Source organism: Periophthalmus magnuspinnatus, chromosome 11, assembly GCF_009829125.3.
Source record: "Periophthalmus magnuspinnatus isolate fPerMag1 chromosome 11, fPerMag1.2.pri, whole genome shotgun sequence".
NCBI lineage: Eukaryota > Metazoa > Chordata > Actinopteri > Gobiiformes > Gobiidae > Periophthalmus > Periophthalmus magnuspinnatus.
In genome coordinates this window covers 18,574,186-18,862,543 of record NC_047136.2, presented here as the reverse complement: position 1 = coordinate 18,862,543, position 288,358 = coordinate 18,574,186, and the positions used below count along the sequence as shown (strand labels likewise).

General features: G+C 37.6%; 7 protein-coding genes across 11 annotated transcripts; 5 read left to right on the top strand and 2 right to left on the bottom strand.

The window, feature by feature from the left end:
* Positions 1-16,732: 16,732 nt before the first annotated feature.
* On the top strand, positions 16,733-17,515 carry lrrc3b (leucine rich repeat containing 3B). Its single transcript, XM_033975457.2, has one exon. It carries the CDS (start codon positions 16,733-16,735, stop codon positions 17,513-17,515), a length of 783 nt encoding a protein of 260 aa, XP_033831348.1.
* Positions 17,516-68,090: 50,575 nt separating this feature from the next.
* septin7a (septin 7a) lies at positions 68,091-125,776 on the top strand. 2 transcript variants are annotated; one of them, XM_055225290.1, is made up of 14 exons: positions 68,091-68,212; positions 79,298-79,396; positions 92,772-92,878; positions 110,434-110,534; positions 110,626-110,760; positions 112,779-112,896; positions 115,109-115,201; positions 116,169-116,265; positions 119,154-119,205; positions 119,385-119,510; positions 120,612-120,632; positions 121,400-121,535; positions 122,393-122,538; positions 123,211-125,776. In XM_055225290.1, the coding sequence occupies exons 1-14, from the start codon at positions 68,173-68,175 to the stop codon at positions 123,245-123,247; spliced, it is 1,308 nt and encodes a 435-aa protein (XP_055081265.1). In that variant the 5' UTR covers positions 68,091-68,172; the 3' UTR covers positions 123,248-125,776. The 2 variants fall into 2 exon arrangements, with proteins under 2 accessions (XP_055081265.1, XP_055081266.1); XM_055225291.1 differs by lacking the exon at positions 120,612-120,632.
* Positions 125,777-133,366: 7,590 nt separating this feature from the next.
* eepd1 (endonuclease/exonuclease/phosphatase family domain containing 1) lies at positions 133,367-171,708 on the top strand. The gene is made up of 8 exons (XM_033975469.2): positions 133,367-133,592; positions 134,626-135,528; positions 154,666-154,717; positions 165,317-165,427; positions 166,313-166,450; positions 167,379-167,526; positions 168,333-168,527; positions 171,319-171,708. The coding sequence occupies exons 2-8, from the start codon at positions 134,681-134,683 to the stop codon at positions 171,504-171,506; spliced, it is 1,680 nt and encodes a 559-aa protein (XP_033831360.1). The 5' UTR covers positions 133,367-133,592; positions 134,626-134,680; the 3' UTR covers positions 171,507-171,708.
* A 3,764-nt stretch (positions 171,709-175,472) lies between these two features.
* Positions 175,473-189,267, bottom strand: matcap2 (microtubule associated tyrosine carboxypeptidase 2). Its single transcript, XM_033975415.2, has 7 exons — positions 188,956-189,267; positions 185,772-186,418; positions 182,661-182,804; positions 180,807-180,939; positions 180,403-180,708; positions 179,151-179,248; positions 175,473-177,194 (listed from the first exon to the last, which is right to left on the bottom strand). Exons 1-7 carry the CDS (start codon positions 188,978-188,980, stop codon positions 177,036-177,038), a joined length of 1,512 nt encoding a protein of 503 aa, XP_033831306.1. The 5' UTR covers positions 188,981-189,267; the 3' UTR covers positions 175,473-177,035.
* A 2,952-nt stretch (positions 189,268-192,219) lies between these two features.
* On the top strand, positions 192,220-209,289 carry anln (anillin, actin binding protein). 4 transcript variants are annotated; one of them, XM_055225183.1, is made up of 24 exons: positions 192,220-192,478; positions 194,394-194,544; positions 195,344-195,748; positions 197,071-197,378; positions 197,681-197,972; positions 198,422-198,624; positions 199,867-199,971; positions 200,050-200,158; positions 200,451-200,782; positions 200,931-201,058; positions 201,137-201,278; positions 201,726-201,861; positions 202,391-202,573; positions 202,698-202,827; positions 202,905-202,953; positions 203,329-203,382; positions 203,478-203,522; positions 204,341-204,392; positions 204,471-204,583; positions 205,007-205,060; positions 207,143-207,229; positions 207,306-207,413; positions 207,751-207,923; positions 208,337-209,289. In XM_055225183.1, the coding sequence occupies exons 1-24, from the start codon at positions 192,461-192,463 to the stop codon at positions 208,449-208,451; spliced, it is 3,492 nt and encodes a 1,163-aa protein (XP_055081158.1). In that variant the 5' UTR covers positions 192,220-192,460; the 3' UTR covers positions 208,452-209,289. The 4 variants fall into 4 exon arrangements, with proteins under 4 accessions (XP_055081158.1, XP_033831271.1, XP_055081159.1 ...); XM_033975380.2 differs by lacking the exon at positions 203,478-203,522; XM_055225184.1 differs by lacking the exon at positions 205,007-205,060.
* A 612-nt stretch (positions 209,290-209,901) lies between these two features.
* asns (asparagine synthetase) lies at positions 209,902-226,508 on the top strand. The gene is made up of 12 exons (XM_033975637.2): positions 209,902-210,022; positions 211,762-212,034; positions 216,818-217,055; positions 218,466-218,651; positions 219,703-219,804; positions 220,351-220,478; positions 220,903-221,029; positions 221,971-222,077; positions 222,762-222,862; positions 223,581-223,662; positions 223,758-223,913; positions 226,284-226,508. Exons 2-12 carry the CDS (start codon positions 211,786-211,788, stop codon positions 226,491-226,493), a joined length of 1,686 nt encoding a protein of 561 aa, XP_033831528.1. The 5' UTR covers positions 209,902-210,022; positions 211,762-211,785; the 3' UTR covers positions 226,494-226,508.
* Positions 226,509-228,339: 1,831 nt separating this feature from the next.
* tac1 (tachykinin precursor 1) lies at positions 228,340-232,953 on the bottom strand. The gene is made up of 5 exons (XM_033975276.2): positions 232,642-232,953; positions 231,366-231,471; positions 231,247-231,273; positions 229,006-229,062; positions 228,340-228,906 (listed from the first exon to the last, which is right to left on the bottom strand). The coding sequence occupies exons 1-5, from the start codon at positions 232,756-232,758 to the stop codon at positions 228,860-228,862; spliced, it is 354 nt and encodes a 117-aa protein (XP_033831167.1). The 5' UTR covers positions 232,759-232,953; the 3' UTR covers positions 228,340-228,859.
* Between the last annotated feature and the right edge of the window lie 55,405 nt (positions 232,954-288,358).

The following is a 288,358-nucleotide window of genomic DNA, read 5'->3' as shown; positions in this document are numbered from 1 at the left end:
TTACGATGACTAGTTTTAATTAGAGCCAGTGCTGAGCAGATGTGGTTCGGATAAAGAGCAGGGAGGTCGGATTCTGCCTTCTGTTGGATTAGACACTCACATATTGCTGTAACTTAAAACTGTGTTTGCCAAGAACAAGGATCACGTCTTATAGCAGACCTATTGGAGCGCTTAGCCATGTTACAGTTATTTCCTCTTCTCATTTACTCTCAAAGTTGTTTTTGGAGTGATTCATGCATGTTTGAGTAATCTTTAATCGCTTATTTTCAAGTCGATATATTGCCGATAAATGCCCCATTTTCACCCCACCAGCATTCACCCACGGCTTTGTACTTACTTCATTCTTCAATTTTACTTTCTTTAATCAGTGATACGTACAGGATTCGACAGCGTTGCGTTGTCATTTTGGTACAAATCCACTACACTGACAGCTACACAGTGTTTTGTTGTGATAATGTTTAGGGCGACGTCAGATCCCATTGGGCACTGCAGTTTATCTAACGCGGAAGTCAGCAGACATGTTTCTTTTATTAAGTCGTTTTAGATGAATATTGAGATAAAAAAATGTGCAAATCATAACATAATGATGCAGGGGTGTCATAGATTATAACTATAGCAGCCACAAGCACAATATGTCTTCTTTAAAATGGATTCTCTGACTAGTGCTGCAACGATTAAATTACTGATTGACTATAATAAATAACTGTAGTCATATTTTAATAATCATATATCTTATCTGTTGCCTGTGAAATCCAAACTGATATCTCTCTGTATTTTTATACAGAGGAGCTCAATGGTCACACATCATTTACAATTTTAAAATTTACAGTTACATTGTTATAATCTATGACAGCCATGGTTCATTATGTTATATTTTGCACATTTTGAATATTCATCTAAAGCAACTTAGCTTTTTGCGTTAGAAAACTGTGGTGCCCAATGAGAGCTAATGTCGCCATAAACATCATCACAACAAAGAGCTGTGAAATTGTCGGCTTCTCCATAGGATAGCGGCACATCACGTTGAAATTTGTATCATTTGTACCAAAATGACTGTGTGACGCTGCTGAATCTGATGCATATCACTGATTAAGAAAATGAAATTGGACAACGAAGTAAGTAGAGAGAAGTGGGCGTGTACTGGTGGTGATGAAAATGGAGGTTGATCAGCAATTGAAGAAGAATCACCCCAAAAACTTCAAACTTAAAGAGGACAAATTAGAAGGGAAGTATAACATGGTTAGAAGCTCTGAAAAGTTGATTTTGTATTATAAGTCTGCTTTAATATTTGTTCAAATGAGTTTTCTCTAGTTTCAATACTAGTTCAATACTGTCCACCTCCATCTGCAAACATACACGCTTCACTGTAATTTATTAAACACACCTGTCAGTCACTCGTGTCATTACCTCATCAAAAACATGCTTGAAGAGGTTTTAGATCAGGTGTGTGTATTTCCACAGAGGGCCACATCATCAAAATGGTCGCTCTCAAAGGGCCAGATGTAACTATAAGATAAATGTAACCAAATAATATAAAATAATATATAATAATAATATAATAATAGTAATGTAAAATAAATGCAACTGCTTACAAATCTTGCATATGGATTTGCATAGATATGAAAAAATGTCTGTGCAACTGTGTATCTCCTGATAAACTGATATTTTAAGACAGTCATACCTTTTAACTTACTTTTTTCGTGGGCCACATAACATGACCTGGCGGGCCACATTTTGCCCACGGGCCTTGAGTTTGACACATGTGTTTTAGATGTTATCCATGCATGTTTGACTCATTTTGCGATCTCTCCTGGGCCCTTATGGTTAGCTGTAAGATGCTGTCCAAAGCTCAGCCCACAATTTTACGTTATCCATGCTCCCACGTGACAATTCTCCATAAATGTACAAAAACATGATACAAAACAATTTGACAAACCTGATGCAATGTGCAGTACTTTCTTTAGCTGATTGTATTGTGATAGTGCTCTGAAGGGGGAGTGACTTGGTGCAGAGAGCAAAGGGAGAGGGAGATTCAGACCATGGTAATTCAATGTTTTCAGCAAATATAGCATTTTCAAAACACTAAAAGTTAACATGGTGATCTAAATATGTTGTGCATTAGCAGTTAATACCCCATAGAAGTAAAACACCCCCTCTTGAAACAGACACACATAAGTTGTCTATTTTGCTGCATCACTTTTGTAAAATTACTTTAAATTCTCCAATACGTTTCAAGGTCTGACTCATTCTAATCTATATGGTGTTCAGAACAGCAGTGTCCATAGAGCTCCACTTTAGCTGTATAAAAATCAGTTTTCAAGTACAGCCGAGCACTGCCTGTGTGCATAAAATCTCCAGTGAACTCAAGTGACTCAGTGTAATCAATAGAGGTTAAATATACAAGATAGAGATGAAATAGCCTAAAGAATTCCAAAGAAAAGATTTGTGGAGGAAGTGACCTGACAGGGGGGATATTATGTGATCATTGCGGTCTGTATAATCTGAAGAAAACGTTGCATCATAATCAATATTTTGTTGTTGAATACAGTGCCATACAGTCTACTTTTGACTGGCAGCGAGGGATGTCAAGGTTCTTTGTTTAAAGGGCCCATATTACGCTATTTTCTGATCTGTGTGAACATGTTTCCTCATCAAAAACATACCTGGAATTGCGTTTTGCTTCATTCACACATGTTTAAACGCACAAAATCAGCATATTTAACCTGAGTTCTTTGCTCAAACAGAAACACTCTATTCTAACTTGTGATGTCATCTTGGTAGAACAGGAAGTGCTCCACAGTTGTTGTTGTTTTTTTATGAACGCCATATCTGTTCACAAGAATCGCCTGGATATGTTTAGCCCTGGAATTTCCAATCTCTATTAGACAAAAGGTAAAAAAAAAAAAAAAATCATGTATTATCACACATCTCCATGAGGATTGCCTCCCTCCAGAAAAGTTCCTTAGTGCAACTTTGCCACCTGCAGCTCACGATCCCATTGGCACAATGCTAGTATTAACATGCATGAATTTACCAGCATATTGTAGCAACGTCTTAAGCTCTTAATTCAGGTTTTGGCTAATCAAATGTTTACAGTTAGATACAGACAACCAATCAGATCTTGTTACCAAGCGTTGCTTTAGTCTACAATGATATTTCAACTGGAAATCCGCATCCACGTTCCCTGAAGGTGTGATGCTGCAGCTAACTCTCTCTGAAGCTGTTACTCAAGTCAGACTTTAATCTGAGTTTTGTTTTAGCCACATCTGACCCAAAAGAACTGACTTAGCGGAATGTACAACAGGTGAGCTGATTTGTGGTGTTAGACATGTCTCTTACACAGTTTTTCTGTTAGTCACTCTCACCTTTTTTTGTTGAAAATGAAACACCTAAACATGCCCGTGGACACTTGTATTGATCACAGGCTCCTGAAAATGTGCTGTTTAAATCCATGTTGTATTTTTTCTTGAGTTTTCAGACTTTTTTACTTGTGTTTGCCTGTGTGTGCATTGTATCACCATGGAAACTGCTGAACATTCCGGCATAGACATACATGCAGAACACCCCATCATGATGCCACTGCAAAGTATCAGTTATCAAAATGGTTTCAGTCTTCCGGTCTTGTTATATGTATTGCGATTGCCTTCTGTCCAGTTAAATATATCCCCATGGCCAAAACATCCTGAAGTAGTTTACAGACTCACACTTTCAGAGCTTCTAATGGAGATGTACCTCTTTCTTTTCCAGTTAGCATCACATTAGCAAACAGGAAGCACTTCAAAACATGCTTATTACCCGATATCCCAAAAGCCTTGTTAAAATGAATGGTGAAACAGAAATGGTCTTAAAAGGATTCTTATTCAAAGGAGGTCCTATATTACACAAAAGTGACTCTCCTGAGCTTTAAGCCACATCAGAATGTTGTTACCTCATCAAAAACAGACCTGGAGTTGTGTTTTGTTTCATTCACTCAACTCTTTAGTCTGTCTACATCTCCAAAGCTCAAAATGCTCTGTTCCACCTTGTGATGTCATGCAGTGGTCATTTTCAAGTTAACAACTCCTTTTACTTTTAGTTTGTGGAGATGGGCATTTCCAGAGCTGAAATTATCCAAATGATTCTAGTGAAGGTGTATGGAGTTTAAAAACAGAGTGGAGCACTTCCTGTATTATCACATGACATCACAAGGTGGAACAGAGTGTTTTCTGTTTGAGGGAAGAACTCAGCTTAAATATACAGGATTTATGGAAGAATAATGTTGAATATTCCAGGCAAAGCAATAAAATCACTATAGAAACAAGCTGCAGAAAAGTTAAACAATGCACCTTTAGTATTTCATCCTTTTTTACAACCAAACCTCCTAGAAATGTGTTCTCTCTTCTCCTGTGTCTCTCTTCTGGTAGAGATAGGTATATGATTGAAAATAGCTTTGTTTTATTGATGCAAAACAAAATATTTAAAAGGTCAAAAAGTTGATTCATCATAATTTTATTTAATTTCTTACATTTTGTGCAATTGAATGCTGTAACTTGGCTTTACACACAGACAGTAGTTACATCTTGTTCTGGAGCAACAACAAACAATAGATTTTTCCATTAGAGGAGACATTTGCCTCAGCGTCCTGGATCAGTGCCTCTTTTCCATTTGTTCTAAGCCAACAATATAGAGCTTTTTCATATAAGCTGGTGAAAAGTATTGTCCTGTACACAAGTAGAGATTCTCAGAAGAACTGTTGTATAAGAATTCACGTTGTATTTATAAAAGGCTAAATTGGATATTTCAGTGTGCATTCAAGGAGACCTATTATGCAAAAGTGTTTTTACTAACTATGTTATAGTTGTTTTCCCTCACCATTTACTCACCTGAACTTGTATTTGGAGTGATTCGTGCATGTTTCAGCAATCTTTAATTGCTTATCGTCAAGATGCCATTTTGCTGATTAACTCTCATTTTCCCCGTGTACACCCACTGGTCTGTACTTACTTTTTTTCTCCAATTAAATTTTCTTAGGTGAGGCAAGTTTACCTGTACAGCACAATTTGTACACAAAGTCATTCAAAGTGCTTTACAGAACAAGAAAGGCATTAAAATCACAATACAACAAATAAAAAAATAAATAATCATCATAAATTAACATAAAAATGTACATTTACATAAATTTACATCATATATTTAGTTACATATGAAAAAAAAACCTGCTACTCGCTAACGTGATGTTATATTAAGTCATTTGAGATGAATATTGTGATTTGAACTGTCCAAATTATAACATAAATGTCCATGAGAGACACAAACACAAAATGTCTTCTTTAAAGGTGCAACAAGTAAGTTTTCTGCTGAATGGCTCACCACGGGCTTGTCTTCATGGATACTGCATTGGCAGACCAATTTTCTGGAGAGGAAACATCTTGTAGGTTTCTATTTCTGAGTAAGGCTGCACTTATCCATATGAAATTATAATGTGTTTGTCAATATTACAGCGTAATGCATTTTGGAGTTCTGCCCAATATCTGCTCTATTTTTTTATGGATTTCACGACTTGCCACTTTTACATTGCTTCACCAGCCATCAATATAGACTAGAGCCAATCTTCTCTGCTCTAAGGGCCAATTTTAATATTATAAAGTGCTTGCAGCTAATCAAGTTATTTTTCATCAGGGTCTATGCGAGCTCAGTTTCATCATACAGTATTTGGATAACTCAATACAACTGAGATGTTTACTCGGCTGTATTAATTCCACGTCATTATGATATTAACATGTGTTTACTAGAGATCAAGAGGTTATTTTGCAGAACCATTGTGTGACGAACAATGTGTTATGATTTTAATGACAGTAATAAAGGGGACATATATCAGAGTGAATGTTCCAGACACAATACTCTGTGATGGGGCAGCAGCTGGGTAAATATTGAAGCTCAGGGTAGTGACCTGTAGCCTTCCGCAGGAGTCTTCACCATAATAAAAAAAAACCCTGGGATGTGGGTAACAGAAGTGGACAGTTTTAGAGCCTTATACCTCAACAGTCTAGTCTGGTTTGGGGTGATGTGGGAGTGTAACCTTTTGTTTTCAAGATCCCGTAGCAAGATTTGAAACTAGTATTTTGTCTGCAGTGGATTGTATCTATAACCACAGTGATGTATTGTGCTTGTGACTAGGCCTGCAAGATTAAACGTAATCGAAGTCACAGCTTTAATGGATGTAATTAGCTAATCATAAAGGCTGCATTTTTAAAAAGACGGGGTATTTTACTTCTATGGGGTATAAACTACTACGCATAACATATTTAGATCACCATGTGGCTTTTTATTGTTTTGAAAATGCTATATTTGCCGAAGAAAACTACTGCACGTCACGTAAGGTTTGTCAAGTTGTTGTGTACAGTTTTGTATATTATAGGGAGAATTGTCATGTAGGAGCATGGATGATGTACTGCAGAATTATACAGTTAACCATAAGGAAAATAAGATTAGAGCACAGGAAAGAATGCTAAAATACTCAAACATGCATGGATGGCATCTAAAACCTCTTCAGCTCCAAAATATCTATTTTGCATAATAGCCCCTCTTTAAGTGCCATTATTTCTTCCTTAGATTTGTACAAAAATGTTCTGCAGTGTGATTCTTGTATTAATTTGTCATTTCATATTTCAGTTGTTTTGTCAACTCTTGTGGGTGCGACATGTGAACTTTTTCCTATTAGTAAAAATAATCGCAATTATTTTTTCCAAATCATTCAGCCCTAGTATTCTGCTCACCACTACAGTGTGTGTTTTTTATCTTTCACATATTGGTACTGGCCACATATTGAAAATAATTAACAATGCACCAAAACATTTGAAGTTGAAGGTGCACATTTCTGATGCTTTGCTGCACCTGGAATGTTCCACAGTATGGTTCCGTGGCGACGAGCAGATGATGCTACCAGATGAAGTTACAGGTCAGATCTGTGGAAAGGCGAATCTGCTCACAGTAAGAATGCATGTCCTTGTAGGTATTTGGTATGCTATACTGTGGAACATTCTTGGTAGAGCAATAACATCTTCATGGTGATGAACATGAGGCACACACCCAACTCCCACTGGAAAAAGCTACATAGTGCAGCTTTAAACAACAGCTGAGTTCAAATGTAAACAGAGGAGTAATGACGCTATAAAGTGTTGGTTGGTTTACAAATCAGCAGCAGCAGCAGCAGCATTCTGACCAAGTCTAGCTCAATATAAACATTAAAATACATTTTTCCACAGGGAATTATACCTTAACCTTATAGAGGGGGCATTATGCAAAATATTTGTGAATTTTACTACAACGTTACTCCAATCTGTGGGTCTTGTTATATATTTTTGCCAGTGGGGTTACCAAAATGCCATCTAGCACCATGTTGGTTCTAGCTGTAACAAATGAAAATGAATGTTAATCCAAATGAAACATGCATTAGCTGTCCAAATTATCAATGTTAAATCAGTTTTTAGGAGATTTTGAGTTTGAAAATGAATAACTGTCTCTGCCCTTTATAATCCAGCACGCAGCCGACTACATCAGTATCTGCTGACTACCCTGCGTGACGTGAATTGGCAAAAAACGATTGGCTGAAAAAAATCTATATCAGACCATCCCTATAGTCACTGCAGGGCGCCCCATAGTGTATTCATTCATCTATTTGCAATACCAAGCTAATGTACACAGAAGTAGTTTTGAAACCACTACAGTAGTCTACCTTTTAAGGACCATACATATTCCCTGGTTGGACATGTAAGAGGTTTGAGAGTGAGTTGAGCATTGAGTGTTTTAACAAGAGGGAAAATGCAAATGGATTCAGCGCTGCTTCCTGCTGGCCTCCTGATTGGCTCAGTCTCACATCAGATGAACAGCGGCGGCTCTCATACAAATATCAATCACAGAGTTGGACCAGAGCCAGAGACAGAAATCCAGCAGAGAGTCACCTGTGAAATGTATTTTACTCGTGTGAAAGGAAGTGCAGGAACAAATAGGCTCAGGGTTTGGAGAGCTGAGGAGTGAACATGTTTGGGGAGAAATTAGAAATACAATATATAAATATACTAGCATGGTATATATTATCATGTTTTTAACCTTTTTATTGTGCTATAGAGCAGTCATTCCTAACCTTTGTCTCAGTAGCCATATTTGCATCCTCAAAGATTCTCAGAGTATCTCGATGATTTATTTATTTTTTTTTAGATTATGCAAATTTTAATGATGAGATAGCATGTGAATTGCTTCTTTGTAGCATTTTATAACAATTGCATCTTTATTAAACGTAAACTACTTTTATTTTCCTTATAAAACAGCAGCTTATCAGGTTGGAGAATGATGTGGGGGTCACAAATCTATCCACGCATACAATAGGGGTTGCTGGGAGAAAAAGTTTGTGAACCACTGCTATAGCGTTTTGTGTCTAATCTGAAAAAAGATGCACCAAACGTCCTTATGATGCATTCCCAACAACTTGTAACTGGAATATTTCCCACCTCCGGCTTGAAAAAAATACCCTGGAATGCCTCTTAAGATGGCAATTCCCATTTGCGAACTGGAAGGTAACCCCAGGACTCCCACTTCACACACAAGTTGAACTGTGACGTATTACAATACGTATTACACAACAACTTAACAGCGAGATGCACGCAGATTGTGTTGTGATAGCACTCTGAAGGGGGAGTGGAGAGAGGGGAGGTTCAAAGCTGCAAAAACGGAACGGAAAACATGTTAATACGTTGCTTTTGGTGAATATAGCATTTTTAAAACAATAAAAGGTAACATGGTGATCTAATTATGATATGTGTTAGCAGTTAACATAGAAGTAGAAGTAAAATGACCCGTCTTTTAACGTTTTCCACTTGATCAAGACTACCTTAGCCAGAGTATTTTGCCTATAGTGCGTGTGTGATGATGTCAGGAGTGCCTCGACAAAAAACCCACCCAGACACGGGGAGAACATGCAAACTCTAACATACTGATTGCACTTTACCCCATCTGTATTAAACGTTCTTGCCCTGTAGAATACCATGATGCCTTCTGAAACCAAGCAGTATCTTTCACAGTCCAATAGATTTTTTTCAGTCTCACAGCAGTTGATATTTTTACCCTGCAGACTGGCTCTCCCGTGTGTGCAGGGGTGCAGGGTGAGACCAGGCTTGTGTGATCGCAGGTGAGTGTGCTGTTGTCACTGTATCTGGAGGTGACAGACAGTGCTGGATGCATGTCGCACTTGTATTTATGAAGCCAGGAGAAACCCAAAGAACGGGTCTCAGAGTGGCATTTGGCTGCCAAGTCTAAGGTTTGGGAAAACATGGTAATTTAAAACCCAATGCTAAGGAAATGTCTCAGTATTTTATATACCACAAACTCAAAACTGATTTTTAGGCATTTTCAATACAAAATAATAGTAGTTTTTAATGTGGTCTTCTACTAGTTCTGACATTGCTGATCAAAACTTTCAGGAAAGGTAATTTTTTCCTGTTCTCTTGATCTATTTTTTCTTAAATCCATTTTCATTTTACTTTAATTGCAATTCCAAATATTATTAAACATCTACTAGCAGCATTAGTTGAAAGACCACTGATATACTGCTGTAGCTACAATACAAGAGTCCCTTGTATTTCCATTCACATTTGTTAAAATCTACATGACATATTTGGAGGAAACTCTTGGCAGGTCTGACTACAACTATTCAAATAGCAATTTTGATATGATTTCAAGTCATCATCCAGCCCTTACTCAGTCTCTAGATTTAGATAAAAATGGATGGATGAATGTTAAAGCACACTGAAATCTACTTTGCTGGTGGGGGTCTGCCACTTGCCTGTCTCCATGGAGATGTCGTTGCCTGGAATGTTGCAGTGTGGCACTAAACTCTATCTTGGTCTTGAATATCTGCACCGATACTGAAACACTGTGCAGCCGATATAACCGATTGGATCTTTAATTAGATGTAATAAAACTATTTACAGGCGGATTTTTGTTTCTAATGTTTGAACCTGCATTCATACAAGGTCGTTCTGTAGTCATTTGAAGGCTAAATAACAGGCTTCGTTTCATACCTACACAAGTATCTGGTGATCCCTACAGGAGTACAGCATTAGCAATTTGTGGAGTTCTCTGCCTTGCATTACTCTTTGCTTTGGCGTTTAATCTAGCTATAGCTTTGACATACTCGAACAAAAGCTTTTTATTTCCTAATAGTGATAATGTCTTTTATTGGCTTTAGAGGTTAATGTTGAAACAAGCTGCCCTGTATTCTCCATTACTCTACTGCTGATGCTAAACCAACTAGTAATCAGCGCTCTCATCCCAACACCAGTGCGATTACTGATCCGTAAAACTGCATTATCAGTCTCAAAATGGATCATTTGGCAGTTGGATTTTTTTGACAAAGGTGAGGGGCTGTTGCTGTGTCGTGACTTGCACCAATTAGGGTCCTCGACTTTCTGTTATGAGCAATATTTTGAGGACTTTCTGGGGTTTTTTCATTATCGTTGTGGCAACAGTCCTAATTTCTCTGTCCATGAGTTTCAAAATGAGGAAAATCACAGTTTCTCAGTGAGAATTAGTCAATATACAATTAAAGGTCCAATTATGAGTTGGTCTGGCTTATCAAATTACTTTTCAGCAGGTTAGGATTGATATTTCAAGTAGTTTAAAAGAATATGTGTTGAAGTCATTCAGCTCCACAGTTCAAGGTCAAGCAGAGCAAGGAGCGCTTTCACCCTCCTCATTTGGTCCTGGTTTTAACCCAATTTGAGTCCTAATCTAGACTTTGTTTGGTGCTGTTTAGTCCTAGCTCAGTCTGTTATAGTGCATATACCATAGACCACAGACTGTATAAAGAAGTGGACTAAGGGAGTGTGACGTCACCCATAGAGTTCAGCTCCAGCCACATCAAGCTCATCGAGGCAAGGCCACAAGTATCATAGCAACCAAAGAGCCAATCTAGCGTGAGGCTGTTGAAGTTAACGCCCTTCCCCGCCCATTTTTCAAGCAAACCTGAAAGAAAAAGACCAGGATCTTGTAGAGCAGGTTAATACAAACATTTTAAGACCAAAATGACAAGGCTGACCGCAGCAGTTACAGAGAGAGGAGCGAAGATTTTTCAAGAGAAAGTGAATTGGAACCAGAGCCAATGGAGCTCGAAACGTGCCCATGCTCACTTCCTATTTGGGACGCAGCGGCTAGTGATTAGCTATGTCCATTTATAAATATATATATAGTCTATTGTGTGAATGCCTAGATGCCTAGATGAAGCTAAAATAGTAGCTGCTGGTTTCAAAACTTGGATGAATTAATTACTTTAATGGTCAAGATGGGTTTGGTGGAGGAGCAGTTTCTGGATTGCCACCTAATGATGTCACAATGTGGAACAGTGACAATTATCCCTGTGACAATATGCTATATTGTGATTCAGTGTTTAAAACATGCTCAAACCTAGACACATTCCCTCATCCAGCCTCTGTGTGAGTGACAGGTGGATTTAACCAATCTCAGTGATGTGTGAATCTCAAGATGTTTGTATAATCCCCTAGTTGTCGTAGGAGCCATAGCTAAAAGAGTAAAGAGTAAAGCTGGACTGTTTGAAGAGTAGATATGTCACCTCCAGGTGCATTCCTACTGGTCCTGATTTGGACCTGGTTTGGGCCAGTTTAGTCCAGATGTAGATTTAGTTTGTCTTGTACTCGTCTATTGGTCAACTGATCTATTCAAAGTTTAGTTTAGTTGTTTTTTGTTTTTTTTCTAGTTTAATCCTGCTTTGATGTGGCGTTTGTGCAAAAGTGAATGCTGCCATGAATCGTGATGAAATTTTGATTTACATTACGCTCACATTGATCTAGAGGAAGATTAAAGAAAAGATTTATGAATTTGCAGCGGACAGGGTGAGGTGGAGGCTTGGCCTGGACAACCCCTGAAAACATATTGAATTACTCCAATTATACCAAAGATAATTATAATAAAATATTTTAACATTGTCATATTTGGATATAATTTAGTTACATTACCAATGATTTTTTAAATAAACTTTTTACTTTATAAATACCCTCATGCTTATTATGGTCTCTTTTCCCATATCCTCTAAGCTGAAACTATATAAGTAAATTGGTAAAAATCTGTAGTTTACTTTACTTACATATTACAGGTTTTTCACCGCATAATGTTTTTCATATAAAAATAAAGCATACAGCATTTTTTGGAACATTCAAAACAGAAACATGGAAAGAGCCAGGTTTAAATTTCTTGTTTCTTTTTGTTGACATATTAGATACTAAGAGGATATCTAATTTAGTTTTAGAGTAAACTAAATCTGACTGAAAATGTACCTAAAAATTCGAATTTTTCCCTCATTCTTTGGAGTTAACACTTGAATACATCAGATTTGGAATTAGATGTCAAAAAATCTTTTCATTAGACAACGGCTTTTGAAGATACAATGCCCCATATAACTCTATGGATGAAAGTTGAATAAAGGTCCTACATTACACAAAAGTGACTCATGTGAGCTTTAGGCCATGATATAATGTTGTTACCTCATCAAAAACATACCTGTAGTTGTGTTTTGTTTCATTCACACATATTTTGGTAACACTTTATTATTAATCTGCTCTGTTCCACCTTGTGATGTCACGAAGTGCTAGTTTTCAAGTTAACATCTACCATTTAACTTTACTTCAGTAGAGATTGGCAATTCCAAGACTGAAATCATCCAAATGATTCTAGTAAAGCTGTATGGAGTTTAAAAACACAGTCGAGCACTTCCTGTATTACCACATGACATCACAAGGTGGAATAAAGTGTTTTCCATTTGAGAGAAGAACACAGCCTAAATCTGCAGGGTTTGTGTGTTAAACGTGTGAATGAAACAAAACACAACTGCAGGTCTGTTTTTGTGATGAGGAAACATTATAACATAGATCATAAAATAGTATAATATGGGCACTTTAAATTAAATATTAAAATACCATTTGTTGCAGAATGTTGTTGTTTTCGCATGAAAGCTGAGACCAAACTGACAAAAAAACGAAAACTGAATGAGTTTCGCCTGTACTGTCTCCCCTTAACTTGCTCATGTCATTGGTCATAGCGAATAGATGGGTTTAAAACATACATTATTAATCCGTGCTATACTTTCCGCCATTAGACCATTCCTGTTCTTTCTTGAGCGACTTCCTATTGTTCCGTATAGAGAAGCGCATACGAGCAGCAAAAGCAATTATAAGTGAAAGCCCAGTCTCCTGTATGCATATTGAGTGTCTTTAGTGGGACTTGATGGAAGACCAATTATATCTGCATTAAGACTGAGAAAACGCGTCTTAGCAGTTTGTCTTGTTAGGCCTGATCAATGCGCTGTCAGATAATGGACTTTCCGTATAGCGTGCCCAGGCCAGCCCAGTTGAGAAAAGGCGAAGGGAGGCAGGGGTGTCGGAGCCTGTTTGCACTTACGCCGTACAGCTGCCATGGTGAATCTGGTCACAGCTGAAAGAATGGACTGTGATGTAGCTAAAAGACGTCAATGGGGACAGGCACGTGGCGATAACTACTATTACCCATTACTATATCGTAAGGCGAAGCAAGTTTATTTGTACAGCGCAATTCGTTCACAAAGTAATTCAAAGTGCTTTACAGAACAAGAAAGACATTCAAATCACAATACAACAAATCAAAGCCTAAATAATCATCATAAACATTAACATTAATAGAGAAGAGTGCAGAATAAATCCTTCCAGTCATATGCACAGCTAAACAAAAGCGATTTGAGCCTCGATTTAAACATTGTCAAAGTAGAGGCCTGTCACATCGTCAGGAAGATTAAAACTGAAACGATGATTCCCTACGTTTACTCCTGACTAGGCACCAGAGGGAGGCCGACACGTGAAAGTTCTCATCGTAGGACAGAACGATGCAGGCAAGCGTTGTGATTGCCATTAGATTTGTGATTTATGTTTTAATAATAGGATTTTGGTCAAAGTTCATATTTTATTCACATCCAGAAGAATTGACAAAAAGACTGAAATATGAACTGACAAACTAATACAAGAATCACATTTCAGAACATGTTTGTGCAGACTACAGGGTTACAGTTTGTGTGCAGAATAAGACAGGACATTTTGTTGTTTTTGGAGGAAATTAAGGTAGCGGTACGTAAAATATTGGAACCCTTGCAGTTTGCTTGTTTTGTCCATTTGAATTGTGATTTTGATCCGAGTTCGATTTGATTTCGATTAATCTTGCAGCCACTTTATCAATTCAAAAATGATACTTGGTAGAATAATCTTTGTGGATCAATATTTGTCATGAGTACTTTTTTCTTTGTACTAATGTGAAACATTTTGTTCTATTCTATGACTATGAGATCTGAGCTGTAGAGGGTTCAGTAGTAACTTTTATGGATCATTATAAGTACAAAATAACTATTACTAAAGTGTTTCATTTTGCCATATATTTATTGCAGCTCATGTTTTTTTTTTTTTAATATTGTACATTTAAAATGGATTCGGATAATGAATTACTTTCAAAATGATGAGCCTAGAAAGCTTAGATGGGCAGTTTGAAGCAATCTGAATCGCAATTTGAGATGGCTCATTTATGAAATCACAGTCTGCCAATTTTTAGATAATAGTTCTCTACAAAGAAAAAAATATCCCGTCTTTATACAGAGAAACCTTTTGTACCTGTTGTATAGACCTCTACAAACATGTTCTGAAATGCATCGGATTCTTGTATTGGTTTATCCGTTCATGTTTCAGTCTTTTCTTAAGTGTTAATGTTCCCGTAGTTGCCTAAAATGTTCCACAGTTGGGCATTAACCCATATCTATCTCTATGGAGGCAAAAGCAAAGCGTATACCACGAGACATTTGTGAAGAATAAAAACACCTGTAATTAAATAAATGCAACATTGATACGTTTAATGCCGTACTGTGGAACATTCCGGGCAATGCAATAATAGCTAAATGGCAGAAAAGTTACATAGTGCACTTTAAAAAACAAAGAGAATTTTCTATATTACATGATTGGCCCTTGCATCAAATATACCACCATTTAAGTATGTAACAGTTATGCACTTGAATTTACATAATTTATTAGTGAACATAATTGAGCTATAAATCATTCATAGTATTGATTTTGGGGTACGTTTCCTAGCAACAACCACCAACTGGCACAATTATTTCATAACAAATACTCTAATGATAATGACCCACGTGCCCTCCCTGGAGCGTCTTCCTAATTTATGTTAACGGAGCCTAATTAGGGCTCTTGGCTTCCACTCGTGTACGCTTGTGTTTGTTTGGGAGATTTTAAAGAGCTGATCTCCTAAACCCCTGCTGTTGATCCAGTTTCTGACAAAAATCTTTGTCTCATTTCACATTTGAGATAGTACAGTTTTGGCTTCAAGTTCAGTCATTTTTTTCCTTACTGTAGTTGTGTTTTAATAATCTATGTATGTGGTATCTTCATCTAGTTGCTATTTTTGTTTACGTTGTTAGTCGGTGAAGTGGATGGGGTCAATAGAAATGCGTAAAAAGGTTTTCTATAGACCTTTTTAGGGGATTGTTATGTGCAATCTAATCTCTCCTTTAAATCACATGTTAAAGAAAGGGAATTATGTTTTTGTTTTTTTTTCTACCATGTTATAACCCTGTTTCCTTCATCAAGAACATGCCTGAAGGTTTTAAATGTCATCCATGCATGTTTGATTAATCTAGGGATATACCCGGGCCCTAATCGAATAGAAGTAAAATACCCCCTAATGGAGTGCATAGTGTGTTGTTTGCATTAAGGCGCACTATGTATCTTTTCTGTTAGTGATGCTGGCCCACAGTAAAACATTATACCTTATATCTTGGAATTATTTTATTTAAGTTTAATGCCGTAATGTTGAACTTAAGTATGGCTATAACTTTGGTTGGTATCTATTTATCTCAGAAAAAGTACATGTGTTCTGTGTCCGGGCTCGCCTCTCCAGACCTATAACTTGGCCTGGTGGTGCGAAATGTTTATCTTCATGGGGCAGATACATTAATTAATTATAGTGTTTTCACGATACTAAAATTTCAAACTCGATACTAAGGGATATTACTGTGTGGTCTTGTATCCGTAATCCCTCAGTCGTCCAGTAGGTTCCACAGTGGTCCATGGGTGTATACTTGTCCATGAGTCTTATACTTGTTCTGATACATTCATAGAACAGAAATGAACCTTTCCTGAACAGCTTTAGAATAATGTTGAGCTGTAACTTTTTTTATTATTGATACTTGCTCAAAAGAGTATCTAGTTTCGAGTTTTACTACCGATTAGAATCTGATTTTTGATACTTTATTGCCATACAAGTACTGACCACAGACCGAGTTGATGAAAGTTTGTAATTTCACTTTTGAATTATTACATTACAGTTTTAATTTCTGCCATATTTCATCTAGGCTAAAAATAAACCTGTCTTTGAAAATCCATTTATTTCGTCAGCTATACTGCCTCCAACAAAGTGCTCAGACGCATTCTCCCTCGCACTTTCTCACTGCTTCTCTTCCCATGTCTTTCAGGGTTCACACCATGCTAGCACCACTTCGCGCCGTCCGCTCTCCCATGGGTGCCCTCCATCAACAGTAAAAGGACCAAAAAGGATCACGCACAATGCCATGTGCGCTTTGACTCACCTCCTGCCCCGCCAACCCTTCTCCCCTCTCCGGAGTTCCGCGGCGGGATGCGGCTGGTGCTAACAGCTGGCGGCCGGTATGACTCTGCTGGACGTGTGGCTGTCGCGCTCTCTCCCCATGTGCCTGCTGCTCCATAGCCTGGTTCTCATGGCGCTGTGCTTCCCCTCGGCTAGCATGTGCCCCAAAGGCTGCATCTGCCAACGGGACTCCCACCTGCACGGTTTGAACGTAAGCTGCAGCCACGCCCGCTTCAAGGAGATACCCGCGGGTTTACCAGTGGACACCGTTCTCCTGCGACTCGACCACAACCAAATCGGAACAGTTCCCGATCAGATTTTCCACGGATTGCGGTATCTGAGGGAGTTGAACTTGTCATACAACATCGTTGAGACTCTTGGTGAAGGCGCTTTCAGTGGCATCGAAGCGACACTGCAAGTCTTGGACCTTTCGCACAATCGGATTACAAGCGTCCATAAGGATGCGTTCGCCAGGTTGAAGGCAAGGGTGATTGTGGATGATAACCCGTGGCACTGCGATTGCACCTTACAGCAGGCGATAGGAGGGATGGCGCACAACCACGAGGCGGCCGCAAGGGTGCTGTGCCGGAGTTCCGAAATAAGGGACCAGGAAGGCCGGCCATTTTTGGCAGTGGACACAGATCTTTGCAACTTGGCAAAAAGGACAACAGACTACGCTATGCTTGTCACGATGTTTGGTTGGTTCGCCATGGTGATTTCCTACGTGGTCTACTATGTGCGGCAGAATCAGGAGGACGCACGACGGCATTTGGAGTACCTTAAATCGCTCCCAAGCAAGCCCAAGAAACCGGACGAAGCGGACGATATAAGCACTGTTGTCTAAACGCAAGCCAACAGACTCCTAAAAAAAAAAATTCACTCAACAACCAAAATGTTACCCACTTTGTTGGAGTCGTAGGAGTCTTTGTAACTCAAAAGTTGTGTTGTTGTTTGTCCTTCCCAGGGATGATGGAATAGAAGACCCAAGGCCGAGTAATCAATCTACTCTTTTCTATAATTAAATACTTACGAGTTGGAAATCTCAGGTTTCAATATCGACAGGCTTTTATAGACAGAAATTTGGAATCTTATAAAACTATATTTCTAAAAAGTCCCTTATTCCTGCATGGTAACTTCTACACAACTAATAAATGACCGATCAGTAGCTTTTTCAAAAGATGTTTACACAAGTTTCCTCTTTCTACAATTAAATTCAAATACAAATGATTTTTTACAGAAACTACCCCCTCTGCTTGCCTTAAGGTACATTAGAAAACAAAAGCAGGTTTCTATAGGCTGTGTGAAACTGAGGATAGTTGGAGAGGCATTTCAAATACATTTTAGTAGTACCTAATTAACACATCATGGTTTAATAATCAGAAGGATACACTCAATGTCAACTAGTGCAGAGCAAATTAACTTCATTTTCAAGTTATTCCAAAGATAAGCAGGAATACAGCATTGGGAAGTAACCAAGTACATGTAACAAAAATACATATTCTGAATACTAATTTTGAGTAACTGTATTTTACTTTCCTAAATTAAAAGGAACACATGGCAGTACTTTGTGCAGTTTTGGCTTTGAACTGCATGGTATTAGTGAGACGCACAGCTCTTGCAGTGTGAGCATGTGTGATTCTCATCGGACATAAATAAATGCACAAGAAACAGTGCAACAAAAATCAAGCTGTTTGCAATTATATGTCATGTTTTTCACTATAATGTAATGCAACTTAGTGTAAAAGTATTTCAAGTACTCAGAATACAGTACTCTGATTGGACCATGTAACAGAATACTTTACAAAATACACTTTAATTCAAGTATTCAGTATTCTCAGTATTCTGTAACAAAATACTTCTTCCCATCACAGCAGAAATATAAAGATTACTCAAACTAACATTTTGACGATAACTAAAAGTAATGAATGTGCACTATCTACACAGCTTTTCCGCCACCTGCTTGTCTCCATGGTGATTTGCTTTACCTGGAATGCTCCACTCTATGGCATTAAACATATCTATTTCTATCATTTATTTATTTATACTGCTGTTTCATTTATTTCACTATGGAGACTAGGAAGTGGCATAACGTCAAACAGACAAGTTACATAATACAACTTTTAAAATAGATGACAGTTGTTTTGTATCAAACTATAGAAATCCATACATCTTCTTTCCCAATCTACATCAAGGTTGTAAATGTTCTTTTAAATGACACCACTTCTCCTTTTGGCAAGCATGACGAATTTGATTACACTTTTGTACCTCTTTAACATTTTAAAAGCCTGTCAGGAAAAATATAAATGATTATTATGTAAATGAGAAAGCTTCTTAATCTTAATTAACCTTTTCAAAGTCATCAAAATTCAACTGGGCCAAGACAGACTATTTTACATATAGGGCTATGGACAGGATGACCGTGAGAAATCACTATCAGAAAGAACAGTATGGAATTTATGGTAAACAAAGTAAACAAAATATATGGTATTATATATGTTTTATACTGTAAGTTCAAGGTGATGTTTGTAGCATTTTAATAGTTCGCAATCATTGTCTTCAATACTAAAGCCTTCCGTATTTCAACAATGCTTACCCTTACACAAGAATTAAAACCCCACTGTGTAACGTTTTAGCCCAGAAATAGTCTAAAATAACAGCTTTTTTTTTGTTTTTTGTTTGATGCTTTTATCGCACTGAAAAATGTGTACTTACTCTGAGCGGGCTTGCATCTCCACAAACCTTACTTGTTTTACCTAGAGAAGTGCCCCCACCTACTTGTCTCCATTGAAATGTTGATCTTTTGGCTATAATATTCCACAAAATGGCATCTATCTCAAAGGAGAATGTTTTAACTTTGTATTTCCACGGAATCATGCAGGTGACGTACCACACCCAGAAAGTTACATGGCGATGCTTTAATTATGTTTTTGTCCTACATCTCTCAGATTACAGCATGTTTTATAATGTTTTGGTAGACCACGGATCAGAAGGCAGTAGAAGTAATTGCACTTACCTTACTGTTTTGAGCGGTACTTGGTAAAAATCTGATTGCATAAGATTTTCCATTATATTTTTGACAGTTTCAGTTAAACCTTGACAAATCTCTCCGACCTGCTTTTAAGGTGTTACGTAGTCCTAACCTTGATGTATTGTCTAACGTGTCAAGACTGTAATGTAACTCCTGACTCCCACCAACATGGCGCAGCGTTCCATAGAGCTAACTGGCTTTTGTTCTGGTGCCTCGTGAGTCACCCTCAAAATGAAAGGGATATGGTTGTCCGGGGCAACCTGTCAGGTGTCCAAGAAATGGGTGTAATTTTAAAATGTTATCACAGATGCATTCACCTTCTGCAGTGCAGGATGGAACAATAGTGTAGTTCCAAAACGGCACTGAAATATTTCATTTTCAGTGTTGACTATTTGTGTAACTCCATGTTTACCACGCAGCATGAAGATGTTATTGGATTACCTGGAATGTTCCACGGTTTGGCATTAAACTTATCTATCTCCATGGAGCTAATCACTTTACAGGCAGCCTGGACAGATATAGGTCAGATTTGCGAAGAGACAAATCCATCCAAAATAACAATGTATGATTTTCAAGGTATTTATTTGTATAGATTTAAACAACTGTCACTGGACATAAGTTTAATTCCATACATTGGAACATTCCAGAGTGCAGAATCTCCATGTAGATAAGCAAGAGGCATATCTCTAAGTTGCATGATGAGCCTTTATCAAAAATATGGAAGATCATTTGTTTCATCAAATTTAGAATTTTAAATGCCGTTGAATTTATTGATTTTTTTTTTTACTCAAAGAAGACCTATTGTGCTTGTGTCTGATACAGTTATGATCTATAACTATAAGTGATTAAAGATGCTCAAACATGCACAAATCACTCCAAACATTTGAGAGGGGAAATGAGAAGAGGAAATGGCAATAACATAGTTAAAAGCTCTGAAAAGTTGATTTTGCTTAATAGGTCTGCTTTGAATAGTTTTTATTCTGAATTTCAATTAATCAAATTTTAAGTATACCTTTTCAATGTGTTAAAAAAAATAAAAATGAAAAAAATTACCTTTTAAATATTCACACACATAGCAAATTCTACAGTCAAAATTCAGAGTGTAAAATTCAGTGACAAATGTTGTAGCAAAGATCCAAGATGCCAAAGCGTAAGCAATCGGATGTGTCTGAAGAGGACAGAGGCTCTTTCCTTTTGGCTTTTCTCTTCTGGGGCAGGGCCTGTAGTGAAGGAATCAAAGAAGTGAGGTTTTGATTAGGCCAATTCTGACAAATCAAATCGGTTCTCTACCGCATTTCCTGGTTGTAATTCAGTTAGATCCACTCACTTAGGATTGATTGCTTAGGCCTTAGCATCTTAGACATTTGCTACATTTTTCACATAAAATTTTACACAGATTTTTGACTGTTGAATTTGAGGGCTTGAACATGTATATGCTGAATATTTAAAGGACTGAATCAACTGAAATTCAGAATAAAAACTATTAAAACATGTTTTTTCAAAGTAAAAAAAAAATCAAATTGAGACATTTTCAATTGAATATCCGATGAAACAACTGATCTGATATACAAACACCCAATACGATTTCTAAACCAATTTTTTTTTTTAAATCTGAAAATTTGAACCTGGCCTGACCAAACTTGAGTTGAGCTCGGTCGCAATATTCTTTCCATGGACTGTGTATATAAATGGACACAGCTAACCTGCTAGCCACTGTGTTTCTGCTAAACCAGCGTTGCGGACGGGACGGGGCGTTGCCTTTAACAGCCTCGCTCCGGATTGGCTCTTTGGTTGCTGTGATATTCGCAGTCAGAACTCGTAATATGCAACTTGGCTCCAGATTGGCCCTTATCACTGCTCATTTGACTTGGTCTGAACACTATGGGTGATGTCACACTCCCTTAGTCCACTTCTTTATACAGTCTATGACCCTTCCATCATAAATATAAGCTACAAATCATTGCATTAAACCCATTCATTGGTCAATATATTCAATCGTATTTGACATTCCATTGGCATTTTGTTGCAAATGATAATAATGTGTGTATATTGATTTAACCTGAACCTGTTCCTCTGTATCAACAGACTGTGTATTTTTGTAGGCCATTTCGTGTCAGTTTCCATCACTTTGTTGACTGTGTTTTGACTAAGCACATCACTTTGCATCAGATAGTCCATGTTATTGCTGTTTGCCCATTGAAACCTCTGCCAACCAGCCAGCAGGAAGCTCAAAATGAGACCACATTTTCCCAAACACTACAGACTATATAATCATCCCTGTCGCACCCAATCAACACAAACATCCCATTCAGTTTAGTGCGACACATGCATGGTTCTATTTAATAACAGCAGAGTGTAATGTTCCCATGCAGCGTGACAGGAAAATTACTACTCTCCCCCTGTCACTGCCTATGGAGTCGGCCCAAAACCAATGACAGCAGGGAGCAGACAGGAAATTAAACCTGACACCAAATACCATGTTTTTAATAATGCCTTTTTTACATAATAGCCTGAAAATCTGAGGTTGGTGTGCTTCCTGGTCTATCTTTCTGCTGGAATAAGAAAAGCTTTGAGTGAGATCGCATAGTGGTTAGTGTTTTAGCCTCAACACAAGAAGGTCCCCTGTTCAGTTACAGTGATTGTTTTCTCCTTAGTGAGCTGAAAAAGATATTGCAAATCTCAAGAGGAGTATCATGGTTAAATAAATGATAACCTGACCAGAGAAAACTAGGTGGTTAAGAACCATGTAAAACCTTTAAACCGGGTTTAAAACCGGACTATGATAGACCGAAACCAAGACTGAATCATGAAAGAACTGTGTGCAAACCACAGACTGTATTTATAAATGGACATAGCTAACCTGCTAGCTCCTGTGTTCCAAACAGGAAGCGATCATGGGCGCACTTCTGGCTCCATTAACTCTGTCTCCAATTCACTTACTACTGAGTATTGCTATTCAGTAATTTATATCAACGATGCTTTGATTTAAATGACTGAATTGTATTGTGTAACATGTCAACATTTTGGGTCACCGGATTTTATGACTCATGAGTCACTAAAACCAAGTCACTTTAACCCTCAATCACACCTTCAAAAACTCACATTGTGAGAGTTAAGCACATTTTTGTACAACATTTGGTTATAAAAAAGGAGGATTCATATTTTTGTAAACTTTTTTTAATTATTCAATCAAGATCTCACCTCATGATTCATATTTTAAAATTTGTATTGTAATTATTTTAACCCTTTTGTCAATGTTTTGTCATAAAGTCACTCTGTTTCATACTTTAAATATGACAAAAGTGTATTATTTTCATTTCAATTGATGCACCCTGGATTTTTTGTGCTGTTTATTAAACCCTAGGGTATGAAAGAGCAGCAGCATTTTTTTATTTGCACTGATAGTTTTTTGGCAGAGTCAAATAAACTGAGCTGTATGTATAAAAGTGTGTCCATTGGAACCTGTTCAAATTAGTTTTGAACCTGTTATAATAATATATTCTAAACGTGCATCTCCACTATCTTTACATCATTTGAGCTCTCTGGCTTAAATTAATGTTCTGAGTTACATTTGTGTGTTTATATAATTTCATGGATATTTAGGGCAATGTAAATGGAAGGCTACTTTTCCCATTGACGTCCATATAAAACCATGCTGGACACATCATATATGAAACTATGGGGCTTTGTACATACATTTTTACACCAACATGTGTTCTTTTTATAATCATTTAAAATATTATTCTCTGAGCCTTTTAATAATGACAATAATGAGTGATTTGATTTATATAGACACTGCAATATTGCTCTGTGGTGGCAAGATCCTTCTGTAGCCACAGCTCCACATCTGCCCTGGGGCAGACTGATGGAAGTACTATCAGCCCCAGTATGTACTAGAGCCACTGCTGCCCCACTGTGGTACCTACAGGCTCAGTGGTCTCCCATCCGGTACTAACCAGGTTTACCCCTGCTCATCTTCTGAAATAAAAGGATATTTGGTATTGACAAGGTGGTATGACTGAGGTTAGACCCTAAACTGCCATTTTAATATGTGACTTTGGCTTTATTTTGTATTTCTGATCATACATTTCATACTTCTGTTGCTGGCCCTGCATATGCACCTACATCTTAAAATTACTTCATCAAAAAGTAATGTTTACCAAAAAAAAAAAAAAAAAAAAAATACTGTCTTCCACACCAAGACACTGAGTCCAGAGGGATTCACCCATCCAAACAAAACTGTAAGGTTTGTTAAAATAATGAAATAGTATTTTCCATATAGTATAGTCCATGAATGAGCAGGTTTGGGACTTATCTGTCTGATACTGTATCTCTGATGCTGTTCTTACAAATACATGGTGTAAAAGTCAAATAGTGTTTTTCACTGTTCACTGATTACATGCATGGGGTGATTACATGCATTTCCACTGCTAACCATATAACGTAAAAGAACATAATCAACCAAAAACTTTGTCAGAACACTAATTTGAAGCCAGAGGTTTTAGAAAATATATAGCTAGATGTTGCTTGCTTTACAATGTCAGCTTGAAAAATAGTGATTATAATGGAAGTCAATGGATCATTTTTGTGCACAAGCTCCACAAATAGAGTGTTCAATAGAGCATCAGCATGAACCTAGAATTTAAAAACATGGGAACATTTTAAAACACTCAGATATGCCACTATGCCAAATATCAGCTCATTTGTATCAAAAATGAAAAATGAATGAAGTGTGATAGAGGGTTAAATAGAAGTATTGTCAGGCCTATTCCAGAAAAATAAATGTGTTTTTCTTATTTCTCCAAAAGGTAATTTTACCAGAAAACACACTTATCTCTTCTCATGACATGTTGGATACTGGTCATCGCTTGTGATTAAACTTTTCTCTTGTACAAATGGTTGTTAAAATGCTGTCTTAGCGATAGGCAATGATCAAAATGGTAGAAACTGTAGTGTACATAGGAACGTCGATGTTGTGTGAACTTACTTGAATCCCTTTAAACTTGTCATTCTGAATGTGCTCCAGCTCTTTTAGCCTTGTCATGTAGAGGCAACATCACTGTCCCAGACTGAGCAGGACTGTAAACAAGATGCATGTACAATGTATGAAGCACAGTGTAGCCAAGGAATGACAGGATTTCCAAGTGCCTGAATACTTCTCAACACTTTTTGGTCCTTACGTCTTTCCATATCTGTTGCTTTCCCAAATGTAGAATCGTCAAAAAGACTGAATTTTATGTTCATTTTGCAAGACTGAAAAATCTGGATATTGTTGTAAAGCTGAGTTCTATACTGTACCATATCACAGTTTTCCGTGCATAGGCAGAGATTTTGGCAATGTATATCTGGAATAAATTGATTTTATGAGAATGTACTCTTAAGATGGACAGTGTGACAGTTACAGCACATTTTTTTTAAGTGGTATTAAATACCTAAACTCCACCCACACACACATTTTAAATAGAGCTGCTGAACTGGGAAGTACCTGGAGGTAGAAGGAACAGTGTGATTGGCTAACACATATCCACACTTCAAACTCTACCCCTTCGGCCAGGTGTTTGTAATCAGAAACAACTATCGGTAATCAGGGCAGTCCTGCGTGATGTCACGTAGTAGTTGAAATAGCAGTGGCCACTGGAGGCAGCACATACTCTGTTTTTGAACAGAAATCTACAAATATACACAAAAAAATCACTACAGTAGGCAATGCTATTAAACCATATCAGAATCCATTTTGATTATCCTCAACCGACCAGCAGAAGAATAAAGTTATTTAAAATTAAATTAACAAAATTTGAATATCATATACACAGTTTAAAACTGTAGATTTAATGTTTCGTACCAGCATTGTTGCTATGTGGGACAAAGGTGGTATTGCAAAGGTTCTATACATTTAAGAAAGTTTGAGTATTTGTGTGTGTGTCATTATTGCAAAATACAAATTCTAACTGCAAAAACTAATTAAAAAAATAATAAATTGTAAATGGTGTATTTTTACTGCTATGATAAAAGACTTACTAGTTAAAATAGAGTAGTTAAGGCTAGGCTAGTTAAAATGACCCCTCTTAATATAATACATTCTTCAAAACACTTTATTACTTTTTCCTGTTTTTATCAAATTAGCAATATTCATATATAACAGCCCTACTTTTTGTGCTTAAAATCCCGTGGACAAAATACAGAATCCAACGCTGGTTATGTTTATATGCCCAAAAGTCACATCTATCTCATGACTGGAGTTATCCCATTCATCTGACGTGTGTAATCTCATTTTTTTTTGGTGCCTGTTCACATCTATGCAGGTTTTTGAAAATGATGCGCATAAGGAGCAAAAAATGAAAGGAAAAATGTTAAAGATTGAAAGAGTTATTTTTAAAGTTCATAGTACTTCCACTGATTCACTGACCAGGTGTTTTTGATGATCAGATTTTTTTTTTTTTTTTTTTTTTTGCATTTAAGACACAAAACATAATATTTAATTGTAAAAACAGTAGATAAGGTGAGTGGTTTGGCGGGGCAGACAGAAGGATGTAAGACACATGTGCTTTTCATCAGATCTAATGGGTTGGTTTATCTAATTATTGTAGTTATCTGATTTCTACAATGTAAATCTACCCAGTGAACAGTAGCCGCTTATGCTTACAAAAATACTACATTTTGGGTCAGTATCTTACCTTTATATAATCGCACCATTGCTGACACCGAGGCAGTATTTCTGCTGTCACCAAAATGATGTGATTTGACAATGGACATAAGTGAAGATGACAGTGTGACACAAAGGGGTTTAAAAATATCTTTGGACATCCATTTGGCCTTTTCCCGTCTCTATCCTGGGGACTCGTGTATTGTCCCAGAAAGGAGTTTTTTTAAGGTAGTGGATCTCAAACACATTTCTAATTTTGGAATTTAAGCCTGGATTTTTTTTAAATTTTTTTTTAAGATAAACCTTTTTCTTTCTTTATGGGCAATTTGCTGGTTTTGAAAGAAAATATTCACTGGCTATATGCAAAACCTTATCATTTTTGTCAAAGATTGGGTCTGCAAATTTGACATAATAATTAATCATAAATAATAATAAACAATAACAGACACACAAGTAGCAAAATTTAGAAGTCAATGAGGTCTAATTTTGAGTGAAAAAGTGATGAAAATCGGTGGAATTGGATTTAGGAAAATAGTGCAATATCTCCACTTTAGATTTTCATTGAAAAGGCTTGAAAATTTGTGAAAATAGCCTGAACCCATCTGCCTTTAAAGATTATTGTTTACAGTTATGATGAATTCTGGATTCTGGCCACTGTGAAAAGCATAAAAACATACGTATTTCTCACATCTGATCTCAAATTGAGTCGGACCCAATGGTACATTTGTACACACAGATGACCTGAACACAATGTTGTAGAATAAATGTAGATATTATGTAAAACTGCTCTACAGCGCCCCTGAAAATTTGAATGGAGCTACAAATTTTAGACTATTGAAATTTGGTAGAGACATCCTTCTTGTTTTTAGACTTAAAAGTTCCCTGTGAAAAATCAATAAGTAAGTGAGATATTCAGCCCGTCTATCAAGTAGTCCCTTATAAACACATTTTACACAGTGTTGTTCTCTTCTGATAGATAACGATGGCCAACCTGCTTTTCCATAGAGTGAAAAGTGATGGGTTTTAAATTTCAAAGTTTTCAAAGCACAGGCTGAAGTCTGCATGTAGATTTTATCTTCATAATCCGCACTTTAATTAACCTGTCCAAGGGTTTTTATCTGACCGACTCCAAACTGAGGCAGCATCATTCGGACATATGTAGGTTGAAAAGTTTCCATTTTGGCAGCCATTTTGAAAGCATAAAAATCCTTTTAACTTTTCCAAACATCATCTGATCAACACTGACCCGATGTAGCGTTGTATAATTTGATGACCTGAAATAAATGTATATCTTTTAAAATGATAACATAGGGATCTAAATATGTTACATGTTAGCAGTTAATACCCATAGGAGTAAAATACCCCCTCTTTAAACTATGGTCAATTAGAATATTGTCAAATTACAACATATGCACACTAGATGTATTTTTACACTAGCTTTATCCATTGTGGTACTACTACATTGTCTAGCTAACATTGTTTTCCCTCCTCCTCTTCATTTTGAATATGCTAGCATAGCAGGGGACGGTAAACTTAGCCTTGATGCTAACCTGCATTGACAGTGTTGCTAGTCATGATGTCTCCAAGTGTAAATTTGTCAGTACAGCGGAGGAGCTGGGTCCGTGGGAGGATTCATGGCTCGCTACTGCTGCAACAACCCTCACCTTGTTGGAAATATAAGGCCTATTCATTCACACTGCACAATATTGTTATGACAGGAAACAAATGAAGGACTAAAAGTACAAAAATGAAAGACGGTAAGTCATTTTTCAACTCGGGTTCTTTACTCAGTGTGCCAAAGGAAAAAAATATGTAGGCTATAATAAAAATATATATAAAAAGCTCATATGTTTGGCCTCTCTTTCATATTTTTGGTTTTGCTCAGTAGCAGAATCACACTGTCCATCTTAAGCTGGTTGTCTGCTGATAAAAAATGGGTTTCTGGAATGGCATGAAACAACGAACATGAAATAAAGGATGTATGCATAAAATGATGGTGGTAATGTCTTTACTTTGTATTGCACGTTTAAATGTCCTATATTACGCAATGTGGACTCTTATGAGGTTTAAGCCATGTTTTAATGTTGTTACCTCACCAAAAACATACCTGGAGTTGTGGCTTGTTTCGTTCACGTTAGTCGTTTCGTTCGTCTGTCTACATCTCTGAAGCTCAAAACACCATGTTCCACCTTGTGATGTCATGAAGTGGTAGTTATCAGTTCAGTTCATGTTATCAGCTACGTTTTACCAAGATCAGTGACACGTGTAGGATTCAGTGTCACATAGCCAGTTTGGCACAGCTGGCTGCTCAGAAGTGTGATCTGATCTGCAGCTATCCATAGGAGGTTGTGAGGACGTCTACGGCAACGTACCGTAAAGAAGCATGCGGGAATCAGCTCCTAATACCCCACTGGGCACCGCCATTGTCCAACTCGGAAATCTGCAAACTTGTTTCTTTTATTAAGTTGTTTTAGATCATTGCGATTTAAAATATCCAAATTATAACATAATGATTCACGGGTGTCATATATCATAGCTACATAGCAGACTCAAGAACAATATGTCTTGGCTACGGTTACATACACACTCAAAATCTGATTATTATCTGATTTGGAGTTTAAAGACTATTAGAATAACGTGTAAACAGCAGAATCATCTGTTTTCTGTCTTTTTGACCATGGTCCCTCTGATTACTTACATCAGATTTGGATTTATTCTTTAAGTTAAGCTTGACATAGTTTTTAACAGCTCCATTGTTGTACTTCATTTCTCTCGTTCAAGTCAATCTTTCTTGAAATTTGTTGCACATCAAGGACAGTTCAAGGTCACAAAGAAAAGGGCACACCAAAAAGCAAGGTGGGATGTCCGACATTTTGGGGTAGATGGGCTGGGATATGTGTTAGCCACGAAATGCCAATTTGTGCCACAATGAAAGTGCAACTCACAGACAAGACTACTACCAGGAGACGAGGGACGACAACAAAGGCGACCCGGAGTGTGTGAGGTCAGTACAAGTACTGGAGCAAAAAAAAATAGTCAAGTAAAAATGAAAGTGTCACATGAAAAAAATAGACTTAAATAGTATTAAAGTACCCATGATCTATGCAATTTTAACATTGTTTGTTTGTATGTACTTGTTTTGAAATGTGCTGCCTCTTGGCCAGGACTCCCTTGAAAAAGAGGTTTTTAATCTCAATGGGACCTTCCTGGTTAAATAAAGGTTAAATAAATTTTTGTTTTTTAAATGTATTAAAGAGTACATTTTTTTAGATTTTGAGATCTAATAAAGCTTCAAATGCTGAAGTGTTCCTTCTCTCACCTATGGTCATGAGCTTTGGATAATGACCGAAAGGACAAGATCGAGGATACAAGCGGACGAAATGAGTTTTCTCCAGAGTGGCTGGGCGCTCCCTTAGAGATGGAGCTTGGTCACACAGGAGGAGCTTGGAGTAGAGCCACTGCTCCTCCACATTGAGCGGAGCCAGCTGAGGTGGCTTGGGCATCTGTTCGGATGCCTCCTGGAGAGGTTTTCCGGTCATGTTCCACCAGGAGGAGGCCCCGGGAAAGACCCAGGACACAGTGGAGGGACTATGTCTCTTGGCTGGCCTAGGAACACCTTGGGGTCCCACCGGAGGAGCTGAAGGACATGTCTGGGGTGAGGGAAGTCTGGGAGTCCCTGCTTAGACAAAAAATGGATGAATGTAGTCTTTTTTTCTAGCTGTTTTTATTTGTATATTTTGTTTCCTCAGGCTATAAACATGATAAAAATAAAACCCTCAGCCTTTTCAGCAGGTCTCAAATAATAATAAAAAACATGAACCTGTAGCAGGCCATTTCACAGCTCTGCTTGCAACAAACTCTGGCACAAAGTAGCACCACGACACCCTGAATGAGAATAAGATAGACCAGTTAGTGCCACAATGAAACTGCAACTCACAGACAAGACTAGATTTTCTCTACTACCTGGAGACGAGGGAGAACAACAAAGGGGGCAGGAAGTGTGTGAGGTCAGAAGGTGAGTGACGTGAGTGAAGCACTTGTACTGACAGCTGACATCAACAACCAAATGAAATGAAGCACCTGAGCTCTTATGTTATACTACAGCATAAACTTAGGTACTGTTACTTAGTCATAAATAATAAAAGTTTTGCTTTGTTTGCCCATGTGGTAACACCTATTAGTATACAGTACAGTAGTGGAAGAAGTACTCAATTGTGTTACTTAAGTATAAGTAAAACTGTCCACTTTACAATGTACTTAAAACTACAGATACTTAAATTTTGTATTTAAGTACACTTTATTACTTTTACTTTGTTCCGCTCCCACTGTTAGAATAGTCACTGCAATACAATCGTGCAACAAAATGGTCCAATTCATCAATGCATTTGAAGGGATCATTGCTGTAGCACTTGACCTGTAGAGTGTATTATTCATTACAATAGGCTAATAGTGCTTTCAAAAGGGTACAAAGATAATGCTCTTCCATAAAGTGTAATTAGTTTTTGTCGTCCGCTGGCACTGATCCCGACAAGTTGGACCATGGCATTGAAAGATGGGTCAAACGCAGAGGACAAGTTTCCACAAGCGAACAATAGCATACATTATCTTGACTTGAAAATAGTTTGACTCACGTTAGCATATAAAGTAGTGTTCCAAAAAATCACTCAAGTAAGAGGAACTGTAAGAGCAGTCTGGACATAACATCAATCTGTAATGAATTAATGGAGTTAATGTAAATGGAAGAACATACATAATAATAATGAACAACAACAAAGGATAGGCCACATAAGGAAACACAAATGTTCAAATCATCCAGTGGCCATAAAGACAGTTGCTTTTGTCACTTGTAAGAGTACTTCAACCTCCTCAATGACAACGCTGCGTACGGGCCTTGAGTACTGCCACATTTATAAGCCGTATCAAATGCCATGAAGCACAGTGAAAACTACAGGACAAATAAAACACTTCAGTGAGACACTATTCTTGGGTTTGTTGCAGAAGTGCAAAACAAAATTATCTGCCTGTCAGTTTGGAGGTCTTTAGGCAAAAGGTGAGTCAATTTGTGCATATGCTAGCTACACACATCATAGTGCAATAATAGAAAAATATAAATTTACAATTACAATAATTACACGTGTATAACAAAGGTGCATTGTAAGTAGCTGAAAGTGTGGCTCTCACTCTCAAAGTCCTTGAGCATATGAGAGTGTATGTGATCTACCTGTGGTGTGATATTTCCTCAAGTTCTCATTAAATCTTGTGATAATAGCAGTACCAAACCAAAGGAAATAACTGCTATACACCTGTGTAATACAACTTACTACAAAATCAAGACATATTTATCCAAATGAATTATAATACATTTCAACATAAATATTTCCTTTTTCTGAATCTAAATTAACTTGTTATATGCATAAAGTATTGCAGCAACATTTACAGTACTGTTACACTGTACAATATATTACTCAAGTAGGAGTATATCTGAAAACTACTATTACTACAGTGCAATTTTACTAAAGCAATTTAGTTCAACCCATCTGCCCTGCTCCCAATTTCAGTTTTTCAAAATAAGTCTGCTATGTACCACCTGCAACTAATTATAAAGTGTTTTATTGTCCAGTAATCAGGAAGTTCATTATTGTTAGCTTTATCATGACGGCAAAACTCCTCTTTTGTCTGTCAGAGTTGTGAAAAGCAATTATAAACTCATCGCTGTGAACAATTAGAGTGCCTGAAATCTTTAAGGTAAGTGAGGAATAACTTTGGGCAACTGCGACCTTCTCTTTTTCACATTTTGAAGACAGTAAAAAAAACAAAAACCTTTAAGCCGTATTCTCACAGTAATCCAGTACTCACTATCTTATTGTCCAACACTCTGGGCTGTCACACACTTTATGTAGCCTACCTCAGAGCACTGAACTCAGACAGAGAGGAGTGACGACGCATACTTTGTCTCCTCTGTAAATTTTAATTAAATCCAATGTATCCCTGGGGCGTATTGGGGAGACATTGCCTGTCATAAATCCAATAGAAGTGACAGAGCTATGAAAGTCCATGCAGAAGTATTATAGTCATTTTTAAAGCTGTTTCTCCTGACAGTTGTTCAAAAAGCTTCTATGAGTGCAATTATTTCCTCTATTTAAATGAATGTCTAACTGCTAATGGTAGAGATGTTGAACATTGCTGCACTAAAAAGGGCATCTGACGTACAACACCACACCCGTGAGAAGAAATGACGTACAAAATGTCAAACTGAGATAAGAAAGTGTTTTTAGATACAGATTTAAAGGTGCACTATGTAACTAAAAATGCCTTGTTTCTGTGTACAGTTTTCTAACGTGGAAGTCAGCGGCCTTGTTTCTTTTATTAACTTGTTTTAGATCAATATTGCGATATAAAATGTGCAAATTAAAACATAATGATCAGGGTTCCCACTTGTTCTGGAAATTCTGGAAGATGTGGATAAATAATTGGTCTGTTTTCCACACAGGGAAAATGATAAATAAGGACAAATATTCTTGAAAATATGTACTTTGTCCTTGAACATTTCTCCATGCTGTATTGTGTTGGATTATTAAATATCAAATAAGACTTTTACTATTTACAGCTATTAGAGCAGCTGGATTTTTGAAAAACTTTAAAAATCCACTTATGTTGTGTTGTTGTGTGTTATCTGATTTCCATAACTCGTGTTGTGCCTTGGTGAGTAATTAATTTGCAATAATTTTGGATCTCAGGTATAGCCATAGACTACATATTGACGCTGTGATTATATAACTAAATATGTCCTGGAAAAGTCTTGGAAATGTCCTGGAAAAGCTAGAAAAGAGTGGGGACACTGATGATCCACAGGTGTTTTAGATCAGAACTTTACAGCAGACGCAAGCACAATATGTCGTCTAAAAGATCTGAAATATATCATGTTTGTCCAGATGTTTTTGTTGCCATGGCGCCACAATCTCAAAATATCAAAATAAAAACTGAAGAAAAGTGTTTCTTCCTTTGACCATGTCCCATACATTATAATGTGTGGACCACTCCTTATAATATAGTGGCTTTAAACAATAAAGTCTATGTAGAAGAGCTGAACCAATTTACACATATGCTATTACACAAATGGAGAGAGAATGACCCATAGCAAATAACTAAAAGAACTGGACTCTGCTCTTGCATGAAATTAAAAATGAAATGATAACGTTTGCCCACACTGTAACTGCACCACCCTAACAGAGATGTGTGGAACAAAAATGGAGTTTGTAAGTGTTCAAAGACTATCTGACCTTGGAAATTATCAAATCCAAACTAAATCTTTCCACTTTTTGCTCCAACTCATTATCCAATCCCATGAAAAGCACCGCTCGCCCTCCAGATAGATGTCAACACTACTTTATTTTTATCGCGAACCATAATAAAAGCAATATGGCGTCTGTCTGGTTTTAATTGCTGGTTCATTAGTGTTTATGGGAGCCAAGTGTGGGTATTCTTTCTTTTCAGTTTTGACTTTCATCCAGATGTAACTCGACTTTCAGTAGAATCACAAACAAAGCAGTTCTGTCTGAGTCTTTGGCAGAGCTGTCAGCAAATACAAGAGAGAATAGACAGATAAGTCTTTGAATAATGACACCACACACATTCAAGGAAATAATTGTGTTTATATTTTCTGGTTAACTATATATTTTTCACAATTTTTATAATTTTATGTATGTCTTTTTATTCAGGATTTAGCAGAAATAAACATTAAATTTATGATTTTTAAAAGGGTGTATTAGGCAAAATCAACTTTTTCGAGCTTGCTATGTTATTGTTTTGCCTGGAATGTTCCACAGCATTGCATTAAAAATAACTTAAAAAACATGAGGTGGCTGGGCTCTCCATAAATCTGATCTGTAACTTGCATTGATGGCACCACCTTGTCTCCATGGAGATAAAAAATAATATTATGCAAAAATTGACATTTTGGAGCTGTCTACCATGTTACTGCCATTGTCCCCTCAGTAAAACATGCCTGGTGAGGTTTTTGATGTTATCCACACATGTTTGAGTAATCTAGTGATCTTTCTCTGGCCCTTTTTTAACCTTCTTATCAAATAGCAGTATGAGCCTTTAAAATGCTCAACTCACAAGCCTACATCATCCATACTCCTGCACTGCAATTTTTCTATACACAAGCATGATGCAAACCAATACACTACAACTTCACAAAACTGATGCAATGTGCAATAGTTCCATTAGCAGAAGTGCCATTTGAAAAAGTCATCAGAGGATTGAAGTACTGTATACTCTCAGTAATATTTCAGAAAGCCAAATCTATTGTACAGCTATCAAAATATAAATCCATCCCTTTTGATCAAATTCACTAAACATTATTCTCACTCCTAATGCCTCTAGAAGATGGTAGCAATAAGAAAAAAAACACTATTGGGCAATTTTTCAAAACCGAGATTTGAACTGTTGTTGCTTTTGAACTCTTCATATATAAAGTGATCAGGGGCGTAGTTCTGGCTCCATCGACTGTCAGACTCGTCATTTTAGTCTTAAAATGTTCGTATTAACTCGCTCTCCATTCTGCTGTTATTATTTTGTCCATAAATCAAGACATGAACATTACTAAAAGACAAATAAGGCACTTTCATGTCACCATGGAGATGTAATTTCTTTGCTTTGAATGTTCCACAGTATGGTATTAAACTTGTCTCTCTAGCATTTATTCAGTTATGTGTTTATATTGCTATACTTTTTTTTTTTTTTTTTTTTAAATATGCCTTCTGACTTGTAACTGGGCCTGCTAGAGACATCCTGTGATACTTTTTAGGCAACATATAAACATCTCCATGGAAACAAGCATGTCGCGGACCCTCTACTGCAGGCATGCCCAAACTGTGGCCTGGGGGCCAAATGCGGCCCTCAGACCGATTTTTCTCGGCCCTCGAGCTTCCAGGTGAATTGGCCCATATTAACTTAAACAGTACTTTTTACTGTACATTTTTGAAAATCTACTTTAACAAGCCCATATCAAATATTTTATGTGTCCCACTGAGGATGTGAGCATGAATAAAGGTCTAGTGGTTCAGTCTAACTTGTAATAACGCAGATTTGAAGTATTCACTGTATTGGCGACCAGTCTATGGCCCTCAATCGGCCCTCAGCTTTGTCAGTGTTTTTATATGTGGCCCTTAATGAGAAATGAGAAAAGTTTGGACACCCCTGCTCTACTGGAAAAGTTACATAGTTTGTAGGAAGAATTTCATGTTTTTATTCGTAGTTTTATTGCTTAAAAATGGATTTAAGAAAAAGTAGCTTCTTCCACTACTTTTTGTTGAATTGTTGGCCATAGTTAGTTTTGGACAGTTGCCCATTAGGGGTTCAGCAGCCGACAGCCGCTCACACTGGTTCATTATGTGTCATTTTAGAATGGCCATTTCTGAAACTCATGCATGTATTTGGACAGCTGCAGAAAGTTGAAACTGATAGGAATTTATGAAAGTGGAGAGAGATCTTTGTCAAACTTAGGAATCCAACCCACAACCTATATTTTTCTGTTATGTGTTGAAGGTATTACACTATGGGGTATTAACTGCTAACACATAACATATTTACATTATTGTGTTATTGTTTTAAAAATCCTATATTCACCAAAAACAACATATTAACACATTTAATAAGTTTCACTTTTTTGACACTCTGATTCCCTTCTCTTATTGCTCTCTGCATCACCCTCCCTTCAAGTACTATCACATTCAGTATCACATTACAATCCACATGCATTTTGCTAATGAACCCACTGCACATCACATCAGGTTTGTCAAGCTGCTGTGTACAGTTTTGTATCATATTTTTGTATATTTATGGAGAAACTCTCCTTACAGTTAGCTGAACAGGGCCCTGGAGAGATCGCTAAAATACTCAAACATGGATGGATGACATCTAAAACCTCTTCAGGCATGTTTTTGATGAGGGAACGTTATAAAAGCAATATGGCGTCTGTCGGGTTTTAATTGCTGGTTCATTAGTGTTTATGGGAGCCAAGTGTGGGTATTCTTTCGTTTCAGTTTTGACTTTCTTACAGATGTAACTCGATTTTCAATAGAATCACAAACAAAGCAGTTCTGTCTGAGTCTTTGGCAGAGCTGTCAGCAAATACAAGAGAGAATAGACAGATAAGTCTTTGAATAATGACACCACACACATTCAAGGAAATTTGTTTATATTTTCTGGTTAACTATATATTTTCATATTTTTTATACTCTTATGTATGCCTTTTAAGGTTTTAGCAGAAATGAGCAGTAATAATACCACACAGTTCAAAGCCAAAATTGCATAATGAAGTACCACCATGTATTCCTTTTAATTTAGGAAAGACACTGTATTCTGTATACCACCAAATGAAAGAGTAACTGTACCAGAATACAGAACAGAATACTCTAAATTAGTATTCAGAATATATATTTTTGGTACATCATGTATTCAGTTACTTCCCAACACTTCCTCACTGACTTTACTGTGTGTAAAGTAAGTGAGGAATAACAACTTTGGAGAACTGTAAATCATTTAAAATAAACTACTTGTGTTTTTAATGTTTAAGACAGCTCTTCTTCTTTAAAGTAGACCTATTGTGCTTGTGTCTAAATATAATTCTAATCTATGAGACCCGTGGATCATCGTGTCATAATTTGGACATTTTAATATTGATCTAAAAAGACTTAATAAAAGAAAGGAGTCTACCTATGTCCATGTTAAAACTGCAGGAGACATTTTATTGTATTAAACTGCTAATGTTAATAATGAACTGAGTCTTATAATGTATAATTGTAATGAAATGTGTGTTTTAATGTGTGTTCACCTGCTGAGGGACTGCACATGTAAAGTAGCAGTAGCTAAATCTCGCACATCAGCTTTTGTTGTGTATGATTAATGAATTTGTAAGGATCCCTGACAAATAAAGAATAAAGAAAGAAAGACAGTTCGGATGGATAGTTGCTCATGCTAGTGAACAGTGGATTTTTTTTAATTTTTTTTTATTTGTGCCAAAATGATGTGCAACGCTACCAAATCCTACGTATATCACCGATTAAGAAAATAAAATTACTACAGAGCATACATAAGTACACAGCAGTGGGCTTGTACCGCTGACTGAATACAAGACAATAAAGATACTCAAACATGCATGAATCACTCCAAATACAACTTGGAGAGGGTAAATGAGAAGAAGAAACATCTTTAACATGGTCATAAACTCTAAAGGCCGATTTTGCAGAATAGCTTTAACAACATAAATAACTAATTCAAACACAAGTCCGTGTAGCCTTTACGTTTTTGATGAAGTTGCATTTTAACAGAAAACACCAAAAACTTGACTTTGCATAATAAGCCTCTTACATAACACCATCTGTTTATCCCTGGCACATTTGAAGCACATAGTTTTCAAAGTTATCGCAACAAAAAGCGCTTAAAATATAAAGTGAGCTGCAAAAATAGATAAACGTCCGCTGTGGCTGTTGGCTGAAGAAAAGACAAGTTTTGCAAAGTTAATATTACCACATAAACTTTTACATAGCCGTCGGTAGGTCTTCCGTGTGGTTGATTTTGGACATTCTTTGGGTTATTCTGAGGAACGGCCCCAGGAGGACTGTGATGAGATGACAGGAGAGGAAGAGCTCAGTAAACCAAAACTGACAGCACAGATTACCGCAGTTTAAAATAACATCAGGGAAGGAGTGATAGTCAGAGGTGGTTAGTACTCCATTACATTTACTTAGTTGAGTAACTTTTTGAAGCAGATCTATTGTATGCAAAATCGACTTTTTATTTCATAGTTGTTTCCCCTTCTCATTTATCCTCTTGAAGTTGTGTTTGGAGTTATTTGTGGATGTTTGAGCAATTTTTAACTGTTTAATTTCAACTCGTTTTTACCGCCACCAGCATACGCCCGTTGCTTTCTAGTTACTTCGTTCTCCAGTTTTATTTTTTTAATAGATGACACTCATAGGATTCGGCAACGTCACATAGTCATTTTGGTACAAATGAAAAAACATCTATCCGTGAGAGGAGCCGACAGCTGTGGACGTCAGCTCCCACTGGGCACTGCAGTTTTCTAACTCAAACGTCAGCTGACTTGTTTCTTTTATTAAGTCATTTTAAAACTGCAAATTATAAGATGTTTCATAGATTATTACTATATTGCAGACACAAGCGCAATAGGTCTTCTTTAAAGAAATTGTACTTATTTAGCAGCATATTTTACGTATAGTATATATATAGTAGTATAGTTATGTATAGTACTCTTACTTGAGTAAAAGTTGTGGTTCCTCTTTCCACTGTGAGTAAATCTAAAGTGACAAAATGTTTATGTTGACAATATGAAATGATTTGAACATTTGTGTTTCTTGCATCGCTCCTTCAGAGATTACATAGTGTTTCTCATTTTTGCATCTATTCTTTGAAAATACCAGATTATGGGAATTATTTAATATTTAGTCCTTCCAGTTACATCAGCTTGAAATTATAAATCAGATGTTGCAGTTACCTGAGTACAATTTTTGGCTCCTGTACCTACCTCTGGTGATATATCATGCCCAAGAACAGCAGCCCTTGGGATTGAGTCTTATACACTGTTACCAATCATAATTTTCAAAAACATAAGTAAAACATGTCTAACTTAAGTAATTCCTAGAGTCACTGAGACGACCCTTGAAGACATATTTCATCTTTACATAAAAACACATTTATTACATTTGCAACATTTCTTTTATAAATATGAGCGTTGTAGCTAAGACCGCATTAATCAAGACCAAGACCAATCGCGAGTACTACGACGCTAATATATACTGTAGACATTGTAGAGTAAGACATATGACCAGCAGGATGCCTCGACCTGGACCATTTATGTCACAAGTGAATTAGTGAGATTGCATAAACTGTAGAAATGAATGGATGTATAAATGTCACATGGGAGATTCAGTGTAATCTGTCTGTCTGTAACTTGCACGATAAGGTCTTAGTTTGGTGGAAATGTGAAAATCTTTATCCATGTGGATTAGGCCATTTATAATCTGATTATATGAACTGCACTGTAGTAACGTCAACTGTTAACTTTCCAAATGTTTTGTTTTAAGTTACAATAATAAGGCATTTTCAATTTATTTAAAGAGCTCATAATACACAATTTTCTCATCTACCTTGAATGTGTCACAGTGTAGCATTTAATGTGCATTCATCCCATTACAACTCTTTTCATTGCTCTAAAACACCTTGAGAAACATAGTGCCTCTCCACAGATCTGACCTGTCATTTAAGTTTAATATCATACTGTGGAACTTAATCAAATCATTAACATCACCAAAAACAGAAGTTACTTTGTGCATTTTTTAACAAATACACCCCAGACACTTCCTCCTGCAAAACCCCACGGCAACCCTACAGTCCAATCAACACTCAGAATCTACCTGTTAAGACATCATTTGGAGGAGTTCAAAACCAAGCTCTTTCTAGCTGCTTTACACAGCAACTTATTCCCCAACACCGACTAAGCTTACTCGCTTGTGCTAATAAGACACAGCAATTAGATGCACAATCTTGACCTTTCAGCTGCCGTACTAAAATGGTGGGCGCGTACAATAATGTGAAGTTACATCGTATGAAACTTGCCTACGGTCTGTATATACCAGCGAATATCCACGCACTACATAAATAGAGTGTGCAAATGGGAGGTAAACTATTTGTCATTATTGATAGCAGTTTGTCGGGAGTGTCGGTGTACGCTGTGGGTGGTGAGATGGTGACATTTCACACGGGTGCAGTTTTCAAAGTGCCTGCTCCGGCTGTGGGCTCCATCTGCCTCCTGCACTTCTCCTGTGACCCTGCGGGGGGGCAGATGCGCAGGGGGGGAGTTACCTGTTTGTGCAAGGTAGATTTGGATTTGATGCTGTATGTAGATTTTAAGGTCCTCGTATGTATTATTCACACTTTACAAATGACTTGTTGATGCCTTGCAAGTATTTCATGTTTATGTTCAAAATGACTTTATGAAAGCAAGGAAGTCATTTAAAGGGTAATATCGCTAAAGTGTGGGATTGTGACGTCACAGAAATTTCAGTGAGCCAAATGTTAAACCAATGGAGATTTTAAGATGCTAAATACAAGCCTTAGCATGGATTCAAATGTATTGTGACTCTATAGAGTGACAGATGTATTTACCAGTAGTGACCCAGCAGTTTATCTAGCTGTTCCGCTGCACTTTTGAGAGAGAGTTTTGCACTATTGCCACAAAAATCACATTTTTCCATGGTAACAGACATTTTTTCCCGAACTCTATTATGCTATATTGACCCTAGACTGTACAAAGTGAGTGTGAAGTGTGATGTCGCCCATAGCGTTCAGCTGCAGCCAAATGAAGCTCATCGAGGCTAGCAGAGTAAAGAGGGTTAATATAAACATTTTAAGACCAACGTCTGACAGCAGCAGAGGGACAACAGAGGGCGTTACTATAAATGCTAGTCTCGATTGGCCTCATTTGGTTGCAACTGAACACTATGGGTGACGTCACACAGCCTTAGTCCACTTTCATACAGTCTATGATCTGATTTCGATGGAGTTATTCAAAAGATTCAAAAGATCTAAGGTTCAACTAAAACCCATATGATGATGACAATTATTATTATTATTATTATTTTATTGTATATTACTTTATTATTATTATTATTATTGTTATTATTATTATTATTATTATTATTATTATTATTATTATTATTATTATTATTATTATTATTATTATTATTATTATTATTTTGAACTCCAATAAGACCAAGTACAATACATGACTGATAGTATTTTGAACATATCTGTATAATGCACATTTTTGCCATGAGCTCCCAGAATAGCATACAATAACCATACGTCTCACAGCACCAAGCGTGAGAATGATCACAAGTTTTATTTTTCTCAATCAGAAAGTACAGAAGTAGTAACAGAGGTGTGACTGAGGCCAGATGGAGCCTCTGTAAATAACTCTGCTTAGGGAAGTGGTTGTGGAGCAGTTTGCAAATAAACACACTGATAATTGATTTTAACAAGAATCTTATGGAGTTTATGGAGCTTATGATGAATAAAGCTGTTTTCTTTGGCAAAATAGCACTACTTTTACAGAGCCAAACATGTCCCACTTGATATTATTCAACAGAAAAACTGGTAATTGGGTAATGCTTTACTTCACACTGCTTTTTAAGGGTTTGAACCAGATTTGCAAGGATGTCACATGGTATGATAAAAGCTGATAAATAAGAAAACATGTGAGACAATAATGTACTCATTTTCTCAGAAGCAGTGCCCACTTTTTTGTCCAATCAGGCATATTGTAACTAATTGTGGGAAACCAACTGCCTGACACTATCCCAGACATTAAACTCTCTGTCATGGTGCATTTTCAAGAGTAATAAAAAAGAAAATAGGCAGGGATCAGAGAACTATATGGAAAAGGCCACATGACATGATCCTAGACAGCTTTTTCTGCATCATGGTGCAATATCACAGTGACGGAAAGGACTGAGTGGGCAGGGCTAAAACATGTTCCTAATTCATGGTTTGAAGTCAGGTACAAGCAGTTTAAAGTTGCACTATCAAATCAAAATCACTTGTCTCCAAGAGGCATTTTAAATACAAAGACCAGTAAAATACAATAACAAAAGAAAATGTGTCCTGCATCATCACTGCAGCCTTCCAGAGGGAGCCAAGTGAACTCTAGAGACACAACAGGAAAGCCTGTCCACCTGTCTCTCACACCTCTCTGTTGTTTTGGTCGGTAAAGAGATGGGAATTGCCTTCAAAGTGTTTCCTCTGGAACATCTTCTGCCATATTTGGTGTAGAAAGTCTGTTTCATTCTTGTAAAAAGTCTGTAGTATTTCAGAGCTAGCTGGCTAGCATAGTTATCTCTCAGCAGGGTTGCCATGGATATAAGAAAATAAACAGCTTGAATCACACAATCCGATAGTCCTTTACTACCGTCCCTTGAACTGCACCTGCTGCACTTCTTAGTTGGTCAAAATCCCCAACTATTGAGTTAAAAATGTAACTTTTTTTTTTTTTATTAAAAACTGCTCAGTAGGCTGGCCAGTCAGCTGCAAGAGCATCCCACCATGCCCATGGCAACAACAGATTTTCTCTATGTAACATCTCGTAAAGATGTACCATATAACTTTCTGGTTGTCCATCTGCTTGTCTCCACGGAGATGTTATTGCTTGAATGTTCCACAATAAAACATTAAACTTATCTATCTGCATTTATTCAATTCCAGGTGTTTTTATTGCTAAACAAATACCTTGCATTACATTCATTTTGAGAGCAGAGTCACCTCTCCACAGGTTTGACCAGTAACGTGACCTCATGCCTGCTTGTCACCATGGAAATAGTTAAGTTTGATATCATATTGTGCAACATTCCAAACAAAACATCAACTTGTTTATCATCTAACCCTCAGTACAATGTAATTACAAAGACAATCAAATCTCAGAAAGTATTTACATGTTATTACAAGTTGCAGTGAAGATATAATTGTTTATTTATTTATGGACATCCATCCATTTTCTTCCACTTATCCGGGGCCGGGTCGCAGAGGCAGCAGTCTAAGCAGGGACACCCCTAAGGTGTTCCCAGGCCAGCCAAGAGACATACTCCCTCCAGCATATCCTAGGTCTTCCCTTGGGCCTCCTCCCAGTGGACATGCCTGAAACACCTCCCTAGGGAGCCGTCCAGGAGGCATCCTGAATAGATGCCCGAGCCACCACAGCTGACTCCTCTCCATATGTAGGAGCAACGGCTCTACTCCAAGCTCCTCCTGTGTGACCGAGTTCCTCATCCTATCTCTAAGGGTGCTTCCGGCATTATTTATGTACATTCCTTAGGTAATGTCGTAAGACTGATAGAGGGACCAAAGATACAGACTCGGGAAATATTTCAACAGAGTTTATTTGCAGATACAGGAATGTGAATGAAGGTAGACAGAGCAGACATTTGGGAGCGGTGTCATAGGAAGTAGTCTTGGAGCAGGTCGTGGGTCGCAGGGTCAGAGGCCGGGGTGTTCATACCGGACATGATGAGCTGGGTCGGAGATGGAGGTGCAGAGTCATCGCGGTGGAACAAATAAACCAGAGCATGACATGAAGAAAAAATGGAAAATGACAAGACAATCTGGCCCATAGTGTTGAGTCCTCAGATCTTTAGTACTCACAGGTGAAGGCTTGTTTGCCTGATCAGAAGCAGGTATGTGGAGGTGGTGCCAGAGTCTTCACCCAGCTCCAGGCTCAAACACAGGAGGAAGAGGGGAAAACAGCACAGGACACACAAAAAACCCACCTGACAGGTAAACAACCATATGCTGTCACTGTAGAATGTGCAGCAATGTGACTGAAGTGTCTTGCATACGGACATATGTTTGTGGGCAGGCTCTGCTTGGTACAACATGGAAATTCTGAGACAAATAAACTGTTTAGCTTGAAGCAATATGTGTACTCATTTGAAATATAGGTTATTTACGCCAGATGCCCTCCCTGACACAACACTCTCCATTTATCCAGGCTTAGAACTTATGAAACACCTTTGCATTTCACGTTTCAACCAAGGTATACCCACTTCTCTGCCCTCTGTACACTCTCCCCACAGGCTCCTATCTTGCCTGGTGCTATATTACATAAACATGATCCAATCCCTTACAGTTTTAACATCTGTGTTAAGTCTAGGAGGCCACTACTCCCACAATACTTCTGTTTTTACCTCCCACGTGCACGCCCCTGTGTCCGTGCGCTCTCCTGGCTCGTGCGCTCTCCTGGCTGCTGGTGCACATGGGCCCACACCACCATCTACACCCCTCCACACATACACACACACGCAGTAGCTGTTTTTAACCGGCTCTATCACACCTTGTGGCTTGAATGCTCACTCAGTTCTCACACTCTTTGCACATTCATTTCCTGGGCTCCCCCGAGGATGCAGATAAGCGCTGAACCTTATTAACAAACACAGCAGCACTTTTTTTTTCATTAGCAGATAGAGAGGTTTGTAGGGAGTATTATATGGTGTTTTATAGTTGAGATACTTAAAGAAGGTGAAATGTGAAATGACAAAATTGTTGCCTGGGATCCAAAATACACATTTTAATACTTACGAAGATGTGAGTCAAGACACCGGTGAATCTCAGTTCAGATAGGTGTGACTGACAGGTGGTTTGGCCAATCAGGGACACGCATGGCTCATCCGTATCAGAAAAAATATAGGAAAAAAATATCACAGGGGGCTGAGGAGAAGCATCTGCAGAATCAGGGGCAAACCATTATAATGTCAGATTAGGTCAATTTGATTTTGTTTGTAAATCACAGGTGACCAATGAGCTCCTTCGTTTCACACGTGCCATTGAAAAAAACTGATCTGATTGTATTATCACGTCTGGCTGGAGATGCAACAGAGGGGCTAGCAACCAGACTGATATCAATCTGTGTAAAAAAAACACTGAGGCAATTAAAATGTAACAATTCATAATGCAATTGAGAAGACAAATAGCAAGTGTAATATTTTTAATAGGTGAAACTCATAATCAGATTTTATGAGTCAGACTTAGCACAATGGGAGCTGATGATATGAAGCAGCACACATGTGGTGTGGAGCACATATTTAGCAATTGGAATACTCTTTTCTCAATATGAAGGCAAGATTTTACTGCTAAAAACAAAACAAAAAATGAAATACTCATGCTGACTCAAAAGTGATTCATAATCTTTAAGAATAACATTAAAGTTTCTACATTACGCAAAACTGACTCTTGTGAGCTTTAAGCCATGTTGTTACCTCCTCAAAAACACACCCAGAATTGTGTTTTGTTTCATTCACACTTGTTTGAGTAACACTTTACTATTAGTCTGTACATCTCCAAAGCTCAAAATGCTCTGTTCCACCTTGTGATGTCATGAAGTGTTATTTTTCAACTTGCCAGCTACTTTTTACCTTTACTTCAGTAGAGATCGGCCATTCCAGGGCTGAAATAATCCAAATGATTGTTAGTGTATAGAGTTTATAAACACAGTGGAGCACTTCCTGAATTACCACATGATGACATCACAAGGTGGAACAGATGAGGAAACAACATTATAACATAGATCAGAAAGTAGCGTAATATGGGCCCTTCAATTATCTTCAAACTTTGGTCAGGCACCTAAACTGTTTTTGTAAGCTATGGCTAGAAAGTAGACGTTTTTATTATGCCAATTAATTTTCATAACATTCAGTCATCCATAATTTGAAAGCCGGATTTAACTGCTACGTGTCTGTGATTTGAACGTTGTTTCTGTAATGGGCACTTTATGTAGAGATTAGCAATTAGTCACTGGGTTCACAGTAATGCAGTGTTGTCTCATCAACATATTCAATGTCTGCATGTCAGTGTGAGAGCTAAATCCGCATGAGTCTGGCTTGTGGATATTAAAAACCAGATGGCGAGTCAAGCCTGTGCTTGTCTCCATGGAGATTGTCACTGCTTTGCCTGGAATATTTCACAGTATGGCATTAAAGGTATCTCTTGCATCAGTTCAGTTACAGGTATTTGTTATTGCTCAAAAATACCTCAAACTTGGTTGGGTGGCTTTGCATGTCTCCATGGAGATATGTAGGTTTAATGCTTTACTGTGAAACTTAGCAGGCAAAAGCAATAACTATCTCAAGGGAGGCAACAAGTGGTGGACCTGTCAGCAGAAAATGTACTGTTCCATGGTAATCCAAAGGCCTTCTCTGTGTTTTTCCATACACCATTCTTGGACTCATACAGATTTAGCATTACCTTTGAAACTAGCAGCTATTGTTTTTAGCACGGTTTAAAATGCATGACTCAGTGCTATGTCCCTGTGCTGGCAATTATGATGTCTAGTTTGTCAAGAAATCAGCTTTGAGCTTTTTATCATGTCATAACATTGTTCCTTCATCAAAAACATGTTTGAAGAGGTTTTAAATGTCATCCATGCATGTTTGAGTAATCTAGAGATCTCTCCCTATTCAAACCCTATTGTTAGCTGTAAGATTCTGTTCACATGGCTGCGTCACCCATGCTCCCACATAACAATTCTCCACAGATACACAAAAAACTGATACAAAACTGTACACAACTACACAAACCTGATGCAATACACAGTAGTTTCATTAGCAGGATGGACAGTGATTGTTTTGTGATAGTGCTCTGAACGGGGAATGACTTAACAGCGAGCAAAGGGAGGGGAGACTCAGAACGTCAAAAACTAACAATTTATAAAACATGTTAATCCATTGTTTTGGGCAAATACAGCATTTTCAAAACAAAAAAAGGTAACATGGTGATCTAAATATGTCATGTGTTAGCAGTTAGCACCCGATAGAAGTAAAATACCCCCTTTTTAATCTGTAAAACTGGAAATTCTTGTATTAAAACCATTTGCAATTCTTTGTAGTGTCATGTTCATGAAATGCAAGTCGCTATTGTGTTTTCTTAAGAACAGCAAGAATCCACTGTCAACTACACCCAATCCATTTTAAAAAGTGGCAGATTGACACAAATGATACAACGTAGCCTATTTCTCTCACACATGGAGCTACGCTGATGTCTCTCCAATAATTAGTCATTCCTGTCTTTTTCAAACAGGCGGGCTTTGCTGTTCCAGTCTTGTGAACAGTGCTGGTCAAACACTGTCTGTTTACTCTCCATCAGGCGCGGCTAATTAACGCGCAAACCGAGGAAATCTGCACAAGTTTTCAAAGTCGTCTGAGGTGAGTTTTTCCATTGGTCCACTCCCATAGTTATTTGGGAAGTGGCTTTGTTTACTGTGGGCTTTTATGTTGAAAGTATAGTCTGGCTATTTGTGACAAGTTTCCAAAGTCTTAACAACAACATCCAGAGCAGAGTGTTGTTTTTCTGAGGTCTAATAAAAAATTGGTGCAGTAGAAATTGTAGCTGTCCAATTTATGGAAACTGTATTTATTGGATTGTATGGTTCGGGATTGGTATGATACATAGAAAAGATAGTTTTATAAGTTTTCCCATCAAGGACCTCTAGCATCTCAACAATAAAGCTGTAACACGTGTGGTTGTGTCTGGGCAGCAGATACAGGACTGTGAGGTGGACATGGGCACGCTTCAGTAAAAGGTTTGTCCCTTCTGCCATCACAGCTCTCACCAGTTTGTAATCTGGATCCTCATCAGCATGTGTGTCTTGTCCTGTGTCTGTTTGCATTTACTGTTTGTATCTGTAGGGTTTTGTTTGACAATAAATCTATCTATCTATCTATCTCATACATACAATACCAGTCAAACATTTTTTTCATTAATTTGTTTACTTTATTTCTATGATTATTTACATAGTAGATTCTCACTGAAGGCATCAAAACAATGAATGAATGAATGAATGAATGTATGGAATATGGTAAACAAAAATAAACTCAGAATTTAGAATTCTTTAAAAATAGCCACATTTTGCTTCGATTACTGCTGGGCATGGCACTCTTGTGAAGTGAAAACCATTTCAGGAGACTTCATCAAGAAGCTCCTTGAGAGAAAGTCAAGGCTTGTAGCACTGTTAACAAAGAAAAGGGTGGATACTCTGAGGATCTGAATATAAAATATAAAAATATTTAGTTATTTAACTTTTTTCTACATAATTCCATATATCTTGCATCGTATATATGTCTCCAGTATGTATATAAAATGTAGACAGTGATAAACATGTGATAGTGTACATAACTGTAAAAACTATGAATATGTGGGTATCAGTAAATTCACTGGAGTACCTCAAGGTTCTGTCTTTGCTCCACTTCTTTTTATATTTATAGCTCATAATAGATGTTGCTATGTTTTTATCTGATCCAGAACTATTCGGCCTGTTTCATACACTTAAAATAATATTTACCCCACCCCCTTAAATAATGTTATTTACGTGCAGTAAAGTTTATGAAGAGTTAGCCTGGCCTTTAAGTCTGCTGTCATAGCAAATGACAGTATAAAGCAAAATATTACGGTACCTCTTTTGAATTGTGAAAAAACCCTCAATATATCACAACTAACAGAAAGCTGAAACCCATAAATAGAGCAGAATTATATTTTGAACATGCATAAAACTCAAAATGGTCCACTTATTTCCATAACTAAGTCAAGCAAATGCAACCATGCCTTGGCTTGTACAGTACCGGCTTGTCTGTCTGATCACAGCTCACACAAGATGGCATGTGCAGCTCTGACGGGCACATCGCAGCATCTCTACATGCCCTTCTGTTCACATGAGAGCCCACTGCCCACTGGCCAGGCGGTGCTCATTTTGCTGTCATGGCCACTGCAAAAGGATGAAAACAACATCCTAAAAAGATGAATATTTAAAGAACACACACATTTTTGTATTTTTGTTGGCCTTTAAACATGCTCTTGGGTGCCTTTGCTTAGCCATCTCATGTTTTAGAACTTAAAATAATGGCCAGGCATCAAACAGGTCAGGTGTAGGGCACTATCTAGAGGCAGCAGAGGGAATTATCATGGGGGGAAAATAGCTAATAGCAAACATGCTCCAACACATTGTTCTAATGAATATGATTTGAGAGCAGGAGTGGTTTGAACAAGGATGGCATAATTTATGAACTTCAAACTGTGCTGGATCTCTACCTGTGACGCAACTATCCTGGGAAAACCTTGCATACCTCAGCCTCAGAGGATTACTGAAACCAGCATAAAGGAAGCTAAATACAACTCTAGGTTTTTTTTTAAATTAGGGAACATGTTATAATATGGTAAAAAGTACATTAAGTCAATAATATGTGTTATGTGTGTCTACATCATCACGTGAAAACAGGAAGTATTGTTTTACATGTTTATGTTACAGTTGTTTCACCTTCTCATTTACTTTCTCGAAGTTGTATTTCGTGATTGTGCATTTTTGTGGATTTTCAAGACACCATATTGTTGATCAACCCCCGTTTTCACCGTCGCCGGCATACGCCCACTGCTTTGTATTTACTTTGTTCTCCAACATTATTTTCTGCAGCATCATTTTGGTATAAATTAATTTTAAAAATCCATGATCCTGCAGCTATCCATAGGAGGTGCGAACAACTACATGTTGTGATGATGTTTACAGCGACATCAGCTCCCATTGGGCACTGTACTTTTCTTCTTTTATTAAGTCATTTTAGATGAATATTACAACTCAAAATGTACAAATTAAAACATAATGATCCACGTGTGTAGATTATAACTATATAGCAGGCTCAAGCACAATAGGTCTTGATTCTTATATATTTGTTTGATAAACTTAAAAGTGAAATATAAATAGAAATGTACCAAAAACAGTAAAAATATATGAATAGAGAGTGTACTAAGTCAGCTTTAACTCTTAGCTGGAGAATTATTTTTGGCACATAATTCTAGCCCAAATAGTGTCAAGGCGTTAAGGATAAATTGTTGCGGTTTTGACACAGCGCTTGGAGCTGTGAGAAGCACATGTTAATTTGGCCTTTAGAAGCAGCTTATGCTAATGGCTGTGTAGCAGGGATGCTAACGTGTGATGCATCAGTCTGGCAGAGTGGATTCAATCAGGAGGTGTGATGTCAGATGGCCCATAGAGAGAGTCGACTGCCAAACTGCGCTGTGCTAAAATTACATCAATTGAATCATGAACGTGTTTGTTGAGTCCAAGCTGGCTGTTAGAATTCTCTTTATTTTACAATCAGCCCATCTGATATACCATTTGTTGTTATTTTATTTAGATATATGGTACACTAACAAATACTCAAGCACTTATACTGTTAGCTGTTAACCATAGCTGATGCACACAGTCTCTCCAAACGCCTTTCTTGTGTCTCACCCAAGGACACAATCCCAGTGTGCAAAGCCTGTAAGATCATGGATCAAACCAACAACCTTTATGTCTGAGGAACTAAGACATACCTCCAGAAGGGATATATTGAGCATTAAGTTTACAACCACTTCTGACTCCCTCAGTCTACTTCCAGCTTGACCCAGTGCAGTCTGAGTGAGGCGTTATTCTGATCATTACAACCATCAGCACTCAAATTATATTACAATGCAACTTAAGTTTGAATAGGCTATTGCTTCACACCAGCTGGTAACTTGAGTTTATAGTTTAGTAATTAACATCTTTAACTATCCATTGGTTTAAAGGTCCTCAATTATGCAAATTTGACTCTTGTGAGCTTTAACCCTATAGCGTTGGATGCTATCACCATTGATAGACTCACGGTTGCAGACTTTCCATTACTGTAACTCTCAAAGCAGAGGCAGGGGGCTCTTTAAGGAGTTAGCACATTATAGACCATTATAGCTCACCTAGACTTTTTTTTTGCCATAAAAATCATGTTGAAGGAACTATCAGCATGTACTTTTGCCTTTTTTCACACAACTACCTCTATTTTACATATTTATCCTTATTTTTCCTTTGATGCATAAAATGACTGACTGGGAGAATCATGGTGACACCTGCGCTCTGACTGGTCATCTCCAAGGGACATCGTAAGCATATTACCATAATGACAGTAACATATTTAAAGAGCCCTGTGTCTCTGCTTTGAGATGCTGTTTGAATTTACAAGATAGAACATGTGGTTGCGGAGTTACGGTAATGGAAAGTCCGCAACCGCGCTCTATCGGCAATGATAACATCCGCCGCTACAGGGTTAACCCATGTTAAAATGTTGTTATCTCTTCAAAAACACACCCAGAGTTGTGTTTTGTTTCATTCACACATGTTTGCACAACCCTTTATTATTAGTCTGTCTACATCTCCAAAGCTCAAAATTGTTTATTCCACTTTATGATGTCATGAAGCAGTAGTTTTCAAGCTCATTTTACCTTTTGTTCTGTAGCGATTGGCAATTCTAGAGCTAAAATCATCCAAATGATTCTAGTGAAGGTGTATGGAGTTTAAAAACGCAGTGGAGCACTTCCTGTATTACCACATGACATATGTTTTTGATGAGGTAAAAACTTTAGAACATAGATCAGCCCTTTAACATTAAGTGACTGAAAATGTACCGAGATGTAACAACACAATCCCTTATTGAAGACATATTACGTTTAGATCTTACTGACCACGAAGTTTTGGACGGTCCACTTCTTTCCGATTGCATTTCAAACGGTTACATTTTTTCCACCTTAATTAACTCACAGAGCCGAGACTCTAGTGCATAAAACTGCTAACTCTAATTTGACTGACAGCTAAACCATCTTTCATCAATGTGGTCGCACCGAACAAGTACAGTATGCCCAATTATTTTCATGAAACACAAACTTTGCATTCCAAAGCTCCCTCTCAGGCGTTTGAAGTGCACTGGCTCTCTATAGTGCCTCCTCTCCCTCTCTCTCTCTCTTTCAGATGGAAATAAACGGTGACAAGACTTTTCTTTTTCTTTTTCTTTTTTTTTTTTACTGTGGCAAATGAGCTAGCATCAAAGCGAAGAGCCGATATCAGCCACAGAGACAAATGCATTCACCCGGGCTGCACGAAGCTTCACAAGGAATTTTACGTGTTTACAAAATGTCGGAGTGAAAATCAAAATTGAAAAACATTTGGAATTATTCTGTCCAATCAGGGAGTCCTCCGAGTGATACTTCTGGGTAATTTGTGGCACTCGTAACAGGAAATATTCATGAGATGCCACAGTTCGTAATTATAATCAGAAAACTGCAGTGGCATAGTCCTAGGGCTAGACTAGAGAGCGGCTGGTTCACTGAGAAGACCTGACGAAAAAGTAGCAGCTAAAAACCTAGAATACTGACACTTATTCACTGAAGTGGCTCTGTCTGATTTTTTTCCACGTTCCAATTTTTTATTAATTTATTTTTGCCTAATTAAAGATATATTATAATAAGCAGCTCTTGAGACGATGAGTGTGCGCTGTCTGCATCTTATTATCGAGTGTTTTATAGTCCGAGAATCCGGAAGTGCGTCGTTAGCATGCTAATTGCAGGGAATAATTATGATACTAGGATGTGTGAGAACAGTAAGGAATATGTAAAAATTATCTACATGTTTTTTTGTCAACCTTTTAAAAAGATACTCACGTTTTCTGTGCGTACAAAACGTCATTATTGTCTGCAGAGGGAAGCACTCCAAATAAGGCTAAAAACAATAGCTGAAACGCTTACAATAGGTTCAGCGTAGGTGCATGGATTTTGAGGAGACAGACTATATGTGAATGAAAGTAAATACAACTCCTGGTTTATTTTTTGATGAGGAAGAGAGAATTATCATGAGGAAATAACATTCTAATTTATGAAATGCCAATTTATCTAGTTTATCAAATGTGAAATTGAATATAAAACTAATGACATGTTAATAATAAGCAGGCAGTAGTAATGAACTTGGTTTTATGGCAGAAATGCATTGAACAAGCCTGACTATGATTGGCAAAACTGTGCACGGTTTCTACCTATGACGTAACAATTCTGGGACAATTCAAAAGTGTTTTGTGATTGCTGAGGGGGAGTGGACTTACTGCACAAGATTCATCAAACAAATGTGAATGAAGCAAAGCAATCCATAACGTGTCCTGTACTGACATACTGAGGAACATTCCCAACAAAGCAATAACAAGCTGGTGGCAATTTGAGCCTACGGATGAAAGAGCCTAGAATATTCAGAAGTAAAATCAGATTCTTTTGTCATATCTAGACTAATTCCTTTTTGGTCAACATAAGCCCGACTGTCATCTGCCTCTCCATTGTGTAATCGTGTTAAAGTGAGAACATGTGTGGCACATCTCCACAAAAATCACTTTTATTGTCTTGTCTGGAGCGGTGGTGTTATCCATGTGAGCCTGCAGGGATTCGCTTTGTGCACCCCAGACAGGAATAATACGTTTTACACGCTCAGTTTTGTGGGACTGTGAAATGAATCCACTGACTCATCGTCCCAAAGGCGCAGTAGAATTATGAAAATGTTGGTTATCTGGGTTTAACTTACAATTTACAATTCCCAAGTCTCTCCAGAGAGTTAGGTGAAAGGTAATATTTTTAACATATATTTATACTTCAGATCTGTCTTAGAGTTTTGTTTTCCACTGCCCCCTTATTTCACTTTGTAGAACTGAAAATGATCAAACATAATCTAATAATAATCAAAGGTATTATGCGTTCCAGTTGCTTGAAATTTAAAGCGTGTAAATTGTGTAAATCGTGATACATAAATGGTGTCTTCTATAATAGTCAGATGCACTATGGATGCATTTTCAGCACTAAAAAGATGTCAACAAGTCTAAAAAGGAAAGTATTTTCACAACACAGAGGGGCTTCTTAACATTGCACAAAACGTTTTTATTTTTTGTAGTAGCACACTTGAGTTGAGTTGAGTTTTCGAATGATCAATATAGAAAGGCTGCTATTAACTGCGATTGGGAACGGTGGAATGCAGAATGCTGCAAGCTGACAGGGCAAAGCGTTAAGAGGAAGAAGAAAAATCTAAATTTAGTCAGCGTTCTCAAGAGGGGGACAGATTAAACATGGGCCTGCATGATTACTTTATAGAATATATATATGGTAAATAGAAGTTAGGCTGTGAAATCAGAGACTCTGATTAGACTCTATTTTTTATTTTTACTACATCTGCTGTTGCACTGAATTGTGGTGTTTTTTATGTAACCTAAAAATGAGAAACCAATCTAATCTAGCTGGAGTTGACCTCTGCGAAAAAGGCACCTGATTGGTCTGTTATTAATGTTCAAATAGCGAAGTTAAAAACAACATAGCAAGAGGAGACGATGTTGCAATAGAAAGTGAATTGAAGCCTGACTCTGTGGAGCCACTTTTTGCCCATGCTTACTTCCTATTTCACATGTGTCAAACTCAAGGCCCAGGGACCAAATGCGGCCCGCCATGTCATTTTAAGTGGCCCGCGACAAGGTAAATTTAAATGTGTGACTGTCTTACAATGTCAGTTTATCAGGAGTTACACAGTTAGACAGACATATTTTTTTTATCTTTGCATTTTGAGATGAACCATTTTGCTGATGTGGCCTTCGGTGAAATTGAGTTATCTATGCGTGCCATCCATACAATCTGTGGATTACTCACATCGGCATGGACAAAAAAAAAAACAAACAAACATATTTTAAGCCTGACCATCTCCTCCTCCTTTCCCACCATTAGCATAAATTACCTGTACTAAATTGTGTTTTGGGTTTCTATATATTTCATTAACTAGGCCTGTATGTGAAAACAACATATTCACATAGGACTAGGAAACCCCTGACTCTTAAGGCTAACTCACCACAACAGACAAATCTGTGCTAAATTACCGGTCAAATTTAGCTTTTGTTATTCACTGCTGAACTTAACATTTAAAACCATTCATGAGGAGTGTGAGAGTGGCATTTGAGAGCAGAATAAGCAATAAGCATTCAGGCAGAGGGGCTGAAGCCTTTTAAAACTGTTCCTGACATTCCTGAAGTGTGCTCCTCATGCTGTTGTGATGCTTCTATAAATACAGCGCAGGCTTAAATGTAAAGTGGAATCGTCACACCTGCACTGACAGAGCATTTACACCAGTTTGTTTGGGTTCAGCAGGGAGACAAGTTCACTAGAGTGCAGGCGAGTATTGCTGTGTTTCAGATGATATCACAACATTTTACAGGCCAATATTATTTAAAATGGGACTAAACTCTGCCCACAAGATTTTAAACAAAGATGATGAACTGGGCAGTCCCTGGAAGGGTGAGGTCTGGAGATATGAGTTTGAACAGTTGTTTGTAATCAGAAAGACCTGGATGTAATCAGGGCAGTCCTGTGTGATGTCACCAACTACTTTAAATTGTAGAGGCCACTGAAGGCTGCACACACACACGCACGCACACACACACACACACACAAACTCATCAAAAACATACCTAAAGTTGGGTTTTGTTTCATTCACACATGTTTGAGTAACACTTCTTAGTCTGTCTACATCTCTAAAGCTCAAAATGCTCTGTTCCACCTTGTGATGTCATGAAGTGGTAGTTTTCAAGTTAACAGCTATCTTTTACCTCCTTTTACCTTTTCTTTAGTAGAGATTGGCAGTTCTAGGGCTGAAATGACTCAAATGATTCTAGTGAAGGCGTATGAAGTTTGAAAATACATTGATTCAATTCCTGTATTACCACATGACATCACAACGTGGAATAGAGTGTTTTCTGTTTGAGAGAAGCCCAAATATGCTGGGTCTATGTGTTAAACATGAGTGAATGAAACAAAAGACAACAGTTTTTGATGAGGAAACAACATTATAACATCGATCAGAAAAAAGCCTTTAAATTAAGCCAAAAGCTTTAAAATAATTGATCGCTTTAAATGACTTCTGAGAGCCAGCACACATGAGATGGAGTGAAAGAATATGTTCAAAAATAGCTTGAATTCTCAGAGAACAGTTGACAGCCGTTACACCTCTCTCTCACACTTGACTTGCTAACAGGAAAGAGCTATAACACCGGAACAGGAAATGCATCTAATTTTAACTTCAATCTGTGCAGACACTGGATGAGAAAAGTGAAGTGAGTCTTAAAGTCAGAATTGGACCAGCGTCACAGTGGCAGAGTGGTTAGTGCTCATGTTTTTTATCAGTGACAGTTCAATGACACCAGCAAAGTGTGTTATGACTTTTAATATTGTTTTTTCATCAAAAACATAGCTGGAGTTGTGTTATTTCATTCACACATGTTTAACAGACAAACCCTGTATATTTAGGCTGAGTTCTTCTCTCAAATAGAAAACATTCTGTTCCACCTTGTGATGTCATGGAAGTGCAGGAAGTGCTCCACTGCATTTTTAAACACCATATACCTTCACTGGAATCATTTGGATAATTTCAATTGCCAATCTCTACAGAAGAAAATGTAAAAGGAGCTGTTAACTTAAAAACTACTGCTTCATGGCATCATAAGGTGGAACAGAGCATTTTGAACTTTGGAGATGTAGACAGATTAATAATGCAGGATTACTCAAACACGTGAATGAAACAAAACACAACTCCAGGTGTGATTTTGATGAGGTAACAACATTTGAATATGACAAAGTAAATTTTGCATAATATAGGGCCTTTAAAACTATCTATAATTTTATTATATATTTTTATATATTTTTTATGAGATAACAACATTCTAACATGGCTTATAGCTGATGAGATATATGTGTAATATAGGACCTTTAACTACCCAGCACCAAGCTAAAATAAGCATTGAAATGGACATCAAATCAAATCAAGCTTTATTTAGAGACATATTATGCGTTATGCATTCCTTTCACTTGGCTTTCAAACATGCTTGTGGTCATCTTGGTTAGTATTTCACTTTTTTTTGTTTTAAATAGTATCTACATTTGGATTTGGTATTTAGGACTTAGAGCATCCAATGAACAATGTGAACAATGAAAAACTAAATGAATGAAGCCTTTAGGCAATGTGACTGCTATGCGAATAGAGCCATCCATTCAATGTGAACAAAATCAACCGCAGGAATTATAAGAACTAATCGGGTCATAGTTTATGGACTTAAAAACACCACAGGAGACCCACAAATTTCTACCTGTGACATAGTTATCTGAGGTAAATTGAGTGGGAGTGATTTTTGAGCACTCAGAGAAGATGACCTTGTACACAGGACTGATGAAAGTGTGAATGAAGCAAAATAAAACTCCAGGTATATTTTTTGTGGCAGTACCATTGTTAAAAAGTCCAAATTCACTGGAATTAGGAATATCTCTATGTAATCGATAGTTTTAGTGAAAAGTGTAGTCCAAGGCTGTTCATCTACATTTTCAGGGGACCATGGCCACATGTGCCATCACTTTTGACACTATTTGGACTTGCACAAAATATCCAGTGGCAAATGGGAGGTTGACCACCCACATTTTAGAATTCATCAAAAGTTGAAACTATGATCTTTAATTGCACATGGGTCTAGGCTATTTAGACAGACTTAAAGCCTTTAAAGAGGCACCACAGTGACCTTTTACTCTTTTTAAATTGTGCTTTTTGAATTCAATGACACATATTTTACATTGCCATAATAACACAATTGCAAATCAAGATATTGAGATATGTCCTTTTTTGTTCAGTATGACATGGCCTCCCATTGGTCCCTTGAAAATCAAAGTTTGAGGTGGCGCTACTGAGTTGTCTTTCATTATCCTTTTTTGGGATGTTGACTCACTGACACGTCCATTCTTGTTTGCTACTTCATTTTTGTGATTTTTGGGACACAGCTTCGATTAGTCCCTCACCTGGCTGTTGTCTTCGGCTTGGGCCTAATAATAATGGAAACTTTATTTTTCTCTTATATGGGCATAGGTAGAGTTACTTTTGTGACTTTTTTACAAGTTCATGACAAGCAGATTTTCTTTTCTTTTCTGAATTTTTCAAAATAAAACTTTAAGCCGGTGCTAGAGAGACATTTTCTTAGATAGTGCCTTAATTTGCATATTATTGTGTTCAGGTCGCAAATTTGCACACTTACTCCATTTTCCACACAAAACATGTGTTGAAGGGATTTTTTTTTTTTATATATATATATATATATATATATATATATATATATATATATAAAAATGTAATTTTGTTGAAAATTTTAGCTTTTAATCGCTAAATATATCTGAGGCAAAAAAAAAAAAAGAAAAAAGTCCAGTACTAGTACTACCTTTGCTTTACCTATTGATCTCAGTTCTATTTCAGTTTATTTTGCCAAGCATGAGTCAACTTTATGCACCAAAATCTTTTTTTCACCACACGATGCCAACTTTTACCTCTGAAATCCAAGAATATTTATATGCAACAAGTCATCTAGCTTCCAATCATTACAGTGTTGCATTGAGCGAGCAGCCATCACCCTCCATGCCTGTCTCCACGGAGCAGCCTTCCCAGTCAGTGAGCTTCGATCCTGGGTAGGAGCGGGGTATGTATGGGTGAGGAGGAGGAAAGAGGAGTGGAACATTGACTAATGCCTACAGGGAGAGTACACAGTCATTTATCATGCAGATGTAATATTGCAGTACATGTGATATTAATTTGTACGATGAGACTTTGAGGGATGATCGTTTTAAGACCCAAGGGATGCAATGTTGTGTAAAGTAAAGATTAAATGCTTAAATATAGACTTAGAACAACTTGGGGCTGCTGGTGTACAGTGGTATGACATTAAGGAGTGTGATGAACAATATTAACTTGTAGTATAGAATCTGAAGAGGGGGTACTATGCAAAATGTATTTTTTTTAGCTTTCTTCCATGTTATAACATTGTTCCCTCATCAAAAACGTGCTTAAAAAGGTTGAGGCTTGAAGAGAAGTCATTTGTGTATGTTTGAGTATTTTTGCTATCTCTCCTGGGCCCTGCCTTATGGTTATCTGTAAGATTCGGTGCAATGCTTAACTTAAAAACCTACGTCACCCATGCCCCCACATGACAATTCTCCATAAATATACCTGATGTGATGTGCAGTAGTTTCATTGATTGTGTTATGATAGCGCTCTGAAGTGGGAGTGACTTAGTGTGGAGAGCAAAAGCAGGGGAGACTCAGAGCTCAAAAATGAAAATGAAACTTTTAAAACCTGTTAATAAGTTGTTTTTGGCAAATATAACACTTTCAAAACATTAAAAGGTAACATAGTGATCTCAATATGTTATGCGTTTGCAGTTAATACACCATAGAAGTAAAATACTCCCTCTTTAATGCAAAATTGTGGGGAATTTTATCATATTGCTGCATATATACTTTCAATAAAAAATGTGTTCTTTAAAACAGATTTCAAAAATGTTGATTTTGAAGTCGCGTTAAAAGGCCCTGTACTCTATTTCCCTATGTATCTGAGCAAAATGCGTCTCACCCCAGTACAGATTTGTTGTATAATCAGCTCTTTAGGTCAAAATATGTCCATTGCCTGCATCTTATTATGAAATGTTTTATTTATTATTTATTGTCTGATAATCAAGAAGTATGTTGGTTAGTATACCAGTTGTTATTAGCCTTACTGTGATGGCAAAACTCCTCTCTGGTCTCCGAAAGTTGTCATAGTGTTTACAAACTCATCAGGGTGAATAATTAGGATACTCATAATGCATAAGGTAAGTGAGGAATAACTTTGGACCACGGTTTTTACGTTTTTAAGACAGTAAAACATAAAATTCAACAAGTAAACTGGCTTTGCTGAACTATTAAGAAATATACAGGCTAAATAGCAAGACATTGATTAAAATTAGGATTCTAAACATAATTAGTTGACTGCATCTTGACAAAAACAGAAATTTTGAAACGTATGGTGGAAATGCACACTGCTGTATTCTTACCGAAACAGAGGGATATATTGTTTGTCAGCCTTGTCTTGCAGTAGTATTGAGTTGTACTAGTTACATAAGAGTGTGCCGTGTGTAGAACTGACCTGGTGCACTGGAGATGAGCAGCAAGCTACACCACACCACACTACTGCCTGTGTACTTTAACATTAGGATTTCACTGGTTTAGTTTTAGGTATTGTGATATGAAGTAGTATTTTGTACACCAGAGATCATGTTTGGAATTTGTCCTTGCTTGTCGCAGGTTTTATTACCCAGCGTGTTGTGTTTGTCGCAGTCGACACAAGTTTAAAGGGCCTATATTACACAAACTTGACTCTTGTGAGCTTTAAGTCATACGTTATAATGCTGTTACCTCTTTAAAAATATCCCTGGAGTTGTGTTTCTTACATAGATCAGAAAATAGCTTAATATGGGCCCTTGATTACCCATAAAACCTGATTATGAGCAGAAAAAACTACTTGAAACTAACACCAGTTCCACTTAAACAATGGCAATGAATAATATGGCAGAGATAGATCTATTGCGTTTTATTTGGACTTCATCTTAACAGCACTATCTCCACCCCTACTTCACATACTCTACTGTATGACTTTATGCAAATACAGGCAGAGTTGTGTCTGGCAGAGCGTTGGAACTTGACCCTTCCTCATTTCTCCTTTTCCTAATGAGGGAGAGACACACCGGTGCTAGTGCTGCACCGATCATTATTCACACTCTACACACTAAGAGGTGCATACAGTAGCCACCATTTGTACTCAAGTAAGTGTCATGTTAGTTTGAAATAATTGTACTCAAGTAGAAGTACAAAGGACAAGCTGAAACCTGTGGGACTTGTTAGTAAAAGTCATTTTAGAGTCAGCACTTTTAGCACTGATTTGTATTTGCATGTAGTATCTTATATGGTCATTTTTTACATAGTATTTGAGTCATTTCAAATATGGAAATGTGGAGATGCTGTGATGTTTTTAAATGAAAGATTGTTTGATTGTAAATGGATGCATACCTGGATGTATTTTAATAGTTTGTTAACCTGCCCAAGGACTGCAAAGGGAAACTAGCTGTAAATCTTGTCTTCTTTTATGAGATTAATGTGTTTGCTCATAGTCTCTGTTAAAATAAACCAATAAGTTAAACTAAACTAAGTAGAGATCCAAGAAATTACTCACCTAAGAGTAAAAAAGTATATTAAGAGTAACTGTCTTAATTTGAAGTTAATGTAATTTGAAAGACGAAACATTAATACTGCACAAAATCTAATATTTTCAAAGGATCAACACAAAAATTAGATAAACTAAATCATACTTGAAGGAGCGCTGCAAAAAACACAAATGTTCAAATCATTTCATTTTAGCGACATAAAGCTTTTGCCACTTTGGACTTACTCACAGTGAAAAGAGGAACCACAACTTTTACAAGAGTACTGTTACATCAATAAAAAAATTAATCAAGTAATAAGAGTTAAAGTATGCTGCTAGAAAAGTACTCTGGATGTAACTGAGTAAATGTGAGTACCACCCATGTCTGATTACCTTGCACTATGACACATTCCCAAGCCCCTGCTATATAAACAAGACAGCACACAGCCCATTATTGGCACTAGGAACAAAAGCTGGCAGCCGATATCATGCAAAAACAATGATGATAAATAGAAAAAAAATCTGATTTGTTTTTCCAGTTTTGCCTCTGCAGCACAAAACAAAGGCGCCTGATTGCGTACTCGATTTGCATGGAGTGTGTATATAGCACAACGGGCGGCGGTATGATAGCCTTTTTTTATCCAATGAGGGCTCAAACGTAGTCCAAAGCACATTACCACCCCGCTGATAGTGGAATTAAAGGCGCTGTACCTGATTTTTACTGTCTTAAAAACGTGAAAAACAGAACTAGTTAATTTTAAGTTATTCCTCACTTACTTTATGCATTTAGAGCATCCTAATTATTCACCACAAAGAGTTTACAAGTCATTTTCACAGCTCTGAGACGCCAGTGCAGAGTTTTGCCATGACGATAACACTAACAATTAGCATGCTAACACCCACTTCCTGATTATTGAAATTTGGTACATTTTTTGATTGTAGAGTCAGTGTAGACATATATGTGTAAGGCTATGATTGGCGGTTAGATTCAAATGTACTGAGGAGTGCGAGTGGTGGAGTAGAGGTTTAGGTATATGCCCTGAAACGAGGGAGTTGCAGGTTTGAAATATATGACATTCAACGTCATTCTTCACTCACAGTTACAGTAATCATTGGACTAGTAAGGAAAGGGCATCTGGCAAAACTCAACTCCACCCAATCACTCTTGCTGTACAGTTTTGTAAGCAAGAGCCAGTCGACCTATTTTGGTATTGATTATACACTTGTTTTGATTAAATCTACAAATGAAATGACTAATGACCCAATCATTTATAATACTGACAAGGTTCATTTATTATGTGGACCACAATACCACACAATTGGCAGATTATTGTAGTACAAATTAAACTGCCTGTCTTCTTATACAGGGCCTACATTGTGAGTCTATCTAATCTAATCTAATCTGAAGTTTGTTGGTATAAAATAATCTATATGTTTTAATAGAAAAATACAGTGAATTTAAAAATTGTGTAAATGGCCCATATTATGTTATTTTCTAATCTGTTACAATGTTGCTTCCTCATCAAAAACTTACCTGATGTTGTGTTTGTTTCACTTACACATATCCTGCATATTTAGGCTCTGTTCTTCTCTCAAACTGAAAACACTCTGTTCCACCTTGTGATGTCATGTGGTGATACAGGAAGTGCTCCATAGTGTTTTTTAACTCCTTCACTAGAATCATTTGGATTATTCCAACCCTTGAATTGCCATTGCCTACTTGAAGTAAAGGTCAAACGTAGCTGTTAATTTGAAAAATACCACAGCATGACATCACAAGGTGAAATAGAGGATTTTGAGCTCTGGAGATGGAGACAGACTAATAAACCATGATGACTCAAACATGTGTGACTGAAACAAAACATCACCAAAACTCGAGGTATGTTTTTGAGGAGCTAACAACATTCTAACATGGCTTAATGCTCATAAGAATCAATATAGGACCTTTAAAATGTGCCTGTGCTCATTACAGGTTTTTTCAGTCATGTTTGCACATTTTTTTAGCTTGATCATTTGAATCAAGCATGTACTGTATCTGAATAGGGCGCTAAAATTGTTTGGAAGATTTCTGATCAGTTCACACAGTTCTCAGGCTCATTCTCAGTAGACTTGACATAGCTCTCATTCACAAACACATGATCAGTGAATTCACCTTGTTTTTCCAAAACTACACGTCTGTTCTCACGTGGGAAAGGCTGTTGGCCCAAACACGATCACTTTAAATGTAGAAACTAATATAATAATATAATAAAACTCATAGCAAAAAAATATAATTTGTGAGGACCTGAAATCTACCAATAAAGGATTTTGTGCATGTCAAACAGGGAAAAGGGGCTCAGGACAGAGAACAGATGAATAGGCCTATATGGAGACATCCTGCACATACAATATAAATAATAATAATGGATTTATATATATACAAGATGGAAAGTACTGTACTTAAGTAGAACTTTGAGCTGTCTGTACATTTTACAGTGGATACTTTTTACTTTTACTTCACTACATTTGAGAGCAGATTTCTGTACTTTCTACTCCCTCACATTTCTGAGCTGCACAGAAAAGTAGAACATGCTCAAATATCTTGACTAGTTTTCGAGTTCAAGCTTCGGTTTTGAGCAAACAAAAATCAAACCATAAAATTCATAAGAAATTTATGTAATCAATATCACTACATTTAACACTTGTGAAATCCTTTTTTTTTTTTTTTTTTTTTTACATTTACTTACTTTTAAAAGTATATTTTTGGTACTTAAATACTTAAGTAGATTTTTCATGTGATACTTTTACTTTTACTTGATTATCTTTTTACCTGTGTATCTGTACTTTTATTTAAGTAACAGTACTTCATCCACCACTGAATACTGCTAAATCTAGTCTGAAATTGGTTGCATTTATGCATTTATTTAAAGACATTATATGTAAAATACAATTTTAGAAAAAGAGTAAAGTTTTCCCAGCATCAAATTCATATATTTAAAGTGTGAACCCCTGTGTCTGCACTAAACCAGTGCTTCTCTGTGGTGCTGGGAGCAGGACTAAGGCTTCTGAAATGAAAGAGCACATGAAAACACATGAGCAAAGTTTGAGAGTTTTCGTGGTAAAATTACCTTTTAGTAGAAGGTAAAATTCTGTTCAGGATTTTGCGTGAGCTGTTTCGCAAATGTCAATTTTCAATAGAGAAATGTGTCAAAAAAAAAAAAAGAAAAAAGTAAAGCAGGCAAATATACTATAAACAGTGACCCCTAGTGTAAGGATTCAGAATTACATAAACGTTGCAAAGATTTCAAATGGGGACCATTTTGTGAATGGAGTGATTAAAATACATAAACAAAAAATTGTGCAGTAATAAGTAAGATTACTAGATCAAAAGTGATTTTTAGCAATGTTATTTCTCAAAACCTATCACTAATGAAGATATGTCTCTGTTTCAGATGACACATTCTATAGACCAATAATATTTGAAACAGATGGGTTAAAATGAATATTGTTAAAATGCAGATTTCTCTTAACGCATAGAGGGTGCACAGTCTGATCACTAAAAGAAATGATCAATGTTATGTTTTAGCATCAGGGTTTGCAGCATGTAATTTGTCCTCTCCATTTGACCCATCTTTCAAGGTCAACCTAAACTGGGGACCCTTTTACAAATGTTGGGCTATACAATTTTACCAGTCAATCAGTATCACTTTCTTTGTCTCTGAGGAGTAATTTAAGCAATTTAAGCAGTAAAATACAATAATAATAGAAAAAATGAAACAAAAGTCAACAGGTAGAGTCATCAGATCCAATGTAAGGGCGGGTTGAGGTGTGTAGTAGCCCTCAGAACAAAAGTGTCCCTGCTATGTGTCTTCCCAGCAGTGTCTAGGAGGAGTCAGGTGAGCTCTGGAGACACAACAAGAAAGCGGTGACTTTTTATGTGTATGCTCATGTAGTATGTTTTTAAGACTCATACTCTGTCTCTACCATGGATCGATTATAAAATCTCTATTTTGGACTTTCTTTCACAGTAACCATACTAACATGATAATTAATATGAAAAAATTAAGATACAAATTTTAAAAGAAAGAAATCACAAATAATTAGATTTCAGCCTGTACAAGTTTTAACTAAACTTGTATAAAAAATTAAACCTGAAATCCACAAGGTGTCACGCTTTATAAATTTGACATGTTAAAGCTACTATCTGTAATTAGATTGGGGGTCGGCCCTGTTGTATTCTTTTAGTAGTTTTAAGGTCCTATATTACACAAAATTGACTTGACTTGACTCCTATTCTAATGCTGTTACCTCATCAAAAACATACCTGAAGTTGTGTTTTATTTCATTCACACATGTTTGAGTAATCCTATGTTATTGGGCGCTCCTCATCTTCAAATCTCAAAATGCTCTTTGACCTTGTGATGTCATGAAACCATAATTTTCAACTTATCAGCTACCGTTTACCTTTTGTTCAGTAGAGATTACCCCATGACATCACAAAGTGGAACAAAGTGTTGAGAGAAGAACTAAATATGCAGAGTTTGTGTGTTAAACATTGCAAATGGAACAAAACATAACTCTAGGTATGTTTTTGATGAGGAAACGACATTATAGAATAGATTAGGAAATAGTGTATGGGCCCTTTTAGCATTTGTACTTGCTATTATAATGTTATTTACCACCATACAGGCATAAACTAGATCTTAGTTACATAATATGCAGTCTTTGGTCACAGTGGTGCTCTTCACGTAGCACATGCCTACAGAGAGCGTTGTGCTGCTGCTGCTGCATTGGTTTGACTGCTGCTGTGCGTAGGATGCCTCACGTCTCTTATTCTCTTTGATACTTTCTTTTTTTTTCAATCAAACACGCAGACCCCAGCAGCACATGTCTTTTATATGTCACATGTCTCTAGCACTGAACACCTTTTGTAAGGAATTGACAAGGAATCTTCTTACTGAGTTCTTACTGTTCCTTGGGGAAGGCATTAAATAGTTAAGTTGTACGATCCACTTTTCTATTTACTTATTTTATTGTATCACTTGAATGCTTTTATCCACTAATGGAGATTTGTGAGCATATGCAGCAGTGGTTCTCAAACAGTGGCGTGTGTCTCCCTTACAAACCCCTCCAGAAATTGCGGCTCCCTCAAAATTCTGCGGCACGGATCATCACCGGGACTCCCACCATGCACTGCATCACCCCCCATCCTCCAACAACTTCATTGGCTTCCCATAAAACAAAGAATCAACTTCAACATTCTCCTCACCACATTCAAAGCTATTCATAACCTAGCTCCACAATACCTCTCGCTCGCCCTGCTCCTCCTCCTCTTTCCATCTCTCTGTTCCCTCTGCCCATCTCGTCACCATGGGGGGCAGAGCCTTCAGCCGCTCTGCTCCCCAGCTCTGGAATTCACTCCCACCCGACCTCCGCGACACTGACTCCCTTCCTCTCTTTAAATCACGACTCAAAACTGACCTGTCCAGACAATCCTACACCACATATCCAATCACACTGTCATCCAGTTTTGTATTGTATTGTACAGTGGCCTTGGGTGTTTTGAAACGCACTTGTAAATAAATGAAATGCATTATCATTATTTTTACTAGTGGTAGGCAATGTGAGCTTCTTAAAGAGGAGGTATTTTACTTTTATGGGCTATTAACTGCTAACACATAATATATTTAGATAATCATGTTACCGTTTATTGTTTCACTTTTGTTTGTGATGCTCTGAGTCAGACCTTTATCACAACATAATCAGTGTGCATCCCGCTAATGTAATACTGCACATTGCATGAGGTTTGTGAGGGTGCTGTATCATGTTTTTTGTATATTTATGAAGAATTGTCATGTTGGAGCACAGGTGACGTAGCTTGTGAGTTGAGCATTGCAAAGAATCTTACAGCTAAGTGTAAGGAGGATTTGACAAGGGCCTGGGAGAAAAAAACTCAAACATGCATGGATGACATCTATTTTCTTAAACAGCTCATATTACGCTGTTTTCTAATCTATGTTGTAATGTTGTTTCGTCATCACAGACATACCTGAAGTTGTGTTTTGTTCCATTCACACATGTTTAATCCACAAACCCTGCATATTTAGGCTGAGTTCTTCCCTCAAATTGAAAACACTCTGTTCCACCTCGTGATGTCATGTGGTAATACAGGAAGTGATCCACAGTGTTTTTAAACTACACACACCTTCACTAGAATCAGATTAGATGATTTCAGACAGAAATTTGCCAATCTCTACTGAACAAAAGTTAAAAGGTAGATGTTGAGCTTTGGAGATGGAGACAGCCAAATAATAAAGGATTACTCAAACATGTGCGAATGAAACAAAACACAACTCCAGGGATGTCTTTGAGGAGGTAACAACATTCTAACATGGCTAAAACCTAAGAGTCCATTTTGTGCAATATAGGACCTTCAAATAAAACTTAGTCTGACAAATTTGAGAACCACTGTGCTATATTATTAATTAATTATGGAAACACATGCACAATATATGTATTATGTAACTAAGTTATATATGATACAGTAGGCTTTTCAAACCAAAGTGGTTAAAAATAAAATCAATTTGCACAATTGTTTAAAAAGGAATGCCTATGAACGATAAACACATTTTCTATTATATTATATTGAATTGTTATCTGTGGATTATTTAAATTTTGTTCACAGATTCTCACTAATGTATTATATGCATATCAAAAATATTTTCTTTTTCAGAAAGTTTTGGTGATTATGAAATCTCCCTCTGGGTGTCACTGTTGACTGTCCCAAGAGAGTTTGAGCGCAGTAGCGAGCACTGGTCGACAACTTTACTTATTTTTTATATTTGTAGGTATTGTTGTATGGACGTATAATTGGATTAGGAGGTGGAGAATGTCAGCTACCCTATTTTTATTTTAATATCTTTAATATCTTTTAATATCTACGTACGTACTTTTTTTTTTTTTTTAAAAGCTCCCAAAATTGCATTATTGTTTATTATTTTTATGTATTTATATTATGCATTTATTTAGTGCAATTTTGGAGCAGCGAGTAGTTTATTTAGTTACCACAAAATCTGATTTTTTTTTCTATTCTCGCGAGATTTTATTCCGGCACCCTCAAACGAGACTTTACGCAGAACACGCAAATTAAACTTTTTTTTATACATTTACTTAATTATTTTACTTCTTAGTCCACACACATATATACATTAAAAATACACCATAAATTATTCTATAGTTATTTATTTTGTTGTTGACGCCCTTCTCTCGTTCACCACACCGCGTGCCTTCACTCCTCAGTCATTTGCGCGTCCCTCCTGGCAGTACTACTACTATTACTACTACTACCGCTGCCCCAGCTCTGCTCCACTCCACAGCCCCACAGCCCAGCGCACGGGAATGTCAAGCGAACCAGACCGCGACGGCATCATGGGTACGTCTATTTACCACTTTTAAACTCACCTTTAAGCTTGTAGATGCTAAGTTTTGCGCTAACTTTACGCTCGCACATAGAGAGAGACCTGTTTACCAAAGCGATCAAACTTCTCCCGCTGCGGTTGGTGTTTAACTTGTTAGCTTAGCCTCGTAACTATCACATAACTTTATCTCCAAAGCGCTAACTACATTGCGGTTTCGTTTATTTTTCGTGTAAGTGCTAATCGGAATGATCCAAGCTGAGTTCTTCCGGGAAAATTAATCTATTTTTGACGCGATCGCACGCTCCTTTCTGCCGCCCACATGCTGCGCTGCTTTGGCTCCAGTTTGGTGAACGTTAGCAAACTGCACATGCATTCACTCCTGGCGCAAAAAAGTGTGCAAAAAGTGGTGAGAAATGGCACACGTTCCCCAAAACCTTTGTAATTTATTGCTAAAGTTATATAAAATAAAACATATATTAAAAAAATCTTCAACTCTCAGATGGAGGGTAAGGATCAATGTTTTTCTGTTTGATTTGGTAGAATTTTAGAAGTAAATGTATACACTGAACATAACATTTGTTTTGAAAAAATCTAAGACAACTGATCTGAAATTAAAGTCTTTTAAATCTTAATAAATATCCACATTTTGACGCAATAGTGATTAAATAATTTGACCAAGATGTTAAACTTTGCACCAGTTTTGTTCTGTTTGGGCCCTTTGATATTAACCATAAACTAAATCAATTTGCGTTTTACACCATGTTTTAAAATGGATTGGCTATTTTGCTCTTTAAAATTGACTTATGTTAACAAAACTTTATTGACTGAATTATCCTTTAATCAATACAGGTCTCAGTTTAGATCAGTGTAAATATGACAAAGCAACAATCCTACAGTGTATATTTTCTTATAATTGTAGGTCCAAATGCAGCACAACTCTTGCCAATCGCCTAATGTCCTCTTATGGGATATAGGAGATATAGAGGTGGGGGGTATCTTCTTTGGGGAGCCAAGTAGTCTGTTGGTTCTCTGTTGTTTGGACATTGGCAGTGACAGAGCACAGATTGGTAGCAGAACAGACACAATACTACAGGAAGTGTAAGGTGGAAGATATTTACCCTTTTTTAGGCGAGGGGATTTCTGTGTTAAAGTACTTTTAGTTCATCACACTCAGTTAGTGTATTGGTGGTCAGATTAGGGCTCGGAAAGTAAGTGAATAGAAATTGAGAATCGAGAATGAAATGAAAAAAATATTTAGCCAATCTCTTGTTAGTAAAAGCATACATTTTGACAGAGCTAGAACTTCAGAGGAATAAATTGAGCATTTTTATATGTTAAATTGCAATAATTAAAGGTATAGTATGTAACTTTTTTAAGGTAGCACGTCGCCAGCATGATTCCATGGAAATTAAAAGTTAAAGCCATACTATGGAACATTTTCCACGGAAGTAGATGCAGTTTCTGCCATGCTGTGGAAGATTATAGCCAAAGGAACTACATTTCCATGGCAACAAGCAGGAACAAATTCAGGTCAAATTTGTGGAGATGCAAGCCCTTTCGAAGTAAGGGCACATGTATTGCCAAGTTTTTCAATTTAATAACCACAACCAGACTGTCTTTTGAGTCTATTTTATGGCTAAAATGTGACATACTGTGGCTTTAAAGTCTGTATTTTTTGACAAAACATACAGGAAAAACAGGGAATGTCCAGCAAATAACTTTGGAATACCATGCAGGCATGAGCAGTAGAAGACTAAGGGATGTCAACATGAAGCTATGTGCATTGTCATCATTTTGAATTTGTTCAACAGCCAAAATGATAATGGGTTTATTCACATTGGAACTGATCAGTTTTAAACACATAATGAATCATATGTCCAGAAGCATGTAGTACAGACCGTAGCCGCCCCCTGAGTACATGTGCACAAATGACACGGTTCAAGTCTCTCTTCACATATTTACATGTGTCTCCAGTTTCACTTGAGCTGCCTATTATTACCACTGCATTGTTGACCAGATTAGCAATGTCAGCTATGTAACTTTTCTCGTTATAGTGCTTTGGAATTTGATATATGATGCAAGCTACAATAATAGTAAGGGAGTTACTATACCATCAGTATTTGAAGGCCTTATCATATTACACTGAAAGCTGAAAGATGCATTTGTTCTAATTTGATAACATTTCATTGATCATAATGCTTTGCTTAGTGTATCCAATATTAAAGGTGCTGTATCAGAGTTGTATTGTCTTTAAAATGAACTAGTTCTGTTTTTTACTTTTTTAACAGTTTGCAGTGGTCCAAAGTTATTCTGCTCTTACGTTATGCATTCAAAGCATCCTAATTATTCACCGAGATGAGTTTATAAATGCTTTTCACAACTTTCAGAGACAAGCGTGTAGTTTTGCCATCAGTAAAGCTAACAACAACTTGCATGCTAAGAACCGTTTGTTCTGTGCCATCTTTCAGTTCCTTGGAGTAAATGCCCGCATTAATGAGTCAGTTAATTCACAGCAGCAGCGCAGGTGCATCACGACTGCTCTCTGTACAAAAAATGGCTACAACAGCACTCTTTTAACTTTTAATATAGTCCTACATAGTAATGCATGATGATGGAACTAAAAACTAAAGCAAACAAAAAAAGTAGGCTACTATATAATGCATACAAAGCCTTAAAAAACATATTTACAAATGTGTAAAGCAGCTCAAAAGCTCAGTATAACTTAACTATAGACTTCCTATGTCCTTGTAATGTTTCATACAGGCCTACATTAATTCTTTCCACACTGTAAACTTTTTAATTTCTGCCTCGTGTTTTCACTTGTCGTTGTGGTAAAAACTTTTAGATGAGTTGTATTCCCTCTCTCATGACGTTATGCTGATACTGAGCAGTTTCGTAGAAATGTCTTCCCTCCAAATGCAAAAAGAAGCTGGTATATGTAAACATGTGTCCTCTGCTCTCTACCTCTGACCTGGGGCTACAGTGTGTGCGGCTGGAGCAGGGGGCAGAGCTGGGGCTCAGGGTGAGCATTCTGAGGGGGAAAACCTCGGAGGAAAAGCATCTGAAACATCCATCCATATCCCTCAGATTTTTATCAATGTCATTATTTTAACAATACTAACAGTACCCAGCCCTACATGTAATCTGTAAGTGATCTATAAGTTTATTTCCCAACTCTCTGCTTTTAGATAGTTTCTGTATTATGTGAACATATGTGATTTCTCATTGTCACATTAGATCAATTTATTAAGTCCAGGTAATATTTTTATTCCGGCACTTGTACGGACAACCTTGTAATTCACCAACAAGCCCCCATCAAGTCATATAGCTACATCATAATTAGGCCGTCATAGAAGCCAGCCATACCAAATCATAGGTTCTTGGGATTACCATGTCATAAAGAGAAATTGATGTTATTGTATGTATATAGTGAATGCCCTACAGCTCAACTCAACCTCTCGCTTAGTCCAGCCTCTGAACATGTTGCTTTACTGAATTTTCTATGCTCTCTATCTTTTCTGTCCCCTAGGCTACATCAGAGAACTTGATGCATTAAGTTAGTACTGAAGAGGGGGTGTTATGCTTAGCTTTCTACCATGTTATAATGTTGTTTCCTCATCAAAAAAGTGCCTGTTGTATATGAAGCCAGAAGTTGTATATGTCATCCATGCATGTTTGAGCATTTTGGCGATCCCTCTCTTTGGCCATTTGAACCCTCCTTACAGTTAGCTGTAAGATTCTGTGCACTGCTCAGCCCACAAGCCTACGTAATCCATGCTCCCACACGACAATTCTCCATAAATATACAAAAACATGAAAAAATTAAAAGTGACACTTATAAGACATGTTAATAAGTTGTTGGAGAATATAGCATTTTCAAAACAATAGGTAGGTAACATGGTAATCTAAATACAGTATGTGGTGGCAGTTAATACACCATAGAAGTAAAATACTCCCTCTTTACGTTAAAGCAATATATATAAAGCAATTCATATTTAAATCAAGATTGAGTCCGTCATGTCTAATTGTCATTGATAAGCTTGAGGCATTTTGATGGAACGGTCTACAGCCATTCTGTTGGTAAAAGCATGTGGTTTTGGACAGAGTTTAGACTTTGGAAGGAGAAATTGAGCTAATTTTGTGTTGGCATTGATTAAAAGGCTGTCTTGTTTTGCTCATTAAATCAGTAGTGAAGGCCATTTTTATTTTGTTTTTCAACAGATGAAATTGAAATTGAAAAACAAGATTAGACGGAGAGGGAGGGAGAAAAATGTGATTAACTATCTTGCCATATTGCCTAGCCGTACAAGCATTTGCCTTGCCTAAACCATTATGCAAAACTCTCGATGTTGCACTCTTATCTCTCTCTCATATCTTTGTCCAGCTTTTGGCAATACTACATCAGATACATTGTGAGAGTAATGTCACAAAGCCTGAAGATTTTTGATACTTTAGTAACATGAGTGAACCTAAACTGCCTTAATATGATACAATAATTAAGAACACTAATATTTTGTCAGAGCCGTAAAGCAGTACAAAATTACCCAGTACAGTAAATGTATGTGAGCAGCGCTGTGCCTGTAGTGACCTCGGCATGAGCCACGGTGCAGTAAAGCCACTGAGCTAATCCCATTACATACACATGGCTCAGGTTTACTGTCTGTGAGTGACAAGGCACTATCAGACCCACATCACAACAAACGCACAAGCTCTCTGCAACCTAAAAGAATGAGGAAATTTGAAAATTGGTTTGAGTACTGGTAAAAGGTCACATGGTTACATTTTTATATAGGGTTAGGGATAGCTTTTTGCACCTCACAGAACTTTACACCAAGGAACCTCTCACCCATTCACGCACACATTCATACACCAGTGTATACAGGCACTGGGGGCATGGTAAGTTAAGTGTCCCAAGAACACAACTGCAACATTCATCTGTGGGAGCTAGGATCGCACCGCCAACCTGTGGGTCATTGGATCTGACCGCTCAAAGAATGATATTTATGTTGAGCGTGGGATTTGAACTGCCAACCTTTGGATTACACTTAGCTACTGTCACTCAACCTATAACCTATATTAATCTATAAATCAATTAATTAATTCAGCGGAGAAAAGAGGGTAATTCACTGTAAAAGTTGAATAAATGCTGTTTTCTGATATTTAGAAGTTTTTAGAAATTGTCTTTTTTTTTTTTTTTGCAACCCATTCTTACAAAAACAATATGTAGTCTCAAGGTTTCATATAAGTTAGCACAGCAGTTGAAATTGTTTACATAGCAGTATGTACGTCTAATGGCTATTATTAGATATTGATAATCATGGCAGACTGATGTCTCTCTCAAATGCATCTTCACTGAAACTAGTTATTTACCCTGACTGGAAATGTGTTTTTTTTCTGCATTTGACTCATCTAATAGAAGCAGTGGGCCTTGTCACGCCTGTGGAACATTCTTCTGTACCTTCTCCTGGTCTCATGCCTTGGGTTAGGTTGATGTAGAATGTTCACACTTCAGTCTCTCACTGTTTGGTATCAAACCTTGAACCTTCTTGATGTGAGGCAAGAGTACTTGAAACTCCTAACCAAGCTTGTCTTTCTTAATAACACACATTAGGGCATGGGATGCCAGGTTCCTTAATGATTTGATTTGTTCCTTAATACATGACACACAATAGGATAATGTCACAATTTTGGAATATGCAGTCATAATCATTAAATGGTAAGATTTCCTCCAATATTTTTAAGAAACAAATTCAAATACATTTTAATAGATAGATTTTAATAACAGTATAGTAAATTACTGCCTGCACACAACTGAAAGGAAATGCTCTCATGTTAATCATCGATACATAATCTCTTCAAAAAGACGTCTCCATGAAGCAGATTTTCCCAATAGGAAGCTGTGCATTCTTACAGTTCTTATCAGTATCCTTGTGTATGATGGTGTATGACATTGGTATGGTGCTTGGGGGTCGTGGGAAGGGCTCGGAGCGTTCATGTTTTGCTCTGCTGCTGTTATGATCCGTGCCTCTGGGCTGGTCGGACCTCCTCCATAACCTTGCACTTCCTGTAGCTTCACCACATGTTTCCACCACAGAGCTAACAGCAGCAGCATCTGTCTGCTCAACACTGTAAAGCGCTGATTTTGCTTTCCCTTAAGCTCTCGTGTGGCAGGTTGGCGTCTGCCATTGTCTGAGTTGGTTCCAGGCTTCTTTTGTAAAATGTGTTGTTTTTGAATTGGTTTAATACTTCTGTCTCTGTCCCACACATCATGAGCGTATAAGAAGGTGCCACACTGCATTCACAAATGTAGGACTAGGTTATTTGTGCATTAAATGTTGATTATACTTGGTGACCTCACTCTTGTGAGCTCAAAGTCATTTTAGAATGTTGTTACCTCATCAAATCATAAGCTTATCTGGAGTTTAGTTTCATTCACACATGCTTGAGTAATCCTGCTTTTGTCTGTCTACATCTCCCATGCTCAAAATGCTCTGTTCCACCTTGTGATGTCAGGTAGTTTTTAAGATAACATCGACCTTTTACCTTTTGTTCAGTAGAGATTAGAAATGCCAGGGCTGAAATTATCCAAATGATTCCAGTTGAAGTGTATGGAGTTTAAAAACTCAGTGGACCACTTCTGTTTCACCATATGACATCACAAGGTAGAAGAGTGTTTTCTGTTTGAGAGAAGAACTCAGCCTATAGAGAGGGAGAGGTAGCAGTTGGTGATGAAATGTTCCATTCCTTCTAAGTATTTCCTCTGGAAGTTCTAAGAGTATTTCCTCTGGAATGTCTTTGGTCACATTTGGTGTAAAACGCCTGTAGAATCTCAGAGGTCTATAGCTAGCTCCTGAGCTAGCTCCTGAGCTAGCTCCTGAGCTAGCTCCTTAGCTAGCCTCTTGCATGGTCTCCATGGAAGCAGGAAAAACAAACAATCCAACAGTTCCTTACGAATGTCCTTTATACTGCACATCCTGCACTTCTTATTTGGTTAGTTGGAGGCTGCACTAGCACTGATTAATGACTGGCTGCAGGTGCTGGGGTTTAGGTATTGACCATTCACACCAGAGAAACTCCTTTTAGGTTTAAACTAACTGGTTTTCAGTACTGAAACTGGAAAACCAAATATGGGACTCCTGTGAGGCTCATTCTGCTTTCTGATTGGATAATCGTGTCCAATGTTTTGTAACTAATTGTTACCAGTCAAAGCTGTATTTGATTTGAACACATTTACGTCATATCTGGGCAGACATTTTAAGTCAGGTTTATTCAATTTTAAAAGGAACTGTATGTAAGATTTAGATTTTCGAGGTGTTAACTTTTCTGATGGAAGGTCGCCACCTGCTCATGTATTGTACTTTTACACTTAAAAAATACCTTGAAGCATGAATTGTTGCTTTGAATGGGCTAACCAGTAATTTGCTGGTTTCCATGGAGATAGAGAAGTTGGATTCCAGACTGTAGAACATTCAGTCCAAGTCCACTTCGTCAACTTGACCACAGTACTTTAGACCTCCATGAAGCTTGTTGTCTGTTTTGAGGTGTCATTTCCACTGTAGGCCAAAAGTGTCTTCGCCAACCGCCACTTCGCCTCTTGTGCTATGTAACACTCTGCAAATGTGCTTATGTTTGCACGCAGCCAGAGCCTTCTGCATTCTATCAAGTGTCTGTCTGCTGTAGAGAAAGCCCCACAAGGGAGCAATTTTCTGTCAGGGCATCATAATGAGAGGAAGAGGAGGATGCATAGTGAAGAAGCAGGATTAAGATGGTGACAACTTCCATAAACACAGAGCAAATAACTGTGATATTGCTGCACTTTGGTCCGTCTCTAGTTCTACTGATTAGGTTAGCAGATACAGGAGTGAAAACACTGTTGGACAATGTATCAGTCAGCCCAGGTTTATCCAAAAATAAGGACAGAATACCCCAGGAAAAAGCTGAAAGTGACCGCCCACCACGAGGTTCCGAAAGTACATTTCTCATCCATTTTCCCATAGATTTCCAGAAAATGTTCAGGTTTGAAAACTTATTGGGGCTAATCATCTATGTGGTAACTAATTACCACAAGCCTTATAATTTTTTATGTGTTATGGACATTGGTTACCACATGGCTTGTGTATAAACTTTTGAATATCTATGTGAGACTATTGAGCTGTAGCAGTGGACAATAAAGTTTAAATACCGTTTTATGCGGTAGGTGAAAAAAAACAGTTATGGATGAACATGCTCATTACTGTTCAGTAATCTAACACAGGACTACGGTTGGATATGGCAATAAATAAAATGGTGCTCTTGTTGGTTAATTACTCTGGAACATTCTATTCAATGGTTGTGTTTTTTAATTTTGTTTTTAATGTTTTGTATCAGCCCTTTGCACTTCGTGCCACTGTTGCACTTTATGCTTCATTTGCACTTGTGCTCAACTTTGATTCCCACAATACACAAGCACCTGACTCTGTGGATTGCTAAATGCATGTGGTCTTTTTATGCTGTGATCGGTGATTGCAAACAGAATTGCCTCTCGGGGATAAAGTTTTCTTAACTGAGCTCAGCTGAACTAAGTACTGTACCAACAACTGTTGTGTAAGGTGTTCAGTAATGGTAAAATGTTTTTATGTGTATGTAAATGTACATTTATTAAACTCATCTGCTCTATTTAAGTAGTGTTCTTTTTACTCTTATTTCCTTCCAGTGGAACTCAAACAGACCAATAAGAAACACAACAAATTGGCCCTCTTAAATAAACAATGAGAAGTACTTAGTACTTGGAACGTCAGCAGAGGATGTTTGTAATACTATTGTCTTTGTTCACTGTTCTCAACATTGTCACCTGTCACTTTTTACACACAAGATAATTTATACCCTTCTGCATACAGTTTTTATGGTGAAATCTGTTAAGTGACATGGTATGAATGTTTTAAATAGGAAGTACAGTTATGTAGATTCTGTGACAGGAATTCTTTCAAAGCATCTTCTTGCAGAGGCAAACTTTTTGACATAGGGGCCACAGTGGATTCTAAGATTTGACAGAGGGGCCGGACATGAATATGAATATAATATATATATATATATATATATATATATATATATATATATATATATATATCTCATTAGGTATTTGGCCTGTAACATGTAGTAAAGCATGAATAAGCTATGAATTGTTTTCCAAATGCATTAATTCAATTAATAATGAATTTATTAAATTTCAGTAAAATAAACACAGCAGCAAAACTTTGAACAAGGTTTATCCTTACCTATTTTAATATAATTTGGTCACATTTGGTGGGCTGGATTAATAAGACCAAAGGGCCGTAGTGTGTCCATGTTTGTAATAATTTGAGCACTGATGATGCAAGAACAATTATTTGTTTTATTGTGCAGTGCATTTGTACTCATTAGCTAACTTTGCTAATAACGCAATTAGCTAATTAGCTACAACATATTGCATTTTATTCTCATGGCTTTAATGAAGTTTGTACAGTACTTGTAACAGAAAAGTAATCCTAATGCCATGTATCAAATGCAGGTATTTTCAGTTTATATAAGCAACAACTGGATATTTGGGGGTAGGCCTAACTATCATTTCATCTTTCATGTTCCTTCTTGGCCACAGGCTGTTTTGGTAGATATTTTTGGTCAGTTAACACACTCTGTTTTAGTGTGGTAGTATCATTTTTTTATGTATCTTAACTTTTGTGTCATCTTATCCCTCTTAAAAAAATTGTGTCACTAATAGGTTTTCTTTTTTCTCTTTTTGTTCCTTGGCGTTCCCGTCTGCCCTGCCCGGCTCCCCCACATGGTTTCACCCTCTCCATGGCTGCTCCATTCTGCGGCACCAGCTGTGAGTATTGTACTAAATCACATTTTTGTTTTACGAGTCCTCCGGGTCCACACAGCACATTGAAAAGCATTCATTGAGCTGAGTCATTTCCACCGCTCGGCAAATCTCCAAAATAATTTACAGTTTTATCAAAGCACTGACAGGAAACACCTTTGTCATTTCGAGTAGAGATGGTCAGCTGCTCTTCATTTTTGTGAGAGTAAAATTTGTATTTAGATGCCAAGTCCTCAGATAGTATCAAGTGACACTACATAACTTTGTTCCCCAAACTGCTAAGAAGTATATAGATACGAAACAAACTGTGAAGAGTTTAAAGGTTCTATATTGTGCAAAATCGACTCTTGTGAACTTAAAGCCGTGTTAGAACATTGTTTCCTCCTCAAAAACATACTCAAACGTGTGTGAATGAAGCAAAATGCAACTCTGGGGTAACCCCTTATTTTTAGTCTGTCTACATCTCGAAAGATCAGAATGCTCTGTTCCACCTTGACATGTCGTGAAAAGATAGTTTTCAAGTTCCCTTTATTTCGATAGAGATTGGCAATTCCAGGCCTGAAATCATCCAATTGACTAGTGAAGGTGTGTGGAGTTTAAAAACACAGTGGACCACTTCCTTCTTTATTATTCTATATATCTTGCTTCATATATTTGATGTCTTCCGTATGTATGTAAAATATAGTAGCGGTAATCATAAAATACATGTGATTTAGACACTTGATTGCTTCACAGGTAAAATGACTTAGATCAAGTAACTAACTCATTGCAGAATAACAGCAAAGCAAAAAAAATAGATGAACAAAAGGAAGCTCTGTCTGTCACTCAAGTTCCTAAAGGATAATTATTAAAGTTATTTTGATGTTGATTGATTTTATTTTGAAATGGTTATATAAAATGTTATAGCAAATATCAAGACATGCGAGTCCAAATATACTGATACACAAGTAGAAAAATCCGATTAAAATATAGTAAATATATATAGGATGTAGTAGAATTAGTATTAATTTTTAAATTGTTCATTGACATCCACACGAAGTTTCATGTTTTTGTTGTATTAACCCTATTCATATACCGTATAGCTGTGTGCCTTTACTGGTGAATCAGAATAGCTAAAACCCTCCAGCAGACACAGTACACTGAAATGTATTGTAAATATACTTCACTGTAAAGCAGCACTGTCTGTAACAATCACTAGATGTTTCCCAGAGCTGTTGAATTGCCATCAAAGAAGAATTTTTAACCCAGTTTATTTTTGGTTCACAGCAACCAAAGAACCTGGAGGGCTACGTGGGCTTCGCAAACCTCCCCAACCAAGTGTACAGAAAATCAGTCAAGAGAGGCTTCGAGTTTACGCTCATGGTAGTGGGTAAGTATTTGTCTTTTGGCACTTCCACAGTCAAAATAAATGCAGAATTTCAGCCAAGGTCTTAGACCGTATATATATAAAAATGGACATGGCTAAGCTGCTAGCTGTTGTGTTAGAAATAGGAAGTGAGCATGGGTGTGCTTCCGGCTAAATTGACTCTTGCCCCAATTCACTTTCTATTGAAAAAGAACATCACTCCTTTCTCAGTAACTGCTGCTGTCAGGCTCATCATTCTGACCTTAAATGTTCATATTAACTCGCTTTACATGATCCTGGTGTTTTTGGGTTTTTTTTGCTATTGTGTCCATAAATCAATATATGAACATTAATAATAGACCGATCAGTTGCCCTCTTTCACTGAGGTCTCTTTTGCAAGCGTTAGCAGCAGGTTTAATTGTCAGTGTTGCTAAAACAGAGGTACTGGTGGGAAGGGGCAGTACCTATATCTGTTAGCGGTACTGCAGTACCGCTAACAGATATAGGGGCCACATTTGCCCCAATATCTGTTAGCCTCAATGAGCTTCATCTAGCTGCAGCTGGTCGGTGTGAGTGACGTCACAGTCACACTTAGTCCACTACATTTTACAGTCTATGAGCAAGATGGAAAAATAGGATGTATGTATTGAATTGAACTTTGACGCTTCAATTGGAGGTAGAGGTGACAGCAGTGCAGTGATGGAAGAAAATGATGCTTTGTTTGTGGAAATTCTGATTGAACCATTTGCGTAAAACATTTGATTATTGATTAGATTAGTATTTTTAATTTTAATAATAGGATTTTATTTTCAGAGTTCACATTTTAAATGCATGCAGACAAATTTTCTGTTCATATTTTAGTCTTTTTGTCAGACTACTGACATATTTCAGCACATTTTTACAGATCTAAACTACAAAGTTAGCATTTTTCTATGTAAAATAAGTCATAACTAAGAATACTTTGTTTGTGGAACTTCAGGCATTGCAGCTTTTGTGATTTCCAAATTCCATCCATTCAAATCTATATTGTGGTTGCAATCTCGCAGCCCTAGTGTAAATTACCTTCTCCAGGGCCTACACACATGAACAGGAGGAGGTGGAAAGGCTGAGGAGGCTGGTGGTTCTACTGTTGTGGTCAAGGAAGTTTTTTGTGCATAGCTGGAAAGATGCAGGAAGAATGAGTGACTTTATTTATAATCAATTTCTTTGTGATAGTTTGGGAGGCAAGATGCTGGGGTGTGGTTGGGTAACAGTGACATATAGGTTAAAGGTGCACTAACTCTTCTGATGGTTGGGATCTGTTACCTGCTTGTCTCCATGGAAATGTTCTAGTTCTGCCTGGAATATTCCCCAGTGTGTCCCTAAATGTATTAGTTCAGTTACAAGTGTTTTTATTTCTCAGAAATGGTTTGAAAACCATGCATTCCTGCTGTGAGCTGGGTGGCCTCCCTGTAGATCTGACCTGTAATTTGGCCTGGTGGCGTCACTTGTTTCCATGGAAATAATCTTAATGCCATATTGTGGAACATTCTCTAGCTACTAGCTATAGTTGCCATTTTTCATAAATAGCTTTTTTCAAAATTCTATATGTATGAGTGACTGACAGCAACTCAGATTGTTTGCAATTTGTAGTGTCGGCTGTCAACCTTAATTCTACAGCAGAGGCCAATATTTTGCTTGACCAATCAGTTGCCTCATATGTGTGAAGTTTTATTTGAACACTTTTGTCTAAAGAGGGCACTGCAAAACTGTGACTACACTGTTCTATTATCCAATTTGCAGTAAGACAAGTTCATGGATGAGTTTGTACTAAATTCAAATGAGTTGATTTGGGTAGAATTACCAAAATCTGTCCAAAAATATTGGCAGAGCTTATCGGCCATTGGTTTCTCTGGATCCTAAACAATCTGCATCGGCCATGGAAAAACCCATATCTGTCATGTCTGTCAATCTTTAGTTGTTTGTACAGTTATGGAAAGGTTGGCGGTTCAAATCTCTGATTTACCTGTTCATGGTGTTCTTCAGCTCTGTATTTTGCTAGCGTTGCCTGTATGAAGTTGTGTGCGTGCATCTCAAACCGTATAAATCTGAATCCTACAAAAACTATAGCAGAACTTGAGAAAAATGACAAAATGCCCAAAACACTAAGTTTCACTTAGTATTTTTGTGGAAGCTCAAATGCACTAGTCATGGTTGTATTTGAAGAGGATGCATGAAACAAGAGTCCAGGAAACCATATTTAAAACAAATGCTCGCCTCAGAGTGTAACAGGCTGTGTGACTGTGAGCGCTGGGAGGAGGCTTCCTGTCATTCCATTCACAGAGCCAAGTGCGAACTGAAGCAGCTGATGGAGCCAGACGCACCCATAGGAGCCCCACAGCCTGTACCTGCACAGGAAGTGGGACTCAATTGTTGGGGTTATGTCATGTCCTGTACTCGAGGACCATGTGATTCAACTTCGGGTATGGAAATAGGCGCTTTGGTTTCACTGATGAAGAGATAGGACACCGCAATGTTCATATCTTAATTTACAAAACCCCTAAATAAAAATAAAAAGATAATGTATAGCGGGTTAATACAAACATTTTAAGAGTAAGTCTGACAGCAGCAGTTTCAGAGAGAGGAGCAATGTTTTTTTTTTTCAATAGAAGGTGAAAAAAACAACAGATAAAAAGCAGACTATAAAGCAGATAAAAAGCAGAATTTTATATTTTGTGGGCTTTGTCTATATTGGAAAAATGGGTTATAGGCCACACCAGCAAGACAAAAATCAAGTATATGTCTTAGCATCCCTATTCAATTTGATCTATTCTCACTATATCACCTCTCTTGACTGCTAGTGGTTATTTGGTATTCATAGAACCATGGTTACATTTGTAACTGAGTTGTATTAATTTATTTGACCTTTTTTTTTAACCAGATTTAGATCACGCTCAGATTTAGATTGTTTTTACAGAGGAGCCTCATACATTGGTCAAATAGCGTTCTTCACCTGGGAATTAAACCCACAACTTTACAAAGGCCTATAATTTATTTGATACGATTTCTTGCATATTTGCCACCTTTTGTACATTTCTGTTTGTGCTAAAAGTTTAAAGATGGGGTACTATGCGAAATCTTTTTTAAGCCTTCTAATATATTATAATGTTGCTCTCTCATCAAAAACATGCCTGAAAGTTTTAGATGTCATCCATGCATGTTTGGAGTATTTTAGCAATCTCTCCCGGGCCCTATTTGAACCCTCCTTACAGTTTGCTGTAAGATTCTGTGCAATGCTCAGCCCACAAGTCTATGTCATCTCATGCTTCCACACGACAGTCTTCCATAAATACACAAAAACATGGTGTAAAAGTGTACACAGCTTGACTCTTGATCATTTTCAAGAAGACCAAAATGACTTCTCCCTCCTGTTCCAAATCAATAGGGCACAACCGAATAACCCCTCATCCCCACCCCTCTCTTCCTCCCTGGTCTGGGTCCTAGCAGCTGATGTCACATTGCTCAGACTGTCTCCATAGCAACTACTGCCGTTCGGTGCCCGCCCTGGAGTTTCCCCCCGCCTCGAGCGCTCACAGGAAAGGGGCTGTTATGTGGCAGTTTCAATGTGCAGCATGTAATTAAAGGAGAGGCTTAATTGGACGAACTGCCGCTGTCATGGCCGACCCGATGGAGCGATAGAGATAGTGTTGTGCTTTGCAGACGAGAGGGGAGGGGTCAGAGCTCTGGCCCACTGGGGAGCCACTGGCGCAGGAATTTATGGGATGTAATGGAATTCGGAGACGTGCATTTGACTCTCACAGTTAGAAAAGTGAGCAGAGTGTGTTTTATTGGCGAGTGAGAGACAGTGTAGAAGTTTTGATGGGGAAAGTACAGCTTGTTTCAACTATGACAAATAATAATGTAGAAAGAAATATTGGTCCTCTTCATTTTGTCAGACAGACCTATTTTAGCCATAATTTACAACCAAATTCAAACCAGATCTAAAATGGGACTTGTCAAAAAGATATTCTTGTTGTTTCATTAAAAAAAAAATTGAAAACTAAACCATTGGAACAGGGTAAAGGTGCATTATGTAACTTTTGAATAGTCTCCATTGTGATGTTAATGCTTTGCCTGGATTTTTTTGCTGTATGGCATTCAATTTTATTTTGCATTTATCCAGTTATTGTGCTTTTATTGCAAAAGAAATGCCATTGTGAGTAGGCTTACCTCTCCACGGATCTGGCCTGTTACATGACCTACTGGCAACACTTACTTGTAGTTTAGTGATCAGATAATGTTTATATTAGTTTTAAAGAAAGAAAATTAGTTTAAAGAAGGATATTTTAGTTCTATGGGGTACCAACAGCTAACATGTTATCTTTTATTGTTTTGAAAATGCTATATTCGGATTAACGTAGTAACATGTTTTATAAATTTCACTTGATGCTCTGAGTCTCCTTTCCCTTTGTTGTCCACATTAAGTCAATCCTCCTTCAGAGCGCTATCTCAACACAATCTGCTTGCATCCTGACGTAGGCTTGTGGGCTGAGGAATGGACAGAATCTTCAAGCTAACCATAAGGAGGGTTTGAATAGGGCCCAGGAGAGAACGCTAAAATACTCAAACTTAAAACTTCTTCAGGTATGTTTTTGATGAGGGAACAACATAACACGCCAGAAAGCTAAAAAAAATCTAAATTTTGTGTACCTTTTAATCGCACCATTGCATAATCTGGTTTATATGGCTGGAAGGAAACTGCACAAATGTCTTCTTAATAGCTCTATAAGAAGTATTTTGATGTATGCCACCACAAACTTTACAGATCATAAATATACAACGCAATTAGTGCCAGGCTCAGTGACTAATGCAGTGTTTTTGTCACAGTAAAAAACAGAGACACATTCTTCACAAGTTAAGTGTTGTATAACCGGAAAAGTGGCAGGACTTAATGAGTTTGAGGAATAAAGACAAAGCATCACAGAACCTTTTAATGATTTTTATTTCATATTTGTTATAGTGTTGTCATAATACTAAAACTCTAAATGTTATTTTGCTGCCAAGGAATAAACTCGATGCTCAATACTGATTCCGATACCACGATAATGAAAAACTCTTTCTTTAGACAAGAGAATGTTATTTTCAACATTAAATCGTAGTACCTTTTTTGTATTACCATATGGCCTTATATTAGTCTATGTGTCTTATACTTGTTTTGATACAGTTTAAGATGTAAATATGAGTATCTAGATTGGATACTAGTTTTCATATCGATTAATATCTGATTTTAGATACTTCTGACAACCATAATTTGTTAAACCAGGCACCCAGTTATAACATAGACCGCATAAACAAAACAACTTGGCAGAAAGTTAGCAGTATGTATGGTCACCAATTACATTAACAGATGTGTTCTTTAAATGGCAATGCTACTAGGCCTGTCACGATAACAAATTTTAAAGCATAATGTATCGCTACAGGGAAATATTGCGATAAACAGTAATATTGAAGCTTCTTTATGCCACTAACACAAAGCAAGATTACCCCAGTAAACCAGTTTTTAAATAGACAGTATCATTAAAAGACCTGAGCTAGAACAAATAAACAGCCGAAGGAACCAATAATCAGCCATAGAAGTTATTTATTCAACTTTCTACAGCTTAAATTGTATTGTAGTACATGAAAATTCCTAAAATGTTCCCACTATTGCAAAGAAAAGGTACACACGATAAATATTGAGCCCCAAAGATTACTGTTCCAGCTTTCATACATTGGACAATAGGCCTGTCATGTCATCAACAATTACTATATTGACTTAAAAGCGTCTTTTACTAAATAGACTGTTTGAGCAAAACAAAAGACACAACTGCTTCTGTAACGGTGTATGAACCACAGTAGTTGTATCGACCCATCTGTCTTGATTGTGTGCACTAACATGTTCGTGTGGTGCGCTCCCCTTTGACACGCTGGTGAAACTGGGCCATCCACGCTGTTGGTAAAGTCAATATTTGGGAGTGATTTCCACTTTGGCAGCAGTGACCTTGATGTTTGCCACTGCTGCCAGAGCTTTGAATGTTTCACAAAGAATGTCCCATATATATATATATATATATATATATATATATATATATACACACACATATATATACACTGGGCTTTTAGACAGGACAATCCGACAGCAGCAGGCTCGAGGTAATTAATGGATGGTCGTGCCAACAGATGTAGTATATGTCACACCTTTGTTATGCTTTAGGCTAGTGAAACTTTTACTGTGTATTTGGGTTTGGGGAAAGTCCCATTTAAAGACTGAAGATGATTTGTGCTTTCATTCTTCTGGTTAGAAGTGGGCAGATTATTGAAAAAAACTGAAACACTGATTCAGTTTAGTTCAGTAATGTAGAGCTTAAAATTAATATGAAAAAAGTATACCCTTGTTAAGAAGTTTACAACTAAAATGATTTCACATTGGTCTGAACTAAATCTTAAAGATAGTATTTTACTTTTATGGAGTATTAATTGCTAACGCATAACATATTTAGATCATCATGTTGCCTTTTATTTTTCATTTTTGACCCTCGCCTCTCTTTGCTCTCCATGTTAAGTCACTCCCCCTTCAGAGCTCTATCACAATGCAATCAGCATGCATCCCAGTAATGAAAAGGGAAGTAACAATATCCAAATCTCACGGTGCAATATTATTATGGTATGAACCTCACATACCATAATATTGCAGTATTGTGGGGACAATAATTAGCCTAGTAGCTATAATAGCCAGTCATTTGTCTTCATTTTTTAATGCCTTTTCTAAAATGCAAAATACTCATTTGTTAAGAACAATAACAATTTAAACAGCCTGGTGGAGTAGTAAAAAAGAAAGTCTAAACAACTAAACTATATTTAATTACGTTGCCATTTTATAGTTTGAACACTTTCTTGTTCTATAAAACACTTTGAATAAGGCCCTTTGTTGTTGTGCTCTACAGACAAACTTGTCTACACAATAAATAAAACTGCAGTAAAGTTTATATTTGTTTTTTTTGTCAACATCAGAAAACATGTGAATTACTGGTTGTGTTCTGCAGCATAGCTTGTGCTGTTGCTGTGAAGTTTTTTAGCCTGGACTACTTTTTATTTTTCATGCATTTGTGTAACTTTTCTGTGTGTCATTTTATCAAACAAGTCCCCACGGTGCTTGTATATATTCCTTTTCTCCTTTAGCGCTTGTGGTTTTGTCAAATCCAAAATGCATCTGGGACTTAAAAGTAGTAGGGGCATGCAGGGTCTCTGCGAAGAAGGGGGAATGGATAAAGAGGAAAGATGAGCTTCCATCTGCATGTTGTTGCTGTTAACATGACATTGGAAAGCGTGCAGTGTGTGATCCTATTGGCTCACACAGTGGATCTGACAAGTGAGGCAGTGCAAAGGATCATGGTATATGTTGTCATCTAGTTTTAGAGTGAAGACGTTTTCACACTCATCCAAGCCGCTTCTTCAGTTCTGGTCAGATTGCAGTTTGACCCTGTTTTATATCTGAAGGGAGGAGCTAACTACACTGAAACTAACACACCTATTTGTTTACAGTTTGTTTGTTTGATAGGTCTATTGAACTTTACTAAGTGTGAACTGAGCCTGAGCCATATTTTGCATAATCCTCAGACCCCTAGCGGGTGCTCTCACACCTATTAACATACTGGCTAACACTGTTGTTTTCCTTGTTTTGATTTAGGTCTGAGGATTGTGTTATAAATAGGAGATAAATTATGTCTACACCCCCCATTCCTGTTCAAAGATGAATTGTCTTTCCTAACAAAAATTGCATCTTTAACTCCCCTCATTTTTCTTTGGCTAAGAAATTTAGATGTCATCCATGCATGTTTTGTATTTTAGCGATCTCTCCCAGGCCCTATTCAAACCCTCCTTACAGTTAGCGCTAAGATTCTGTGCAATGCTCAACCCACAAGCCTACATCATCCATGCTTCCACACAACAATTCTCCATAAATATACAAAACTGTACACTACAACTTCACAAACCTGATGTGTGCAGTAGTTTAATTATGCTGCACGCTGATTGTGTTGTTATAGTGCTCTGAAGGGGGAGTGAATGAGTGCAAGTAGCAAAGGGTGGTGGGGCTCGGCGTGTCAAAAACAAAAACTGAAAGTTGGAATGCATGCTAATACATTGTTTTTGGTGACTATAGCATTTTCAAAACAATAACATGTTGATCTAAATATGTTAGGTGTTAGCAGTTAATACCCCATAGAATAAAATGCCACCTCTTGATTAACGATTATGACTGAAAAAACAAATTTATCAATAACCAATGAACAACCAGGGATTCTTTGTGCTTGAGCCGACATTACAGTGCAGTGGTGCAAGTTGTGCAACGTACAATGTTACTCAATAACTCATGTTCGTATTTTGGTTAAATAAAACCCATATGCATTTTATCATTCATCTTTACTGTTGTAGACACTGGATATAGTTGTCAGATTCCAAGTGGTTTTGTTCAGAACGTTCTGGAAAGAGGGCAGAGAGTTAGTGGAGTTATAATTTTGTTTGTGGATTGTTGTTTGTATTAGGTAGTGACTTTTGGCTCTTTTATGGGATCCGAATCTCATTCCGAACAGCTGTTCAAAAGATTGGCTCTTTTGGTATTTATTTACATGACAGAAACCAGTGTGAGAACTCATTTTATCTACAAACTAATCAGAGATCTAATCAGAGCTCTGATTTGTTTAAAACTGTTGTGGGGATTGAGAGTGGGAGAGTTTATCAATTGAAATGATGCAGAATCAGAAGTGAAATGTTGCACTGCCATAATGATCATTTTAAAACTAACTGGTGTTCTGATGTCATATATTTTTGTTTTTGTTTTTTATTCACAAACCTCTCACTCATGTTTTCTGCTCTAGTTTTGTGCTGATGCTTGTTTTGGTTCAGTGTTAATCAGTTAAAAATGCATAAAAATGAAAATGAATGTAAAGTAAATAAGTTGATTGAGTTGAGTTTGCTGTAGCAGTTTTTTCCACTGTTTTGCAGTTTTAGAAGAACTTTTGCAACTTTCATAATGATGTAGTGAAATGAATGAGCCATTATAGTGTAGCCTTTTCAAACCAAACTTTCCCTGCTCTCACTCCAGTCTCTCCACTGCAATGGGAAGTACCGCTGAATAAAGCCCATGGTTTACACAGCTGCTGGAAATTTCCTTTAAAGGAAGTATGCTGGCTGCTAAGCGATCCGAGCCACGAGCTGACGACCTCCTCCGTAAGGCCCAGAGATGCTCAGCTCAATGGGCTTTTATACGGTCAGCTGGTCCCAGGGGCTGTAAAATGTCCACCAGTCTGAGGTGACCTAGCTGCACCTCCACTACACCAATGAAAGTATATATGAGAGGAGAGAGCAGTGGAAAAAGAGGGGAGAGGTAAAGTAGCACCACCCACCCACATCCCGGGCCTGAGAATGCTCCAGGGCCCTTTGCCAGTGTGAATTCTAGCCACTCCTAAACAGCACTGATGCAAACGATTTACTTTCAAATTCTGCTTTGCACCGTTGAGTTAAAATTGAGGGCTGCTCGTGGTGTACAGTCTGAAACAAATATTTTACACCAGGATCAAATATGATGCATTTGTTTAAACTGTGTTTCTTAAACATCCAGAATACTAACATGCTTTGGCAGGTTAATTGGTGGGTGGCTTTTAATTGTCACTAGTTTCTCTTTGTGTCTCCATCTATCATCTACCCAGGATGTATGAGTCGTCACAGTACCCTAGTCGTCACATGACCAAAATAGCAGATTGTCACAGGGTACTATCATATTGTGTTATGTTTACGTGATTCCCTGCTCTATGGTCAAGTACATACACTGCCCACTGCTATTGGTCAACCTCCATCATGCTCTGAGGGAGTGTGAGGTAAATATATCAAATTACTGGTAAGAAACAGCAAATACCTTTAGTTACCTCTTAAAGACTTTATGAAAGCTACTTAAACATTATGATATAGCTGAAGTCATGATCTGGCTCTAAGAAAAATGTACATAATTTCTTTTGACCCAGTATTCAGATCAGAATAATTATGGTCTTCATGATCTCCACTATGAAAAATAAATGTGTAGGTTCTTATACTACCAGCTGTGCCTCCTGACTTCATTAGTATCAGAACGGTGTGTGAGTTGAAAGGTCAAATTTAATTTATGAGGCTAGGATCAGTGTGAGTAGCAGGGCACTGATGTCTTTAATGAGCCAGGACCAATGAGCCTGGGGTCACCTCAGCACAGCTAATGTCAGCACCCTGCAGCAGGCCGTCCTGAGGAACACTAAACACTAGAGTCTGCCTCTGGAGCGTCTCACTCAGCTCTACAGGATAGACTCAGATAGGGATACACAATCCAATACTGGTTTTGGATGGTGGTGCCGATCCTGAAAACTTTGCTGGATTGGATACCAGTTTCCAAACATCAATTCAGCTGATACACTGGTTGGACATAAAATTGATGTAATAAGAAAGTCCCTGAATGTTTGAACTTTTATTTATAGAAAACTGTTACTTGATCGATAAATAACAGCTACACCACACATCTGGATCAGTCTTATTTTTGTTTAAAGGAAATAAATACCATTTTCAGTACCAATATTAACTGATACCAGTGCAGTTACTTAAAATTGTAGTATCGACATCATTAACGGAACTGAAATAGCTGGACTAATGCATCCCTAGATTTAGATTAGGAGCTCCATTTCACTGGGCTCTCGGTTCCTGCTGTTTTCATTGGTTTTCCAAATTGAAGTGGGCATTTTTATCACTTGTGTTTGAGCCACAGTTTGCTGAGACCACAGCTTCTCATGGTAGCTATCAATTTGAGTGAATAAGTGATCTCCACTGGCCTCAACTCTGAGTAATGTTTCTGCATTCTGGCTTGTTTCATCATAAAGCAGCTATAATCGGCCAGACATTTTTCAAACGCTCATCACAAGATAAATGCGTCTCCTTCCTCTTGGAAAACATTGGTGCTGTAGACAGAACTGCCTTTGTGCAGCTGGTCTTCATGTGGCCGTGCTCTTCACGGGGGATGAGTATATGAGTGTGTGTGTCTCTGCTCTGCTCTGTCCGGACACAGCGCTCTGCTCTGCAAAGGTCAAGAACAGCTTTTGGCAGTAGTGCCAGGCTGTCCTGAACGCCTCTTCTCCCCGACACTGAGCCTTTTGTCAAACGGCTCCTCTCCTCCCATCACCTCCAGCTTATAGACACATGGAGGTCTGGCCCAGCCATCTCCTGCAGGGCCTCCCAATGAGGAAGTGCTCTTCTTATTATTAGTGAGCTGCTTTAGGTAGCTGGTGGCACACACTGTTAAAGCAGACCTATTATGTAGAATCAACTTTTCAGAGCTTTTAACCATGTAATAGTTGTTTCCCCTCACCATTTACTCACTGTATTTGCTCAAACATGCACAATTCACTCCAATCTTTAATCGCTTATTTTCAAGACGCCGTATTGCCAATCAAACCCCCATTCTCACCACCACAGGTATGTGCCCAGAGCTCTCTACTTACTTTGTTCTCCAATTTGAATCAGTGATACATTTAAGATTCAGCAGCATTGCGTAGCCATTGTGGTACAAATGGGGGGAATAAATCTGCTATTCGCTAGCTTGATCTGCATCTATCCATTCGAGGTGCTGATTACTTAAGGGATCTTTGTTGTGATGACATTTTTGGCAATGTCTGCTCCCCTTGGCACCAGAGTTTTCTAATGCAGAAATCAGCGTACTTGTTTCTTTTATTGAGTCGTTTTAGATTAATATTGTAATTTAAAATGAAAATGCACATGCTGTTCTTAAGGTCAAAATAAGTTCCCTATGTACTGTCTACATCAAATCAATGTAAAGCTTTTCATTGTCCAAGAATCAGAAAGTGTGCGATTAGCATGGTAGTTGTTTGCATTACCATGACCACAAACTCCAATCTGACCCTTGAAAGCTGTGAAAAGTGTTTATAAATTCATCACAGTGAAAAATTAGGAGGCTTGAAATGCTTTAGGTAAGTGAGGAATAACTTTGGACTACAGCAAACCGTTTAAAATGAACTAGTTCTGTTATTCTAATGGATAATACTTGATATACCACACACACACACACACCCACACCCACACCCACACACACACACACACACACATATTGGACTTAAAAAAAAAAAAAAAATTAATACATTTATACAAAGCTGCTTTAGAGTTACACAGTTGCATTTTAAAAGGGGGGTGATTCCATTGATAATTTAACAGAGTGGCTGTAATCTAATCTTTGGGATTTGAATTTCCGTGTTGTTCATGAGAAATTTGTGCTGATCGTAGCAGTCCTTAACTTCCCCCTCCTATTCCCCAATTCTCTGATTAGATTCCTGAAATGCAGACAGGAAAAGAATTTGGGAGGACTGGCCTTCCCTCTACTCCGTCTGTCTCTTCCTTTGCCTCGTGTTAAAGCTTGTCTTACCCTTTTTAATGTAGACTTTTTAGGACGACCATTTCCTGTCCTGAGAAGGTCTGAATGCTAACCATGTGAAGAATGTGACTGGTAAAAGGTTTGGCAGTGGACCTTATAAACATCTGGAGATTGTGTCATGTTGCTCTAGGGTTGCACCATTTGGAAAAATATCTAAGTGCGATTTTGGATTGCAATTTATGTTTAATAATCTCTGCACATTTTAAGGCAAGGGAAGGCAAGTTTATTTGTATAGTACATTTGATACACAAAGTAATTCAAAGTGCTTTACAGAATAAGAAAGAAATTTAAATCACAATACAACAAATCAAAACCTAAATAATCATTATAAAATTAACATTAAAAGAGAAGAGTGCAAGACTGAGAGAAGAGACTGAAATACGAATTTACAAACTTAGCATGAGAACCACATTCAGAACATAAAGGGTTAGCAGGTTTTATGCAGAATAAAACTGGATATTTTGTTTGTGGCACTTCAAAAATCTAGCCTTCTTCTAGATTAATCAAAATCACAATTTGAATAGACACACTTGGCAAATCACAAAGATTGCAGTTTTTGAGTACCTTAATTTCCTCAACAAACAACAAATCCTGTGTTGTGTTTAGTTTGTCAGGTCACATATCGGTGTTTTTGTCAGTTCTTCTGGACACATTTGAAATGTGAAGTTTGAACAAATTCCTATTATTCAAACATAAATCCCAAATCTAATCACAATGGTTGTCAAAAAATCAGTTAGTTCAATATTTTTCACAAATTGTTCAGCCCTACTTTGCCATATGCTGTGTTCACTGAAATTGTGATTAGGATTATTCTTACAGTCCTATGTTGCTCCTCAGTTTACTGTCGAAAAACCTGATTTGAAACCCAGTGCTAAGCTAAGTAAACCCACTTGCTTATATGTGCCTTGTCTCTGTGTGTTCCAGGGGAGTCTGGGCTGGGGAAGTCCACTCTCATCAACTCACTGTTCCTCACAGACCTGTACTCTCCAGAATACCCAGGACCATCGCACCGCATCAAGAAAACTGTACAGGTACCACAATCACACCCAACACCGCTGATTCACTGTAGCTGCTGGCAAATGGGTTGAACGAATCACACCCCAAGTACAAATCATGATGCCAAATGGACTAACGTATATCACTGCACTCATTAAGCTTATTAAAATTGCAAAATGTTCTATGGGTGTTGGTCAGCCTCTGTCATCATCAGGGTAATTGACAGGTGAATTTCATGTACCTGGCCAACCAGAACCACACTCTGACAAAAATGTACAAAGACAAGTGGGTCTGGCACCGTTTCTTTTCTCCCAGATTTGAGTTGGGTGTGATTGACAGGTGAAATAACCAGATTAACCAGAATTAACCCATCAGATAGACGCATAGTCCATTTGTGTCAAAACATGTATGTAGGTCTGTAAATTAGGCCAGTGGTTCCCAAATTACGGCTACTATGATATTTTCAGTGGTATAAATTAATGAATTAATTGAATTAAATTAATTAAATTAAGGCACCCTTGTTCACACATCACATCCAATTTGGGACTAAAACCTGGGTCTAAACCTTGGACTAGAGTAGGCCCAGACAAAACCAGGACCTAGAATAAGATCAAACGTTAGCACTAAAACTGGGGTCAAATTAGGACCGATATTATAATATAACGTGACTCTTAAATGTCCAAATTGTTTTCCCTGGGCTATTTTTGGTCTTCTCAATAGTTCACAGTACATTTGGTTTGTGTGTTGTTTTTGTGTTGCCTCTTGCTGTGCCGTTGCCACCCAAGTGTCAGTGTTAGTGAGTGAAACCGGTCCTTCCGCTGTAACAAAGGCCTGTGTGCCAAAAGCAAACACCGGTTATAAATTTAAATTGGCCTTCGTAATCATAACGTTATTTTAGGGAAACTGCTTGTTAACAGCTAGCTGGTAGTTCTAAGTTTTAAGCTGTAAAATCACTTGCTCTGAAATACGATGATTGACAAGTTTAAAGCTATATTGCAGAAAATGGTTGCTTGCATTATGTACCTTTTTAATATATTTGTTGTCTTGTGAATTGTTTTCAATGTATTGCTGCTGAGAATATGGTGGTAGTTGATTTTTTGTTTTCCCCCTTTAATAAAAAAACCCAAAAAAAACTAAAAGCAACAATACTTCCATGCTGCTGAACTGATGAAAACTCTACATAATAACTTGACTCATCCGGAACCAATGAGTTTAGGCCTACAGATAGACAAGGGCTCGCTGTTCACAGCCTAATCTTTTATGCTGGACCAGGAACAGCGGCAGCGGACTGCCTGAATATGTAGGTGTTTGGACCATGGGAGCTCCGGGTCAGAGAGTACTGAGGTATAAATCTAACAGAGGGGCTATTGTATCACTGAACAGGATTTTATTATGGACTGTAAATACAAACAGACCACCACAGCGAGGGCAGAGCTGTTAGATATTTCACATGGTACAGTTTGAGGAAGAATTTGTTTATTGGGGCTGAGGATGCACTCTTGAATTCCTCTCTGCTAGATACTGTGTACTTGGCCCAGTCACAACTGAATGAAATTAGCAGGTTTCAACTTTAGATGGTGCAATATGTAACCAAGTATGGAGTGATTTGGTGAATGCAGTGACATCCTGTTGAATGCAGCTTGATGCTCAGTTTACTTTCCCCCAAGTCTTTCTGTGTGCATGTTTTTCCTGTGTGTGTGTGTGTGTTTCATCTAGGCACTCAGATTTCCCCCATCAACCCAAAGCATGCACAATAGGTCAAATCTTCCAATTAAGATAATCCTGACCAAGTCTAGCTCAAGGTCAAAGAGATGGGTCACTGAGCGCTGTGCTGCGGTGCCCACTGCTTCACTATATCCTTACTTCATCCCTCAATACCGATGTGTCAAATGCAGAGGGCAAATTTCTCTGCGAGGACAATAAAGTACACCCTAACCTTTATTGCTCAGTGCCTTTCAGGCTTTGACTGGCAGCTAGGTTTAAACAATCATAATGAGATGTGAAATTTCAGACGAAGCAGCTATTTCCTTGCTAAACTCTTACAGTCACTATAAATGACCAATAAGAGTTTTGTAAAGTGGTGAATTGTGATAACATTGAAATGATGGTCTCAGCTTCAAGTGAATTAAGAGCATTTTTTTTTTTCCCACCAGCCTTAGCTGTGCTGTTTATATTACAAGAAATTGTGTTTTTATGAGAACTAGGGATGGGCGGAATATTGGTTCCAGTATAGGTATCGCTCAATATTGATACTCGATACCAATATTTTTTAACAGATTAATAAGTCGAAATGGAAGCAAATGTGAAAAGTTAATTTGCGATTGTTACTTTAACTTAAGATGCTTTTGTCCATCCATCCATTATCTGCTTAGCTTGCTGCCCCTGGGTTCCGGGGGCAGCAAGCTAAGCAGACTTCCCAGACTTCCCTCACCCCAGACACGTCCTCCAGCTCGTCCAGCGGGACACCAAGGTGTTCCCAGGCCAACCGATAGACATAGTCCCTCCGTGTCCTGGGTCTTCCCCGGGGCCGCTTTCCAGTGGGACGTGCCTGGAACACCTCCCCAGAGAAGCGTCCAGAAGGCATCCGGAAGGCATCCGGAACAGATGCCCGAGCCACCTCAGCTGGCTCCTCTCGACATGGAGGAGCAGTGGCTCTAACTCTGAGCTCCTCCCATGTGACTGAGCTCCTCACCCTATCCCTAAGGGGACGCCCAGCCACCCTGCGGAGGAAACCCATTTCGACTTTTATCCGCGATCTTGTCCTTTCAGTCATTACCCAAAGCTCATAGGTGAGGTGACCATAGGTGAGGGTAGGAACGTAGATTCGTAAATCGAGAACTTTGCCTTTCGGCTAAGCTCCTTCTTTATCACAACAGTCCGATACAGTGACCTCATCACTGCAGATGCTGTACCGATCCACATGTCAGTCTCACGCTCCATCCTCACTCATGAACAAAACCCCAAGATACTTGAACTCCTCCACTGAGATGCATTTGTGTGTGAAATATTGGTATCAACCTGCCAAATATCGGATATTAGTATTGGCTCAAGAAATCCATATCAGCCTATCCCTAAAAAGAACCTACTAACTAGAAAATCAAATTGAAATACTGTAATAAGTTTGAATAATTGTCTCCTGTGAAGTATTGGCTTTTTTGACTATTGCAAAGAGATTTACGTCTAAATGTGTCTTTCACAAACTGGAATCTGCTGTTTGAAAATAGAGAGGAAACACATTTTTAGTCTTTGACGCAGAGGATGAGCCAGTTTGATTACGTTATGTCATGTATTGATAGTGAAAGTATGCAACCGGCCAACGGTCACATTATTGTTACAACTGCCAGGGCCAAAGGGACATCACGCCTTTAGCTTATGAGCTTACAGACTTCTTGTTTTGAAAATTAGTGACTGATGTATATTATCTTAAAAAGGAACTGAAATATATTGACTAGAATACTTACATCTATAGCAAAAGATAAATGTAACTTTGCTTATTTTTGGCTCAAGCTAAAAAGTATAGATGGAAGAATTTTATGCCACACTGTGGAAGATCCAGGCCAAAGTTTTTCATTGCAATAAAAACAACCAAACTGGGAAAAAAAAAGTTTTTTGCCAGTCTATTTTTGGCCAAAAAGTTACACACTGTCTTTAGCATTATCACTGGGTGTGTTTACATGCGTACTAGTATCTGTTGTTTTGAGTATTCTGATTGTGTGTGTTTCCATATAAACACAGGATCCTGGTGTCATTATCCTGAATAAGCCAGTATCATGGTTATGATCATGTTTTTTTTGAGTATCCTGGTTTTGTGTGTGTACATGTAAACGCAGTATCCTGATTTCAGTATCCTGAATAAGTCAGTATCCTGGTTATGAGAATCCAGGATCCTCTCACTGGGATATTTTGATAGTATCTAGGATACTGTGGCATGTAGATGCGGTATCCTGAGTTCTTGTCACTGGCTGTTGCTGTATGTGAACTGAAGTAACAAATATGGTTAGGGTAGCAACTTTCCCAAAACAATACAAACCTCTACCAGAACTTTAAAAAATATAAAGTCCTATGTTAGCAATATTGTCAAATGTTTAGATCCTTGCTATATCCATGCCATGGTTGCCATAGCTCCTCTAAATATCCATGAGACTCTGGTTCCTCATGTATCCAGGGATACGAGTATCCTGGTTTCTGAGTTCAAGTAAACGTCATATCCAGAATACTGTAACTGGGATAAGGCTCATAACCGGGAAACTTGTGCACATATAAGCATACTTGCTGATACCAATATTAGCACCAATATATTGCCCATCCCTACAACAAACATGTCTGGCACTTCAGAGTAGAAAATGTCATGTTAAATATCCTATATTACACAAAATGGACTCTGGAGCCATGTTAGAATGTTGTCACCTCCTTAAAAAGATACTTGAAGTAGTTTTTTTGTTGACACATGTTGACACTTGTTGACACATGTAACCCCTTATTATTAGTCTGTCTACATCTCCAAAGGCCAAAATACTCTGTTCCACCTTGTGATGTTATTTACCGGTAGTTTTCAAATTAACAGCTACCTTTTACCTTTTAGTTCAGTAGAAATTGGCAATTGAAGGGCTGAAATTATCCAAATTTGTAGTGAAGTTAAAAAACACAGTGGAGGACAGTGTGTTGCAGGGATTGATGTGTTTTGTTTCATTCACACATGTTTAACACAAGTCCAGGTCTGTTTTTGATGATTAAACAACATAGCAATAACATAGATCAGAAAATAGCGTAACCAAGTAATTTATAACAAGAGAACTCATACCTCTGTAATAGCCATATTTGTCTTGTTATTGTAGGCCTTATTTTTGCTTTATTTACTCCAACATAAACAGTATTTCCTGAGAGTAGATCACAGAGTTGAAAGTGCACACAGGAAGGAGATGACTTTCGGTGATGCTCCACATGAAATCTCTTCTATGACCTCACTCCTTCTGTCCACATCTGCCCATTTGATGCTGATGTAATTGTTTTTGGGAGGGAGTCGGTATGGAGCTAGTCTTGTAATGCCAAAACCATTCTGCAATAAATAATGTTACACCTTGGACCACGCCTGCCTGCCAGAGCTTTAGCATTGCGCCGCTAACCAGAGGAGTCACCGAGCACGTTTATCTGGGCCCCGTGCCAGTATTCAGGCACTGACGTCAGAGCAGACTGTGAGACTGTTGTTGCTCTATCACTACATCTCCTGAAACAAGATCTTTGAAAATAACATTCTTGTATTCACAACGATGCCGGGGATGTTTGATAAGATGTTTTAAAATTATAGCATTAGCGTTTCCCCATATTTTACACAAATCAGGTTAAAAATATATGTATTTAATCAGTAAGGTTAAATCAGTACTAAACAAACATTACTAATTGATGTAGGAGTTATAGCCTCTTGAAAAATTGAATTTCGGAGCTATGCAAAATTATAAAATTTAGCAAATGGTCTCTTTTTAAAAAATGTATAATAAAGGTGCTTTAGTACACAAAACTGATTCTTGTAAGCGTAATGCCATGTTAGAATGATGTTACCTCATCAGAAACATACCTGGAGTTATATTTACTTTCATTCACACATGTTTGAGTAATTCTTTATTATTAGTCTGTCTTAAATCTCATCAAAGCTCAAAATGCTCTGTCCCACCTTGTGATGTCACATAGTCGTAGTTTTCAAGTCAACAGCTACCTTTTACCTTTTTGTTTTGTAGAGATTGGAAATTTCAGGGCTTAAATTATCCAGACGATTCTAGTGAATGTGTGTGGAGTTTAAAAACACAGTGGAGTGCTTCCTGTATTACTCCATGACATCACAAGGTGGAACACAATGTTTTCTGATTGAAAGAACTAAGACTAAATATGGAGGGTTTGTGTTGAACATGTGTGAATGAAACAAAACACAACTCCAGGTATGTTTTTTTTTTTTTTTTTTTTTTAAATGAGGAAACAACATTACATCATAGATCAGAAAACAGTGTAATATGGGCCCTTTGAACAAGGCTGGAAAAGGAGTAGATTGGAGTAATCTTTTCTAAACAAAGGTACAGGGATTTCTTCACTCTTGTGCTTTAATTTGTCAGTCCATTCACATTTTATGTGATACCTGAACCTCATCTGACGCTTACAGACACATTTTCATCACATTCCAGACGGATTACAGGATAATCCAAAGAAAATATTGTGATTCATGCATCATCCACAACTATTTCTTCTTCAATCTGGGTTATATCATGTGACAACAACACATTTTCATTTAAGGATTATGGACAAACTGTAGAGCCTCATTTCAAATTTATTGGGAGTAGGGATGTCGATACCACTTTTTCCAAAATGAGAACTTTTGAGTACTTGCCGATACCAAGGACTGATACCAATACCAGACATTATTTTTACAGGTGTCTATGATTATTAAGAGATCCAATGTATTATTTAGACTGATATCTATTATGATTATGACTATGACTATTATCCAGTTCATTATGTACTATTATTACTTATTTGAGGGACCATTTTAAATTTCTGTAAAATCACTGTAGTTAGGGTAAAAGTCCAGTATAATTTTAAGAAGTACCTGCAATATGTACTACTCCGTCTTCACTGATTGCTGCTCCATGCAGTGGTATCTTATTTTTACCAGAGTCACACTTTGACCAATATGAACATGCTTTACCTCTTAAAAGTTCTGCTTTCTTCTGTCAATTACAGTAAGTCATATTGCATGCACAAGCACCGCTAGCACACCACTTAACCTGCTACTAGCGAAAATCCTGGCACAGCGCTGATATCCTTTGTGAACCATAAAAACCTTTAAGCACCCTAAATATTTTCATAGTCCATGTGACCGTCACATATGATTAAAGTTGAGCATATGTACAGAACACTTAATGTGCCTCTTTTTGGTCGACTCCTCGCTGTTCGCTGTTCAATGCTCAGCTGAGAGGTGATCTGTGAGCGTCAAATTAAGACGCGGCACAGTTAGAGTGGTATCGGTTCTTGGTATCAGCTGCACATTGACGAATATGAGTATGAGTACAAGTACTGTCACCTGGTATCGGACCGACACCCGATACTCGTATTGGTGTCAGCGTATCCCTAATTGTGAAACGATAGTGCCACTTCTATTCATCAATATGATATTGTGCTAATAATAGTACTGTATCAAACAGGGTCCGTGCATTGATAATTAAGGATGGGCCAATACAATATTTGGCCTGCTGCTTTGGCCAATAACCGATATTTGCCGAGCCTGATATTTAGCTGCTAAAATCCACTGAGAGGCCCATAAATTTATCTTAAGTTTAAGTAACAAACAAAAATGAACTTTTCACTTTTGTAATAATAACAAAATGTATTTATCTGGTATATAAATATATGTAATTATTTGTTACATGTTTGTGATAACGTACAGCCGGAGAACACTCTTATATTTCTATTTTTAATTATTTGTCTGTTCAAAAAGGGCACACAGAATGGGACAAAGCAAAAAAATAAATAAAAATTCTGTATTGAATATTGGCATTGAGTATTGTTATTGACCGATACCAATATGAAAGCTCTTTATCGATATCGGTCGATCCCGATACTTGAAAGAATATATCACCCATCCCTATTGACAATGACATGAATTTTACAAAACAGAAGTCCAAGTATTGGCAGGAACACTCATTAGCCAAGTACCACTTTCAATTCCTGTACCAGCCTTTGTTCTGTTTTACTTCCATATGTAAACCCTTTTTTGTGAGTACATTAATATCAGTTGGTCGACTCATTCAGAATTCCTGTACCAGGCTTTGTTCTGTTTTATTTCCATATATAAACCCTTTTTGTGAGTACATTAATATCAGTTGGTCGACTCATTCAGAATTCCTGTACCAGGCTTTGTTCTGTTTTATTTCCATATATAAATCCTTTTTTGTGAGTACAGTAATATCAGTTGGTCGACTCATTCAGAATCTATGCATCATTTACTTTGCTTACATTGTTCAAATCTAATCGTTTCCTTCCTCTCTTAATTCCAGACACCTCCCAGTCTTCATACCATAATGCATTTGTCTACAATAGCACATTCTCAGTCTTATACTGGCTTATCCCTTCACCAGTCATCAGTATGTAAAATTAACCTGACTTCAAAGCCACAGGTGTTGGGACTGTAGTAATGTGTGATCCAGAAGTCCTCTGTCTTCTGCAGAGGACACAGCTGCACAGTTTTATCTAGGCTGGCGTTTGAAGCCTGTAAGCTGATACTGTAACTGAAGTATATCGCCTGTACAGTATCGCAGAAAGGCCCGAGCGGATTAGGTTTGCTTGATTATGAGGGAAATATCATAATTTGTTTAAATATTGAAATGGTTATTAATGAATTGTCAGTTGTCCTGTAATAATAGTAGTGATGATTTTTAAGCCACTGTAGACGTGTCTTTGCTCTTGATTTTAAATGGTTAAACAAGCCCTCCATATACTAGACTAAATATTAAGGATATATCTGTATCAGTTTTTCAATATCTGATACCAATATTTTTTAGTGCTGCCCCCTTCTCTGTGTGCCCATGCGTCATTTTCCCAGATGGTCTTCAGTACTTCAGATTTGGTTAAATAATGGATATTGCATTTCAAATAGGAAGTGAACTCTGTTTTTCAATAGAAAGTTAATTGAAAACAGTCTCTCTTCTCTCTGTAACTGCTGCTGTCAGACTCGTCATTTTGGTCTTAAAATGTTCATATTAACCTGCTCAACATGATCCTTGTGTTGTTATTTTTCTATTGTGTCTGTAAATCAAGATATAAACATTAATATCTTACAAATCAGACGCCTTCTTTCCCCAAGGTTGCTCTCACTAGCATTAGCAACAGGTTTCATTGACAGCATTGCTAAGCGCCCGCTCCCTGCTAAACTAGTATTGCAGGTGGGAAAGAGCACTGGCTTCAACAGCCTCGCTCCTGATTGGCTCTTTGTTAATCTGACCATGAGTATGATAGCAACCAAATATGGAATTCGACTCTAAATTCACCCCTATAACTGACTCCAGCCAAATGAAGCCAATCGAGTCGAGCAAACACTCACTTAATCCACTTCTTCATACAGTCCATGGTATCGGCTCAAAAAAAAATCATACTGACCCAACCCTACTAGATATAAGTGTTGTTAAGGATGCTGCCAGGGGAACTTGTCAGGGACAGTTGTACCCATTTCCAGATTTTAAGTTGGGTTTGATCAGGACTACTATAGCTGGTGGATGTTTCCTACTGTGTGTGTTTTGGGTTAAGAAGAAACTGGAACTCAAACCTTGAACCTTCTTGATTTGAGCAATACGTGTTTTCATGATTAAAATTCAAGAAATTGCGCTTGAGTGCATGCCAAAATAATGTATGAAATTTAATTCATTAATGCTCTTGCAGCATCGTGTGAGGAAATACTCTAGTTGCAGTCTTGTGGGCGTTCCTTCTGGTTGCACAGTAGGCTAATCCTTCAGCTACTACTCCTGACCAACATCCTGGCTCCAGATCCAGAGAACGACTCCCAAGTGCCCTTAACAGACTGCATTTAAGCTTGGATAACATTTTGAGGATAAACAGAGAAACAAAGCCTTTATTACCTTACCTATTCTACCAATATTTTTAGTTTGATTTTAACTGAAAACTTTGAGTGTACATTGGATGAGTGGTGTGTGGAGGATTGGCTCTTCACCTGTTGTCTGTGATCTGCTGCTTTGCTCCAAATCTCCTCTAATCCTTACAAATGCTCCGACAGGCTCCGTCTGCTCTCACATGGCTGCTCAGCTTTCCTTGGTCTGTGTGAAGGCTACCTGCACATTCCATTCATACAGTCTGCCTCTTCACTGTCTTTATCATGTCCAATGGGATCAAGCTAAAGTATAGAGGAATATCCATCATTTAAAATGTGCAAATGGATTTACTGTTGAGTGTATCGAAATCGAAATGTAAAGAGACAACGCAAAAGTAACGTAAAGATATGATTATTTTGATTATTTACTTCAAAGTCATTTTACACTTCAGTTCATGAGGGAAATCCTTCAAATACTGTGCAGTTAATTAGTGAATGTTTATTTTTATTTATTTATTTATTTTTATTAACCCAAAATCATCACAACAACTTTAGATAAACATTATTATTATTATTGATTTGAGAATTGCGACTTGGTTTGCACTGTCATAATTTGAGCTCAGTTTTCTTTTTAAATTGAATTATTGTTTTGTCAACACAAAATTCTTAAAATTTCACAAGAAACGCTTATTTTAGCTAGTTTATTAGCTTATTTGATTAGCTAGGAGTATAAAGGTAGCCTATGGTCATATTTTCATAGCTATAATGTGGACCTAATTTGGTAGAACAGTTTTGTTTTCTATACATTATACACGCCCGTTTCCCCAGCCGTACTTTAAAATTGATATAAACAGCCTAGCAATGTCCAAACTTTCGAGCGAAGCTATCCAGAACTGCTGTTGCTAATCCATGCTAGCTTTGTTTACTATACAAATATAGCTTCCCCTGTCGTGTTTATGGCATTATCCACTTGAGACATTGGATTATGCTTCAGTTATCGTCCAGACTAAACGTACAAGATCATTGTTTACACAGAATAGTTAACTGAAATATAGAAGCTTGAAATCCACTGTGCATGTTTAACTTGCTAGTTGTTTATCCTTTGTCACGGGTACAATGATAAATATGAGACCCTTCTGTTCTCTGACGCACCACGCACCGCACCATAATTGCATTTCGTATAAGTACGGCAACATTTTTCCCATCCCATGCCAAAGAATGCCTTGAAAACCCATACGGAACGCTGCTATAATTGAATCCATTCCGGTTATTAAGGCCTAGAAAGCAATAGAAATGAAAATCAGGGACACATGGGGCCAGTGAAGACAAACAGCAGGATTGGGTTGAGTTTTTTGGGAGCGCACAAGGACAGTACTATTAGCCGCTCTTGTTAAGGCATGTTAGGCTTTTATATCTGGAGACTTGCAAGCACTTCACAGGAATTCAAAAGATTAGACGACAAGATAACATAGAGATTGATGCCACTTATAAACTCCACCGCCAGGCAAATGTAGATGTTTTGAAGCTGAGCAGACTCATTCAATCTATCTTCCACTTAAAATCTGTTTGTCATAGCTAAAGGGGGGGTGTATTTTTAGCATTTTGGCTAATGTAGCTATGGATACAAGAACAGTGCTGATATGATTTTGGGAACTTATAAAGGATTCCAAGCTAAGTTTTATAATGTTATGAGAATATATTATACTGTATTTTTCATACTTGGAACACTCTGTGCATTTCCTAGAGATTTAGTGAGATTTAGATTTATACCTGACTTGTTCGGAATTGTTTTAAATTGGCTATATTAGCATGATGTAATAACAATTAAATAATTTCTCACTTACATTATAACTATAAATAACCAGGGTGCTTACAATGCGTGAGTTCATAAGCACAGCTTTCAGAATCCAAAGTGTAATTTGCCAGTATTTACAGTAATGCTAACAACAACTAGCATGCTAAGTGGCCATTTCCTGATTCTCACACAGAATGCTTTATAATTAGCAGGGGTTAGTTTTTCAGACCATGCCAGATTTCCATCATTTGGGGAAAAAAAGAAAGAAAAAAGTAAGAAACAGGCAGACCAAAAATTGTTTAGTTATGAAATTAGACCTGATAAGATAGAGGAAATAAAAATGGCTTGGTGGAGGACCCCCGACCCCTGATTATTGTGAATTTCTTTAATCCATAACATTTGTACTCATGTCAGCTGTCTTTTAGTGTTAAAATAATAGAGAATATAAGTGATTTAAACGTGCCCATAAAAATATTGATCATAATTTTGTTTCACTTTAAGCTCTGAATTAGATGCCGACAGTACAGAGCAGACTTACTTTGACCTGAAGAACAGCAATATATTTACACTGAGGCAAGACAAATTTTGCACAAATGCTTGGTAAAATTGGGTACAGCTGCAACATGGATAAATCACTTACAAAATAGTAATAATGTGACGCATACTCCCTTAAAACTAAATGTTTATAGCTAGCTTTTATCACTAATGCCCCCTATCTACTCACTGTACAGATTATTGACGTGTTTTTTTGTTTTTTTCATGGACAATGCAGATACCATTTGTTTAGAATTTAGTGCAGCCAATGATCGATAAGCAGGGGCAACTTTTTTTTTATTTTCCTCAAATTATGTTATTTAAATGTTCTACAACCTCACCCACAGCTGTTTTTACTACAGACCCTTAAGAGAGTCGTATAGTCATTTTGTGCAATTATCTCTTCTTATTAAAGTATTAAAATAAAGCTTTGTGTTTATTTTTTAGGCACCATATAGACAAAATAGTGGCCTGTGCTGGAGATTCTGCTTGACCTATATGGGCCAGTATACCTGGCCGTGGTTTGAGCACATCTATCTCTATCTATCCATCTTCTGACAGTGTTTTCTCAAAAGCAAAACCTGGTAGCTTATGTTTTTAGATCCTTTACTGAATACATCCATACTTTGCTCACCTACTAAAATGCATGCACAACTCTATATATAATGCTATAAAAGATCTCTATAATGTTCCTCTGAAAAGCCAAAATTCCACTACTCTCCACATACATAGTTAGTCCCATTTCTTCTCTGCTTGACTTGGGGAAGCCTCAAAAGTGCAGGCAGTTGTGAGGTGAAATTTGATCATGTCTTGCTCCACATTGCAGCTAGAAAAGAATTTCACACCTGCCAGAAATCCACCCTCCACTTCCACTACATGCACACATGTAGACAGACTGTATGTAGGACAGGCAGGGCCATTCATGTTTCTCAAGTTCATGTTATTATGTTTCTGTAATATATTTTTTCTAACAACTATTAAAGAAGACATATTGTGCTTGTGTCTGCAGTAAGTATATAATCTACAACACCAGTGGATCATTATTATAATTTGCATATTTTAAGTCACATTATTTATCTAAAACTACTTAATAAAAGAAACTGTTTGCTGCCCAATGGGACCTGATGTCATCACCACAACAAAGAGCCGTCAAGTTTTAGGCTTCTCCGATAAACAACTGTACATCAGGCTAGCGGGTAGTAAAATGTTTTCATTTGTATTAAAATGACTACGTGACACTGCTGAATCCTACGCACATCACCGATAAAGAAAATCAAATTGGAGAAGGAAGTAAGCACAGAGCAGTGGGCGTGTACCGGTGGCAGTGAAAATAGGGGTTAATTAGCAATATGGCATCTTGAAAATAAGCAATTAAAGATTGCTCAAATCTGCTTGAATCACTCCAAATACAACTTTGGGTGACTAAATGATGAGGGGAAACATATAACATGGTTAAAAGCTGTAAAAAAGTAGATTTTGCTTAATAGGTCTGCTTTAATCAGATTGCAAGTAAAATATAGTGTTTTTGCAATACTAATCCTTGATTTTGAGAAAAGAAAGACTTGATACTCATTTTGATATCACTCACACTAGTTTATTAACTAAAGAATGTGCAAAATTCATCTTGCCCCAGTACAGATGTTTTGACCTTAAGAGTTACTTATACAATATATGCCCGCTGTGCACTGCAACTACTTGGAAAGCATTTTACTGCCCAATAATCAGGAAGTGCGCATTAGCATGCTAGGTGTTGTTAGCATTAGTGTCAGAATAAAGTTGTGAAAAGTGCTTATAAACTAATCACAGTCAATAAGTAGGATGCATAAGGCAAGTGAGGAATAAATTTGGACCAGTGTAAACTGTTTAAGTTGTTCAGTTACAGCACTGCCTTTAATATATTTAAGCCATAATCTAATAAAGCTGAGATTTTACAATCCTATATACTATAAACTATATTGTCTATAAAATGAAAACTATATTAAAGATGCTAAATCATATATTCACAAATTAAGGCACAGTATAATCTTCCAGACAACTGTATCAAGTAATATTTTTATTGCTAATTTTATAATCCATTCACAATTTTGCAATTCTTGAAATGCAACCAACCAATGTACTGGCATGTTTTAGTATATTTCTGATGGACTGCAAATAAATGATCTGTTTCATAGTCAACAGGACATTCCAAAAAATCAAGCAATGTTCCCTTTTTGGCAATATTGCTCACCCAGATTAGAATTATCCCTTCAAAAACATGCCTAAAAACAATATGACAACTTTCACTCACTGCCAGCTATACAATTTCCATCTCACTAAATGTGCAGTTACATGATCTGTTTTTCACTGCTGTGCCATATTAGTGTAATGTCCATATTAGCATTAGCACAACGTGTTTGCTCCTCTTTTCCCATGAGCTCACCGTCTGTGGGCAGCCTGTCTGGCCAAAAGGCATGTCTGCTCCATGATGGTGTTGGCTCATATTGAAAGAAGTCAATTTGCAAGTAGATTGATCCCAGTTTAATTAGTTGTTTTTATTGTACAGGTTTAAGCTAATCTTGGCCAAAGAAGTGTATGTCCCCAGAGTAGCCAGTTCTGGAGTTCAAAGGTCATCTGAAGCGGCTGAGTGCTTGTCTGAGTATGTGATGATGAGTATCAGGCAGACGCTCTTAAGTGGTGGGTGGGGGGCAAGGAGGTGAAAAGTACCATGCATATTTATATCCATGGTCTGTGTGTGTATATAATTAACATTAACAGCCACTTTTTTAGCTTGTGTTAAAGTGGGTTAGCTAGCAGATATGGCTGGATGATTTTTGCCTGAATATATATATATACCCCTCATCCCCCTAAAATGTAATGCAAACTACAGAAAATGGTCAAAACTATAAAAAGATGTGATATAAAATAAATAAATATTGTCTATTTTCCAGTCATATTTTTACATGTCTGTCTATTTTTGGCAAAAAAAAAAGTTTGATACTGTGGCTTTAACAGACAATAAAGGCAAATTGAATATTGCGATTGATCAGTATGGTGAAAATTCTGCTAAATCCTTTGGCCACCCACTCCTGCTCTAAAAACAACATATTGGGTAGTATTGCACTGTACAACCTCAATCTGCCATCCCCAGTACCTTTTTAGCCGCATCAACATTGCTAACGTAATAGTATATCCACATGTAATAGCATGTACATCTGAGACGACACTCCTTTTCAGCTCGCAGACCTTGTTAGTTCAGGTGCCCAATGTTTCCAACCGTCCTGTCAACCCTGGCCTTCGTAGTACAGTAATAAGCAGCTAGCATCTTCGCTTGGCCCCTCATTGGTGGTCAGGGAGGTGTGCCGTGGTCTGAGAACCTGCTTATATCGTGGAACTAAATAAAATGGTTAGTGCGAGTGAATGACCACGAGCATTCCGTGGCGCTCCTAAGTGTATCCTATGTGACCGACTTTAGCTGAGGTTGAGGTTATATGCGGACTTCCTCTTTAGCTTTCCCAAATCATGTCCGTGTAAATATTTCTATGCACATTCCATCACAACTGTTCTGAAAGGTTGTTTTTCTAATTCTGATTTGGTTTTGTAGTACCTGTGGTAAATATTTATCATAGTTTTACATCAGTTAAGTGGCAGTTTGTGGGGGAAAAAGTTGAGAGCAAAAAAGGAGCAATGAGTAAAAAAATCTCTCTCCTTATGTCACCAACACAAAATGAAGTGTTGTCATTGGTTATATTATTTAGTGTAATCTTAACTATTGTGTGATTTAGACACGTTTTGGCCCTGTTGACAGTAAGGCTGCTAGATAATTAATAAAATTACCTCTATGCAAGTCTATATCATATGGCGTATTGACAGCTAACACATAACGTGTTTATATCACCATGTTACCATTTATTGTTTTATTGTTTTTGCCAAAAACAATGTATTACAATTTATTAGCCCCACAGGCTCTCCGTGCCAAGTCACTCTTCCTTCAGAGCGCTATCACAACACAATCTATGTATATCCCACTAATGAAACTACAGCATATTACATCAGGTTTATGAAGTTGTTGTGTACAGTTTTGTATCATGCTTTTGAATATTTCTGGAGAATTGTTGTGTGGGAGCATGGAATGACATAGGCTTGTGGGCTGAGCATTGCACAGAATCTTATTCCTAACCATAAGGAGGGTTCGAATAGGGCCTGGGAGAGATGGCCAAAATATTCAGACATTCATGACATCTAAAACCTCCTCAAGCATGTTTTTGATGAGTGAACAACATTTTAAAATTTGCCCACTCTTTAAGCGTTTCAGTGCAAGATTTATACCCCAGTTTTGACAGCAGACTGTACTACATTTTATTTTAAGAGATGTTGTAATGCCCTGTGAGAGGAACGTAGATAAGAGTTGAAGTGTTTGTAAAGTTGCCCATTGGGCTTTTGATATGGCGAGGTTGGAGCTGGGGCTGGAGATGAGGTTACAGAGTTGTCAGATCACGAGGGCGGCCATGTTGATCAAAAGCTGGACCCTTGTGGTTTGGGGCAGATAGCATAGTTTATCCACTGCTGTGCTCTTGTCTTCTCACTGAACTGGCCTGACCTTACTTTGGATTCTATCTGTGCTTTCTGCAATCCACTTTCACAAAAGCTTGTAATTGCTAAAGGTAATAGGTGCTACTTAGGGTTAGGGTGATGTGATTACTTTACCTAGAATTACCTAGGTTGTCAATTTACTGGTCAGATCTGTGGAGAGGTGACCCCACAAACAGTAAGAATGTATGTTTTTAAGGCAATAACACCTGTAAATGAATACATACAGAAAAGTTACATAGTCCACTTTTAAGGAGAAGGCTAGATAGGGTAGTAGGTAGTACGTATCAAAGAAGACAAGGAAGTGACACTTCACAGACAGAGCCATTTGATATTTACCATGAGGAATACTTTGCCAAGAAAACAGCTTGTCTGCTCTGGTCGTTTTCCATCAACAATGATGCAGTTTTCACATTCTGTTCAGTGGACTGAAAAATGTGTTGAATATTTTTCTTTTGAATAGAAATCCTCCCTTTCTCTGGATCTGTCTAATAGGAATGAAAGGAGATACACTTGTCACTAAGGATGTTATGATCTCAAACGTTAGTCTTGTGAGAAGAAATATCAAGATTTATCACGATTATCAACACCATGACCCAACAACAAAGCAATTCCTTATTTATGTTCTTTCACATTATCCAATGGATTACCATTTCTTGTCTAGTATGTGGGGTATATGATGAAAGGTCACATTTTTATATAGCTCTTTTCCACCTTCACGGCATTCAAAGAGCTTAACATCAAGGAACCATTTACCCACTCACACACACATTCATACACCAGTGTATGCAGACACTCAAGAGAGTCACACCCATCAACCTGCGGGTCAGCGGATCTGACCACTCTACCAGTGATGTTTATGCCGAGAGTGGGATTCAAACCACTAACCTCTTTGACCAGCTTTATAATCAAACATTCTGAAAGATGAAGTAAAGTTAAGGTGACATAGAGCCACATAAAAAAACACATGTAGAATTTCATTTATGGAGTGTCATTGTCTTGAAGTGGCTTAGTTTTTGCTTCTGAAATGGTCACAATTATTTTATGTTTGTTGTCATCCCTGCTGGTTGTGACACATGAGGTTAATATATTTTTGGTTTGTCCCGTTGCAGGTGGAACAGTCTAAAGTCCTTGTAAAGGAGGGAGGAGTCCAGTTGTTGCTCACTATTGTGGATACTCCAGGTTTTGGTGATGCAGTAGATAACAGCAACTGGTAAGCTAATTTAATTATGTTAATTTCCTCCAAAAAAAAAAAAAAAACTCAAAACTACAACCAATGTCCTCTCTGCTGTGTCTGTCCTCAGCTGGCAGCCGGTCATCGATTACATCGATAATAAATTTGAGGACTACCTGAACGCAGAATCCCGCGTCAATAGGAGACAGATGCCCGACAACAGGGTCCAGTGCTGCCTGTACTTCATCGCTCCCTCAGGACATGGGTACGTTCTACTGACCCTTTTCTTTAAATATTATTGGCCTATGGAATGTTGTAATATCAAAGATCCACTATGTAACTTTTCTGGCGGGGAGTCAGCCACCTGCTTCTCTCCATGTTTTTTTTTTTCTGGAATGTTCCACAGTCAGGCATTAAACCTAAATCTATGATGCACTTGTGCATCGCGCATGTTTTTTATTGCTTATCATGAAAAACATACATTGTTCACTGTGAGCAGACATGAGCTGGAACATTGTCCTATGGTGTCATCTGCTTATCTGCATGCAGATGACTTTAATGTTGAACTGTGGAAAATTCCAGACCACACATGGCATGATGGGGTAACTGTACCATTCATTTTTCAATTAAAAACACTTAATTATCAATTTGAATTTTATTATTTACATTAGACCCATCTTTATTTTAGTATGCAATATGGAAGCAAAATGCATCTGTGGTATTTATTTGTATTATTTATGAAATTTGTATCCATTCTGTTATTTACCTTGGTCTTTGTTAACCACGAAGTTGGACAATTGTAGCACCCATATGGTAAATGATCACATTTTATATAACACTCTTCCACCCCCAAGGCACTCAAAGCATTTTACACGAGGAAACCACTTGCCACACATGCATACAGAGGGACTGTTAAGTGTTAGCATTCATCTGTCAGAGCTGGAATCACACCACCAACCTGTGGGTCAGTGGATCTGACCTCTTAACCAATGATGTTTATGTCGAGAGTGGGATTGGAACCGCCAACCTTCAGATCGGTGGACAAACACTCAGCAACTGAGCTACTTTCACCCCAAAATTACAGGGCCTGGAATGTAACATCAAAATCCCATAATAAACCATAATAGTATTTAAAAAGTGTTTCTGGATTTGAGAGGCTCAGATTTACTGTGTGGTCTGAATCCTCCAGATGTGCACGATGGGGTCAGCCAAGCCATGAAATATCTCTCCCTCACCATCCATGTGTCGTTTGTCTCCTCTGTGCATCTGCAGACTCAAACCATATGATATCGAGTTTGTGTATGCGACAAGTATAGAGATTACACTAGATTCGCGAATTATGTTTAAAAAGTAGGATTCTGTTGTGAGTTCACATTTTGAATAACTCCAGCATTGTGATCATCTGAGATAAGACTGAAATATGAACAGATAATCTAATACACTAATCCCATGTATTTCAGAACATGTTTATAAAGGTCTAATCTACAGGCACAAGATTTTTCTATTAACACAGATAGGATATTTTGCTCCTAACTGTGACTGCAATATATACAAATGGCTGTACTAACATGACCCTGTAATCACTTTTGTTGTTTGTTTGCCTGTGTCTCTGTAAATAGTGTGTTGGTTTTTTTTCCTAACCTCAACCTGGCAGGGCGTCTGCAGATGGAAATTAACCCAAGGCTATAATCTGGCATCGTTGTCTAAATGTTCATTAATATTCACGGTTTCCCCTTTTCCTAAATAAATAAAGAACTATTATGCATTTATTTTATTTTAAAGCTCATATGACAGGTTTTTCTAATTCTGACTTGGCTTGGTAATACCTGTAGTAAATATTTATCATAATGTTACATCAGTTAAGTTGCAGTTTGTGGAAAAAACAGTTGAGAAGAAAAGGATAAAAATATAGGAAGAAGTATTGAGTGAATCCCTCTACGTATGTCATCAACAAGCAAAACGTCATCCAATTTACGCCAGTGTCAAACTTGATTTAAAGCAGACCTATTTTGCAAAATTGGCTTTTCAGAGCTTTTAACCTTGTTATAGTTGTTTCTCCTTCTCATTTACCCTCTCAAAGTTTCACTTTGATCACTTATTTATATTTTAATCACTTATTTTCAAGATGCCATATTGCCGATCAACCTGGCTCAAAACTCACAATTCAAACTTTGCATAATGTAGGACCTTTAAACAATGTTATGCCCTATGAGTGGACTGTAGACAAGAAAACATCTGACATCTACCATCCATGTGTCCTCTGTGTCCTGTGTGCATCTGCAGACTCAAACCTCTTGATATCGAGTTTATGAAGAGGCTCCATGAAAAGGTCAACATCATCCCCCTCATCGCCAAAGCGGACACCATGACACCTGAGGAGTGCCAGCAGTTCAAGAGACAGGTGAGCTGCAGCCGTAAAGTCCTTATGCAGTGTTTTGGTTTGGCCTTTAACGACACTGCCAAATGTGTCTATTTTAACACATGTTTTACACTCGTCTACAACCTGTAACCTCTGCACCTCGCACTAACTTTTTACTGCTTCATGTGCAATCCATGTTCAGCTTGCACAGCTTCAACAACATTTCTGCATTTTCAAGATAGAATTGTTAAGCCTCCATTCAAATCTGTTAAGTTCACTCATATGACAGATGGAGATGAGTAATTCTAAGGCTTTCTTTATGAAGCACTGCCCATCATTGTTTTTGGCTTTTCAACTGCTAAATGCCTCTAGACTTATATTATGCAAAATGTATTGTTGTGAGCTTTAAGTCATGTTATAATCTTGTTACTTGGAGTGTTTTGTTTCATTCACACATGTTTGAATAACCTTTATTATTTGTCTGTCTGCATCTCTAAAGCTCAAATTCTCTATTCCACCTTGTGATGTCATGAAGCAGTAGTTTTCCAGTTAACGACTTACCTTTTACCATTTGTTCAGTAGAGGTTGACAATTCCAGCACTGACTCATCCAAATGATTCTAGTGAAGGTGTATGGAGTTTAAAAATACAATGGAGCTCTTCCTGTATTACCACATGACATCACAAGGTGGATGTGGAGTGTTTTCTGTTTGAGAGAAGAACTTAACCTAGATATGCAGGGTTTTGTGTCTTAAACATGTATGAATGAAACAAAACATAACTCCAGGGATGTTTTTGATGAGGAACCATTATAACATAGATCAGAAAAGGGTGTAATATAGACCCTTTAAGTTCACATAAGATCCATCTGTCTTGCGATATGACAGATGGAGATGAGTAATTCTAAATATGTCTATTACTCACCGTAGTTTTTGGCTTTTCAAGTACTACTTGAAAGGCCTCTAGACTTAATGACCAGAACTTTAAGTGTATGTGACAGGTTGTCATGTTGTTGTTGTTTTTTTAAGTGTTTTGTTTGGTGGGATATTACCTGTGGTGAATATTTATTATTGTTTTCCTAAATCTTCACAAACTGCCACTTATGTAAAAGTATTCCCACACAGTTCACACAACAGATTATGCACAAGGATCACAGTTTAAAGATTTATTTTACATTTATTGGTGTTATCTTTTTTTTTTTTTTGTCATTGTCCAGTCATATATTTTAGTGTATTTGTATTTAGTACAACATACCATATGCTCTTTAAACAAAAGTGAATTAGGTCTAAACCAATTCCAGACTAAGTTAACACCAAGACTAAACCAGGTCTACTTCAGGACTATTTCAACATTAATTCAGTTCTAAAATAGAACTAGTTTATCTCTGTTTCATAACCACTGATGTATCCTTTCTTTGTACTAGTCAATATTCCCTGGGGATGTGATGCTAACTGAAGGCACTACTCTATCTGAAGCTCTGTTACTCAAGTTAAACTTTAATCTGAGCTTTATTTAACACAATGTCATTGTAAAGAACGGATTTAGCTGGGACTACAACAGGTGAGATGATTTACTTGAGTCTTGAGTTCCACTCACATAAAATTAGAGTCACAAGCTAGCTAGCTAACAGTTTTTCAATTAGTCACTCTCACATTTATTTTGCAAATCAAACACCTAAAGAAGACCATGAACGCTCGTATTGACCACAGGCTCTTGAAAATGTGTTGTTTAAATAAATTTTGTATTTTGAGTTGTTTTCAGATGATCTTAAAACTCTTTTTGACAATGTTTGTTAATGTGTTCTTTGCATCTCTATGGTAACTGCTGAGCATTCCCCCATAGCAATACATGCAGCATGATGTCACTGCAAAATATCAATAGTTATGTTCTCTAGTTTTTACAATAACAATCTTTTGACAGCTTTAAACTTGTTATCCTTAGCTACCAAATACCCAGTCCCCTCTTACAGGGACTACAGTGACATGCATATTTCTGTCACACGGCCCGTAAAAACACAAACAGGAAATGGGTGTCATATTTTATGCGCGTGATGATTACAACACTGTTACAACACTCACAATTATCGCTGGTACATTATAGAATTGTATTGATGTTTTGTTAGCACATGTGTAACTCCAAAGGTTTGTTCCACTCTGCTTATTGACCCATCCCTGTTGTGAATATCAGTGTTTTAGTCCTGCATGCACTTGTATTGATTAATCTGTCTCTTTTTTCATATCATCCCATTTCTGTAGATCATGAGAGAAATTCAGGAACACAAAATCAAAATCTACGAGTTCCCGGAGACGGATGACGAGGAGGAGATGAAATTTGTCCGAAAAATCAAGGTGTGCATGTTATTTTGTAAACTCATCGTGATTTTTACTGTCTTAAAAACGTGAAAACAAGAATCAGTTCATTCTACAGTTTGCAGTGGTCTAAAGTTATTCTTCACTCACCTTAAGCATTCCAAGCATCCTAGTTATTCACCGCAATGAGTTTATAAGAGCGGTTCACAACTTTCCAAGACCAAATTGGAGTTTTGTCGTCACAGGAAAGCATCGGACAATAAAACGCTTTGTAACTGAACGCAGACAACACACAGCAGACATATTTTTACCTTAAGAGCTGCTTATATAATATATCTGACATATTTTGCACAAATACATGGGAAAAAATTTGGTACAGGACGTCCTAATTCAAGTAAATCCGAAGTATATATTTTTTTGGCTTTCAAATTTTATGGTGCGGTTTTGATAAATGTCACAAATGGAAATGATCCAGGTTCAGTGTTAATGGATTTTCCCTTCCCATTGTTATACCATGTAATTACAAATATAGGCTCCTACGCCCCTGTGAGAGTGGCATCATCTGGGGCTGCTTGATTATGGAAAAAAAAATAATAGAGGCGGAAGCTGTACCAGTTTATTTTCCCATGTAATAAAGTACAAGTGCAGGTAGTCACCATTTGCCCGTAATCTTCCAAGGTGTCTATTTTATGTATTCAATTACAGGTCTTTATATGGCTTACGAAATACCTTGTAAAACTTGCATTCTTACTGTGAACTGCTTGGTTTAATGGCATGCCTGTTTCCGTGGATATGAATACGATTAATGCCATACTGTGGAATACCTGAAGAGTTATACAAATTAGCGCATTACCATTCATTTTCCAAATCTTTCCTCTAAATCAAACACGCCAGTCTAACTTCTGTACTGGCCTGTTTGCATACTCTATTAGTGCACAGACGTAGGATGGACTATTTTTGAACTTGTTCCCGAGCTATGCAACAGTTGTCCCCTCTCCCTCCACAGGAACGCTTACCCCTGGCCGTAGTGGGCAGCAACACCATCATCGAGGTCAACGGGAAGAGGGTGCGCGGAAGGCAGTATCCCTGGGGCGTGGCAGAAGGTGAGGAGTCAAAGGTCAACTACTCATCCGCTCCCCGTGCAAGGATCAATACAGCAGGAGCACTGTCGAGTCACAAACGCACAATAACTTATCGAGTTATCGAGTCAACATCATGTGGTCGGTTATGTACAAAGCTGTAATGGGAGACATGTGCTTCTGTTTTGCCCATCTCCACATGTGATTGGTCGTATCGATTTGAGCAGTCACTATCATGTTGCGTAACGAGTTGTAGCAGTTGTTGAAGTAGTAGTTGAAATAGTACTTTTAGTGGTAGTTCTGGTCGTAGCAGTTTTAGTGGTCATAAACTACTAGCACCTGTAGCTGTAGTTGTTACGTAGTAGTTGCAGTCGTTTTAGTTCTTATTGCAGTAGATTTTGTAGTAGTAGTAGTTGAAATAGTACTTGTAGTAGTTATAGCAGGTCATAGCAGTTCTAGTTGTAGTAGTTGTTGTAGTCATAAACTCACTACCTGGCAACCATGTTTCACTTTCAATTACTTTACGTGAGTTGTATTATTTGAAGTGAAAATAAGTTGTATAGTTGTTGTTCTATTGAAATGTCCTTGCAGGTAGATGCTAATGTTAGCTTTAAGTATACTCTGGTTCAATACAAGTTGTCTTATTGTAGTAGTAGTAGTAGTATACATAGCAGTTGGTAATGGTAGTAGCACCAAGTGTAAAGGTTGTCCTTGTTTATTTTGAATACTACTTCCTAACATCGCATGACAGTTTTCCGTTATGTGTACTGCTTTCTGCGTTTTATAGATATACAGAAGACATCAAATCTATGTTGCAAGATGGAATTGGGTAGAAAAGAAAAGTAAAAAAACTTGACTACCTTTTTTGTAGCCAAAGTAACCACCCTTTGCTTTGTTAACAGTGGTACCTTCTCTCAAAGATATTAATAATAAAGTTACATGAAATGAGCAAAGGGTAAAGGCTATTTTTAACAATCTAAAACAATGTATTTTGTTTACTACATTCCATCTGTTCATTGTTTGATGCCTTCAGTGGGAGTCTACAATGGAAATAATTATGGAAACAAAGAAGAAACATAAATGAAAAAGTGTGTCCAGACTTTTGATTAGTGTATTGGGATGCACTGATCCAGCTTTTTCAGTTCCCATACCGATATATCGACTTTAAGTATCTGCTAATAAGCGGTATTAACCCATACCAGTGTAGGGCTGGAAAATGGCACTTATTTCCCTAAGACAGTTAATTACATAAGAGATGTAATTGTTATTTATCCTTCAAGTAACTACTGAAACAACTTTGCATGAATAAAAGTTCAAACATTGACACTTTTTAGGACAAAATCAGTCTGTAAATAGTTCCATATTGTGATTTGGCCTTTAATTGGATATAATGAGACTGATACCTAATCCAAAATTTTTCAGTATCGCTTCCAATATTCAATACCAGTACTGATATTGGTGCATCTCTAGTAGTGTACATGTGTTAAGTAAGTATGAAATATCTGAAGCTTTATAATGAGAGAAGGTGTTTGCTGAAAACAAGAAAATGTGTAACTATAAACTGCTGTAGTTGTATTACTAACATTGCAGCTGACTTGTGACAGGAAGTAGTGACGACAATGCGGTGATGCTAGCTGTGTATTTAGTGATGTGGCTTTGTCAAATATGAAACATTACTATAATGGCATAACTGATGGGAGGCTGCAGTGAGAACAAAGCATTAGACCTGTAGGACTTGAATAGTTTGGTCGATTCATCGCTTGATTATGTCTTAGTCGATCAAAATGCTGACTAACACTTGTATTTAGATTATAAGGATTTATATGGGACAACAGCAGAAAGGAGAAGTTATGAGTGAGTGAGTGAGTTAGCTGAAGATTTGGGATTTTTTGGTATTTGCATGTAAAAAGACAGATTAAACTCATGATTCGCAAGTTTAATCTGTCTTTATGTAAATACATTGTTTCTGCATAAATAATTGATTTTGGATGAACTCCTGTGCAGGTGTAGTCTTGTGAGTGCAGTTTGGGTCAGGACATGTCTATAGTTGACCTAGAATGTATTTAATCGACTACAGCCCTACATTACAGTCTGTATTTACCGTCCACCACTTGAGCTGTGGATGCTCCGTTGTGGGACTGGTTTGCTTGTTGCGTCCTTGGGGAGTGAGTGCCGGAATACCAAAAATGTTTCTGGCCGCGTGTCAGCGTAAATATGGAGAGGGCGGGAAGCGGAGAACACAGGGCAAGGTCCATGAGAAGCTATGCAAGTCTCTCCACCAAAGATACAGTCTCAAACCTCAGGAGACCACAGGCAGCTGCAGTGTAGGGAGACACCTGCTGGGGGACTTTGGACCTGCAGGCTTGTACATAAGAAAAATACTCTGTTTAATTTAAAATTGCAGACAAATTAAGTCAATAATTATGTCTGATTTTAGAACTGTCAAAAGTATCGAAAATCAGACACTAAATGATACTAAAACTAGTATCGAAACTATATGCTCATTGAACAAGTACCGATACTAAAAAGTCACATTTACATGAAAGAAATTAACCTTTTCTGAATATCTTTAGAATGATCTTGAGCTGTATCCGATCAAGTATAAGACCACACAGACCAGTATACACCCATGGACCACCATAGAACTTACCTGGACGACTGAGGGATTACACAGATATAAGGCTGCATCGTAATATAAAGAGTTTTGAGTATCGAGCATATTCAGTATCAAGTATCAAGTTTGGAATTTTATCTTTTTTTAAATATTTTATTATTTTATATAGTATTTATATTTATTTATAGTATATTATATTTATTATGTATTGCAACACTACCTGGTAATAGTTGTACAAAATACTATTTAATATTCATTGAAGCTGAAAATGTTATATTTTTTTCTACTCTTGTTACAGTGGAAAACAGTGAACATTGCGATTTCACAATTCTCCGAAACATGCTAATTAGGTAAGGACGGCACACTGTAAATGTAACATTTTAACACTCTAATACCAAAGAAACCAACAGTTTTATTAAGATCCAATTTTGTTAAATCTACTGAAATCTTTTTATTAAACTCATTTATTCTACATTTTGTGCAAGTTGGGGATATGTTTTATTTCTTGTGTTGATTTCTCTTCTTTCAGAACACACATGCAGGACTTGAAAGACGTGACCAACAATGTTCACTATGAAAATTACCGTAGCAGAAAACTGGCAGCTGTCACTTACAATGGTGTTGACAACAACAAGAATAAGGGACAGCTAACCAAGTAAGTATTCTATTGTGGTACATCACATGCTGCTACGAGGCCTGTCATCAAAACACATCCAAGTGAGATACAGCTCAACTTCATAGTACTGATACAGTCATTCTAATTCTGAATGTTATGTAATGTATGATGATTTACTGGCTAATTTTGTCCTAGAAAGTCTCATAATGTTTAAAGTGGTATTCATATGAAGCAGTTTGAAGGATAAATGACAGTTGCATAACACAATTGGATCTCTTGTGTAAGAAGTTAACATTGTTTTAAAGAAATGGTACCATTTTCTGTCCCTACAGTGATATCTGTTAAAATCGGATATCAGTGGATACTCATAGTATCGATATTGGTATTGAAACTGAAGAAGCTAGATCGGTGCATTGCTACTTATTGTTTAAGATTGTTTTTTAAAAAGATAGTGCAGTAGTAATTGTCACCTGAAACTAGTATCAAAACAAGATATTCGGTATATTATCAATAGTTGGACAAGAAAAAAAAAAAGACCTTTCCATGAATAGTTTTAGGACCAGACAAATTTAAGACCACATGGTAAAGCCACTTTTTTGGTTTTGGAATATTAGTTTTGATTTTGTTGAATTACTGTGTTATCGAGTATCAGTTTTTTAACAAAATTGAGTTTTAAATTTTAGCATTATGACCGCCATAGCATCAATAATAATGAACCATAGACATTAACCGTTTGAGCCTCAATGGCTCACAACAACATACTATGACAAAAACACTATTATATATAAAAAATGAAACATATTGAGTTCAAAATAATGTTCCTCTGCCATCTACTGCTACTATACAACCCTGAAGAGTTTAGATTCTATGTGTTAGCATTGAAACCAGCTAAGTTTACATTAGTAAATTAGTTGAGGTCAGCAGTCAGTGTGTGGACTACTGACCTGTAGATTAGAGTAAACAACTGTGTGTAAAGCAGGTCCGCCCTTAAACCCAAGCACTAGTCAGCACTAACCCCTCTAAAGGTGTGCTAATCCCAGGACACTAACAGCACCACCATCTGGCTGCTAATCCCCAGCACACGATCATAGATAATGCATGGATTAACTGCATGCTAAGTGTCTGTGTTTTTGTTTTTAGTGTTGAGACAGGTGATGGCATGTAAGTCTCATTTCACTACTTATCATTTCTGCACATGCTTCTTCTAATCACCTCTAAACATTTAAGCTTTACCTTGCCTTAAGCATGCTTTGTTTTTTTTTGTTTTTTTGTTGTTGTATTTTTTTTTTGTTTGCATGCTTGCTTTTTTAATTCAAGTATTTAAAGTTGTTTAATACAATACAAGGTTGTCATGATAAATATTAACTATCCCACCAAACCAAGTCAGAATTAGACAGTTTTACATTGGTGAAGTGGCAGTTTGTGGCAAAAGAGTTGAGAAGAAAAGTGATAAAAACATACAGGAAATAGTGGTGAGTTCTAAAACAGAATCTCTGTACCTGTCATTAACACTGAAAAGTCTAGACAAAATGTAGAGCAGTTCATGCTGAAGGAAGACATTTTTCTGACAGTTTAAAGCTTCATTTAACAAAATAAAGGTGTTGGCATTCATTTTCTATCAGTCTAATCATAACTATTGTGTAATTTAGACCAGTTTTGGCCCTTGTTAACTAGGTTACAGTTATGGACAGTTACATACTTGGTTATACTGACCTCTGTCCTCCATCTGAAATTATGGCATCAAATTGTAGAATCTGAACACAAGCAAAAAAAGCTTTTCACTGCTACAGAGGAATTAGGGGACTTGGTTCTTACTTTGAACGATGCTCTCTTTCTTTCCCTGCTCTGTGATTTGCGTTACCTCTCTGTTCACTTCAGACTTAAAATAAAACATTCCTTCATATTTAGACACTGTATTATCTCTGCAGGAGTCCTCTGGCCCAGATGGAGGAGGAGCGGCGCGAGCACGTGGCCAAGATGAAGAAGATGGAGCAGGAGATGGAGCAGGTGTTTGAGATGAAGGTCAAGGAGAAGCTACAGAAGCTCAAGGATTCAGAGGCCGAGGTGAGACCAGTCCATCCATAGATGAAGAGAACAACAAAATCTGCCCTACTCGGATACAAAAGTGAAAGTGAAAACTGCCATAGCTTTGATTCAAATGGGTAGTGACTTGTGAGCAATCTGTAGGGCCAGTCAGTTTATCAAATTCGAGTGAGAATCAGTCAATTGGGTTTGGAGCACACTTTGGTTGAAGAAATTGGGCCATTTTATCTTGTTTTTGAAAATAAAATAAAAAATAAAACTGAAAATTGAGATTGATCGATATGTGGTACCTCGCTATTTGAAGTCATTTGGCCTTTTAAGCTGCACGAAGATTGAGACAAGAGTAGTTTTATCTCAGCATGTTACCTAGATATTACACTATTTTTCTGATCTATGTTATAATGATTTTTCTCTATCAAAAACATACCTGGATTTGTGTTGTTTGCATATTTTGGCTGTGTTCTTCTCTAACACAAAACACTCTGTTCCACCTTGTGATGTCATGTGGTAATACAGGAAATGCTCCACTTAGTTTTTAATCTGCATACTCCTTCACTAGAATTATTTGGATAATTTCAGCCCTGGAATTGTCAATCTCTACTCAACAAAAGGTAAAAGGTAGCTGTTAACTTGAAAGCTACCACTTCAGGACATCACAAGGTGGAACAGAGCATTTTGACTTTTGGAAATGTAGGCAAACTAATTATAAAAGGTTACTCAAACATGTGTGAATGAAACAAAACACAACTCCAGGTATGTTTTTGAGGAGGGAACAGCATTATAACATGGCTTAAAGCTCACAAGAGTCAATTTCACATTATTTAGGACCTTTAAAAGTGAACATTTTTACATGAATGTGAACGTGTTTGTGTGTACAGCTGCAGAGACGTCATGAGCAGATGAAGAAGAACCTGGAGATGCAGCACAAAGAGCTGGAGGAGAAGAGACGTCAGCACGAGGAGGAGAAGGCATCCTGGGAGGCTCAGCAGAGGATCATCGAGCAGCAGAAACTAGACCTGTCCAGGTGAACTACAGTTTTAGGGATACATATGGAACTTAAGGGCTAGACTTGGACTTTATTGATACTATGTCATCAACATTCTCTGAAGGTGTGATGCTAATGTAGGCACTGCTCTGTCTGAATGTCTGTTTATTCAAGTTAGACATTGATCTGAGATTTATTTAACTAAATTTGACTGTAAAAAATCTGGAACTAAAACAGGTGAGCTGATTTGTGCTGTTAAACAAGTATCTCTGAAATAACATTGCACTCACAAGTTAGTTAGCGTCGGCCAACAGTTTTTCAGTTAGTCACTCATCTTTTGGCAGGACTCTGACCACGTATTGATCACAGGCTCATGTAAATATGTTGTTTAAATCCATTTTATATTTTTTCTCTAGTTTCAGACAGTCTTAACTTTTTTAGTAGCTATTGTTAATGTGTGTTATGTTACCATGGCAACTGCTGAACATTCTGCTATAGGTGTACAGTACAACATCCCCAGCGTGATGTCACTGAAAAGTATCAATAGATCCAAGAAAAAAATTCCATGGATGCAGTGGCTCATTACTGAAAAAAGCTTGATAGTAAAGAAGCTGTCGTCCCTACTTATATTATGTTATTAAGTATACTTTTGAATACAGAGTTGCCAAGTTTTCATCATTAAGGTAACAGACTTTTTTGTCTTCTTTTCAGGACCTTGGAAAAGAACAAAAAGAAGAAGATATTTTAAAAAACTCTATGAACTCTCCCAAACAAACGTACAGGATACTCTATGCCTACGCGCCTGCTTCGATCTGGATGATGCACACTTTCACTGTACAGCGTTCAACACCAGGGGGCAGTGTTGTCTGGACTCTGAACAGTATCTTTTGTTGCCAACTGTCTTTTTATTTCCCAAAATGAAACATGTAATAGTATCTGATTGTAATGGCGGTATTTCACCTTTTGGGATTATATGATTGATAGTCCAACTAATGTTGTATAACACGGTTTATTCAAAGATGAGGTCAATAGTGTTTGTCTCTTGGGATGAAAAGTTACAATTCAAAGTTGTGTTACATATTTATTTAGTCTTTTTACAGTATTTTTTTTTTTAAAGCGGCATTATGTAACTTTCCTGGAGGAGGGTCTGTCACCTGCTTTACCTTAAAGGTCTTATATTACTAAATGGACTCTTGTGAGCTGCTGATGTTAGAATGTTATTACCTCATCAAAAACGCACTTGGACTTGTGTGTTTTGTTTCATTCACACATGTTTGAATAACCTTTTACCTTAAGTCTGTCTACATCTTCAAAGCTCAAAATGCTCTGTTCCACTTTGTGATGTCATGAAGTGGCAAATTTCAAGTTAACAGCTTTTTACATTTTGTTTAGTATAGATTGGAAAGTCCATGGCTGAAATCATCCAAATGATTCTAGTGAAGATGTTTAGAGTTTAAAAACGCAGTGGAGCACCTGTATTTCCACACGAGATCACAAGGTGGAACAGTTGAGTATTTTCTGAACTACATATTCAGGGTTTGTGCGTTTCGAAAATGTGTAAACGAAACAAAAAACAACTCCAGGGATGTTTTTGATAAGAAAACATTATAACATAGGTCAGAAAATACCATAATATGGGTCCTTTAAATGTTCTATAGTATGACATTAAACTTGGTCATCATTTATTCATTCAATTACAAGTGTTCCACAAAGACCTTAATTCTTACTGTGAGCTAGGTTGCCTCTCCACAGATCGGACCTGTAACTTACTTAGCCTGATGGCGTGGCCTGCTTGTCTCCATGGACATTTAAATTTTGCTACCAGTATATTCATTAGCTTGTGCATGTAGCTTTAATTAGCTTCAGTTAGCATGCAGCGCTACAAACAAATAATGGGTACTTTTAGCTTTTTGCTTTTTCTGTGTATTCCGACTTAAAGAGGGGGTATTCTGTAAAATGTATTTTGTTGAGCTATCTAACATGTCATAACGTTGTTCCCTCATCAAAAACATGTCTGAAGAGGTTTTATATCGTAGTCAGTGAGAACGCCAATGTCTAACTACCATGTGTTAATACTGCATAGTACAGAAAGTAGTCCGGCAGAGGTTAAATCACATTCTGTATCAGTGCTCTGCTGCCATGACATCACCATAGCAACAGATGGTAAACAAATGGTCAGCTGAGTAGAATGTAGGGACTAGCTTCAATTAAAACACTGAAGTAACTGATATTTGAGATATTTACAGACAGTGAACAGGATTTTCAGATTCAGAGGGGAGACATTTTAGCTTGTAGTACTTTGCGGAGTCGTAGAACACCACAACGAACGCGATAATGCGCTAAAACTGCATTGCTCCTCGTTGTTTAATGCTTACTTGGACGTCACCCATACATGTTTGAGTATTTTAGCGATATCTCCCGGGCCCCGAACTCTCTTCAGCCCACAAGCCCTCATCACCTATGCGCCGACATGACAGTTCTCCATAAATATACTAAAATATGATACAAAACTGCACACAACTTAACAAACCTGATGCAGTGTGCAGTATTTTCATTAGTGGGATGTATGCTGATTGCAGGGAGCGAAGTGAGGGGAGACTCGGAGCGTCAAAAGTGAAACTAATAAAATGCATTAATTCATAGTTTTTGGCTAGCATTTTCCTGTTCGTGTTAGCAATACCCCCTCTTTAAGCAACAGCCTAACAATTGATTCTTCAGTTCAGAGTCCAGACTTGTATTTTGGGAATGTCGGTTGCCACATCGACATAATTTTAATGCCAAAAAGATAAATGCAACATCAGCTAAAACTAGGCTGATGGTCTCCTCAGGCACTGTTTTATATATATATTTGTATTTTTGGTCATTTATTTAGCTTCCTCGTGTTACTCACTTCCCATTCTCATGTAATATAAATTGGTTAACTGCATTGTTTAAAGCATGTGTTACAATTTCTTTTATTTAGAACATTTATTTTAATTTTCTGTTGGGCCATTGTTTTACTTTTAGGTCATAATTACCTTGCCCGTGGAAAATTGCTTTGTGTTCTTGACTTCACTCGTGCCGGGTGTAAAAATGTAAAGACTTATTTGGCAGATTCTTTATAGATTGGCATCGTAAATCTATTTTCCCAGCTTTAAAATTTCAAATGGCAGGATTTGAAAAACAAATTTGGCATTCTTCGCTTCTCATTTAGCACTGTTTGTACCGTATCTGTATTTTATAATGTTTTTACTGTATAAAGTCACATAATAAAATTGTGATGGGAAAATACGTTAAATTAGATGTGATGTTTGATCACCAAGAATCTCTGACAATGAGTGTGTTTACATGCATGCAGGTATCCCCGTTATGAGCCATGTCCTGGTTATGGCAGTATTTTGGATATGACGTTTACATCTGCTCAGAGAAACCAGGTTACTCTCCTATCTACTATCCCTGGACACATGAGGAACCAGAGTTTCCTTTATATATAGACTGGTAACTATGGCTACCATGGCAAGATATGGCAGGCAGCTAAACATGTTGGTAACTTTGCTAAAAACAAACAAAAAGCCTTAAACTGGCAAAGAAGAACAATACTGTGGAGCACTGTCACAGCTACAGTAATGGGCGCTTGTAAAAGTAAAAAAAAAGCATAAGCAGCATAACTTCAAGAGCAACACAGACCTCTGCAGATGTTAACCTGGTGTTAAAAGATGGTTGATTAAACAATAGATTAATTTATTTTGTTTATCGGTATAAAATGTTACTTAAAAAGTCTTGGTAAAAGTTTGAGTCATTTTGGGTTGATGCTTCTGTACCTTCTTACTTTAGTTCACACATTCTCAGCACAGCACAAGTGGTGAGAAATCAAGATACTGCACGTCTACATGCCACAGTATCCTGGATACTATCAGAATATCCCAGTGAGAGGATCCTAGTTTATAACCACAATGCTGGCTTTTCCACGATACTGAAACCAGGTTACTGTATTTACATGGACACAAACAAAGCCAGGACACTCAAAAAGATGCACGCATGTACGCATGTAAATACACTCAGTGTAAACTCTATGTTTTAATATAGTTTATATATTCTGTGTTAACATGTATTCCTGTTTTTCTGTTCTACAGTTTTGATGAGATGAGAGGAGGCAACTAGATGTACTAGGTCAGCGAGAGCCATGCTAATATTACCACCAAGTTCAGCATGAAATATTGAACAGGTTTGAGTGTAGACATTTTTGGAATTTTTGGAAGCCAAGGGATTCCTAGTATCACATGTAGTTCACGTGAGTCTCTCATTTGGGTTGCCTCTGATCTGAGGGGTCACTACCTAAACCCAGCACCTGTGGCCAATCATGAATCAGTGCTAGTGCAGCCTCTGCAGCTCAGAGAGGGAATTCTGGAGGATCTGGGTTTTCACATGAGGCCTGTCCATAAACTGAGAATGAGAAAACCTTGTGTATGTTTTTTATCTGCAGATTAAGGAGAGCACAGTCTACACACAGCCCCTTTAAATCCCAGAACATTTAAAATACTCAACTGTGAATGTAATATGGAAACATTCATCTTTGAAATTTGTATATATAGGTTTCGACTTCCTTTTAAATATTTTGACTTTTTCGGGACTTTCCCCATTTTGGAAAGATAATATATAAAATATCAATTTTTTCTATCATACTGAAACCCATGTGATCTGCCATGTGTCTGCAGCAGATCACATGGCAGTATTAGACTCTTTTCAGTTGTCCATTGAGATCTAGGAACTTTCCCTGCGTTGACCCAAAAGCTTATTAATGTTTTTCTAGACTTCCAACACGGCAGAGCAGGCTTTTTGCTAATGTAGTCAAATAAATGGGTCAAAGTATTGGCCTTTTGCACATTTCCCTGTTTAACCTGGTCTTCACTGTTCATGTCAGATAAGGAGAGATACTAAATACACCACACAGACATAGTTTTAGTATACCGTGTCCTCAATAACTCAGTACTGGGGGAGAGGTGAATGGGACTCCTTTTGTACACGTTAAATTCATTGCAACATTTTTAAAGGCAAAATGAATATTTAACCATTAAACACTGATAATTAGAAAAGATCTAAAAACATGTGTCATTTTAAACTGCATGTTACCATGAGGCTGCCTTGTCTTTTTTTTTTTTTTTTTATTAGTGAAACAAATCAGGTGCATTCTTTCCCTGAGGTTGTGCCCACTAAGGTTAGCAATGGGTTTGATTGACAGTGTTGCTAAGTATTACCTTTAACAGCCTCGCTCCTGATTGGTTCTTTGGTTGCTACGATACTCACAATCAAAATTCCAAATTTGGAACTCGGCTCCGAATTGTCCCTATAACTGCTCTAGCCTCGATGAGTTTCATGTGACTGGAGCCAGACGCTGTGGGTGACGTCACACTCACTTAGTCCACTTCTTTATATGGTCTGTGTTTCACTACTATTGATAAAACACTTTTTTGTTCATTTGGGTTACATTTAAGAGCTGGCAATAAAGTCAGTTTGGTGAAGATAAAAAATAAATGATGAAATATAGTGAGAGAAAACATGACATCGCTTAAAGCACTCCCATTCTGCAAAATCAACTTTTCAGAGCTTTTAACCATGTTATAGTTGTTTTCCTTCTCATTTACCCTCATGAAGTTGTATTTGGAGTGATTCAAGCCGCCATTTTGCCGATCAACTCCTTCTTTCACCGCCACGTTACACACCCATTCCTCTGTATTTACTTCCTTTTCCAATTTTATTTTCTTAAATGGTGATACATTCAGGATTCAGCAGCACTGTGCAGTTATTTTGGTACAAATGAAAAAAAATCCGTTACTCACTAGTGTGATGTGCAGCTTCCATCGGAGGAGCCGACAGCTGCATGGCGCTTTGTTGTGATGACGTTTATGATGACGTCAGCTCCCATCAGGCAACGCAGTTTTCTAATGTAGGAGTCAGCAGACCTGTTTCTTTTATTAAGTAGTTTTAGATAAATATTGCGATTTAAATGTCCCAAATAATAACACACTGATCCACAGGTGTCACAGATTATAGCTCTATAGCAGACACAAGCACCATGTCTTTTTTGATATAACAAAAAATAACAGCTAGAAAAATATATTAATTTTGTGGGCTACTTTTGAAACTGTAGTTAAAGTAAGCTAGGATAACTAAACATGCTTTTAAAATATTCATAGTAATTTATTGATTGCACACAAAACAATATTGCCTTAAAGGTGAGCTGTGTTTTGTTTCATTCACACATGTCTGAATAATGTCTGTTACATCTCCAAAGCTCAAAATGCACAGTTCCACCTTGTGATGTCATGAAGTGGTAGTTTTCAAGTTAACAGCTCCTTTTACCTTTAGCTCAGTAGAGATTGGCAATTCCACATGCAAATATCTATATCATTCTGATGAAGGTGTATGAAGCACTTACAGTATTACCACATGATGACATCACAAGGTGGAACAGAGTGTTTTCTGTGTGAGAGAAATACACAGTGTAAATATGCAAAATTTGTGCGTTGAACATGTGTGAATAAAACAATACAGTACACAACTCTACTCACAACTAAATTCATTCAAAGGGGTGACAAGTAACAAATACAAATACTCATCTTAATGTAACTGAGTAGAGTTTTGGAGTAAATGCACTTTCTGAGTACTTTTAAACCCGTGCTTGTACTTGTATATATTTTTCGCTATGTAACTATACTTCTACTCAAGTACAACATGTCAGTACTGTTTCCACCACTGTTCATTCATTCTGTTAATCTAATCCTAACATTTTCTTGTCCATATTCAAACATAGCTGGGACCCTTTGGACTGGCCCAGAGGAGGGCAAACATCAGCCGCTCCACTCCCCCTCCTCCTCTTCCTCATAGTGTGGTCGAGTTCACCTCTCTTCTGATTGGTCAGCGGTCTGCTCAGGACACACAGGTAGAACAAGCTCAGCCAGTCACAGCTGTGTCCTCCCAAAACCTCATTATTAGATGATTGGTTAGATAGCAACCTCCCATGCCCCAGCTCGTTCATCTGTTACTCGGAAAAGGGGTTCAATGGGGTTCAATATTGAGGTGGAGAGCAGACTTCCATAATGGCTTTTAAATGTCAAATTGTAGATGTTTTGACCTGGTTTATGGTTAATATCACGGTAATTACTGAACATATCCACATAAGCAAATGGCAGATTAAGGTGATATAATGTTGTATGGTATTATTAAAAAGTGATCATCTTATTCAAATATACAGACATGATTGTGGTTTGCTAAAAGAGCCTAAAGTGTGTTTGTTTTTCTAGTGCTGACTTGGTTTAGTGGGATAGTACCTGTGCTAAATACATATCATAGTTTTACATAAGTTTAGTGGCAGTTTGTGAAGAAAAAAATAGAAAAGAAAGGTACAAAAATACAGGAAATAGTGAGTTTTAAAACAGAATCCTTCTACCTACAGTATGTCACCAACACATCCATAATGCAGGGACAATTCACACACAAGAAAGGTATTTTTTATTAGTCTCACCATAGCAACTGTGCAATTTGGACACGTTTTGTCACTTATTATTAAGTAATTAATTCATCTTTGGATTTATATAGCATTCTCTCCAGTCTCGACGGCGGGAAGCTACTATTGAAGCTACAGCTGCCTTGGGACAGACTGACAAAAGCGGGCCTGCTAATCTGTGCTATCAGCCTCTCTATGGGTGGAAGAGTTTTGCTTAAGGTCACAATGACAGTTTTTTGCCATAGCTGCCCATACTGCCTCCTTAGCTTCTGTTGAGAGGCTTTGACAAACCAGTATGGGCATTATGGTTGTTAATATTATGGTTGCTCGGTAACAGTGATGAGTCACGAGGAAACAAAACAAAAATCTAGAGAAAACTAGATTATTAGTAATATCTAAAACATAATGTAGTTAACTATGTTTTAGTGAAATGACCTGTCTAACCTCTTTTACGCACTTAAAAAAAAAGGATTTTTGTGCCAAATTTCTGGACCTAATCCCTACATCTGTACATATGATAAGGTTCAACATAAAATAAATAAACTGTGAATTCCTTATACAGGACCCTGCCATCCGTCTGAGATTAGGCCAAATTTTGTCACTTCTTTTAATTTCTTTTTCTCCCAAATTTGGCCGTGTCTCAAAAAAAACAAAGCCACTGGCCAAGCTGTAGGTGAAATGTCAGCGGTTTTACAAGGCTTTTCCTGTAGCCCCCAGAAAACACATTACAACAGGGCTAGACTGGTCTGGACAAACCCATTTTTCAAGTTTAGAATATACTAGCAAAGGTGGGTTATATTAAAAACAATGTCACTGGCCTGGGGTGACTGTTCCACTATGGGTGAATGTCAATCATATCCTAGGGTCATAATAAGGCTCCATGCACACTTCAAAATAAGGACTAAACCTGGACTAACTATGTCTATATCAGGACTATTATTTCTATTATACATTAGACATACATTAACATTGTTCTGTTAAAATGGTTTGAGAAGAAACATTGGTTCAATTGGGTTCATCAAACTAAAACATTGCACTCAACTATAACTTTCATCTACATAGTCAAAGTCCATTTGTAGTTTGTCAATGTGTAATTTGCTCTACAAATCTGTCCATTATTCATTCATTTAAGTTTGTGAAGTTAAGGGGTCTTATTAAAGGATAATTTGCAAACACCTATAACAATTAATCATAAACTGAGACTGCCAGTAGAGGCTTAACGATAAACCTACACCACCGGACATGTTTAATTTACATTTTTTGGGGAATTATAACAAACATCTGCACAACTACTACAGACATGTTCCTTCTTTTTCAAGGGCCCATATTTTACCATTTACTGATCTATGTTATACTGTTGTTACCTCGTCAAAAACATACCCGGGGTTCATTCACACATGTTTAAAAACACACAAAATCTGCATATTTAGGATGAGTTCTTCTCTCAAACTTAAAACAATCTATTCCACCTTGTGATGTCATCATGTGGTACAGTAATACAGGAAGTGCTCCACTGTGTTCTTAACTTCACATGCCTTCATTACAATCATTCAATAATTTGAGCCCTGGAATTGCCAATCTATGCTGAACTAAAGGTAAAAGGAGGTGTTAACTTGAAAACTACCACTTCATGACATCACAAGGTGGAACAGAGCATTTTGAGGTTTGGAGATGTAGGCAGACCAATAATAAAGGGTTACTCAGATATATGAATAAAAAAAAACACAACTCCAGATATGTTTTTTGATGAGGTAACAACTTTCTAACATGGCATAAAGCTCACAAGAGTCAATTTTGCATAATATAGGAGCTTGAAAATCAAAATTAAGTTTGCGTACTGCTTATATATAAAATATTACAAAGAATAAAACCCTTTTTACAGGCCATTCCTACCATATTATCAATGTAACTGATCTTATTCTAATCTTACTATTTTGGCAGTGTTAAGCACCATAGCTAGCTATGCATATCATTTAAAAATAGATTGTAATCCTACTTTATACACATTGCATAAGGTCTGGGGTCAGAGGGAGGTGGCGGTGTCCAGTTGCTGTACCATGGGGTTATTATGACTTACTATACCTCTTAAATGCAGATTATCTTACTAGTACACTGTTACCCAAGTGTTTGTTTGTTTATTTGTTTATTTTATTTCAAATCTACATATGACACAATTTACATCACATCTTACATCATAAATTGGCTCTCCTTTGAAGGGAGTATGGTGGATGTTTTTGCTTAAAGAAATCCAAGCCCCCACTAAAGTGTACAGCTGTTGGCTTCATATGAACTGAAAAGTCTTGTCACTTGTATGTATAGCTGCAGTATGTCATCATAGACTTACATTTGTTTGATCTGATCTATGAATAACAGTTTAGATTCATTACATAACAGTATGAAGGAGAGAAGAGTGCAGAGGCTGGGAGAGAAATTATAAGACCTCCCTTAGGCCTATTCATTTCATTTAAGGTAAACTCTGACTATAACCATAAAAACCTTGAAAAAAAAAATCACTTTTACTTATTTATTTTTACATTTCTTCCTATTTCTTTGGTTAACTGCAATTTAAAGTTTTTTGGCTCATCTCTACCAGGGCTGGCTAGTCACAGCTGCACACGCCCCCTTCAGTCTGACAGGCTACAGGAAGTGTCAAGTCACCTGTTGTGCATTTAGTTTGAGTAGTTAGGCCAAAATTGACTGTACGGCAGGTTTTTAAGCTGTATAAATAAAGTTATGTAGCTTTTTGTGAAACAACTATTTTAGAAGTTACCAAATATTGCATTTCTACTACAGATTTTCTGGGGTGTAAAGTAACTGATTACAAATACTCATGTTAATGTAACTGGATAATGTTTTCGGTAATGCTTTTTGGTGCAAAAAGCATTACCATTGTGCCTGTACGTGAATATAATTCTGGCCTTGTTATAGCCACAGGACTTAATTTATGTAAAATACTGATATTGAAATACTGAAAAAAAAAGCCACTAAAATCTGTTTAAACGTAATTAGTACTCTGAGTAATATTTTTCATTTGTACTTTTTTCTTTTACTTAAGTAACCTAAAATTTTGGTGGCAGTACTTGTAGTTATAACTGAGTATTTTTTTAGCCATGTACTTTTACTTGAGTATTTATTCTAAAAATACAGCAGTACTTTCATTTAGGCTATTCCAAAACATTGAAGTAGACTTGCCCAGAAGCACACATTAACAATCAAATGCAGTAATAATGGTTGTATTTTTAACTTTCACGTTTGTTCAGAGAAGTATAATAAGATTGAGGTTTTGTCTTTTTTTTTTTTCCAAGGGCTTTTATTTTGTCGTCCTCTCTCGCTGCTCCCTGCACTTCCGGTATGCGCACGTGCGGCTTGACTCGCGGAGCTGCGGTAGTACCGGAGAGCGCGGTGGCGTGTGGCTGTCAGTTCAGATGAACACGCGTGTGGACGAGGCCGACCTGTGCCCCGCTAGGAGACACTCTGTCCGGGGGCAAAGTGTAGGCTACACCCCGGGGCTCGTATCCATCTTCAGCGGTGCGCCTCAGAGCTTTATCCGGGAGACAGTGAGTTGTCACGGGTCTGGAGCGGTCCGGACGGGCGGCATGTAGCGTGACTGGTGCGTATGTTCGGAAGAATTTAACGAGATGCAGGGAAGACAATGTTCCAAGTTGGCTTATTTGCGCAGTCAAGCAAAATGTGTAAGGTGACATTTCAATGATGAAGGCAAAGTGTTTTTATCTAGTGGCATTGGCACATGGATACAAGATGCAAAGACTAATACAAAGTCCTGTTTTAATTAATATAGATTAACATAGTTTTCAATAGAGCTATTTTTAAATATTTTTTTTACTACATTTTTTGTATTAATTTTTTTTTTTTTTTGTCTTTTGCAATTAAAGGTTTAGATTTGACCATGCAGTGCCATGGTGCTTTATGCTGGTAGACTAGTAGATTAGTAGAAGCACAAAATGTTGTTGTTGGAGGTAATTGTTAAAATAGAGGGCCTATTTATTTATGTAATATATTCATTATTATTAATATTAACTTGGTTATTCTTGTTTGTTTCCTTGTTCCTATTTCAGAGCATTTTTGGGAGGTAAAATACATTAAATTTATTGTAAAGGAGCTGCATTTTAAAGTTGATTTCCCATCTGTTAAAGTGCCTATGACAAGTTTTCAAGCTTTTCAAGCTAGTTATTACTTGGTTTTGGTGGGATAGTACCTGTGTATATATTCATCATAGTTTTCCATCATTTAAGTACCAGTTTGTGGAAAAAAGTTGAAATAAAAAAATACACGAAGTAATGCTGACTTTGAATTTTGTCTGGTGAGTCTAACTATAATTATTGTGTTATTTATGCAAGGTTTAGCTCTTGTTATCTTTATGGATGCTAGGCAGCAGTTATGTAATTACCTCTATGTATGTCATATCTGCCTGTGTCCAACCAGGAAGTAAAAATACCTTAATCAAAATTTTTAAAAAGCAATTATTTTAGTGTAGTAGTATCTTAAATATAATTATGTTAATTATATTTTTGTGAAATTAATAATCTAACCTGAGATATGTACTTTAAAGTCTCATCAAGTACAGATTTTTTACATAACCCGTAACAGTAAACCTAATGTCTCTCTCTCTCTCCCTCTTGCAGCCTGCTTCTCATAACCTCCTCCTCTTCCTGCACTAATCCCCCTGACAGTTACGCCATGGGTGGGAGTCTGGGCTGCCACCGCTCCATCCCCAGGGATCCCACAGACTTCAGCTCAGGCAAGCGCAAATACAGCGCCGTATGCAACTTCAGCCACATCATGGTGAACCAAGAACGCCTCAACATCAACACGGCCACAGAAGAAGAGCTCATGACCTTACCAGGAGTCAACCGCCTCGTAGCTCAAAACATTGTTGAATACCGGGACTGTATAGGCGGCTTCAAGAAAGTGGAAGACTTGGCTTTGGTTAGCGGGGTTGGCGCTACCAAACTTGAAGCTATTAAACTTGAAATTTGCGTGTCAAGCCGGACAAGTTCATCACAACATTCACCATCTTCAATCCGAAAAGACTTTGACTATCAATCATGCAATGGGATCAATATCAACACAGCTACACCGGCGCAACTTATGAGCATCAAAGGCATCACGGAAAAAATCGCAAAGAACATTATCGCTTTTCGAACGGAGAGCGGTCCATTTAAAACTATTGAAGATCTCGTAAGGGTCGACAATATCAACAGCTCGCTACTGGATAAAATCCGCTCACAGGTTTATGTTCAGCGATCCCGGGCGGCGTCCACGAACACGAATGGCGGGCTTACGTACACTACAAAGTCTCACCCAAGTCCAACATCTTTCAGCCTGAAAAGCGATGACCTAGAGCTACCACCGGGAGGACCCACCCAGATCCCATCGTTCAGGCCCAAAGTGGAGCCTCCGTCCCGGGTGAGGGAGGGCAAGCCTTTGGTGCGAGTGGCTACATGGAGTCTGCAGGCGTGCTCCAGTGACAAGGCCAACAACCCCGGGGTCAGGGAGGTGGTGTGCATGACTCTGCTGGAGAACGAGTGAGTATTCTGAGGCAAAGGGAAGCTGGTAAAAGTCAAGTTGTTTGTGACTCTGAAGTCCTAAAACGTTCAAATTAATTTTAAAGCAGACCTTTTAACCGTATTATAGTTGTTTCCCTTCACCATTTACTCATAGAAAATTGTATTTTGAGTCATTTGTGTATGTTGGAGCAATCTTTAACTGCTGATTTTCAAGATGCCATATTGCCAGGTGCCATGTATCTGTACGTTCTCCAATTTTATTTTCCTAATCGGTGATACACGTAGGATTCAGGAGCCTCACATAGCCAATTTGGCCATTTTAGCAATAACAGTGGTCTTACAGTCCACAGAGAAATGTATCTGACTTATCTCCTACAATATAATCCCATTTCAGCATCTAAATCCTCATACAATGCATCCATTATAAAATCCAACAATGGCAACTCCCGTGCCCTCTTCTTACAAAACCAACTGACTCTCATTCAGTCCACATGCATTTCTCTGACCTGTGCAATAATTTTATGTCATTTTTTTCTGCATATATTGAACATATTCACCTACAACTGCCATCTTTGTGCCATGCTTCAAGTTGCTAACTCTGCTCCACCCCTGCTGCACCTCTCTCCTCATCTCATTTTCAACTACCCCCATCAATAATAATTCCCTTGTAAAGCTAAATTATCTTGTCATTTTGACCTTTTTCCCACCTCCCACCTCAAAGCCTGTCTACCATCCCTCTCTCCTTTTATCACCACTTTCATACACTCCTCCCTCTCTTCTGGTTCTGTCCCCCCTCGTCTCAAAACCGCTCTCATCACATCTGTTCTTAAAAAGCCTGGTTCTGACCCAGCAAACTTCAACAGATTCCGTCCAATCTCCAACTTTCCATTCCTAGTTAAAATCTTGGAAAAAACTATTGCTGCACAGCTCCATACTCACCTCTCTAGCAATAATCTCTATGAACAATTTCAATATTGTTTCTGTCCTCGACACAGCATAGAAACGACCCTAGTAAAAATTGTCAGTGACCTCCTCTTAGCTGCAGACTATGGACTCACAAGTATCCTCATCCTTCTTATCTTATATTTGCATTTGACACCATTTCAGATTCTATCCTTCTTCACTGTCTAGCTTCCATTGGTATCATCAACACTGTTTTCTCCTGGTTTTATCATAAATCTCACTCTAACCCGGTCACTACTGGTATCCCCCAAGGTTCTGTCCTCGGCCCCCTCCTCTTCATTATCTATGTACTTCCACTTGGTCAAATTTTTCACATGCACAATATTTAGTTCCACTGTTACGTAGAACACCCTGACCTACCTCTTCACAAAGCCCACTGCACTCATCATCATCATCATCATCATCATCATCATCATCACAACGTAGTTTTCCCACAACTTCCTCAAATGAAATTGCAATAAAACAGAAGTCCTACTCATGGGAACCAAATCCAAACTCTCAAAAATCAGTAGCCCATCACTTCACTTCATTGATGGCTCCTCCATCTCTCCATCCCCTCAGATTAACAGTCTGGTGTCATCCTCAACAGCACACTCTCCTGTGCTCAAAGGGAGGGAGTGAAACTTATAAAGCATGTTAATACATTGTTTTCAGGGAATATAGCATTTACAAAACAGTAAAAGGTAACAAGGTGCTCTAAATATGTGTTAGCAGGGAATACCACATAAAAGTAAATGAAAGTTTAATGCCATAAAATTTTAAGCAATTCAATAAACCAATAAACCAAAAAATCCATTGAGACAAGCAGATGGCAGACGTCCTGCCAGAGAATATAGTACACCTTTAATTATCCAGCTTAGACAATAGTAGAGTAACAGAATGTGGGTATCTCATTTTTTTGTACAACATTTGCACATCCCACTTTAAATCGATATTTCCAACTGGTATTCTAATGCACTTGGCCAGATAAAACTGAGTCAAACATCTCCTTAGAGAGCATATACTCCAGTACAGTCTTTGTCTAGCTTTTCAGTGGAAAACCTCGTCACACTTTAATACATCACATTGACGCAGGCGGATTCTGGGACAAGCCTTTTTTTAGTAACCAGGACAAACTCTCTCTAACTTTAAAGGTTACACTAAAAGGATTCTTGTGAGCTTTTAGCCATGTTATAATGTTGTTAATTCACCAAAAACAGACCTGGAGTTGTGTTTTGTTTCATTGACACATGTTTGAGTAACACTATTATTAGTCTGTCTACATCTCCATGTCTCAAAATGTTCTGTTCCACATTGTGATGTCATAAAATAGTAGTTTTCAAGTTAACAGTTCCAGGGCTGAAATCATCCAAGTGGTTCTAGTGAAGGTGTATGGATTTTAAAAACACAGAGCACTTCCTGTATCACCACATGACATCACAAGGTGGAACAGTGTTTTCCGTTTGAGTGAAGAACTAAATATGCAGGGTCTGTGTGTTAAACGTGTGAATGACACAAAACACAACTCTGGTTATGTTTTTGATGAGGAAACATTATAACATAGATCAGAAAATAGCATAATGTGGGCCCTTTAACCTTACACAATATGAACATGTCTGAAAAATGTATAGCACAGTAGTCGTCTGTTCTGAGTTCCCCTTTGGCATAGAAAACCAAACATCCACAGATAACATGAAAATAGGTTACTGTGAAGCAGGTTAATCTATAATGACAACATACTTCTATCTGTAAATGAATACTGATTAATTCAATAGCTTTATTTGAATTGAAAACACTGATGACGTGCTCTGGATGACTCGATCAGCCAGAGTGCGCAGGGACATGCTGAAGCCCTTAAGAAAAAAAGCTACTATTTCAGATACAGTATTGACTTAGATCATATGACTACCTGCTCGCCCGTCCTGTCCTAATTCATTTCAGGATATGTGGCTCCTAGCAGGGCGTGTCCTTGTTGGCATGAGAAGATGTTGGCGAATTTGTTTTGTTTTGGCTGTGGATTGTTCAGCTCATGTTGTACTAGGGAGTGTTCAAAGAGCGTAGGGAACATTGCGAGGAGGATACTAAAGGGCACTACAGGGCATGTTTTGGTCTCACCACAATAGAAGTAGGCTCTAAGGTAATGTAGACTGCATCTGATAATGTACACTGGGTTAACAGTATGTAACATGGGCTTAGCTGCTGGGGTTGTTGGATGTGTTCACACTAGGGCTACACAATATATTACAAAAGTATCAATATCGCAACATACTCAATATATCACAATAATACTGATGTTTTAGTTCTGTCATGCAGCTCTGCATATTGGCCCAATTAAAACTGCAATCAACTTCTCTGAAGTCTAGATCATGTTGTACTAGGGTGTATTTAAAGGGCGTAGGGAGCATTACTAAAGGGCACTACAGGGCATGTACTGGTCTCACTATAATGACTGTATGTGATACTGCATTGGGCTAACACTGCATGTGGCTTGCAAGGGTTGTTGAGTTCGTTCACACATACCGTAATCCTGGTTTGAGCTAAGTTGAGCCCCGATGTCCTTCCTTCTTTTGAATTAGATTTTGTTATAGATTTTTTTGGATGGATAGCAGAAATATGAAAAACTAACTGCTTCATGACATCACAAGGTGGAACAGAGCATTTTGAGCTTTGGAGATGCAAACAGACTGATGCAGGATTACTCAAACATGCGACTGAAATGGAACAACTGCAGGAATGTTTTTGGTGAGGTAACAGCATTGTAACATGGCTAAAAACTCACAAGAATCAATTTATTGTAATTTAGGATCGTATGATATAGAGAATAGTGAAATTAGTGCTTCTCAACTAATTTGTCATTTAACCTGAATAGTCACATTTTATCAATTAACCAAATAACCTTGACATCCCTTGTCCAAATAATAGTTTGTGTATTCTAGTCTGGTCACTGGTTTAAAACCTAGCTAGTGAATTTCTTGTCTCTTAGTGTGTCTAGTCATTGCTGGTGATCTGCTCTGTGCTTTGATAAGATTTGTCGCCATAACCACATGTGCTCGACCTCCATCACCTCCATAAAGGGCCTGTGCACTTCCTGTGTTCCCAGGCCTAATGGCCATATTATGGTTTGATTGTTTGAGGGAACAGGAGGCATGGGGGAATTGTCACAGGCTACACATGGGACCTGGAAATAAATAAACAAGTTAATATGCATTTTTAGTTTTAATTTATTTATTTTTTTAAACGTAGAAATTGCTGAAATTGCTGTGCATAAGACTGTGTCCTGAAAAATGGTCATTTAGTGGGATTGTCTTGGATCACAATAATTTTGTCAGCTATTGAGAGTGTTCAAGTTCTATTAAAGGCACTGTAAATGATTTTTACTGTCCTAAAAATGTGAAAAACAGAATTAGTTCATTTAGCGATTTGCAGTAGTACAATGTTATTTCTCAGAGCATCCTAATTATTCACCGCAATGACTTTCTAAGTGTTTTTTATAACTTTTAGAGAGAGAGTTTTTCCGTGACGGTAAAGCTAACGATTAACATGCTAATACGCACTTCTTTATTACAGGATGATAAAATGTTCTCTAATTCGAGACAGCACACAGCGGACGTATTTTGACCTTAACAGCTCTTTATATTATATTTGACGTGGGACGAGACACATTTTGCTCAAATTGTTATAAAATTGGCAAATTAACCATCAATTTCTCCGCTTCATGGAATTGATCACTTTGGTTACTTGTTTTCAATTATTGTTATTGAACCATTCCAGTCTGTTAGTGACTTAATTCAGATGGCCAGTCACTATGCTGTTCCAATACTACAAATATGTATTAACCACACACAAAGACTAAACTATACCTTATATTTGTCTACTTGACCTATTGGCAAATCTTCATTCTGGTGTCAGCAATGTTTTTTTCCCTCCCTATTTTGTATTTCACTTTTAACTGTATAGTACATTTGATTTAGCTTCAGTTCAGTTTATTGTGAACATGCGTCCTGCTGTCATGTCCAGTTACAAAGCACTTATACTGACTGTAAACCTGGAAGTAGCGGAGTTAGCGTTCTAGGAGTTGTTAACATTACCTGTGGTGCTTAAACTCCTCTTTACCCAAGGATGCAAAAAAAGGCTTTGCCCCCAGAAGGTTGTGAAACACGCTTAAAGACTCAACCCTAGGCCTGTCACAATAATACATTTTGAAGTATCATATATCGTTACAAAAACATCACGATACACGATTAACTCTACAGACAACACGTAATACCAGTGAACATTTTTATAACTGAACCACATTGCAAAAAACACAGCAAGCAATAAATAAATGGCACAATTAAACATTTTAGCAGTTAGCGCTAGAAACCGATCTATAATGTGTCATAGATGTTACAATAAAATACTTTCTAATTAGATGCAGACAGTACACAGCTGACTTATTTTGACCTCAAGAGCTGCTTTTAATATATATCTGTACTGGGGCAATGGAAATTTAGCTGAAATACACGGAAAAAATCAGGAACAGGAAAAAATATTGCTGATAAGTCCATCTGATTATTATTATACAACTACGATGTTAGGAATGTTAGGAGAAAGTACTTTGAAAAATCCTTGGAAGCCGGTGAGTATCCATGGAAGTGGTCTCCTAAACAGGGTGGGAAGCCGGTATGGAGTGTTTCCTTATTCCCAGGGTTGTGTTGTTTGAACCATAATAATGCTGAGGGAGAGTTGACACGGTTGTTGGCAGTGTTCCAGACTAACACAAGGAGCTACTGCAGTTCAATGACCCCATAGTAGAGGTTACTGCAGAGCTAACAGTACTACAGACAGGCAGACAGTTGGACGGGCGGAGGGGGGGAGAAAGAGGAAATCAGCTGAGACGAGGTTACTACTGGTCACCGTACTTACACATTACAAGGCTTTTTCGCAATACTTCTATATGGAGGAAGGATGAACGTTGAAGAAATGTTAGCTACGTCTGCAGTATTATGATTAGATGTTTTTTAGAGGTGTTATGGAACTTTTGCCAACTCATTTTCTCCGTGGTGATATTGTTTTGCCATCTAGCTATAAAAATACCCACATGGGTTTTTCACACTGATACCAAATGTTTAGAATCCAGAGTAACCGTTGGTCGATAAGCTCTGTTGATAGTTTTGGGACGATCTGTAGAGCCGATTTAGAAAAATCTGTAAGAGAGCTGTGTAGTCTTTGTACTAAAGTGTTTAAATAAAGCTTTGTGTGTATTAGGCAGGACGGCCAAAACTAAATATCAGCCTGTGCTGGGTGATAGGTGATATGACTACTCAAAACAATATTATTATGCAGGTGACATAATAAAATCTATCTATCTTGCGTCTATTCAGTTAGGTGTTTTTAATTGGTAAAACAAAACACAAAAAAACATGGACTTTGCCTCTATAAGCAACATAGAGATTCAGCCATTTCTTATCATCAATAATCAGCTTTAATCTTTTTAAAGGAGAGGCCAGTCCTCAGCAAACACATGTGATTTGGAGCAGATGAAAGTGGACTATTTTTTGTGTTAAATGGCAATAATTACATTTCAGTATTATTGATTCCAGTAAAGATATATGGTATAAGTGTGTGTTAGCATGCTAGATAGATTGATAGCAAATCTACGCTATGGTCTCTGAAAGATGTCCAAATCGCTTATAAACTCATTGCAGTGAATAATATGGATGCTCAGAGTGCATAAGGTAAATGAGGAATAACTTTCAGTTTCTCAGTAAAAATCCTTCACCTTTTAATATTGAACATCATTTTTATTTGTTTTCTAAACATTTTTTGCCATAACTCCCCTCCTTACTCTATGGCTATTTATCAAACTTATCTTTGTACCTTGAAGACTGAATCCTTTGGCAATACCATAATCTGACTCAGCAGTGATGGAATGCTACAATTTTATGTTACAATTTACATTTTTAGTGGTTTTGCAATCGAGTCCATTGACAGTTTATCCCGGGCTTAGTGACGCATACCAAACAAACACGGGATCCTATTTCTGTTCTCATAACATAAGGCATATATTACAGCTGTGAACCAAAAACAATACAAAAGCATGACAAACCAGTATGTCAAGTATACACCACCCAAATACACCTACTAATGAGGATACAACACAATATAATGTTTATATATTACTGCTACTTCTTTATCACCAACAGCGCACACATATACGTTTACATCTGCCATGAGTTAAAGAAAGGATATTACAATTCTTTGGGGTATTCATTGTTAACACATAATGTATTTATAAACCATCGTTTTACCTTGTATTGTTTTTTGACACTCCACTTACCTCCCATACTAAGTCACCCCCCCTTCATAGTGCTATCACAACACAATCAATGTGTATTCAGCTAATGAAACTACCGCACATCACACCAGGTTTGTGAAGTTGTAGTGTATTGTTTTGAATCCTGCTTTTGTTTATTTATGGAAAATTTATGATGTGGGAGCATGGATGACATTGCTTTGCCTGGAATATTTAGTAGTTTGGCGTTAAACCAATCTGTCGCCATTAAAACAAGAAAGTGTGTTAATGTGTCAGTTAGTCCCACCAACTGAATACATGTGATACATTAAAGTTATACTGTTATTCCAGGCAAAGCAACAACATCTCTATTGAGAGGAGCAGGTGCTTTTCCTATTCAGTAATCATTCTATTTTGTTTTAAATTGTTATAGCAGCAGTTCAGAATTTTCATTAAAGCCACAAGCAGCGATGTTGACCTTAAACACACACTAATAATAAGAAGCTGCTGAGGAAAAATGCCACTCGCCAGTTACTTCTCTACCGGCTCTGAAACCTATGCATTTACATATTAGGGCTTTCAAAGTGAATAATCATTTCAAAAGTGTGATTCATCTTCTTATAGCTCCAAAATACCTTGAAAAACACGTATTCTTTCTATAAACAGGCTTTCCCCTCCACAAACGTGACGGGTAACTTTTATTTTGCTTACGCTCTCACAGACAGGACACATGATTGTCGTGGTTTGACTTTTTTCATTGGTTTCATAGTTTAAGATCGTGACGTACTGAAAGCTGATGTCTTGAAAGTCACAGCAGATTTGAAGTACCACAAAGAGGAAGACCGCACAAGACGGAGCGTCCTCTCAGATAGGCCTGTGGGTTGGGGTTTGCTGACTATATGGAAGACATGTTGTGTTGTCATAGCATTTTGGCTAGCAACGTTTGTTTACATATCTTGTCAGTATCATACCTTTTTACGAGTGGGATATCATAGTGGCATATTTGGCCTGCTCAAACTGTAGATGCAGTTTGCAAGTTGGCAGCAAGCTAGCACACCTGTCATCGCCTATCGCATTATCAAGTCATCAAATACTTTTTTCTCAAGCTTAGTTTAGCATCTTGGCATCAAACTACAGGCCTTTTAACATTTTATCATCTCTTTGCAAAGCTAACAAAGCTCCTATTTGAGAAAATAGGTGTTGAAGAGACCATTCAATATGTTTTAGTGGATTTGTTTTTGTCTGACTGTAAGCTCCAGCTATAAAAGTTTGTTTGCTTTTCATGACTTATTAACAAAACATTGGCCTTTGCAAGCATCATAAAACCATAAACCTTATGTTGACTTTCACAGCTAAAGAAAACACTGGAGTTTTACAGCAAGTAAACATGTTCTAATAACACCAGGAGAATATAGTTACCTCTGTTTATCAAAATCTCACATTTGTATGGCAATCTAACAAATGTGCTAAAACATAGTGAACCACAAAAGTATGGAAATAGGGCTTTTTACAACAAACATTTATATCATCTCGTTGTAGTGTTTTGAGATTTCTTTTTAAATTATGAATTGATACTCAATATTCAAATTCTGCGTATCTTCAAAAGAACTTTCACGATACAATCAATATTTCAATAGTCTGCTCCTGAACACTGTTTAAAGCTCCTATATTACACAAAATGGACTCTTGTCAGCTTTAAGCCATGTTGTAATGTTGTTACATCTTCAAAAACATACCTGGAGTTAGGCCTGTGACGAAAACAAATTTTGAAGCGCTATATATCTTATAGAGATATGCTGCGATAAACATTGACACAATGACAATAATGCAGTAGTATAAGTAGCATTAAATGGCATGAGCTATAAGAAATAAATAGCAGAATGAAGTAATAATTAGCCATAGAAGGTACTTTTTCAAACCTCTACAGTTCAAATCTCATATTTCAGCAAAAATACCCCAGATCTCCGCACTTTTACAAAGAAATTGTAATTATAAACAGTCTGGTAGTGTCTTGTCTTGTATGGCAGTGTGTGTTTTAGTGTTTAGTGAGTAAACCAGAGGAGCCTGAGTGTGCCCGGTGCTGAGCTGGTACAGGAGGTGTGGAGTGGACAGGTCTGTGGCTGCTCATGTGGAACTTTCCATTACTGCAGCGATTCACAGCTAATAAAACCGACAGTGTGCTCTGGACATAAGTCACTGTAGAGTTTCACCTATTGTCTTTGTGCTAAATAAGAAATCCCTTTGAATCTGCAGCACAATGGAGGAAAGAGGTGAACAAATCAAACTGCCTGACATCACAGGGCAATGCATCTGCTGTAATCACATGAGCGAAGACTTATGTGTCCACAGTGTCTGAGAAAACAAGATGTTATCATAATGGACATGATTGACAAGTGGATTAACCAATCAGAGAGACACATGTTTAGGTCTGTCACGATAATATATTTTCAAGTGCGATATAATGCTGACAGAAATATACATGATAAACGATAATATTGAAACTAATTTATGCCACTAACAGCCCAAGAGCAGAATTATACCACAAAAACTATGCTAAAATTTGACAGACCTGTCAAAAAAAAAAAAAAGCAAAAACATGATCTGAAATAAACAGCCGAAGGAAACACTTTAGTACTTAGTTTCCACTTAGTTTGCATCTGTAATGAGTCATAGAAGTGATTTAAATCTGCTCATATTGCTAAAAAATAACCATAAATATGACAGAAGGGTGAAGAAAATGTACACACAATAAATATTGATCCTGAAATAATATTGTTCCAGCTTTCTTTTATTGAACGCTAAGTCGATATAGGAATTATTATGACAGGTCTACGCATGGTCCATTTGTGTCAAAACAAACATGACGGCTCATGAGTGAAAAGTGAAAAAAAGAGGAGTGGCTCATCGGGCTACTGTGTAATATACCCAGACTGCAGCTCTTTCCGCTGTATCAGGAGTTGTTGTTGTACAAGGTTGTGCCCCCTGCTGCTCCTGTCAGCGCTCGTTACACCACCACAGCTCTGTGCACAGCTCAGGATGCCCTTATGTCCTCAGAATTCAAAAGGGAGTTTGTAATGTAGGTATTCATACCCCAACTAAATGTCAGTACACACTTTAAAGAGAGAGCATTATGCAAAATAATTTTTTTTAGCTTTCTACCATGTTATAACATTGCTCCCTCATCAAAGGTATCAAAAGCTTGAAGAGGTTTTATGAAATTCATGTACATTTCAGTAATTTAGTGATCTTTCGTGGGCCAGATTCAAATCCTCCTTATGGTTGGCTGTCAGTACTCAGCCCATAAGCCTATGCCACCCATGCTCAAACATGACAGTTCTCCATAAATCTACAAAAACTATATATATATATATATATATATATATATATATATATAATCTCATTGAAGTAAAATACCTCCTCTTTCAATAGGAATGTGGCTGCACAGGGACACATAAAAAATTGGGACTGAATCTTGGAATATGATCTTGAAAAGTCAAGTGTAGTTGAACAGAAGGTTTTTGTATTTTTTTTTTTTTTAACAAAATACTTAAATTTTAATTTATATTCAGTTTTTTTATGTCTACTTGAAGCATTCTTTTCCAAAACGTGCCTTTTTAAAATGTCATCAGATACTTGCAGGGCTTTGTATTATAATGTTTTCAAAAGCATTAGACAAAAATACATTGCAGTCAAATATTAACCTATCTTGATATAATCCATTACAGATTCATTTCATTGATATCTGTAGATGGAACTGTCATTAGTTGAGTCATTAGCTGATTTTGTGTCAATCATGCTAGTCATGCTTGACTATATTTTCATTATTTTACTCGCCATAAACAGTTAAAAATGTTATCTGCCAGTTGAAGTTTTAGTTTGCTATTCATTTAAATTAAATAGAAGTATCTTGTTCTTTTGTTTTGTATGACAAAATATGTAAGATGCTGCAGGGAAAGCATACATGGAGCAGCATAACCAGGTGGCGTGCATAGTGTACAGAAACATCCGTGCAGAGTACAGACTGGAAACCCCAAGGTCAGTGTCAAACACCTCCAAAGGTAATGGAGAATGATCGAGTCAAGATCCTGTGGGACGTCCAGATACAGACTGACAGAATGGTGATGGACCAACCGGACATTGTAGTGGTGGATAAACAACAGAGCAAATCCGTTGTGTTGGACATCACAAATCAATCGCAATCACTTCCAAATGTCAAAAACAATTCCGCTTATAATATTTTATCTGAATATATCTTATCAAGTGACGGGAACATCAGGAAAAAGGAACATGAGAAACTAGAGAAATACCAGAGGCTCAAAGAAGAGCTGGAGAAGGCCTGGAAGGTGAAGGCATCAGTGGTGCCCGTGATCACTGGAGCACTCAGGGGAGTGACCCCCAAACTGGAGGAGTGGCTACTGCAGATTCCAGGAAAAACATCAGACATATCAGTCCAGAAAAGTGCAGTACTAGGAACAGCAAAGATACTTCGCAGAAACCTCAAGCTGCCAGGCCTCTGTAGAGGACCTGAGTGTGGAAAAAAGGGGGTGAGAGACCACCCGTCAAGGGTGAGGATGCGTTTTAAAAAAATAAATAAATATATAGGCGCTTCATGAATGTGTATGTTAAATGTCTAAGCAGTGCCTCACAGGTGGGGATTCCAGCACCCAAATTGTAGACTGGCACTGTGCCACCTGGGCACCCACAATGGAAGCCTAAATGAGTCCTTATAGGCCACAGTGAGCCTGCGGAAAGTCCCATGTCCATAATTCCACTACTGAGGGGTCGTGTAAGTGGAGTACAGTACACTCTGAACAGAGAGCACTTAACATCATGAGAACACACACTAAATTTTCTCACCAACATGCGCATACATTTTACAATTGAAATTTGAACCAGATATTTTGGAGCACCTATTACACTCAGAGACCATGTTTCTCTGCATTGATCTGTTTGCTCAGGCTTTTTAGGAGTTAAATGTGGTGTTAACATGAACTTTGAGATCATATTTAATTTATGCAGAAGCATCTGGGGTGCCCAGCTAAGGACATTCTGACATATCAGAACAGAAGTAAGTACATTAGGAAATGATTCATATGTTTTAGCAGCCATCTTGTTTTTTTGGACTCTACTCTCTCCATCTCTGCACCAGACCCCCTCTCTTCACCCACTGTGTCCTCATTTATAATTCTGCATGTTTTCCATTTATGTCAGGCCTGTCTGCTGCATATTCTGATGACCCATGAGCCTTCATGTTAGGGCTGGAATATTAATCTCAATTTAATAAAAATCTAAATTTGAATGAATTTGAACATAATTGGCAAAAGCTACAATTTTTGAAGTAGCATAATTACCTCCACAAACAAGATGTCCTGTGTTATTCTACATAAATGAATGTTCTGAAATGTGATTCTTATATTAGTTTGTCAGTTGTTTTCCCAAATCATTCACCAGTTGGCCTGATTCTCATCCCGCCGATGACGAGGCCAAAGCTGGGGTCACACAGGGGTCATATTTGGCGTGAGAGAAGTGGTATGGGAGCCAAAAGTTCCAGTTGAGAGTCTGCAGAGCCTGGTGGAGTGCACTGAGTTTGTGATAGCAGAGGAAAAGGGTATTGTACTAGATGTTTGTTCTAAAAACAGGACGTTTCTTATGTAACCTGGGGCAATAGAGCCGGGTGGGGCAGGATGGACACAGCATGGGATTATGACAAATGTAAATATGGGAGAGGAGGGAGGTCCTTAAGCAAAATATTGAATACTCAAATTAAAAAAAAATATTCAAAAGGATGTTTGTAGAACTAAAACATTTTATTAATTTAATTTTAAAGATGCTGTTGTAGAATAAATTGAAGTAGCTCGAGCGTTGGAGGAAGTGCCATGAGCCCAGTCAGTTGTAGGGAGTATTATATCTCTGATGACTTAGGGCAAGATAACATAGTGCTCATAGTGTAGGGCTGGCACTGCACAGAAACACAATTTAAGGTTGGCTACCTGCTTGCCTTTAGGGGGATATGATTGCTTTGGTGTCAGTGTTTTACAGTATGGTATAAAAACTGGTCCATCTTGCATTTGTTCAATTACAGTTGTTTTTTATTGGGGGGAAATAAAAAATTTATGAATGAATGCAGTGTTACACACATTCTTACTGTGTACAGACTCGTCTCCATGGAGATGGATAAGTGTAATGATTTGTTGTGGAATGTTCTAGGCAAAGCAATAAGCTCTGCATGGATACAAGCAGGTACAGATGCACACCATTGTCAATCAAACAATCAGTCAATCAATATCACTTTATTTGTCCCCGAAGGGCAATTTAAGCACATGGAGGAGTAAAATACAATAATAATAGAAAAGCCCAAACAAGGGGGAGCCACGTGAACTCAGGAGACACAACAGAAAAGCCTCTCATAAGCTCTCATTCAGTGATGAGTCGGGAATGTCTTCTGCCATATTTGGTGTAGAAAATCTGTTGCATTGTTTTAAAACGTCGTAGCATTTTAGAGTTAGCTGGTTAGTAAAGCTATCTCCATGCGGGGTCGCTATTTAATACTTTATGCAAAAATAAGTTGACACCTTTTTTTTACTTATTTGTATTCTGTATTTCTGATCATTTAACCCTAAGATCAGTGTCCAAGTTCCTTCCTAAACCTTACTTGTGCAACCTCCGTAATCCTCGATACTTGCTCATAAACACAAACAGATACTAGGTTGCATAAAGCAGTGCTGGACATTTCACATGGATTACTGCAGCATTAGTAGTACTTCTTATATTGCACCATCTGTAATCACTGGCTTTAACTTCACGTATAACACTATACTTTAACACAGGCTGGATTTATAACTCAAAAAATGGAAAGTGAAGAACAGCTATACAAGAAACATGAAAACAAAGGAATATAAAAAGTGCTGTACCAGATTTTTACTGTCTTAAAATTGTGGAAAAAACAGAACTAGTTCAAACGGTTTGCAGTGGTTCAGAGTTATTCCTCACTTACCTTTTACATTCTGACCATCCTAATTGTTCACCGTGATGGATTTATGTGCTTTTCACAAGTCTGAGATACCAGTACAGATACTGTGATTGTAAAGCCAACAGCAACTAGCATGCTAACATGCACATCTGATTATCAGACAATAAAATGCTTTGGATGCATCAATCCAGCTTTTTCAGTTCTGATAACAATGCTGATACTGCAGCTTTAACTAAACAGATTTTATTTCCTGTATACAAAAATAAAATAAGACAAAACTGATGTAAATGTTTATTTTAATTGTTATTTATCTTTTAAGTAACTACAGAACAACTTAATGAAATTTCAAACATTATGAGACTACGACCAGGAAATTATCTAATTACATCATATTACATACGTAATATGTCCAAATGGGATAATGACTGAACCAATATTTGAAAACCTATATCCAGTCCAGCTAATTTTCCAGCTAAGGTGTCAGTATTGGATCGGTGCATCCCTGATAAATAGATGCAAACTGCACCGACTGCTTTTGACTTTAAGAGCTGCTTATACAATATATCTGTACTGGGACAAGACACAGTTTGCTCAAATACATGGGCAAAAAATGGGGACAGGACTTTTAAATATAGTTTTAAATAGATTAATCTTACAAGGTGAAGAAAATCACTGTGATTGTCCCTTATGTTCTGCTGTAGGGTAAATATAAACATTATATATAATATAGCCTTTATGAGCCTGTTTACGCTGATGGTTTTGAAAATGTGTTCTGCTCATCATTCCCACTCCACATGACCGCACCATGTCATCGACAGAGGATGTGTCTTTCTGATCATCCTCACTCAGCCCTACATTTAAGTTACAGATTTTAGAAAATGGGAAGTTGTACTTTCCAACAGAAGAAAAATGCAGAGGTGGATAAAGTAGCCGAATATTGTTCTCAAGTATGAGTACAGGTACTTCACATTATAAATCAGATGTAGCATCAGGACAGTTACTTTAGATATACTTTTACGTGAGTAATTTCTTGGACACAATTGTGCAGTTCTACTTGAAAAAAATGATTTTGAAGTTGACATGTCTGGTTGACGTGACTGTATCATATTGTGAAAATCGATATCGTGATGGTGTCTTATTGGGAGATTTACATATTGTTACATTCCTACTCTTTTCTATAAACATTTTTTTATATTTTTTTCCATCACCAAATTATAATGACTATAAAAATCTGTTTAGGTATGAATCAAGACAATCAATCAAGACATTTTGTCTGAACAAATGTTTACGCCACTAGTGTGTGTCCTATCAGTGACGAGTATGAAAAAATATAGAATGTGACAACTCTATGATTATCCTTATGACTACATTTGACTGTTGTTTAAAGCAGACCTTTTATTAAGCATAAAACAATATTGTGATTTAAAATGTGCAAATTATAATATAATTATCCTTATGCCATAAATTATAACTACAGTACACAGCAGACACAAGCAGAATACGTCTTCTTTAATTAGGGCACAAATGTATGTTGTTATAGACAGAAGAAAAATGATCAAATGTTACATAACGGCTTTGTAAGGTTCTGAGTATCGTATTTAGCATAGTAGACGATTAGTGTTATAACTCAGTCATTATTCCTGATTGCATTAGTTTGCCCCTGCTCTCTGATAAGCTCCCATGGTACAATGCAGGACTGTTTGCTAACTCAGAAACAGATTATGTAATGTGATTTTCTCCCTGGTGCTTCGGGGTTTGAAGGTTAAAGGTAACGGGGATCAAACAAGGCCAAAGTTTTCATTTCATCAGAAAATCTGCTTGACACAAAGTCACATTTTACATAATAATACAGACAACTTTTGAAATTGTCCCAGAATATTAGAAAGGTGATGTGATTTTTGATGTAGAATTTAATGGTGCATTAGGATGTTAAAAAACAAACTTCAATTTATTTAGTATTTTGCAAAAACAAGTTAATTAGAAATACCATTGATAGTAAAAATGCATGTAGATTTTTTTGCGACACACATTTACACACATTTACACACATTTAACATTGCTCATATGTAGAACAAGTGGGTAAAGTGTCATGTCCAAGGGCACAAAACCAATATGCACTCGTCCGGACTGGAATCAAACCACTTTGGGTTGGTGTTGAATGCTCTAACCACTGAGCCACTGCCATCCCATTAGTAATTCTTATCAACAATATTAACGGACAGTGGTGACTGATACTGTTCTTTTTAGTTATAAGAGCAGCAATGCTTTCTGGGATATGCAGCAATTCATTAAAATCAGTTCTAGCTTAGCCTGTTAAACCTATTCCCATTTTTAAAGATACAATATGCAATTACTTGTCTTCATCGAGATTGTATTGCTTTGCTAGGAATGTTCCGCAGTATGGTATGAAATTCTATGGAAACAAACATTTGGACTGGAGCCATTTGGCCAAGTTACAGGTCAGATCTCTGGAGTGGTGATACAGTAAGAATGTTTCTCAAGGCAATTAATACACTTGTAATTGAATAAATATATGATGATAATAATGCTGTAGAACATTACAAGCAAAAGAATAACATTCCCATAACACGTGGGAACCCTCCACTAGAAAGTTGCATGATGCACCTTTAATATAGCATTTTCAAAACAATAAAATGTAACACGGTGATCTAAATATGTTATGCGTTGGCAGTTAATACCCCGTAGAAGTAAAATACCCCCTCTTTAATCTTAGTCTGCCTTTTACTTCTAAAAATACTCTTGAGAATTCTATAAATCAGCTAGCAAAAGCGATTATACCATCTTGCTAACATCCCTCTCACGTTTGAACATTTTGTCAGCTAGCATGACTCACGGTGGCTCTCCTGACTGCACAATTGTCCTTAGATTGACGTAGGTGGTTTTGGGTCACGTTTTCTTCTCTCTCTGAACTTAATGTAATTGTGCGTCTAAATCTGTCTGCGAGCTAAAGATTGACTGGCGACACTTCCAAGTCTCCTTGTATTAGCATACATAATCCAAGCGACATTTTCACAGCTGCCAACTGCATTAGAAAGCACCTTTTGGACCTGAGCTGAGATATGGGGCGAGGGAAATAATTGGCTGAGCTGTTGGCCCGGAAAAAGCATTTATACGGTAAATAGATGGAGGTTTATGGAGCAGTAAAGTACGGACACTGGGTTTAGTGCTTGCTTTGCGGTGGTTATTATTTTTTAGTGTTAGGCTGGTACAGAAGATATCAAGGTGAAGTGTAAATTCTCTCTTCCTCTACTCTGCCTTATATCTACCGCAGCAGCAGAACTCTCAGCCTCACAGCCTTTGTCCTCCTTAATAGAACTAAGGACTATGACTATTAATCAGCTGTTGGTGCCTTAGTCCACCATATTTTTATTATTATTACTATTTATGTTTATGTTGTACAAAACATGAACACTAAACTGAAGTTATCTGAGATTTGGAAGAAAAGACATGAGGCTGGAGTTTATTTTAAGATTAATACAGGACCCAGAGACGTGACCCGCTTAAGACATTGTGATAGTGTTGTCTGGTCCATTTTACTTTACTGCAGTCCAGCTATGTTTCTGTTGTAGGGATTATTATACCTCAGTTGTGGGCCAAAATAATAATGGATGAGCTAGCAGTGTGGTGCTGCTCAGCCCAGAAATGCAATTTCTCTATAAGTTTACAATATGTTCTATTTGGATTGTGAGGATTTATCTGGACAATAGCAGAGATGAGAAAGCATGGAGCTGGAGTTTTGGGAGTGACTGATTTTTCATTTACATTTACTAGTTCTTCTCTGAATACACAGAAGTTTTTGCACAAGATCCTTCACATTTTTAAATGCTTATGGCAGTGTGCCACTGGCCACTCTTTGTCGATAACTGCTTCACAGTGCAGGTTGACTACAGCTCTACTATCAACTCAACTGTGTGTAGACCTTGGAGAGCCTTATCCCCCTTAGAAATGGATTAAAATATCTATCACACCACTGACATTTGTCTGAAATGGCAATGTTTATTAGTTTGATTAACTATTGTCTGGGGCAGCACAGGTGAACATGGCCAGCACCCATAGAGCAGGACTGCATGTTCTCCCTGTGTCTGTGTGGGTTACCTAAAGCATGCAGCATAGGCAAATGCCATCCATCCATTTTCTTCTGCTTATCCGGGGTCAGGTCACAGGGGCAACAGTCTAAGCAGAGACTCCTAGACTTCCCTCACCTCAGACACTTGCCCCAGCTCCTCCAGTGAGACCCCAAGGCGTTCCCAGGCCAGCCGAGAGATCCCTGTAGCATGCCTGGAGCATTCTCTCAGTGGGACCTACCCAGAGGCGTCCAGGAGGCATCCGAGGGAAAATAAAAATAAAAACTAGCATGCTAACATTGCGCGAGCATTACTTTCTGGTTCATGGACGATAAAAATCCTTAATGGAGACAGCACATAGTTGTGTCATTTTGACCCTAAGAGCTTCTATTACAATAAACTGTAACTGCTGGAGCAAGATAAATGTATAGCCCCTTGAAGTCTCTCCCAGGTCAAATACCCAAGGCTAAAGGAAAAATGCTGTTTCATATGTGGAGGATCAGGTTTGGGCAGTGCCATAGTCTGTTGTGTAAACAGTGGAAGCTTACTGACTGCAACAACTTGTCTGTCCTCAGGCTGAAGGAATGTTTTAAACTTTGTACTTTTAAGTTGGGAAGCTGTTATTTTTTTTGGCACAATCAGTTATAATACAGGCTACATGCTGCTAGGTTGCTGTCAGTAGACCCCAAGTTTTAACATAGCACACTAATACTTAGTTTGTGTTATTATGATTTCAATTTCACTTCACTTGATAGTTACCAATAATATTTAAGTTCCAGTTTGATTTGACTGACTTGGCATTACTTTAGTATACAAGGTTTTATAAGGTTTTGGTAAAGTAATATACTGAGAACGCTAATGCTGTGTTTCTTGTTTGTTTGTAGCATCAAGTTACTGGCTGTCCAGGACCTGTTGGACCGGGATGCACTGGATAAGGTAAACTAGTCACTGGTTTTGGAATTGGTTCAGATTAATTTAATACTTAATTTTAATACTATTTTCAAAACCAATAATTCAACCTGATTCCCAAAATTCTTGTGACTTTACCCTCACTATCCTCATGCCTTGTTCTATTTCGGGGGAACACATTTGGGCTATGCATGTTTAGCACTCTTCTGAACTTCCAGGACTAAAAATACTGCAGCGGTTGCTACGGGCTGTTGGCTGTTTTTCCAGTATTAAACCCAGATACAAGCTTATATCCAACAATAGTTTCTTTCCACTCCTATGATGATGGAAAAATGCTGGCAAGCCCTGAGTGACAGCTGAAGGCATTGATGGAAAGGCCATTTATAAGAGCCCAGATTGAATTATATAGCATTTGTATTTGCATATATATTTATTCACACACACATTTGGGTGCTCATGTTTTTCATTCGGTGGAGCCATGGTGAACCTGATGCATGAGCGTGACAGGAATTTATGATTTTGATTTAAAAGAATAAAGATGTTATCATTTATTTATATATGTCAATCAATAACTATTGTGTAATTTAGTTTTGAGCCTTGTTAATATTATGGTTGCTAGATAACATACCTCTACGTTTGTCATATCTGCTGCCTGTGTCCAACCAGGAAGTAAAATTATAACCTTCTCCAAAATTACAAAACTAGAAAAGTCTAGGCTAAATCAAAGTATGTGAACTATGTTTTAAAGAAATTAGTAGTTTAACCTGTCATATGCACTTTAGCCATGTCTACACACAAAAAAAAAAAAAAACAGAATAAAATTACTAAATTTAGTATATAATACTATTAAAGGTCCTATATTACACAAACTTGATTGTTGTGAGCTTTAAGCCATGTTAGAATATTGTTATGTCCTCAAAATCACACCTGGAGTTATGTTTTGTTTCATTCACACATGTTTGAGTAATCTCGGTTTATTACGGTAGTCTGTCTACATCTCCATAGCCTTGTGATGTCATGTTGGGGTAATTTTTATGTTAACAGCTCCTTTTACCTTTAGCTCAGTCCAGATTGGCCGTTGGTGATTTTCAGATTCTATGATGTGTTGATGTTGTACTCCCACATGGGGGACAAGAGCCACATGTCCCAGTTTACATTGTGCTTTGCCATGAAATATCCAATATGTAACTTCACTCATATTGAACCTGATCATTTCTATTAGTGACTAGACCCAAGAACTCACTATTTAACAACAAAAAGTTCATTTTAACCATTTTAATTTTAGCTGCCCCCCTCTGTGTTAAATATTATTGGCCTAGGAGAATGTTGCATATGAAGTTTAAAGCACAGTGGAGCACTTCCTGTATTACCACATGACATCACCAGCTGGATCAGAGTGTTTTCTGTTTGAGAGAAGAACTCAGCCTAAATATGCAGGGTTTGTGTGTTAAACATGAATGAATGAAACAAAAGTCTCGGGATGCTTTGATGAGTAAACAACATTATAACATCAGAAAATAGTGCAATATGGGCCATTTAAAATGCAATTAAGTAAATAAAAGTTGCTTAGGAGTTTAGTTGCTGTAATATAGCCCACAGAGGTCTACTGTAAAATGAATCACAAAAGTACAGCAATATCACTCTTGTTTCAAAGATTACACCACATTTTAAAATTGTTTAATTATGCTATTTTTGCTTTTGAAACAGACGCAAGCCAAATTATATAATCTTTTAATTTATGAACTTATGTTTGGTTGCTTCTTTTTTCCTTTGGTGGAGCCATGGCTGATTCATTACTGTCACGAGAGAGGGCAATGAGGGCAAATTGAAGTTGCTTCAGAGTTAGTTACAGTTTAATACAGCCCATAACTGTCCCGTAGTTAGTGTGGTCTTAATGTGACACACTGTACACAGGCCTGGTTTAATATACACCCAATGACATTCATGCAATATTTTTACAGGAACATGTCAAAATGTGCCTGTGAATGTCTTAATTAAGGTTAAAATATTACACAACTAGTGAATGGACTGTGAAATGAACAACATGTGCAGAAATGTCTCTTGTTTGAAAGATGACTTCATTATTTATTATTTAACTTTTTTTAAATTGCAATATCCTTTTTGATATATTGCCCACATCTAAATGCTAAAGAAATATGTTTGTCAAACAAATTATTATTATTTTTTTCACAGTTGTTTTCGTATTAGTTTACAGAGGTTAGTTTACATTATGCAAAATTGACATTTGGAGCTTTCTACCATGTTATAACATTGTTCCCCCATCAAAAACAAAGATTTTAGATGTCATCATACATGTTTGAGTGTTTCAGTGTTATTCAAACCCTTCTTAAGACTGGCTGCCCACATGCCTACGTCAGACATGCTCCCACACAGCAATTTTCCATAAATATACAAGCGCATGATGTGTAATACCCCCTCTCTAAATATAAACATATTTACATATAAACATATTTGCCTATAGGATGATATTGGTGCTACTGACACAAACAAAGAGTATAAAACTAGAACCTATCTTATACACATAACCATTGTATACAAACTTCAGCTGTTGTATTGCATTTATTATTTGCAAAAGTAACAACATTAAGTCAGCATTTTATTTCTGGGTCTTGTAGCTGCACGATCTATGGAGGAAGTTTTCTAAGAAATATAACTTAAACTTAAATAGAAATACTCTTACCATGGTATATCGACTAACTGAAAACCTGTTGGCTAATGCTAGCTATCTTGTGACTGTAATTTTATGTGAGTGACTTGTTTATCAGTACAAATCAGCTCACCTGTTGTAGCTCAGCTCTTTATGGTCATATTATGTTAAAACAAAGCTCAGATTAAAGTCTAACTTGAGTAACAGAGCTTCAGACAGAACAGTGCCTCCAGTTAGTCTCACACCCCCAGGGGAATGTTGATCAGTAGTCCAGTAGAATTTTTTTATTTTGTGAAAACCTGAAAGCGTCATCATAGCAACGAGATAAGAACGAAATAAGACTTTTATAGCAACGAGTTTCATTTTGGAGACAGGCTAATAATAAAGGGTTACTGAAACATGTGTGAATGAAACAAAACACAAGTTCAGGTCTGTTTTTGAGGAGGTAAAAACATTATAACATGGCTTAAAGTTCACAAGAGACAATTTTGCGTAGTATAGGACCTTTAATTGTTAGTCTACTGTCAAATTAGATTAAATCAAATCATTTAGGACTGAAATCAATGGGGGCAATAGTTTTTACATGTCTTTTTTACACATATAAAAACGTCTGTAGTCTTAACTGCATGCTACATATTTGACCATGAGTAAAATGATAAAAATGCATCATAGGGGCCAAAGGAGCAGCAGACATGCTTTCTAAAGGGACAGATGTACACTTGTGTTCTCTTTTCCCAGCTGCTTCACACTAATTATCACCAGAATTAACACATCGTTCTGACACTTTGAGTCTGTCGAGATGATTTAGCACCAGCTCGGGGAGTGACATCCGGACATCCTTCCAACAGTTTGACTTTGTACTGCCTGTCTTTGAAACCTGCCTCAACAACAACAACTTGCAATATTTATGATTTGTTATAATCATAAATAAACTACGGTAAAGGGTCTGTACATTTTTCCCCCCATGTATCTGAGCAAAGTTGTATTTCCTCATTACAGATATATTAGTGGTTTTCAGACACTGTGATGATGTCATAGTCGCAGATGGAGGCACGAGGCAGTTTTCTCTATTGATAACATTGTTCTTCACCATGTAGCATCTAAAAGGTAAATTCACAAATGTTGAACCTGATCATTTCTGTTAGTGACTTGCCCCAAGAACTCACTGTATTACAATAGAAATCTACATATTAGCTGCCCCCATCTGTATTAAATATTAGACTTTACTTTATTGTCCCCGGGGGGAGATTCCTTTCCACATACACAGAGCACGTCTGACATACACACAGATAAACACCAAACATCACACTCACATAAACATACATTACAAAAACAGACATTATGCCTCAGCGGAGCCTGTTGTTTAAGAAAGCAATGGCCGCTGGGACCAGGCTTCTACCGAACCGAGCCCTCCTGCACCTGATCGCCCTGTACCTCCATCCTGAGGGCAGAGGGATTAGATGGTCCTGGAGGGGGTGAGTGGCATCCTGTGTTATGGCACGTGCGAAGCGTCCAATAGCCCGATTATTTAGATCTGTGAGATTGGGTGTGGGGGTCCTATGATTTTAGCAGCTATGTGTGTTACTTTTATGAGTAACAGTAAGCATTTTATAGAAGCAGGTGGAACAGTACAGTAGGATGGGCTGAATGATAGATTTATACAACAGTAATAACAGATGTGGAGAAACGTAGAGCCCTTTGAGTTTTCTTATTACTGATGATTAATTAATTATAATTATTACGGCCTTTCCCAGGTGGATCATCTTTTCACCTGAGTGCATCTCGACATAGAAAAAAACCCAAACACCAACAGAAACAAACAAACAAGTCAGACGGTGCTCAGGTAGTGCTGTCGCAGCGGAGCATGCGCCAAACAAGGTTATTGGTCTATAGAATACTGTGATGTCGTCTGAAACACTGGAATTGTGTGAGCGGCTCTTGAGGTCCAAATATGTCCGCTGCGTGTTGAGTACTTTTTAGCAGCATACTTTTACTTCGCCAGCATCCATCCATTTTCTTCCTCTTATCCGGGGCTGGGTCGCAGAGGAGCAGTCTAAGCAGGGACTCCCAGATTTCCCTCACCCCAGACACGGCCTACATTTCCTCCACTTTTACTTCTGCTTGAGTAATATTTTTTAAGTAAGTAACAGTTGCCTGGGATCCAGAATACACAGTTCTCCAGTAGTTATAAATATCCGAGTTTAGTCACCGGTGAATCACCCTGTTTTCAAATGACTGTGATTGACAGGTGGATTAGCCAATCGGAGACGTGCATGGTCTGTCCGTATAGGAAAAAATGTATGAAAAAAATATCACAGGGGGCTGAAAAACATTGCAGATTTCTGCAGAATCAGTGGGCGAAGCACTAAACTCAATTTGATTTTATTTATAAATCATAGGTGACCAATGAGCTCCTTCATTTCACATGTGCCACTGAAAAAAACCCAAATCTGATTGGACCAGACTGGGACCAGGCTAATATCAGTTTGTATAAAATGTACAGTTCTCTTGGACCACTACATCTTGGATAACTACTTTGTACTTCTACTTCAGTGATATTATTTTACAGTAACTTTACTCTTACTTGAATACATTTTTTGGCTACTCTCCCCACCTCTGTCATCAGGAAGTGTGTGTTAGCATGCTAGCTGATGTTACCACGGCAAACCATTTAAAATTAACTAGTTCTGTTTTTCACGTTTTTAGGACTGCAAAAAGCTGGTACTTTTTTGTGATTTGCTGTGTGCTGCCCACTCGCTGAGATCTGGGTCATCCGCATTATCCCACACAAAGCGTATTCTTTAAACTGCAGGACTGAACCGGTTGGCCTCAGTAGAACTTGTGCTCACCCCTGAATGTCTTTGAATGTCTTTAGCAGCAGATGGATGCTTGGCACAGAAACTGGAGCTCAGGGCTGTAAACAGAAATGGGTCAGGGTGGACTCAAGTATTCCAAACTGCACTACAAAAAAGGAATATTTACATCCCTTTTCTGATAGAGGGTTCATCAACTGCATAGTTAAAGGGGCCATATTATGCTTTTTTCTCATCTACGTTATAATGTTTCCTCATCACAAACACACCTGGAGCTGTGTTTTGTTTCATTCACATGTTTAACACACAAAACCTGCATATTTAGGTTGAGTTATTCTCTTAAACAGAAAACACTCTGTTCCACCATGTGTAATACAGGAAATGCTCCACTGTGTTTTGAAAATCCTTCACTAGAATCATTTGGATAATTTCAGTCCTGGAAATGCCAAACTCTATTGAACAAAAAGTAGAAGGAGCTGTTAACTTGAAAACTACAGCTTCATGACATCACAAGGTGGAACAGAGCATTTTGAGCTTTGCAGATGCAGACAGACTAATAATAAAGTGTTACTTAAACATGTGTGAATGAAACAAAATACAACTCAAGGTATGTTTTTGACAAGGTAACAACATTCTAACATGACTTAAAGCTCACAAGAGGCTATTTTGCATAATATAGGATCTTTAGTGCTTTGTCAGGTGGAATCAATGTTTCACAGTTGATTCCTCCAGGTCAAGTTACAGGTCAGGTCTGTGGAGAGGCAACACCTCTCACAGTTAGAGAATAGCATCCAGAATTGGAAGATTTCAAAGTCTGGACAATGTTTGAAATTGAGACGTTTCAGCTGCCTCCAAAAGTCATTTATTTTCATCAAGCTAAGTCATTTTGGAAGCAATCAAAAAATGAACGTGTTACATATTTTCCATCATAAATAAGAAATTCAATTTAACTTAAAAAGATTAGAGGGTACTATATTTCCGTGAGGGAATTTGTGAGGGAGTGAGTTAGCTGGTGTAAAGCAGCGAGCAGATGAGTTACCTTTGGATAGGTGATAGGGCACATTCCTCCACATCCTAAATCCTCCTGTCGTCCTAAAATATGCGGCATGTTTGTTCGGCTATTTCTGGACTCCGAAATACTCACTGGGAGCTGGGGCTACTCTGATGAAACGTTTTGAAACAAGTAATTTTTCACTGATTTCTGGGCTAACAAACCCCCACAACAACTTCAAGATCCAAAGTTGGGGTGAGTCTTAGTAAAGGCAGTATTGGCCTCAAATGGTGAAAGCACTAAATTTATCCATAATTGTGTTTTCTCTGGAAAACATTTAAAGAGGGGATATGCAAAATCAACTTTCTGGAGCTTCCTACCATGTTATGACACCGTTTCCTTATCAAAAACATGCATGAAAAGGTTATAAATATCACCTATGCATGTTTGAGTAATATTGAAATCTCTCTCGGACATTATTCGAACCCTCCTTATAGTTAACTGTAAGATTCTGTGCAATGCTCCGCCCACAAGCCTACATCATCCATGCTTCCATTCAACAATTCTTCATAAATATACAAAAACATGATACAAAACTTTACACAACAACTTAAACCTGATGCGATATGCAGTAGCTTAATTAGTGGAATGCATGCTGATTGTAATGTGATAGTGCTCTGAAGGGGGAGTGACTTAACACGGAGAACAAAGGGAAGAGGGTCTGTCATTGATACTTTGCAGTGACATCATGCTGGGGGGGGTTTACTTGCATGTCTACGGTGGAAAGTTCAATGACACTCATTAGCAAACACAGACTGATCGGTTTTAAGATTACGGTATCTAAAAACTCATGAAAAAATACAAAATTGATTTAAACAGCACATTTTCAGGCGCCTGTAATCAATGCAAGTGTCCATGGTCCAGTTTATATGTTTGACTTTCAACAAAAAGATGAGAGTGAGTAATTGAAACACTATTTTAGAAAACTATTTTAGTGTTCAACAGCACAAATCTCACTTGTTGTAGTTTCAATCAAGTCAGTTCTTTATGGTCAGATCGTAAATAAATACATCTAACTTGAGTCACAGAGCTTCAGACAGAGCAGTGCCTACAGTTAGCATCACAGCACCTGGGAATATTGATAACATCAGCTGCAAAGTATCAATAATATATTTTAAACATCTGACATATTTCTTCTTCTTGGCCTGGGGGACATGTGAATAGTCAGTCATGTGCCCGGTTTTGCCCTATGTTTTGTTTTGTTGCTAAGGAAGTAAGTAGCTCTGTGGTTGACTCTAATGAACATCGCAGTAGCATTTGTACAAACTGAAAGCTTTACGCATAACTATGAAAAGTGGTTGTCTGGATTTGACAGTGGGTACAAGCAGCCAGAAAGACACTCTTGGAAGAAAGAGGAAGTGCATTTAGATGAATTCCTTAATTTGTTGAAACTGAAATGTGTCTAGCATAGCACTGTTGTCACTTAATTGTTATTTTTGCAGTGACATCTTGTTGGGGATGTGCAGTAAAAACACCTGTAATTTAACAAAATGTAAAATACTTAAGTTTAATGCCATACTGTGCAACATTCTAGGCAAAGGAAATAAGACCGCCTTATCTTAATTGAAATCCTGCTATCTTGATTAAAAACCCTTCTTCCTTATGCAGCAGCAGTGGCTCAGTGATCAAAGCCTTTGCACACCAACCAGAAAATCAATGGTTTTGACCTCTACTCCAACCAAGCATACTGTTGTTGTGCCCTTGGGCAAGGCACTTCACCCACCTTGCCTATTTATGAATGTGGTGTGAGTGATTGGTGGTTGGAGGCACAGTAGGAGCAGATTGATTTTAGTGCCTTCCAGGACACCCAGAGCATTTTACTGTGCATTAGTCATTCATTCTACCCTCTACTATGATGGTAAATATAGATGTAGTCACAGCTGCCCTGGGACAGAATAAATGTAGGTCAAGTGTGTCATAACGAGAGCCACTGCAGCATCTGGCAGTCCCACTGGTCTCTCATCCAAGTACTAACCAGGTTCAACGTAGTAATAGTTGCCATATAATCGTAGTTGCATCTACTGGTGCACACACACACATAAAGGTCCTGTCTGCTCTCTGCTCCTCTGGGCTTTGCTCCAGGCTCCTTTGGGTGCTGCCTCTGCACCCACTGCCTTGAGTTATGAGGCCGTTTGTGTGGGGGCCAGAAGTGCTTACAGGCCTCACTGCACCGAGGTACACTCACATCAATTCTGACCTCTGGAACTGTCCTTTTATTGCTTTGTCAAAGCAATAAATGCGGGTATAATAATCACAGCATCATATCATCGATGTCGTGTGAACAATGTAGTGAACAAAGATGGATGGAAGTTCACAGTCACTAACACTGTTAAGTTCGTACATTCAGTTCATATTTCCATCTGTATGTGGTTTTTATGGTTTTAAAATGGGAAAACTGGAACCAGTTTATTTTAACTGTGATGGTAAAGTTGGCAACAATTAGCATGCTAGCAGCGCACGTCCTGATTTCAGACAATAAAATACTTCATAATTAGATGCAGGTAGTACACAGCAGACTTATTTTGATCTCAAAGCTGCTTATACAATATATCTCTACAAATTTTGCTCAGATACAATGAAAAAAAAAATTGGTACAGAAACTGTTGTTTTGTAATATAATTTTAATTGGGTGAATTTTAGGGATGCACCAATCCAGCTTTTTCAGGTCTGAGATTATCGATACTTTGGCCTCTGCCTATATCCAATACTAACCAATCCCACTGTAGGGGCAGAAAATGACACTTATTCCCTTCAAACACAATTAACTTATTACACAAGAGATCCAGTTGTGTTTAATTTATCATCTTAACTGATGTTATGGAACCGATACCGATGCCGATCCAGCTAAATATTCGGAGTTCTCCAGATACTTTCCAGGTTAGCAACTCTATTTGAAATGTGGTTGTGGGAGGAGTTTAGTCCAAAAAAACTAACTAACAAAAAAATCATTCTGGCATACAGTCAAACGCTGCAGATGCCTTTTTATAACAAATGTTGGCACAGGCGGCTGAATGCTAAGTGTGCTTTAAAACACTGTAGATTTATGCTAACACAGCCAGCAGCAGTGCTAAATAGGCACTTTTGTTTTACTTGTGTTTACTATTTAGGAATAGCCTCGGTGATACACGTAGAATTTGGCAGCATCATGTAGTCATTTTGGTATAAAAAAAAAAATCTGATCTGCATCTATCCATAGGAGGCACTGAAAGTTTCACGTCTTTGTTGTGATGACGTTTACGGTGACGTCTGCCCCCCATTGGTCACTGCAGTTTTCTAATGCAGAAGTGAGCGCACTTGTTTCTTTACAGTGAAAAACATGTGATAAGCAAATCTTGTTCTTCTTATTTGAGAGGAACTGAAGCCATAACTCTATTCTCTGTATTAGTATAAAAGATGTAACTAACATATTTACTTATAATTATGAATTTTAATATTTGAAATTTGAAAAGACTCAATACGCTGCAGATGCTAATGGAGATTTAAATCAAACACAAGCTCATAGAAATAATTTTGTTTTAATTGTTGTATGAAATGTATGAATTTTTATGTCCGCAATACATGACTCTTGTATTAGCTTTCATGTCTTTTATTACTTACTTACTTATTATTTTTCTTCTGGATGCATTTACACAATTGAACATGATTTACTGATTTCAGTTTTTGTTTGTAGACCTTGTTCAGTACCTTTTAATTTACTCTAATAACTTATTTGTTGAAGGACAGATATGGGGCTCAACAGTAACCACCCACCCCCTGGTTCCAGAAGTACATTTTCCATTTGTTTTCCCCATAGACTTTACCAAAAAATGTATATTAAAACTTTGAAAGCTCAGGGCTCATCAGCTCTGTGAACAAATGACCACAAGACCTGCAAGTTTATTTAAAATCTGTTTCTGAAACAACCACTAAGTTATTAAAACGTGTGTTTAAACTTGCTCTTTGGATTTAAAACAACCACATTATGGATATTAGATGTTTTTGAACATTTATTATTTAAATTTTTTTGAAAGATCTATGGGAAAAGTGAACGGGCGGTCACTGTTGAGCTCAGTAGATCTATATTCCTATATGTGACCTGTTCCTGTTCTTTGCAGTTCTGTGTAGAGCTGAACCAGGCGAGTCTGCCCAGTGTGCGCCAATGGAAGAGTCCCCGTGGGCTGTGGAAGTGTGTGGTGTCAGACAGAGCTACAGGACCCTCCTCCAAGGTACTACCAAGGATTTCTGCTATACAATGCTATTATGTCTGACAGAGGAGTATCTGTTTGTCACATAGACCTTTTTAAAGACTGAAACTCAGAGGCAAACTAACAGTATATTGTGACCATAACTTTATTATATTCTTTCCCTAGTTTGATTAAATAGTACCTGTGGTAAATATTATAGTTTTACATAAGTTAAGTGGCAGTTCGTGGAAAAGAAGTTGAGAAGACAAGTCCATAAATACAGGAAGTAATAGTGAGTTCTAAAACAGAAACCTATGTCATCAACACATGAATATTTTATCCAAAATGTAGGGATAAGTAAGGCATTTTCCTGTCAGTTTAAGCCTTAATTTACCCAAATAAATGTTGTCATTTATTTTTATTTTCCTAATCATGCCTATTGTATAAATTAGACAGGTTTGGCGCTTGTTTAACTGTAGGTAACAGTTACCTCTACCATTGTCATATCTGCTGTCCATGTCCATCCAGGAAGTAAAATTTAAAAACTAGAAAACAAGAGGTAAGATTTGTAGTAAAATCCTAAATACGATTATGGTAAGTATATTTTAGTCAAATAAATTGTGTAACCGGTCATATGGACTTTAAGCAAACATGTGTCTTCTATTGTTTTTAGTTACCCAATAAATGATTTGTCCAGTAAAACCTAAAACTCACAATTTTGCTTTCACCAAAAATGTTAAGTGAATGCCAAAGTATGGCATTAAACGTATTAGCTGTAAGTAAGTAATAGCTGTAAATACCTGTAATTCCATAATGGAAGACAGATATGTTTAATGCCTTACTGTGGAACATTCCAGTCAGTTTCAGTTTTGTGTGTGTCTTGTTCCCTGTCCTCTGTCTTACACCGTATTTTGGTGTTGTCTGCAGGGGAGGAGTTTCTGTGGGTTCATGTGGGACAGCTCCTCTGGGATAGACCTGAAGGAAGCTACCATTTTGGAGTCTGCGGTCGTCAACGGCAACAGCGGGAACCATGGCCAGCTGGGACTCTACAAGGCCCTGTTCACTGTGAGTAATGGAGCTGTCACAAAGCAACGTCAAGGAATTGTGCAGTATTTCATCCATTAAAGAAGATCTATTATGCAAAATGGACTTTTCAGAGCGTTTAACCATGTTATAGTTGTTTCCTCTCAAAGTTGTATTTGGCGTGATTCAAACATGTTTGAGCAATCTTTAATTGTTTATTTTCAAGACACCATATTGCCAATCAATCCCCATTTTCACCACCCCCACTGCTCTGTGCTTACTTTGTGCTCCAATTTTATTTTCTTAATTGGTGATATATTACATTACATTTATCTTAGTTGAGGTGACTTTATACCCCTTTATGAAGATAACGCAGCAAGTTTCTGTTCTTACTATTCTTTATTGGCTTTTTTGTAGCTTGTTTTTTGGTCAAACTTTGGAAAATATACTAGAAATTTCAGTTTTGCAAGTTCAGTTCAAGTTCAACTATTGAATATTTTATCACAAACAGAAACACTTTTCATTATTAAATGGTAGTACTTTCTTTTATATCACCATGTGGCCTTATATCTGTGTAATCCCTCAATCGCCCAAGGAGGTTCCATAGTGGTCCATGTGCGTATATTACTCTGTGTGTCTTATACTTGTTCAAGATCATTCTAAAGCTATTCAGGAAAGGTTAATTTCTGTCCTGTGAATGTGACTTTAATATTGATAGCTGCTCAAATAAGTATCTACTTTTAATATCACTTAGTATTTGATTTTTGATACTTTTGACAACCCTGACTAAACTAAGACTAGACTTGGACTAAACCAGCTCTTAAACAAGCCCAAACCAAGTCTACATCAGGACTAAACTGGGATCAAATTAGGGCCAAACCAGGACAAGTTAGAAATGTTGAGTAGATGCACAGGGCTTATTTAGAAAAAGGTTAATTTTAAAAGTAATTATTAAAATGATTTAATGTAGGTGGGGTCCTATGAGCTCAAGCTGGTAAATGTGCACATGCAGACGACTCATGCAGAGAATGGAACAAATGGCACCAACGGGAAGAATGGACACTGTGATGAAAACAAACACCACCGACTGTCCCCTGGCATCCTGGAGACTCTCAAAGGTCTGTGCTCATTCAGATCACTAGAGAAACATCATCAAGACAAATAGTCAAATTTCCAAATAAACCAGCTTTATTCCAGTAAAATAATACACATTTGCTCTATATTGCACTAAAAGCTATAGTTAATAAAGGTACACATATTCTAGGTAGTAGTGGTAGTAGTAGTTTATTCATAGACTTCAACTTCCTGTTTATTACAACATTCTGGGGACTTCTCATCATTCATATTTAGTTTGAATTGTTAATTGCTTTGGCAACTGTGCAAATTTTTCATCACTCTGAAACTCATAGATAGTAGTTAACTGTGGATTGTACTGGGTAGTAGTAGGTAATCACAGTCACAGTAGTACTAGTAGTAGTAGCTGAGGTGGGTAATACCACTAAACAGTTACTTTACTATATTTACTTAGGGAACTTTTTTAAAGTACTGTACTTTTCAAAGTACTTTTCTAACAGTATACTTTTACTCCTACTTGAATAATATTTTTATTGAAGTACAATACTCTTACCTGAGTAAAAGTTGTGGTTCCTCTTCCCACTGTGAGTGAGTCTACAAGTGACACAAAACTTTATGTTGACAATGTGAAAGGTCACAGTAGTAGAGTAGTACTTGCATTAGCAGCAGCTGTAGTAGTGGCAGTAGCAGCGGCAGTTTTGTTGTGTAATACACAAAAAGATCACACAAAACTTGATACTTTCACTTTTGTACATGACTGATATTTGTAGTAATAATTCTTTTGTTAGAATAGAACATACATGTCTTTGTCTTCAAACAACGTCATGATCCTCTTCTCTTTTGGGTGCAGCTGAGAAGGAGCTGGTGGTGTTGGGTGACTTCGGATGCCCCCCTCAGGCCTCAGAGCTGGACATTCTGAGGAAGGAGAAGTTCTGCCCTCTGGTGGCCTCCTCGCAGTACACCAACATCAGCACACGCTCTCCACAGGGAACACGCTCCCTGGACAACATCTGGATCAGCAAGGCCTTGAAGAAGATCTACACCGGTCAGTCACAGCCCCAGAGGCTGGGAATGTATCTGCTAATATTAATGTCATCTGTTATGCTAGATTATTTAATGAGCGAGCATACCATGTTATAAGTCTGCTCAAAACATCATCAAAAACATGCCTGAAGAGGTTTTAGATGCCATCCATGCATGTTTGCGTAATCTAGTGATCTCTCTTGGTATATAAACTCTTCTTAGGGTAATCTAAATATGTTGTGTTAGCAGTTTATAGAAGTAAAATACCCCCTCTTAAATATAATACGCATCGGCCAGATTCTGAAAAAAAACTGTCCAATATTTAGTGCAGATATTTTTTAAAAGATGCATTAGTCTATGTCCATGTGTCATTCTGGTTTGTCCTCAATGCATCAGATGTGGCTTTTATAACATTTCTACATGAATTACATTGTTACATGAGCAGTGCAAACAATTTTTAATGAATTATATTTTTCCATGTTTTTATGACAGTAAAAAAGACTAGTGAGTAATTGAAATAGTAAAACAATTCATCTACAGAAATGGCTGTTAACACAATCAAAAAAACACAATCAGTTTTATTATAAAATACATTCAGTACTTTTTTACATAAGTTTGCAATTTAAATTTTCACCTAACACTTAACACGTTTACATAATTTGTGGGACTTGCTATAGATTAAAACGCTGATAAAGGTATCGGCTAATATTGGTTATCGGACACATATCAAGACAATTATTGCATATCGTATTGACTGGGAAAAAGTAACTATATATGGCCATCCCTGCGTTACAGACAGAAGGAGACACATAGAAGGTTCCTCTGTATCAGTAGAGTTTCTGGTACATCCTTATAATTAATTCTCTGCTCCACGTGGGACAAACAGGTGCAGTGGTAACTAGGGCAGCAAGAGTAATCACAATTATAATTTGAATGGTCGCAGTTAATCAAGCTTTATTTCAGCCTCCAGTGGGTCCATATAGAACATTAAAAACAGACAGAAGACAAATATAACAATAAGAATAGTCTATAGTCCACATAAGCAGTGCGTCCAAAGTTCAGAGGTGTATCCGACACTGCTCTGCTCAGGCATTACTCAAACATTTACATTTTCGTTTTGTGAGTCCTCAAGGTGCTTCATATATTTATAGACACAGTTTCTGGTCACAGCATTCAATGGGAGGGACTCTCCGTAAAATCCAAAGTGGATCATTATATGTAACCTGCAGCTTCTTAAATGTACTCTTACTATAACTGCACCAGAAGGGGGCAGAACTATTTTCACATTACAGATATGAAATTTCAGTGCCAGCATATTAGCTTGTGCGTACAGTTTGCAGTATTGCCTCTGAATGTCATCATCATCCCTGAGATTTAGTTTTATTTATTTATCTTTATTTATGCAGGGGAACCCAATTAGAGCACTTGGGCTCTCTTTTTCCATGGGTGCCCTATTTAAAATACAATACAAGCAGAAAAAAACAAACAAAACAAACAAGTATACAAGCCCATATAAAACAAAGATTACTCCCTCCAGACAGATGAAAAGCAGAAGCACAGTCTTTATACGCTCCTTTGTCCTCACCACCATCAATACGGTCTTTGTAGAGTTAAATTTAATATCATATATCCTCCCCGCAGTCTGAGCAGACTCTCAGCAGCTGCTGATGACCAGGTCATCTGTGTACAGTCGATGGTTCAAGAGTCTGTCTCCCATCATGCAGCCTGTATCAATCTCTATCTTCTTCTATTAGTTCAGTAAGAAATCTTTGAGTTTTATGTCCAAAATTCAGTTGCATTTCCCCTGGTTACCTGTCTTTTTACTCATCGATATAAAAATGCTAAGTTAGATCATTGTTCTAAGCTCACTAATCAGTAATACACAAGTGTGACAAGTATTGTAATCAAACATTTAAAACAGTGTGAACAGTGAAAGAATCAAAATGCAAATGTATTTTCATTTAATCAACTTTGAGGCTTTTCAAAATGTGTTTTGCCATGTTTTTCTTTGCCTGATTTAACCCCAGTAAAATTATTATTTTCATATTAAAAAGTGTAAGTAAAGTTTTCTTAGATTTATGTCAGTAATCTACAGAAATAAAACAAATATTAATAATAATGCCTTTCACTTGTAATGCACCTCTCACAGCACTGCACTGTAGTATCTTCTCCACATTATCCACAGCTGGTCCGGGGTGAACAGAGCAGATTCCCAGCTTCTGTAAATCTGCCCCTCCAACTACCACCAACACAAACACACAAAGACACACAGTGCATTAATATTAGGCAAGGTGGGTGAAGTGTTTTGTATAAAGAGAGAACCACCCCATTATATCTGTACTTAAATGTACATGTTTTTCCCATTCTCCTGCAGCATCTCACTTTGAACACACAAGTTACCATACATTTGTGGATTATAAGTACAGACAGACTGATACACCTGCATTTGCACTTTTTAGCACATCAGCCATGAGCCAGATCAGCCTTCAATCTCCAGCACAGGCTGCCTGAAGAAGCCTTATAAAGTTTTATTTTTACACTTTAGTGTGAAAAGCACAACAGCACAAATCGTGACTACTCAGCTCTCTTATAGGTTGGTGGTAAAAATGGGCTGTGAGGGAGTTTGTAATAAATTTAAATGAAAGTAATCAAAATTGGCCCTTCATATCAGCCATAAATATCGGCAGAGCTTATCAGCCATCGGTTTCTCTGGATAAAAAAAACTAATAATGGTGGATCTTTAATTATAAAGCTCTTGATTGATAATGTAGACAGCCTTATGACCCTATCACTCTTACCTCCTGTGTGTCCAGGTCAGTGTACGGTGGTGCGTGAGGGTATGACCAATCCCTGGATCCCTGATAACTGGTCCTGGGGGGGCGTGGCTTCTGACCACTGTCCCATTGTGGCCGAGCTCTACTTGGACCTTCCCTTCAAAGAGCTGCCCCGCCCCGGAGTCACTGTGGACCGAGGGGAGGAACTATCCAAACACGAGCGATGACATCACAAACACTGGACGCCGACATGACTGCTGCTTGTTAGTGAATGTGAATGAGGTTGTGTATTTAGAGATGGTTGTGGTAAGTTATAGAGCCATATTTGAAGAGACTGTAAAATATAATGTAATACTAAAACGGACGATATGAAGAGAAATGTGCCAAACATTTTCTAAAGATATGAATAAATAAATATACTTGCTTTGATGTGGCGTTTGTGGTCATCTCATTAATTTAGCTAAGATTAAAGGTCTGTATGTAGCCTATGCTCCTAGTTTAAAAGCTAAGAGCTAAACCCAAGTTCAGTTCTGATTAAATATATTATAATCACAACTGAGCTGGGTTTCCAGTGGTTTAACCTGGAGAAGACACAGGATTTTCCTCATTCTCAGTATATGGACAGCACCCACTGCAGCAGCAGAGGCAGCAGGTGCAGGTGCTGGGGTTTAGATACTGATCATTCAGATCAGAGAGAGTCCTTTTAGGTTTAAATCAACTGGATTTCAACATTGAAACTGGCAACCGAAATGAGAGACTCATGTGAGGGTTGCCTTGCTTTGTGATTGGATAACAAAACCAAAACACCAAATTATAACATAAACAGCTTGGCCATCATGTCCAGTGTTTTTGTAATTCAAAATAAATCAGCATTACAATTATTATCAGTAAAATTTGAAAATACGTCCTCATATCTCAGGACGTTAGGTCATGTTTATGGAATTTAAAATCAAAATCTCACATACAATTCCTTTTAAGAAGAGCAGAGCAGGGAAGCTGAAAGCTTCACTGATAAATTATGTACGCAGTGGCAGGCTGTGTGTAGCTAGAGTGAGCTTCTGTAATGGAAATGAGTGAGGCAGTGAATGCAACACCACTTTCTTAAGCTGCTTATGCAGTCTATAGAAGGTTGTTTTTGTCCACGCTGTTTTACGGACTATGCTGTTAATGAAGTGTTTACAAGCACACTCTCCAAATGCAAATACAGCATTACATATAGATTTGTAATTTATGTTTCAATAAAAATGAAATAAAATAAAAGCATGTGAGCTGAGCAGTTTTGCATCTCCACAAACATGACTCTTATTTGACCTAGAAGTGGGCCGCCTCCTGCTTGTTTCCATGGAAATGTTGTTCCTTTGGCTATAATTATATTCCTTATGTTTACGCATGGACAATGTTACAAAGTGTGATTTTAACTTCCTATTTACAGGCCAAGTTTGTGGAGAGACAACCCTTTTTGCAGTAAGAAAAATTCTTGCAATTGAAAATGCAAGATAGACATTTTAATGTCATACTGTGGAACATTCGAAGGAACACAATAGCATCTCCAAGGAGACAAGCAGGTGGCAGACTACCAGAAGTTATATAGTACTTTAACATTAAACAAAATCACACAATTTAACACAAAAAACGCTGGAGAACAGTGATATGTGAACTGCCAACTGTGATGAAAGGAGTTTTTGTAGTCTCAAATGCATTTTGATTTGATTTTAACTTAATCATGAATACCATACTGGATTTGACATGTGTTATTCATGGCGGTAAAGAAGAACGTGTATAATGGACAAGCGCCCTCTTGTGGAGCTTGCATTCACTGGGCTTCTCTTGACACTGATTACGTTTTATTATGACTCTTAAATAGGTTGTTGACAAATTGAATAATTTCATTATTTTTACCTTATTCACAAAGTGTATTTTTGACCAACATAATGGGAGCAAAGGGTCAAATGCACAAAAATGCACATATCAAATGTATTATTAGGCTACATTATCCAACACAAGTATAATATAGAGTAGATTGTGTACAGGTGGGAGAAAACTAAATGCATCTGTGAATTCTGCCACATAAGCCAGCTTCTTATTCAAACTCATTTCCCATTTTCTCAACCATTTAGGCTGCAATGCTCTTAAGGACCACACGAGAGAGCAAGTCTACTGTATTTCAAACCTAAAATAGAGTTTAAAATTTGAGTCCCTTTTGTTAACAAGAGTGTAATTTTATCTGTATTATCTGTGTTGTTTTAATTTGTTTATGACGTTCCTGGTTTAGGCATTAGGTTTTCACAGTTTTTATCCTTATTATTCAGACAATCCAGCCCAGGAACCATCTCAACCAATCAGTAACCATCCCTTCTCACTCCTCAACCATCACGATTCAGCAGCCACCAGCGGAACTTTTAGTGATAGTCAGTGTTGTGTTCGGGACAGTCGCACCAGCTCTCTTTCCCAACTTTAAATGTTTTTCTTTTACTTCATCTACAATTGTTCATGTGTCCTTGAGAATGTAAATTAATCTCAGTATTATAAGTATTTGTACTGCATATGCCGTCAATCCAGCCTTAATTAGGTCTGTTTCCTTTGTTCGCGTTACGCAATTTGCGCCAGTGATGCATTCACGGACCGGCAGACCTTTGTATTTTCACTGCACTCTGCTGCCGCCTGTGGTGCATTCAAGGACAATTGGAATTTTGTTCTTTAGGCGAGAAAGTGCCATTCTCTCACTTTTATTCATTATTGCTTTGTATTATCATATGTAGCTTATTTCTAATGTGTTTTGTTTTCTATATTGTGTATTTACATGTTTGTTATGTTTATTAATACCATATATCTGATATTTCATTTGTTGTATCATTCATCACATTCATAGTATTTATTTTCTGCCTTTTAGAAACCATGAACAACTATGAAACATGAACATGAATCATGAATATGAGCATAAACCGTAAACACAACTTCAATAAAGAGTGGTAGAGTGTGGACCGGTGTCTGGTCACTTTGTTCTTGCCGAACAACCTGGGGAGATTGTGGATACTGAACTAGTCCTAAATACAGTCCTTTCCTGAGGGCACAAGTTTGGGTTTCTTCCCAGCACCTCATTTACACCTTTGATATAAAATGCCTATTCTTTAAAAGTAATGTTACTATTACTTAACACTGTTGTTCAGACTAAGAATAGAATGGTAGGCTAAAAGATGATGAAGAAATGTGGTTAAAAAGTAGTACTTAAGGTAACCTCCAGATCATAGTTTGGACATCTCGTTTATATAAAAAGAAATATACATATTGTATATCCAGTATCATAAATGCATGTAATATATTGCCCACCTTTAACTACAAGGCAACTGTTACTCTCCTCAGTATGTGCACCTTTAGCTACACCTGTCATGATAACACATTTTGAAGCCCGATCTATTGCTAGAGAGAAATATTGTGATAAAAGAATATTGAAACAACTTTTTGCCACTAATTAAGATGTAAATAATGCAAGATAATCTCAGTAAATCATTTTTAAACATCAAAAAAACAAACAAAAAACTAAAAACTCACTTTTGAAAAGAAAAAGTACTCACGATAAAAACTGAGGTTCAAAGTATATTGTTGTCAGTTGAAATAGTGATTATGACAGACCTTCCTTTAGCAGATGTTCCATCCACTCTGTACAGTGACTCATGAATAAACTAAATGTAAAGAGGCCTTCTGTGCTGTTGTACAATAGGGTTTAATCTGTTAATTGGTACGTTTAAGTGTCACCCTAGCTGTCATTGAGATGGGTGCTCTGGGTGGCCGTGGGATCTCTTGGATTGCACTATTACTACATCATTCACACGACCCTGGTTTCCATCTGAAACTGGACCCTACTGGACAAAATGTGCAACGACAGCCCAGATCAGCACTACTTAAGAGGGAAGCTGTTCCATGTTACTACAAATGTCACCAAAATTTAAGACACTAGAAACATGTAAACAGTGTCCATGTGCCTTGTGTTGTATCTGTGGGTAAGTCCTTCATCTAAACCACATAAATCAAATCTGGCTGGTAGGGCATCTGGCATAAAACTTGACAAAACAAAAATCTGATGTAAAAGAGGTTAGTCAATTTATATATTACAAATTTCTAGTAAGATTTTTTTGGAGGAAAATACAAGTTACGAATTTGTCTTATGGTAATGACAGTTACCACAATGAATGAGTCACATTTTGCATGTTTTTATTTTATTTAAACATAACATCACATAGAAATACCACTGTTTTAACAATCGGTGACATATATTCTATAATCAAATAATGCCCAGGTCATCAGTGCAACTTGAATATCATAAACAGGGTAAGAAAGTGCAATATTTAAACTAGGCTTTATATCAGTGTCCATCGACTTCACAGTACTAAAGTCTACAATTATTGCAAACATTGTCCAGCTGTATTAAATCATTGCCATTTTGCTAAAGGCTAAAGGCAAGTAATTATCATGATTACATTGTAGTGCAAGAGTGTCCACTGTAGTGAAAGTAGGTAAGTGCACTTGGTCCTATAGGTAAGGTTAATATTTTAATCTATGTTTCAATATTGGATTTATCACAAGACAGGATCATTTTCTGATGGAATTCTAATGGAATAAAACTTCAAAACCTATTCTATTTTGGATTACAAAGAGAAATATTTGGTAATGATACTGATCGATGCTGCATTGGTTATGGCAACATAAAGTAATGACTCGTATAAATGCACTCTCTCCCTCTCTTCACACTGCCTTGACCCTCTCTTTAACACAGCAGCAAAAACATCATCCCTCTCAGCCTCTCAAAATGGTAATGTTGACTAAATCTATAACAGCTTAAGGGCATGACAATATTGATCAGACAGTGCCATGAAGCGGGTAACCTAGAATATTACACATTCTACTGAAAAACAAACATATGTTGCTTTCAAACTGCAGAATACCATGGGAATAGCCACTAACAATTATTTGGTATTATTATTATATGATATTTCTTCGTTCTCCAATTAGGACTCAGCAGCATTGCGTAGTCATTTTTGGTACAAATGAAAAGAAAAATCTGGTGCTTGCTAGCGTGATCTGCAGTTATCCATCAGAGGTGCTGACTCTTTGTTGCGACGGCGTTTGCGGCGACGTCAGCTCCCATTGAGCATCGACGTTTTCCAAAGCAGAAGTCAGCGGACGTCTTTGGTTTATCAAGTCGTTTCTTGATGAATATTGTGATTTAAAATGTTCAAATTATAACAATGATGCGCAAGTAGATTATAACTATATAGCAGACACAAGCGCAATGGGTCTTTTTAAAGATACGCTATGTAACTTTTCTGGTGGACAGTCTGTCATCTGTTTGTCGCCATGGAGATGTTATTACTTTGCTTTACCTAGAATGTTACACAGGTGACATCAGCGGGGCTAGTTACAGGTCAGATCTCAAGGTATTTTTCTTAATAAACATAGTACTAAATATCTACGGTGGAACATTCCAGGAGCATCTTTCAATGAGCCATGAACCAGGTATAGAAGAAAAAACATCTACATTTTAGCAATATTTAACAGTTTGTGATGTCATTTCAAACTCGATTTCTGTCCTGTTATAGTTGGCACAAACACGATTTAATCTACCACGAATGAGGTATCAACGCTGAAGTGGTCCTATTCATAATTTGACACATAGACTTCATAACCACTACTATTTTACTAACATGCACTAAATGTCTCTACCCATTGGCAGAGTGTGCGTGGTTTAATTTGCTTGTTGCTTAGATAATGGTCCTGAGTTCTTCGTCTGTGAGCTGGTTGACCGCCATGATCTTGGTCAGCTGTTCCTGATACTTGGACTGGTCCTGCATGAAGTGGGGAATCCGAATGTTGTCCATCTGAGCCAGAGGTTTGAGTCTGTCCACGTCCTCAAAGGCCACCTGAAAATATCAAAAAAGAAAATTGTTTGAGAAAAGGTTAAAACAAAATGGTTAAAATAAAAAAACGTTATAACTGAGGTGGAGAGCAGCTCAGAATTCTATGGTTTAATCTGCTATTTAAAAGGTACAGCATGTAACTTTCTCAAGGTCACCTGCGTGATTCAATGGAAACTTAAACTTCGTCATGAAGATGGATAACTTTATACCATACTGTGGAAGATTATAGCCAAAGGAACAACATTTCTATGGAGTCTAAGAGTCGGGTTTGTGGAGAAGCAAGCCCACTCACTGTAAGGATGTATGTTTGTTTTTGTTTTTTTTTCAATGCAATAAACACAACCAAAATGAGAAATAAACAAAAAAACAACAGGCTAAAATGGCTTTAACTGAATATGCAGATGTTGACCTGGTTTATGGTTAATATATCTGTAATCAACACTGAGTCAATCCAAATGACAAAAGTACTAAAAGTGGTGGCAATATTCAAACACATTTTCACGATTGCTGTCAGGACTTTATACCAGAAGATTCATCTCAAACAAATACTAAGGTAAATGTATCACTGTAATTAAAAGAAATAATTGGAAAAAAATGTAACAACGAGTACCTCTGACACTGATACTCTAACCCCAAGAACTCACCTACCTCCCCTGGCAGAACATGCAAACTTCAAACCAGGGACCTTCTTGTTTTGGGGTGACAGTGCTAAACACTTTGCCTCCATGCCTGCCAACCTAAACCCAAACTTTACGTCACTTCTTATATCACTTTTGGTGCAGTGCATGAGTTTGCGGATTATTCTGGGGTTTGCTTTTTGCTTGGGTTATATAAGGCTACACTTTCCTCCCAGTATATTTGAGTCAGGCCTTAGGGGAATACAGAACGTCACAGATGCAATAAGAAAATGTTACAGATACAATACAAAAAAGTACAAATGAAGCAAGATGGGAAGGAGGCAATCTAAGTAAGTATCTAGTAAAGTTTATACATTGATACTTTGCAGTGACGCCTGGGGTGACAGTTACCATGGTGACACAATGCCAGCGGTGAGTATTATATTTATTTGAGTTATGTTACTTTTTATAGTACTAGCAGTATCATTTTACTCCTACTTTAGAAAAAGTTTCGTTCCTCTTCCCACGGTCTATAAGCGACAAAAGCTTTATTTTTGACAATAGTTAATAATTAGAACATTTGTGTTTCTTGCACCGCTCCTTCAAATATGATTTCGTTTGTCTCATTTTTGTGTCTATCCTCAAAAATACCAGTTTATTTAATGTTTTGTCCTTCAAATTACATTGTTTTAAAATTATAAATCAGACATTACGTCCAGACAGTTACTCTTTAAGTTACTCTTACTTGAGTAGTAGTTTTCCCAAATACTTTTGTACTCTTGCTTGAGTAATGTCTTGGACCACTACTTTGTACTTCTACTTGAGTAATATTCATTTGAAGTAGTGTTACTCTTGAGTATAATTTTTGGGTACCCATCCTGCACAATGCACACATTAGCAAACACAGACCAATACGTTTTTATATGGAAAAACAAAAAAGTACAACATGAATTTAAACAACACATCTTCAGGAGTCTGAGATCAATATGAGAGTTCATGGTCCTGTTTAGGTGTTTGATTTTCAACAAACACATGATAGCGACTAACTGAAAAAGTGTTGCTAATGCTAGGTAGCTTGTAACTGTAATGTTGAGAGGGACTTGTTTCACAGCACAAATCAGCTCACCTGTTGTAGGTCCAGCTATGTCAATTCTTTAGAGTCAATTTGTTTTAACACAAAAGTCTAACTTGAGTAACAGAGCTTCAGACAGAGCAGTGCCTCCAGTTAACTTTACCCCCTCAGGGAGTGTTGATGACATCAGCTGCAAAGTATCAATACTAAGACCCCGTGTTTTGACCATTCACTAATTTCAGTGTAATTTTCAAATGTCGACAGCCTCACCTTTCCCAGCGACATGAGGAGAGGAAAGTTGATCTTGTCTCTGTATCGTAGGATCTTCAAGATGCCATCCAGATACACCTGGTCCTTACTGAAGCAACCTGCAAAGAAATGCATAGAGAAATGTGGTTAACAGACAATTTTAGATGTACGCATTTACAATTTATGAGTTCAAAAACATTTACTTTAGCTCTTGAATATACATTATAGTAATTATATAACAGTCAACTCACACTATAGCCACTGAGGCGCATAGCAAGAGAACATGAAAATCACTTTGACCTGAATAGGCAAATAACCAGCTAGAGCAGTGTTTCTCAAACTTCAGACAAAGGACCACTTTGTTGCTAAAAACCAAACTGCTGACCACCTATGCAAACATTTCTCACACCTCCAGTACAAAAAAGAGAGATTAAAATTATTTATTCATGAATAAGACCAAAAGAAAAATTACTGTACAGCACTGCTATTGAAATAAAAAATACTTACAAAAATTAAAAGTAGTTTATAAAACTCAATCTAAGCCCATCAGTTCAGCATCTTTATCACACTTCTCCTCTAATATTAATATATATGAGCGAGAGGAGCTCTATGGTAACACACTTGGGAGGGGCTTGTCATCGTCAAAGTCAACTCTTTCTGCCCAAATTGGCACAGCACAGAGGGATTCTTATTTAAGTACAGAAACAGAGCAGAAGAGCAGAACATGACGTTTCGTCCTACCGTATGTCCCCTTGTGTGCGAGCACGGTGCCGCTGTGTGCATACTAGGAATGCATCGATACAATACTGGTATTGGATATTGGTGCTGATATCTAAAGTTTTGGTGGAGCAAATATTGCTTCAGCTGATATCCCATTTTGGTCTAAGTCTCGTTGGACATGGGCAGCAGAAACGATATACATAAAAGTATGTTACTTAGCAACCATAATGTTAACAAGCGCCAAAACATCTCTAAAGTACACAACAGTTATCATTTGACAAATAAAAATAAATGACACCTTTATTTTGTTAAATGAAGGCTTAAACTGTCACATAAATGCCTTCCTTGTGTGTAAATTGTCTGCAGTTTTCCGTGTTGATGGCATAGGCAGAGGGATTCTGTTTTTCCAACTTTTTGCTTTCTACATCCATAAACTGCCACTTAACTGATGTAAAATTACAATAAATATTTACCACATATCTATCCTACCAAACCAAGTGATAATTATAAAACTCTTTAATCTGTCATGCACTTTAACCAGCATATGTCTAACCTGACAGTGCAGTGTCCGTCTGGCCCCTCTTGGCTCTCACACAGTAGTCCCAGCGGGTGTGGGGATCCTGGAGGAAGCGTCCCAGGCAGTGGAAGAGCTGGCAGAAGGACATGCTGCTGGCCTGGTACACGGTGTAGTAGAGCAAGGCGGCTCTCCAGAGGGTTGGGTCCCTTCTGTAGAGCACACTGTGGATACTGGCCAGACCCTCCTCTGTGGGGTTCAAGGGCTTCAGGTTGTGCCTCCGGCGCCCTATGCTCGTGCTCCACGGCTGGTGCAAGTTGTTTAGGCCACGGAAGTAATGAGTGCCTGTGAACGGAGGTGGGTAGTACTCCATTACAATAACTTTCTCTTTGTTCTGCTCATGGTATAGCTTGACATAAAGATTGTATAAGTTGAACATGTACCGATTTCGTGTCGGAGCATCCCCTCCAGCCAGTGCTCCCTGGCTGTGGCTGTGTTGATGGTGAGAGTGGGCCTGCTGTTCACTACAGTCATGGAGGCTCTGGAGAGGAGGTTATCTGTCACCTGCACCACGATCTCAACATGCAAAAGGTTCAGACAGTTAGAAGATGTATAATTGGATCTATAGACATGTTAGCTGTAAGAAACACAGAAAAGGGAAATTGCACATGCAATTATTAATTATATTACAGATATGCAAATGATAATTTGCAGTGACATCACACTGGGGGTTTTCAATATGTATCTCTATGGTGGAATGTTCAGCAGTTACCACAGTGACACAATGCACACACTAGCAAACGCAGCATGATAAGCCACAAGCTAGCTAATGCTAGCTAGCTTGTGGCTGTAATTTTATGTGAGAGACTCATTTAACAGAACAAATCATCTCACCAGTTGTAATTCCACTTAAGTCAGTTCGCTAAATCAGATTGTGTCGAAACAAAGCTCAGATTAAAGTCTAACAGATCTTTAGACAGAGCACTGCCTACAGTTAGCATCACACCCGCAGGAAATGTTGATGACATCAGCTGCAAAGTATCAATATAGTGTGATTCTCTGCAGACAACAGAATCACCCTCCTCCATGGAGTTTTATGATATATGGAGCCTGATAACACTAGTTTAGATCTCTACAAACATATACTCAAATGCATGGGATTTTCATATTAGTGAAAAAGTAATTCATGGGAGTTGTCTTAAATATTAAAGACCCTGTGCGTAACTGTCATTTCTACCAGTTCAGGACACATTTTACTTCATGCACATTTTACTTCATGCAGTACATTGTAAGCCATTTGAGATAAAAGTAGACTAAAATATTTTAAAATGTATAGGCAATATTATTCATAGTATGATAACCATAAAGAGGCAACTGCTAGGGACAGACTTTTATCATCAGAGATGTTTTAGGATAAACAAAATGAAAACAGTTCCTTGCGATCATCCCAGACTGTTGTAGCTCTGTCAACACAGAAAGGACTAAGTGGGAGGGTCAGTTTTGGTTTTCTTAAATGTTTTAAAAATGTAGAATGAGGACTAAAACTTAAAAAAAACCCACACAATCTAAAGGTTGTTCAGTCGTATCATATGGCTCTTTCTACAAAGTAGAATGCTTCAGTTACAATGGTTTCGCCTTTGCAGTTAGACTCTTGAGGAGTCTTATCTCTCACACAGTGAGTAAGTGTGTGGTGGTGCTCGGTGACATGTTCTTAACTCATTATGTAATCTTTGTTGTGTTTGTTACATAAACGCCACTTCTACAGGAACGAACTCCAGTAAAGACGTGACGTTTATAGTATAAAGTTTTCATTATTATTACTTGGAATAGTACCTGCGCTAAATAATTATTGTAGTTTATACCAGTTAAGTGACAGTTTGTGTGAGCTCTAAAAGGGAATGTACCTCCAACTGTTATCAACACTGAAGATTCCATTCAATATATGTGAAAAACTGAACACAAAGGAGGTATTTTTGTCACAGTTTAACAAAATAAAAGTGTTATAATTTATTTGAATTAGTCTAATCATAAAAATTGTGTAGTTTAGACAGGTTTTAACCCTTAACATTATCGTTGCTAGGTAACAACCATGTTATAAACTTTACTTTTTTTTTTTTTTTAAGTAGAGAATACTAAGCAATATATTTAAATATTTTTTGTATATCCTACTAGTGTGCGCTACTGATGGAAAAGCTCTGAAAAGTCAATTTTCGGGTTATAGGTCTGAGTAATTTTTGAGTTTTTTTGTTTATTATTAATTTAAGCAAAATTTTCTTTCCAGCCCTTCTCCAACTCACCTCTCCCACACAGCCCTCCTTCTCCATGTACTTCTTGACACTGGTCCAGATGCGGCTCTTGCTCAGCAGACTGCCTCCTGTCACCTGCTCGAAGCGCTCATAGCTGCCATATCTCTGCAGGGCCACCTCCATGATGTGCACTGCCTGCACAACACAACCACAAGAATTCATTCGGAGTAAAGATTTAACGGTCCGATATTATGTCAAATTGACTCTCATGAACTTTTAGTTACATTGGAATCTTGTTTCCTCATTAAAAACATACCCGGGGTTGAGTTTTGTTTCATTCACACATGTTTAAGTAGTCCTGCATTATAACTCTGCCAACATCTCCAAACCTTGGTTTCTTGGTTTACACCATAGACTGTATAAAGAAGTGGACTAACAAAGTGTAATGTCACCCACTGCATTCAAAAGAAGCAAATCGAGGCTTGTAGTTATATGGACAAATTTAGAGCCGAGTTCCATATTTGGAATTCCAACCGAGATTATCATAGCAACCAAGAGCCAAACAAGGTCATTAGTTGTTAGCTTGTTAAGTTGTTAACGCCCCTTTCCGCCCGTACCTCTGGTTGAGAAGGGAGAGAGCGCTTAGCAACGCTGTCAATCCAATCTGTTGCTAGTGCTAGCAGGGGCACAAGGCACATGATTTGTCTGTTATTAATGTTCATATCTTTATTTACACACAAAATAGCAAAATAAAAACACCAGGATCATGTAGAGTGGGTCATGTAGACCAAAATGAGGCGTCTGACAGCAGCAGTTACAAAGAATGGATGGAGCCAATAGCACACCATGTTCATTTCCTATTCCTATGTCCATACAGTCCATGCTTTACATAGAACCTATTTTGCCAGACAACACCATTTGCCAACAATACCATTTGTAACAACAGCTTTTTAATTGCTGGACTTACTCGTTTCAGTTGGAACACTAAGGACTTTTTAAAATATTGAGTAGCACTTTTCACGTCATAGCTGTCCTCTATCTGTTACAAAGTGAGTCGTGTGCATGTACAGTATTTATGAGGTGTAATTGTGACAGGGAAACTGGACTGAAGTAGGACAGATCTGAAGTAGCATGTGGAGGATCACGTTACTGCACTTGCTCCGGCTCCGGTGTGAACTACTAGTATGTCCCGCTAGTGTGCACTACTAGTGTGTACTGGTGTTACTGAGCCACACATCTACTGAATAATGAGTAACAACACATGTCCTACATCCAACTGATTTGATTTAAGGTCATGGTTAAACTGCTTGCGGATTTTAAGACAAGTTAAAGTTCTGAATCTAATTTTTTACCATGTATTTGAGCAGAATGTGTCTTAATGAACCGAATAAGCTTGCTGTGCACTGTGTTAACATTTCCATGACATTAACAACACTCTTGTCACTGAAAGTTGTGTCAAGCGGTGAATAATTAGGATGCTCTGAGTGCATAAGGTAAGTGAGGAAAAAGTTGGACCACTGCAAACTATTTAAAATGAACTAGTTCTGAGTATTATAGTATAGTATATTTTGCATAATACCCCCTCTTTATGACATAAAGAGTTATTTTTAAATTAATCATCTTCCAAATACAACAGTTACTCTACAAATTCACTGATGAACATGTTTTTGATGATCAGATTTCTTTCATGCTGTAAACACACACCAGTAATCAGATCTAATTAATTATCTGATTACTCTAGTTATCAGATTTTTACTGCTCATGTAAATGTACCCATTGATTTGAAACATGTGTTAAGACTTTTCCCGAGTTAAAATAATGAGAGTGATTTTTTACTTCCATAACGCATTAATAATTTATTTTCAAAAATGTTCCTCCTAGTTCAAGTTTGTCTATGTCCTCCGAAGTGCATCTCATCTCTGTAACACAAGCCGTTTCACAAATGTGCAGGAACAACACCTGGAAACCTGGTGTAACAATAGCCTGTATGCGAGAGTCATATTTGTGTAGAAGTAATTACTGACTGGATCAGTTAACATCACCTACTTCTGATGTCTCACAAAGGGGTTGTTAGAGCTAAGAACGAGTAACTTTCTGGAGGTAACACACAAACTATGCTTTCGAACATTCTCCACGGAGATAAGTTTTTTGCCATACTGTGGCATGTTACAGCCAAAGGAACAACATTTCCTTTAGTCTATTTTTTTACTGTGGCATTAAATACCAAATTCAAAACTAAAACTTACAAAAAGGACCCCACTTGCCACTATCAATACCTGTACAACATTTGAGAAACATTAGCTTAGACAAAGTGCAGTCTGTAACAGAAACCCCAGAGAGTACGGTACAAAGAACATTATGCCATCTTGTTTTCCTACAGTCTGAGGCCTGACCTGCAGCTAGACCTGCAGCTGGACTTGGTCTGGCAATAAAGTGCTTCTATAGCAGGTGTCACTCTCCTGAGAGGCAGACAGGTGCAGGCAGGAGCAGGCAGGAGCAGGCAGGAGCAGGCAGGAGCAGGCAGGAGCTAATGGGAACAGGACTGAGGCAGCCAGCTCAGCACCACTCTCATTGAGCCCATCTGAAGAATGACCTGTCACTGCCTGTGGACTTCAGCATTTACTGCACACAAGTGCAGCTTCTAGACACTTCCATCTGGTGCAACACACATCTGCATATTCTGCATAAGGTACACCTGGAGTCACCCATTACCACATCATCAGCATTTATATAACATAGGTCATATAATTAAATATGTATATATGTATGTCATACTAAGGGGTTCATACAATGGTAGCACAGGCAATGCTCATTTAAATATTTTTGGAGTAAATGTGTCAGTTATTCCACCTACTAATAAAAAAGCTAAAAGCTAAATTTATATTGCAGTTTGTTTTACACAATGGGGCAAACAGATATTTGCTGACACCAGTATTTAACTTTTAAAATCCATAGTAAGGCCCACACACACACATATTATATATATATATATATATATATATATATATATATATATATATATATATATATAAAAATCACCCATCCATAGCAAATATAAGACTAAGGGGAGCCACCATAGTATTCTCCATTAATGGGAAACACTGCATACTATGGCTTACTGAAGCATTTACACAAATTTGTACCATGCCTCCCCAGCTTTACCTGTGTCAGAAAGCGATCCGATGCAGTTCCATGTTTCGCCAGCACAAGCGGAGGTAGCGGGTTACTGTATTCAAACTGCGGGTTGTAGGTGAAGTCGGACTTGAAAAACTTGGTCTTCTCCTGCTCCACGTTGGTCGGCTTGATCGCAGCCAGGATGCACAGCCGTCTGGAATTCTCCGACTCCTCCAGCTTCACCGGCTTGTTCAGGTAGGGAAGCTTGGTAGAAGGTAGACTGGGAATGTAAGCTTTCCTGAGATACGATGAACGCGGAATCAGACCCAAAGTACTCCCCACTACAGACATACTTTTGCTAGGCCGGTGTAGACTGGAGGTACTGCTTGAAAAAATATAGTTATTTTGAATGGCTTTGCTAGATTCTTGACTCTTTCTAGAAGCTGGATGTTTTTTCTTGTTCATCGACAAACTTTGTTTCACTGCTTTTCGCTTTTTATGTGGCGAGCGTTTGGGATTTTTCTTGTCTGCATCTTCGGCCTGGAGCAGGACATTGTAGCTGCTAGAGCGGAGGGTCAGGAGGTCTTTGAGAACATCCGCGGGGAACTTGTCCAGATAAACTTGGCTCGGACTCACCACCTTGTCACTGAGGATGGATTTCTTGGACAGTTCCACCTTAGGCCAGTGGAGGCATTCTGAAAAGAGATAGAGAGAGGTTATAGAGTGGTAAACTAAAGCATGTGCAGAGCTTTTAGCAAGATAGACTAATCCTCTTATCAGGGTGGGGGGAAATTAGAGCTATTCTCATTTTACAAATGAATGGCACTAGGGGGAATGTGCAATAAAAAACGTATGATGCTAGGTTCTTTTAGGGGTGTTGAAAAAAACTAATTCCTAAAGGTGAATTAAACACCTTTGCCAGACCTTACTCTATCCACAATCAAATTTCCAACAACTGCGTTTCCACCCATATAAAATGCATATTTCCAAAATTCTCATCAGAAAAACACATAACAAATGTAACTTAATCCCCATTTCCATCAAAGCATTCAAGAGCATGACTGGGTGTTGGTTACCTGACAGTGACAGTGACACTTTCTGCATCATGACACCGCTAATCCTGCAGAGGGCGCACTGTGTAAATTCTGATTAGTTTGACTTGGCCAGATGCGCACTTTTTTCTGTTATTTAGCCATTTGCTGCATACATTTGTGCCAATCCTAAAAGTTAACAGGTTCTTTAAATTGTAATAATACTATACATGTGTTTTGCCACAAAGCTAAAGGCTGCTGCCTCTGTCTTTGCCAAAGTACTGCACTGAAGATGAAAAAGAATGACTGCTGAAGTCCTGCAACTTGTCCACAATGCTGGATGAGTGTAAACTTTCCCTTTTAGTTACTCTACTAATGAAAATTAGACAGTACATATGGGTCTCTGGGAATGCCATTGGTTGGCAAACCTCGTTTGTTTTTAGCTCGAACCTCAAAAATTTGAGGTTCGAGGTGCGGTGCAACAAAGTTTGTTTAGCTATGCTCCACTGGAGGATTTTGGGCCAATAACAATCAATGTGACGGAATTATGTTGGCTTTGTCCATCACCTGTGGGATTCTATATTTGCTGCCCCCAAATGCCTCCAAAATGTGGTTAAATCAAAAACCACCTCAAAAGTGAGTGAATAAACCTTTATACAAATTAAGGGTTCTAATTGCGATATCTGTGCTTCCACATCCCGTTTACTTATGCAAATCTTCAAAATCTGCATTAAACACAAGGTGATGGAAACGCAACTACTGATGCACACTTGAAAGTTAGATTCTGCACTTATTATACAGTGACAGCACAGATTAAATAACAGTGCACTCAAGTAGAGTCATGCTATCACAAACAAGCAGTCATCATTTCAGTGCTACAATCAATGAGACTGCTCAGCCACCAAATCAAATACTATTACCTAACAGAAGATGCAGTCAAAATACTGCATTTCATTATTTGAGTAAAAGTAAAGATACAACTGGTCAAATATTACACTAATACAAGTAAAACTAATTCAGTCAAAATATTATTTAAGTTAAAGTACTGAAATATTTGCTGCAGAAATTACTTACAGAAATAACTTTTTTTATATGAACCATTTTAAATAAATGTTGCGAATGAAACTTTGTGACATCAAAAATAATAAAATACAGCAGGTTACTTCAAAAAACAAAGGCAAAATGGATTTTAGTCGTACCCTTTTGCATCCGCCTTGTATAATTAGTAAAAAGTTGTCAAAGATTACATTGAAAAGACAATAAATACATTTGATTAGAACTGCAAATATTGAGCCCTAAAATTGATCAAAGCCAAATCACAACCAAATCAGTGGCATCACACCCACAACCTGTAACAGGGTTTTAAGTCTGTCACAGGACATCTGCACAATTTGTGTCTACAGAGAGCACTATGAGGCTTAAATGAGACAAATTACACGGAAAACTGCTCCAACAATGAACTTTGCACTTGGAGCCTTTTTTAGTGTACTGGAGTAGAAAGTATATGTGTCTTTTTTTTTAAATGTATTGGAGTCAAAGTAATAAGTCTTCAAATAAAATAAAACTTAAGTTGTGTACAAATTCTCAAAATCTGTACTTAAATAAATGTATTATTATCACAGCACACATTTAAAACAAATCTAATAAATAGTGAGGGGATGAAACAAAGTAAAAGTAGTAAAGTATTTTACTTCAGTATAAATTTTAAGCATCTGTACTTTGATACATTTTAAAGTTGATACTTTTTACTTTTACTTCACTACATTTGAGAGTAGGTATCTGCACTTTCTACTCAACTATATTTTCACTACACGACATCAGACCTCAAAATGCGCGAAATATTTTTACTTTTTACGTACATTTTTAAAAAGGGATACTTTAATACTTTTACTGAAGTAGAGTTTTTCATGTGATACTTTTACTTTTACTTGAGTGTTTTTTGTACTTTAGTAACAAAACTGAGTACTCCTTCCATCTCTTATAGTAGATAAATGTAAGTGCTATAGGAAATGTCAAAGCAACCCAAAATAGTCCTAATTATAATAAGAGTTGCTAGCCCAGCCTATAATTCTAATGTGATTGCTGATTGATAATCTGCTATGGTTTGGACACGTGCTTTTGAAGTGCAAATGGCTGGAATGCTAATGCTAGTCAGCAATACCATTGTCATGTCGGTGCTAATATACAAGCAAAAGTCTTACCTGTTACGTTTATAGACTCCAGCATGGTTGGTTGAGTTTATTTAAAGGTTAAGGAGAGGAAAATCCAAGTCTAGACACAGATTAGCCGCACTTGTACAATTTAACCTCGTCGGCAAGGGCAAAGCGACAGTTAAACAGATATTTTACGGAATAGAAAACTACAAAAGTACGATTAAATTGTAGGTAAAAAATAGATTACGCTCCAGTTGGACACAGGACTGTCGATCGCCTCGTCTTCACGGAGTCCAGACGAGAAGGAGGCAAAAGAGCTGAGAGCAGAGAAGTACAGCGCTGCATCATCCGCTCAGCGGTTTCCATGGTTTCAGCGGGGGCGTGTCGACGTTGTTCGCAAGGGCTAATGGGAGATGAAGTCCACATAGAGCCTTCAAAAAATACGGATTGAAGTATGACAGTGTGTAATTGTGGCTTAAAGATGCTACAGCTTCTATTATTTTGTAGTCTGATTTTTCTACAATATCCTACAGTTTCAGCAACTCATTATGAAATATATGCTATATGTTTTATTTCCAGAATTGTGTCCTTGAAGTCCCAAAATTGTAACACTCACGTGAAAGGTTGGACAATAACTAGCCTACTTTTCATTATTTTTCTCAATTTACAGTAATTGTAATTGGGAAAAAGAATGAAAGTGCTTCATAACATTTATCTTCCCATAAGTACATATGAACAGTAATAAAATAAACCTTTATTTGTCTCACAATGGAGAAATGACTGTGACTACGCAAAGTTCAAGAACAGCAGGAGAATAAGAGCAAGCAGCTAAATCAAGATCAAGATAAATTATATTATAAAGATTCACATTAGACACAAACTAGTACAACACTGTCAGCAGAGTAAAGGTATAAGAATATAAACATGTTGCACAGTAAGAAGGCTCTGACAATAGACTTCTTCTACACTTTACTATATGGTAATACTGTACATTTCATGTAGGCTACTGATAAGCTAATTATGTGTACCACCACATGGCACTGCATATAACAGGCTACACACTGTAGTTACAGACAACACACAACACAGTCAGTGGAAAAAAAAATTAAGTCCACTATATTAAAACGTTTGAAATTGTGAAAGAATATGAAAAAGGTGGTCTTCAAGCAATTGATTTTGAATGTTTAAACACAGTAGTAAAAATGAAATGATTCAAATCTTTCCCAACAGAAAAACAGTACTTGGTTTTGTCTCTCTCTTATTTAAGAAATGGGGGTATTGTGTTTGTCCTTAGATGTGATTTCATGTAGAAAAGCTCCCAGTGAAATTGTCCTTTCATAAGCAGGTCTTGTTAAAATGGAAACTCATGTACAGCCACAGTTTGACTCCACATCAAACTCTAATCTGTAATAACAGATAATAACATATATGTGCTTTGTAATGGGAAATCTCCCTTTATGCAGCACTGGATGGATAAAGGACTGTGGTCTCTACGCCATCTGGTGGATGAGCAGGGAAACTGGTGAGAATTTGTGGTCGTTATCAATATAACATACAAAAGGTCAGAATACAACAAAATCTGCAATGCAATTCCTCAAACTGTAAAACTATTGAATTTTAACCTGACCTGCTCCCAGTTCCACACTGAATATATCTGAACAAAATGTTTTAGAAAAAAAGGCATAAAACAAAATTCTCCATAAACATCTAAACAATCATTTATATCCCATAAAAACACATTTTGTGAATGTCACATTGAAACTACTGAACATCTTTTTTTTAATCAATGCATGTTTACAGAGACATTCTGGGAAGACCTCTGGGATTGGACAGGTTAACATGGGACAATATTCATTTTGCCATCAAAATGAAGGACTTGCAAACAAAAATGTTTTTATTTTTTATTTTTTATTGTTATCAAAGTATTCATTCATGCAAATGGGAAAAGGTAAAGCCTGTTTTTACTGTATTTAAAAGACAATTGGAAGGAAACTCAATAAAACCGTTAAATGTGTGAACTGTGAAAGTATCTAAACTATCTCTCTTGGAAACTTTTGAAAATCTGCAATACACCTCTAACCTCTGAATTTTTGATATACCCCTAAGCTGGTAAGTCCATTCACCCCTGCTCCCATAAGAAACAATGGCAAGAAAATGATTGAAAATGAAATTTGAGTCAAACTACTTTTGTATTTTTAACACCAATTTCTCTAAACTTATGTGTCAGATTGCACTTTTAAGATACACAGTTAAAAAACATCCTAAAATGTCTACAGAGGGCTTTATTTCATTCAGAAATCCACCATAGTTGTCATATCTGTCTCCCCAACTGCTCTCGGAGAAAGCAATATAAAATGATAATGAGCTGTGGAACAACCCAATAAGCTGCTGAGTCTCTACTGGTACATACATTTATCACACTATAGTGTATAATACATTACATTACACTGTATTTACCATTTTAATCGCTCCATAGGTTTAACATTAGACTAAGTGAAAATCCTCTGAGATGTGATCACACAATCCTGAGTTCTACTGACCCAAAATCATTCAAGTTCTTATTTGGATTAAAATGTTTCCACAATTTCCTGGACAAAGAAAAGACATCCCATCTCCCTTGAGTAAACTACAGACACATCAACAGAGACAGGAAAAATGCTGTATTAAGCAGTCAGCATGTACGTGTAAGTAGTTACCCCTTTATTCTCCAAACCACTGGAAACAAGGCTATTGTCTCCTGCAGGTGTCCCCATCCCCTCTCTGAGTCCTGGTCCAGCTCAGAACCAGGAAATCCTAGAGACTCCACAGATTAAAGAAGAGGCAGAAGAACAGAGCATCAAACAGGAGGAAGAGCAGCCACAAATGTGAGGCTCCACCGCGTAAAAAAAATCCTCTAACTGTGTTCTTAACCCTTCATCATCATCATCTATCATGCAAATAGCAATGTCTGAAATATCCTTAATAAATTGTTCTAAATTTGTATTTGTATTTTGATTTAGCCTTTTGTTAAAATGAATTACACATTTTCTACCACTTCACTTTTTTTTAGTATTGTGTCCAATACTGTTAAGTGCGTAACAGTTCTGAATTCATTATTGTTTAATATTCAATTCAGTTGACCAAAGTGCCTCACATAAAAAGTCTACACACAATAAAAAAAACACAAAAAAACACAAATACACATAATACAATGCAGAGTAAAAGAACAATAAAACATCAAGCTATTCTGTCAAGCTAGTATTACTTAAAAAATGCAAATAGATTTATGGTCAGTAAAATATAAAGGCCCAATCCTTGCCCCTGATTGGCTCCACGGACTTCCGGTGAGCAGTTGGAGCATGCGCAGTAACCGCAGCGCTGAAATTCAAATTTTGAACTGACGTTGTTTTGCACAGAGAGAGCAGAGCAGAGCCAGAACAGAAGCAACGGCAGGGAGAGGACAGGACAGGACCGAGAGCCCCTTGTGTCTTGTTTGTAGGCACATTATTCCGTACTAGACTTGTAATATACGTACATTCCGAAACATCGTTGGATCGGTGATACGTTCTCCAATATGGATCCGTTTACTGAGGTGAGTGTTGGCTAACCTAGCATGTGTGCAACGAATCCTGTAATGCTGTGACAAATGCTAACAGAGTCGTTTGTATTGTATTAATTTTTTAATCAGGCGCATTGTGCAAACGTTTTGGTCTATGGCTAACTTTATATGTATCATTTGATTGTTTTGATCCGTGCGTATATTCAATATTCAAAGTTAAAGTTCAGTAACGCAATACAATAATGACGTGTCACGTGTTATGGTCTTTGTTTTGTTGTAATATTTTCCATTCTAAAAAAAATGATCAAAACGTACACGCTTACAAATTTTTAAAATATTACGATTATTTTACTTGATCTTGATCAATCATTAATCATTTCTTTTTTATATCCTATGCAAGAAAATGAAGTATGTTTCCTGGTTCATGGGTTTCAGAATGATGAGAAATTAGGACTTGTCATAGGGATACTGAACACTAAATAAAATACATCTGGGAGAAAGTCCTCAAAATGTTGCATATAACAGAAAGTTGAAACCTTTGAATTAGCATCTCACCTCACCAGTGCTTTCCCCTTTTGCTAGATCTGTTTTTGCCCCTATAAGTAGATGTGATCATGCCTTTTCTGTGTCAGCCTTCCACAGCCAGTAGAATTCAAATTTGAAGGAGAGGCTCATGGCTTCGGAATGCAGTAAAAAGTGACTTGAGGTTTTCCACTCTGCTCCCTGGAATGTGTTTGGGCTTGCAGCTAACGTACAGCACTATTCATCACATCGTGTGACAGGCTGGCAGTGTGTGAGAGTCAAATGAGGGAGGGTCAAGTGGAGGGAAAGGGAAGGGCAGGACAAACAGATGTCTTTATCTATTTTAGTTTAGACAAGGCTTCTGGGTTAGTCCAACTAGGGTGCGTAAAGAAAATAAAACTGACTGCACCCTGGCTTCCGCAGTTAGACATGGATGCATATGCTGAAATGTTTCCTGATTTTCTCTTGTAATCAACTGGGGTGGCAGTAGTATAATGTTAAGCAATGGTCAAAGAACTGTAGGGTACACAGTCCAATTCTCACTTAAGCACATACTTGGAGATACTTAACCAAGAAAACCATATTGCTTGTTTTTTTGTTTGTTTTTTTTAATCTGGCAAATTATTAATACTAGTTTGCTCTGGCCAAGTCCTGATAAAAAAAAATGGAGTAGTTGACTGTAAGCTTCTCACACAAACCCAAAAAGCTTGGTTTTCCTTTTTTGAGGTTTCAGATTTAGTATAGCGAATGCATTACGTATTGTAGATGGGCGGCAATTTTGAGGAAGTTACTGACAGTAAATAATTTGAATGAGCACTTGTTTTTAAGGTTGTCATATATCACGTAATGGGTTTGAGAGATTTTGTCACACCCCCTTTTTAGTTAACTAATCCGTTGGCAGTAGATCAAGAATTTCTACTACAGGCCTAGTATTTTAATAGAGAATCTTGTACATGTAGATAGCTGGGGCTCTCCAATCTGATTTTTATTTTTTTTAAATTTGTGTGCCCTGAACAGAATCCTACTTTTTTAAACATGTATCAGCAGTTTAATCACAATCTCAGTACTTTCCAAAAAATCATAATGAGATTGTGTTTGTTTTTTTCAAAATTGCGCAGATTTACTTGTCATTGTTGTAGGGGGTTTTCCTTGTATATTATGATTTACTGATGAATACTGGTAAAGTATGTGAGTCAATATTACAAGAACTGGATATTAAAAAAAAAAAAAAACAAGCTTCATTTTAATGTGACAACAGTTCACTATTATTTACATCACGAAAGAAAATACTATAGAAAAGATGTTGCTTCTATATTTCATAAAATATTGTCTCAATACATTTGGTTAATCCTAACATTCCTACATGCCAGATAAAATACTTGGTTTGATCTCAACGGAAATAACACAGTTCTTTTTTCTGCTGCAGAAACTGTTGGAGCGGACTAGGGCTCGTCGTGAGAACCTGCAAAAGAAACTAGCAGAAAGACCAAACGCTGCAAACCGACAAATGGTGAAACGACCCAGAGAGCCACTGACAGAGACCAACAGTTTAATATGTGAACCTCCTGTCGATAAAGGTAGAATCTAACTACAACGTCATCTTACTATATATCTGAAATGAGGGTGGGCAATATGACAAAAAAATCATCACAGTTTTTGATTTAGTTTTGTCCAATTGAAAACTAATAAAATGTATTTCAATAGTAATTAACTTTAAAGTGCGTATGACAGGACTACTCATTTCTCTAAAGCATAGTTAACATCATTAGAGTTAAGATTTTACAAAACATTTTGCCTAGTTATTTCTAGTTTTGTAATTTTGGTGAAGGTTATAATTTTACTTCTTGGTTGGACACGGGCAGTGGATATGACTTATGTAGACTTATGTTGCCTAGCAACCATGACGTAAACAGCCAAAACTTGCCAAAAATGTGTATATGCCAAATCATAACTATTGTGTAATATAGGCAACATATTTATTTTGTTAAGTCAGAGTTTAATCCATCAGAAAAATGCCTTCCTTGTGCTTTTTTGTCTTAGATGGAATTGGTTACAGATGATGAAATAAGTCGAGGGATTCCATTTTAAAACTTAACTTGTCCTTTGAGCTATAAATGCTACACTTTCAAAATTCCAAAATCTTATGTTAAAAATTTCAGATTCAAATTTAAAGAGTAAAAAAAAAACTGCTTAGTGTGCCAGCCAATCAGCCGCAAAAGCAGCCAAAAATCTGAACTTTGCTCCAAATTGCTTTTGCTGATTATCTGTAGACCTGTTCATTAAAAAGGCCCCAAGCAGAGCATTGACTGAATCCTCATTAAAAATTTAACAGCATTGCATAGCAACCTGAAATGTTCAGTAATTGTCGTTTTTCAGTTCCACAGGCTACTGCCAAGCCCTCCCCTTCCAAGCGCAAATGTTCAGGTGAAAACCTGCAGCCCTCCAAAGTAGATGAGGAGAACAAGGAGCCAATGGTGCCACAGGCTTTGACCCCACTGCTCCAGGACCCTCCCACAGACAAGAAACCCCCCGTGGGCCCTGCCAGCATTAGGAGTACTCCCTCTATGGAGAGAGCAAGTCGGCCTAATGTCCCAACCGAAGTGGAGCAGGTGAGGAGAGCTGAGATCGAGCTGAACAGCAGGGAGGAGGAGAAGATGGAGGTCGCAACTTCACTGCACCAGAGCAGGACTGAGGAGGAGGAAAAGAATGTTCCATCTGCAACAGGCATGAGGTCGCGCCTACAGATGCTGGCCGACCAGAGGAAGTTCTGGGAGGCTGGGGGTAAGAGCAACAGCGCATATTAGAATACAAGATTTTATTTCAATTTTACAGCTTTAAGCCATGTTAGAATGTTGTTACCTCATCAAAAACATACCTGGAGTTGTGTTTTGCGTCATTCACAAACGTTTGAGTGATTCTGCATTACTACTTGGTCTACATCTCCCGCGATCAAAATGCTCAGCTCTACTTGAAGTTATAGGAGCTATCTTGTAAGTTGGGAGCTATCTTTTGTTCAGTAGAGCTCAGCAATCCTAGGGCTGAAATCATCCTAATGATTCTAATGAAGGTGTATGGAGTTTAAAAACACAGTGGATTTTCTTTTGATGAGGAAACATAATAAATCAGAAAATGTAGTAATATAAGCCATTTAATTGATACTTTGCAGTTACATTATACTGGGGGTGTTCTACATGTATGTGCACAGCTGAATCTTCAACAGTTACCATGGTGACACAATGAACATATTAGCAAACACCAACAAGAAGGGTTTGAGATTGTCTGAAACTCAAGAGAAAATAAGAAATCAATTTTAAAGATATTTTTTCAGGAGTCTGTGATCAATACAAGCATTCATGGTCATGTTTAGGCGTTTGATTTTTCAACTAAAAAGGTGATGGTGACTAACTCAAAACTGTTGGCTAATGCTAGCTAATTAGCTATAACTAGCTATCTTTGAGGGACCTGTTTAACAGCACAAATCATCTCACCTGTTCTAGTTCCAACTAAGTCAGTTCTGTCTGAGGCGTGGTTAGACTTTAATCTAAGATTTATTTTAACACACTCTGACCAGACAGAGCATGCCTATAGTTAGCATCAACACCCCCAAAGAACGTTGATAGTATCAGTATGAGAAGTACTCATGGCCTTTGACCCAAAGCAATGTTCCACAGCTAATCTCTCCAAAAATGATTTATAATTTGTCGTTACACTATACTTTATTTAAAATTTCTCATGATTTCAAAACTGCATTAAATTATTTTTAATCAGTCACACAGTTTAGCAAATTGAAGCCACTGTTAAAACAAGATATCCCAGATATATATCTTTATTTTATTATACTGTATTTAAAGTTACAGTATGTAACTTCTGCACATCACATGCATGATTCCATAAACAGAACGTTAAAAGCATACTTTGGAACATTTTCCATGGAGAAGTTTTATAATCATACTGTGAAGATTATAGCCAAAGCAACAACATTTCCATGGAAATGGTAAGATAAGGTTTGTGGTGATGCAAAACATTTGTTAATACACTTGTTGAGTTACAATAAGGTGCGTGAGTTTATCTGACTATTCTTTCGTGACATCTGACCATGGCAGACCCAGAAGTGGTTCCAGACTGCGCCCCCCTCTCCATGCTGAAGAGACAGCCAGACGTGCCTCCTAGCTCCACCCCCTCTTTGTCCTCGGGGGCTCCTGTAGGACGTAAAGGCAGACTGGCTAACCTGGCTGCTACCATCTGCTCATGGGAGGATGACCTGAGCCACGCTAACATCCCCAAACAAACTGCACCAGAGAAACCCTCCTCTGTCCATAAAGCTCCAAGCAGAGAGGCTAACAGCAGTGTGACATCTGCTGGTCCTTTGGTGACAACTGCTCAAGACAAATCTATGACAAAAACTAATCAGGTAAGCTGTTTTCACAAAAACATTAGTATTGCTGCTAAGACTATTTTCATACATTGTGAACATAAAGAGACTACACCACTATCAACACAATTTGTGACCTTTATTCAAAATGCTCCTGTATGTCTACATTTATATTCTATGAAGAAGTCTTCAGTGATTCTCTTACCAATTCAAATTAAAAAGGTAAAAAAGTACACTTGGGTTATTTGATGTACTTTGCAGGCATCTAATATTATCGTAACTTTCATACCACTACTGTAAATGCGAGGTATATAATAAGTGATTTTTCTATTCCTTTTCAGTCCATTATAAACTCTCCAGTGAAAGCCAGCCGTGCGATCCCCCCCAGTCCTCAAAAGGCCGAAGCCCCTCCTGTTACACCGTCAGCTCAGAGTCCTCAGAAGATCTCTAGGCACGAGCTATCCTCCTCCAGTCCACAGAAGGATACCCCCAAACCTTGTCCCCAGAGCCCCCTGAAGAACCACCTCTCCGCCCAACCTCTGGGGGTGGCGCCCAGCCCACACAAACCAGAAATCCGGGTCAAACCTGCTGACCTGAGCGCCAGTTATCAGGAGAAGACCACTGGAACTCCTAGTAAGTTGTATTAAAATGGACCAGATCATTTTCATTTTGGCTTCATTTATTCATATGTGACATTTTTACCACATTCAATAGATATAATATTTTGTTTTAAGTTGTTAAATTAGGACTATTCCCATGGCAATTTTCATGCATGTGTGCTTTTTGCATTTTTGTTGCAACCAATCACATGTGTGCAAGACTAGAATAGTTGATGGATGTTGCGTGAAGTGTCTTGCACCCTAGCACAACTGCAGTATGTGCTAATTCCCTAAGACAAAGTTTGCACCAGCTTTCTATTTGGTTGGTGGTGGAATGCACTGAAATAGACAAAGTTTACTTTTCTCAAAATACTTGCATGGTCAGTTGTATATAATGTCGTCAAAGTACTTTTACAATTTGCTCACCTTTTACAACATTTGTGTACATTTTACACCAATTAAATTAAATTTTATTTCCTGAAGGTGTGAAGTCTTTTCTGGAACGCTTTGGAGAAAAATGCAACGAGCGTGCCAACCCGAGCACTCCAGCAGGGAGCAGAAGTCAGCCAAAGACTCCCACAATGACCTCGGCAGTGACCCCAAACACCAGGCTGGTCCAGGAGAAACTCCGTGCTGCCCAGACCACCAAAACCACATCTGCCGACCTCACCCAAAGACACAAGATGGTGATCTGGACGCATTTACAGTATTTTACAAATGAAACCCAATATTCCCTGAGAACATGTGAACAATACATGACTAAATTCATAGCTTACTTAATACAACTACACAATAACTTACCCTTATGTAATAGATAACCTCAGGCCATGTCAAACTAGGGTTGTCAAAAGTATCAGAAGATGCTAATCAATACTAAAACTAGTATTGAAAAAAGATACTCATTTGAGGAACTATTGATTCTAAAAAAGTCACTGACAGAAATGAGCCTTTCCTGAATATCTTTAGAATGATTCTGAGCTGTATCAGAACAAGTATAAGACACATAGACCAGTATGTTCCCATGGACCACTATGGAACCTACCTGGACAATTGAGGGATTACACAGATATAAGGCCATGTGGTAATATAAAATAAAGTACTACCATTTAATGTAGAAAATCACATTCTATGGCTAGTGCTTTATTATCATGGAATCTTTATTAATGAGTCTACTACGTAGTATCGAAATCGAGTTTGAAATTTTAGTATCCTAATCCCTTAATTAAGTAGTTGCCAAGCCTGAATCATTAATTTATAATGCACCAATAGTCTATTAAGTCTTTGTTATTAAGGCTTAATGTACATTTGTAACTTTTTCCATATTTGCCACTGAATTTTATTACTGTTTATTTTTGGTTAATTCTTTAAACATTACAATATATTATGCAAAATTGACTTGTGAACATTTAAGCTATGTTTTAATTCTGTTACCTCCTCAAAAACATGCATAACCCTTTACTAATAGACAGACTATATGTCTCCAAAACTACCTTGTGATGTCATGAAGTGGTAGTTTTCAAGTTAATGGCTACCTTTTAACTTTTTGTTTTCCCCCAAATCATTAAGGCAGGCAATTCTAGGGCTGAAATTATCCAAATGATTCTAGTGAAGGTGTATGGAGTTTAAAAACACAATGGAGCACATCCTGTATTATCACATGACATCACAAGGTGGAAGAAAGTGTTTTCTGTTTGAGAGAAGACAGCCTAAATATGCAGGGTTTGTGTGTTAAGGAAATATTATCAAAAACATGCCTATAGTTGTGTTTTGTTTCATTTACATGTTTATCAAAAACATGCCTATAGTTGTGTTTTGTTTCATTTACAACATAGACTTTATTGATTCACAAAGGAAACTGCTTGCACACAGTAGCTTATAGGGCCCATATTGTGCCATTTTCTAATAACAAGCATATTTATTACTTTCAGGAGCGTGAGTCGGAGCTGGCTCTGATCCGAAACCGTTTCCAGAAGGCCAACAACATGTGGAAGAACAAGGACGAAGGACCGGACAAGACAATCAGAGAGACGGTGGTCAGCAAAGTCCTATATTATCATAGAACACCAAATATGTGTTTACAAAAAGGTGAATGAATTTTTCTTTTGCCTCAGAAACCAAAAAGCACATCAGAGGAGAGCGAGGCACCTTCCTGTCACTCAGATGAGCCAACAGGGCCTTCTGTTGACAAAAGTCAGAGCCCCACCAAAAGTATTCGATCAGGTACTTTACATTTCAGTGCTACTTTTTGAGAGTGATCAAGATTGCCACAATGTTTGTTTGGTCATTTACATAATAGATTTATTTAAGTCAGGATTGTGGATATGCCAGCACGGTTGGTTAGGATGCATGTTTTTGTACGTTTTCCCAACATCTAAAGAAACATGCCTTTTAATTTTTTTTGCAGTAGAGCTTTAATTTGTACTACAGAATGTTACTCAACAATAAAAAATATGTAACCAAAGCAATGCAACGTTTGTTTTTTCTACTAAAATTCCCCAAAACTTTTTTTTAGGATTTCTGGATTCGCCTCCAGCTTCAACGTCTAGCCCTCTAAAATCAGTCAGCCAAATTGTTGTAGAACCTGTCAATGAATGCCTAGAAGAAGAGAAGAAACAGGAAGAGGAAGTGAATGAAACAGAGATGAACGTGGACGGATCTGTGACCAGTGAGCAGAACGTGGATGCCTCCATCAACTCCGCCGTAATCAACGAGCTGTTCCAAGGAGTCCTGGAGCAGAGCGAGGAGGAAGAGGAAGAAGACCCTCTGAACATCTCCTCCATGTCTCTGCTTGCTCCGCTGGTTGAGACTGTGGCGGCCGTGGCAAAGAGTCCGGATGGGATGATGGTATGTAGGATAAATTACTATGTATCAGTATATTTGATTCAAACTTTGCTGTGATTATCCACATTATGTACTCTTAATTGTAAAAAATGGAGAGTTTGATATGTTGTGGCATCATGTGAAATACTTATATTTTTCATTTTATTTGTAGACTTCAACCCCAGCCAGCTCATTCATTGTGAAGAGCCCTCTGGAGAAAACGCCAAAGACCAAACTGAGGCGGTCTCTTTCTTCAGACAGCATCCACGTCCTGAGCCCAGAGCATCGGCTGCCGTACAGGTACCACTGCTGAGACATTTGGAGCTATTATACAAAAAATAGCAGTTGTGAAGTAACCTGTGATCCCTTCTCTATTAGCATTGATGCATACAGATCCACCAGAGTGAAGGATCCAGAAAGGCCAAGCATAAAGCAAGTGATCGTGAGGAAAGAGGATGTGTCTCAGAGAGCAGAGGAACCACGAGGCTCCAACCTGTTCAGTGTTAAGCAGCGGATGAAGGTAGGCGCTCTACAAGCTTCCAGTTATATTTAGTGTTATGTAAGAGGAAACATAGCAATTTTTATACTTTTTTCTTTCATATGTAATAGATGGTTCTGTTTCATCCTCTCTGACATCCGGGATTCATAGAACCATGGATACTTATGCAACTTTTGTTTTGCATAATACATTTTTTTTTTTTAAGTTTCAGCCAATGACATTTTTGGTTACACATCAAAAGGAAAAAATAGCTGTCATTTAGGGCCCTTTTTATAGTCTCATTTCACTATTGTAAATAGAAGTTTTTAGTTTTAAAAAAAGGCAATTTGACATCTTTGAACCAGTATGTATTGTATAGTGATAATTCCCCTTCAAAAATCAGAGCAGTGGGCAGGGATAGGGAGTAAGAGAATAGTTTGTCAGAACATTCCTTCAACTTTCAGTTTCATTCATGTGTGACTGTTTCAGGTTTTGACCAATGAGATGAACCTGCAGCAGACAGTGATCCACCAGGCGAGCCAGGCTCTGAACTGCTGCACCGATGAAGAACACGGCAAAGGCTCACAGGTGGAGGCCGAGGCTGAGAGGCTGCTGCTGGTGGCAAGTGAGTCCATCCAAACCTATTCTGTATAGAACATGCTTTTGTGTTCATGGGCAAGGCCACCCACCTTGCCAGTGTGGATGTAGTATGGCTGCTTGGAGAGGCTGTTGGTTTATGAACTTTGGCAGCTGCATTTCTCTTGGTCTGTCCCTCTGCAGTAGTGGCAAATGGCTACCCTAACCCTAGCTCATTTATAATACCGGTATAAAAAAAAAAAAAATTATTATGGAATGGAGTAAGTAGGGTTGTTCCAGGAAAAATGAAATACTTCATAAAAAAACAAAAACTAAATCTTGTATGGAAACTAGATCCTCATTATTATCATTCGGTGCCGACTGAAATAAATCACATAAATACTGGATAAATATTGGACCTTTCCTGAGTAGTTGTAGAAGTCTTGATCTATATCTGAGCTAGTATAAGACCATATGAGTTGTATATTCTCCAGTACTGTACAAACACTTCAGTTGTACATCAAGCGTGCTGTGATTATAGTGTCGACACTATATTAACTCTATAATCTAACTTTCAGCTGAAAAGCGTGAGGTTCTGAAAGCCGAGCTGGACCGCTTGAAAGGAGACCCCTCTGGACAGAAGAAGGCCCCTGCTCCCCCTGACTCCACCGGGGTGTCTGCCACTCGGGGCTCCATCACTCTACATGAGCTCAGGCTGCCGCTCAAGGCTGATTTTGTCTGCTCCACAGCCAACAAGCCTGGTAAGAAACTGTTTGAAACTGTTTGAAATGTATCAACTTTGACATAGCCAGCAAGAATTTCCTAACTTCCTACTGGATATTAAGTGGTTGTTTTCATAATAGTTTATCTTGTTCTTTTTTGTAGAAGCGGCCAGTAAGCACTCGTTCTTTGTAATGATCCGGGCTGGGGCAGAGAACACAGTAGCTACTCCTTTAGCCAGCACACACAGAGGACTGAGTGGAGACACACTTACCTTCCCCACCAAATTCACCATGTAAGTACTTTAAACCTTTAATACTTTATAGCCATATCAGAATTATGTTTGGTTAGATAACTTTGTTTTCTTTTTAGGGCTGATGTCTCCAGTGACTTTCAAATTATGATCGAGGTGTACTGCTTGGTAAGTGGCTGCTCCTTGGCATGATTTATTTGCTGTGTTTTCCAGGAATGGAGAAGACTATGGTGGCCCTAAAAACTACCTAGACTCTAGCTTTGCATCAGAAAATTACATATCTTGTTAACTGTATTACCAATATAAAAAGTAACAGTACTGTTCAGAAAAGCCTGTTTAATATGCAAGTGATAGTAAGTGACACTTATACTCCACATATTCTTTGAGAGAAAATTAGAAATATTTAAACAAAAATAATAGTGATAGTAAAGCCCTAATGTGGAACTAAACTAAAAGGTGGTAAATACTGAATGTTTAAAATGTGGAATGACTAATGTTTCTTCGTTTTCTTTAGAAAAATCTCATATCAAATCTTGCTTTCAGGTCCAGAAGCGAGAGATGTGCGCTGACAAGAAGAAAAAAATCAGCAAGTCAAAGGTAAACATGGCTCTTTGCTTTCTGTTGGTTTACTACTTACTACTGAAGAGAAACAGTCCCTAAATAATTTTATAACCCTGGTCTGTCATGTTCAGATAATATGGCAGCAAGTGCACGAGGCCCATGATCTGTGTATGTCGGTATGAACTGTCAGCTTAGTCCCACGGGTGCTGCTGGGAAGCACTGGATCATGGGGGGAGAGGTCTTACACAGGGGTAAAAATAGTTCATGGGTGGCATTCACTTGGTGTAACATTCTATAAGACATTTTAAAATGGAGGACAGGGTAAAGCTATATGGCAGAATTAGCTAGGTAGTGTATTAATTATTTGACTATATCTACAAAAATATGAACTAACCAGTTTTAAGTGGCCCATATTATGCTATTTTCTGATCTATGTTTCTTGATCAAAAACGTACCTGGAGTTGTGTGAATGCAATGCAATACACGTTCAACACACAAACCCTGCATATTTAGGCTGTGTTCACTCTGTTCCACCTTGTGATATGTGGTAATGCAGGAAGTGCCCCAGTAATTTGAATAATTTCAGCTCTGGGATTGGCGATCTCTACTGAACAAAAAGTAAAAGGTCGCTGTTAACTGAAAACTGTGTCACATCACAAGGAGGAACAGCATTTTGAGATTTAGAGATGTAGACAGTCTAATAATGCAGAGTTACTCAAAAATGTGTGAAACAAAACAAAACTCCAGATGTGTTTTTGATGAGGTAATATTATAACATTATAATAAGAGTCAATTTTGTGTAATATAGGACCTTTAAGCCACTAGTTTAATATGATTACAAATATATTCTGGATTTTCTGTTTTCATATTTTTTTCTTTAAAGGTAGACATGTGTCTGAGATTTTTTACATCTAATTGTCTAAAATGTGAAGCTTTTTCTTTCAATTTATTAGAACTAAAACTAAATTGTTGCTCATATTATTATTTCCCATAGGCAATCACTCCAAAGAGATTCCTTGCCATTACGAAAAGTGGGCAGACACCAGGTATGTATATTATTTTAAGCTTATTTTTTATTTAAGCAAATGTATTTTTAAAGTAACCTATGCCTTTCCCTGCCCCAGTTGTTGCCAGTCCTGGTGGTCCAAATGCAGTCCGAACCAGTAACTTTATCTTGGTGGGGTCTCACAAACTCACCCTCTCCTCCATCGGGAAGAACAAGTTTCCCCTAGAGAAGGTAATGATGTTTTGTGTTCAATCTGCTGCACACATGCTTTTAAAAAGACCTATTGTGCTTGTGGCTGCTATATAGACATAATCTATGACGACTGTGAATCATTGTTATAATTTGGACATTTTTAAATTGAAATATTGATCTAACCCTGCTTAATAAAAGGAATAAGTTTGCTTATTCCTTCCACATTACAATATTTTTTACACTATGGATTATATTGTAATGCATTTTTCAGGTTTTAGGTCACCATTTCAGTAGGCATTTTTACACCACAACCTTGCTTCACACATTTCTAAACATGCCTATACTGCTGCTTTCCTGCACCTCTAGAATTCTTCATCAGTCCTGTCTGTAATTACGACATCAGAAAAGACCTGGCTCTTTCTCCCACAGTAATTTCTCCATTCACTTTATTTTTGTTTTTAGATCAAATGTGAAGGAAGTGAGAGAGAGCTTCTCGGTGACTCTTTTCTTAAACAGGTTACTGCTCCCTTTGCTATTGGCTGCTGCTTTGGGAATGTGCTGGGGCCACTAACCAAATCCTTTGCACATTAACGGTCCTATATAATGCAAACTAACTCCTATGAGCTTTTAATCATGTTATAATGTTGTTACCTCACTAGAAACAAACCTGGAATTGTTTTATTTTTTCCCATTCACACATGTTTCAGTAACCATTTATCATTAGTCTATATCTCCAAAGCTCAAAATGTTCTGTTCCACCTTGTGATGTCATGAAGTGGTAGTTTTTATATTAATGGCTACCTTTTACCTTTTAGGTCAGTAGAGATCAGCAATTGCAGGTCCAAAATTATCCAAATGATTCTAGTGAAGATGAATGAGTGTCGATGAGTGTCAATTCAATTCAATTCATTTTATTTTTGTAACACCCAAAATCACAACAACAGTTGTCTCGAAGGGCATTCATGTTTTGGTTGATGGGGGAAACCAGAGTACCCGGAGGAAACCCATCCAGACACGGGGAGAAACATGCAAAACTCCACACAGAAAGGCCTGGGCGACCCGGGGATCGAACCAAACCTTCTTGCTGTGAGGCATGAGTGTTGCCACTCAGCCACCGTCCTGCCTACACACAAAAACAAACAGGAAAATCACAGTGGAGCACTTTCTGTATCACCACATGACATCACAAGGTGGAATAGTGTTTTCAGTTTGAGAGAAGAACTCAGCCTAAATTAATACAAAGATACTTAGGTCCATTTAAAATATTAAAAACTGGATCAGGTGTGATTATAAATGTTTACCACCAGATTATTAAAATACATTAGTGGCACCAATGTATCTAGTTTCACATGTCCTTGAAATGTATTCAGTTTTTGGGAAGCAAAATGACTAAAAGCTGACACATAATGATGGCCAACCTACTTTTTTATAGAGTGTACAGGGATGAGTTTTAAATTTATCAAATGAGTGAAATGGTGTATCTAAAGGTTTCAAAGTAGAGACTGAAGTCTGCATATTTATTATATCACCATAATCTAGCACACAAAGAGAGGTTGCTTGAATATTTTTTCTGGAATTCGTTGGGATACAAGATTTTCTAAAGTCATAATTTTGATTTTAAACTGCTACATAATTCCGAGATATGTATTACATCAAGCCAAAACCCAAGATATTTATAGGTGGCGACTCTTTCAAAATTGATGTGTCTGCAAATCTTTATACACTTAAGTGATTTGTAGATTTGTAGCTCAATGTTCACCATTATTATCCAAAACATCACGTATGGATTTAAAATGCATATTAAAAGCATCACCTATTTCCTCTTTAGAATTTTCAACAGCTGAATTCAATAAAATATTGCCTGGTAATAGTATAGTAGGTTCTGAGATAGATCTTGCTGTCCTTTGCCAGATTTCCATGACTATCAGCATAGAGATGAACTAAGAAGTTTGATAAGGATCTTTTTTCCTTTTTTTTTTTTTTTTAATCTAAATTTAACACAATTTGGCCAGAAAAGAGCTGACTTAGCTGGAATTGCAACAGGGGAGCTGATTTGTACTGTTAAGCAAGTCAGAGGCATTAAATTAGTTACAAACTAGCTACCATCAGCTAACAGTTTTTTCATCTTTTTGCTGTAAATCAAATATCTAAACAGGACCATGAACGCTTACATTGACCACAGGCTCCTGAAAATGTTGTTTTATATCCATTTTGTATCTTAAAACTTACCAGGCTGTCTTAGCTAATGAGTGCTTTGTGTCAACATGGTAACTTTTAAAGATTCCGCCATACACATATATGTAGAACACCCCCAGAGTGATGTCACAGCAAAGTATTAGTATGCAGGGTTTGTGTGTTAAATATGTGAATGAAACAAAACACAACCTTGGCTATGTTTTTGATGAGGAAACAACATTAGAACATATCTGAAAATGGTGTAATATTGGCCTTTTAACTGATGACTTCAACTGATTCAGAGCTTCTTGATTGTGCTTTTGAAGAGAGCTTGAATAACTTTTTTGTTTGATTAAACCCAGACTTGTAATAATAATAATAATAATTGGCAAATTTGTTGACCCAAATCACTTTCTGATCTAGGTGCCCTTCCTATGCCCCCTGGAGGGTCACATCTACATGAAGCTGCAGTGTGAGGTGGGCTCCAATGTGGAAGAGAAGGGCTTCCTGGTGAGTGTCAAATGGATGGCACTTGTGTAAAGTACTTGTGTATGCCAGTATTGATGATTGAAATGTCATTCCACAGACCATGTTTGAGGATGTGAGTGGGTTCGGAGCGTGGCACAGAAGGTGGTGTGTCCTCTCGGGATACTGCATCTCCTATTGGACCTATCCCGATGATGAAAGGAGAAAGGTGAGATGAGACTACAACTTTCTCACATTTGCCATGTGCTGCTAGTTCATATATCAAGTTTATCATAGGTGAGACCTGGTTTAGTTTTGGTTTTGACCTGCTGAAGTATTTTTATTTTATTTTTTGTATGTTTATTTTATTTAGGGCTGGACACCTTAAATGTTTGTTGGTTCCAGTGCCAAATTGATTCCCAATTTACAACATATTTGTGCACCTAAAATGGCATATCCTAATAATGTTAATTTCCATTACAGAAATTTTTTATTTTGTATTTGCTATGTGTCATTGTTGTCATGTTGACTAGGATATTTTTAGTAATTCCTTCGCATCTCATCAGGCTCCCATTGGCCGCATCAACCTGGCCAACTGCACAAGCAAGAAGGTGGAGCCAGCCAACCGCGAGTTCTGTGCCCGTCCCAACACATTTGAGCTGATCACAGTGAGGCCGCAGAGGGAGGACGATCGCGAGACACTGGTCAGCCAGTGCATGAACACCATGTGTGTCACCAAGTGAGTGCCCCCCAAATCAGAATGGGCTGGGTTTACCTGACATCACTGCATAATATATGTCTAGACTCAAAATACAGATGGCTTGATCAGGATAATGTAATTAATGTTATTGATGTAATTAATCAACTGATGGTAAAAGCTGGATTTTGGGAAAGCCAACTCACTCCATGCATTATTTTTTTCTGCTGTTGTCCATATGAATCTTTATAATCCACATACACCAATGACCGATTAATTGAGACATCAACACAGTATTAAAAGTTGGACTGTAAAATTTATCGCAATAGTGAATTGTAGAAATGGGTTTAGTTCTGTGTTCCATCTGAAGTTTTTAAAAATTACTAATGCAATTATATACTAAACAATTACTGCTACTCGCAAGATGATTAATAACCATGTTTTTGCCTCCACAGAAACTGGCTTAGCGCGGACACCAAGGACGAGAGGAATTTGTGGATGAAGAAACTGAACCAGATTTTGATGGATTTAAGAATGTGGCAACCAGACTCCTGCTGCAAACCATTATAAAGACCCCAGCCCTGCTTTGGACTGTCAATACCAACACATGCAATTACTAAGTGCAATATCACATGACAATTGTTGAATATTTTAACTTGGGATTATTATTTTACGAACTGATTAACCACAAATATATTTTACAGAAATGGGATGAGTAAATAAAGCCATACATTGAAACATTTCAGTATTTTGTGAAAGTCTGAGGGAAGATTTTCAGCAAATAATGATCACAATTGTCGGTGTGCTAACAATTTTATATGGATGCAGACGAGTGTGCATGGCTTTGACTATTATGAGACCTGATATTTGTGTGTAAATGGGTTTTGAATTTACTAAATAATTTTAATATGATTCACAACTGCTGTATATTTTATCCTGCATGACAGCATGGCTCGCAGCACAGGTTTTTATCTTATTCTAAAAATGTTTACTGATTGCGGCAGGACTTTTGATACAATATATTCTTCCGGTTGGAATTTCCTATATCTGTTATTTTTTAATGTTTACTTCTCATTGGGCAGGTCTGTTGCATGCTATTCAGTAATATTTTGTCACTAAATGCAAATTGATGTATACACTGTTGCTATACATGGGGACAGAGATTTCTATATTTTTTTGTTTTGGACACAAACTGCAGTGGGAACTATTCACAACATTTGCAACAGACTAGGACCTGTCTTTTGGCTCTAATTTTAAGTGTTCTTTTACTTGTGGAGATAAAAGATGGCTGACTTAATACTTGTTGATGAACACGAGTGCCTAATGTCTATTCACAAGTTGTATACATTTCAGCTTGCCAGGTATTGTATAACACTGAGCAATAATAAATACCTGCTTTGGAATGCAATTTGCAACCTATGTTTTCAATACTTTTCTACATGTTTTAATGGAACTAATTGTGAATGATTAAATTCTAAATTAAATCTATGAGATCCTAATCACAAGATTGCAAATACTGGTCAATCATTTTATACTATGAGAGCATGTCAGTTCAGGGAAGGTGGAAGTGTCTTGGCTAGGGATATGTCTATATTAAATGATTGGAGGGTGGAATCAAGGCCAAAAACAATTATATATAATTCTAAAACTACTTCTGTTTTATCCTTATTTAGTTGGTGCATATTTACATTCCAATCAGAAACTACTACTACTATATTGAACAGAAGGTGTAAAATGCAAGAACATATTTGGCAAAGCAGGTGATGCAATATTGTACCAGCATCAAGTTTGCGGTAACTCATTTAAACACTTCCGGTAAGCGCACTGTAAAAATAAATTGATGCAAAATTTACTCTAGCTAAAAATGAATATATATTTGCTTAATTTGCCTAGCAATTAAAACAAACTCATACAGTTTTGACAGTGTAATTTTAAATCTGCTTTAATTTTTGTTGTCAATTTTAAACACGATTAATTGTGGGCTTTTATTGTGAAGTAACAGCGTGTTTCCTGTTACGCTGAGTGATAAAAACACACTTAACGTGCGTGGCTGCGGGTTGCGTGCATCTCTACTATCTGCATCCTGATTCCGCCTGATACTACAGTTAGATTCTTCATTATAATTCACTGTATACAAACGGGTAAGTGACTATAATGAAAGCTTGAGTAATATTACATCTTAAAACCTCCGCGTGCAATAATAACGTTCATATAAATTAAGTTATAGCTAAGTTGTAGACTTTCTATTAGCCGATCGAACGTTAAATGCAGTGAAATACTAATATTGTACTGTCTAAACCTCTCACTGATCATTCAAATGCATTAATTTTAGTTTAAACCGAATGTAAAATGATTAATTCTTTTAAAAATATTAATTAGTATCTACGTCGACGAATAAAAATATTTAAAAAATTTAATGCGAACTTAGACTTACAGCAGGTAATTTTCTGCCAATATTTATTTTAACTTACTTTAAAAATGTTAAAAAGCTGTTTGTCAAAAGTGTTCAGTCCTCGTGGTGCTAATGTGTTGCCATGTTGCATAATGCACTTTGCAAGCTGGATAATTTGTGTTAACCAGTCTAGTGAGTTGGGTGCGACTAAATGTATTAACCACTTGCATTTCAAGGCATGTTTTGGATGTTACCATATCGACACCATTGTCACCAGATGGTAAAGATGGTAAAGTTTAGGGTTTAAGTGACATGTACCCAGTTTCATTGCCTAATCAGTGCGTAGGACGTTACGTAAATGTCTTTTGCTGTATGTGTGCGAGGTCAGGAGCATCGTGAAGCCGCCACATTCAAAACTCTCTTGGCATAATTAAAGGTCCCATATTACGCAATTTCCTGATTTATGTTTTAATGTTGTTTCCTAACTAAAACATGCCTGCAGTTGTCCTTTGTTTCATTCACACATGTTTAACACACAAACCCTTCATATTTAGGCTGAGTTCTTTTCTCAAGTTGAAAACACTCCACCTTGTCTGTGTAAATCCTCAGTCGTCCAGATCTGGTCCATAGCAAAAGCCAAATTTTAAATCTATCACATTTTGGATGCTCAAAGACACTTAACTTTGCATTACTGATTTACTCTACATTACTGTAGCCACAGCTGCCCTGGGATAGAGTAACAGAATTGATACTGGCAATCTGTGGTATTGGCCTCGTTGACCATCGCAAATCACACACAGTAGGAAGTACCTCAATACATGTATCAAAAGTACATATTCATAATACAATTTTTGAGTAACTATATTTTGATATAGTTACTCATTCATTTGGTTGTATTCAGAATAAAGTTACATTCTTAAATTCAAAGGGATACATTGCAGTACGTAATCACACAATTTAGGATTCAAACTGTACTGAATTAGTCAGAAAAATAGAAAACTCTGCTCTTATGGTGTGTGGATGTGCGATTTTTCCTTCCCCAATTATTTATAGGAATAGAAATGCATGACAAATTGTGAAACAAACATAAAGCTTTTTTTAATCCTATGTTACATGTTTACACTGTCACCTAAATGCAACTCGTTGTAAAAGTATTCCAAGTATTCAGAATACATTACAAAATGTATTTTAATGCAAGTATTCAGTATTCCGTTACTAAATACATTTTCAAAGTATTCTTCCCATCACTGCTCAATCATTCTTACTAGGTGAGATGTGTTGAATATTTTACCCACAGTTGCAAACACAGTTTCTGTACACTGGTCTGAGCAGCAGTATCTCACCTTCAGAGTGCTCTACTACTAACCCACTGTCATTCAATGTAAATGTTCATCCATGAGCACGGATGAACATTTACATTGAACATTGAACTTACATTGAATTTTTTTTGCAATAATGACCATCTATAATTTTCCATTTTGTCCCCAGTTACCCCTTTCTGATTTCAGAAGCATGTGTGGTATCTGGGCCCTATTTGGCAGTGATGAGTGCTTGTCGGTACAGTGCACTAGTGCCATGAAAATCGCTCATAGAGGACCGGACGCCTTCCGCTTTGAGAACGTCAATGGCTTCACCAACTGCTGCTTCGGCTTCCACCGCCTGGCCATAGTAGACCAGTTGTACGGCATGCAGCCACTACGGGTCAAGAAGTTCCCTTACCTCTGGCTCTGCTATAATGGAGAGATCTACAACCACCTCACAGTATGTCCCAGCATGGTCAAAGTCATGTTAGGTTAAAGGAACTGTATGTAGCCTGCGCTCTTACAGTTTTAAAAAAGGTACCACAACCACAACTGAACTGTATTGCCAGAGCCTTAACCTGCAGATAGAGGACAAATACAAATTTTTGTTATTCTCAGTAGTTGGGCAGCATTTATTGCAGCAACAGAGGCATTAATGATCGGGTATAGGTGTTGGGGCTCAAGTACTGAGGATTCAGAGCCCTTTTAGGTTTAAACTGAATTTCAGCATTGAAACTGGCAACCCAAATGAGAGATCCAATCAGTGCTAGTGCAGCCTCTGCGGCTCAGTGAGTGAATTCTGAAGGCTGTAAGCTTTCACATGAGGCATGGCCTGTCCATACATTGAGAATGAGTAAAACTTGTATGTGTCCTCTATCTGCAGGTTAAGGCTCTGGCAAAACAGGTGCAGTTCTGATTATAGTACTTTTTTTTTTTTTTTTTTGTACAGACTGCCACATCAAAACCATGAAGGGTTTAATGCTCTAAACATAACTTTGTTTTTGTTTTTTTGTTTGCTTTTTATGACAATGACAATAAAAATCTTCAATATCGAATCTTTAATAATAAGTAATTAACTCAAACTGCTCAATTGGAAGTTGTGCCATCTTCTGCTATAGTGATATGGACTTTAAAAACATGGAAGTGCACTTGCATTCCTGGAAATTAGGTTAGCATAGCATGACATTGAGCTCTTAAAACATGGTGAAAAGTAAGTGTTTACATTTTAAGGTGTTCAATGTATCTTTATTCATGGAGGGTCTGTCACCTGCTTATCTACATAGATGTACTATAGTTTTGGGTTTTTTTGTGTGAAATGTTCGTTCTGAAGGAGTGACTCAGAGTATCAAATACAAAAGTGAAACTTAGAAAACATGTTAATATGTTGTTTTCAGCAAATATAGCATTTTCAAAACAATAAAAGGTAAGGGGATGATCTAAATGCGTCAGGTGTTAGCGGTTAATACCCTGTAGAAGTAAAATACCTCCTCTTTAAACTTATCTCCTTGGAGACAGGTGGGTGACATCACAGGACCTATGAATATATGTTTTTCATGGTATTTTCTCATAGTAAATGCAAAATATATGCTGCAGAAGATTCAAGGCTCCTTGAAGACAGGTTGCTGAATGATAAGTGTGTAAAATGTGGACTTCTAAACATCAGGTCTCTTTCCTCCAAATCTCTTTTAATAAATGAACTAATTGGCGACCTTAATATTGATCTGCTAGCCCTAACTGAAACATGGCTTCGGGCAAAATGATTATGTTAGACTAAACGAATCTACACCATCAAGAGTGCCCGGAGCACAGGTCGAGGTGGTGTGGGCATCATCTCTCATTCCAGTCTAATTCTCAGCCCTAAACCAAACTATACATACCTCTCCTTTGAAAGCCTCGCACTCTCCATTACGTGCCCCAATTGCAGTTATATTTATAATAATTTATCGACCTCCTGGTCCATATGCCGACTTCCTGACAGAGTTTTCTGATTTCATTTCAAGTTTAGTTTTGAATTGGGAAAGGATTGTTATAGTTGGAGATTTCTACATACATGTAGATAACGGCAGTGATTGCCTCAGTAATGCTTTTGGCGCGCTCCTGGATGGGATCTGTTTCACCCAGAGTGTGAGTAAGCCGACTCACTGTCACAATCACACTCTAGATCTCGTTCTAACCTATGGTATTGAGATTAATGATCTAATTGTCTTTCCTCAAAACCCTATACTCTCTGACCATTTCTTAATTACCTTTGAATTTATACTAAAAGAGTATCCAGCCCTGCAGAAAAAAAACTATAATGAAAAGAACATTATCAGATAAATCGGTTACAGAGTTTAAAGAAATTATTGAGCCATTCCTAAAAGATATGTCCTGTGACAATGAAAATAATTTTAATCCAATTGTCACTGATCAATTGGTTGACAGAACAATGCTCACCTTAAAATCTGCTCTCGATGTTGTAGCTCCGCTAAAACAGAAAAGCATTAAACCAAGACCTCCGGCTCCATGGTACACGTTACAGCTCAGGACACTCAAACAACATGTAAGACGCACAGAGAAGCTTTGGCGCCGCTCGCGCTCTGAGCAGTCTCTGAAGGCATGGAAGCTCTGCCTGCTCACTTATAAGGCCGCTCTGCGGAAAGCCCGAACCAGATACTATTCAAATCTAATAGAAGTAAACAAAAATAACCCCGGATTTCTGTTCAGCACTGTAGCCAGGCTGACAAACTCCCACACTGCTAATGAGTCTCTTATCCCCTCGAACATTAGTTGTGGTGACTTTTTTCAATTCTTCGATTACAAAATTACCATTAGAGACAAAATCAACAAAGCTACTCCAAAAATCAGCTCTGAGCAAATCCAGTCTGTAATACCAATATCCCACATGGATCCTCTAATAATATTAGATAAATTTACTCCTGTTGATGAGGTGGAGATTACCTCAGCCATCATGTCGTCCAAACCATCAGCCTGTTTGCTCGACCCTATTCCAATCAGACTCCTCAAAGGAGCCCTCCCCCTAATAATAGATTCCGTCCATAACATAATAAATATGTCGTTAGAAAATGGCTACGTTCCTCAGTCCTTTAAGTATGCTGTGATTAAACCCCTTTTGAAAAAAACTAACCTAAATCCTGATGAACTAGCCAACTATAGACCTATCTCTAATCTTCCCTTCCTCTCAAAAATTCTAGAACGAGTGGTGGTGAAACAGCTCTGCCGCCACCTGCAGGACAATAATATATTTTAAAATTTTCAATCTGGATTCAGAGCTCACCACAGCACAGAGACTGCACTGCTTAAAGTAACAAAATACTTACTACTAGCTGCTGATAACGGGCTGGCTTCAGTCCTGGTCCTACTGGACCTCAGTGCAGCGTTTGACACCATTGATCACAACATTCTACTGCAGAGGTTAGAATGTGACATTGGAATCAGAGGCACCGCCCTCAAATGGTTTAAATCCTATCTATCAGATAGGTACCAGTTTGTTAGTATAAACCAGTGCACCTCTCCCTGTTCTAAAGTAGCCTGTGGTGTTCCACAAGGATCTGTGCTTGGTCCAATCCTATTTACTCTGTATATGTTGCCATTGGGTAACATTATCAGAAAACATGGCATTAATTTTCACTACTATGCTGATGACACTCAGCTGTACTTATCAATGAAACCAAATCAGACTGATCAAATAGATAAACTCAGTGCCTGTGTGAAGGACATAAAAACCTGGATGACCTTGAATTACCTGCTCTTAAATCCTGAAAAAACAGAGGTCATTGTCGTTGGTCCCAAAGGTCAAAGAGATTCTCTGTCAGACCAGATAATCTCACTCGACAATGTGAGTATAGCTTCTAGCCCTACTGTAAAAAAAACTTGGAGTCCTATTTGATCAAAATCTCTCATTCACAGCCCATATAAACCTAGCTTGTAAAAACGCATACTTTCACCTGCGAAATATAACTAAACTTAGAAATATTTTACTTAAAAACGATGCTGAAAAACTCATCCATGCATTTGTTACTTCCAGACTTGATTACTGTAATTCTCTGCTCGCCGCCTGCCCCAAAAGTACTATAAGGAGCCTCCAGATGGTCCAAAATGCAGCAGCCAGAGTCTTAACAGGAACTAAAAGAAGAGACCACATCAGTCCTGTACTAAAATATCTGCACTGGCTTCCTGTCGAGCTTAGAATCAAATTCAAAGTCCTCCTCCTGACATACAAAACCCTAAACGGTATGACCCCATCCTATCTGCAAGATGCTATTGTCCCGTACCAGCCAAACAGAGCACTCCGCTCTCAGAATGCAGGACTATTAGTGGTTCCTAGAGTGTCCAAAAGTACAGTGGGAGGGAGAGCATTCAGTTACCAAGCTCCTGTACTATGGAATCAACTCCCTGGTGATGTTAAACAGGCCCCCACAGTCTCTGTATTTAAGACCAGGCTTAAAACCTTCCTCTTCAGTATAGCTTATGACCAGGTTACTTAGTTTAATGTCACTCCGAACTAACTATGATCAGATTGGCTGGGAGTGACATTAAAACCCGGGATAAGATAAGCTGCAGTAGGAGATAACTAGCTGGGGGAAGTATGGCAACATGAGCACTATCCTCTGCTTCCTCCTATTTTCTCATCAGCAATGCTATTCACATGTTGTCCCCTGTCCCACTCCCCCCTGTGGAGTGTAACTCTTTCAGATGCCCCGATGACAGCTGGACCCTCTCCTCCTCCCCGCCTGGCCCTCCTCCACCCGCCTCCCTCTCCTCCTCACCCGGCTCTCCTTCTCCTCGCCTGGTCTTCCTCCTCCTTGCCTGGCCCTCCTCCGCCCCCCTCCCTCCTCCTCGCCTGGCCGATTTTTCTTGTTTTGTCTGATTTTTCCTGTTGTTTGATTTTCCTGTTTGTTTTTGTGTGTAGGCAGAACGGTGGCTGAGTGGCAACACTCATGCCTCACAGCAAGAAGGTGTGGTTCGATCCCCGGGTTGCCCAGGCCTTTCTGTGTGGAGTTTTGCATGTGTCTCCCCGTGTCTGGAAGGGTTTCCTCCGGGTACTCCGATTTCCCCCATCAACCAAAACATGAACGCCCTTCGAGACAACTGTTGTTGTGATTTTGGGCGTTACAAAATTAAAATGAATTGAATTGAAATGAACCCCCACACCCTCACCTGAAAAATTACACATTGCAAAAGTTTAAAGGTTAATCCATCTATATCTACAAAACATATTGTAATTTCTGCTCCACCCACAGCTGAAGGAGCAGTTTGGTTTCGAGCACCAGACCAATGTGGATGGGGAAGTGATGCTGCACCTGTATAGCCGCTTCGGGGTGCAGAAGATGGCCTCCCTGCTGGACGGGGTTTTTGCCTTCATCCTTCTGGACACGGCTAACCGCAAAGTGTTCATTGGGCGAGACACATACGGAGTCAGGCCCCTGTTCAAGCTCCTCACTGATGATGGCTTCCTGGCTGTCTGCTCTGAAGCTAAAGGTGACAATGTGATAATAATAGTATAACAAGATCCTAACTGCATGGAATTATCTCTGTATGTTTTTATTATTAAAATATGACAGGTCAAGTTACAAGTCAGATCTGTGGAGAGGTGACCCTGCTCACAGAAGAATGTAGTTTGAGCAATACAACTTGCCTAGCAAATCCAGAATGTCATCTCTCTGTATATTTTATACAGATTGATCAGTCTGGTCCGTTGCCTTTTAAGCCGCGTCAAATATCATCTTTTTTCAGTGACACGTGAAAGAATGGAGCTCATTGATCACCTATGATTTACAAATGAAATCAAATTGATTTCACCTCAGATTAACAGAGTTTAGTGCTTCACCCATTGAATCTGCAGAAATTCACAATTTTTTTTTGCCGTCTGTGTTTTTTTTTTCCTTTTTTTACGAATGAACCATGCATGTCCCTAATCCACCTGTCAGTCATGTCCATTTGAAAACAGGGAACTTCACCAGTGACCAGACACACATCTTCGTAAAGTATTTAAGAAGTGTGTAGTCTGAATCCCAGGCAACAATACTATTGTAACTGAACAAATGCATAGGTTTAAAGCCATACTTTGAAACATTCCAAATAAACATAGTGGAGGACATAGTCCCTCCAGCGTGTCCTGGATCTTTCCTGGGGCCACCTTCTGGTGGGACATGCCTGGAACACCTTCCCAGGGAAGTGGCCAGGGGGCATCCAGAACAGATGCCCTAGCCACCTCAGCTGGCTCCTCTCAGCATGGAGGAGCAGCAGCTCTACTCCGAGCTCCTGCCATGTGACCAAGCTCCTCACCCTATCTCTAAGGGAGCGCCCAGCCACCCTGCAGAGAAAACTCATTTCGGCCGCTTGCATCCGCGATCTTGTTCTTTTGGTCATTACCCAAAGATCGACCGGTAAATCGAGAGCTTTGCCTTCCAACTCAGCTCCTTCTTTACCACGACAGTCCGATACACCGATTTGCCTGTCAATCTTACACTCCAAACACATTTCCACATTCCCCCTCCTTGAAGTGGAGGTGTGGAGGGGTCTGAGCACCTAAATGATCCTGGGAGCTATGTCCCCAACAACATATGGGTCAGACTAAGAGCGGTTCAGAAGCCTTTCATGATGAGGACACAATCAAGGCCAGTTACGTAGCCTGTAACCGTTGTTACGGGGGCCCCACCCTGGCCGGGCTCAGCCCGAAGGAGCGATGTGGGGCCATCCGCCCGTGGACCCACCACCTGCAAGAGGATCTGTGAAAGGCCGGTGTAAAGAGATCTGGGCGGAGGTCGAAGGCGGGGACCTTGACGACCGAAACACATTTCCAATGCATTTCCATTATTTAATTTGAAAACATGTAATTTAATAGAAGTATTGTAACTATGCATAATTGCTTTATTTCTGTGGTCCTAGGTTTGACGGAGCTCTCTCACACCGTGCCTTCTTCAGCCAGCGTAGTGCCCTTCCTCCCTGGACACTTCGAGGTCTTTGATTTGAAGGCTAATGGGAAAGTGCAGTCTATTCAGATGGACCAGTTTCACTGCTGCACACAGGAGCCTGCCCACGCCGTCTACGACACTGTGGAGAGACTGCCCACAAGTACGCTATACTTTTTTTTTCATACTTGCAAATTTGATATGTTGTCGTTGAGAATTAGGGTTGTCAAAAGGAACGAAAGTCAGATCCTAATCAATACTAAAACTAGTATCGAAACAGGCATTGATACTAAGAAGATCACATTCAGAGGACAGAACTGAACCTTTTCTGAATAGTTTTAGAATGATCTTGAGTTGTATTAGAACAAATACTACACATAGACTAGTATACGCCCATGGACCATTATGGAACCTACCTGGACACTGAGGGATAACACAGATATAAGACACATGGTAAAATAAAAGAAAGTATTATGATTTAATTTTGAAAATGACATTCTATGGTATAAAGAAAGAGTGTTTGGTAATTGTGGTAATGAGTATTGAGTCTTTTCAAATCAAGTTTGAAATTTTAGTATTGTTACTGTTACACTGTTACACTGTTATGAAGCTAAGATTTTTTTCACCAATAATTCAAACATTTTCAATATTTATTAGGTTTGTTTTCAACTCATTGTACTATTTTTGTATCCCTGGGCACGACAGCTTTTCCCCACACAATCACAGTAAGTGTTAATTGTTGTGACAGGTAGGCCATCTGACATAAAAACGCATCACTTATATCACTGAACTGTGATTCTCTTTCTGTTGAAATACATACTGACTGAATGAAATGATAAATGGATAGATTAAAAGATGTGTTTAATTATTTGGCTGACTAATCAGTTAAAGAGGAGGGTATTTTACTTCTATTGGGTATTAACTGCTAACACATAACATTTAGATCACCATGTTACCTTTTATTGTTTGAAAATGCTATATTTGTCAAAAACGGGGTGTTAACATGTTTTATAAGTTTAATGTTCCGCTCTAAGATAGTTTTGATGAGGGAACAACAATCACATGGTAGAAAGCTAAAAAAAAATTTTTTTTTCCATAATACCCCCTGTTTAACAAGCACAATAAACAACCCCAAGAAATAAAATAGAAGAATGTTTGCTAATATTCAATCTGTATTCAGTAGTTACTCATATTTGCACATGTTGCAAATGCAGGTTTCGATGAAGAGACGGTAAAGAGTAACATCAGAGCTCTGTTTGAGAACGCTGTGAGGAAGCGACTCATGTCTCACCGCAGAATCGGATGTCTTCTCTCAGGTAGGAAGACTCCTATATATTCTCTCAATTATATAGGTGGCAGGGGTTAAACCTATGGTGACTTTGTCTTGTAGTTTTGGAGACCCATCTAACTTCCCTAACTTGAGTTTAATGCAGTGACAGTGGCTCAGTAATTAGAGCAGTTGTCCCCCAACACAAAAGAGGATCGATTCCTGCTTGGCCCAAGTTCTGTTGTTGTGTCCTTAAGCAAGACACCTCTGTATCGTCTAGTGTGATGCGTGAGTGATTAGTGGTGGTTGGACGGAACAATGGTGCAGTTTGGCAGCCTTGCTTCTGTCAGTCTGCACCAAGTTCATGCACCAAGTGCATGAATAAAGACCACAGTGTAGCACTTTGAGGGGCTTCAACAAGCCTGTAATGCACTTAACAGGTGTGTTATTATTACTACATATGGGTTACTTGATCTCTAAATACAATTTAACTGATATAAATATTTTTTAAACCTTGTTGTTCACACGACTTAAAATGCCAAATATAGGAAAGGGCTTTGTAAGTCTTTGGATCATTGTTTTTCTTGTTGATCAGGTGGTCTGGACTCCAGCCTGGTAGCAGCCACTTTGGTGAAGTTGGCCAAAGAGGACAAACTGCAGTACCCCATCCAGACTTTCTCCATTGGCTCAGACGACAGCCCTGATGTTCTGGCTGCCCGCAAGGTCCATATTTAGTTTGTGATGTAATCTTCTTCTAATGTTAAATGGCATTAAAAGAAATCTAGTGTTTTTTGTGTTTTGTTTTTTGGATTTCAGTCATTCAGTATACAATTTGAACAAGTGCTTGTTTTTTATATTTTCTTCTGTCATTGTTTCATATTTATTAAACTATTGACCTAAAACAAAATAGAGTTGTGATAATGCCAAACCACACCCTGGCCCAATGGAATTACAGCTAAATTTTTTTCCCTGGACTTTCTGTTGCACATTTTTCAGTATTAATTTTCACAACATATTTTGTATTTTCTGTATTTAAAATTGTTCATGTATTGGAATATTTAACTAATGTATTTTGTATTATAATGCACAGCTATATTGACACAAACTCTCTGTAGTCTAAGCAGCACTTGTATGTGTGTGGTTGTAGGTAGCTGCTCACATCGGCAGTGAGCACCACGAGGTGAACTTCTCAGTGGAAGAGGGGATCCAAGCTGTAGAAGAAGTCATCTATCACCTGGAGACATATGACATCACCACTATACGGGCATCTGTGGGTGGGTAAAATCACTCTGAACAATCCGTATCACTTTTATAACAGGCCAAATAATAACTACTACTCCTGAGAATGCTACATTTTGTATAGTTGAACTGAATGTACTATGAGTTAAAGATGACCTATTTGCTTGTGTCTGCTGTATAGTTATAATCTATGACACTCGTGGATCATTTGATATGTTTGGACATTTTAAATTGCAATATTCATCTAAAAAGGCCACTGACTTCCGCATTAGAGAAATGCAGTGCTCAGTGGCAGGTGACATCGCCATAAACATCATCCCAACAAAGATAGCTGCAGATCACTCCAAAATGCCTACACGATGTTGCTGAATACTAAACGTATCACCAAGAAAATAAAATTAGAGATCGAAGTAAGTACAGAGAAGTGGGCGTATACTGAGGACGCAGTTGATCAGCAATATGGCGTCTTGAAAATAAGTGATTAAAAGTTGCTCAAATGCACATGAATCACACCATACAATACAATACAACTCCGAGAAAGTAAATGAGAAGGGGAAACGACTATAACATGATTAGAAGCTCCAAAAGGTCGATTTTTACACAATACGTCTGCATTAAAAGAAAAGAAATGAAATTAAAAACTCTAGGCGCATAATTCATATAAATATAAACATTTTTACTAGCCTTCTTTTGGTCATATTTTCCATACACTGCTGTAACACTGGCAATAAAAGCTTTTACCATTAAAATACTATATGAGCATGCTGCCTAACATCCATGTGCCCAATGATGTGATACAAATGTGTCTGGTATGCTTCTCTCCTTCCTCCTCAGTGACTTTTCTGAATGACACTGGAATTTCAATATGTTTGACCGACCACATGGGACACACAGATGTAGATGGTTGATAAGTTCATATATGATTCTTTACAATGGTTATATAATCCTAAAAAATGTGGTATTGTTATTGTTGTAGGTATGTACATGGTGTCGAAGTACATCCAGCAGAAGACTGACAGTGTGGTGATCTTCTCTGGAGAGGGGTCTGATGAGCTGGCTCAGGGATACATCTACTTCCATAAGGTGTGTTCTCAACTCATAGTAAGTAAAACATGCTTAGACAAATAGCTGTAGAGAAGTGTGTAGTATTGACTTTACATGTTGGGGATATTTTGCAAAATCGACTTTTTGGAGCTTTCTACCATGTCATAACACTGTTCCCTTATCAAAACATGCCTGAAGTGGTTTATATGTCATCTGTGCATGTTTGAGTAATCTAGCAATCACTCCTAGACCCTATTCAAACCCTCCTTACGGTTAACTGTAAGATTTTGTACAATGCTCTACCCACAAGCCTACCTCAATCATGCTCCCAGTGACAGTGACAGTTTTTAATAAATAATAGAGCAGGATACAAAACAATACACCACAGCTTCACAAACCTGATGTGATGTGCAAAAAGACTATTAAACTATAAAAGACTATTCACCTTCACCAGACTTGTTCTCAAGACTTGTTTTCCATATAGATGGCATGCCTTATCTCTACTATTTTAGAATATTTTGGGGTTTGTAAGCCTGAAAGGGGAAGAATGTGGGAGTGACAAATTAATTGGAGTGATAAATATCCATGTAGTAAACAAAAAATGCCAGCTATTTTAAGATAATAACATAATACCATTATTGAAAGCCTGGTTAATTTTAATATCATTCACATTGTTCCTTTCAGGTTGCTGTAATTATGAAGTAAACTTGCTCTTGTTCCCAGGCCCCCTCTCCCAGAGCAGCATCAGAAGACAGTGTGCGGCTGCTGAAGGAGCTCTACCTGTTTGATGTGCTCAGAGCCGACCGCACCACTTCTGCTCATGGGTATGTCATGCATTACTAATGCCACTTTATTTAAACCTATTCTGATAAACCAACAACAGAGGGCGCTGTCCACTCATTTTTTTTTCTTTCAGTAGAATAATGAACATTGTGCTTGCATTATTTTATGCTTGATTTGTACTATTTTATTCTGCAGAAAGTTGATAAATCTCTGCTTCTACCATTCACAAGACAGAAAAAGTTTTTAGTCAAATGAAATATGTACCACCACATAGTTATAATGCTGTATTCTATGTGTCATGCAGTTTTATGCAGCTGATAACCTATATTGCTTTGTTTTAAATGTTCCACACTGTGGCATTGAACTTATATTGCATTTATTCAATTACAGGTGTTTTTGTTGCTCAAAAATACTAGGAAAAACATTCTTATTACCATGAGTGGTCCTGCCTATCCATAGATCCATCCATTGATCCGACTTGTAATTTGGCCTGGTGGCATTCCCTGCTTGTTTCTAGCAAAGCAAGCCAACCCTCCACTTTGTGCAACTCTGAATACACACATTTAGAATGATAAACCATTTCTAAAGCCCTTTACAAACAGTAACAGTGTTCTCCTGCTCCATTCAGTACATACATGTCAATAAAGTCTGCGGTACTTCGTTATTTTGCATTTGAACTCAAGAAGACTCAAGTCTGAGTGCCAATAGGACAATTTTGTACTGGAAAACAATATTGATTCCCTGCATATTTCTTTTCAGTCTAGAAATGCGGGTGCCATTCCTGGACCACAGACTGACTGCGTACTACCTGTCTCTGCCTGAGGAGATGAGGGTCCCCAGGGTGAATGGATTTACACCTCTGCTGTTGAATTCTTACACATGTTGTGACACATTATTGATGTAGCCCATTAAAACACACTGCTGTCCCGTGAACAGGCCGGCGTGGAGAAGCACCTGCTCAGGGAGTCGTTCAAAGGCTTGGACCTGATCCCAGAGGAGATCTTGTGGAGGCGTAAGGAGGCCTTCAGCGACGGCATCATGTCCTTTAAAAAGTCCTGGTACATGTGCCTGCAGGAGCACCTGGAGTCTGTGGTACGGAACAGATAAACATGCCCTTTTCAAAACCTGACCCAAACACATGTGGTTATAGATTGTTGCACCATTGCTTCTACTTTAAACAGAAATGTTGTAAAGAAAGGTGAAATGGTAAACTGCCATATTTATACACCGGGTTCTCACCTCCACTGCACTCCAAGCACTTAACGTTCAAGAGCTATTCATACACACATACTACAGTTGTAAAATTGTTACTTTGCGGTGACATCGCACTGGGGGTGCTCTGCCTGTATGCTAAGGTGGAAAGTTCACAGTGCCAAAGAATTCTCAAGATCGCCTGAAAAGTTATGAAAAAACACAAAATTGATTTAAGCAACACATTTTCAGGAGTGTGTGATAAATACGAGCGTTCATGGTGCTGTTTAGATGTTTGATTTTCAGCAACAAAGGTGAGAGTGACTAACTGAAAAACTGTTGCTAATGCTAGCTAGCTTGTGACTGTAATGTTATTTGAGAGGGACTTGTTTAACAGCAACAATTCAGCTCACCTGTTGTAGTTCCAGCTAAGTTAGTTCTTTATGGTCAGATTGTGTTAAAACAAAGCTCAGATTAAAGCCTAACTTCAGTAACAAAGCTTCAGACAGAGTAGTTTCATATCCCCAGAGAATGTTGTTGGCATCAGCTGCAAAGTGTCATTCATTTTAATTCATTTTAAGAAACTGGGATTATGAAAAATCAAGGTGGGTTTGGCAAATGAAAACCACTCAGATACATTTAAAGGGCATTTTACAGTTGTATTGCACAGTATTTCCATCCATCTGTTTTCTTCCTCTTAATCTGGGGCCGGGCCATGGAGGCAGCAGTTTGAGCAGAGATGCCCAAATTTCCTACTCCAGCCCTGCCAAGACCCTCCAGCTTGTCTTGGGTCTCCCCCCTGGGACTTCTGGAACAAAATATATATATATATATATATATATATATATATATATATATATATATATATATATATATATATATATATATATATATATATATATATATATATATATATAATTTTATTTTTTTATTTCAAAGGAGATTATTATAGACACTTAGCATTTTGATTGGCAAATCACTCAAGTTTCAAGTTTTACTGAGCAAAAATGTTGAGCCCACAATAGTCAAATGCAGAGGACAATGTACCTTAATTTAACTTAACCTGACCTTAACTTAACCTTAGTTTTTAATTTTATCCAAAGATGTATTACATACTATATAGATGGTACATAACTAATCTGGGGCTGTAGCAAAACTAAACTAAACTAAACAACTCCAAACCAAGTTTTAAACTAGGACTATACCAGGACCCCATAAACCTATGCACCAGCAGCTACCAAAGTACTATTATATGGTCGTCTTGGTATAATACAGAACATATCCATACATCCTGATATTTAGTGCCAGTTGAAACCCAGGAGATGCAATGTAAATCTAAATATATATTATATTAAAAGTCACACTGTAATTTAAAAATGCCAACTAAGTAGTTCCAACTTTATTTAATGTATTATTACCTTAAAAGGTGTATTGAATCATGAGGATCTCGGCCATGATGTGATTGAGTAGTGCAGCTACACACCCTGCAATCACACCTACTTATAATTAGAGCAGTTATGACACCATCACAGCTGCACATCATGTATACTTATGCCTATATATACAACTGTTGGACCCTACTGCTCCATTCCATATAAAGTTGTGCTGGAGAGATGGTCTCCTCAAAAACTGACAAAATTACAAATGTGTATCACTTTTTCAGGTGGACTTGACTTGTCTTTGTAGATTGTTATTATTATTATTATTATTTATTTTTTTTTTTTTTTGTAGCATAATTTTACCATTGCTGGAGCTTTATTTTGATTTAGGATAAACTTGAAGGAACTGTGTGTAAGATTTAAATTTTAATTCCATAAACTTGACTTATTTGTGTCCCTAAATATGTGGTAGACATGTTCAAATCATATATAAGTTTTACTGATAACTGATGGAATTTGGACATGATGGCCAAGTTGTTCATGTTATAATTTAGTGTTTTGGTTCTCAAGTGCAGAATGAGCCTCTCATGAATCTCTCCCATGGGTTGCCTGTTTCAGTGCTGAAATTGAGGTGGTTTAAACCTAAAATGACTCTCTGATCTGAATGGTCACTGCCTAAACCTCAGCAACTACAGCCAATCATGAATCACTACTACAATATATGTAGTAGCAGACAGTATATGTGTGTGTGTGTGTGTATATATATATATATATATATATATATATATATATATATATATATATATATATATATATATATATATATATATATATATATATATATATATAGTCTGCTTATGATTGTGACTTATTAAACTCTATATTCTTCTAGGTGAACGATGATCAGATGAAGAAGGCTCACGTGACGTTCCCTTACAACCCCCCTCCCTCCAAAGAGGCGTACTACTACAGACAGGTGTTTGAGAAGCAATTCCCAGGGCGCGCCCAGTGGCTGTCCCATTTCTGGATGCCTCGTTGGACCAACGCAACTGACCCCTCTGCCCGCACCCTCAGCATCTACAAGCCAGAGAAAGACCAGTGAATCCAGCTACCTCCTGCTATGATATTTATTTTTGAGTAATTTTCTTTGTTAGAGTTACAGGCGGGCTTTACTTTGAATCTGCAGAAACACAGTCATAGAAGTAGAAAAACTATTGTGAAAATAGTTGAAAATTCAAGCAAATTTGTGTCATATTTAATGTTGTATTGTTGTCCACACAATGAAAAATGAGGCAAACAAACAAATCGATCACCGTGCCAACCAGCTTTTCAAACAATAGAAACAATAAAAGTCCACATAAGAGTCTTAACGTTAAAACTCTCAAAAATGGCGATACATTTTCTGTACAAGTGCCATTATGCTGTGTCATACATAACATTTATTACATCTTTCTCTATATTGTCTTTTCTATTGCATAAAAGTAGATGTTATTACATTGTTGAGGGACCTATATCATGCTAAATGTTCTAGCTTTAGCTCTAGCCTTAGTGTTTTTCTTAATCTGAAGAATATAACAAGCTTTAATACAATAACTTGTTAACACTGGCTATTAGCTATTATTTGTACATCTCATTTAAAGCTATAGTTTTTTTTTCCTTTTTTAGCCAAAACAAAAGCTTATTTTTTCAATGTGGTTATGTTTACTGCTCTGAAAAAAAACAAAACAGAAAACATGCAGCCTTACTGTGAGTAAGCTTGCATCTCCACAAACCTGACTCTTACTTGGCCTACAAGTTTCTGCTGGAAAAAAAGGATTGGATTTGCAGAACTGCAGCACTATCTAATTTTCATTTTATTTTCACATGTTGACTATGAATGCAATGCTGCTAATGAAAACATATTTGTATGTGTGCTACCTACAACTGTGATATCTCAAGTACTGTCTCAAAGGTCTGAACTTGATGAATTGCTTGTGAAGAACATCCTAGCAGTTCCTTATTGATGCTGATTCATATGTCAGTGCCAAAGACTTGTTGCTAGCTCACTTTTCACTGTTGAATGAGGATTTGCTTTAGTCATGCTAACAGTCTAGTCTTCTGCATAAGCCCATTGTATAGTATCATTTAATAACTTTTCATCAAGTAGGTTCATTTTTCTATGTCTGGCAGAGCTGAGTGCTAAATAAATTGTTTTGGCTACTACATTCTTGTGTTGTTTTTTGTATCATATCATAATATGTTTGGGAAACTTTTTAAGCAATTGGTGGCTTTCTGATTCTGGACTGGTTGATGTCCTACTCCCAGATGGAAGTAAGAGCCAGTTTCATATTGATAGTATTGTACTTTGCCATGGAATATCCTAAATATAAATTCACAAAATGGTGAACCTGACCATTTCTATTTTTTAGTATTATTTATTTTAGCTGCCCTCCATCTGTTTTAAATATTATTATCTTATTGCTGTGTTTCAGATGACATCACAGTATTCTGTAGGCCAATAATATTTAATACAGATGGGGGACAGATAAAATGAATATTCTTGAAAGTCTGATTTTTATTTTTTTTTTGTAATACAAGATGTTAATGGGTCTAGTCACTAATAGAAATTTGTGAATTTACCTTTTAGATATTTCATGGCAAAGTATATAGTTATTAATAGGAAAATCTGGCTCCGCCCCATCTGAGACTACGACATCTTCACATTGTAGAATCTGAAATCCGCCAATAGCATGTTGTGATATCATCTGAAACCCAGCAATACTTCAAAATGATGTCTTCACTCTGAAATCTTTGGCCAATTAACAGAATTAAATGTTCTTTTGCTATGAAGCTTACCTAGACTGAGGATTACAGTCATCCTCGAAATCACCTTTAACATTTTCAGATAAGCCTGCATTTTTTCCCCACATTTTCCCATTCCACCCCACACATAAGAGATCACACTCATTGAAGTTGAACAGGTAAAGAAAATAATTTTAATATTTGTCCAACCACTAATAACATACAGATATGCGCCTGTGAGGATAAAATGACAGCGCTAATAAAGTCACTTAAAAGCCATAATTCTCCAAGTGTGTCGTACTGCACTGAACAATCAATTGTAATCAAACTCGTATGAGGCACTAGACAGTGACTTTGGCAGTGCAATCTTCTCCATACCCTGAGGTACAGCCTTGCTTGGATGGTCCACAACAACATATATGGCATGAGATATGGTGCAAAAATCATCACAGAAACTAACATCAAATGAATGACATTGCTTTTTCCATCTTACCGTTAGCTTACTTTCAAAATTTCTGCATGGGACAACTAAAAATCAGCACAGGTACAGCACTGCTACATCACTAGTGTAAACAGAATCTTTTCATTGGACAAACAGCTATGCACAGGCTGGAGAAAACAAAATGGTTGGTTCCCCTTCCATGTGTGAGCGATGGCTAAATGAGAAGCGTGGTGGTGGTTGTGGGGTTAGCGGCGTTTGTCGTAACTTTGTATTGTGCTCCATTCATAAGAATCTGCAAAGAAAACAAAAAAGAAAAACACAGAAAAGTTGGATTTTTAATGCAATTATAACAATTTGGATTTAATAATTCAATTTAAAAGAATAAAAGTACCTGGTTCTTCTTCACTCCGTTTCCCCATTAGCCCGACAAAAGAGTTGATTTTATGCCCTGAAAGAAAACGCAGGCAATGATTAGACAATTTATTAGTCCTTGTCAACCTTTAAAATGATGTACAATAATTTATCTAAAAACAGGCCATGGTTTCATATTTGTATGATTGAAATTTCAACTGTGATCAAAAGGTATAATTATTTCATCAAGTATTTTAGATAGATTTGTGCAGTGTTGGTTATAGAAACATGGATGGTGTTGTGGAAGTAAATTTTCCACCCATTTTTCCTATAGACAATTGGGAAAAAAATCAAATATTAGGCAAAGAGTTCAAAGACATCACAGAGGCTAACCAGCTATGTATTAATTCATATCCACTACAAGACTGCTTTAAGGCCAAAAAGCATGTTTAAAACACAAGATTCAATGAAATGTTTTAATAACTTAAGAGATTTTTGAATTTTCTGAAAAAACATGAATGGTAAATTTACTTCTGAATCCAGGGGGTGGTTGGTCACTGTGGGGCTCAGTTGCCTTTAAGACACTGTACTGCAAAGTTTGACCTATAGCAATTCTTAAATATTTGTACTGTTTTGTTGACTGCTCTTTAAAACACAGCCTCTCTTCCCAAAGTTAAGGTCAAGTGTCTTATTGAATTACTTTTATTCCCAACAAAGGAGAAACCATCTTTGAGTCATGCTGCTCTGAAACGAACAGATCATCTAGTGTATAATTTGATGGACAGTAGTGATTCAGTGGAAAATGGCCGCTCTGCCAATCACAGTAATTAACTGTAATATAATCAGCAAGATTGGCTGTAGTAGATTAGCTTGGTTTGAGAGTTTCAGCCTAATCTGACGAGACTTAACACATCAATATATGCATTAGCCTAATTGGAGCTAGCGCTAAGTCTATGGGAATGTCCAACATTATTCTCTTTCATCACTGCTGTGAGTGCAGATGTTGTTGGTCAAAAAAAATCTGCTGCTCGCAAATCCTCCACGAGCGTAAACAATCCAATTTCACTTGGCGGATGGATGTCCTTGGGGCACTGATCCCAGTCCTCGCATTCCCTAATCATGAGTGACTTATGGTTGTGGCAGCATAAGAGCAACAAATGAGATGCAGACTTATGCACTGTTAGATCGAGGAGTGGGTGACTAATTTAGGCGGAAAAAAAGGGATGGAGAGAGAGGAAAATCCCATCCTCCTCATTCGTTTGTGTTATCTGTTCTCCTCCTGGCAGACTGGAGAACCCCTCACGCACATAAATGACTATAGAAGGCTTCAAAGACATTACAAAGAGAGCAATCGTCTGCCTTTACTGTCAATTAATTAAACGCTGCCCAGCACTTTGTACCCGCTGACATTCAAATAGCGGTTTTCAAGTTTGGCAACAGGGGTGAATTTCGAGTTGGGTTTATAATAATTATATTGTTATGCACTTAACAGATTTGCGTCATAAAAAGGTGAACACTGAAGTAACTTTAAAAACTTTTGAAACTAAAGATGGAAAATGGCTGTTATAAATGCTGATTAAAAATATTATCTTTATCAAAAATGCCAACTGAATTATCCATAGCCCACATGAATTTCTGATATAGGTTAACTCCCATTGATTGTGGAGTGCGCTCACTAATTACAATGAATGAAAATCAATAGGTAAATCAAATGATACACACGGGTTTGGCAATATGGTTGAAAATGAAATGAAATAATTCAGATGAATACAGCCATAATAAGACTTCCTTTTCATGTTATGACAGTAAAAAAATCAAAACAATAAATATTTGAATTATTTTACAGCTAAAAATGTAAGTATTCATTTCTTTTGTTTAATTTACAATTTGTATTTGATCTTTTAATATGTCACTTGTTTCGCCTTTGTTAGTGACTGCTATTTCTCTATTATTATCAAATAGAGATTTTTGTATCATATTGACTTCCTTATTATAAAACATTAAAGTTCTTCATGTACTCCAGACCATTTTAAAAGTCACATCAACTCTGCGTCAAATTGATGTCACTGCTTACGTCCTTCTCCTTGACGTCTTTGCACCTCTTTACTGTCACATACGTCACGCGATACTATAATCAAGTGTGACGTCAGAAATACCGTTGATAAATAACCACAATGAGTCATCCGACACGACTGCTTCTAGCCCCTCCCCTTTTCTTGTCACGACTTTTTCGGCGAATCTGCAACAACATGCAATTGTGGCTGTCAGGGCGGGTACTTACTTTTGTGGGTGATCTGTGCGTTTGCCGCTGCGGAGAAAAGGGCAAATTTATCACAAAAGATTCACAAACACAACACGACAAGTACGTGTTGATGTTAGCAAGATAAGTTTGATGGTTACCCATGGAGCGTTTTCCCATCAGCCCGATAAACTGGTGCGGCCGCGGCTTTCGGGTCATCCTCATGAGGATTTCTCTGAAGGGGTAAGGGTTTGAAATCCAGCCGTCCTAAAAGACAAAAAGATGGATTGGTTTGGTTGAAATATGCATGAAGAACAGATCAATTTCGGTAAAAAAGTAAGATTTAAAAAGAGCCTGAGATACAGTGACACCTAACCGCGCCTTGCAGCACTTAGTCATTCTGAAATCTCTTTTAATCTCATAAGATAGATTCTTACAGTGTGCATTAGAAAGAGAGAGAGAGACCCAGTAGCGTCTGTTGGGAGATTTATTGTACATTCATCTGCAGAATGGAAGTGGCCAATAAGTTCAGAGTATTAGCAAAGAAGCTTGGCACGTTTCCAACTTGCAAAGTCAAAGCAGCGGACGTGAGTGTTATGTCAATGGACTCGGTCTGGTAGTGTAAGGTGCACTTAAGGCGTGATTCCATTAGTGATGGGTAACCCTTTTCGAAGCACCCACACACTGCTCTTCATGTTGGATTCAAATGGATGTCATGATGTTGTTTCTATAACATACAGCTCTTGGAGTGACCTGATTTTTATATATTCATATTAGGAAGAAAAGAAAAAAAAAACACGGCATTTTATTCCTTTATTCTTGTTTTTTATTGTTTAATTCAATTTTATTTATTAATACATTTTTAAATTGTATTAAATTTATTTATTTATTTTTATTCCAGTATTGGTCAATAAATATGTTTTTTTTCCCCCTCAACAAATAAGAATTAGAATCAACAATCAGCTTTTATTTATTGCTTAGGGAGCATTCTTTAAGCTCAAATTTATTACATAGGCAAAATAAGGAACATGTAGTATGATTGGTCGTTATGGTAATGCACATGTAACATATTTTTGTCCACATTTTCTCCCTTTTTTTACTTATTTGGTAAAGAGTAGCCTTAGAGATTTATTGTGTGTTTAATATAATTGGGGTAACCTATCTTATAAAGAAGCTCGAGGCAAAAAGTAGCTATCTATATGATGATAAATAAATCAATAGAATAAAAATACCCCAGAAGAGCACCTTTTATGCCTGAAAAGTAAAAAATATGTATACTGTGTTATTAGGTAAGAGTAAGAAACGTAGACTGTTTCAATATCTGTCTTTCAAATGAATGTACACATTTTATCCAATTAGCAAAAGGCTATACAAGCTATTTAAATTTTTCTAACAACTAAATCGCCCATTAGACAGCCGATCTGACTAAATATTTACCTGTATCTGGTTACTGCTCGTCCAGAAGTCAGCATCTTCTCTGGGATTGCTCTCCTCGCCATAAACTTGACATGTGGCAAAAACGGCCATCAAAAGTGGCAAAAGCAACAGTTTCATTTTTACGCAAAACTGATTCTCGGCACAAATAACTTATTCTTACGCGCTAGCAAGTAGAAATAAAGAAGTGAAAAGTGCGTGAAATCAGCAGGTGTAGCGCGCGGACAATGTTTGGGGCTGCGCTCGTGCGGGATTGTGCTCTCTGTGGCTCAGCAGTAGTCCATAGCGCGTGCGTCGGTTGGGCTCCCGCCACTGTCTCTGAACACGTCCTCGCGCTTGCCGCTCTTTCTACTTGTCATACGCCCCCCTGCACGCGCTCCTATTTAAGAGTCCCGCAGTGTTGCCTGGTTACGCCATTACTGTAACGTGATTTCCTCCGCGCAGTCACGAGAAGGTGAGGACATGTCGAATTTCGGGGACTTTATGAACTTTGTGATAAGCGACGTCTGTGTTTACGCACTTCTATACGCGGCTTTCGGCTGTTATTTTCTTCTAATTTAGAGGCTCCGTGTAGCTTAGGCTCTTTATTGCCTTTTGTATGGATATTTCCAGTGGGAGGCTGATAAAGTCCCTTAGCTATATAGAACTACAGATGAAGTGAGGAAGACTTCTTTTACCTCCTATTTTCTACTAAATTAAATAAACCTGGCCTACTTCCAATCACATACAAGTTCATCTCTCAGCATGTATGTGCTGTTTTATATAGGCTATACTCTACAGGTGTAATCTACGGTTTATCCTCGTTTAAAATGTTGTAGCAGCTAGGTTTCTTCTAATTTAGAGACTTCACCTAGCTTATAGGATCTTTATTGCCTTTTGTATGGATATTTCCACTGTGAGGCTAAGAAAGTCCCTAGCATTTTAGCTGTACAGAACTATAGATGAAGTGATTTAGGAAGGCCAAGCTATTTGGTTCTTCTGTCTCTGTTTTTCGACTAAATGAAATAAGCTTGGCCTATAAGCTACTTCCTGTTGGTGTTAATAATGCTAAAATACTTTATAATATTACGATAGCAAATTGAAGATTAAAAATGCTCTTCTTTAGTAAGCTAATAGCCTAATGTAATTGTCATATAGGTCTACAAAAATGTCTTAAAAATGTACTTTCTTTGTCTTAGCATGGCTTTATATATATGCTATTCATTCAGTTGAGGTGGCTCGGGCATCTGCTCAGGATGCCTCCTGGACGCCTCCCTAGGGAGGTGTTCTGGGCATGTCCCACCGGGAGGAGGTCCCGGGGAAGACCCAGGACACGCTGGAGGGACTATGTCTCTCAGCTGGCCTGGGAACGCTTTGGGGTCCCACCGGAGAAGCTGGAGGACGTGTCCGGGGTGAGGGAAGTTTGGGAGTCCCTGCTTAGGCTGCTGTGCCCGCGACCCGGCCCCGGATAAGCGGAAGAAAATGGATGGATGGATATTCATTCTAATAAAGCTCAAAATCATACTAAAACTGTTCACGAAACCTCAAATTTTGTCTTGTTAATGTGTTGTTTTTTTTTTGCAGTATCAATACATGCTAAAAATTAATGTCTATGTAATTTCGATATTAGTTTTAGTATCGATTAGTATTTGGTTTTCGACACTCTTGACAGCCCTACTTCCTACAGGCCTACCCACCAGAGACCAGTGTATTTCATAAACTGCATTCATCTTTATTCTGGAAGTTGCTGTGGGCGCCGCCATCGTCATTTGGGTTGTTTTATTTTGTATGGGGCTGCCGATCTTGACGGCAAATAAGTTGTATATGAACTACAAAGCCATTTTAAAGCCTCCCAGAGGATCGACCCATTGTCTCCTTGTTGGTCACATGAACATTAAACATTTTACCCAAATTATCCTAGCTTGTATCACATTTTAGCTGCAAAACGTTTCTCTGATTCTTCATTGAAATAAATGGGATTGTTGCTTAACTGGAAGTGCCGCCACAAAGAAAGTGTGGTTTAGTTACATTTACGGCATATATTTTATATGTAGCCTGTAGTTTATGGTTTATCCTTATTTAAAATTTGGTTGCAGGCTAGCTATCTCTTACTGCATAAATATGAGTAGCAGCTTGTGTAGGCTGTGCTTAGAGAACACATTCAGCTCACAAAAATGTAGCCAATTTCAACCTGAATGTGTTTTTTTTTTTTTTTTAAGCAAAGGACATTTCTCACCACTGAAGGTTATTGGGCACAGGAGACGTTTGTTTGAACAATGATTGTAATCTACAGTTCTGCGTTGCTTTTTAGTCATTGTAATGTTCATGCTTATAATAGGCCTTTAACTAATTAAACTTTGTTAGTCCTATATGCCCCTCACTTGTTTATTGTGGAACGTTCATTTAAATTTGATTATAAAACCAGCTTATAATTAAACAGGATATAAAGTCGCCTGGTTATAACTCTAACCATCACGAACACTTGTGATGACGCATGCATCTCTATATTTTGTTTTTGGCTTGAAGTTTGCCCTTTTTGCATTTTTATTTCATTTTAGTTGGGGTTACAAAAGTCCTTGACAGCACTTTTAATCTGACTTTGTAGACATCTTAAATCAGGAGGTCCATAAAGGCTATATTACCAAAATGGATTCTTATTAGCTTTAAGCCATGTTAAAATGTTGTTTCCTCACCCAAAACGTACGAGTTGTGTTTTATTTCATTCACACATGTTTGAGATTAAGGTTGATAATCATCTGATACATCTCCAAAGCTCAAAATGCTCTGTTCCACCTTGTGATGTCATGAAGTGGTAGTTTTCAAGTTAACAGCTCCTTTTACCTTTAGTTCAGTGGAGATCAGCAATTCCAGGTTTGAAATTATCCAAATGATTCTAGTGAAGGTGTATGGACACAACACTATAACATAGATCAGAAAATACAGGACCTTGAATGTAATTTATCTATTTAATCTCTTTCCAGTTCAAAGGAAATATAGGTTTAGGTGCACGGTGATGACATAGGCCATCAAAGCTCAGACTGAGGAAGAGGACGCCTGCTTGGATGTAAGTGTGACCTCCGTGTGCCACTCATTTCCATTAGAAAGGCTGTTTTATAAGAGTGGGTGAACAGAAGAATACACAGCCCTGTCAAGTTCAATGTCCACACACCTCAACAATACTTGATCTGTCTAAGTGTCCCTCTTATCTCAACAATGAACTCATATTTATTTACCCATGTGTTACAGCAGATGCAAATGTTACACTGTGGACCCTATGTGTTTGCAATGGAGCATTTACATAACACCAATATCATTCTAAACATTTGATCTTTTTTACAGTGCATGGCCTTAATGTCCAGTTCAACACCCAATTTGTTCAAGACTTGTATGAGGTCACACTAGTGTTAGTGTTTGAAACGCGATTTCAATACTAAGGAATAGGCTCGATATGCATTACCTATTCTGATACCATGATGATAATAAAAAAACACTATTTATTTAGACAATAGAATGTGATTCTCAACATTAAATTGTAGTTTTTTTTATTTTACATCAACATGTGCTCTTATCTCTGTTAAATCCCTCAGTCATTCAGTTGGTTCCATAGTAGTCCATGGGTGTATACTAGTTTATGTGTCTTATACTTGTTCTGATACAGCTTGAGATGTAAAAATGAACATTTCCTACAGCTATTGAGGAAATGTCAATTTTTGTCCTGTTGATGAGACTGTTTTAGTATCGATATTTGCTTAAATGTGTATGTAGTTTTGATACTAATTTTAGTATCGATTAGTATCTGAATTTTGATACTTTTGACAACCCTGTGTCACACATTGGCCTCTTCTTAACATTATCGTCTCTCACTGGCTCAAAGTAATTTTCCAGGCACTGAAAAATTCTGAATGTAAAATTCTGTAGTTTAGATCTAAACAAACATTTCGAATGATTTTCGATTCTTTAGACAGCCCTATTTTGAACAGAATCCTATTCCTATCCTAAACTTAAATCGCAAATCTAACCTCAATGTTTGTCAGTAAAATCATAATTAGATATTTTCAGCTCTAGTTTCAAAGAGTTTACATTAAAACTTGTGCTAATGACCATAAATGCTGTATCCCCTCATATCCACTCCTTATCTTTTCCAGGGAAGACCCAGTGGTCCCACAGCCTCTCAGGAGTCTGGACTGGAATTTAATCATTCACAACTGTGACAGCTCATCCAATTAACAAAAGGAAGGGGGAGATGAGGAGAGAGAGTGCGCGGCTGCAGCCCTGGGAGGGACTTAGCTCTGTGGAGGACGGCGTAGGAGGTAAAAACAGCACCTATTCAAGTCTAGTGCCAACAAACACTGTTATAAAGACAAATTGCAGGATTACGTCCTCAGCAAATATGACGTCAGACCAAAAGTCTGATAATGTGTCCGCTCATAAAACACAAACAGTTAAGAGTATGATGGGAACACATCGAGTAATGGAGGAGATGATTGAATCAGGCTGACATGGTGTCAATTATTAATGCATGAGCGTCTGGATACGATCAACCCCAGGTGTAAACAAGGATTTAAAAAATTATCGTTTATATTTAAATCGAAGCAGGGTATGACTGAAAATAGTTTCATTAATAATACATTATGCATGTTATTTTTTTCATACAGGTCTTCAATATTAAGCAGGGGGTATTATGCAAAAACTGCTTTTTTGAGCTTTTTACCATGTTATAATGTTCTTCCCTCATCAAAAACATGCCTGAAGAAGTTTTAAATGTTGCTCACACGTTATAATGAATAATGTAGAGATCTCTCCCACGGCATATTTGAACCCTAGTTATGGTTAGCGGCACGATTCTGTAGAAAACTCAGCTTACAAAAATAAAGGTGAAACAAATTAATGTGTTGTTTTTGGCGAATATAGCATCTTCAAAACAATAAAAGGTAACATGGTGATCTAAATATGTTATGTTTTAGCAATTAGTGCTGCATCTCTCTTATCATCTAAATCCAATTTTAAAAGCTGCAGTTCACAAATTATCAAGGCTGCAGTTACTTTGGTAATAAAATGTCTTCTGCAGGGAACAAATTACCCCATCTTCTTTCACATATGCTCTGCCAATCTTCAGTTTGTCAGGGGAATTTGTACCATAAGATGTGGAGTGATTCTAGTAGTTTCAATGTGAATGAAAGCTTAATTAGAGTGTTGTTGTTTTTTTTTTTTCCACAACAAAGCTAGCAGAAAAACAAGCTGAATCCACTACTGTGCTAATGGTTATTCTTGAAAATATCTAGGGAACATAACCAAACATGTCATATCAGGTGATGTAGTTTGTTGAGAAAACGTAAAATATATACTGTATACACCAGATGGAGAGGCCCTTTCCCAATCTGTTTGGAAAGGTGTAAGTGGCTGACGTTAACTAGATGTCCGACATAAGAGCTGCTACAGGTGAGAGAGCTCTGTAGTGTTGGGCAGATATCCATTTTTAAAGAGATATTTTTGCAAAATCTACTTTTTAGAGCTTTCTACCATGCTATAATGTTCCCGTATCAAAAACATGCCTGAAGATATGTCATCAATGCATGTTTGAGTAATTTAGCAATCTCTCCCAGGTACTATTTGAACCCTTCTTACTGTTAACAGTATGAATCGCCAAATGTCAGCCCACAAACTTATGTCACCCATGCTCCCAAACGGTGATTATTCCATAATTGTACAAAAGCAGGACACAGAACAATACACTACAACTTCACAAACCTGATGCGATATGCAGTAGTTTCAATAGCAAAATACACACCCGTTGTAGCATGAAGGGGCAGAGCAAAAGGTAAAACAATAACATGGTGATTTAAATGTGTTATGTGTTAGCTGTCAATACCCCATAGAAGTGTAATACCCCCTCTTTAATTGTAATCAAGTGTCGTTCCTTACTTAAGATAAATAATTCTTGAGAAAAGAGTAGTCAAGTAATTTGCTCTGGTGCTTAGTCATTGCCTTAAACAGAAAATCATTCATTTACAAAAGAGGCTCGAGAAAAAGACAGAAACCACTAAACTACTAAACCTCCCTTTTAAATATTTGATTACAAACTGCCACTGGTTGTAACTTTATGAGAAGCCACGGAATGAATAAGAAGCTGATGGTAATGTGTTTTCGTGTAATTACACTGCCTGGCAATAATGAAGTAATCACTTATTAATGCCAAATGATTCATAATGTTTTCTTTGGGATACAAACAAACGCTAAAAGTTAAGTCACGGCATCTCAAATTGTTGCATTGTGGGGAAAATGGTTGAAGTTGTATAAATGGAGCTAGACCGTGTTCATGTTCTCTGCGGTTATTCCATATTCAGTGCATTTTTCACCAGAGGAGCAGGTGGGGAAGCAGATGGGTGCCTCAGACTTACTTTGACATATAAGGAGCTGTCCTTATATGAGCCATAGATATTAGGATTGTAGTCGACCAAACAAATTCATGGTTCACTGTGGACATGTTCTGCTGATCGATTAATCAACTAAGAGGGGTGTGTGATAAAAGCTCTTAAAACTATTTTATGTCCATGTGTATCTGACCCAAAATTATGCAGAAAACGTACTAGGAAACAATGTATCTATATAAAGATAGATTAAAGGTCCTGTATTACTCCAGGAATGTTTTTGATGTTCTAACATAAATCAGAAAATAGGGCAATACGGGCCCTTTAGACTTTCATTAATCTGCCTTTTTACAAATACCAAAAAAATTAAACTTTTCAGCTAACGCACTCAGTAACTTCTCCTATAGCTATGAATCCTTATAATTTCAATAAAATTATTAGTTGACTAATACAAATTTTGGTCCACTAAGACACCATCAACTGATTAATCAGTTGATGAATCAACTAATCAACTAAATGGCTAAAGGCGTACAGCCCTAATAAATAAGCTGCACTGGAAAAAGGCAGGTGAGTATCCATGTGGCGTAGTGATGCAATAATATCCTGGTTAAGCCTTTAATTGGACTCTTTACTGACTGAGGTCAGCCCAGGACATCTCATAATGTTTGAACTTTTATTCATACAAAGCTGTTGAGTTGTTATGTGCAGCATAAATAACAGGTATATAACACAACTGGATCAATTTTGTAAAAAGTTAAGTTCGTTTTGAGGGGAGAGAACAGCATTTTTAATCCATACACTGGTATTGGTTAATATCGGATATCGGCAAATGCTTAACGCCGAAGTACCTATATTGAAATTGAAAATGCTGCATCAGTGTATCCCTAATGTGGTGAAAAGTAGATTTGCTATAATTAGTCAATTTAGTGCTTTGTTTTTTATGGTCAAAACCTAACCACATATAAAAGAATCCGACTAAAACATCCAGACTCCTCCACAAGACTTAATGACTCAAAAAGCATGTTTGAATAGAGTGGTGCGACTCTTAATTAGCTCCATTTCTCTGGTGCATTAATTCCAGACCACAGCCCCCACTGACCATTTGTACAAATCACAGAGGTGCGTGTGTGTTTGCATTTAACTTCATTTAAATTCTACAACTGACGCCCACGGTAAGTCTATTGTTGCTTTTTCTGCATTTTAGGACAAAGAGAAGCAAGAACACATTCAGTTAGTTTCATAAAATATTCTGAACACCTGCTACAGTATGAACTAACTAATTGGGGCAAAATTTAACATTTTAGTTGCAGTAGTTGCATTGAGTAAAGTGAAGGTAAAGTGAAACTGTATTGGGAGCCATTTGTTATTAGACATGTTAGACATATATATATATATTTACTATATATAATGGTCAGTAATGTCAGTAATTTCTTGAGATGGCATTGAAGTGAGAGTGGGGGTTTCCAAAAGAGAAGCTCAAGAATCCATCTAATTTGTTGTCAACAAAATGTTTATAAATCATTCAAAATGTCATTTAGACTGCTTTGCTCAAGTGGAAGCCAAATAATAATTCTTGGGTGAGTCACTTTCTATGATGTTAAAGTTTATGCTGGGTATGCAGCCCACACTTTTACCGGTTTAACAGTACTATAATACAGCCACAAATAATGCTTGGTTTCCAGTGCCTTAACCTGTATATTGAGTACCGGTATATTATATATAAGTTTGATTATCTTTTTTTTATCTGGGTTTTGTCAAAATTGTGAAATTATGGTAGATGTAAACTGTAGGAATTATGTTATCTGTTGCAGACAGAAGCAACATAAATAAATACATGTTGGAGACTGGCTCATATGGATCAAAGGCAAACACAGAAGTTAAAAATAAACTTTATTAACCTTAGGTTCTTTTGTCTAATTTTTTCAGTAATCGGTTTCCCACTGGAGCAACACAGTGGTTTAATTAAAGTGGACAGTCAAACACTTTACCCCTGTGGCTCACACAAAGGGGTCCAGAGGTCACCACATGGGCCTAGAATACACACTGTACAAACCACTGATTGAATTTCTCTTCATTCCTCAGATGTCTGATAAAATCATACCACAGGAAACAGCAATATTAGATATGAACTGAAACACAAAGTAAATCACATCAGCTGGCTGTGCTCTGGTGTTGGGTAATTAGATGACCTCTTTTAAGCGGTGGTACAACTTAACATATTTCAAACTAACTCCACACTGGAGAAAGTTTGTCTCATGAAACATTAACACCTGTTGCATGAAGTCTTCCCTTACAGAACAAGAAGAAAGGCCAATCAATACCACGTCATGAAGCAGAAACTGATGGAGGTCTGAAAGGGTCACATGGGATTGCAGCAGACAGGTGCTGTAACAAAATGTGTTTTAGCCAGCTAACACAGAACCACATAAAATCAATATCAGCTGATGGCTGGCTATATCTGGCATATTTCACCACCTTCATTTAATGTTCAGTGTTTTTACAAAGAATTCTTTACAAATATAGCATTTTCAAAACAATAAAAAGTAACATGGTGATCTAAATATATTATGTGTTTGTGGTTAATACCTCATAGGAGTAAAATACCCCCTCTTTAATCTTATCATTATCACATTACACTAAGATGCAGTCTCTGAAGTGAGTCTGTTTTTTGGACAAAATTTCAAAGCTATTATCTTAAAATATCTCGAATAGAGCACACTAACAGATGTAACAATTTAAATTACATGTTTTAGTTGTTGCTAATAGCCAACATAAAAACAAGCTTTGGTAATATTTGTGCTATCATTTTCTCACTAAGAGCCACAGTGTGAAAACTACAGACGTACACAGCTGCAACATCAAATGGAATCCAAATGTACTCAAATTGAAGCAAAAGCCTGCCAGTAATTCGAGACGGATTCATGCTTTCATTTAGTTTCTACTTTAATGCTGTGATGGAAAAGTCAGGAAGCGTCTGGTCGTAGTGGCCTGTGATCTGCTCTACTTACTCCTCCAGCCATGAATTACTTTGGCCACAGGGAGTTTGTTGTGAACAACGCGATGACCTTCTGATGGAGTTGGCCCCCCGGGCTCTATCTGCCTATAATACATCCTCACTAGCTGTGTCGAGTGAATATTGATAACTGTGGTCAGTTTCAGATTGGGTTGTGAAACGTATCAAAAATCAGATACTAATCAATACTAAAACTAGTATCTGGCTGGATAGTCATTTGTGCAAGTATCAATGCTAAAAATACACATTCATAGGACAGAAAATAAATAGCTTTAGAATGATCTTGAGCTGTATCCGAAAAAACATAAGACACATAGACTAGTGTACACCCATGGACCACTGTGGAACATACCTGGACAACTGAGGGATTACACAGATATAATATAACAACACTAATATAACAGAAGGTACTATGATTTAAAAAAAATGACATTTTAGTATTAAAATCAAATTTGAAATTTTAATATTGTGACAACACTAGTTTCAGAACATGTTTACCTGCTCTGTTTACTGGTGGATATTTCCATTACAGATATCAATCCACATATTGCAATACACCTGTGTATTTTTAAAAATTGTTATTATGGCTAAAAACGGTTATTTCGGCTTCAATAATAAAATTTGCCTACAGCTGGTTGACCATGGCACGCCATCGATAGCAGACAGTAAAGCATTATGGGACAGAGCACCCACTGCAAGCTCTGTGAAACACACACATATACACAGTTACTAAACCTTAAGGGAAACTAAAAGATGCAAGATGAGGATGTTCAAAAAATACCACAACACATGAGAAATGATGCGGCCAAAGCAGGAAACCGTCACCAATCCTCTGTCAAGTGGGGCGACCACGCTGCACCAGACCCTAGAACAGGGGTCCCCAAACTTTTTCCTGTGAGGGCCACATAACTTTTCGCTTCTCTGATGGGGGGCCGGGGTCAGTTTGTAACAGAAAAAGTATGACAATTGCAGGAGTGCCTAAACGTAAAAATGTATTGTTTTCCAGAAAGCCACACACAATCAAATAACCCTTTCTGGATTCTTCACAGAACAAAAGTCAGGAAATAATAACACTATTAATGAAATAAATAATAATCAAATTACCCTCCCTGAGTTCGTCATAGAAAAAAAGTCCTTTACATAAACTTTCACAACATAAACTTTCTGTTGTGCCGTGCACAATCTTAACAGGTCCAAGTTCAGCTTAGTTGTCAGAGCAGAATCTTTTACTTAAATGACTCATATGAGCAGTGTCTCAAAGTTCTTGTGTTCCTTCTTTATACTTTTGTAGGTTCCAGTAGGCTTGTAGACATTGCTGTTTGCAGCTCTCTCTCATCAACTTCCCTGTGAAAACCACAAAGCAAACAGGAAAAACTGAACTAAGTGATACAGCACAACCAGGACCACTACCAGTGTGGTGTGGAGATGGATTTTATCCCAGTAGATCTTATTTTGATTATATTTGTTTATACTCAGAATGACTCATTAAAGTCAGAAAAGTGAGCTTACCTTTGTATGTTCATCAGTGTGAACTGTGGGCCTGCATCTGGCTGGTGAGAAGGTGAATGTCAGGTTCCATTTTAGTCACTGCCAAACACTGATGCAGATGTTCATCTGTCAATCTTGATCTCATTGGGGTTTTCAGCAGTTTCATGTGTGAAAAGGTTACTAACTAAATAGTTACTAATGGAAATAGTTCATAACTAAGCAACATTTTATTGCAAAAGTCCAACTTTATTATCAAATACAAATACACATATATGAAAAAAAATCAAAATGCTCTCTGGTATTGTTCAGGGGGCCGGACCAAATGTGGAGGCGGGCCGTATCCGGCCCGCGGGCCGTAGTTTGGGGACCACTGCCCTAGAAAGACAGTTAAAAACACATTCAGAAAAAGGGCTGGTACAACCCAGGAAATCAAAGGTTAATAATGTGTTGAGATAACTGAGACTGAACTAAGGAAAAGGGTACTGAAAGCAGTAAATAAACTAATGAGAAAAATAGAAATTAGACAACAAACAGATATCAGATAACAAACTGAATCGTATAAAACCCAAACAAAACAGCTGTGGTCAGCAGCATCTACAAAACAAAATTTATGATGTTAGTTGCCACAAAATAACTGCACACGGAATAAACAAAACTCCTATATTAAAATTTACTTCTGTTTTAGGTAGAATTTAAAACCACCTAAAACAGAAATTTGTCTTGAGCCATGAAAACGTGCGACACTGGACACTGGCGACTGTTGGCAGCTTCTACAATACAAAATAAGAGCCAGACACAAACATGCATGTTACCCACAGACGCACAGTCAAACGGAATAGGTGGCACCTACCAGGCATCTATTCTATGTGGCATAAAAGTGAAGCAGAGCAGCAGCTTACCTTCAGCCCTGTGTGCCCCATATAAATACTCTGGCTGATTTGGCAATGCAGGAGAGGGGGAGTGGGGCAAGAAGGGCCACTCTACCTGCAGCTACACATTATTTTAATTTTTTTAAACTGAGTGACCTTCCAGATGCTTTCATTTCTGTTTATCCAAGTACCACACATAACCATTGGCTTTTAGCTTGAATGAGCGTGAATCCTCCCCATATGTGTTATTAGTATAGACATCCCCTTTGCTCCTTTAGACGCATCTAGAACATACATATAGCAAACCTAGATGTTGTCTAAGTTGAATTGCTGTGGTAAAATTTGAAATGGTATGTCACATAATAATCTGTAACTAAAAACAATAGAGAGCACTTGCTTTGTTCTGCGTAATAGCAATCTGCAATGCTTGACCATCAAGTGTGTGAATCAAAATGGTAAGTGTTGGAACTAACCATTCACCAAAGGTACTTCTCACACAGGTTAAGTTTGAAAATGTCAAGTGTGCCTATAGAAGAACAATGGGATGAACACAAGAATGAGGCAACTGAAGCAGGTACAAATGGTCCTTTTGTGAACCCAGCCTACATGTTTACTCCAAATACTATTGTAAGGTTTGTGAGAGCAGGTCGAAAAATGAGTCACGTATTGTGGCATCTGGTGGAATTCACTGTCATCAGCCATAATTTAAGATCCATCATTGTGCCCTTCCACACCACACAGATACCACGCAGTAGCCATATGGAGATAAAAGAATGAATCATCGCATAAAGTTGCTTGTGAGTGACAGCCCTGGGGCAGAATTTATAGGCGTTTTTAATCTAGATTCTCCAGATGGGACATGTCAGGTGTAATAGGCAGCTCTACAAGGCCACCCCTTCAGAACATACCTACGTCAACCTCACACCTCCTTGCTCCAGTGCGTTATTGATGACAGGAGCCCACACAACAGGCTCCTGGGTCGCTCTCCCACTGACAGCTTTGCTAAAGGCGACATCTCTTAATCTGTGTTGTAATAAAACTTCCAAGTTTTATTTACTTGAAAGATGATGGACTAAAAAAGTATGCTAGGTAAGATTATTGTAGTTTGTCAGCCCCTATAGTGTTAAACAAGATACAAAGGGGTAATAACATTTTCAGTCCAGTCATCAATCCATACATGGATTTGCTATATATTATGTTCAGTATCTACACTGCAGGGTAAGCGTCAGGGACATCTAGGCCTTCACAGATGGCCCAAACATTTCAGCATTTACATGTTAAATTTAATATAATCAATTATAAAATTGCACAAAATTTATCAATAAAATCATATTTTTTTAAGAATATATTTCTATCAAAGATTTCATAAATAAGAAGGAGTAATGTCCTGTCAGATCAGATTTGGTGTTTTGAAGGTTACACGTGCAGAACTGCTCGCTCATTCACTTGCCCTGCAGACAACAAGTAGAGGGCCCTGGCATTAGCACTGACCAATCAGATTCTCCCCTTGCAGATGACAGAGAGCAGTAAGCAAAAAGCAGCGCTAGTGCATTGCTTTAGTCCCACCCACTCCCTCTCGCATGCTAGTACTGCCCCTGTGGAGTGGCCACCAGCTGGAGCTTCTCTGTTTTGCATATTAAAGAACACATTGTGCTTTAGCGGGCTATATAGTTAGAATCTATGGCACCTGTCATATTATTATGATCATTATGTCATAATGTGCACATTTTAAATCACAATATTAATCTAAAACACATAATAAAAGAAACAAGTTTAATGCCTTTCCGTCAGAGGACTGTGGCATCCAATGGGAGTAAACTTCATCACAGTAAAGAGTCCTTTCGATGGATAGCTGCAGATCGCGCTAGTGAATAGAGGATTTCTTTTGATTTGTATCAAAATGACTATGCAATGCTCCCAAATCCTATGTATATCTCCGATTACAAAAAAAATTAAAGAAGGAAGTAAGTACGGGTGTGTGTATGCGAGTGCCACTGAAAATGGAGGTTGATTGGCAATATGGTCTCTTGAAAACTATTTAAGAATGCTCAAACGAATCACTCCAGATACAACCTTGAGAGATTAAATGAGAAGGGGAAACAACAATAACATGGTTAAAAGCTCTGAAGAGTCATTTTGCATAATGGGTCTACTTTAAAAGTGTATTGATGGCTAGCTTGATCTGCGTTACACTTTTGGCGGAGTTTAAGAACTAGAAATACTGAAAAGATTCTTTTGTTTGGATTTTTCATTTAGAGTAACAATGGGATATATTTTCAAAGAGGACCTGTCTCTCTGAGACACCTATATAAGTTGTCATGTAATGTTCAGAAGAGCAACGGGGCTACTAGCAAAGGATTTTCTGACACTTGGAGCCATGGATGTATTTGCACGGACCTCACGGAGCACAGAATGAATGTTGGATTACACATCAGATGGCCTGAGGTACAACATGTGCATCTGAGCAGACAGCAATGGTGTTTGTGACTGAAGTGTAGTAACAGTGTGCTAGGCATTAGAGCTAATGAGATAACATAAACGTAATGTGTCATTACAGTTGTGTTCACTTGTTGATGTATATTTGTGTGATTTGTATCGATCAGCTGATAGTTTGTCTCAAGGGGAAGTGTGCGGAGACTAACAGCATGTTTCATTCTTATCTGTTGTGCTCATGATTTCATGCATTTAAGTACTTTGTCAGATCTTCAGCACATTCTGGATCATGTCACAGTCGACAGTGAGCATGGATTTTCAGCATGGCGCATTGAAAACTGGTTTATTCAAATCATGTGTCTGCAGCAGGCCCTGCCTCACACACACCTCTGCAGCTGTGTACACTTGCTTTGGTATTTTTAATGATAGTTGTATTTGTAAATATGAGTGTTACACACGTGGACAAAATTGTTGGTACCCTTTGGTTAATGAAAGAAAAGCTCACAATAGTCACAGAAATAACTTGAATCTGACAAAAGTAAAAATAATAAATAAAAATTCAATGAAATTTTATGAGTGAAAGTCAGACATTGCTTTTCAACCATGCTTCAACAGAATTATTAAAAAAATAAACTCATGAAACAGGCCTGGACAAAAATGATGGTACCCCTAGAAAAGACTGAAAATAATGTGACCAAAGGGACATGTTAATCCAAGGTGTGTCCACTAATTAGCATCACAGGTGTCTACAATCTTGTAATCAGTCAGTGGGCTTATATATAGGGCTACAGGTCCTATATATAGGCTGTACTGTTTGGTGACATGGTGTGTACCACACTCAACATGGACCAGAGGAAGCAAAGGAACGAGTTGTCTCAGGAGATTAGAAAGAAAATTATAGACAAGCATGTTAAAGGTAAAGGCTAGAAGACAATCCCCAAGCACCTTGATGTTCCTGTGACTACAGTTGCATATATTATTCAGAAATTTAAGATCCATGGGATTGCAGCAAACCTCCCTGGACATGGCCACAGGAGGGAAATTGATGACAAATCAAAGAGACGGAGAATATGAATGGTAATAAAGAGCCCAGAAAAACTTCTAAAGAGATTAAAGGTGAACTTCAAGCTCAAGGAACATCAGTGGCAGATCGCACCAATCGTTGTTTGAGCCAAAGTCGACTTAATGGGAGACGACCAAGAAGGACACTATTGTTGAAAACAAATCATAAAAAGCCAGATTGGAATTGGCCAGACTACATGTTAGCCACAAAGCTTCTGGGAGAATGTCCTATGGACATATGAGACAAAAATGGAACTTTTTGCCAAGGCACATCAGCTCTATGTTCACAGACGGAAAAATGAAGCATATCAAGAAAAGAACAGTGTCCGTTTCATGAGTTTATGTTTTTAAATAATTCTGTTGAAGAATGGTTGAAAAGCAATGTCTGACTTTCACTCGTTAAATTTCATTGAATTTTTATTTATTATTAGTTTTGTCAGATTCAAGTTATTTCTGTGAACATTGTGGTTTTTCTTTCATTAACTGACGTATCAACAATTTTGTCCACGTGTGTAGAAGGCCTAGGCCCTGAGGGCACCTTTGCCACTAATTTATACATACAAAACATTTTTTAGATTACATAAAGATGTGATTGCAAATGAATCTCTCTCTGGGCCTCTCTTGGTGGAGATTGCATGCCTTATTCATTTTTACAGTGTTGTAGAGGCCGAGTGACCCTGTGCCACAAAGCCACTATGTTGCAAATGTTTATGGTGGTGTTTCAGATGTGTTTCCTAAAAATTAGCTCAATACTCAAAAAGATGCATTTCAAATGCCCTTTATTTCCATACATTCCCTTAATACGATCAAAAGACAAACATATACATATCACATATGCAATACCAGCTGCACTAACTACCTCCCCTTTAATAGGCACAGGTGAGGCCCAGGTGTGTCAGAACATGTAACAATGACACCTAGAGGCTGGAGGTACATTTTGGCTGCTACAAGTGTATTTAGCTTGTCTGTTTAAACGTCCTCAAAATGCATGGTGATTGTATTGTTTGTTTGTTTTGTTATTGTTGTTTTTTTAATTTGATTCGGACAATTGCATGCTAATGAGCAGACGTGATACAACATGAATATAAACACACCAGATTATAGCCAAAGGCTAATTTCTTTTAATTGCATTGTAGGTTTAGGTGGTAAACCTCTCATGATTCATTTTGTTAGTGTGTAATTCAACTGGCTTACACATTTCCTAATTTTCTTCAACCAGAATAGCTTCTTTCTTCTAATGGTGATGTAGAACTAGAGAGACCTGAGGTCTGCAAACTTGAAAGAAGAGGAAAACATTATCTAGCAACATAAACTGATGCAACATTTTATAGTTCTGTTGAAAGTAATACAGTATGTTTGAAATTGTAAAGTAATACAATAAAATTGGATTATTACAGCCATCTAGCGCTAATGATGCAGTATGTATCTTAGAGCCGGAACCTTTTATTACTCACTGAAAAAAAAAACCCTAAACTGTTAGTTCAATATATCCGTACAACAACATGCTTTTGACTGACTGGGATATTATGCAAACTACATTTTTTTAAAGCTTTCTACCTTGTTATTAACCACATTATTGCATTGTTCCCTCATGAAAAACATGCCTGAAGAGGTTTTAGATGTCAAACATGCATTTCTTTATTTTAGCAATGTTTCCCGGCCCCTTTTCAAACCCTCCTTACAGTTAGCTGTAAGTGCAATGCTTCATCCACAAGCCTACATCATCCATGCTTCCACCTGACAATTTTGCATAAATATACTAAAGCATGATCCAAAACAGGATCTGTACACAGCAACATGACAAACCTTTCATTAGTGGGATGCACCTGATTGTCTTGTGATAGCTCTCTGAAGGAGTGACTAAATGCAGGGAGCAAATGGAGGGGAGCGAAAGTGAAACTTCTAAAACATTTTGTGCAGAATTTCAGCTCTAATTAAGCTTCAGATGTAGTGATTTGTTCTGAATTTTATTCAACAAAAACAATTAAATCAGTTGGGTTTTTCTATCTGTTTTTATTTGTATATTTTTGTTTGCTCAAATAATTAACCTGTTAAAAATAAACCCTCAGCGTTTTTCATACTTTTACTTTTCAGTCCCATTCAAAAATGTAGTAGAGTAGAAAGTATAGACACCTGCTCTCAAATGTAGTGAAGTAAAAGTAAAAAGTGTCCACTTTAAAATGTACTTAATCTACAGATACCTCCAATTTGTACTTAAGTATAATACTTGTTGTTTCCTCATCAAAAACATACCCAGAGTTATGTTTTGTTTCATTCACATGTTTAACACACAAATCCTGCATATTTATGTTAAGTTCTTCTCTCAAACAGAAAACACTCTAATTCAGGAAGTGCTCCAACAATGTTTTTTAAACTCCATGCACCATTACAATCATTTGGATTATGTCAGCTGTGGAATTGCCAATCTCTATTAAACTAAAGATAAAAGGTATCTGTTAACTTAAAAACAACCACTACATGACATCACAGGCTCATAAAAAACCTGTGAATGAAACAAAACACAACTCAATGTTTCTGATGAGGTAACAACATTATAACATGGCTTAAAGTTCACAAGACTCAATTTTGCATAATATAGGACCTTTAAATGCATCTACATCAGAAGTCACAGATGAACCTTGCTGATTATGGTTCTGCAATCAGAGCTTGCATTGTGGCTCTGGCAGTCAGCGGTGACACCCCCTGACACTAGGAGGTGATGAGTTCCCCAGGGGGCAGCAGTCGTGAGCGGTTCTTCCAGACCTGCTACTATATCTGTGTGTGTACATCCCACCAGGAGCATGTCAGCATGGATCCTCTCCCACTGACATGACCTATTGTCTTATTTTGTGGGACACCAGTTCTAGTCTGCCACAATATGTGACCTTAAATTGTAGAAAAAGAGGGGTAAGTTGCTGAGGGTGGTGGGGCATGTGGGGAGAGAATGAGGAAATGTAAGCTCATATTATAACTCATTTTCAGTTTTTATTAATCGTAATGCACATAGCGAAACTGGAATTGCAGTAGTTGCTGACATATTACAACCCAGAAAGAAATGTTATTATGTTTTGTGTGTAGATTTAACTTTTTAGTGTTTTATGCTATGTTCACTTTTTTAAAATTCATGTGACACCAGTGAAAAAGGGGTCTCTAAGTAAGTGAGGTGCCAGTCTGAGTCTTTCAAGATTAAAATGTTGTAGTGAAAGGCAGTTCTGGTAAGACCTATGTGCTTATTAAATAAATCTAATTTTTAAGAACTTTATTGATTACCTCTGAGATAAAAGAGTAGACATCATTTTGCATTGCTGTCTGTTTCTGTGCTTGATGATGACGCATCAACCTAGGTTGGGATCTCTAAATATCTCGGAGTGCATGTGGATGTGCCTTGAGTTGGAGCACAGACAGGACCAGTGTGTGTGCTTGGGGTGTGCAAGAACATCATTGTGCTCGTCTATAGGGCTGCTTTAGAGTTTATTCTGTGTTATGGCGTCACCTGTTGGTTTGGAAATTTAAGTATGAAATCTAAAACAAAGAATATCCCGTCTGGTGAAAACAGCAGGAAAAATCATAGGTCCTCTCGGTCATCCCCCCAGCAGCTGTTTGAAGAATCTACCATCAGCCAGGACCACAGGACTTTATCAAACAATATGTACCTCCTACACTATGACTACACAAATATGCACTAAAGAATGAGGAACTTTTCTGTGCAAGCATAACAGGTACAAGAACTCGTTGTACATGTTTCTCTTAAACAAATGATGAACTGGAGAGCAAAGAGAAAATGTGTGTGTTTCACAGTGACTGCTGTGTTGTCTGATGTATTGTATTTGTATGTGGGTGATGTTTGAGTAGCTCCCCCTGTTCCAAACAAATCTCTGCTCTGGGAGACCAATAAAGTTGGTTAACTAACTTAAGAGCAGAAGCAGTGAGTTGGAAGCATCCTGGTATGAAGACTATTAGGGCTGAGAGAATGTTTACCAGGTCCATTACACATCAGGTTCATCAAAATAGTTGTTTGCTCTGAGAAAGTAGTTATTTCTTCTTTTTCAGTGAATTTTGTGTGAATTGTTCAGAGTAAACTAGGTAAATGTGTCAACAAGGTTTATTGATTGTTTTGCCGGTGTAGTTAATAAAATGTTAAGTAAACTATGCAATATTAGTGAATACAATAAAGAGATGTAAAGCCTCACCATATTTCAAGTGGTCTATTCTATCAGAATAGACATCCAGTGGAAAATAAATGTCATATTAATATTTAATGCATGTTATGAAAAAGATGATTTGCTTTGTCAACAATAAAGAAGAAAAAAAGAACAGACATATCAAAAAGATATGAAAGATTTGAATAAATTTTTTTTTTTACAAGAAACCTGTGCCTAATTGACATATTGGTACTTTGGAGCGACATCATGCTGGGGGTGTTCTACATGTATCTCTATGTAGGAATGTTCAATAAACTTTGTAAAAAATACTACTTTTTCAGGAGCCTGTGATAAATATGAGCATTCATGGTCCTGTTTAGGTGTTTGAATTTCAACAAAAAGGTGTTAAGTAATGATCGCTAGCTTGTGCTTGTGACTAACTTGTGTGTTTTTTTTTTGTTTTGTTGTAATTGTATGTGTTCAAGAGCACAAATCAGCTCTCCTGTTGTAATATACACTAAGTCAATTCTTTATGGCCAGATTGTTAAACTCAGATTAAAGTCTATTAGAGCTTCAGACAAAGAAGTGCCACACCCTCATCACACCCTCAGCTGCAAAGTATAAATGTGTGACGTAACAAATCTCTATGATGTATAGCCATAGCTTTGTTTGTATCTCCTGTTACATCCAAGGCTGAGATGACATGTTTGAAAAATGTGTTCATTAATCAGGGAGTTGGTCTTTAATTAAAAGCATTTCACATGAGAAAGAGTAGGTGTAAGAATGCTAATGCATGTAGGACACAAGCCATTTTGTGATCAAGAGTGTACATTTGTGTAATATCTGGAGGCTGAAAGGAAATGAAGAAAGGAACCATGGAGACTATTGTAGTTTTTAAAGAGCCTTGACTTGCATGTCCATCATTCTCATTCTATGTACATAATGGGAACTATGGGAACCGTATGATGTGAATTTAATGAGCGTGTACAAAGATTATGGAAATGAAGATATATTATTGGTCCCAATAGGCCACCTGTTTGCTAAGTAAGCACCGGTGTGTTACAGCTGTGTTTGCTGTACTTTAATTTTGGACATCATTTTATTGCAAACACATTTACTTTTTCCTAAGCTATCAAAAAAGACAGAGGGTGTGGGCCTATTCTGCTTCTGGATGAAAACTGGAGACAAAGCTTACTAAGTTCTTACTGTTATGGCAGCGACTCTAATGCCCAAAGCAGCTTATTTGTCAGTTTTATGGCATAATAAACTATACAGTAATTACACCGGTCAACAGGTTAGTCAATACATTTAAAAGTGTATCTTTGCCCAACTGCTTTTGCCCATTCTTTGTACAGGTCATGCCATTTTGTTTGTTTTGGATATACAGTATAGGAGGTTGTATTTATGACCCACTGACAAACCTCTCACTTTGTTTGAGGAGTTACTTTTGAAAGGAAAAAGAGTAAACGTAGCTCCTGTATATTGCATGTATGTGTAAATCTTGTGGCGCCTAAGGCCTCAAGCCATTAAGAGAAGCCATTTTGAATTGAGTAGGAAACCTTAGTTTTAATTATGGTTCTCTTTGCCCGTAAACAGTACTCTTGAATCGGGGGAGTTTTAATACTATTTGGGTAATAAGATCAAATTATTCATATTTAAAAATTTATATGGAAAATTATAATAAACTTAGCAACAAGTGCTGGTTCTTTTTCACCCTGCAGTTCTCCAAATGATACAAATATTGTACTACTAAATATCTTTTCTAGTATGATTCTGTCCAATGCTCAGCCCTCAGGCCTATGCTACCCATGCTCCCACATGGCACTTCATCATAAATATATGAAAATACAAAACTGATGCAATGTGCAATAGTTTCATTAGCAGAATACACACCAACTGTAATGTGATAGCTCTCTGAAAGGGGAGTGACTTAGCATTTTCAGAACAATAAAAGGTAACATGGTGATCTGATATGTTAATACTCCATACAAGTAAAATACCCCCTTTATTGTATGTCAACTTATAATATACTTAGAAACTTCTTTTCACACCGCAGTCCCCCTGTGATATTTCTATTTTCTAAATCCCCAAATAAATTAATCATATTAATTAATGGTAACAGCATAAGAAATTTGATGAGCAAACCACACCCCATGCGTGTTATGAGCTCACGTCTTTACGTTCACTGTAATAATCTATGAACACCTCATGTTCATATAGGGTCCATACTGGGACACAATGACACAATACACAGGAAGCCAACTCCTCAAAGCATTTGTGACTCAAAAGCTACTGTGAGTGAAGTCAGTCCATTTCTTAATGCCAATGACGGAGAGGACGGAGCCCAGACATTATCAATCACTCTCAGACAGGGATACTACGCAGAAGTCCCCTGTACACCACAGTACAGCTTGGGAGTGCAGCCATTACCCCACCCCTCCTAATGCTTTCTTTAACTTGATTGACCAAGCAACCTCCTGCGTCACCATTCCCAAGTGTTTCTGTTACAGTATGTCATAAGAGTTGTGACTGTTTTACCCTCTGATGTTTTTGCCATATTCAGCTAAGTCAAACCCGAATGAATTATACAGCATACTAAACAGCACACTCATGGTCCAATCTCATAATGAAATTTACCAACGTTGCTGCTATACTCTTGGCCAGAAGCCCGAGCTGGATGAATGGCTTTCCCCCAATGGTGATAGTGCATTTCATAAATTGTCTTAGAGAGTCTGAATGGGGCTTTTAGTACTGTGCACTTACGCTTTCATTCATCTGTTCTTTCACTAACATGTTTTAGCTGGGGCTGTTTCTTTCAAGCGGCCGTTATGAGGCCACAAAGATATAGAGATCAAATGGAATGAACTTCAGCTTCACTTAACAGGGTGCTACAGGTCAGACCAACAGGCTTTGGTAAAGTGAGGCTGAACAAGTGTTGAGCAAATGGAACTAATGAAAAGATGGTCCATTTCTTGCTATTAAAGAATGTCTTTTTCTGCCTTGACTTTGATCCTTTGAAACTTAATTTCTGATGGCAACACTTAATTATCTATAGTTTATATTTTCTCATCACCAGCATTTAACTTTGGGATTTGTTGCAACAAAAATGGTGTAACACTGAGTCCTTCTCTAAGCCATTCAAGAAAGTCGTGCATGCTTTCTCATCTACAACAAAAATATATACTGCGGCATGCTTTTCTATAGGGGCTAAACATAAGGGTTGTCTGGCAATAAAGATCTTGCTCTAGGATCATTTTAGAGTGGCAGCGTTTCTTGTGAGGCCTTCCCTCAAGGATCGCACAGCAAATACATCCGCTAAAGGCCACCAGTGACAGGCTTGTCAAACCTGCATTCTGCTGGCTTTGTATATTAAATTTCTTTGCCAGAATTATTTTATTTATTTTATGTAACTTTCCCCAGAAAGTTCCTTGAGGCAAATGTCTTTTTACAAAGTTGAAATGTTATTCAAATAAATTTTAATAAGTCACAAGCAAATCCTATTTAAAAGGGGCCCAAAGAGTTCAATCACTGAAGTTTTAAGAGACATGATTTACAGACCTGTGTTTTTCTGATTTTATTTAGTGCCCTTGTTAACCTCTTAAATGTTTCCAAATGATTGACAGTGGTGCTAACAAGAAATGAGGCTGTAGTCTTAATCTTTGCACACAGCATATCCAAGTCTTAGTTTGTGAAAATGCATTGGAGAAAGAAGTAGGGTGCTTATTGATGCAGGATTTCTTCTGTTCAGTGCAGTGTCCAACCACACAAGTGCATAAAACTAGTCCCCAATCAAGTGGAAACTAATATATCTGCAGGTAAAGAAACCTTGAAGACTTTAGTTTTTTGGGTTTTCTGTGAAACACAGGCCCCATTTTATTTTCCTTTTGGGAAAACTTTTAGAAAATCATTTAAGCTTACCCAATCAGTGCTCAACAATATAAACCGAACAGAAACCTAAATGCTCTTCCACTTAAATCTTGTGGTTTCGACTAAGCAACTGACCAGATAAGTATTTGTGTTGTGAGCTAGTCTCTGACACTGTCATATAAAGTTAATTTCCTAAACGGATGCAGCTCTGCACAGTAGGTAGCAATGTTGGTGCACTTCCACAAACATTGAAGTCATGTTTATGATCCGGTCTGGACCTCGTAATTGCAAGGTCACATGCAAATTTCATGTTAAGGAAATGCACTAGCTGTAAAAGTTAATCACTTAACAACGGAAATTACTGTTGATCAATTATGTATTTGGTAAGAAAAGCTGAGTGTTCACCATGGAAGAAAGCTGGTGACATGACCATATGTTCAGTAGATTTGTAACAATTTAGTATATGTATTTTGTGTTATATTTTTATTTTATTAAGTTTAGTTAGTTTAGGTTTGGGTTTTTGTTTTTTTTTTTGGCTACTTTATTCCCTGGATACATTTTTTATTGTTTTTCTGTATTACTATTCTAATGACGGCAAATTCAATTACTGAAGCTGTAAATCTTACAATTTCCATTTTAATGAAATAAAACACTCAGTTACCTCAATAACACACATGCATCATTTCTTAGATGTTAATAATGCAGGGAAAGCGGCAAAGACAGTGAACTCTTGCAATGATTTACAATGCTCAGTCAGCCTTGATTAGAGAAACCTACAGGCGGGCACTTCTCATATTAGCTCACAATTGCCTATAAGATGTTTCAGGCTGTAGCTAAAAGGAAATGAACAGAGAGTGTGAGACAAAAGGCTCTTGGTAGTTTGCAAACTTACATCTCTGCAAGTCTCATTGATCTTGCAACTTTTGGGAAGAAAATCCAAATCTATAGGCATGTAGTGACTATTTTTGCAGGTTTAGAAAGTAGTAAACACATAGCGATGATCACACAAACTATCCTCTCCCCCTCACAAATAAAATAATTTTTTTGTTATTGGTAGATTGCTTACCCATTTCTTTTTTTTATGTCACAAATGTTGTAATTACATATTAGGATTATATATTTGTTGGCAGATCCCATGCTTCTGTACTGCAAAAAATCCTAAATCTATAACTTATAACTTTGTTGTATGCATATCATCTAGTTATTCACTGACACATGTTAAAATATGTCATATTGCTCCATATTGCTTGAATACTTGAATACTACAACAATAGTCTAGTCTCTTTTCTCTCAATTCATCCCAATAATAATATGGTAAACTATGACATCACTCACTTGTGTCTGCTACATAGTTATAATCTATGACACCCAAGGATCCTTATATTATAATCTGAACATTTTAAATCACAATATTCATCTAAAACAACTTAATAAAAGAAACAAATTTGCCGACTTATGCGTTAAAAAACTGCAGTGCCGAATGGGAGCTGACATCAGTGTAAACGTCACCACAACAAAGAGCCATGCAGCTGTTGATCGCTGCAGATCAAGCTAGAGAGTAGTGGATGTTTTTCATTTGTACCAAAATAACTACACAGCACTGCCAAAACCTACATGTATCACTGATTAACAAAATTAAAATGGAGAACAAAGTGAGTAGAGAGCAGTGGGCGTTTGCCATTGGTGGTGAAAATGGGGGTTGTTCGGCAATATGGCGTCTTGAAAATAAGTGAGTATAGAACGCTCTAACCTGCACAGATCAGTTCAAATACAACTTTGGGTGAGTAAATGGTGAGGGAACCAACTATAACATGCTTAAAGGCTCTAAAAAAATAGATTTTGCATAATAGGTCTGCTTTAATCTATCTTAGGTAAAAACCTCTGGTAAGACCCTGTGTAGGCCAACTTCACTTTAGCTAATCCAGTTTGAGCCCCATTCACAATAAGCCCCATTACTTCTGTAAACGTTTTACACTTAATAACTGTTTCTCTGTAGGGCGTCCTAATCCTTGCCGTTTCAGTTGCAATATTCATTACATCAGACACACCATTGCACTGTGTCTTGGGGAGTCACAAAACAAAATCTCTGCAAAGTGCACCACACATCAGCTTTATGACGGATCAGTTATTTATTCATATTTGGATGATAGTTTGTATATAGTAAAATTTGTCTATTGAAAAAGGAAAAAAAAAAACTTTTAAAGACACCATGATACTAAAGACTAGTCATTATGGAGAAAAATCTGTTGTATTGTCTTTTTGACTTCCAGATGAGTTTATCTGAATCTAAACTGTAATTTGAACTTCCACAATTATAGCCTTTATAGGAGGTACATTGTGCACTGACAGTAGTAGAGTGCTCCAGAAGCCCCTTCTACATTCAATGGGATAATTATAGTGACAAGAAACCAAACAGGAGTCCTTGGCTAATTTTGTCTCTGTCGACTGCAAAAGCATGTGTGAGACTCTGAGTGAATCCGAAAGCAACTACAAAGATTTCCTTCCAACATGTAATTTTATTTATTTATTTATTTGGTTTTCATAGATACACAGATGCATCACACATAACACTACATCACATAGTTAAACATTAAATATCACATTGCATAAAAATGTTTAAGTTACCAACAATGATAGTAAAAGTGCACATTAGCAAGATCCGTTCCACAGTCTTATGGTGGCTGGGATAAAATATGTCCTCGTTGGCTCAGTCCTGCAGTACGTAGAGAGGAGCCGGTCATTATGGGTACTCTTCTGGATTGACACAGTGGCATGCAGGGAGTGTCTGCTGTTACTGAGAATCGCCTGCGTCATACTCTCCTCATTCTTCTCTCCAGCAGTTCCCCGACAGAAAAACCTCTCAACATCACTGACACACACTTCCTCACTAGACTGTCCAGCCTGTTAGTGTCTCTAACTGGCATAGCGGTGTTGCCAGGTACACTGTTTTTCTGCAGAATTGGGTGACTTTTTAAAGCTGCTATGGATTTGGGGTTTTGCCAGAGCTGTTTTAGATGTACAGTGGTCCCTCGTTTATCGCAGGGTTACGTTCTAAAAATAACCCGCAATAGGCAAAATCCACGAAGTAGTCAGCTTTATTTTTTTACAATTATTACACTTCTCACCACACACTTTATACACTTTTCTCAGACAGGCATTAACATTTTCTGACATTTCTCTCTTGTTTAATTGATTAATAGCGGCTCATGTGTATTTCACAGTTCCTCTGACCGTGCCTCTTCGCCCTGGTGTTGCTCCGCTGTTGTGTCGATTGAACATTTATGTAAATTTGACTGAATGCATTTTGTACTGTATGTGAGACACAGCATGGAGGAGACTGATTGACAGTGGTCTACTTAGCCAATCAGGACGCAGGACACAATATGCGTTCATACACTGTAAAAAAGCATGTACAATTGCACAGAAAAAATCTGCGAGACCGCGGAAGGTGAACCGTGTTATAGTGAGGGACCACTGTATAACATACAGTGGTCCCTCACTATAACACGGTATAACATACTGATTTTAGATTAATTCTTTTGAAAGAGAGCAGAGGTCTGTGTCACTTTAGGAGCACTACTTTCATAAAAATACAGGCACGATGTACATTCCGCGGATTTTGGGCAGTTTTTCAGACACTCTTGTGCAGGTTGGGTCACTGAAGCCTGGCAATGCCGAGTCATAGCATTTTCCCAGAACACTACACCAAAAAAAAAAACACAGCACTGGCCACAGACAGACTGATAAAGTTACATCATTTCATTAAAGATATCAAAAGATCATTTTATTTTATTATGCATGGATTTACAAAATGTACTTCAGGAAAGGAATCAAGCCCCTTGTTTGCTCTGTTATTTCCTCAGTGTAGGCCTATTTAACACTGATGATATTGCCATTCAATCCTGGTAAATGACTTTTTAAAGTGATTTTAGAGCACGTTATCTCCTTCTTGATTACCTGTGCTTATCTTCAACTTGACAAACTCTGCCATTAAGTCTAAGTCTATTACATGTATTGAAATGCATTGGTATTTGTGCTAACGTAACATATACTTTACACTTTCACCTCACTTTCACAACACTATAATATAATGTAATGTAAAAGATCATTGTTTTAAAACATATAGACTACCTGCTAGTCCTGTGGTCTAAGCTGTACTACATTTGCATATTTCACTCATAGAACATAGACATTTCAGCAGTGGCGGGTCGTGCATTTCACCCTTGGGCCTTTAGTGATGTCCCACTTACACATTACAACATCACCTCAATATAGACTCTTCAAGCAACACTTAATTTCAGGAGCATTTAAAGCCAATAAGCAGCACTGCATTCACAATTAAGAGAAGGAAACTAAGTTAACAGATACTGTCAAAAATAAAAAAGTAAAAATGTGATTTAAAGATGCCAAACAAAATGCCACCAAAATTACCCTATGTGAGCTTAAACAAGTCTGTCCAATAAACTGCACAATGTCGCTGTTTCATATAAAACACCAACCAGACAATAACAAAACAAACTCTTCTTTGAAAATGAAGTAAACAGATAATTTGCATTTCTGACAACAGGCTATACAACAGCAAATAACTGAAAATGTGATTGAACAAACTTTAGTCCAATTTTGACTGAGGTGACTTCAATGTGCCATGTTATTAACATTATAAACTCACTTTTTGATTGTGAAGCTCTGTCTCTCTGCGTGCCGCTGAGCTGCAGGTCCACTTGAGTGTCTCCAAACGTTTTTAAATGCACTGTAGCTGTAAGTGCCCAGAGCAGAAGCTGTGAGCCACGGGTACCGTTCATTGCTCGTCTGGAAATGATGGACAAACCCTTTTCTTTGCTGGGACAGATTAGCTAGAGCAGGGGTTGGCCGACCTCTTCTCATAATATCCAGCTTTTTGTGAAAGGCCCATCTTGAAAATTATGTGGAAAGTATATCTGCAGCCAGATCAGTCTCTTCTTCTCCTTCGGCCATTATGTGTTAAAAATACTGCAATAGCTGTTGGATTTCCGGGTTTAGTTTGACATTCTGCAAACTGCCACCTTTCTGGCTTTAGTAGTGCTTATTATCCAGTCACAGGACACCTACATGTCCAGTTTGCGTAAGACCATCTAACTAGCTCTGACATGCAGAATCGAGATCTGATTGGCTGTTAAAACTGACTGTGTCTGTGTCTGTGTCGACTTACAGTGGACGGTTCCTGCTTTGTTTATTCTGAAGGTCCCAGGAAAATGAAACAACTAGTGTGACAACACAAACTAGCTGAAATATAATTGGATAAAAAGTCAACCACAATAAACAACATTGGAAGTCACTCTGTGAAGTGGATATAATATGACATAAAGAGAACAGAGAATATTTTTGTTTACATATTTATGAAAATAAAATAAATTTACTTTTCTGCGAATGTTTAGGCCAGCAGAGAAGGCCTTGCTGGCCCTGACGGCCCACCGCTGTATTTCAAATTGAGTAGGCCATCTCCTTCTGTTCATTGGAGATAAAATACACTCACCTAAAGGATTATTAGGAACACCTGTTCAATTTCTCCTTAATGCAATTGAGCGTGGCATGGTTGTTGGTGCCAGACGGGCCGGTCTGAGTATTTCACAATCTGCTCAGTTACTGGGATTTTCACGCACCACCATTTCTAGGGTTTACAAAGACATCCAGTATGCAGCAGTCCTGTGGGCGAAAATGCCTTGTTGATGCTAGATGTCAGAGGAGAATGGGCTGAGTGATTCAAGCTGATAGAAGAGCAACGTTGACTGAAATAACCACTCGTTACAACCGAGGAATGCAGCAAAGCATTTGTGAAGCCACAACACGCACAACCTTGAGGCGGATGGGCTACAATAGCAGAAGACCCCACCGGGTACCACTCATCTCCACTACAAATAGGAAAAAGAGGCTACAATTTGCACAAGCTCACCAAAATTGGACAGTTGAAGACTGGAAAAATGTTGCCTGGTCTGATGAGTCTCGATTTCTGTTGAGACATTCAAATGGTAGAGTCAGAATTTGGCGTAAACAGATTGAGAACATGGATCCATCATGCCTTGTTACCACTGTGCAGGCTGGTGGTGTAATGGTGTGGGGGATGTTTTCTTGGCACACTTTAGGTCCCTTAGTGTCAATTGGGCATCGTTTAAATGCCACGGGCTACCTGAACATTGTTTCTGACCATGTCCATCCCTTCGTGACCACCATGTACCCATCCTCCGATAGCTACTTCCAGCAGGATAATGCACCATGTCATAAAGCTCGAATCATTTCAAATTGGTTTCTTGAACATGACAATGAGTTCACTGTACTACAATGGCCCCCACAGTCACCAGATCTCAACCCGATAGAGCATCTTTGGGATGTGGTGGAACGGGAGCTTCGTGCCCTGGATGTGCATCCCACAAATCTCCATCAACTGAAAGATGCTCCTATCAATATGGGCCAACATTTGTAAAGAATGAATCAGCACCTTGTTGAATCAATGCCACGTAGAATTAAGGCAGTTCTGAAGGTGAAAGGGGGTCAAACACCGTATTAGTATGGTGTTCCTAATAATCCTTCAGGTGAGTGTATATTCTTCCAAAAACATGGATGTTTTGTGCCCAATAAAACTGGCATTTCCAATTTACAGAGTTCAAGGCTGTGACTTTTGTGTAAAAAACATTTTGAGTGGGATTATCACATCAGGTGTGAAAGTGAAGCAGGGATCAAAGTTACGCTGATGAGATTTTAGCCCTGGCTATGCAACTGGATAACAATTTAAATCGGGGGAATTTTAAAATAAAAATGTAGATTTATTATATTTTGTGTGCAAACCATTGTAAGATAGTGAGTATGTTTGAGACAGTGGTGCGTGTAAATGGACATTCTGAGAGAGGTGCTCTAATCTATCAGCTGCCAATCAGGATCAGCTGATGACAAAAAATATATATATATTGTCAAAATAGACCGTTGTGACGTACCAATGTACTACTTTTATTCAGTTTAGATTATTACACTAATAATTGTCTTCATTATTAGCTGTCATGATGCTGATTGTCAGATGTGTAATTTGAATGTGTTGTACGCGTGTGTTCACTGGAGCCCAAGTAAATATCATTTCCATATTGACACTCAAATCAATACTAGTGCTCTGAACTGTGGTAAGTGGTCGTAAGAGGCTACGGGCCTTTTAGTTAAATAAAGTATTGATCACTCCATCTGGATGAGTACATTCTTCTACAACCAGTTCTGCCATAAAAAAAATATAATTTGCATCTCAATTTTAGAAAATATGAAAAGTGGGTAGGTAAGCAAAATATAGTACAAGGAGCACACACTTGCAAATAGACATTATTTTGAGGCTTTGAGCCTTTGAGCTCAAAAAAGCAAATACATTTTACAAACATGAACTTAACTCATCTTGTAATTTCTAAGAACCTGGATAACCTTCAGTCTCGAAAACTATTTCAACAGAAAACAGAACAGAAAAAATATGTTGCTTTTGATCATATATATATATATATATATATATATATATATATATATATATATATATATATATGCTTTGAAAAAATATAAAGAAATATTTTATTTAGAATAAACTCAAATGCTTGAATTTCTCTTCTGTTTTTCAGGCTCCTCTTACATCCTGTTAATCCCATGTTTAGATTTTTTTTTTTTTTGACAATTCTTTAAAAAAACGCACATAAATATTTTTTTCTTAGATGACCCATGCCTGTCCCTAACTGGCTAATCCACCTGCCAATCAGGCCCATTGTATGTGGCATCTTGTATATGGCATCACGTATATGATGTTGATATAAGTGAAGCTAGGACTTTGGGCTTTTTATCAGTATGTCAAAACAAGCAAATATATACTACTTGAGAAAACTAACTGAGAATCTAAATGCAATCATTTAATGCCTGGCACACCAAGGAATAGTAAAATATATACCAGAAGTTTACATTTTGTTTTCTCACTGTTTGACATGAAATCAGACAAAACCTTTCTGTTTTAGGTTAATTAGGATTACCAAAATTATTTCTATTTGCTAAATGCCAGAATAATGAGAGAAGGATTTTTTAGACAGTTTTTCATTAGTTTCTTCAGAAGTTTACATACATTTCATTAGTATGTGGTACCATTGTCTTTAAACTGGATGACTTGGGTCAGATGTTTTGGACATCCTTCCACAAGCTTCTCACAATAGATGGCAGGAGTTTTGGTCCATTCCTTCTGACAGAACTGATGTAATTGAGCCAAGTTTATTGACTTTGTTATCCCTAAGCCACTTTGTAAACAGTTTGGCAGTATGCTTTGGGTCCATTTGTCCATTTGGAAGACCCATTTGCCCCAAGCTTTAACTTCCTGACTGATGTCTTGAAATGTTGCTTCAATATTTCCACATGTTCTTTCCTCATGATGTCATCTACATATGTGGTGGTCACTAAAGTCTCATTTGGTGGTAGGTTTTCTAGGCTGAATTTGCACTTAATTTTGTGTCATTAGTTCTGAACTCAATGTGACCTAATGACCTAAAACATTTACTCTTCAACATTCTGGGTATGACAAAAAGTACTTCCACTTCTTAAGAAATGTCAGTTTGATGATTTTATGAGCATCTGTAATTGCTCTAGTTTGGTGCAAGTGTCCTACTGGAGTGAGTCCTGAAAACAGACATCTGCATGAAATACACATGACTTGTCACTACGCCTCAGCAGTGACAAGGGATGAGCTCAACTTTAAGTTTTTAAAAATGCTTTTCAACTAAATTTTCAACAATTTGCATGTATCTGCCATCAAACCTGAGAGCCTGAAAAGGAAAAAGTGAAACAAAATAACATAATGACATGCAGTGCTGCTGTAATTGTCCTTGAAAGCTTAAACTCTTTTCAGACACAGGTGGGAGGCTGTGAACACGCACAAAGTGAATTCACACCTATCTGTGTGCACGTTATCAGCCTGACATGGGGTCAAGGACGACCACAGCCCCCTCCTGCTGTTGGACACATTGCTGAACAATCTGTGGGATTCAGCTGGTACTGCGCTGGTATACAGTAGTCTGGTCTTGCTGATAATCATAAACTTAAATAAAATTACTGTATATCAAGTATATCAACTGATACAAAAAAAAAATCTACAAAATAAATAAACAGTAAAAACAATCTACAAGTCATCTCTACAGGTTGATTCAACAGAGGTTTAGGCTCATTTGATGTGATGGACATATAGTTTGCTTTTTTTCATTGTAGGGAACAGATTGTGGCGTGACATCAACAGATGTGAAGCAGCCACATTTTATAAACAATTATAGTGTTGACTCAGAAGAAGATCTACATAATTTCATGTACAAACACACTTAGCATAAAGCATGCAGTTGGTTCTAACTAGCACTGTTTAACATTTCTGGTGGAGTTTTCGACACCTGTAGTGATGTGATGTTTGTGAACGAGTCGGCTCTTTTGAACGGTTCTTCAGCGAGAACAATTGGAGCTGGACCTAATTTTTTTAAAAGAACTGAATCTTTTTCTTTCAAATTGTTATGCATTTTTATACTGAACCAACATACGAATCGGATCCCACAAAGAAGCCGAACGTCTCATCACTAGCCACCTGCTCATTATGGAGATGTTTAACTTATCTATGTTGCAAATATTCACTTTTTATTCCTCAAAATTCCAACTTTACAAAGAAATGAGCGGTTCAGTCTAAAAACTGAGGCAAATGGAGGTCTGTGTGCAGAGATGAGAAGTGAGTTTGAGAATGTTAGTGTTCAGCAGATGTCATGAATATATTGGAGAAATAGAGGTATATCTTTTTAGAACTTAAAACTGTGATAAATATTTGGTATTATTCCACCAAAGTAATTATTAGAAAAGCATGAAAAACACTCAAACTCACTTTATAGAGAGGAAGTATGAACAGTCAGCACATACGGCATAATTCTGTTTCAGTTGAGGCTCCTTGCTAAAGTAAAACTCTACCGTTCACAAGTTGAGTTTGAAAAAGCAATCCACTCCACTCATTCGTAACGTTGCATCTGGATTACTGTAATTCTTTGTACGTAGGGCTGGACCAAGGCTCCCTCCAGCATTTACAGAGTGTTCAGAATACTGCAGTTCGCCTGCTCACAAAAACTAAGAGACGAGCTTTATTTCTATGAGGTTTATTTCCAAGTGGTTTTACTTGGAGGAGCTCATTCTACTTTCTTATTAGAATAACCAGCTTCAGAATCAAAACACAAAATGGAAACATGAACAACTTGCTCATCATGTCCAATGTTTTTATAAATTCAAAATAAATCAATTTCACAATGGACACAAATAGGTAAAGCTTATGACAAAGTAAACGCAAATCTTACGTCATTAGTGTTGTCACAATACAAAAATTTCAAACTCGATTTCGATACTAAGGAATAGACTCAATACTCAAACCAATTTTGCCACGATGATAATAATAATTAAAAAAAGTCATTATGTAGTTTAAATTTCAACATTAAATAATACTTTATTTTATATTACACGTGGTTTTATATCTATGTAATCCCGCAGCCGTACTGATAGGTTCCATAGTGGTCCATGTGCTTATACTTGTCTTTATGGTCTTATTATGAACTAGATATTCAGGAAAAGTTCAGTCCTGAGAATGTGGCTTTTTTAGTATCAATACCTTCTAAAATGAGTATCTAGTTGCAGAATTAGTTTTAATACCAATCACTATCTGATTTTTATACTTATACTAACTTTTGATTGGGACTGGACTAATAATAATAATAATAATAATAATAATAATAATAATAATAATAATAATAATAATAATAATAATAATAATGCATTTTATTTATAATTCACTCTTCATTTCATAGAATCTCAAAGTGCTACAATAAAACAAGATCTGTAAACCAATAGTAACTGCTAAATGCTCAAAAAAAAACATCAACAGTAAGCTTTTCTAAATAAAAAGGTCTTTAGATTAGCTTTAAAAAAATCCAGGCTCTGTGTGACTCTCAGCTGGACAGGGAGGCAGTTCCAGAGTCATGGTGCAGCTGAACAGAAGGCTCAGTCCCCCATTGTATGGATTTCTTTGCATTGTTTATACCTAGTTCATCAGTCTGAAGCCCCCTGAGACTACAGTGTTGATTGAAATAATGCTGAGTGAAAAATGTGTGTTTGCCTGGTGTGCATTGTGAGTTTTAGCCGTTCTGAAGGTGATCAGTAGAATTAGCAGACAGAATATAGAGCAGTAAAACATTATTTACCACAGAGCTTTACGACCTTTAAGCTGTTTGCTAACTTTAGCCTCTTTCTAATGAGAATCTGCCTTTATTGGGCTTCTAAATAAGAATCTAATCCTTTAATTATGCTACACCTTTAACTGCTGACACGTGTTATTAAAAGGTCAAAGGTCACAAAAAGATCCATATGTTAGGAACATATTGCAGGTTTGCAGGCTAGTCTTTACTCTTTTATTTATTTATTTTTTTATCTAATTTGCCTTTTTTTTTCTATTTCTACTATTCATACATCTTGAAATGATTGGTTAGTTGGAAATTCCTAGCGATATATGCTGCAGTACCACTCTGATTCTACACAATAAAAACTACAATAATAGAACAATAGAAATACTGCGATCAGTATTAAACCACTACATGACATCACAAGGTGGAACAGAGCATTTTGAGCTTTGGACATGTAGACATGTGTGAATGAAACAAAACACAACTGCAAGTATGTTTTTGATGACATTCTAACAGCATTATAACATGGTGTAAAGCTCACAGGAATCCATTATGTGTAATAAAAGATCTTTAAAATATGAAATTGCACAAGGCAGGCTACTAACATGTGAACTCTTCATTAGACCATAATCAAAGGCTTGTATCCACTGCTAGCCATAGGACAACTTATAGTTCATGCAATATGTGTGCAGCGCCAGAAATATTAAACCTGGAGCAGAGGTCATAGACAAGCCAATGAAATTAGGGCAGGAATTAAAAACAAATGGGTAAACACTGCTCAAAATTGATTTTTTGAGCTTTCTACCATAAAGTTGGTCCCTCATCATGCATGTTTCAGTAATTTAGCCTTGTCTCTCGGGTCCTATTCAAAACCTCCTTATGGTTAACTGTAAGTCCAATGCTCAGTCCTCAAGCCTACATCACCCATGTTTACACACGACAATTCTCCATAAATATGCAAAAACATGATACAAAACTGCACACAACTTGACAAACCTGATGTGATGTGCAGTAGTGTCATCAGTGGCAGGCACAATGTGTCGTGAGAGCGCTCTGAAGGGGGAGTGACTTAAAGGGAGCAAAGGGAGAGGAGACTATGAAGGTACAATTGTTCCAAAACATTTGAATGTGTAAATGTTGATTTGTACACTGGTAAATAAAAATATTTACTTTTAGTAATGCACATCATAACATCACAAAAAGGTGACGTGCTGTCTGAATTCGGGTTAGCTACTCCTTTGCCCAAAATGACTCGAAACTCATGAAATTGTAATTTTCAAGTTGTACCTGTAAAATGAAATTTGTAAGTGTAAAAAATACTAGTATACAAATCAACATTTACACATTCAAATATTTTGGAACAATTGTACCTTCCTATGAGACTCCGAGTGAATTTGTATTTTAGTACTGATAAAATTATTATAGCTGTTAGATGAACCCAGCCACAACCATATATACTTTTATAGATGATTTTGTTTATTCTGATAATTTAACCAAATGTTCTTGGTCAATTAAGGTGAAAATGTACTAAGTTACATGGAACAAGTGGCCAAATCAATTCAGTATAAAAAACTGCATTCATTGATTGCCAAAAATGTTCTGTACCTCAGAAGTTTCACAAAAGAGTGTCTTAATCTTCAATCAGAATAATCAGATGCCCCCTTGATTGAACAAGATTTAAATCTCTGTACTGAATATTTAAAAATGAACACTATAAAAAACTTGAAATTATGTTTTTTATGGAGGGGGTATTTTACGTCTATGAAGTATGAACTGCTAACACATAAAATATTTAGATCACCATGTTTTATTGTTTTCTGTCTTTTTCGTTTTTGGTGCTGTAAGTCTCCCTTCCCGTTGCTCCCTGTGCTAAGTCACTCCCCCTTCAGAGTGACATCACAATACAACCAGCTAATGAAACTACTGCACATCACATGAGGTTTGTCAAGTTGCTGTGTACAGTTTTGCATCATGTTCTTGTATATTTATCGACATTTGTCATGTGGGAGCGTGGGTGACGTAGACTTGAGCCCAGGAGAGAGTGCTAAAATACTCAAACATGCATGAATGACAACTAAAAGCTCTTCAGGCATGTTTTAATGTGAGCTGAACCCAAAGAAACGGAAAGTTTGAACTCATTTGATACCACGGTGAGTCAGACATCACTGCATTTCAAGCAAACCATTTTTTTCACCTCTTGAGAGTGTTTTGTTGATTGTCTATATCAACAAAACACTTAATATATTTATAACTAATAGAACTAATTATTGCACGATTCGTACACAAAGTAATTCAAAGAGCTTTACAGAATAAGAAAGGCATGAAAATCACAATATGAACAAATCAAAATAATAAGTAATCTGAAAAAAATGAATATTAAAAGAGAAGAGTGCAGAATAAAACCCTTTCAGTCGTATGCACAGCTAAACAGTATTGTTTTGAGCCTGGATTTAAACATTGTCAAAGTCCAGGCCTGTCTCACATCTTCAGGAGACTGTTCCTGGATGTAGCTACATAAAACTGAAACACTGATTCCCCATGTTTAGTCCTGACTCTGGGCACCAGCAGGAGGCCTGTCCTTGAAGTCCTCAGAGTGTGAGATGGTTCATGTGGCACTAACACATTTCATCTTATCTTGGGTAGAGTTATTCCATTTCAAAACTCACATGTTGATCCATTATTTTTTTCCCCCACAAACTGCCACGTAACTGATTAAAGTTATAATATACCTTTACCACAGGCACTATCCCACCACATAATTAGTAATAATTAGAAAAACAGAGAAACCTGCCATATGCCCAGAGGAGACAAAAGACAGCAACCTTCTTACCTTAAATGAGCTTACGTTTTTATCACAGTTCATCTAGACACTCTTGATTACTAAAAACACTGTGAGTTCTGACTCTTATTAAGACTCTCCAGGTCTCAGGATGTTTAATTTGTTGTTAGTCACCCAGGCTCACGCTGAGAAGGTGACAGTATAATTACAGCGATATTACACCAAGTGGGCGATTGCTTAGAAAGTCCTTCCAAATAGAGCACACATGTAGGCACCGCGCTCCCCTAGTGCTCCGCATACGGCTAATGCTCATCCTGTCAAAGCCATATCAGCCAAAGATTACACTACATCTTCACTTTTATGCATAAAATGTACTAATAGCCAGAAATACTCAAACCTCAGCATTAATGGTGTTTTTGAAGTGTAAATTGCACAAATTGGCCCACAGTAAGTGATTGCATATCCATTTTCCCACTTCCGCTTGGTCACAAAGAAATCATGTCTAAATCAGGATATACAACGAAGAGGCGTTTTTATCTGAAGTGCAGTGAAATAAATGTCTAATCTCTTATAATGCTACCAGAATTTCAAAGTCGGCACTCAAGTCAAGTACTTGCAAAGATTGCTTTTTGAGCTCTACATTCATGAAAAGGAAGTATTTTTTATTTAGGCCGACCTTTATTTAATTATTTTCAAAAAGTATTTCAAAAGTCCCAGGCTATTTTTATAGGCATCGTACGTAATCTGATTTCAAAAAGGCTTCAGGTGTGACTGTATACAACAAATGAAAGGGAATTGATGCATGTTTTATTGTAACATGTTCCTTCATTTAAAAAGTGCTGCCTGAAGTAATTTTTAAGACAACAGTACTAATTTGTTTTCCACAAATAACTAATGTTAAAAAACGCTTTGAAATATCAACAATCACTGCAGTTTTGTTGGAAGCAACTGTGTAATTAGGTCTATAAAGTTGCCAAGGGACATCTGCCCATTTGAATTTTACGGTTTTCAGAAGGGTTTGAAGCCAACAACTCATTAACTGGACGGTTTTAACTAAATTTCCAATTCCATTTATTAAATACATAAGACACACTTCCATGTAAAACAACACACACTCAGACTTACATAAATAATGAATCTTACAATGTGGTGCTTACCATTTATTAACTTGTAGCACCATGAGTAGACTTGCTCTGATCTATTCCTGTGAAAAGTTTTCAAAATAATTTAATGTGTTGGCCTTTCAAATCACCCAAAGGTGCTATTTGACTATGTATTAGCAGGTTATCTCAACTAACAGGCATTGTGCAATCTCCATAACCCAAGATGGAAATGCCAGTCACAGACCCAACAAGGCCAAGCTCACATTCAGTTTGCATAGATTGGTGTCTATTTTGGACCACACTAAAGTCATACAGTGGATCCGTGTGGATGGATTACACAGTAGAGTCCTGAGTATGATGTGATGTTCATGAACGAGTCGGCTCTTTTGAATGGTCGGAACCGGAATCTCATTTTCGAAAAGAGCCGAATCTTTTTCTTTCTCATTTTTATCTATTTTACACTGATTAGCACTGAACCATCACAAAAAAAACATATTTGGGACCAGTTTTTTAATTATTCCTATCATAGTGCAACATTTTATTTAGAAGCTGCATAATTACAAAGGGTAAACTCACTCCCACTCTCAGTTTGAACCATTTTAAACACGTCTGAGCCTTAGTCATTTCTCTGTGATTAGTTTGTTGGTAAACTGAGTTCTCACATTGGCTTCTGTCATTAAATCCCATAAAAGAGCCAAAAGTCCCATCACTAGTCCTGCGGGACACATAATATCTCAGTTTAAGAACTCTTTCAGTAGTTGCATTTTACTTTTTAATCTCAAACTGGATGCATCATTGACATTTGCAGTTGTTCGGATTCACACACCTTCCTCAGAGAGCCACAACACCTCTGCGTGGCATTTCATCTTATTTCACTGTCTTTGATGAAAATGCTCTGGGAATAGATTCCAAACTGACCTTTTACATGGATCACAGTCTTCTCCCTGCACTAATCCATTGTGGGAAACCATGGCACCTGTGGGAATTGTGCAATTATTATAACACCGGCTCGAGTGTCTCTGTCCTGTCGCATGCCTGAATTTGTTAACACTGTTGAAATATGGAATGTCAAGGGATCAAAAGTGGCATGTTTCTTTGCAACCAGGCAACATCTGTACTTGCAATTCTGTTTATTGATGCCTTAGGACTTGCAAGCAGCACAAACACAATAGGCCCCACAAAAGTAATAAAACTCACTCACTATTTTTTTTAATTAATTTGAGTATTTAAAAGTATTTGCAGAAATAGTAAAAGCCAAAAGTAAATTCTTCCAACTGGACAAAAAGTTGTAAGAGTGAAGACGTTTCACTACTCATTCAAGAAACTTCTTCTTCAGTTCTGGTCAGATTACTGTTGGACACTGCCTTATATCCTCTCCTCAGGTAGATATAAAACAGTGACACTGTAATCTGACCAGAACTGAAGAAGTGGCTTGGACGAGCAGAGAAACATCTTTACTCCTACAACTTTTTGTCCAGTTGACAGATTTAACTTTGGCTTTTACTATGGATCAGACCTGAACGACTGAGGGATTAGACAAATATATTTGCAGAAAGTTACTATTTGAATATCAAGGCTTTATTTTGAATGTTTTTGTTAATAAGCAAAAAGAAAATCATAATAATTAGATAGCCTTGTTAAGTATTGTTTCCTGCAATAGACTAATAATTTTCCTTCTGAACAATTTAATTTACAAAAGCTTATTAACAAAGGTTGGCATTCTTCTCTTTGGCAGTATAAATGAAACTTTTACACTTTTACATTATTGTTGGTCTCAAAAGCATTTCTATAGTTCTAATCTAAACATCAGTACAGAACGGGAGAAAACAGAAAATGTGTTATTCAGATATACTCAGCTTTTCAGATCTTTCATCATTTACAAGATATGAGATGGGATAAGCACTTTGATTGTTAAAACAAACTGCTTTTTTAAATTAAGCATTTTACTCTACACTTAAAAATGTAAATGCATAAGTAAATAAAATGAGTTAGGGTTCACCTAACTCACAATCTTGAAACTAATTTCCAAATAAAGTCTTTCACAGCACAATAGATTTGTCAAAAGTATCGAAAATCAGATACTAATCGATACTAAAACCAGTGTCGAAAATAGATACTCAATTTAAGTATCAATACTGAAAAAAATTCCGTTAACAGAATACAGTTTAACCACTTGTTGAATAGTTTTGGAGTAATCCTTATCAATACCTTTATAGAACCAAGTGGTAACTTAAAGAAATATTTTGTGCTTTTGTACATTCTATCTAAGTGTTTTTCTTTTCCTTTTTTTCTTTATTATTGTGGAACCGAAATTGGTATTGAGTATTCTTTTCCTTAGTATCAAAATCAAGAAATTTTAGTATCATGACAGCACTAGAGCATAGTGGATGTGGATGGTTCAAAGGATGACGCTTGCTCACCTTTTTTTGGACAATAGATTAATTATCTGTTAAGGTTAAGCCACTGCCACATCCAGCTGCTCTAAATATTTTAAGGATACTTATAGCAGTGTCGTGCTGCAGACTTAAGCTAAGTTGTTCTGCAGCTGTGTCCTAATGTGAATAGATGGTAGTAGATGCCTGGCAGTTAAGTCTGAACAATTCACATACTCTGTTCAGAGTCGCTAACACTTGTCTAATTTGGGATAAAATCTCAACTGGAAGAGAAGGGAGTTGCTGAGTACTTTGTAGATCATATGGAGACTCTTCCTCATCGGTTTCACGGGCTGAAAGTTGTTCTTGTTGAATCTGTTGCACTCTGTCCATGTGCTGACTGGTAGGTTATTCCAAACTTAATAATGACTTCACTGACCTCAAACCTTCACCCTCTGTATGAAGACAAGTGGTAACAGTACTCAGTGAGCAAAGAGCTAAACTTTATCTGATCCAACTAAAAGATGTTTCCTTTGTTGTAGTTCACTTAATAAAGTGACTGAGACAATTTGTCACAAAGAGCAGTGCAGAGGAGCAGCACAATCTGTGCAGCCTTAAAGTTAATAGTAGGCCATATATCAACAATATTGGCCTACCTAACACCAGTTTTATGAATGTGATAAAGAGTGCATAGGCACTAAAATCTTTCCAATGCTATTATGTGTTAAGTGCAAGTTAAAGTTGGTTTAGAGCAGTATTCTTCTTAAATTGTGGGTGAGAGTCCAAGCCTAAATTCCCTTAAAGAGGCTTTCCCACCATGTAATAACATTCTCTCATTAAAAACATGCAGAGGTTTTAGATGTCATCCATGTATGTTTGAGTACTTTAGTGATCTCTCTCAGGCTCTATTTGAACCCTTCTTACTGTTAGCTATGAGATACTGTGCAATATTCTGCCTACAGGTTTGCACAATTAATGGCTCCAAGACAGACCCAGAGTCGGAAGAAATTTTAAGTAGATTTAATCAAGGCAAGGCACAAGACAGAAACACAGGACATCCACAGAGACAGTCCCACAAATGTAATAAACGCCCACAAATGTAATTGGTATTACAGACTACAGGTGACTTGAATAGTGAATGTTCTTGACAGGGTAAGTAGGAGGAAACAGGATAGTTTAGCTAAAACTTTATGTCTGCTCCTAACTGGCTTGGCCATAAGATAATTCACAGAGGAATATATTTAGCCTGGTGTTGAATGTAGAGACTGTAGGGGCCTCTTTAACAAGAGCAGGGCTCTGTTTGGATGATATAATGATACATAGTGCTAAACTATTATGAATGCTCTGAAAATGGAAAATTTGAAAAACAGTAGGTAGCAAGATCAATGGATTATGCAAATCATACTGTATTATGTGTCAAATCTCAGCTGCTTTAGAAGATTTTAAAATCTGCCATGATTCTGTGACAGAAAGTGTCCAGACCACAGACACAAGAACATTTTGCAATGATTATTTGTCTCACAGTCACATGAAGGACAGCGGCACTACACACTTGCCATTTTCTCTGTATAAATTGAGGACTGCCCAAAAGTCATGTGATGAGGTATCATGATGAAAACAAATACACAAAGCTCAAATCAAATCATGTCTATTCATAGAGCACATTTAAAACAGCCAGGGCTTACCAAAGTGCTGAACAACAGCAATAACACAACAATGGTGTTTTTAAATAAATAAATTAAAAAAAAAACACTGTGAAAACACTGTATAATATAAAACCAAGATGTCATCTCTCTAACTTAAACCAAATGACTATCAAGAAAAGGTGAGATTTTAGTAGAAATTTAAAGTGCAGTAGTGACTGTGCAGTTCTGATGTGCTAGGTAGTGATATGTAAAAGGTAAACTCAATTAAATGTATTATGATAACACCCCAAATCAGAACCTCGTAGAGCTGAACATGGTAATTACAGACATGAGGAGTGCCATGACAAGTAATCGCTTATGAGAATACTAGGGCCATGACTACCTGAATTCGTGTTGCTTTCTATGCTTATATGTTGTCTCTGACCCACAGATTACCCGAAACACCCCCAAATTATCCTAATGATTCTAGTGAAGGTGTGTGGAGTTGAAAAACACAGTGGAGCACTTCCTGTATTAGCACATGACATCACAAGGGGGAACAGAGTGTTTTCTGATTGAGAGAAGAACTCAGTCTACATATGCAGGGTTTGTGTGTTAAACAACTCCAGGTCTGTTTTTGAAGAGATAACAACATTATAACACAGAATAGCAAATAGCCTAATATGGGCCCTTTAAAGCTCCACTGTGTAACTTTTTCTTTTTTTTTTTTTCATTTTGGATGTTTTTACCCTAGTTAATACCCCATACAAGTAAAACAGCCCCTCTTTAAAAACCATAGACAGTAGGTAAAGGCACGAATCACCATTTCATTCTGGGGGGCTCAGACTCTGCACTATAGTTCGAAGTCATTCTCTTCTCTCCTCGTCATTTCCATTCACTCAAATATAATTTTTCAATCAAATCCTGTTGTCACAATTGGGATTTCTATTGTCTTAGTAACAAGAAGCTGTTTGACATGCTGCCTGTCAACTTGACTGAAAGCCATATGGAATGCTTTTGCCAGTCAATTTTGGTGTGGGCAAGACCCCCTCCCCCTGGCCCATCTATTTTCAGAGCTGATCATAAATCAGAGACGGAACATGAAGTGAAAGGAGAACGCCACCAATAATGCAAGGGATAATCAGTGGTTTCAAAGTAATCAAGTAAAATGGCAGTTATCTGCAGTTTATTCTGAGTCAATAATAATGACATATGGAGAACCAGAACCAAATGTGACTGTCCATACTGTACTTCCAGTTTCCAAATTCTGTTTTTCTGAGCCTGTCGGTGCAGAATTTGTTCACAACATTTTTTTTTTTTAGACTTTTACTGACAACCTGTGAAGAATGCTGCGTTTTCAAAAGAACAGAATATTATAACGGGGCACAAGAATGCAAGATGTTTGAAAGGGGTATGCTGTCTAGGTGCACTGGGAGAAGCGACGTTGAGTACCATTGTGTCAAAAGAATATGTACTCCAAACTGAAAAAGGCAAAAATCAGCAAATAGGCACTCTATTTTGTGCCATGTTCCTGAATTTCTTGTGGAAAAGTTGTGTGAAGCCTATTGCTGGATGTAGTGCATTTCACTGAAAAGCTTGTCTTTATGTCTGAACTTACACATATGTTGTTGTTCTTTTTGTTATAGTTATAGTTTAATGTAATCATAATTATAACTACAGAATTGATCATTGGTAACAGCGTTGCTTTGGTCAAATATGCACCGTAGTTGGTGTAACCCGCTTAAAGTGTGTACCGGACCAGTTTTACAGTCAGTACAAACCCAGTGTAACTCTCAGTCAAGTAAACGAGCTGCTGAACCTGTAACGGGACACATTTAGAGCGCTGTTGCATCTACAAAATTAGCTTTGTCAAGACTTTGTTAAGACAACGGTGAACTCTATGAATAAAAGACTTGATGAGCAGACAAAAGTAATACAGGGGATTAGATCAAGTCTTGAATACACACAGATGGAAGTGGAAATACAGAAACAAATCACAAAGTTAACTGAGAACTCTAACACGCTGCAGTCAGATGTATACAAAGTGTACGACATTCTGTTGACTGTTACAGACAAGACTACATAGACAATCCAGGAGAAACAATCTTGTGATCAAGGGCAATAATGAGTCATCAAGTGAAACCTGGGCTGAGACGGAGGAGAAGGTGAAGATGCTCCTCACGGGAGTTTGAGCTGGAAAAGCCTCACCGCACTGGCAGACCTGGAGGCGACAGAGCAAGGCCTATTGTAATTAAACTACTAACACACATTTACATCAACAAGGATTACACAGAGGGGACACTGCTTACGTACAACACAACAGACTAAGTATTCGTCCTCGGTTTCGCACTCCAAAGCAACTAATGCAGCACAGAGAAGCATAGTGCACATACAGGAATGACCTCTCACACATACCAGATCACATAGCACTACCTGACTTCCAAACCAGTGACTATCATCAACACAGCCCTGAAAAGAACATTGATCCTGAAATCCATTTTTTCAACAGCTATCACAAAAATTGCCTCTACTCCACTAAGAAACAATTCAATCACAACAGACAATAAACTGCCTATAGTAGTCAGTTGTCAAAACTTTATATGCAAATGTTTCTAATATGAAACAGTACCTTAAACAACTCTCACAGTTGTTCAATATCACATCACTATCAGAACTGTGGCTAAAGAGTGAGAAAGGGATAGATTTTGGATGGAGGGGTATGCATTTGTTCATAAAAACTTAGAAGAAATGTCAAAAGTTGTGGATAATGTTCTCGAAAGCAGAACAATAGAACTGTTGATGGAAAGAAAGAAAATGTTTTAGTGTCTTGTATGTATAGATCATCTGGGTCTCATATAAATAGATTTAACAAATAGATTGAACATGCGCAGGTGTCAAAACGTGTCTCAATCAAGGACTTGTAATTTTTCTACACAAGAGTACCTCAGATTCTTTCAGCTCCACCACCTTTCACATTTTGACATCACTGTGTGCTAAGCTAAATCTCTGGTCCTCCATACAACAATACTATCATTTAGGTGCACAATAATCATTTGTGGGACATTTTGTATTATACTGATAATCGCCAACAAAGATAATCACCTTTATATCACCAGAATGTGCAGAAAAAGGCTTCTTATCCATAATACAAATACTAGATCAATGTTGTTTTCACTTGAGACAAAGCGACAGTAGCTCAGTTGGTGGAGTGTTTGTCTGATCCGAAGGTTGGCAGTTCGAATCCCGCTTTTGATATACACATCATTGGTTCAGCGTCAATCACCCACAGGTTGGCGGTGCAATTCCAGCTCTCACAGATGAATGCTGTCGTTGTGTCCTTGGGCAAGACAACCCACCTCGCCCCCAGTGTCTGTGTACACTGGTGTATGAATGTGTGTGTGAGTGGTTTCTTGATGTAAAGTGCTTTGAAGGTGGAAAAGTGCTATATAAAAATGTGACCTTTACATAACAGTTTATTTTGTCCATAATAATTGTAACACCAAAGTTCATTATCGTCCCATGTCTATTGATGAGTCACGATTGGGATGCACAAAAGTTACAAAAACAAGTTAATTAATATTATGATGAAATGTGAAGAAGTTTACTACTCTAAATTGCTGGAAAATCATAAAAAATAATATGAAGAACACATGGACATTCTAAATTCTAGTATAATAAGAAATAAAAACAAATATGATCCATATCCCCAGCACTTTATTGAAAAAGGTAAGAATGTTCTCATCAGGGACAACATGGCTCATAATTTGAATCAATATTTTGCAAGTATTGGACCAAACACGGCAAAATCTAACCTATCATCCTCATTAAATGTTGAAGACAGAAAGAAAGAGAAGAAAGAGAAATTTCCGACATTGTTAATGAACTTAAAAGTAAAACATCTTTTGATTGTGATGACGGAAACATGAAAACACTATAAAGGGAAACAGGGGCCATAAGAAAACCTCTAATTTATATTTGTAATCTGTCATTCAAATTCAGTCAATTTCCAAATAAAATGAAAATGTCCACTGTCCAAATCTGGCAACAAGCATCTCTTCACAAATTACAGGCCTGTTTTTGTTTTATAAAAAGTATTCCCAAGAAAATTAGAAGAATTCATAGTAAAACACAACGTTCTTTCAGACAATCAATACAGAGTGAAAGCAGGTCAATCAACTGCACCAGCCTTGACCGATCTCACTGAAGAAAGTACAAATACAAATGAAAAAAAAAAAAAAAAAGAAACTTGCCATTGGAGTACTTTTGGATCTGAAAAAAGCCTTTGATACAATAAATCATGATGAATAAATAAAGTGGAACATTATGGGATACAGGACATTATTTTGAAGTGGGTGATGAGCTAGTTGGAAAATAGGCAACAATATTTGAAGATGAAAATCAAAATGTGCAGATTATGACAGGGTTCGATACTTGGACTAGTTTTAATTCATGTATTAATGACATCTGAGTATTTAAGGCTTTATAATTGGTATTGTTCGCTGATGTTACAAATATTCTGGTATCAGGTCAGGATATACAGCAACTCCTGTCGACAATCACCTCAGAAATGGATCAAATAAAACAATAGTTTGACAATACTTTGCTCTCATTAAATTTAAATAAAACTAAAGTTATGTTACTTGGAAACGCCAACAAAAACATTCAAATCTAAGTGCAAATTGATGAAGTAAGTCTAGAAAGAGTTACTGAAAACAAATTCCTTGGTACAATAATAGACAAGATTTCACATTAAATATGTGTAATCAGAACTGTTCAGAAGTATATCAATCTAGGCAACAGCAAAGTATCACCTGAACAAAAAAAATCACTTCTTACTCTGTATAATTCACTTATTCTGCCGTACTTATCCTACTGTTTTGAGGTTTTAATGAACATACTCATCAACTATTCACTGATTAAAAAATGATCAAATTAGGTGATCTTGTGGCATTTAAAACTGCACAGTTTATGTTTAAAGCTTGTAGTAAATACAGTCCAGTTCGGTGAAAGGGAAAGTGGGTATAATTTAAGGGGACAGTTAAATTTTACAATGAGAGAAATGCACAAAGGGAGAAAGAGTTTTTCTATTCCTGTTTGAGGAGTAAAATTGTAGAACAGTTTGAGGACTGAACTAAAACTAAGTTAAAATGTAAACAATTATAAGGAAGAAATCTTTGCAAGGCACTTAAAGGGTGAAAAATGAACTGTTAGTATTTCTGTCATTGAGTAACTACAATGTTGTAAATATCTTCACTATACATCACTGTATATGAATTGTTATATATATTGTTCTGTACACCAACATAATTTAATTAAAAAAAACAAATATATATATATATATATACATATATATACACATACATACGTACATACAGAAAAGGTGAGAGTGACTAACACTAGCTAGTGTTATTTTATTTGAGAGTTGTAATCCCACATTAGAAAAGGTCAGCTAAATAAAATCAGATTAAAGTCTAACAAACCCTCAGACACAGCATGCCTACAGTTAGCATCCCACCCCCAGGGATGTTGGTGAGATCAGCTGCAAAGTATCGATAAGGGTTTTAACAGTTACAAACAAGAGAGAGTTCATATAGTTATTGTAATGGCCAGTATAAGACAAGAGAACCTCTATTTGTCACACAATAGAGACAGTTCAGTCACCACACTCTGAGTGTGCTAAACAACAGAATTCATTGAGATCACGCTTCTCTCAGTAAACAGGGGGATGCAGATCTTTAGGAGTGTCTAGTAATTTAACATTAGCACTTAAACTTTGCAGCTATACTTACTAATAAAAATGCAGCCTCAGCTAATCTCCGCCTAATGTAAATGAAACTGTGCCATTGTTACATGTACTGGGCATCCGAGTATGTCCCGGCTTCTCTAGATGTGTTATTGGGATCTTTGAGATTGAATTCATGACACTTAAGTCGTAGCTCCCGGGTTTACATGTATTTTTTTAGAAATCAGTTTAAATTGGACTAGGCCAGTTATTCAGTTTTTTCGGTGTGCATGTAAACATAGTGAGAGTTGTAGCACAAAGTTCAAGAACAGAAGGGGAATAGGAATATGAAAGAAAAAAATCTAAATAAACTTATCTAACCAATCTAGTCAGAATATTGTCCTTTATGATTTAACGCAGGGAGAAAAGGGAGAGGGGAGCGCCAAAAATGAAAGTGAAACTTATAAAACATATTAATACATTGTTTTCGGCAAATATAATATTTTCAAAACAATAAAAGGTAACATGATGATCTAAATATATTATGTGTTAGCAGTTAATACCACATAGAGTTAAAATAGCCCCTCTGTAAAGTTGGATTATCGACAGATGTACTTTATACAGTGGATTATAATGACAGAAATGTTCAAAAGTTGACATGATTATCAAATCCACTCATGCCTGCTCTACCTGCTTCAGATCACGTTGTTCTCGTGACTATTTTGGCATTTGTGAATCCATCAGCCGATCTAAAGAAGACCAAATGTCTGTCCGCTAACGAGTCTCGCTGGGTTTTGATTGGCTCTTGGGTTACCGCGGCGAGGCTTTTGAAGAGTCCAGCACCCACAGAGACGTGACCTTTGACATTGCGGTAGTGTACGTAAGCATGATCAAATTAGTCTTCAAAGGCCTTTGATGCTGTCTTTTCACATTTTCTCCAGTCATGGGGCAATTGCTCTATTGTAAAGATTTATGCTTCATTTCAGTCAGAGGTTTCCTATGCAGGCTTATAATATGATATGTCTGCACCCAAGAGGGAAGTAAGGAATGAAATTGGGGTTATGATTGATCGTGATAAAGTAGCAGTGGAGGAGTACGCGGGTTTGAAGTACGCAGTGAGATGTGGTTTGTAGTAGTCATGTTAACAGTTAGATCTATCAAATGGCAAGGAGAATTCAATGAAAAAAAAAAAACATTGTACTTCTGTAGGCAGGTTGCACTAGTAAAAAACACAATCAAAGAACACAAGCAATGAGGCTGGTGAAAAGTATTATTTTATATCTGATACTGCAAAAGATCTGAAATTTTTGTCAATTAATAAAGAAGACATATTTTGTTTTGTCCGGTATTTAGTACAACGTTTTTATGCACATGGATCAATATTTCACATTTTGTGAATTATAAAGGCCAATGCACACCGAGACGCTTTCACACACACCTTCATTTTTTTGCATGAGCGTGCACATATGGGATGCCGTCTCTGAAAGTGCATGAAGCTTTTTGCGCTTCTGCTGTGAGTACAGACATGCTTAATAATAGAAACTGTCTATAGATTTATTGATTTTCGCTACGCAGTTGAATGTATCATGTATATAAATGTCTGTGATTGTCATTATAGGGATTTTGGCAAAACAGAACAATGACCTTTCAATGGGGCTGGCTTATTTTTTAATTCAATTCTGAAGAGCCTGAAGAGTTATGGTAGAATAGTTAGAGGTGCAGTTAAAGGGAAATCAAAACATCTTTTGAAAAGCACAAATACCTGTAAAGTTTAGAGATAGTGAAGATGGTTGATGAATTTTTCCAAAACTATTTCATTAGCATTTCTCTTTGACTTTAGATGTGAAGTGTTATTTACGATATTGCGTAGCCTAGATTCAGTCAGAATAAAAAACAAAAAAACAATGAATGAAGTAAAAGGTTCTCAAGCCAATGAAAACGATAACTAAGCAGCACAAGGTCTTATCTTTTAACATGTGTTTGTACCATAGACTGTTTAAAGAAGTGGACTAAAGGAGATTGATATCGCCCATAGTGTTCAGCTACAGCCAGATGAAGCTTACTGAGGCTAACAGTTATAGCGGCTAATTTGGAATTCTGGCCGCGAGTATCATAGCAACCAACGAGCCAATCCAGAGTGAGGGTGTTGAAGGTAACGCCTCTTCATTTGATTTTCTGCTTCAAAAGACAACCGCAAAAAACATGTAAAGAAAGAGCAAAACAAAGGTTGAGTGGAGGCAGCTCAGTCGTTGTTATCTTGGCCTATGTCATCAGAGGTATAATACTCCTTACAGTGGAAGCATAGCCAGACCGGACTGGAAAGAACACTATCATAATGTCTTGAGGGTTCATTCTGCAGGTGCTGGGTTCTGTACTGATGTAACAACTCCAGTGTCATGTCTCTTCTCTTCGGACTACTGTCATGGGGCCTGCATTATCTGTCCTCGTGTGATCTCTCCCCCTCCCCTACCTGTCTGCTTGGAGTTGGGCGGAGTTCCTGACTCCTCCCACGCGCACCTGGAGCGCATCAGCGCAATTACCTCCACCTGCTGCCAAGTATATGAGGGCTCGGCAGAAGACACTCGGAGCTAGACTGTTCGCGTGTCAATGTGAATGCTCCAGCTTAGTTTTTGCATCTTTGTTGCCTGTTGTCTGCCTGTTACTCATTGGACTTTTTGCCACCTTCCAGATTCCTGCTCTCGCTCGTTCCTGCTCCTGTCTCTGCGCTCCAGCTCCGGTACAGTCACCCCTCTGCCTTGCCTCCTGTTCCGTCTTGGTCTCTGGCTTGCTTCTCGCCTCCTGCCCTGGCTCCCGCTCTCTGGATTACGCCGGCTCGGCCTGCCCCGGTCTCGTCCTCGCCCTGGTCCTGGCTTTCCCGTCCCCGCTCTGCACTACACCCGTCTGGTCTGCCTCCCGCTTCCTGGCTCCCCTTGTGTGTTAAATGAACTATTAAAAACTGAAATTTACCGTTTTGTAAATAAACACTGTCAACTTGCCCCGAGTCTGCACTCCTTGGTCCGCACCCGCACTAGCCGTTACGACAACTACTCTCGGACTACTATAATTTATTCTAAAACACGAAGCACTTACTTTACTTTTTGTAAGGATTGGCTCCGAGAAATCTGTATCCACTTCAGTAGTGTACTCTGCAAAAGGAGTTATGTGTATATATTTCAGGTAAACTGATTAGAAGAAGCTTGATTATAGAGGTGGATGTCAACTTGCTAACCACTTATCACGGTGTGGTGTGATAATCATATTAAAAACAACACTATGAGGTTGACTAAGAGATTGGAACATACCTGGTTCTTAGTTTGTGAGTGACTTTATTTCATAGAACAGAGAGAAAATGAAACTTACCAGAGCTTCATTGCATATGTGCAGCAGAGAGCAAATAACACGTGAGTAACTGTTCTATGCAGGAAATTGTTCAGTGTAAATGGGATGTTACTTCTATTTCTATCAAAAATATGGTTTTATTTGATGATAGTTGTTTGTATTAGTAATTAGACTATAGATGTGTTCATTTTTTCCTAAAGCTAAATTACGTTAGACGTCCCTGAACGTCTCGTAGCCCCCCGTTCGCACCACCTCAGTTCTTCAGTCAATCAAATCAGTCAAAATCACTTTATTTGTCCCCAGGAGACAGTTTAAGCGCTGCTGTTTTGGTCAGTGATGAGACGGGACATTCCCACAAAGTGTAATTTGATGTGGAAAGTCTGTTGGGTTGTTGTAAAAAGTCTGTAGTATTTCAGAGCTAGCTGGTTAGCATAGCCACTGTATCTCCAAGCAGGGTCGCCGTGAATACAGCGAAAACAAACTGCTCAAATCACACAATCCAATAGTCCTTGAGTTCTGTCCTGCACATGTGGCACTGTGTGAGGAGTGTGAGGAAAGGAGAGAAAAAAGTAAATTGAATCACCTTATCACTCACTCCAGCCCCCTTCGGTTTGGCTCACCACAGGAGACTAATGCATGTTTGACCCAGAATGCATCTGTTTGAAATGAAGTTTTCATCAGACCTCAAGCTGTTGTATAAATATTGTGAATCAAATTTCTTCTCCATGAGTTATAATTTGATAGATTGTATCTATGCGGTTCAATTTGAATACACATTTTCAATACCTTACATATGCATTGAGGTGGATATCATTCATAAGTAACCTGTTATTTTATTTTCAAAACATGAGCCTATTTCTGTTGAGGCCCTTTATTTAAATATAATTACTGTTATTAAACGCTACTTAAACAGTTCAGTATGGACATGTGAATATATAATATAAAAAGAAGAAAAGTTGAACGTGTGATAAATATTTGTATTAAAATGCCTGTCTAAAAGAAAAAAATATAAAAATGTGTTCAGTGGGTAGAGTTGCAGTAACAGATGATGTGCTCAGCGAATGTCTCAGACAGTAGAGTGCAGAGGTAGAGGTGCTGGAGATCATCATGGGAGGACAAGCCTCTGCACGGGATGTACCACCAGAACATAACTGAAGTGGCTGATATCAAGAAATCCTACCAATGGCTGGAGAGAGCTGGTCTGAGGGACAGCACAGAGGCATCATCCTGGAGCACAGGAGCAGGCCTTGAGCACCGGAGTGATAGAGGCCCAGATCTACCACACCAGGCAAGACCCAAGGTCTTGCCTGGTGTGCAAAGAGGCCCCTGAGACAATCCAGCACATAACTACAGGGTGTAAGATGCTGTAGGGAAAGCATACATGGAGCGGCAGAACCAAGTGGGGGGGATAGTGTACAGAAACATCTGTGCAGAGGACAGACAGGAAACCCGAGGTCAAGGTCAAACACCTCCAAATGTAATGGAGAATGATCGAGACAAGATCCTGTGGGACGTCCAGATATAGACTGACGGAATGGTGATGGCGAACTAACCGGACATTGTGGTGGTGGATAAACAACAGAGCAAAGCCGTTGTGGTGGACATCGCATCACCAAGTGACGGGAACATCAGGAAAAAGGAACATGAGAAACTAGAGAAATGCCAGGAGCTCAAAGAAGAGCTGGAGAAGGCCTGGAAGGTGAAGGTATCAGTGGTGCCCGTGGTCATCGGAGCACTCGGGGCAGTGACCCCCAAACTGGAGGAGTGGCTACAGCAGATTCCAGGAAAAACATCAGACATATCAGTCCAGAAAAGTGCAGTACTAGGAACAGCAAAGATACTGCGCAGAAACCTCAAGCTCCCAGGCCTCTGTAGAGGACCTGAGTGTGGAAAAGAGGGGATAAGACTACCCAGGGGTGAGATTGTTTTATTATACAGTAAATACAGTAAAAGTATATATAATCGCTGTCAACTAGTTGACTAGACTACTAGTTTACAAGTCAACTATGAGATTGTTTTGATACATATTGGGTGACTGAAGCTTTTAAATATAATATATTCAGAGTGCTATCACAAGACCACAACACAATTGTTAATGATACTACATCAGGTTTGCCAAGTTGCTGTGTACAGTTTTGTATCATTCTTTTGTGTATTTATGGAGAATTGTTGTGTGGGAGCATGGATGACATAGGCCTGTGGGCTGAGCATTGCACAGAATCTTACAGCGAACTGTAAGGAGGGTTCAAATAGGGCCCAGGAGAGTTTGCTAAAATACTACATGCATGGATGACATCTAAAACCTCTTCAGGCTTGCTTTTGGTGAGGTAAAAAACATTACAATATGGTAGAAAAAGTTGATTTTGCATAATACGCGCCATTAAACAAAAATATCTGAGGGAACTTTAATAAATTGGGCTAAGAGTCTGGTCAGCATCGCCTCAGGCTGTGACCCGCAGGTTAAATAATAGATATCTTTTCTGCTTATGCTCTGTCTGTGCTCCTTCTCCCCAGCGGACAAGCCCAGAATATCTCCTGACATGCCTTTATGCTTCAAAGACACAGAGGTGTCACTCCTGGTTCTTTCTGGATGTCTGAGCTCTTCCCTCTTTAACATCATGACTCCACACCACAGGAGATCAATCCCACACGGCTCCAGCGTGCAGACTTCTCAAGACTCTTATGTCTTTGCTAACTTTTCTGTTAGGGTCCACCACCCACTACTCATCACTGCTTTGCCTAGAATGTTCCACAGTATGACATTAATCTATTTACTATTTATTTAATTATGGGTGATTATATGGCTCAAAAATAGTTTGAAAACACGCATTCTTTATTAATTAACCATTGGATTTATATAGAGCCTTTCAAGACACCCAAAGAGCTTTACAGTGCATTATTCATTCACTCCACCCTCGGTGGTGGTAAGTAGTTTACAGCTGCCCTAGCGCAGACTGATGGAAGCAACATCAGCCCTTCCGACCACCACCAGCACTCACGCACACACCGCATTTATAAAGACACAGCAACAGTTTTTGTCCTTGGTGCTCCACTGTGACATCTGATTTTCCCAGCAGTCTCCAATCCAAGTACTAACCAAACCCAGCCCTGCTTACCATCTGAGATCTGACGAGACAAGCCTGGCCTCATGTGGGCTTACCTATGTCACCTGCTTGTCACTTCCTGGGGTCCTTTATAAACAGGACTTAATCCACACGTCTTTCTTTCTTTTTGGTTAATTTTTGCTTTGAATATGAAGAGCACGTGCGCGCTGCCCCCTCATATCCCAGTTGACTTGCTTTCATTACAGGACCTCGTTGGACCATGTGACACTTTCGTAGTCCTCAAATGCGTCCTGCAATTGGCAAGTACGTAAGTGATGTCACTGTCGTTCATGTGAGTGTGAGACAAATAATCGTTGTCCTTGTGTCTGTGGTCTGCATGCTTTGTGTCACATTATGAAAATGTGAAAGATTTTAAAATACCTCTAGTGTACAGCAAGAGTATTTTTTATTTTTTTTCCTGTTTCATAGTCTGGGGATATGTTCTTGTGATAAAGAGCAACCATGAGTAAAGGAATGCATCTAGATGACACAACAGGTGACTGGAAGATTTTTTGTTTTAATAATGTATGTAAATGATTTGCTGTATTTCAGGTTGAGGAAATCAGCTAACCATCAATACAGTTTAGTGACAAATTTTAAGCAGTGCAGTATACACATTAGGTTATAGAAATAAGAACACACAAAAATACCTTTTCTACATCACTTGTATTCACACCCCAAGTGGCCTTTGTCACGACAGTGTTATCTGTGCAGCCACACAATTGGTCAATTTTTGTCTGCTCTATTGAAATTCCTTCTTTACTAAAGGAAAAGTAAACATAACACAAACGCTATCTTTTCAAACAACACTGCCTCACAGCTAACACGTTGTGTCAGTCCATTGTGCGCTGCTAAAGCCAGAGAACTCGTGTGTGTGTATGTGTGTCTGGCCCACAGTGTGTGTGTGGCAGTGCTAAGCTGGAGGAAATTTAGCCAGATGAAATGTCATGGCTTTCCGAGGAGGTGTTGGTCAGAGAGTTCTATTCACCAGGATGCCTCTTCAGATTAGACTTCTGTTTACTGTTATACCCTGTCTGTTAGGCTACGGCCCGGACAGTACAAGGCTTGGTCCCTGAAATGAACCCTATACTACACAGATTGCCTGACCAGCCAGTCCCTCCTACATTCTGTTCGAATGCAGAAGGGTCTGGAATCAGACCATAAAGCGTGATAAACAATCGTCCTTACTTTGAATGGTCCTTTGTAGCGTGTGTCTCAAACAGACTTGCACCA

Excerpts from the sequence above, each read along its gene's own strand:
- lrrc3b (XM_033975457.2), top strand. The coding sequence starts at position 16,733 with ATGACTCTGCTGGACGTGTGGCTGTCGCGCTCTCTCCCCATGTGCCTG.
- septin7a (XM_055225290.1), top strand. The coding sequence starts at position 68,173 with ATGTCAAGCGAACCAGACCGCGACGGCATCATGGGTACGT. Across the intron at positions 79,397-92,771 it reads GTTTACGCTCATGGTAGTGG|GGGAGTCTGGGCTGGGGAAG; the intron begins GTAAGTATTTGT and ends TGTGTGTTCCAG. Across the intron at positions 121,536-122,392 it reads TCAAGGATTCAGAGGCCGAG|CTGCAGAGACGTCATGAGCA; the intron begins GTGAGACCAGTC and ends TTGTGTGTACAG.
- eepd1 (XM_033975469.2), top strand. The coding sequence starts at position 134,681 with ATGGGTGGGAGTCTGGGCTGCCACCGCTCCATCCCCAGGGATCCCACA. Across the intron at positions 166,451-167,378 it reads TCTACAAGGCCCTGTTCACT|GTGGGGTCCTATGAGCTCAA; the intron begins GTGAGTAATGGA and ends GATTTAATGTAG. Across the intron at positions 168,528-171,318 it reads CTTGAAGAAGATCTACACCG|GTCAGTGTACGGTGGTGCGT; the intron begins GTCAGTCACAGC and ends CTGTGTGTCCAG.
- matcap2 (XM_033975415.2), bottom strand. The coding sequence starts at position 188,980 with ATGCTGGAGTCTATAAACGTAACAG. Across the intron at positions 182,805-185,771 it reads CGGATCGCTTTCTGACACAG|GCAGTGCACATCATGGAGGT; the intron begins GTAAAGCTGGGG and ends TGTGTTGTGCAG. Across the intron at positions 177,195-179,150 it reads TCCTCATGTCGCTGGGAAAG|GTGGCCTTTGAGGACGTGGA; the intron begins GTGAGGCTGTCG and ends TGATATTTTCAG.
- anln (XM_055225183.1), top strand. Across the intron at positions 197,379-197,680 it reads CTATGACAAAAACTAATCAG|TCCATTATAAACTCTCCAGT; the intron begins GTAAGCTGTTTT and ends ATTCCTTTTCAG. Across the intron at positions 201,059-201,136 it reads GAGCATCGGCTGCCGTACAG|CATTGATGCATACAGATCCA; the intron begins GTACCACTGCTG and ends CTTCTCTATTAG.
- asns (XM_033975637.2), top strand. The coding sequence starts at position 211,786 with ATGTGTGGTATCTGGGCCCTATTTGGCAGTGATGAGTGCTTGTCGGTA. Across the intron at positions 218,652-219,702 it reads TGTGGAGAGACTGCCCACAA|GTTTCGATGAAGAGACGGTA; the intron begins GTACGCTATACT and ends TTGCAAATGCAG. Across the intron at positions 223,663-223,757 it reads AGGAGATGAGGGTCCCCAGG|GCCGGCGTGGAGAAGCACCT; the intron begins GTGAATGGATTT and ends TCCCGTGAACAG.
- tac1 (XM_033975276.2), bottom strand. The coding sequence starts at position 232,758 with ATGAAACTGTTGCTTTTGCCACTTTTGATGGCCGTTTTTGCCACATGT. Across the intron at positions 229,063-231,246 it reads CGCACAGATCACCCACAAAA|GGCATAAAATCAACTCTTTT; the intron begins GTAAGTACCCGC and ends GTTTTCTTTCAG. Across the intron at positions 228,907-229,005 it reads ACGGAGTGAAGAAGAACCAG|ATTCTTATGAATGGAGCACA; the intron begins GTACTTTTATTC and ends TTTTCTTTGCAG.